This window comes from Equus caballus, chromosome 14, assembly GCF_041296265.1.
Source record: "Equus caballus isolate H_3958 breed thoroughbred chromosome 14, TB-T2T, whole genome shotgun sequence".
Lineage (NCBI taxonomy): Eukaryota > Metazoa > Chordata > Mammalia > Perissodactyla > Equidae > Equus > Equus caballus.
Window position 1 is genome coordinate 47,247,769 of NC_091697.1, and position 225,454 is coordinate 47,473,222.

Consider the following 225,454-nt stretch of genomic DNA (forward strand, 5'->3'; position numbering starts at 1 on the left):
GCTATGTAGGAATCCCAAGCGGTGTTTTGATGACTCAGGTGTCACATTTCCCACAGGAGCCTATGACACAGCTGGTGATGCTCTGTGGAATGTTGACAAGATGGCAGGCTGAAGCTTGTGGATCCTGAGTTTGGAGTAGCATGAGTGAGTGATTTCTAATTCCTAAGACTTACAAATATTGCTACCTTAGGAGACATCTAGGCAACAGGAGTTTCTCAAAATTTTGGTACCTGAGAAGTGCAACTTTTCTCATTTGGTTACATATATCTAAATATAAAAGTCTCCCTAATCAACGTGGCTACTTAGTCCTATCTCATGTTAATCGGATTTAGAATTTCCATCAATTAAAAGACTGTCTTAGCCCATTTGGGCTGCTATAACAAAATACTGCAGACTGAGTGACGTGTAAACAAAAGAAATTTATTCTTCACAATTCTGGAAGCTGGATGCCTTCATGGCCTGGTGAGGTCCTTCTTCTCAGTTGCACACTTCTCTTTGTATCCTCATGATGCGAGGAGGTGGGTGGGGAGCTTCTGGGTTCTTTTTTATAAGAGCACTAATCCCATTCATAAGGGCTCCATTTTCCTGGCCTAAGCACCTCTGAAAGGCCCCACCTCTTAATACCATCACATTGAGCATTGTGATTTCAATATATGAATTTGGGGAGGGGGGATACAAACATTCAGACCATAGCACTGATCAAACTGGCTTCCAGTATTCTCCACTTTTCTTTCTTTCTCTTTAGCTTAATATTTCTTGAGCACTTACTGTGAACCAGGCATTGGGTTAAATGGTGTAGCTTGTATTATTCTCACTGCAAACCTAAGAGGTAGGTATTATCATTATCCACATTTTACACGTGAGGACTCAGAGTTCTGAGGTTGAAGGAACAGAGATAGCATGGTCAGAACCTCAATTCAGACCCAAGCATCTTACTCCAAAGCCTCTGAGCACAACCACCTCACACACTCTTCCTCTGCTGTCCATTAGCTGCCAGAGGTCGCAAACAGAGCAACCCGAGGATCAGCTAAGCCCATATGTCCTAGAAGGATTCTTCTTCTCTTTATTCTCATTGTTTGTATCATTAAAAAAAAAATCTGTTCACCATTTGGGAAGTGTAAAAGTAAAGGTAGAATGCTAATGTAGGAAAAAAACTACTTAAAATCAAAAGGTGTCTAATAGGGTAGGGAAGTGACCACCACTTTCATTGAGTGCTGCACGTCAGTGGAACAGAAATATCAAAAAAAGTGCCTACAATTCCTTCCTAGACTGTGTCATCTAAAGGTAAGGAAGTTAGGTAAATATGCATGAAAAACAAAAACAAAGGAATTCAGAGACAAGCCAAAGCTGATTATAGCTTCGTGGATCTAAATTTAGAAATCCTGACTCAATTGAATTGAGTAGAGTGACCGGTGTGGTAGGTTTGGTAAAAAAAAAAAAAACAAACAAGGAGGAAGTGAGTTCTGTTGTGGAGTTTTAAAGAATGAGCTCGACATGGTCTGACAGTTGGAGAAGGTATACCACACAATGAAATGGTGCTAGCTAGCTCAGTTAGGCTAGGGAAGAGATTACTATAGGGCACAGGTAAGCTTTTTCTATGTTAATCAGACTCATATTTATAGACCAATTTTCCTAGAAGAATAATAAAAATAGCTGACATATTAAAGCGCTTACTATATGCCAGACATATATATGATTTATACACATTTTATTTCTTTAATCCTCATAGCAATCCTATGAGGTGCTTACTATTATTCCCTTATTTTACAGAGTGGTTAATTGAATTGCCCGAGGTCACCCAACTACTAAATGATGAACTCAGTCTGTGTGATTCAGAGCCTGAGCTCTTATCCACTCTGCTACCTTTCTAGTTTCATTTACCTTGAGAGGATGTTCCACACGGCATAGCAAAGAATCAATGATTCCCACTTAAAAAGCCATATTACTAAGCTGGAGTAAATTTCATTTTCTAAATGTCTCTTGAATCTGTCCATCTTTCTCCACCTTGACTGCCACCACCATCGTCTAAGCCACCATCACCTCTTATCTGGACAACTGCAACGGCCTTCCTTTCACTTTTGCTCCCTTCCAATCATGCTTCAGAATGATTGTTATAAAATACAAATAGGACCGTGTCTCTTCCTTTTTACAAATACTTCCATGGCCTCCTATCACTCCCATTGCTTCAATGTCTGCCTCTTCCACTAGACTGTATGTTCTATGAAGGAGGTGACTGTGTCTGTCTTGTTCAAATTTTGTATCTCCAACATCTAAGATAGTCTTGTACATAGTAGAAGCTAAACAAATTTTGTTGAATGAATGGAATCCAAATGACCCTTAAAAAAAAAGAATATTAGTCACTTAAATATGAACATTAAAAAGGGTGAAATTAGGGGCCTTAAGGTAGGTTTTTCATAATTTTATAATTTGTAGTCACATAATTACTTATTTTTTTCTTTAATGTCTCACACCCTTTAAACTGTAAGCTCCATGAGGGCAGAGACCATGTCTCTTGTTCCCTACTATATGCCCTCTATGTCAGCTTCACAGGAGTGCTCAATAAATATTTGTTGTATGAATAATTTCAATTACCAATGTGGATTGGAAGCTGATGAATCAAAGATGACAAATAGTACTGGTTAGGGAAGAACTGGAACAGGAAAATATAACCGTAGTTATAAAAGCTGTAGAGGATGAGGATTCTTTCATTCATTCAATCAAGTCTTTATAAGGCACCTACTATGTGCTAGACACTGTGCTAGGCAGCCTCTGCTGTCATGGAGCTTACAGTCTAGTGATAAATAAACAGGAAATCAAAATTCAGTGAGATAAATTTCCCAAGGAAGGGCAAGAAGGGCGTGCTTCAGGCAACATATAGGAGGGGATATTTATCCCAGACTTGGGCTGTCAGAAAGTGATGTCTAAATGGTTGGTAGCTAAAGGAAGAGAGTGCGAAAAGTGATGCAGAGTATTTATATGTGTAAGAGCCCAGGGGCAGGAGAGCCACTGGTAGGTTCTCTTTAGCCTAAGATTCCTTCTTAACTTCCTTCCTCTCATCCAATAAATTTTTATGGAGCCCATACTGTGTGCCAGGCATTGTGTTAGGCCATCATTAAATTTGTATTTCAAATCTAGTTTTTTTTTTGAGGAAGATTAGCCCTGAGCTAACATGTGCCACCAATCCTCCTCTTTTTGCTGAGGAAGATTGACCCTGAGCTAACATCCGTGCCCATCTTCCTCTACTTTACATGTGGGATGCCTACCACAGCATGGCTTGCCAAGTGGTGCCATGTGTGCATGCAGGATCTGAACCAGTGAATCTGGGGCACCGAAGGGGAACTTGCGCACTTAACCACTGCCCCACCAGGCCGGCCCCACAAATCTAGTTCTTAAAAAATGCAAATAAATAAATATATATAATCTAAAATTTGTTTTTATTAAATTTTTTTTTCCCTTAGTCCTTTAAAAAGACCCACTCAGGGCTGGGCAACTCACCCCCCCCCCCCCCCCCCCCACAAAGTGCTTTGTAGATGCTTAATGAATCTTTACTGAATTAAGAAATGAACGCATGTGAGAGTTATATAACCACCAGAAAGTAAAAGCCTTGGATCAGCACTTCTCAATAGATTTTTCTGATGCTACTGCACTGTCTGATGATACTGTAATCATTAGCTACACTGACTATAGAGCACTTGAAAAGTGGCTAGTGCGACTGAAGAACCGAATTTTAAATTTTATTTAGTTTTAATTAATTTAAATGTAAATGGCCACAATTGGCTAGTGACTATCGCATCGGACAGGACAGCCTTGGATGGCAGCACAGTTGGAGTAGTCTGAGCCTGGCAATGGGGGGACCAGGCAAAGTTTTAGTCTCTCGCTCAAAAATGGAAACTGTTAATAAATGGTTATAAAATGTCTAATTCTGGACTGTTTAATGCCACTGACAATAATAGATATCTGTGCACAGCAGCAAGCCATAATTAGCACTTCAGTCACTGAAGACTAATAAACCTTGCATCCTGGCATCCTGACAGACACCCAACCCGGCTCCACGGGGTGAAAAGGTTGAAGGCCAAAGAACTCCACCTTGGCCAGGACGAGCTCGCGGCAGCGAACTGCATCATGGACTTTGTAGTTCAACATGCGCGTGACGTCACTACCGGTGTCGCCTCTGAGTGGCTTATTGAGTCCACGTCCAGTATCTCGTTGTTCTCTGGGAATTGTATTCAATAGGTGCCTGCTGGACGTGGGCTCTATTGGCGTGGGAACTACAATTCCCGCCGGGCTACGAGATGAACTCGGCGGTAGTTAGTAGTGAGCCTGCGATTGCCTCATCAGGTGTGGAGCGTGTGCTTTAGTGTCTTGGGAGGCCTGGCTGCCCCGAGAGGGAGGGGAAAGGTTGTAACCACTCCTTTGAGGGGGGAATCGGCGAGGTCACTGTCGTGGGTTTGCAGAGTCGGCTGGGCGGCGCCATGGCGGTGAGTTTTGGCGGGAAGAGAGTCCCCTCGGCCGGGCCCTAGAACCCGGCTGATCTGTCTGCTTTTGCCAGAATCTAGGGCTTCATGTGGTAGCCCCTGTCCTGAAGGAGAAAATCCTTTTCTCAAGAAAGGGGAGGCCTTGCCCCCAACGCTTAAGGTGTGGCTGTTGTGAGGATGTGCCTTTTCTGGCCAGCTGATGAGCCAGAAAAACTGTCTTTAACTTTACAGGTTACTTACTGTCAAGTGAGTTGTTTCACTGAAGTTTCTAAAACCGATTTGGAGAGAGAGGAATATGTAACATTCATTCCTCCTTTCAAAAAAAAAATTATTGAGCGCTTCCCGGTAAAACAGACACAAATATTTGTATTCATGGTGTTTACGTGTGTGCGTTCGTGTGTTCGTACGCGTGTGTGGGCTATATACGAAAACATATGGTAAACTATGTCTGGTGCTGATAAGTGCTGTAGAAAAAAATAGCGCTGGAAGCGGGGACTAAGGAGTGCGGAGTAGGTAGAGTTGCAGTTTTAAAAGAGCAATCAAGAAAGGTTTTGCTGAGAAGGTGGCATTGTGGCAAGAGGGAGGTAAGGGCACAAGCTGTGCAACCACATGGAGGAAAAGATTTACAGGTAGAGGCAACAGTGTGAGTGAAAAGCAAGGAGGGTTGTGTGTCCAAAGGACTGACCCAGGGGAGATGATGGTGTATGTGTGTGCGTTGGGGTGGGGTGCAGAGTGTTAATTGCTGGATGGATGTAGGTCATATAAGGCCTTGTAGGTTGCTGATTGAAGAGTGTGTTCATGAAAGAATGAGAAGAGAGGGACTGGAGATAATGACTATGACAACTCTTTTGACAAATTCTGTAAAGGAGAGTAGAGGAATGGGGTAATAGATCAAGGTCAAAATAGGGCCTTTTTTTTTTTTTTTTTTTTTAGGAAGATTAGCCCTGAGCTAACATCTGCTGCCATTTCTCCTCTTTTTGCTGAGGAAGATGGGCCCTGAGCTAACATCCATGCCCATCTTTCTCTACTTTATATGTGGGAAGCCTACCACAGCATGGCTTGATAAGCAGTGTGTAGGTCTGCACCCGGGATCCAAATTGGTGAACCCTGGGCCTCTGAAGCAGATCTGTGAACTTAACCTTTGCACCACCTGGCTGGCCTCTAGGGCTTTTTTTTCAGACAGGAGAAATTATATAATGTTTGTATGCTTGTGGGAATTATCCTGTAGAAAGGGAAAATTGATGGAGAAGAGAGAGAGAATTGGTTGAATGATGTTCCTGAATAGAATAAAGGGGATGAGATCAAGTGCATCAGTGGAGGGTTAAAAAGACCATACTCATCTATAGTAATAGGAAGGAATGCAGAATATTTGGGTATAGATGCATGTGGGTACGTAGACATGATGAGAGATGCTGTGGAAATTTTCTGTTCACTTCTGTTTTCTCAGTGAAATGGGAACCAAGATTATCAGCTAAAAATAAGGATGGGAAGGAAGTGTTGGAGGTTTGAGGAGGGAGAAGAAGGTATGAAACAATTGTCTAGGACATTCCTGTCAATAGAACTTTCTGCAGTGATGAAAATATTCTACATTTGCACTAATTTGGTAGCCACTATCTACATGTGGCTATTGAGCACTTGAAGTGTGGCTAGTGCAATTGAAGGACTGAATTTTAATGTAATTTTAAAATTAAATAGTTACATGTGGCTAGTGGCCACTGTATTGGACAGTGCACACATTAAAGTTTGAGAAGCACTTGCCTACGAGAAGGAGTAACAAACTGGAGTTCAGAAATTGGAAGTATTGCTGTGCATCACTTGACGGTAGTGGTCGTGAATTTAAGTTGAGTCCAATCAGCATGGTCGAGTGTTTCTCTGCTGCCACTTTCAGCTGCCTGGATGAAGGAGCAGAGCAGGTGGATAGGAGGGTTGGTGTTTTGCCAGGCAAGAATCATGAAGAGAAAGGCAAAGGAGTGATTATACAGATGGACTTCAGGGAAGGCAGTGAAGACATGGGGTGGAAGGGGCTTAAGGATCAGTGAAGAAAGATCAGGATCAATAGGTCTCAGTGGGGTTGAAGAATTACTGGTGTTGGAATTCTAGCAGAGTCAGGAGCAATAAGATCAATAATAACATTTCTTATGTGTTTTGCTCTGTGTTTAGCTTTTTATTTGCCTTATCTCATTGAATCTTCTCGTTAATCTATCTGAGGTAGGCGCTCTTACTCTCTTCAGTTTACAAATGCAGGCTTAGAGAACTTAACTAACAGGCCCAAGTTCCCGTAGCTAGTACCTGATGAAAGTGGATTAGAACTCAAACAGATTGACTCCTTTTTCAGTCACCATGCCATACTGCTTTCCAGGAAAACCCATGCCTTCTGATTCCTGGTCCAGTGCTTTTTTTTGTTCCGAGCTGCTCAGTGCTTCCTCACCAATCTCACCCACCTCAATGGTATCCTTAGCCAGGGTGGAATTTGCAGGTCCTTCCTTTTTTTTTTTAACCACCCATTGGAGGTGGTAATGAGAATAGGCTTTTCAGTTTGGAAGATCTTAATATATTTTTTTCTTCCTTTTTATGTACAAGGAAAGTGGCATTATTTCTGGTACACATTGTTGTTTCACTTTATTTACTTCTTGGCCTCTGAAAATATTCATGTATTATGCTGTCATAATACTGGGCTGACATTAGTTTTATGGAAGAATCCAATAAGAGGTGCTTTTAAGAAAGAATAAGTAACAATAATAGTTAAAATATACTGATTGCTTATTCTGTGCCAGGCATTAGTGTTTTACATAATTTTTCATCAGAACAACCCTGTAAAAGTAGGTGCTATGATTATCCCCATTTTACTCATGAGGGAAATAAGTCATCAGATCTACTGAGAGGCGAAATTTGAGGTCATTTTGTCCCATTCTGGAGCCCATTCTCTTAATCATTATACTATTGCCAGTTAAACTAATTGGGAAATTTCTTTTGCAAACACCTTCCTATAAGGAAAGTTTCTAACTCTTTCCAAAGGAAACCTTACCACTAGTAAAGTATGTAAGACAATAAACATGGGATAGCATGTATAGAAAGTTTTTATTTTATAATTGAATTTGTAAAGAGCAAACTATAATTTTTTCATATCATAGAAATATTTATTTTATAGAGCTTTTGACTGTTTTAATCCCTTTTAGTTACATATCAGACTGTTAGAGGGGACGTGGGGATGTGATGTAATGAAGATAATACCCAACTTTAAAAAAATTGTTTTTGAACTTTTCATTTGGAAAATTAAATAGTGAACAAGAGAAAGAATAATAGTATTATGTACTTCCATGTACCCATCACCCAACCCCGATAATCTCGTTTCATGTATACCCCCCCTGGACCCTCCCCTCCACTCCTCAAGATTCATTTTAAGCAAATCCCAGGCTCTGTACCATTTTATCCCTACATATTTTAATGTTTTTTTAATGTAATAAGTTCTCTTAAAACAACCACAATGCCATTTCACATCTAATAAAAAGCACAATGTCGTGTTCCTTTGTGATAATGGTTAACATTATTGAACATTTACCGTGGGACTGGCACTATGCTAAGTCCTTCATGTGTATGCGCTCTTTTAATTCTCATAATAATATTACAAGATAGGTATATATTACCCCCATTTTATAGATAGGTAGAGAAATGGAGGCTTAAGGAAGTTAAGGAACAGCTAGTAAGTGCTAGAGCTAGGATGTGGCCAGAATACCAAGAGAAAGCAGAAATAGGAATCAGAAGATGAGAATTTTGTCCAACTCGACCATTTACTGGCATGATGATCTCTGAGCCTCAGATTCCTCATCTTTGAAATGATAATCACTGCTCTGCCCACTTTTTAGGGTTGTTAAGATCAAATAAGGGGCTGCCCGGTGGCACAGTGGTTAAGTGCACACGTTCCACTTTGGCGACCTGGGGTTTGGATCCTGGGTGCAGGCACGGCACCGCTTGGCAAGCCATGCTGTGGTAGGCATCCCACATATAAAGTAGAGGAAGATGGGCATGGATATTAGCTCAGGGCCAGTCTTCCTCAGCCAAAAAAAAAAAAAAAAAAAAGGAGGATTGGCAGCGGATGTTAGCTCAGGGCTAATCTTCCTAAAAAAATCAAACAAACAAAAAAGATCAAATAAGTTGATGTTCATAAAGTTTTAAGAACTGCAGAATATTATGAATATATGACAAAGTTTGTTGTCTAGTTCAGTGGTTCTTTACTGGGGGTGATTTTGGCCCCTGGAAAACATTTGGTCTGGAGACTCTTTTTTTTTTTTTAAAGATTTTATTTTTTTCCCTTTTTCTCCCCAAAGCCCCCCAGTACATAGTTGTATGTTCTTCATTGTGGGTCTTTCTAGTTGTGGCATGTGCGACGCTGCCTCAGCATGATTTGATGAGCAGTGCCATGTCTGCGCCCAGGATTCGAACCAATGAAACACTGGGCTGCCTGCAGCGGAGTGCGCGAACTTAACCACTCGGCCATGGGGCCAGCCCCTGGAGACTCTTGATATCACAGTTGAGGGCTGTGCCACTGGCATCTAGTAGGTAGAAGCCAGGGATGCTCCTAAACATCCTACAATACACAAAACAGTCCCTGAAAAAAGAATTATTCGACCCAAAATATCAACAGTTCCAAAGTTTAGGAACTCTGATCTAGTTAAATAAGCTTGTAACCAGTTAAAATAACCACTTGTCTTGTTGAGTATTAATGAAGAAATTGAGACTCAGGTGATCAAAGGACGTACTCAAGGTTATACAACAAGTTGGTGCCAGGACCAGTGTCAGGGTTCATTACAATCAACCTTTGAGGTTTTGAGGAACAGGTTTTTCTGAGAAGCAGAAGCCTCAAAGAAGAGTTTTTGAGCATTTAGCACGCTCAGTACCTTGAAAGGATATACATAGTTCTAAGTAATTTGTGAAGACTATTGCTTTCATGTTTTTCTTTAAAGTGGGCGACATGGTCATTTTTAAGCAAAAAATATTTGTCAAGTAACTTCTGTGTCTATGGCATTGTACTCGGTGCTGAGGTGACTATAAAAGTTCTAAAGGTTGCAGCCTAACTGGAGTTGACAACCTAACTGGGTAAATGTCTTCAGGATCTTTTGATTGTATGTGATGGAAGCCAACTCAAATTGGTTAAAGTAAAGAGGAATTTAGTAATGATACAGTGGAATTTCATGTGACCCACGACCCTACGATAGGAGGTACAACTGGGCTTCATGAGGTCCTAGATATTTTTGGTTTTGTGGGCTCCTTCCTCTGTAAAAATATTAAAAATTATATTTTATTATTTATTTATTTATTGAGGAAGATTACCAGTCCTCCTCTTTTTGCTGAGGAAGGCTGGTCCTGAGCTAACATCCGTGCCCATCTTCCTCTACTTTATATGTGGGTTGCCTACCACAGCATGGCTTGACAAGCAGTGTGTAGGTCTGCACCTGGGATCCGAACTGGCAAACCCTGGGCTCCCGAAGCAGAACGTGCACACTTAACTGCTGTGCCACCGGGTCGGCCCCTAAAAATTATATTTTACAACTGTGTTAGTACAAAGAGAAATATATTGATATTATATATTAAAGTGTTTTACCTCAACCTAAAAGTTCATTTTTTTCTTCTTGATTTTAAAAGAAATTAAAATATTTTTGTGAGCCCCTTAGAGTATTGTGGGCTCTAGGCACTGTGCTACTCTACCTACAGGTTAATTTGGCCGTTAGGAGTTGTATACGCTGTTTTAAGGTCCAGGAGAAAGTGATTGACTTTCCTCTGCCCAAAACTCCTTTGCTAGAATCTAGTCACAATGCTCTAATCTAACTCCAATTCTGGAAACGTAGAGGAGTACACTTAACTGGCCCTGTGGCACTACCCTAAATAAAACTGCGCTCTTGTTGAAGAAATAGAAGAGGAAGGAACAGTATTGCATAGGCAACCTGCTGTCTCTGCCACAGCTTATTTTTAAACGATAGTCCTTGTATATTAGAATTGAAAACAGGGGTTAGTGTCTATGGGAATAGAGAGACTTGTAACTTGCAGGTTACTTGTTAAGAAGAGGGTTTTGCAGTAAGAGGGGCAAAGGAGCTGAGAGTCTAAATGAAAGTGATCGGTAGAAGGAATGGAAAGGAGTGAATAAATTCAGGGCCTTACTCTTTCTTGGAAAGGGAAATGCCTTATGCAGCCACACTTAGTTTTGGAAATTCTTGGGAAGGAGTCCAAACTGCCTTGCGTCTTGATTCAAATATGCATCCCAGTTCCTAGTCTTATGTTATTTCTATACGGCTACAATGTGCAAAAGCTGGCAATGTGTTATTCACTTCTCTTTCAAATCTTTAAATATTCAACAAATATTGAGAGGCTGCTATAAGCTAGACATCAAGGATGTAATGAGAAACAAGACACAGTGCCCACCATGAACAAACTTACAGTCCTGTGGGGAAGACAGACAGATGCTGACACTACTGTGCAATTAGTGCTATCATGGGGGAAATATTGATAGGTAGGAATGTAGTGGTAAGAATGGCATCTCATAAACTCTTGGAGATTCAAGGTGCTGACACCTAAGGATGAAATAGCCAGGCAAAGAAATTGGTGGGGTATGAGGCAGAGAGAATAGTTTGAACAAAGGCCCAGGGGTGTGAGAGGGAGCTTGGCACATTTGGGAACATGCAAGTGGCTTAATAGACCTGGAGTAGTGGTGAGGGGCTTGGAGGAGAGGGAAGGAAGAAGGGGATTGGCGGAGATGAGACAAGAAGGGCCTTGAGTGCCAGGTCTAAGAGTATGGACTTTATTCTGAGAGCAGTAGAGTGCTTCTGAAGGGGAATTGATTTGATCAGATTTGTGTTTTGCTATAATTTCCACTCAGAACAATTATGATCCAGTCAGGATTTATAGAAACAAAAAATTTGCTTGTCGCTTTTATTTTCCTTTGGTTCCTAGAGGAACTTGTTATAACTTTTAAAATTATGGAATTCCTTCTCATTTCCTCTCTGCCTGTGTGGCAAAGTTCTTCCTTTTATCTATTTCACCTCCGTCTTGTAAGCTGACATTTCTTCTTTCTGTTGTTTGTCCTGCTTAAACTTACTTAAAAAAATAAAAAGGAATAGCAAACCATTCTCTGATTTAAAATATAGAAAACTGAAAATAGTAAAACTGAGTTGACAACTTTATGGTGGATTTGTACTAAATCTTCCATAATTTGAATACTATTAGTTATTTTCATTACCTAATACATAAAGTATATTTAAGATAGTTTTTGGAGAAATAGGGGTAAGTTTGAGGTCCTCCTCCCACCCCGAGGAAGATTAGCCCTGAGCTAGTTGCTGCCAATCCTCCTCTTTTTTCTGAGGAAGACTGGCCCTGAGCTAACATCCATGCCCATCTTCCTCTACTTTATACGTGAGATGCCTACCACAGCATGGCTTGCCATACGGTGCCATGTCCACACCAGGGATCCGAACCGGCGAACCTGGGGCGCCGAAGTGGAACATGTGCGCTTAACTGCTGCACCACCGGGCCTGCCCCAAGTTTGAGTTTTTTAATTGCACGGAATTCCTCCTATAATATATCAGGTTTGTGTAGACATTTAAAAAACTAGTTAAGAATCCAGTGTATCTGTGATGTGAATAGAAAGCGTTTTTTTAAATTGTTGAATGGAAGGACAGAGGGAGGCCTAACTGAAGGAGACTGAGATCCAGAGATTAGGCGAGCTGGCAGGTCACTTGTCTAGTAGGTTGTAAAAGTGTGAGTAGAATCCAGATGTTTTCTCTTTTGAAAATGCTGCAGAATCTGGAAATGTTAGCAGGTAAGAAGGGGAAGAAAATCTAATTTCGGTTGAGATAATTTTATACCAGATAATAAAATTCTAGAAACTAATAGTAAGTTTTCAAAACAGAATTAGATTTGTGTGTGGTCCATTGGTGTCCAACTTTCACACCTGCCTGTTCCCTAAGTGCCGTGTTCCACTCCAGCTTCAGCACACTTCTTAGCAGCTACTTCTTTTTCACAGTCACAGACTGAGAATGAAGGTCTAACCCTTCTTTTCTCAGTTAGAGTGATGATGCGTGTTCCCTCCTTTCACGTTCATCCACGGGTGGCTTAAGGGATGGTGGGAATGTTGCCAGGTAGATCCAATATACTAGAGACATGCTGGCCATTCTCTATTTCATTTAAATTTCATGTTAATAGTCTGTAAATGATTTGGAAAGAAGTTCTTCGTCAGCTTCCTCGGAAAAAACACACAGATGACTAATCCTCTCTCAACCTCTGCCCACTGGGCCTCAGCATCCTCCTTTGGTGGATGTAATCTCAGCTTGGCAAGCAGGCACTGCTTCATCGTATACTTTCGTACATGTTCACAGATTCCAATATATAGGAACATTTGACAACAATGTTACAGGATCTATGTTGTAGGATCTAATTTAAAAAAAAGTATTTGAAAGCTTTTTATATATTTAACTAATTTGAAATGGACACGTGATAACCCTACTTTTTAATCTTATTTATTTACATTTCAAGATAACCATGGAAAAATTGATCAGTAAACAGCTCAGTTCTGTGTGAATCCAGTTCTTTTTTTCCCTTTTTTTAAAGCAAGCCTCTTGTAGTATAGGGTGGATTATTATGTCTCTTTTGTGTCTAATAGGAAAGAAAAGGAACAGCTAAAGTGGACTTTTTGAAGAAGATTGAGAGAGAAATCCAAAAGAAATGGGATTCTGAGAAAGTGTTTGAGGTCAATGCATCTGATTTAGAGAAGCAGACTAGGTGAGTAATAGTTTGTGAAGTTCCACACATTGTGTTTCCAAAACCATTGGCTACAGAAACTGCTCTGCGGAAAGGATAAGGCAGATTGTTTTTATGGTGTTGTCTGAAACGGGCTGAAGGAGATGACTTCCACTTTCTGCATTTGAAATTAGGATCTTCCCTCCCATAGAATTCTTAAAGGATTTTTTCTACATAAAGGTTTTTTAAAGACTAATATTTTTCATATTTAAACAAAGGAGGATGTTTTGAATTTTATCTTTGCTGACTGGTTAAAGGAAATCATTCTATTAGAGAGATTCATATTATAGTGATAATTATCTTCAAAGACACAAAATATAAATTTTGAAGGCTTTCTGTGTTTGAGGATCTTATTTCATAGATACTGTATTGCCTTGATGTTAAGAGTCACTGAATAAGACAAACATAGATAATGATATGATATTGGGGAAAAACAAAAACAAAATAACTGCCCTAAAACAGTACCACAATAAAGGTATGCATCAATTATAAGATGCATCTCAATTTCAGGTATGTTGAAATGTAGAAAAATGTGCTTCTTAGAATTGAGGAGATACGTTGACAACAATAATAGCTAGTAGTGAAGTCTTAAGTCTTCAGTATGCCAAGGCAATGGGAATTATGCCATTTTTTAATGTGTATATTCTCATTTAATCTTCTTAATAACCCTTTAAGATTAGCAATATTTTTATCCCTATTTAATAGATGAGGATACTGAGGCACAGAGAGGCTGAATAACCAACTCAGGGTTGCATAGCTAGGAGTTGACAGGACCTAGACTTCTTTTCAGGCCTTTCTGATTCCAAAGTCTATACTTTTTGCTACTAAGCTACAGTCTAATGGAAATCTTTTTCTTTTTTTTTTAAAGTGAAGAGGAATTTGCTGTAATATAAAGTCTTCAGTGTTGTACTTTAAACTGTAATTTTAAGCTTCTATTTGGTTCTAGAATTTTGGTCAACTTTGAGGTGATTTAAAGTAATCAAAAGTGAACTGAAAAAGCTGCTTTGTTCAGTGGAAGAAAATGAACTGAAGAAACTTAGAAATATAAAGTTGAGTGAAAAAAGCAAATTGCAAAAGTCTATATGAAGTGTACCATTTTTTTATAAAGCTCACAAGTAACTGAAATTAAATGATATATTAAAGGCACAGACATGCGCAAACTATTCAAAAACAAGGGAATAAATTTCAAGATATTGGCTATCTCTGGTAGGATAGTGGGAGAGAACACAAGTAGTTTCAGTGGGTTCATAAGTTGGATTGTGTTTACAGATGTTTATTTTATTGTGCTTCATAACTTATATATGTTAGATACATTTGATTCATAAGGAAAAAGAATATAGCATAATAAACAGCTTTAAAAAGGTACTTTTCAAGTGAATTTACCATATATCATGTAATGCCGGGGATGTTCTGTTTTCCCTGAGGGGCTTTGAATTGCTTTTTATGTATCTAATGAAAACGAATCTTGCTTAGTCAGTAAAACATTAAATTAATCCAGAGTGCTACAAATATTAACAAAAATTTTGTTTTATTATATCATCTTTGCTCAGTATTTTAGCTTAAGTTAAACCTCCAGTATTTGGTACAAGTATATTTATTTCTTTAGTAGCCACCTATAAATATCTTATTCTTTCTAAATCAAAAGTAAGTTTCAATTTTAGAGAGCTTTTAATTTCTGGATTTATAAGTTTAATCTTAAATGTCTTTTAAATAAATAAAATTTAAACAAGTTATTTACAGCAAGCTTTCGCTCCCCCTACCCCCTCATTGTAAAAGGAACTTAACATTTTCGTTTTTGTACTTTCTTTTTTCCATGATTGTTCTGCAGCAAGGGCAAGTACTTTGTAACCTTCCCGTACCCATATATGAATGGGCGCCTCCATTTGGGACACACGTTTTCTTTATCCAAATGTGAGGTAAAGCTTCTTCTGTGTTTAATACAATGGGATGGAGGGTCTTTAATAAATACTATTTTGAAGAAAATAGCATCTGTAGAATTTATTTCCTGTTAAGAGAACTTAGAGTTCCTTAATTTTAAGCATAATTTTTATATTTAAGTAATTTATATATTTTTATATTTAATTTTCATACGCTGTGTGTATGTGTGCAGGGGTCTCGGTATGTATGCATATTTGTAAGTAATTCCTAGACTGATGAAAAGACAGAAGAAAGGATAGGGGCTAGAATTTTGGAATGACTATAAAATCTAGCTGGTATTCTAAAGGAAGATGAGAAAAGGAAAACTAAACTGATGATTTTTGTGAAAAGTCAGCATTTTGTATTCATCTAGCATTTACATTTGTAATTTAAATTTAATTTTCTTTCTGTAGTTTGCAGTAGGGTACCAGAGATTGAAAGGAAAAAATTGTCTCTTTCCCTTTGGTTTACACTGTACTGGAATGCCTATTAAGGTAAGATTGCTTTTTATTTTTTTTTAGCTTAGAACAAATAGTAATATCCAATTCAAAAGCTTGAAATACTTCTGTATTATATTACAGTGTTTTTTGAAATGGGTTTTGAACTTGTAGTGAAAATTAATTTTTAAAAAACATTTGAAGAAGTGCTTAAATAAAGGGCACACATTAAGGTCTAAGTGATTTCTAAGCAATTTTGATATCGTTTGGTTACCTTTTATATTCATATTTCTGTTTTAGAATTAGATAATAACTACTGACAAGTAACATGCACAGTATTTTGTGCGTTCATGACATATGGGATGTTGGCATAAAGTAATAAACTACTGTATCATTTTTATCATGTTTGCAAATGTCATTTGTCATAAATTTATATTGGAAATAATTCTCACTAAAGAATGGACCAGAAAACTAGAGTTGAAAGGATTCCCTAAATGTAATAGGGTTGGGAAATTTAACTCCCATTTCTTTTTATTCTCCAACTTTTTATTTTGAAAATTGTTAAACCTACAGAAAAGGTAAAAGGATAGTACAATATACCCCTCACTTATGTTACCAAGTATTAACATTTACCGCAATTGCTTTAGTTCTGTCTCTCAACACACATATAATATGTGTGTGCTTTTTTCTCCCTTTTTCTGTGAACTCATTGAAAGTAAGTTATAGACATCATGACATGTCACCCCTAAATACTTCAGCATGTATCATTTGAGAACAAGGGCATTCTTGTAATATCATCATAGTCCCATTATCCCCTCCAAGAAATTTAACGTTCATATAATATTATCTTTACCTAATCTATAGTCAGATATCTCTAGTTGTCCCAAAATGTCACTTCTAGCATTTTTTTGCTTTTTATTTTGTGGATCACGTGTTGCATTTGATTATCAGTTCTCTTTACTGTCTTTTAGTTTGTCATGACATTGGTGTCTTGAAGAGTTATTTTGTAGAACATCCCATAATCTGAATTTTCTGGTTGTCTCTTCGTGATTAGATTGGGTTAAATATTTTGACAATAACACACTGGTGAGGCGTAAACTTTTGATGTATCACATCGAAAGCGCATCATGACAGTTTGTCCCATTTTAGTGATAAGTTAATAAAGGCCAGATTTCTTCATCCTAAAGGTACCTTTTCCCCTTTTTAATTAAAAAGTAATCTGTGGGCTGATACTTTGAAAGCCTCTGAATATCTGGTTATCCAATTACCTAGTGGTTTTAGCATCCTTTGATCCTTGTCTGTTTCAGTTATTGAATTGGTGATTGTAAGATAACTTTCTATTTGTGTCATTCTTTCCCCTTTATGAACTGGAATTCTGCGTAGAAGAGTGCCCTCCCTTTTTAAAATTCATAATTCTGTATTTGTATTTTTCTCATAACTTTAACGTTGTCTACTTGGTGTCATCTTTGTTTTTGACAGTGGACTCAGTGTGGTATAACTGAGAAGAGCTGGGGTGGAAAGCCCAGGTTCATGTGTTAGTCCTGCATCTTACTAGCTTTATAACCTTGGATAAATCATTTCATCTCTCAGTGTCTGTTTTCTAACTTGATACCTGTCTTTTTCTCCCTAGCAGGCTTGTGATGATAACTGATAGAGTATATGTGACTGTAATCTTTAAATTGAGAAATGCTGTTATTAATGTTGTTACTCAAAATGACAACACTATATCTTGTTTATCTTTGTCTTCTAATGCCTAACATAAAGTATACTACATTGAGTACTTAAATGTTCAATAAATGCTTGCTGAGTGAATGACGTAAAATACAAATTTGTAAATTAGTGAATTTTGAGGTACGTGATTTATACCATTTGAATTTTCTATAATGATCCACTTAAGTATAGATGTATTGCAGAAAATTTCAGTCAATTTTAGTTGGCCATAGAAGCAACAAAAAACTCAAATTGTTTCTACCTTGCATTTTGAACATCTCTCTCTCTAATGTTGTGTTTGTTATAGGCATGTGCTGATAAGTTGAAAAGAGAAATAGAGCTTTATGGTTGCCCCCCTGATTTTCCAGATGAAGAAGAGGAGGAGGAAGAGATCAATGTTAAAACAGAAGATATAATAATTAAGGATAAAGCTAAAGGAAAAAAGGTTTGGTGGTGACGATATTTATTTTTGTTGAAGTTCTATATTTATATTAGTGATTTATATGTGCATTCTCGGTACTTCTGTAAGATAATAAGAGTTCCCTTATAATCTTCACTCAGTTCCCTTAATGTTACATCTTATATCACCGTGGTGCAATCCTCAAAACTAAGGAATTAACATTTGAACAATACTATTTACTAAACTGCAGGCTTCATTTGGATTTCACTAGATTTTTTGTTAATGTCCGGTTGTCAAGGTCCAATCCAAGAGCCTACATTGCATTTAATTGTCATGTCCGCTTAGTATGTCTTCTTATTCTTCTCTGTCTTTGTCTTCCATGACCTTCACCCTTTGGAAGCTACTGGTCAGACAATTTATAGTATGTCCCTCAATTGGGTTTGTCTAATGCTTTCTCATTAGTAGATTGAGAGGTGATGTGTCCTCAATGCATCATATCAGGGAGTATTTGATATTGATATGTCTTATTACTGGTGATGTTAACCTTGATTATTTGGTTTAGGTGGTATCTTCCAGGTTCTTCTATAGTAAAGATTCTATTTTTCCCTTAGTAATTAATATATATTTTGGAAAAGATACTTTGAGGCTATGGACACAATATCTTGTTTCTTTTTAAATATTTGCTCACTAATTATAGCGTCCATCAGTGGATCTTGCCCGTAATAGTTATTACTGTGGTGTTCTATGGTGATTTTCCATTTCTCTCATTCCTTCCACATTTATTATCTGGAATTCTTCTGAAAGGAAGAGTTGTCCTTTTTCTCTCATTTACTTATTTATTAAGTTTTTTTATGTTAGTATGGATTTGTGTATATTTATTTTATTCTTCGGGTTATAATCCAATACTATTGGGGTCTTTTGGGGGGGCTTGTTGTTCTTGCTCAAATTATTCTAGCATTAGCTCTCGGGGGTATTTTAGGTTGGCTCCTGTGTCCATCTGATATGCCCCCAACTTTTGTCCCATTTTTTTTTAAGCACTTTCTTACTTTTTGGTGCCCCAAGATGCTCCGGGCTCATCTTGTATTTTCCCTGTTGCCTCCCTGGAATCAACCACTTCTCCAAGGAGTCTTGTTTCTTTTTATTGAAAAATAGTATTTAGGGCTGGCCTGGTGGCACAGCGGTTAAGTTCGCACGTTCCTCTTCTCGGCAGCCCAGGATTCGCCGGTTCGGATCCCGGGTGCGGACATGGCACTGCTTGGCAAAAGCCGTGCTGTGTGGTAGGTGTCCCACATATAAAGTAGAGGAAGATGGGCATGGATGTTAGCTCAGGGCCAGTCTTCCTCAGCAAAAAGAGGAGGATTGGCAGCAGTTAGCTCAGGGCTAATCGTCCTCAAAAAAAAAAAAAAATAGTATTTAGAAACTAAGCTCTGAGTGCTGGGTATGCTCGTTGTTTCTAGGCCTTCTCAATAGAAAGAGCAAGGAAATATATGTATGTTTACTAACCCACGAATATGCATGTCTATATTTATTTCTTTATATGTATTTTTTTAATTTTGTATTTTCTTCTTCTCCCCAAAGTCCCCCAGTGCATAGTTGTATACTCTAGTCGTAGGTCCTTCTAATTCTGCTGTGAGGGGTGCCGCCTCAGCATGGCTTGATGAGTGGTGCTAGGTCTGTGCCTAGGACCTGAACTGGCAAAACCCTGGGCCGCTGAAGCATAGTGCGTGAACTTAACCACTCGGCCCCAGGTCTGGCCCCTACCTATATATATTTTGAAAAAGTTCATACTCATACCCCTGGCTCCATTTTGGCACCATTGGGCTCACTCTAGCATTCTTCCTTTGCTTATTTGTGACTTCTTTCTTCAATAGTGAGAAACCTGGTTCTCCTTATTTATAGTATATTTATTTGTTCAATCCCAGTCTACTAGTAGTTTCAGAATTGCTAACCTATACCCCTGGGAGAAACAATTTTACCAACTAAAGTACAATGTTTGTATATAGTTCTTTTTGTCGTTAGAATCTAGTGAACACAGTTTTCTAAAGTTACTTCCAAAGCACCTTTCTTTCCTGCTCTCTTCAGTGTGGTTATGTCATATATTTGTAATACAGTTAGATACATTTTTCACACTCTGCATTCCATCTTGAGTTCTTCCAACATCCTGATTGATTTTTAAAAAATGTTTACACATAGTAAAATTCTTTGTTGTGTATAGTTGCGTTGGTTTGGCGAATGCGTGGAATCATGTTTCTACCACCACGGTACCATACACAGCAGTTCCATCACCCCCCATATTCCTTACCTTGCCTTTTTATTGTTTTATAGTTCAACTCCTTTGTTTACCTCTAACTCATGGTATTTGGTTGTCTTTTGGTTATTGGTAAATATCGGAAAAGGAGAAAACTCTTGTTAATAGCTTATTCATAACTAAGAAAGATGCATGTGGTATTAGAAAGTTGGTGCTGAGATCTTGTCTTTGTGTTGATAATTCTTTATGGTTCCACCTGTTTAGTTATCTTTGGTGTCAGAGACCTGTTGAGTATCAGACTGTACAGTTTGGTAGACAAAAGAATATATCTAAATCTTGCAGTATTCTGACATATCAACACCATTGTTTTGCAATTAAAAAATTACCAAATCGGATTATTCACTTAAAATTATTGTGGTCCTGGCATTTGTTAACCAGTTGTTGGTTGTTCTTTAATGGAGTTTGTTTTTGTTGGTTATTTTCAGAGTAAAGCGGCTGCTAAAGCTGGATCTTCTAAATACCAGTGGGGCATTATGAAGTCCCTTGGTCTGTCTGATGAAGAGATAGTCAGATTTTCTGAAGCAGAACATTGGCTTGATTATTTCCCACCACTGGCTATTCAGGATCTGAAGAGAATGGGTTTGAAGGTATGCCCACCACCCCCATAGTTTAAGAAAACATGAAGAACATTTATATTTATATGATTATATGAGATTTGGACCATCTCTTAATTTAGAATAATATATTCCACTTGTATTCTGTTAATGAATTGGTACTATTATTATCAGATTAGAACCTCATGGCCCTTGATGTAAGCCATGAAGTACTTTAATATTTGTTGTATTGGAATGTGTATCCATATTTTAGTAATTATTAGAAAGGAATTCTATTCAAAGAATTTTTTTTTTTTTTTTTTTTTTATTAATGTTATGATAGATTACAACCTTGTGAGATTTCAGTTGTACATTTTTGTTAGTCATGTTGTGGGTACACCACTTCCCCCTCCGTACCCTCCCCCCACCCCCCCTTTTCCCTGGTAACCACCGATCAGATCTCCTTATCAATATGCTAATTTCCACCTATGAGTGGAGTCATATAGAGTTCGTCTTTCTCTGACTGACTTATTTCGCTTAACATAATGCCCTCGAGGTCCATCCACATTGTTGTGAATGGGCCAATTTCGTCTTTTTTTATGGCTGAGTAGTATTCCATTGTGTATATATACCACATCTTCTTTATCCAATCATCAGTTTCTGGGCATGTAGGCTGGTTCCACGTCTTGGCTATTGTAAATAATGCTGCGATGAACATAGGGGTGCAACGGACTCTTGAGATATCTGATATCAGGTTCTTAGGATAGATACCCAGTAATGGGATGGCTGGGTCATAGGGTATTTCTATTTTTAACTTTTTGAGAAATCTCCATACTGTTTTCCATAGTGGCTGTACCAGTTTGCATTCCCACCAACAGTGTATGAGGGTTCCTCTTTCTCCACAACCTCTCCAACATTTGTCGTTCTTGGTTTTGGATGTTTTTGCCAATCTAACGGGGGTAAGGTGATATCTTAGTGTAGTTTTGATTTGCATTTCCCTGATGATTAGCGATGATGAACATCTTTTCATGTGTCTATTGGCCATATTCATATCTTCTTTTGAGAAATGTCTGTTCATGTCCTCTGCCCATTTTTTGATCGGGTTGTTTGTTTTTTTGTTGTTAAGCAGTGTGAGTTCTTTGTATATTATGGAGATTAACCCTTTGTCGGATAAGTGGCTTGTAAATATTTTTTCCCAATTAGTGAGCTGTTTTTTTGTTTCAATCCTGTTTTCCCTTGCCTTGAAGAAGCTCTTTAGTCTGATGAAGTCCCATTTGTTTATTCTTTCTATTGTTTCCCTCAACTGAGGAGTTACAGTGTCCGAAAAGATTCTTTTGAAACTGATGTCAAAGAGTGTACTGCCTATATTCTCTTCCAAAAGACTTATTGTCTCAGGCCTAATCTTTAGGTCTTTGATCCATTTTGAGTTTATTTTGGTGTGTGGTGAAAAAGAATGGTCAATTTTCAATCTTTTGCATGTGGCTGTCCAGTTTTCCCAGCACCATTTGTTGAAGAGACTTTCTTTTCTCCATTGTAGGCCCTCTGCTCCTTTGTCGAAGATTAGCTGTCCATAGATGTGTGGTTTTATCTCTGGGCTTTCAATTCTGTTCCATTGATCTGTGGACCTGTTTTTGTACCAGTACCATGCTGTTTTGATCACTGTAGCTTTGTAGTATGTTTTGAAATCGGGGATTGTGATTCCGCCGGCTTTGTTTTTCTTGCTCAGGATTGCTTTAGCAATTCGCGGTCTTTTGTTGCCCCATATGAATTTTAGGATTGTTTGTTCAATTTCTGTGAAGAATGTTCTTGGGATTCTGATTGGGATAGCATTGAACCTGTATATTGCTTTAGGTAGTATGGACATTTTAACTATGTTTATTCTTCCAATCCATGTGCAAGGAATGTTTTTCCATCTCTTTATGTCATCGCCTATTTCTTTCAAGAAAGTCTTGTAGTTTTCATTGTATAGATCCTTCACTTCCTTGGTTAAGTTTATCCCAAGGTATTTTATTCTTTTCGTTGTGATTGTGAATGGGATAGAGTTCTTGAGTTCTTTTTCTGTTAGTTTATTGTTAGTGTATAGAAATGCTACTGATTTATGCACGTTAATTTTATACCCTGCTACTTTGCTGTAGTTGTTGATTATTTCTAATAGTTTTTCTGTGGATTCTTTGGGGTTTTCTATGTATAAGATCATGTCGTCTGCAAACAACGAGAGTTTTACTTCTTCGTTACCTATTTGGATTCCTTTTATTTCTTTTTCCTGCCGAATTGCTCTGGCCAGCACCTCCAGAACTATGTTGAATAGGAGTGGTGAAAGTGGGCACCCTTGTCTTGTTCCTGTCCTCAGAGGGATGGCTTTCAGCTTTTGTCCATTGAGTATGATGTTGGCTGTGGGTCTATCATATATGGCCTTTATTATGTTGAGGTACTTTCCTTCTATACCCATTTTACTGAGGGTTTTTATCATAAATGGGTGTTGGATCTTGTCGAATCTATTCAAAGAATTTGAAGAAGCCAAAGTTGAGTTTAAATATTTAGGAATATATAAAGGTATTATTGAAGTGTTCCTTCTTAATTTATCATAATTCCTATATGTTTAATATAAAAATATGTGGGTTTAAAAACTTACATATTAAACACAAATTAATAATCGTGTTATTTTTTAATAGTTGGAACTTGAAAAGTTTTGTTTTTCTTTTAATATTTGATATAATTCTAAGTTGGAAAATAAAGAGAAGAGTAAATAATTGATTCATGGGAATTCTTATTCAGAGACTATACAAATTTCTCAAAAATTACCTTTTTCTTTCTCCTTCTGTAGGTAGACTGGCGTCGTTCCTTCATCACTACTGATGTTAATCCTTACTATGATTCGTTTGTCAGGTGGCAGTTTTTAACATTAAGAGAAAGAAACAAAATTAAATTTGGGAAGCGGTGAGTTTGTTGTCCTTCAGTATAATAAAGGAAAATTATGTAATTCTTGCATTGTAATTCAGTGCCCCCGGCCTTCTTTTTCTCATTATCTTTTTTCTTTTTGTTCTCTTGTTTTCCTTTTTGTCTTGCCAATGCCTTAATTTCTCTTAGCTGCTTAGTGTTTGTGACAAATAGCACTGGGGAAAATAGGATGTCGCTTTAATGATCTCACTAAAGATTCTGTTCAGTCTTTCCAGCCAAGCAGAAAAAATAATAATTATATCTGTGTTTTAGTTTATCCTTTTGTTGTATAAATTCTTTGAGTCTTCATTGATTATATTTATTAATTAAAAGCTATTTGCATTTTATAAGTGAATTTATATTTTATTATCTTTTGTTTCATACCACAAAGCCAAGATCAGTATATATGTTTCAGTGGTATTACCTTTGGTGAAGGCAGAAGGCTTCCATTAAATAACTAAGTTGGCTGTAGAACTACCCATAAAAGCATACATGATAGACATTTGCTCAGTTAGAAGTTTTAGTTAGAAGAACTATTGTAAGACGTTAGGAGCAACACTGCCAAATATGTTAATATAAAAGTTGTATATTATAATAATATTTATCACTTATTATTTATTTTTTAGATATACTATTTATTCTCCAAAAGATGGACAGCCTTGTATGGATCATGACAGACAAACTGGAGAGGTAATTATTTGTGACATAAAGTAGCTGTTATAATAATTCTTAATGTGGCCAAAGAGTTTAAGACATAGATCAGAAACCTAAAAATAATGTTATCCTAGTGCTGAGGTACATAGTCATGATACTCTGGTGGCTCAGGAAGCAGAATGTCATTACAGATAACTGTATCTTATCTAGAACCTTGCTACTCTAAGAATGGTCCTAGGACCATCTGCATCAGCTTCTGATGGAAAAGCACATCCTTGAGGCTCACCCCAAAATTGCTGAATGAGAAGCTCTGGAGATGGGGCCCAGGAATCTGTCTTTTAACAGGCTCTCAATGTGATTCATATGCATGCTAATGTTTGAGAAGCGCCACCAGGAGAATATTCTGCTCTGAAAAGAGAGTGTGAGGAGAGGTAATGAGATATGTGGCTAACTGATGTGCACAGATTCCATTTATACTTGCTTTGATCATGTGCCTACTTGCTTATTTCCAAAATACTTCACTCTACATTCCTGTAGGACACATTAGTAACATTATTCCTTGCAATACTTGAGTCAAGCAAGGATAAGTGATTTGCCTAAAGCCTTGGCACAGTAAATCAATACTAATGCCAGGATCTGAATTTAGGAGTCCCAATGAGGACATCATTCTTTGTTACCATGTTTGAACACATTTGTAGTTTAACAATTACTTTTCAAAATCAGCCTTCAATTATGATGAAACTTATCAGATAGAAGTGAGAGTTGATCAAAATTTTGAAAGATTTGAGAGACTTAAGAAGGCCCAATTTACTGACTTTATTAAGTTTTAATATAGTCAATGGTAGCAACATCCTAAATTTCAATAGTACATCATAGTTTTTCAAAGCATTTTCCTATCCGTTATCTTATGTATTCCTTGGGACAATCCTGTGTGAGGCACAGCACAGTTATTTTACAGATGAGGAAACGAAGGCTCAGAGAGATTGTGATTCCCTTGGGTCAAGCCATTAGTAAGGGCCCAAGCTAGGTTTTGAATGCGTATCATCTGACTCCTGGTCCAGTGTATGTCTGTGATGATGACCACTCTGTGAGATTGGTGGTGATTGTATCTTCTAACTTCCATTTTGGCAAACACTGTTTTGGATGATTACTCCAAGTCACTTTTTTTTCTGTCCTCCCCTCAGCAAACTGTCCTTACTCAGTAGAGTCTGGGTTTCCTTTACCAGTTCTGGTCTGGCGTGGGGTGGGAGGGTGGTGTCCCAAATCGCTTACATATTAGACTTCCATGTGGATATAGTCAGCACACTACTGTCAATTTCTTCATTGGAAGAAAGAGTTATTCCAACAATGCGAGAACCCATCTTAGAAATTTGAGTCAGATCTCTCACATAGATGAGTGGGTTTAATGCAAGTCTTTTGTCCTCCCCAATTTTTTTGTTTTGTTTATTTGTTTAGGGTGTTGGACCTCAAGAATATACTTTAATCAAGTTGAAAGTGCTTGAGCCATACCCATCCAAATTAAGGTATGTTTTCCAAACAGTTATTGCTTTATCTTTTTGAAATATCAGATAGTTGTGATAGAATCCATAACATGTTTTTGCATAAATGTATATTTTTTCTTCTTAGTGGCCTGAAAGGAAAAAATATCTTCTTGGTAGCTGCTACTCTCAGACCTGAGACCATGTTTGGACAGACAAACTGTTGGGTTCGCCCTGATATGAAGTACATTGGGTTTGAGACAGCGAATGGTGATATATTCATCTGTACCCAAAGAGCTGCCAGGAATATGTCATACCAGGGCTTTACCAAGGACAATGGAGTGGTGCCTGTTGTTAAGGAATTAATGGGAGAGGTAAGTTGGGTAGCAGACTTTTTATTTAGTGTGTAAATTCAGAGGAAAATTTCAGCAGTGAAACTTCAGAAAAGAGCATTTAAAAAAACTTTTTTTTTTAAAGATTTTTTTTTTTCTTTTTCTCCCCAAAGCCCCCTGCTACATAGTTATATGTTTTTAGTTGTGGGTCCTTCTAGTTCTGGCATGTGGGATGCCACCTCAGCATGGCCTGATGAGTGGTGCCGTGTCCGCACCCAGGATCTGAACCGGTGAAACCCTGGGCCATCACGTCAGAGCTCGAGAACTTAACCACTTGGCCATGGGGCCGGCCCCTAAAAAACTTTCTAATTGAGGTATACATACAGTCAAATGTGTAACTCATAAGTGTATGTATTGGTGCATTTTCATATGTGTATACACTTATGTAAGCAACTGCCCAAATCAAAATGGAGAACAGTTCCAGCACTCCAGAAGGCACTCTGATATCCGTTTCACAGTCAACACTTACCTGCTTCCTGTAAAGTAACCACTGCTCTGACTTCAGTTGCCAAAGATTAGTTGCAGTTCTTGAACTTCACATAATGGGATTATACAATCTGTACTCTTTGTGTCTGGCTCTTTTTTTTTTGTTAAATTTTAATGTAAGAACTGTGATTTGTTCAGTATAAAAAATTTAGGGTGTACAAAGAAACAAAAATAAGGAAATAAAAATTACTTATAATCTTATTTCCTATCATAACTATTTTAATTTTCTTGGGTATATCCTACCCGTTGTGTGTATGTGTTTTTATAATATATATATACATGCATTGTTTACAATGGCATCATGTTGTACCCAATTTCTGCCATTTTATGTTTTCGCTAATTATATCATAAAATTCTTGATGTTATTTAGTATTATTTTACTACTTAATTTTTTTTTAGCTTTTTATTGAGATTATGATAGTTTACAACCTTGTGAAATTTCAGGTACATGTTTGTGAGTCATCTTGTAGGTGCACCACTTCACCCTTTGTGCCCACTCCCCACCCCCGCTTTCCTCTGGTAGCGACTAATCTGTTCTCTTTGTCTACATGTTTAACTTCCACATATGAGTGGAGTCATACTGTGTCTGGCTCTTTTGCTCAACATTACGTCTATGAGACATGTTGTGTGTAGGAGTAGTTTGTTCTTTTTTTATTGCTGTGGAGTATTCATTGTGACTATATCACTAAAATAGCATTTTCGAATCTTATGTTTCAGCTCAATAAGTACATGGTTGAAAAATACGGTCCTCCCCAAGAGATTTAGTAGCTGCAGTAGACTTTATATTACTTTCTGAATATGATTGCATTCTTGTGTGGAATTGGAGCTGCTTTTTTTCTGAAGAGAAGGTCTTGGTTGACGTTAACTAAATCCGGATGGTTACATAGCTCTTATCCTTATAGTTTTTTTTACTTATTAGTGTTTCTGAGTATCTTTTATTCCTTTTGGTAAATGCTGATCTTTGGTATCTTTTTTTTTTTTTTTCCGAGGAAGATTAGCCCTGAGCTAACATCTGCCAATCCTCCTCTTTTTTCTGAGGAAGACTGGCCCAGAGCTAACATCTGTGCCCATCTTCCTCTATTTTATATGTGGGATGCCTACCACAGCATGGCTTGCCATGCGGTGCCATGTCTGCACCCAGGATCCGAACTGGCGAACCCTGGGCTGCCGAAGCAGAATGTGTGCACTTAACTGTTGCACCACCGGTCCGACCCCTGATGTTGGGTATCTGAATAAATAACTTTTTAAAAAAAAAAGATGAGTAGACTACCATCTCAATTCTTTTTTTGAATTGAACTTTTATTTCTTACTTATTTTGTAAACAATTTTTTGACTAAATTGTTATACATTCATAAGACTCAAAATTCAAAAGACAAAGAAGATGCAAAAGATATCCCTACTCACTCAGTTCCCTCTTGGATAGGCAGTAAGTAAAATCACTGTCTTGTGTATCCTTCCAGAAGTGTTTTGTGTATACATAAGCAAATACATACATATATATTCTTTCTCCCTTTTTTTATACACAAATGGCAATATACTTTATCACATTATTCTGCATCTTACTTTTTTACTTAACGGTATCTTTCTTTTGAAAGGTTTTATTTATTTATTTACTTTTCCTTCTTCTCCCCAAAGCCCCCCAGTACATCGTAGTTGTATACTTTAGTTGTGGGTCCTTCTAGTTATGGCATGTGGGACACTGCCTCAGCATGGCTTGATGAGTGGTACTAGGTCTGCACCCAGGATCCGAATCGGTGAAACCCTAGGTTGCTGAAGGAGAGCACACGAGCTTAAACATTCGGCCATGGGCCAGCCCCTACTTAACTATATCTTGGTAATCCTTTTATCAGTACATGAACAGCTTCCTTGTTCTTACCTTATTTTTGAGGCAGATTAGCCCTGAGCTAACATCTGCTGCCAATTTTCTTATTTTTGCTGAGGAATACTGGCCCTGAGCTAACATCCGTGCCCATCGTCATTTGTTTTATGTGGGATGCCTGCCACAGCATGGCTTGACAAGCAGCGTGTAGATCCGTGCCTGGGATCTGAACTGGTGAACACTGGGCTGCCAAAGTGGAATGTGTGAACTTAACTGCTGCGCCGCCAGGCCAGCCCGTCCTTGTTCTTATTTTTTACAGCTACATAGTATGGCATTGTTTGGCTATACCACAGCTTACTTACCCATTCATTATAATAGATATTTGAATTGTTTCCTGCCTTTTTTTATAAGCAGTGCTGCCACAACTCATTAGTTCCTGATGTTGGCATTCTGTCTGAGATTTTTTTGGGAACAGTATTAAAGCCACAAATTTTTTTCTGTTCTTAATGCAGCTTCTTTCCATGCTAATTTGAGCAGATTCTGGAGTGAGGGAAATGGGTGGTAAAACTTAAAAATAGCTTTCAACCTTTAAGATTGTTAGGATATTTAGTTTTCATCCATATGACTGTAAATTCCATAAAAGCAGTTTATTTATATGAATAAAGTGGGATGGGTGGGAGCTGTGTGGAATTGAAAAGTGCATTCCTTAGCTGTATAAGCAGCTGCAAGCTGTTTGTTGCCATGTGAGAATATGGGTCCAGTATTGTCAGATCTTCTGATTTTTTTTAAGAGAAACTAAATATATCTTTTTAATTGTTTGTCTTCTTAATTATCATTTTAAATGGATATACAGTATTCTATCTTATTGATGTCTCATATCTTTGTTAAATAATTTTTCTATTATTTAAAGTTTTAGTTGTTTCCAGAGTTTGCTAGTGTAGTTAACACAGCATTGGGCAGAGTTCTCAGACAAAAGATAATTTTTTTTCCTTTGAGGTAAATTCCTAGGATTGGATTGCTGGGTCCAAGTTGTATGAAAATTTCTGTGGGTCTTGCTATGGATTCCTATATTGTTTTCCTCAAGGAGTACGATGTCACAACCAATGTATTAGTATACTAATTTCTTCACCACCTTACCAGATTGGGTATTATAATTATTTACAATTATTTTTAGTCTAGTAGTTATAAAAGAATGAGTTTTTTTTACTTCATATATTTTTTGATTAGTAGCTTCTCAGGGCTTAACATATTAACATTGTTTTAAATTTTAATGGTTAAGTTTCTTTACGTTTTATGGTGATTTTTTTCTTACACAGGAAATTCTTGGTGCATCCCTTTCTGCACCTTTAACATCTTATAAGGTGATCTATGTTCTTCCAATGCTCACCATTAAGGAGGATAAAGGTAAAGAATTTATTTCTTTCTAGAAATACTTCAATACGCATTCTGGTTGTGTTAGTTAATTTCACACTTTCTTTTATAAGGCACTGGTGTGGTCACAAGTGTTCCTTCTGACTCTCCCGATGATTTTGCTGCCCTCAGAGACTTGAAGAAAAAGCAAGTGAGTATCATGTTCTTATTTCCTTTTCATTGTCTCATTGCTTTGGTACTGCTGAACTAACAATGAGCTTAGGCTAAAAAGCTATGGATGTATTTTTGAACTGCTATCTCCAACCTGTTTTTTGATGTTTATGTATTTTCCTGTGGTTTGAATTTTAAATATAATATTTCATAGAATCTTTTTTTAAAGACTATTTTTTTAGTGCAGTTTTGGGTTTACAATAAAATTGAGAGGAAGGTACAGAGATTTTCCCCTGCTCCCATACATATATAGCCTCCTCCATTATCAACATCACTGTTCAGAATGGTACATTTTTTTTTAATTGAGTTCATAAGAGTTTACATCATCGTGAATTTCAGTTGTACATTATTTCTTGTCTGTCACCATATAAGTGCTCCCCTTCACCCCCTGTGCCCACCCCCCAGCCCCCTTCCCCTGGTAACCACTGAACTGTTCTCTTTGTCCGTGTGTTTGTTTATTTTCCACATATGAGTGAAATCATATGGTGTTTGTCTTTCTCAGTCTTATTTTGCTTAACATAATACCCTCCAGGTCCATCAGAATGGTACATTTTTTTACAAGGATGAACCTAAATTGACACATTGTGATCACTTAAAGTCCATAGTTTACATTATGGTTCACTTTTGGTGTTATACATTCTGTGGCTTTGGACAAATGTTTAATGACATATATCCATCATTATAATAACATTCAGAGTATTTTCACACCCTAAAAATCCTCTGTGCTCTCCCTGTTCATCTCTCTTCCCTTCCAGCCCTGGCAACCACTGATCTTTTTATTGTCTCCATACTTTTACCTTTTCCAGAAATGTCATATAGTTGGAATCATAGTATGTAGCCTTCTCAGATTGACTTTTTTTACTTAGTAATATGTATTTAAGGTTTCTCCATGTTTTTTCATAGCTTGATAACTTATTTCTTTTTAGTGCTGAATAATATTCTCTTGTTTGGATGTACCATAGTTTATTTATCCATTCACTTACTGAAGGACATTTTGGTTGCTAACAAGTGTTGGCAGTTATGAATAAAGCTGCTGTAAACATCCATGTGTAGGCTTTGGCATGGACATAGGTTTTCAACTCTTTTTGGTAAATACTGAAGAGTGGGATTGCTGGATCGTATGGTAAGAATATGTTTAATTTTGTAAACCACCACCACACTGACTTCCAAAGTGGCTGTACCATTTTGCATTCCCACCAGCAATATTTGAGAGTTCCTGTTCTCCACATCCTCGTCAGCATTTGTTGTTGTCAGTGTTCTAGATTTTGGCCATTGTAATAGGTATGTAGTGATATCTTATTGTTGTTTTAATTTGTGTTTCTCTGATGACATATGATGTGGAGCATCTTTTCATATGCTTATTTGCCATTGTATATCTTCGTTGGTGAGGTGTGTCTGTTAAGGTCTTTGGCTCATTTTTTAAATCAGTTTGTTTTCTTACTATTGAGTTTTAAGAGTTCTTTGTGTAGTTTGGATAACAGTCCTTTATCAGATGTGTGTTTTGCAAATATTTTCTCCCAGTCTGTGGCTTGTCTTTTAATTCTCTTGATATTGTCTTTGACAGAGCTGAAGTTTTTAATGAAGTCCAGCTTATCAGTTATTTCTTTCATGGATTGTGTCTTCGGTGTTATATCTCAAAAGGCATCACCATACCCTTGGTCATTTAGGTTTTCTCCTATATTATATTCTAGGAGCTTTATAGTTTTGTGTTTTAAATCTAGATTCATGATCCATTTTGAGTTGAGTTTTGTGATGGGTGTAAGGTCTGTCTCTAGATTCTTTTTTTTTGCATGTGGATGTCCAGTTGTTCCAGTAACATTTGTTGAAGAGACTGTCTTTGTTTCATTGTATTGCCTTTGTTCTTTTTTCAAAGATCAGTTGACTATATTTATGAGGATCTGTTTCTGGGCTCTCCATTCTGTTCCATTCATCTATCTGTCTGTTCTTTTGCTAGCACCACACTTTCTTGATTATTGCAACTTTATGGTATGTCTTGAAGTCAGATAGCGTCAGTCCTCCAGCTTTGTTCTTCAATATTGAGTTGGCTGTTCTGGGTCTTTTGCCTCTCCATATACACTTTGGAATCAGTTTACTGATAACCATGAAATAACTTTATGGGGTTTTGATTGGGATTGCGTTGAATCTGTAGGTGAAGTTGGGAAGAACTGACATCTTGACAATATTGAGTCTTCCAATCCATGAACATGGAATGCCTTTCCATTTATTTAGTTCTTCTTTGATTTTGTTCCTCAGGGTTTTGTAGTTTTCCTCATGTAGATCTTATGTATATACTGTTAGTTTTGTGCCTAAGTATTTAATTTTTGGGGGAGCTAATGTAAATGGTACTGTGTTTTTAATTTCAAATTCCACTTGTTCATTGTTGGTATATAGGAACAAAATTGACTTATGTATATTAACCGTGTATCCTGCAACCTTGCTTTAATTGCCTATTAGTTCCAGGAAGGTTTTTTTTTGTTTATTATTCTGGATTTTCTACAGATAATCATGCCACTCTGCACAAAGACAGTTATATGTCTTCCTTCCCAATCTGTATACCATTTTCTTTTCTTGCATTATTGCATTAGCAGGGACATCTAGTACAGTGTTGAAAAGGAGTGGTGAGGGGACATCCTTGCCTTGTACCTGATCTTAGTGGGAAAGCTTTGAGTTTCTCATCATTAAGTATGGTGTTAGCTGTAGGTTTTTCATAGATAGTCGTTATCAAGTTGAGAAAGTCCTCCTCTATTCTAGTTTACTGAGAGTTTTTATCGTGAATAGGTGTTGGATTTTGTCAAATCCTTTTTTTGCATCTGTTGATATGATCATGTGATTTTTCTTTTTCAGTCTATTGATGTGATGGGTTTCATAAAACTTTTGAAAAAGTTTTCTGATGTTCACAATTTCATTGCAACCTAGGTTTCACTGACCTCATTTTAAGTGGGGTGTGTGTGTGTGTGTTTGTGAATTTTTGCTTTTGGCTGTATAATTTGATTATTTAAGCCATTCACTCTAACTTAAACTGTTGAGTTTTTAAAAGTCATAGATCTCTTTTTGAGATATATGATAAAATTTAAAAATTGCTCTAAATGGAGAGGAGGACAAATAATAGTGGCAGAAAAGTTTGGAGGTTGCTTCTCTCTGATTATACCAGTAAAGTGTTGATCATTAGTGTTAACTTGCAAATTTTTTGTAGGCTTTACGAGCAAAGTATGGAATTAGAGATGACATGGTCTTGCCATTTGAGCCGGTGAGTACGTAGATGATTCAGAATGTTTGTATCCATTTCTCTATCAGAGCAAAAAAGAGCTAACATTTTCCGTGTATCAAAATTAAACAATTGGTGGAGTATGAAAATAAGAGGGAGTTTGCTTAAGAGTTTGCTTATTTTTACTTGATATCTGCTGTGGCAGATAAGAGTGAGAGAAAAACTAACAATAATCATTTTCTTAGCACCTGGCACCTGCAATTCCTGAACAAAGAGCTTTTTAGCATCACCAATTTTATATAGCGTATTTTGCTGGTATGGCCAATTTCCAGACTTCTAAAGACAAAAATTTTGCCGTATTACTCATGAATGTTTATGTTTTCATATTAGTGCCTGCAGAAGAAAAGAAATTTAAATTACTAGCAAATAACTTTGATGAAGAATTTGGAAGACTTAAACCAAACAAGACTGTCCATAAATTTAGTTGTTTTCATCGTTTTGCTAGCTTCAACGTTAATTATATGCCAGTGGAGGGTTGAGAGCTGGGGAAGGTGTGTGTGTAGTGAGGGAGGGACAATGTGGGAGTTGGTGCACAGAATTTGGGTGGTTCCTGTGGACTGTAGGAAGACAGATTCACATCTGGATGTTATAGTCACTCTGTGATTACCTGTGTGGCACTGCAGTAATGATATGTAAAATGTGAAATGACTTCATTGGACAGTAGAGGCAAAAGGACTGTGCCCCATAGGGCTGTTTTTGTGTTCATTCATTGTAAATAAATTCCGACATTGCTGTTCTTTGCAGGTGCCACTCATTGAGATTCCAGGTTTTGGAAATCTCTCTGCTGTAACTGTTTGTGATGAGTTGAAAATTCAGAGCCAAAATGACCGAGAAAAACTTGCAGAAGCAAAGGAGAAATTATATCTAAAAGGGTTTTATGATGGTGTAAGTAATTATTTTTATTGTTTTTTATTTGATTTATTCCATGCTCTGTGATTTTCTTCTTAATGATTTAGAAAAAAGAAGAAAAACTCAATGTAGTTTTCAGCTATATACTGATTTGAGAGAGATTAGTATGAAATTCTGTTATTCTATTTCCAAATTTCTTTTTTTAATCTATTTTTTTTGTTTAACGGCATTTACAGAAATTACGTTTTTGTGCCCTCTAGGAGTCTCTAAGGAGTGGTTTCTTGAAGATATTTAAAGTTCATATTATTATGCAGTAAACGCCAAAGGTTTATTGCATGGACAATACCTGGTCCCTTCTATTGCTCTTTTAATTGAGGAGTTCATATTTTAAATAAGCAGTTTCATTCAGTTCATTAATTAACTTGTTAATGCCTACTAAATGCCAGGTGAGCACAACAAACATGTTCTGAACCTCTCTTTTCTCCTTTATTGTGCATATATTAATGTGCTTAGATTTCCATGGAAAGAAGACTAGGCTAGAGAAAGTAAAAGTCCAACCAAGTTGCTAGTGGCTTGAGTTTGAAATGAAGATTTTTAAGGCCATAAGTGAGAATGTTCTTTATTTTTACCTATACTCTCATTTTTCTGGATAACCAAGAATTGGTTATATGTCTTTTTTTAAGTGACTTTTACATTTTGGGTGATAATAAAAGCCAACATTTATATGTTAACTTATTTAAATCTCAAAATAACTCCCTGAAGTGGGCACTCTTATTCCCATTTTATAGATGAGGAAATTGAGGCACTAGGAGATTAAGTAATTTACCCAAGATCAGCCAGATAGCCAACCAGTGACAGAACTGATACCCAAACTAGGCAACTTGGTTCTAGGATTTGTGCTCTTAACTACTGTACCATAATGAAAAACAAATATAATTTCATAATGATGAATTAAATAGATATGAAGCATTTTGGTATGTTAGATGATTGGAAGGTCAAAAAAGAACATGTGTCTTTTCCACTTAAGATAAAACTATTTGCAAGAGACACAGGTGTCAGATAGAGCTCAAAATATCAGAAGGGGATTATGGCTTAGATCTGTGTGTGACAACAATGGGCAAGCTAATACTTTGCCCTAGAATTAAATTTCCCCACTACGTAAAAGGAAGAGTTGAAAAACAGTAGGCCTTCCTTTAAGAGCCAAGTTTATCACATGGCCAAGCAAAGGAGAGTGCTCGCTGGCAACAGGTGGAGTTGGAAAGAGAAGCCAAAATGGGGCTGAGCTGCATATGCTCAGTTCCTTCTCCCAAAACCTTCAGAAATGAGGTGAATTAGTATGGTGGAATTCTCGCCACATGGAAACCTGAGGAGTGGGAAGGAGGTGAGCGTTCCTTCCTAATCATGTTCGTGATAGCTATCCTAGTTATACCAAAAGAAAAACAAATGTGTTATAAATATTAGTTGTCCAAAACATACCAAAATAAAAACTTATAAAAGTGATAAATTTCACACTAAAAATGTCTTGATTATGGGTGGAAGTAAATTTAGCGAAAATGTTGTGTGGGGAACCCAAGGCAAATTTTAATTGTTGTGTATGTGTTTTTCCCTACTTCTCCTCTTTTTAGGTGATGCTGGTGGATGAATTTAAAGGACAGAAGGTCCAAGACGTGAAGAAGACTATTCAGAAAAAGATGATTGACACTGTAGGTGGTAGGCGATCCTCTGAACAGTTCTTTAGGAGAAAAGCTTTGAGTTAATAGACAGACTTTACAATTCTATTTTTTATTTTTTTTCTGCTTTATCTCCCCAAACCCCCCTGTACATAGTTGTATATCTTAGTTGCAGGTCCTTCTAGTTGTGGGTACAATTTTAATTAGTAATGAGTTCTGTAGTAGAACCTGGAGCTATATTAAAGATATATAATTTTGTGGCAGGAAATAGACCTATTCAGCAATTGATTTAACTTGAACATCCCACCTGTAGTGTTGATGAAGGTAGTACAAAGCACATGCAGAGGATTTTGATGATGCTTCCTGGCAGTGGCCTTTTGAGATACTGGTAGTTACGATTCTTTCTTTTGGTAGTGCTTTACTTTTTACTTTCATCCTTTTTTCCCCCCATCTTCATTTTTGTTGTAACTTTTTTCTGTTGAGCTACTTAATTACTTAACTTGTAAAATTAAATTTTTATTTTTTATTTTTTGAGGAAGATTAGCCCTGAGCTAACATCTGCTGCCAATCCTCTTTTTGCTGAGGAAGACTGGCCCTGAGCTTACATCCATGCTCATCTTCCTCTACTTTATATGTGGGACGCCTACCACAGCATGGCTTGCCAAGCAGTGCCGTGTCCGCACCCGGGATCTGAACCGGCGAACCCTGGGCCGTGGAAGCGAAACGTGCAAACTTAACCGCTGCGCCACCAGGCTGGCCCCTAAATTTTTATTTTTGACAGTTATATATACCCATAATACAGAGAGACAATTTTTTACGTAAAGAAGCAAGTTTTTCCTTTCTATCCTTCCACATTCTCTTAAATTTCTCTTCCTTGGACAGGCTTACTTTCAGCTGTTTTAGTTGTTTCTTTTAGTATTGACCTTCATCTGTCTTATAGATCTCTAAGCTAAATCCTGTAGTATAATTTTTTGATTTTATTTTTCAGTTTTAGGCATCAGCCGTTGACCTACTATGAAAGATCAAGATTTAACTCTTCCCCTGACCTGTGTCTTCCTCTCTAACCTCCCCACATTTATGTACACTTCTCTACCCCCATCTTCCTAGTATAGGTATATTATAACTAATGTTAGAGCAATAGTCATTGTGTACATTTTTGAGACATGGCTGATCTACAATGTAGTATACAATGAGAACTTTTCTTCCCCAGCTTTTGGTTTTCCCTGGAGTTTATTACTGTCTTTTTAAAAAAATTTCCTTACTTTTAAATATAATTATTAATACTCCCTCCTCAGACTCTGTCCCAGTTGTCTATTTCTCCTCTCCATACCTTCAGACACATCAATATGCTCTCCCAGAGCCTTCTGGCCTGTTTTAGTCGGGACTGGTTGCTTACTGTCCTGGTGCATAAATGTCATCGGGAATGTTCCTCCTCCAAAGCTAAGGATTTCCTTTGCTTCTCTTGAGTTGGATCTCCTGTTTCCTTGATCCCTTGGCTTCTTCTTTCTTATTTACTCTCTTATTTTGGTGAAGCTCTGCCTAGTAGCTTTCCTGAAAAAGGGTGCCTGGAAGGTAAATTTTTGTGACCTTCCATGTCTGAAATGTGCTATTCTCTTCTCGATGGCCTGGGTATAGAATTCTGATTGGAAATAATTTTCCCTTAAAATTTTGAGGGCATTACCCATGGTGTTGTGGTTCAGTGATGCTGTTAAAAAGTCCAAAACCATTCTGGTAATACTGATCTTTTGTAAGTGACCTGTTTTTCCCCCTTCGGGAAGCTTGTAGAATGTTTTCTTTTCTCCCAATATTCTGAAATTTCGTGATGATGTACCTTGGTGTAGGTCAGTTTTTATTCATTCTTCTGAGTGATTGAGGGGGTCCTTCAATCTGTAAACTTATGTTCTTCAATTTTAGGAAAATTTCCTGACTTTTTCTTTGATTATTTTCTCCCTTCCTATTTATTTTCTCTTTCTGAATTCTTATTATTCAGATATTAGATCTCTTAGACTGTGGAAGTCGTTTTGCTCTTCTTTCTGAGAGACCCCCTCAACTTTTTTTCCCTATGAGTTTTTATTTGTTTACTGTATGTTTTTTGTATCTTTTACTTGTGTATAAATAAAGATTTCTAAGGACTCATTTAAAACATTTGTTTTGGTATGGGAGATTTTAAACTTATAAACGAGTGGAGAGTCATGGTGAGTTCCTGTACACCTATTACCCAGCTTAGCAATTACCAACTCAGGGCCAAATTAAGAAATATTCTTGTTATCTGATCAATCCTTTTTTTGTAAGATGCTATTCTTGTTTGTTGGATGTGAAATCTTAACTTTCTCTTATTTCTCTGAGGAAGGCTGTTGATATTTAAGAATGGATACAAAATGGTGATTGGAACCTTTTTTAATGTGGTACGGCTTGTCACTGGGCTTGACTGGTGGAGAACTGAAGGGCCATCTGGGCCTTGGGTAGGCCCTGACGTTAGCCCTGGTGTTAATTAGGGCTTCTTGGGTTTGTTAGATTCCCCTTAGGAGATTCTTCTAGTTTCCAGCTAAAAGGGTTTGAACTAGCTGAGCATTCTGGGAGCTGAACGGGATAAGATTGCCAGGGTGGATACCAACACTCAGTGTGCTGACTTGCACTTAATTCCCTATTTCCACTATGTACCAATACCCTCAACTTTGACTTCTGGTTGAACCTCCCTTTTATCCCTTCCAGAGAATAAACCTTCAATGTTCTGCTGTCATAGGGAGGGGCAGTTGCCTGTCTGCATAGTGTGGGATTAGGGTATCTGGGTTCTAACCTCTTCTTTAAAAGACTTCAGTTAGTCCTCCTTTTTCCAGCCTCACATTACCTCCACATCCAGAACTGTCTTGTGCCACAAATTCCTGAATCTTTTGGAGGTTCTGTAATGCAAACTGGATTGCTTTTCAGCTTTTACTGCTGCTGGCTTAGGATTCAGCTAGCTTTCTTTAGTCTGTTAATACAGTTATCACTCATACTGCTTTTTACTTTCCAAAATTGTGTTGGTATTTCTTCTTCCATTCTTCTGTCTTTGTAGGTTCATGCCATTAAAAAAAGAACACCTCTTTGTTGTCATTTTGTTGGAATTTTGAGAGGGAACAGAGTTAAATGTCTGTTTATAATTTACTGTCTTTAAACTAAAATCCCAGCTGTATAAGTTCAGTATAAAGAATTGGATTAAGAACACAGAGCAGTGAATCATTTTATGAATAATAATGCTGAATTTTACTTTAAAAAATTATCATAGACTTACAAGTTTGGGACCATAATACATTAAGAGATATTTATATTTGGTAAAAAATAAAATTTATGGTCAGTTTTCTAGTGGGAATTTTTCATGACACTATAAATCTTTAGTAACAGTGTTTTCCATGTTTCATTTTGTGCATCTGTTTTTTGAAAACACAGTGGTTCCATGCATTTAATTTCCTATTTTCTTTATATTTTTACATAACAAGGATAAAAGGCTGCCAATAGCCAGCCTAACCTTCAACCATAGGATTAGAAACTATTAAACATCTTTCACTTTCCAACGAAAAGGAATACTCTGTACCCAGGGAAGGTGATCTATTTGATGAAGACGCACACCTTTTCAAAAGCAAGTGTTGTGTAGAAAGAAAGGCAGATAACTTCTACCCTGGGAAGAGGGAAGATGTAATGAAAATATGGGGTTTTGGTTATTGGTGGTATAGCATATTTTTAAAAAGTTATTTTTATCATCCTTGAGTAATATAGCTTGACTTGACATAATATCTGATATATTTTTATTTACTTTCTGTTAGGGAGATGCGTTTGTTTACATGGAACCAGAGAAACAAGTTATGTCCAGATCTTCAGATGAATGCGTCGTGGCCCTGTGTGACCAGTGGTTAGTCTCCTATAGCAACAAGAAATTTCCTTCAGTCACTTTGCTTATCCTTTTGACTTTTATTTTTTTTAATCAATTCGTCCACTCCCAGGTACTTGGATTATGGAGAAGAGAATTGGAAGAAACAGACATCCCAGTGCTTGAAGAACATGGAAACGTAAGATGGGAGAAAGTGATGAGGGAAAGGGAAAGGAGTTAAAGAACATGAGAGACAGTATAGGTGAAGACACTTTATCTTTTGCCCTCTCCAGATTCTGTGAGGAGACTAGGAGGAATTTTGAAGCTACTTTAGGCTGGCTACAAGAGCATGCTTGCTCAAGAACTTATGGTTTAGGTAAGCAAACGTCAAATTTTTCTGTTTGAAAACCTTTGCCAATTACACAGCACATTAATGCTCTTCCCTTTGTTTCCTCTCTTCCAGTGTTTTTCTGAATTGGAAGTGAGAGGTTTTGGTTAGAGGGTGAGGGAAACTAGGATGTGGTCCCCTACCATCTACCTGGTGGTGGAAGTACACCCTCTGTAACCCACATAGCTTTTATGGTGTGATTTCTTTTTAATAGAAAGTTTCTAGTGCTTCAACCATTTGTTTTTTATTTATCAGTTTATTTTTATTAATTATTCAAGTAAATTTAAGAACTTCCTAAATAAGAAGCTTTGTAAATGCTATAGACCTGTTCCTGGAAATGTGGATTCTATAGATGAAATGTCTCTTAGGTTCGTGCATTGATTGTCTTCTTTTTATCTTGCAGGTACTCGTCTGCCGTGGGATGAGCAGTGGCTGATTGAATCGCTCTCTGATTCCACTATTTACATGGCGTTTTACACGGTTGCACACCTGTTACAGGGGGGTGACTTGCGTGGACAGGCGGGGTCTCCACTGGGCATCAGGTTGGTAAATGAGTAAGGGAAAGAAGTGTAGTTTGTTAGCAAGAGATGTGATCTTTTGATTTACATATTGAAAGCTCTCTTTTTTAATATTTAGTTTGCATGAGAATTCATTTAGCAGAATTTTGTCATGATGTTTTTGCTGTTTTGCTATTGAACTGAGAAATAGTAATAAATAGACGCTCCTCTATTGTTATCCATTCTTCATTCTTATGGGAGTCCCTTGTCCTCATTTGTTACTGTAATTACCTTAAGAAAGAGATTCCTACTTCATGGTTAGATTAAAATACTGATTCTTTCAAAGAAATTATATATATGTTTTGTTGTTGTTTGTTTTATTTTTAATACAGACCGCAGCAGATGACCAAGGAAGTTTGGGATTATGTTTTCTTCAAGGAGGCTCCATTTCCTAAGACTCAGATCCCAAAGGAAAAATTACATCAGTTAAAGCAGGAATTTGAGTTCTGGTATCCTGTGGATCTTCGAGTCTCTGGCAAGGATCTTGTTCCAAATCATCTTTCATATTACCTTTATAATCATGTGGCTATGTGGCCGGAACAAAGGTGAGTGCTAAAAAAGATGTGGACTAAATTTTACTGGTTATCAACAAAGGTGCCTTGTGGCTTCAAATATGTGAGAAGTAACTGTGAAGGGTATAGTTAGATTTGCCAGTTACATTCTTTTTCTTATATTAAATGTATACTGAAGCATAAAGCACGTCTTCTCCTGTCTGTTATATCCAGAAATCCTCATAAGATCTTTTTGTATCCATATATATAGCCCTGCTATATTTTTTAAATAGTTATATAGTATTTCACTGTATGCCTGCACCATAGTTTATATAACCAGTCCTTTAATGAACACTTGCTTTGTTTTCATTTGCCTCCTCACGTCAATAGGACTCAATAAATATCCTTTTACATTTGTCTTAGCCAACTTTTATGAAGCTTTTAGGATTTACCTGAAAATTTTAAGCCTGAACTATAATCTTTATGTTTTATTTTATCTTTAAACGTTTACCTGTAAAGTGACAAATGGCCTGCAGCTGTGAGAGCAAATGGACATCTCCTCCTCAACTCTGAGAAGGTAAGGCTCATTGCCTCTTGAAAATTTAAAATTCTTCAGAAAACTTTTCAGATTTAGGAATTTGCACTTTTTTGAAGAAATAAAGAATATGAAAATCAGAGAGTTAAAAAACTTCCATTTAAAATGTTTAGGGCTGCCAACATTAATTAAAGTTTAATCTTTAAAATTGAGTGAAGTGGAGAAGATAGTATTAATTGAGGGAGGGATGGGGAAAACTTCATTATTATATTTGTATTTAGAGTATCAAAAGGTGACACAAATTGTAACTGGAGGAGGGAAAGAGACAGACAGAGAGAGACAGAGACAGGGACAGGAAACATAAAGATCCTAGTGTTGTGCCCGTAACATATCTTTCTCATTAAGTTGAGAAAATAGTTGGATGGCTTTTGGTTTTTGTTTTATGCTTTACTGGTCCTTAAATTAGAATAATAGAATTTTGGAGTTTGTAGGATTCTTAGGTGTCATTTTTTTAAATTGAAGTCATAATAGTTTATAACATTATGAAATTTCAGTTGTACATTATTATTCGTCAGTCACCGTATAGAAGTTCCCCCTTATCCCTTATGCCCACTCACCGTCTCCCTTCCCCTCTGGTAACCACTAATCTGTTCTCTTTGCCTAGGTTTCATTTAATGCTTCTTCCCAGGCAGTATAATATCTCTCTTTATACTACTACTACTTCCCCTATTGTTACTACTACTAATATATATGATTTTTTATAGAGCACATAAAATTTTACCTCGTTAATCAGTATCCTAAACAGGAGGTTGTACATACTTCTTAACAAAGCCCTGGCTTGCCCCTATGATGTCTTTGTGCACATTAGAAAAGGACACCGCTCCTCAACTAAACAAAAGAAATTGTTACAATATTATATTTCTCATTAATAGCAATTGTAACAAGTTAGATTTGTTACTAGTGAATTTTGCTGCAACTAATGGAATATTAATAGTAAAAGAGTATCTGTTGCTGTAAGTATCTATATGTAATGAAAAGTTATAGATTTAAATAAATAGCAGATGATATGAATTACAATATGAAACATCATTTTTAGGCAGTGCTCTATTATTGAAAGGCTCATTGCCTCTTGAAAGGAGGCAATATTACAGGGAATGAAAAAGTTCATTTAAGGTAATCTGTACATTTGGCTGAAAAACAGCTCTCTGTTTAGAAGCACAGGCTATTTGATGGATTTTGTTAGATCAATAAGGACTTGATTATTGAACTCATTTTTTCTTTGTAAGTCAAGTGGAACCATGTACACGTACATTTATATAAATATGAATCCTGTTGTAACATGACTTTTTTTTTTTGGTCTCAGCATTGTTGTACTGTACACCATAATGATTTTATTAGAACAAGATGCTGTATTGCTACGTAGTGGAAAATTGATGTAATAATTACCTCTCTTTGGTATCAGCATAGTTGTGGTAAAGATATAAAAAATTTTAAATAATAAAGATTGCTAGGCTGTGCACAGTACTTCCTTAGATGAGCTGCCCTCAGGCAGAGCACAACTTGAATAACCAATTATTGTGACCCTAATGACAGGAAGTTCCTTAAACCTCTAACTCTGACCTCATGAGGTAGTCTGTTCATTTCTGAATGACTTTAATTGCTATAAAGCTGCTCTTTAGGGCCAGCTGAAATGTTCCAGAGTTACAGTAGAATCATTCCACATGTCTAAACCAATTCCCAGGGGGCAGTGTAGGCTCATGGAGAGAGCAATGGACTGAATATTGGACTGGAGATTCTGTCCTAGCTCTGTCACTGACTAGCTGAGTGACCCAGACAAGTCACTGTATTGACTGGACTTCAGTTTTCATCTCTGTAAAATTAGTGTAAGGTATCTTTTTCTTTCCAAGTTTCTAATCTTGTTATGTGATTGTGGCCAACCCATTTAACTTGATTTGGCTGATTTGATTTATTTGTTCTTACTAATGCCTAATCATTGACTGTCTATTTCAGATGTCAAAATCTACAGGCAACTTCCTCACTTTGACCCAAGCTATTGACAAATTTTCTGCTGATGGTGAGTATACTTTTTTGTTATTGTTGGTGCAAAGGGTCTGATTCTCCTCAGATTACAGAGGCAAATTAAAATTGTTTCAGTTTTATTTCTTTTCTCTTTTGCTTTTACCAATGCTTTAAAATATTCACATTTTCTTGTGTACAAGGTAAGAATTGCTGATGTGATCTGTTTAGGAGGCAAAGAAATTCAAGCTAAGTTTTTTTTTTTTTTTTGAGGAAGATTATCCCTGAGCTAACTACTGCCAGTCCTCCTCTTTTTGCTGAGGAAGCCTGGCCCTGAGCTAACATCTGTGCCCATCTTCCTCTACTTTATATGTGGGACGCCTACCACAGCATGGTGTGCCAAGCGGTGCCATGTCCGCACCTGGGATCTGAACCGGCGAAACCCTGGGCTCCCGGGAAGCAGAAGGTGCGAACTGAACCGCTGCGCCACTGGGCTGTTCCTCAAGCTAAGATTTTGAGTCTTCTTTTGCTTTTTTTTTTTTGAGGAAGATTAGCCTTGAGCTAACTACTGCCAATCCTCCTCTTTTTGCTGAGGAAGGCTGGCCCTGAGCTAACATCCATGCCCATCTTCCTCCACTCTACATGTGGGATGCGCACCACAGCATGACTTTTTGCCAAGCTGTGCCATGTCCACACCCAGGATCCGAACCGGTGAACCCTGGGCCACCGAGAAGTGGAACGTGCGAACTTAACCGCTACACCACTGGGCCAGCCCGAGTCTTCTTTTAAAAGGAGATCACTGTAATTGCTACCTGGCTTGTTTCTAATTTCTTACTACTTCTAAGATTAAAGAGTTGGTTTGTAGAGATGCTGCGTATGTAGGAAGCTTTTCCAAAGTATTTCCTCCATCTTTGATATAAATGTAGGTAACTTGAACCTGGGAGCATTCATTTTTCAGAAAAACTTTTTTTCCCTGGCCTCAGTACTGTTCCTTTTGATCATTACTTTGTCAAGAGAAGAAATTCATTCTCCAACCTGAAGGAACCATTTATTTATTTAGAGAAATTTTCTTTTTAATTATTATTATTTTTATTGAGGTAAGCCATTCATCTCTTGTATAACTTAGTCTTTGGTCATCATGCCACTTCTTTCTACTGATTGTGGCTGGCACAGTTTGAGACCATACTGAAAAGGATGGGGAAGAATCAACCTAAGTAACTTTGCATAACAGTGTTTTAACTGAACAGTGGAAGGCCAAAAGAACTGTACACAAATATTGTCGTTAGTGAGTCTATTACAAGAGGTGTAGATTACTATTCTGAAACTACTTTTTAAAAAAAATTATTTTATTGAGGTCATAATAGTTTATAACATCGTGAAATATCAGTTGTACATTATTTGTCAGTCATCATATATATATGTGCCCTTTCACCCCCTATGTCAAACCCCTAACCCCCTTCCCCTCTGGTAACCATTTATTTGTTCTCTTTGTCCATGTGTTTGTTTATCTTCCACATATGAGTGAACACATATGTCTTTCTCTGTCTGGCTTATTTCGCTTAACGTAATACCCTCAAGGTCCATCCATGTTGTTGCAAATGGGACGATTTTGTCTTTTTTATGGCTGAGTGGTATTCCATTGTATATATATATACACCACATCTTCTTTATCCATTCATCAGTCGATGGACACTTGGGTTGCTTCCACATCTTGGCTACTGTGAATAATGTTGCAGTGAACATAGGGGTGCATAATTCTCATTGAATTGTTGATTTCAAGTTGTTAGGATAAATACCCAGTAGTGGGATAGCTGGGTCGTATGGTATTCCTATTTTTAATTTTTTGAGAAATCTCCATAGTGGTGATTTTTATTTTTGCTGTTGATCCATGGCAATCCTTGAAAGCATTTGTTATTTCTTAATTTATATGTAGGCTTTGCAGTGTACCCAACTGGACGTGAAGTTGATGTTCAGTAACCACATTTTTTTTTTTTGAGTTCATAATAGTTTACAACGTTGTGAAATTTCAGTTGTACATTATTATTTGTCCGTTACCATATAAGTGCTCCCATTCACCCTTTGTGGCCACCCCCAAGCCCCCTTCCCCCTAGTAACCACTGAACTGTTCTCTTTGTCTGTATGTTTTCAGTAACCACATTTCTAAGTCATTGATTGATGTTTTATTTTCCCTCCTTCTTCCAGGAATGCGCTTGGCTCTGGCTGATGCTGGGGACACTGTTGAAGATGCTAACTTTGTGGAAGCCATGGCAGATGCAGGTATTCTCCGTCTGTACACCTGGGTGGAATGGGTGAAAGAAATGGTTGCCAACTGGGACAGCCTAAGAAGTGGTCCTGCCAGCACCTTTAATGACAGAGTTTTTGCCAGGTAATCTCTGGACCCAGACTGCTTTGTACTTTGGAGTTGCTTAGTCCTGGTGCATTTTTAAGTTTTCTTTTTTTTATTTCTCCTACAATAAATTAGATGTTAATAATTCCTGCTCTTTATCGAAAACTTACTTGTGCCAGGTACTATGCTAAGTACTTTGCATCCATTATCTGATTTTAGCTTCATAGTAACCTTATATGATAAAGATATTATTAGCTCTATTTTATAGTTAAAGAAATTTAAAGCTTAGAAAAATTAAATCTTTCATTAAATGCCTCAAAGCTAGTAATTTCAAACTTGGGATATAAACTTGCTTTTATCTAGCATTCTCATAACTATTTTACCATGCTGTCTTGCATTAGAGTAGGGCAGAATGGGTAAAGGAAAAGTAGATTAAAAAAAAAGGAGAATTGTCATTTTTTTTTTCCTTCAAAAGACATTTATCAACCTCTTTATATCAGGAACCATCCCAAGCCCTGCCATTAAAAAGATGAATAAGACTTGATCCTTCATTGTGGTCTAGCAGGAGAGAAAAACACTTATCCAACCAATTATAAGTGTAATAATAGGAATAGAGGGAATTCAGAGGAGAGGACGTAAGTTCTGGGTTTCTTGAGAAATAAACAGGATATTTTCAGGGAGAGGAGAAAGCTATGGAAAGAGTATGGTATTTACTTGAAGTACAGCATGTGGAGGGCAAAAGTAAGAGATCAAACAAGTTGGGTCCAGATTAGCCCAAATTATGAAGGGCCTGAGGTGGCAGGAGAAATTTCTTTTTCAATATGCAATGTCAGTTGTTTAAAATGCAATAATTAAACTTGACTGCAACCTTAGTTAAGCTATTTTCATATTGCATTTTGGACTTCATGATAAGGTTTCCATGAAGGAATTTTTAAACAAGCACATCTTTAACTGTGTTGTCATAAATAGGAGCCCTAAGCAGTGTCAGATGACAGAGTGGGTAGACAGTAGGGAGCTGCAGTAGGCATTTGTAAGGAACACAGAGATGAGTTTGTGCTTGAGCAGTCTTAAAGGTTTCAGGCATTGTTCTCATTTTACTGTTTATCACTATATTTGACAGTTTTTTACACCTATGTATACTTGCCTTTAAACTCAATAACCTTTTTTTCCCTATTCAATAGTGAAATGAATGCAGGAATTATAAAAACAGACCAAAACTATGAAAAGATGATGTTTAAAGAAGCTTTGAAAACAGGGTTTTTTGAGTTTCAGGTAGGCTATTCTTTTAGTAGCTATCAAATATGTTAGTGTGAATATGATATACTTCACCCTTTTCCTTCCTGCTGTAATGTAATAACTCATCTAAAGTGGAGACTGAAAATCTTGCCGGGAAATTTTTAAATTTTTCAATGAATTGTGATTTAAAGTAATTTTCTTTGGTACTTTTTCTGTTGCATCCACTTATAAATAATTATGTTTTTAGTTGAGCCATGAGTTAATAAAGAGGTTAAATCTAAAAATCGGGGTCCAGCCCGTGGCTGAGTGGTTAAGTTCTCACGCTCTGCTTCGGTGGTACAGGGTTTCACGGGTTCGAATCCTGGGGGCAGACATGGCACCACTCATCAAGCCATGCTGAGATGGCATCTCACATATCACAACTAGAAGGACCCACAACTAAAAATACACAACTATGTACTGGGGGGCTTTGGTAGAAAAAGGAAAAATAAAATCTTAAAAAAAAAAATCTAAAAATCAGTCACATTTTCCAGGAAAACATTTTTAAATTGATAAAAAATAAAGACAAAATTGTAACTAATTGCTGTTAGTTTGAAAACAAACATTTTCTGAGGTTTTCCACAAGGTGTCAGTATTTCCTCAAGTTTGGCAGTTGAAGTGCTTAAAGTAAAAATGTAGCTTTCCTCAGTCAGTTTTGTAAAATATCACGTTGGGATTTATGTAACTTGGTTTTCAGAGATGTGGTTAAATAAGGATAAGTGCTGAGCATAGCATTGTGTCATATTTATAGCCTTTTTTCATACTTAATGTCTTTCCTACATGCTGCCCAGAGTATTTGCCCTTAGTACACAAAATTGTTCAACTTTTACATGTTACAAAATGTCTTTTTTAAACATTTTTCTTAAGGATCATTAATATAAAACTGCAATATCCTTTGGACAAGGACTGATATACATTTACTTGCAAGTTGTTAAAAATAAAGTAAAACCTTTTCACAAATTCATTATGGAATTTTAAAAGACTGAAAAACTTAAAAATGCATTAAAATAGAGATACTGAATTTTTTTCCTTTAATTTTATTTTAAAGAAGTATGAGGAGAGAAATGGTAAATAAATTTGAATTTTATAGGCCTCGAAAGATAAGTACCGTGAATTGGCCATAGAAGGGATGCACAGAGACCTTGTGTTCCGGTTTATTGAAGTTCAGACACTTCTCTTGGCTCCATTCTGTCCACATTTGTGTGAGCACATCTGGACACTCTTGGGAAAGGTACCTTTATGCATTTAAGATGTGGGTGGTTTTGATTTTGGCCTCTTTAAATAAATATTGTGGTAATAATGTTCCTTAAGCAAAAAAGACTAAAAACGAGTATTTCAAGAATAATGCTGGATTCGTCATCTCATAATTATTACACAGGTTAAACTGAAGCTGCTTCCTGTTTAGACACATACATCATGTCTACACCTTTATAGACACAAAGTGTATATATTTTAAAAGCATGTGACTATGTGCATGTTGTTTGTCACCTACTTCCTGTTAGGAAATGTTTACGTTTGGATATATTCAAATATATATTTGAATATTTGTATAACTGACATTGTTTTTCTACCTGTTTATTAAAAAGGTGAAAATATTGAGAAAGATATAAATAACTGTTATGAGCTACCTGTAAACAAAGATAGAAGTGTATATTTGCATAGATATTCTTGTTTTATGTAAAATTCCTGGCATACATAGGGCTGCATACTCAGGGATACTATATTAGGATTCTTACTGTGAAGATGAATCCAATTATTTCTCCCAGACTTGCAGATAAACAGATTGGTTGGTTTAATAACTCCTTTCCAACCTTATTAGCCAGGCTCTTTTGTATTTTTCAGTGCATGAACAATGCAAAAATGTGCTTATGATGTATATACTGAATAGCTATACTTTCAATACTGGATTTATTAATAGAATAAAAACTGAGTATGCATAATTTATATAATAATGATTAAATTTAGGCAAATTAGCATTACATAATTTTCTTTGAAAGTGAGCATATGTGTGTGGGTATTAATATGCTTGTACAAATGGATGCTAATTAAGAATGTAGAGTCAGACTTCACAGCTTGAATTCTAGGGAACATTAGAGCAGGGGCTCTGGAAGTGTGTTCTGTGTGGTCAGGTTTGAACTTTGAGCACATAATTACAGATGGTAGCCTTGGTATGAAACTGTAATCGAGAATCATAAAATAATTGTGATGTCTAATCTTACTGAACCCTTCGTTTTTTTTAAAGCCCGAATCAATTATGAATGCTTCATGGCCTCTGGCGGGTCCTGTGGATGAAGCCTTGATACGTTCCTCACAGTATCTCATGGAAGTAGCTCATGACCTTAGACTGCGACTCAAGAGCTATATGATGCCTGCTAAAGGGAAGGTGAAGTCATTTTCTTTAAAAAAGGTTATTCCTTAAAAGTTGTTGGTCAAATAACATTTAATAGTAAAGAAAATTGAGACAACTTTCATTAAAACGTATAGAGCTATCTTCACTGCTAATGCAGTTCTGTAGTGTGTATATTTTTAATCTTCAAGGTGGTAGTGGTATATACTGGAGAAGGGTTCTTTCATTTTTGGTTTCTATGAAATTGATTAAATGTGTTTTTTGCTCTCTTCTGCCCTGTAGAAGACTGACAAGCAACCCACCGAGAAGCCTTCACATTGCACCATCTATGTGGCAAAGAACTATCCATCTTGGCAACATATCACCCTGTCAGTTCTACGTAATCACTTTGAGGTGATGCTCACGGTAGACTTTTCCCTCGACATTGTGGATAATGCTTATGCTGCTCTTATTTTTAGGATGTTGGCCTGTCTAGGGAAAGGAAGACAGGCAGCTTTGTTTAATTACCTTTAGGCATTGAGTGTCCTTTGTTATCCTTGGAGGCTCGTAACGGGATGCCAAGGGAAGAGCTGCTTTTTCATTATTTCTGAAACATTCGTACAAAAGTACACGATCTAGTTGTATGTAATTAAAAGGTGTGGGACTTTTCCCATATGTGTGGTTAAAATTATGGAGCAAAAAGACTAAGGTTGCCATTGGATTTGTTGTGACTTGAACGCTGGGATTCATGAAGCCTTAACCTTATTATGTTTGAAAAAAATTGAAGCTTCACTCTTGAGTAACTTAAAAGAAAATGGTCACATTGATAATTACCCACAGAAATGAAAAGCTTGATATTGTTTTTGACTCTGTTGGGTAAATAGCTATTAAATATGATAGTTGTATTTAAAGGAAACCTAATATTTAAACTTAGTTCTAGGTTTTCCTAAAGAAAAAAGTTCACCTACTTTTTTCCTGTCACATTCAAAATATGAGAACAAGTAGGTGTTGTGGAATTCTTGCTCAGGTTATTAAGAACAGTTATTGGCAGACACAAACCATTAAAGTGCTCTTCAAAAAGAGAAAGAGAGACAAAATAGGGATTATGGCCGAAGCATAAGGTGATAACATAAAGGAAAAATCTTCAGTTTTGATTTTCTAGACCTTTATTGGAATTTTGCCTCAATACTTTTCAGAGTTAATTAAGAAATACTCAGAAAAACTTTTACGTTTATAAAATTGGATGAAGGGAGAAGATCATGTGTTTTTGTCTTCCTTGTGAACCTATTTTTATGGAGAACTACCTCCTGCTTTGATTGTGTGTAACAGAAATAGAATGTAGCCTTTAGAATCTTCTCGCAGCATTTGACTTATGGTAAGTAAAAGAGTAAAAGCTACTTCGGTAGGTAGAAACCTGAAATTATGCCTCAGTGGGTTACATATTAATACGAGCATTTCCAAGGAAGCGGTGGAAGAACCAAGTATAGTATGTAATGTCCCAGCTATTAAAAATGCATCACCACTGTTCTTTTAGAAGTTATTTTTTACTTTATATTTTACAGTTTCAAAACAGCATTATCTTTTAGCATTATTTGGAATGGTCAGCTTCCTTTTAAATTTTTGTTTGTTTTCATCCAAAAGAACTAAAAGACTGTTGGTTTATAATCAAGAAGAATGTTCTTATGATTATGGCACTTTTTGGTGACATAAGGAAAACGTGTTTCCTACTCTCTCCTTTTTTCTTCCGTATGTATTTCAAATCCACACATTGATAAGTGGAGAAAATTTTTTTTTTTTACTTTTTATTAAGATTATGATACTTTACAACCTTGTGAAGTTTCACTTGTACATTATTGTTTGTCAGTCATGTTGCAGGTGCACCACTTCATCTTTTGTGTCCACCCCCCCACCCCCACTTTCCCCTGGTAACCACCAGTCACTTCTCTTTGTCTACATGTTTAACTTCCACCTATGAGTGGAGTCAAACAGAGTTCATCTTTCTCTATCTGGCTTATTTCACTTAACATAATACCTTCAAAGTCCATCCATGTTGTTGTGAATGGGACAATTTTGTCCTTTTTTATGGCTGAGTAGTATTCCGTTGTATATATATACACCATATCTTCTTTATCCAGTTATCGGTTGATGGGCACTTAGGTTGCTTCCACATTTTGGCTATTGTAAATGATGCTGCAATGAACATAGGGGTGCATGGGTCTTTTGGAATTGCTGATTTCAAGTTCTTTGGATAGATACCCAGTAGTGGGATGGCTGGGTCATATGGTATTTCTATTTTTAATTTTTTGAGAAATCTCCATACTGTTTTCTGTAGTGGCTGCACCAGTTTGCATTCCCACCAGCAGTGTATGAGGGTTCCTTTTTTTCCACAACCTTTCCAAAATTTGTTACTTTTTGTTTTGGTTATTTTTGCCATTCTAACAGGTGTAAGGTGATATCTTAGTGTAGTTTTGATTTGCATTTCCCTGATGATTAGTGATAATGAGTATCATTTCATGTGTCTATTGGCCATCCGTATATCTTCTTTGGAGAAACGTCTGTTCGTGTCCCCTGCCCATTTTTTGATCCAGTTGTTTGATTTTTTTGTTGTTGAGCTGTGTGAGTTCTTTATATATTATGGAGATTAACCCTTTGTCGGATATATAACTTGTAAATATTTTTTCCCAATTAGTGGGTTGTTTTTTTGTTTCAATCCTGTTTTCCATTGCCTTGAAGAAGCTCTGTAGTCTGATGAAGTCCCATTTGTTTATTTTTTTTTATTGCTTCCCTTGTCTGGGAAGACATGGTGTCCAAAATGATCCTTTTGATACTGATGTCAAAGAGTGTATTGCCTATATTTTCTTCTGGAAGCCTTATGGTTTCAGGTCTAATCTTTAGGTCTTTGATGCATTTTGATTTTGTTTTTGTGAATGGTGAAAAAGAACAGTCAATTTTCATTCTTTTACATGTGGCTGTCCAGTTTTCCCAGCCCCATTTTTTGAAGAGACTTTTTTTTTTTTTTAAGGATTGGCACCTGGGCTAACAACTGTTGCCAATCTTTTTTTTTTTTTCTGCTTTATTTCCCAAACCCTCCCACCCCTGGTACATAGTTGTATATCTTAGTTGCAGGTCCTTCTAGGTGTGGGATGTGGGATGCCGCCTCAGTGTGGCCTGACGAGTGGTGCCATGTCTGTGCCCAGGATCCGAACCCTGGGCCGCCGCAGCAGAGCACATGAACTTAACCACTTGGCCACGGAGCCGGCCCCTGAAGAGACTTTCTTTTCTCCATTGTATGCCCTCAGCTCCTTTGTCAAAGATTAGCTGTCCATAGATGTGTGGTTTTATTTCTGGGCTTTCAATTCTGTTCCATTGATCTGTGCACCTGTTTTTGTACCGGTACCATGCTATTTTGATTACTGTAGCTTTGTAGTGTGTTTTGAAGTCAGGGATTGTGATACCTCCAGCTTTGTTCTTTTTTCTCAGGATTGCTTTAGCAATTCGGGGTCTTTTGTTGCCCCATATGAATTTTAGGATTCTTTGTTCTATTTCTGTAAGGAATGTCATTGGGATTCTGATTGGGATAGTGTTGAATCTGTAGATTGCTTTAGGTAGTATGGACATTTTAACTATGTTTGTTCTTCCAATCTATGTGCATGGAATGTCTTTCCATCTCTTTATGTAGACATCAGTTTCTTTCAGGAAAGTCTTGTAGTTTTCATTGTATAGGTCTTTCACTTCCTTGGTTAAATTTACCCCAAGGTATTTTATTCTTTTTGTTGCGATCATGAATGGGATTGTGCTCTTGAGTTCTTTTTCTCTTAGTTTATTATTAGAGTATAGAAATGCTACTGATTAATATATGTTGATTTTATACGCTGCAACTTTGCTGTAGTTGTTGATTATTTCTAATAGTTTTCCAATGGATTCTTTGGGGTTTTCTATATATAAGATTATGTCATCTGCAAACAGTGAGAGTTTCACTTCTTCATTGCCTATTTGGATTCCTTTTATTTCTTTTTCCTGCCAAATTGCTCTGGCCAAAACCTCCAGTACTATGTTGAATAAGAGTGGTGAGAGTGGACACCCTTGTCTTATTCCTGTTCTCAGAGGGATGGCTTTCAGTTTTTGTCCATTGAGTATGATGTTGGCTGTGGGTTTGTCATATATGGCCTTTATTATGTTGAGGTACTTTGCTTCTATACCCATTTTATTGAGAGTTTTTATCATAAATGGATGTTGGATCTCGTTGAATGCTTTCTCTGCATCTATTGAGATGATGATGTGGATTTTGTTTCTCATTTTGTTAATATAGTATATCACGTTGATTGACTTGCAGATGTTGAACCATCCCTGTGTCCCTGGTATAAATCCCACTTGATCATGGTGTATGATCCTTAATGTATTGCTGTATTCGGTTTGCCAAAATTTTGTTGAGGATGGAAATATTTTTTTCCCATGTACTTTAGTAAAGGTTAGAATTGAAAGTAAATGGATTATTGGAAATATTACTATATGTTACTTTTCATTTAAATTCATTCCCAACCCTTGGCTTTGATACTGTGCTTTTCCAATAAGGAGAAAATAAGTTACCCAAAACTCTGAAAAGGCTGCTTGCTTTATTTTTCACTCTATTGAAGAGGACAGTTGATGTTTGCAGAAATGAATTTAAATTCAGGCAGCACATTTGAGACTGTGTGTATATTAGTGATATATGAGTAGGCATTTATTTTTGAGTAGCTAGAAATGATACTATTTTTAACAGGTTGATAGCTAGGGATTCTTTTTTTTTCACATTTGTGGTAACAATTTATAAGGAAGAGTGTTCAAAAGCAGACATTATATAAATCTTGTATGATACTTGTGTAGTTTTCATTTTGATATGACTAATGGAATGCTTTTAGAAGTTTGAAGAGAAACAAGATCTTTAAAAGACCATTTCGTTTTCTCACTAGTTAAGATCTAATGTTACAATCCTGGAGGTGCCATTAGTGTAAGGAAAAATTAAATATTCAGCTTGAAGCATCTGGTTTTCTCCTGTATTCTAAAAAACCTGTATCCTTTGAATTTAGAGGGAATAGGAGACTCCCTTCTGTATTATTCATTCACCTTTCACTCCCCCATGATGCTCGAGGTTGCACACTCCTCTTCTCTAACAGACTGATAGAGGCCACCATTCTAGTCTGGCCGACTTCCTACAGGCACATCTGCTATCCTTAATTATCTTTCAAATATTTTTCTCTGCATTCTTCCCCCACTCTTTTTTTTAGACCAACAGTGGAAAGTTGCCTGATAACAAAGTCATTGCTAGTGAACTAGGCAATTTGCCAGAATTGAAGAAATATATGAAGAAAGTGATGCCATTTGTTGCCATGATTAAGGTAAGCTATGGACTCTGTGTAGCTCTGAACACATGAATAATGGTTAAATAGGATAGTAGAAGGAAGGGGAAAACTTTGGGTACAGTCTCCCCATAAATCTGCTAAAATAGCACTTTTCAATCAGTGGTTGTGAGAAATGAGCAATCAGATTTGGGGTTTACCTGTGGAATGGCTGAGTATGTGAAAATATGTATTGTGGAAGAAAAATTGGTTTAGAATTACTGCACTAAATGATTCTATTCATGTTCCCTCTTCCTTGCTTTTCAGCTTGGGAAGGAAGCATATTCTTTTAGCTTACATTAGGGTGTTTTTACTGGATCCTGTAACTGGAACCAAGATTCTACATTTGTATAGGTTTGCCTTAACGGGATAAATGCTGTTTATAGTGGTTAGCCCAGGGTTTCTCAACAATGGCTCTGTTGATATCTTGGGCCAGATAGTTCTTTGTTGTGGGAGTCTGTTCTGTGCACTGTAGGATGTTTAGCAGTATCCTTGGCTTCTACCCACTAGATGCCAGGAGAACCTCCCCGCAGACCCTCCTTCCAGTTGTGACAACCAAAAATGTCTCCAGATGTTGCCAAATGTCTCCTGGGAGCAAAATCAGCCGCCTTCCCCAACACGCCTCCCCCACTGAGAATCATTGAGTTAGACTTTTAGTTTTCCTCATATACATAGTTGATCTGTTGAATTTCGTGACAAAGAAGAACAGTAAGAAGGCTGTATGTTGTTTAAGATCTCAGGCTCTGGAGTCAGATAAATCTTGGTCCAAATCCTGTTTGTCTGTCACTTCTTAGTTTTGATGCCTTAGACAAATCACTTAAATTCTCTGGGACACAAAGTTTTTCATCTATGAAATGAAGAAATTACTAGAACCTACTTTTTAGGAGTGCTGTGAATAAATGAAATAATACACTTAACAGTTTAGTTAAATACTACCTGTCAAAAAGTAGGCTCACTAAGTGTTTTTTTAAAAATGTAAATCAGTGTCTTTCAGCTTGCTAGGCACGTAGTGGTTATTCTTGTACTTTAGATTAAGTCCCGAATCTTCTAGGCTACAGATGTCTGCCTGATGGAGACCAAAACTCTTAGCTTGTTGTATTTTAGAGAGATTTTATTCTTAGGAAAGCCTTAATTCTCCTAGACCGGAGTCAACCGTCTGAGCCTTATGGTGTTTGAAGTTTCAGAAATAATTTAGAATCCAGGGTTGACCTATACCAATCAAGTTGTAGTATGTTGGCTAGTACGCTTGTAATTCATTGGTTCCCTACTCAGCTAGTGTCGGTCAAAATGCCAGATCCATTGTCGATATGTCAGTCCAACAAAATATCCCACTGTTGGTTGCAGAGGCAATTAATTTTAATGACATGCCTTACAGGATCCAGTGAAACTGATTGAAAAGTAATTAATTAATATTAGATTAAAGACTTGGCTTTTTGAAAAACCAGTGTCAGACTGTTGAGTAGTAATATATTTTTTCACTAATATTGGTGATTTGCCAAGCACATTAATGGTTTGAAACTTTGGAAAGCGTTTAGTAAATCTGAGGATAAGAAAATGGCTTTCTAGGGGCCAGCCCCGTGGCTGAGTGGATAAGTTCACGCACTCCACTTTGGCGACCCAGGGTTTCGCTGGTTCAGATCCTGGGCACAGTCCTAGCACTGCTCATCAAGCCATGCTGAGGTGGCATCCCACATAGCACAAATGGAAGGACCTACAACCAGAATATACAACTATGTGCTGGGGGGCTTTAGGATGAAGAAGAAGAAGGAGAAAAAAAAGATTGGCAACAGATGTTAGCTCAGGGCCAGTCTTCAAAAAAAGAAAAAAAAAGAGAATGACTTTAGCAGTTTTTCATGGGAAAAGAAACAACTTGGATGGTAAACAAAAATAACGGACATCAGGAATCATGTCAGATCACTTCTGTGTAAGAGCAACATGTTCTAAACAGTCAGCTATATTTGTGCATATAAACTTGGATATTTAAAGACATTTTGAACGTCTTTAAAATTTGTGGGAATTTTTTGTTTGGTTATTATTAATTCATTATTCTCTGAAATAGCTTTAAAGATGTGGCATCTTGGAAAATTATTTATTTATCTATTTATTTATTGTTTACCTGAAGGGATATTTGCACACCTTTGTTTGATTCCTTGTCAAAGTGAATTCTTTGGGTTTGCATATTGTCAGTCTAAATAAACAAAGATAAAATCATACTTCTCTTATAAATCTGAAAACCTTGTCTTTCCAGTCTTTTCAGTGCTGCCTAATCTTATCATACTTTAAATGGTAATTACTCTCAGCGAGTAATTTTATTAGCAAGCAAACATAGATAAGGGAAACCATGAGTCTAAGGCCTTTCCTTTAACTGTTCAAACTTGAAGATTTTATCAATTGAGAGAAGAATGATTGCTTTGGAGGAAATATATTCTTTCCAACATATTCTTAATGTGATTTTGTTTTTCAAAACCATTTTGACTATTAGGAAAATCTGGAGAAGATGGGACCTCGTGTTCTGGATTTGCAGTTAGAATTTGATGAACAGGCAGTGCTTATGGAGAATATAGTCTACCTGACCAATTCCCTTGAGGTAAGAAGGACCAGGGATTGTAATAACTAGTTAACTAAAGTAAACATAATCCAGTTCTTTTGTTTTATAATAAGTCTTTTTATAAACTTCATATTCTGTGTTGAGTACCTTTGCCAAACATATCAGTCAAAAATATTTTTGGGGGGCCGTCCCTATAGCTGAGTGGTTAAGTTTGTGTGCTGTGCTTTGGCAGCCTAGGGTTTTGCCAGTTCAGATCCTCGGCGCAGACATGGCACCACTCATCAGGTCACAGTGAGGTGGTGTCCCACATGCCATAACTAGAAGGACCCACAACTAAAATATACAACTATGTACTGGGGGGATTTGGGGAGAAAATGCAGGAAAAAAAAGAAGATTGGCAACAGTTGTTAGCTCAGTTGCCAATTTAAAAAAAAAAAAATCTTGGAAGGAAAGAGAATGGATGGGTATAGAAGTTGCAAGAAGAAAAAAATGTTCTGTCATTTCACTTTTCAATTACTCTACACGTAAAATACTACCTGTATATGCCTGGATTTTCCTCCCAAAATTATCTTTAAAAAAATGAGGAGAGACCTTATATTCAAATACTTTGAAAATCTGTCCTATTAACGGGCTCTCTGAATTGCTTCTTTTTTCACCTATCCGTTCTAGACCTCAGATTCACAGAATTGGATTAATTAGAATCTTTGATTCATAGTATACAGTAGTCCCCTATTATCTGTGGAGGATACATTCCAAGACCCCCAGTGGCTACCTGCAACCACGCATAGTACCAAACTATAGTATGTTTTTTCCTATATATACATACCTATGATAAAATTTAATTTACAAATTAGGCACAGTAAGAGATTAATAACAATAGTAATAAAATAGAACAATTATAACAATATACTGTAATAAAAGTTACCATATATCTTAGCAACCTCAACATTTTTCCTTCCTTATTAAGTCAAGAACTCTCACCTTTTCACTTAGAGGAAGTGCTTTAGGGCTTCTCTTTGGCGTATCCGAATTGCCAGCATCACTACTCTTGGCTTTGAGGCCATTATTAAGTAAAATAGGAGTTACTTGAACATGAGCACTGCGATACCACAAAAGTCAATTTGATAACCAAGATGGCTAAAAGTGACTAACAGGCAGGCAATATATGCCCCATGGATATGCTGCACAAAGGGATGATTCATGTCCTCGGTGGGTCAGAGCCGGACGGCTTGAGATTTCATCAGGCTACTCAGAACAGTGTGCAATTTAAAAGTTATAAATTGTTTCTGAAATTTTCCGTTTAATATTTTTGGGCCATGGTTGTTAGTCATGGGTAACTGAAACTGCAGATAAGGGGGGACTATGGTATTATCATCAGTCCCTGCCTGACCCTTTTTTTTTTTAATTAACAATATAGTGAGCATCATGAATCTACTGTCCAACTCAAGAATTAGAACATTACCAATAGCTTTCACATATCTGTGTGTTTCTCCCCATCCCATCTTCTTACCCTCGACACAGCTTCATATATAGATTCTAAAAACACTGTCTCTCAGACAACTTAGGCAGAAGGAAAGATAATTTGCTCTAGAAAACTGTTAGAGAATTCAAAAAGTAGTTCTAGTGATATTGGAAACACTAAAGTAAAAAAAAAAAAATGCAGGTTTAGAGTTTGAATAAAATTGTTTCATAAAATATGGAAATGGAAGAAAGTTATTTCTAAATAAGCATTTTATGTCATGTAATTATAAATGAGTTAGTAATTAAATTAAGTATTAATAGACATCTATTTTACGTGTATTTCTAAAAGTTCGTATATGCTCATGGAGGTCAAAAAACTAATTGGAGCTTTTCCCTGAGACAATGGGGACACCTTATATTTAGGCTCATCTTATATTTAGGCTTATGCAATATGCTGCATTTCTGAGTTTTTCCTTTTAAGTGGAAGCCTTTTATTCAGTGCTGAATTTCTGAACTTTAATTGGAAACCTTTTATTCTGATTTTCCTTTTCTCTTATACAGCAGGTAGATGCCACATTTCATTATACAAAATGGTAAACATGACTATCTAAATAACAATACTATGAGACATCTAAGATGAGTGTTAAATAATTACAGATTTTACTTAATGTTTATATGGAAAATAATAGAATTGCACAGACCATTTCATGTTAAGTGGAGAACCTAGTTTTGCTCTTTAGTGAAATGGAGTGATGATTAATTTAAATCATATTAAGTCATACTAATGACTTTCATTTTTTCCTCTCTATTTAGCTAGAACATATAGAAGTCAAGTTTGCCTCTGAAGCAGAAGATAAAGTCAGGGAAGACTGCTGTCCTGGGAAACCACTTAATGTTTTTAGAACACAAGTAAGTTGAAAGAATCTCATCGAATCATTACATTTTAGAGCTAGAAGAGACCTTAGAGACCATTACATCTAAACCCATCATTTTAAAGATGGAAGAAAGTGAGGTCACGAGAAGTTAAGTGATTGGCTTGCTCTAGGCCACATAGTTTGTTAGAAATGGGGCTGGATTTGAGGTCTTCTAATTCCCTAGTTGGTGCAATCCTGTTTTCCTTACTTTACTGTTATGGATGGCATCAGATGTTACTTGTGGGTTTAAAAATAAAAATATGATTTTCAAAACCTGATTTTTATACAATAAATACAGTGAAAATTGAAATGTTAAGATTTTTTTAAACAGTGGAAAGGAGCTTTTATACTTCAGATGAGTCTTGGTTTGATAATGTGATTCAAGACTTTTTGGTTCTGGGCATAAACCAGATTGATGCATTGTCTTACATTATGCTAGAAATGCTTTTTTTTTTTTTTTCTATTTTTTGGCCATTGTTGGTGAAGATAAATAGGTTTTGGAGTTTTGGGAGATTCTATTTATTCACTCTCAAAGAATCCATTCAGAATGGCAGTATTTGGCAAAGTCTGATGGAGTGCAATTGTGAGAATTCATAAAATGCCCTACTTTTCTTGATAAACAGAGGACTTATGTATATCCTGTTCCTTTTACCACATTTGATTGAAAACCTAGTGAACAGAAAAAGCCTATTTTGAAAGAATGAAGTAATCATGATCATGGAGACTTCCTGAATTTATCAGCGTAGTTCGAATACTCTCACTACATTAGGATATGGTGTCTTTTAAAAGTGCAGTCATTCAGACCATGGAGATAGATAAATGAAATGTGTTCCTTATACAAATATGTTTATTTAGGCTGCTTTCAAGCATTGCATTAAGCTACTGTGTATTTAAGTCTTTAATAAGACTCAGTTGACTTTTTCCACTTAAAATAATAAAGAGGTCTTTGACTGTGTAGCTTATACAGTGTGGGAGGGAGTATGGCATAGAACTGGGTTTAATCTTGCCTCTGCCTCTTACCAGCTCTGTGACCTTCGGCTACTTTGTTAATCTTTCTGGTTCTCAGCTTCTCATCTGTGAAAAGGGGTCTTAAAGAACTACCTTTCAGGATATAAGGATAATGTGTGTAAAGTGCTTAGTACAGTGCCTGCTACATGGTGGAAATTCAATAAATGATGGTAGTTTTAGAGGAGAAAATATAATTATTGTTATTATGCGTCATCAGTATTGATATGTGTAGTCAGTCATTTTTACCTAAGCATTTGGTTCTAAGCACGAGCCTTTGTGCATCTTTTCCTTTATATTTGAGTATTGCTTGGTCTTGATTTTAGAGTACCAGAATTAAATCTGTCTTTTATTGGGCATTAGAAATGTAGCAGAGATTCCCCCTCCTGCAGTATTCAAGTTTGATTTTCTGTAACAATCATTTTTATTTTCCTAGCCTGGTGTGTCAGTTTCTCTAGTGAATCCCCAACCATCCAATGGCCACTTCTCAACCAAAATTGAAATCAGGCAAGGAGATAACCGCGATTCTGTAATCAGGCGTTTAATGAAAATGGACCGAGGTATCAAAGGTAAATGGTTTCCCTGAAATGCACATTTGGCAGTAGCTTATAGATTTGATGAGTTCTAAGCGGAGGGGAGAGAGTAAAGTAACTGGCTTGTTTAGGGACAGCTGTGTAATGTGGAAAGCATATTGGACCCGGAATCAGGAAACATATACTCTCTTTGGGACATTGTAACTGTGTAGCTTGATGACTTCGCCATATCACTTAAGCTCTAAACAGATCTCTCTTTTAGTAAAATGAGGACAGTGGATTAGATATTTTTTAAGGCTCCATCTAGCTTTAAAATGGTAACAAGCAATTTCTCTCTCTCAGAAGTATTCAAAATTAAGGAACACATACCCTTAATATTCCAAACTAACCTGCTCAACTGGTCTGTTCCTGAGGAAGGAAGAGAAGCAGAGTAAAAGTTATTGAGTTGCTGTCATGTGTTAGCGATTTAATCCTTTTATGAACCTATAACTTAGAGGGTATTATTATTCCCCTTTTAAAAATGATGAGATGGAGGTCAGAAAGGCTAAATAACTTGCAGATTTCATTGAACTAGTAAATCCTGGAGCTGGAATTCAAACTCAGGTCTGTTTGACTCCAAAGCTCATATTCTTTCTTCTAAGCAATATGCCTCCAGGTAAAATAGTAAATAATCGTAATTTCTTATCAAGATTAAGTTTAGATCTTCTATGATTATATTTAATATAATAATTTATAGCTTGTTTTTTTTTTATCACTCAGCCAGGTCTTAGGCTGAGCAGAATGTGAAGGGAGTTAGTGTGTCTCTGTATTATTTTTCTTCTAAATTATAGAGACAAATTAATGTTGAGATTCCCTATTTTGCGTTCTTTCCTCTTCTCTTCTTGATGGCAATCAAGAGTTGATTGGAGCACATTCCATTAGTATGAAATCTTTTTGAAAAGATTTACAAATCACAGACAGGAACCTAATTTATGTTCAGGCTAACAATAGTCCATTAACCTAGAAGACTTAAAATAGTCTTTTGGAATCCATTCTACCATGTATTTTTTTTTTGTTCTCTTGAAGTCGTCCGTGCAGCTTCTGTGGACACTTCTTGAGAGACTATCGTGTGTGGTATATATAGAAACTCCTGTGTATGTCCCAGGGAGTTTGGGGAATCCACAAAGTGCTGTTCCTTAGGAGGCTGCCTCTAGTGCAGGAGTAGGGGACTAAGCTACTGAAGTCTAAGGAGAAACTGCTGAGTGCTGTAAGAGACGTGTAGATAAAACTTACAGCACAGAAAAAGGTGAGATGATTTCCAGCTGTGATCAAGGATGAATTTATGGAGAAAATATTGTTTGGATGGGGCCTTGAAAATTGTACCTGTGAGGGTGAGGGGAAAGGATGTACTGTACCAGCAGGAGGGAAACAATCATCCTTGTTTCTCTGTGTACCAGCAATTTATTAGGGCTAGCGATTGTATTGTTTTTGGACATTTGAAAAAGTTGTGGCAAAGTGTACACAACATTAAGTTGGCCATTTTAGTCATTTTTAAGTGTACAGTTCACTGGCATTAAGTACATCCACATTGTTGTGCAGCCATCATGCTATCCGTCTCTAGAACTTTCATCGTCCCTCACCGAAACCCTGGACCCATTAAACAATAACTTTCCATTCTGCCTCCCTCTAGTCCCTCGTAACCACTGTTCCGCTTTCTGCCTCTATGTATTTAACTTTTCAAGAACCCTATAAAAGTGGAACCATACACTATTTGTCCTTTTGTGTCTGATTTATTTCACTTAGCAAAATGTCTTCAAGGTTCATCCATGTCGCTATAGACATTTATCGTGTTCCCTCAGTAAACCAGGTACTGTAGAATGATAGCACCATCCTTAGAACTGATAGGTCACAAAAAGCAGAACTTGAGAATTTTGAAATATGAACATATTAGAAGCCATTTTGTGGCCTTCATTTGGCTATTTTATATTACATATAATCAGTCATGAGAAGATTAATAGGAAGAACTCTTAGTCTTGAAGAACAATATGGTACCTTTTAAAGAAAATAGGTATTTGTGTGGACCCACTGGATAGGATTATTATGAAGCTGTAGCACATGAGAGGATGTATTCCTGTGTTGAAAATTGTGTTATATAATGTTAAACCTGCCTTTTAAATATTCTCAGATACAGCACTCACTAGGTTTTTCAGAATTGTACTGAAATGTGTTTTCTATGTCTTGTCTTTTCTCCCTGAGCCTCTGGCATAATTCTTACATCCTTTGTCATACTAGCTATGAATAATATTATCACAAAGTGCTTTTAGTTTGCTGTTAGTAGCTGCTGTGAATTTTACAAAATAAATGGAAATGTTAGCGGGAGTTTGAAATTGATATTCCTCCAAGTATCTACAAAAGAGCTCTAACCTTGAGACTTTTCCAAAAGCCCTCAAGATACTTTGATACTTAAGGGGCTGAGCATATTGAGTATATGAGATGGGAAAGGAGTGAAATTCAATAACGTATTTCTCGGTCTGTCTGCTGCAATAGCCAGCGAGTCGTCCAATTAGTGCCAGTTGTATTGAGGGTGATTATGATCTAGGTCCAGGAGGAACTGGTCTAAAACCATCATTTCACTCCACAAAGACCACTGAGCAACTATTTGATGATAATGACTTTAAATCACTCACATCCCATGCCACATATGAACTAATAACTTGGAGGTGAAAGGCACTATTTCACATTATCAATGTCTAGGAATTTTCAATCACACTCATCTTTTCTCTAAGTGCCTTGAATCTCGTGTGGTTGCAGACTTAAATTTCAACATTTTCAATGATAAGAGAGGTCTGGAATAAGAAAAGATAGTAAAGCCACTAAGAAAGCTCCAAGAATTTATTGGCAGTAATGAACTACATGGTGAAACATCAAAGCAAATGTGTTTTGTCACTTAGAAGCCTGATCGAGTATTAAGGCTTTGAAATAGTTTGATTCAGAATTGCCTGGAAGGGTGAGGGAGGCCTGTTTCAGGGAGAGACAGAGGCAGATCTGCAGTAAAAGGCCTTGTACATAAAATCTGCTGGCAGGGCTTGTCGCTGCTTCCACAGCAAAATATTTGGTATCACCGAAATGCATGTTGACTTGCAATGGCTGTTATAATGAATTGTATTCTTCCTCCAGAATAAGATTATGGCTGTCATGAAGGCCGTATCTGCCCCTGTCCCATTTTAATTTTCAGGACTTGTGCTTTATCTGGGAATAGATTGTATGGTGTCTGTAGAGACTCTCCAAAGACTCTCAGGCAGGCTTTGCCTTCATGGTAGTTGCAGGTAATTGCTCTGTAAGCCCCAAGATCCCTACTCTAAACTTACAGTCCTTCACTCTTTGTTTCCCAAGAAGAATAGAATGCCTGGATAACTTGTACTCCTGGCATAGCCGCCAGCTGCATTAATGTCTCCTTTTATCTCTTATCCCTCTCATGCAAAACTTCATTCTCTTAAGGCAATGTGAGGGAGTGTAGCTCATGGACCACCCAGTGATCTGCTTTAGAAAGGGGTGGGAAGTAATTCAGAAAATATCTTCTATTTCTGGGGATCAGGTTAAGCATAACTAGCCATGCTACACTTAGAATGAGATATAAACCCAGAATCAGCATTTGTAGTCATTTATGGTATTTTTCCACCGTATAAAATAACACCATTTGATGTTGGGAAGTCTCAGAATTGCTGAAATAAATAAATTTCTTTCAACCTCAATTGTTGGCAGGAGTGTTGGATCATAAATTTTTTCAAGGGCCAAGTGCTTTCTTTGCCAGGAGCCATCTTATCAGCTTGCACAAGAGCAGATCAGGAAAATCTCAAGCAGGATAGGGTTGGCAGTCATCCAGAAGCTCAAAATTCTCAAAGCTATGCCCTTTCCCCTTCTCTCCTTGTCTCTCATCAGCTTGTTAATACAAACATTTTGATCCTTTGAGCAAAACAGGAAACTGGTAATGCTATTTCTTAGAGTAGTAATTCTTTCCCCAAAAGTATTTTCCAAAAAAAGCTACAACTCTTGCAGTTTTAATGTATTCCAGGAAGCAAGACAAGAAAGAGAAATAAGTTTTAGACATTTTGATCTTCTGAAAAATGGTCACTTGAAGCATATAGAAAGTGATTTGAGAAACCATATAGGATAATGTTCAAAAATATACTCAATCTTTCTTCTTGGTTTATGATCCCAGGAGAGGTGTTGTACAGAATCTCTGACTATTTTTGATCTGGATAGAAGCTGACAGAGGATGAAGATTGTTAGATTTGGCTTTGTTTTCTGAAATTGGATCCTGTTTAATAATCCGACGAAAATATTTTTCAGATATAACAACCAACATGTTTAAAATGTGCGTTATCAGACTGAGGCATGGGTTTGAGTCAGTAGCTGTAATTAAATGCTCATACTGATCATCTCTTTTGCTGTAGACCTTTCCAAAGTGAAACTGATGAGATTCGATGATCCACTGTTGGGGCCTCGGCGAGTGCCTGTCTTGGGAAAAGAGCACACTGAGAAGACCCCTATTTCTGAGCATGCTGTTTTCCACGTGGACCTCATGAGCAAGAAAATTCATCTCACTGACAATGGGCTACAGGCAGACATTGGTGATACGATTATCTATCTGGTTCATTAAACTTGTGCAAATTGGAGATATATCCTGGCTTCTGGGGTGTGACTACTCTGATTGTGCGTACAGATTGGTTGTGAGAACTTTAGGCTGGACCTACATAGATTTCATTTCTAACTATCAAATTCTGCATGTAATCATAATTATACCAAGTTATCTTGGAATCCTGGACCTAATAAATTTTTTTTTTCCCTTCTTGGGCCTCTAAAAGAAACAGTTTGTGCCTACTTTGTTTTTTTTCTTTTTTTCTTTCTTACCAAATTATTGCTGTTTCCCGGAAGCTTCTAGTCTTTCAGATTAACACAAAAGTGTCAGTATGCTTCTTTTATGAGGTGTACTTTGTACTATTTATGAAGGCTAAGGAGTATCTAACAACTTTTTATATTATATCCATTATGGAGTTAGCTGTATTTCTTCTTTAAAAAGAAAAAAGTAAATTTGACAGCTAGTTTTTCTTTTTAAAGAAAAGAACTCTGATGGTGATTTAAAAGAACAAATGAGAATATTTTGACTTGACTATGATCACTAAGTATTTTGTATAAAGAACAAATAGATTTTGTATTTATAAGAATTTTTTAGCTTTAATGTATTAAATTACCACCAATGATGTTTTTTCAGGGCTAATATCAGTACTTTATGAGCAGTTTATTTCCTCTACACTGAATTTTGACATTTTAAAAGAGAGGATTTTTTTCCCCCAGAAATCTGCTTTTATCAAATTTGTCTTGAGTCCAGTTGTGTTTAAACATCATGCCTACTGTGTTGCAAATTTGTTCTCATATTCTTACAGGAATGTCTTTTGATATTGTCTGTGCCATCTGTCTTCATATGAGGAAAAAATATTAGATATTGATTGGCATAGGAGAAAGACATTTCTGTTTCTTGAAGGGTTCATTATGGGGAATGACCAATTCTGGTAACCCTAAGGAACCTAAATTCTAACTTTCAGGTCATGGAAAGAGATTTTATTGAGCTTCTTTAATTTTGCTCTCTACAATTTGAGATTACTGGGCCTGGTTAAATGCTTTATCATAGATTCATTAAAGCAAATCATAGAATGTTAGAACTGAAAGATCCCTTAGATATCATCAAGTATAAATTATCACTTATCTGCTAGGGGCAGGCAATATAGCCTAGTGGGTAAGATTACATACTCTGAAGTCAGACTAACTAGGTTAGATTTCCAGTTCTTCCATTTGCTACTTGGGTGATCTTGGCTAATTACTCAGCCTCAGTTTCTTCATCTATAAAATGGTACTAATAATGTGCCTACTTTCTAGGCTTACAGTGAGATGTTTAGATGAAGCAATCTAGGAAAATTATATATATAGCATAGTGCCTGGCAAGTGGTAAGCCTTCAGTAAATGTTGCTGAATAATAATAACAATAATAAGGGTCACCCTCAGTGGCCTAGAGGTTAAGTTCAGTGTGCTCTGCTTCAGCAGCCCAGGTTCAGTTTCCAGGTGCGGACCTACACCACTCGTCAGTGACCTTGCTGTGGCAGCGGCTCACATACAAAAAGAGGAAGATTGGCAACAGACCTACACCACTCGTCAGTGACCTTGCTGTGGCAGCGGCTCACATACAAAAAGAGGAAGATTGGCAATCTTCCTCACCAAAAATAAATAAATAAATAAATAAATAAATAAATAAATAAAATAATAATAATATACCAGGATGTATTGGCTTGATGTTACCATAGGCTATAATCATGTCCTTTGTATTGGTTCCTTTGGGGCAACTGTTTTGTAGTTTGCCCTCCTTTAGATTGTTTTGCTGCTCTCTCACTCTGCATAGCCTTAGTTATTCCCCAGATTGAGAAATCCTTCCTGGTGTCTACTTACATTTAACTTAGGAAAATTAAATTATATGTGCTGAGCAAAAAAAAAGGAGGAAGGAAACTAATTTAAATCTTGTGAGTGATTGTAGCTGTTTTATTTAATGAGCCTCTGAACCTGTGCTGTCTTGGAGTAAGTGTAAGTTGTGATTCATGGATCCTCTGTTCTCTTAGGCTCAATTCCTATGTGTCTCTCTTAGAATGAACATCTTGCTGGGGTGAATATGCTTCTTGTGTTTAAAGATACATAAGTTTTGTTCAAGGAAGCCTCTAAGCATAAGCCCATTACTTCATGTGCTGCTCAACTAAAGAAAGAGCAATTAGTTGAAATGCTGAAAGAAAAATAGGATGCATTGGGCTTGTTGTATTGATAGGAGATTGGTACTTTCCTAAAGGATTTTTTTTTTCTTTTTTGGTGAGGAAGGTTGGCCCTGAGCTAACATGTGTTGCCAATCTTCCTCTTTCTGATTGAGGAAGATTGTCACTGAGCTAACATCTGTGCCAGTCTTCCTCTATTTTTCGTATGTGGGATGCTGCCACAGTGTGGCTTGATAAGTGGTGTGTAGCTCTGCACCTGGGATTCCCAAGCTGTGAACCCTGGGCCACCAAAGCATAGCACACGAGCTTAACCATGACACTGCCAGGCCGGCCCCGTAAAGAATTTTAACTCTTTTTTAAGTTGTGAAATATAGTGCACACACACAAAAAGTGAATAACAATAAGAAATATATAATATACACACAAACCATATGAAATACACACAAAAAATGAACACAAAACAGAATTTATCAACAAAGGAAAAACCTGGGTAATCACTACCCTCAAAGAATAGCACAGTGCCAGCGCCTCAGAAGCCTGCCTGGGCCTCCTCCCATAATGACAAACTTGTGGCGCACTGTATGATCAGTTTTTGTACATGGTCTGTATGAGCTTGAAAAGAATGTTTATTCTGCAGTTGTAGGGTTCTGCATGTCTGTTAGGTCAGAGTTGCAGATTGAATTGTTCAACTCTATATCCTACTGTTTTCTTGGTTTACTCTTTGTTTTTGAGAGGTGTACTAAAATCTCTCATGACCATGGATTTACCTATTTCTCCCTATAGTTCAGACAATTTTTGTTTTATATATTTTGATGCTGTGTTATTAGGTGCATATAAATTTAGATTCTGTTAATTTGCTGGTGAATTGAACTTTTTCTAATTAGGAAGTGTTCCTCTATTTTTAGAAATGTTTTTTGCCTAAAGGGTATGATGTTAATATGACATCAGTTTTCTTTTGGTTATTGTTCATGTAGAATATTTTCTTCCATCCTTTTACTTTTAACCTTCTGTAGCCGTATTTTCTTTCAACTTTTTATTTTGACAAGATTTAAACCTACAGAAAAGTTAAAATTGTCAAGTAAACATCCATGTACTTGTCACCTAGATTTACCAATTGCTAACATTTTGCCTCATTTTCTCTCTCTCTAAATGTACATTTTTTAAGATAAGCTTTTTATGTTGAAATAGTTTTAGATTTAGAGAAAAGTTGCATCTATTGTACAGAGAGGTCCTGGACATCCTTCACTCAGTTTCCCCTAATGTTAACATCTTATATAACCTTAGTTTATTCAAAACTGAGTAATTAACATTAGTTTGTTACTATTAACTAAATTATAGGCTTTATTTGGATTTCACCAGTTTTTCCACTAATGTCTTTTTTCTAATACAGGATCCTATCCAAGATACCACCTTGGATTTAGAATATACTTTTAAAAAGTTCTGATCCATTTGACAGTAAGTCGCAGACACCATGACATTTCATCTTTTAGTCCTTTAGCATGAACTCCTAAGAACCAGGACATTCTTTTGTGTAATCACAATACACATATATTTTACTTAAGAAATTTAACATTGATGCAATAATATTAGGTAATAAGCTTTCCTAATAAAATTGAGGTAATAAAATTTCCCCAATATTTCATCAATAATTTTTTTTTTAACCCTCAGGATCCAATCAAAGATCAAGTGTTACATTTTGTGGTCATGTCTCTTGATCTTCAAATTAAGACAATTCTTCTGCCTTCTTTTCATTTCTTTTTTGGTTTTTCATGACAGTAACATTTTTGAAGACTCTATGCCACTTGTTAGTAGTTGGCTTCACAATCTTCATTTGTCTATTTTCTCATGGTTAGATTCAAATTTAAATGTTTTGGCAAGACTACTGCATGGGTAGTATTTCCCATTGCATGGCATCAGGACTCATATATTGTTGCTGTGATCCTATTACTGGTCACTTGGTTAAAGTGGTATCTTCAGATTTCTCCGCTGAAAAGATACCTTTTCCCTTTTGTAATTAGTAAGTAGTCTGTAAGGTGATATTTTGAGACCTATGTGAATATCTTGTTTACCAGCAAACTTTAAAGAAATGGTAGCATTCATGGATCATCTTTCTGCTAGTTATTACATTAGTAGTTGTAATAAGGTGAGTTCTTAATTTTATTATTTCTTCTCCATTTATTAGGTCTCATTCTTCTGTGAAGAAGTTTCCCCTTTGCTCCCAATTTTTTTTTTTATCATTCTTTTCAAATCACTGTAGACTGATGGATGTATTTTTCATATATACTATAGTCTATTACCATCATTATACTTTGACTGCTCAAATTTCCCTAAATTATCTGGTGGGAGCCCCATTCAAGCTGTTTCCTGTGTCCTTTTGATATCTCCTCTACTGTCTTGTAACATTTCATTGTTTAATGCACAAAAGGAAGTTCCCAGCTCACCTTGTATTTTCGTGTCCCAGAACTGGAGTCAGTTTTTCTCTCCAAGCAGCTCTGCTTCATTTTAATGGAGAATGGTATTAAGAAACCAACATCTGGGTGTTTTGTGTGCTCATTGCTACTAAAGTGTCATTGTTTTTAGGTTTTTCCAATGGGCAGAGGTAAGATATATATATATATTTTAAGGCATAATTTTATCTAATACGACAATTCTTTCTTGCCTCCTCCCCTTAAATATTTGTATTTTCCTTCTCATCCAGTGAGAACTCTGATTCCCAAGAGCCTCCATATATTTACTATTTGGTCTATCAGTAAATTCAGAATTACCAATCCAGTACTGTTAACAACACATCTACTAAGTAGAGTTCAATCTTTTTTTTTCAGTTCTTTGTGTCCTTAAAACATATCTCACTGAAGCATGTCAGAGCACTGTGTTCAGATGTGACTTGAATGAATTCATTTGCGGTTTTAATAGAGTCATTTTCTTTTCTTTTTATTGAATTTTATGGTTTGCTTTTTTTCCTTTTCACCTATTTTTTGAATAAGTAAAATACATGGTTCAAAAGTAAAAACTATATTTGTTCAGAGAAGTTTTACTCTCCTGCACCACATTCTCATGCTCTGTAGTTAACCAGTTTCATTCGTTTCTGGATTCTCTCTCCTGTGTTTTTTTTTTTTTTTTGAGGAAGATTAGCCCTGAACTAACTGCTGCCAATCCTCCTCTATTTGCTGAGGAAGACCGACTCTGAGCTAACATCCGTGCCCATCTTCCTCTACTTTATACGTGGGTCGCCTACCACAGCATGGCTTGCCAAGCCGTGCCATGTCCGCACCTGGGATCTGAACCGGCAAAACCTGGGCTGCCGAAGCAGAACGTGCACACTTAACCGCTGCACCACTAGGCCAGTCCCTCTCCTGTGTTTTTTTCCCAAAAATAAGTAAATATTTGTGTGTTTTAATTTCTCCTTTCTCATGCAGAAAGTACGTTATATATAGTTATTTTACACCTTGCTTTTTTAAGTTGACGTAATCTGGATGTTTTTTCCCTTTAGTTCATGAAGATCTTTTTCTTTCTTTCCCCTTCTCCTTTTCCTCCCTTACCCCCTTCTGCCCCTCCTCTTCTTCCCCTTGTGTAATCCTAGTGTAAAGGTGTACCGTAGTTTATTCAACTAGTCTCCTGTGGATGGGCTTTAGGTTGTTTCTAAGTTTTTGATATTTTATGGAATCTGTATAGACTTATATAGTGAAGAACTGAATATGTGGTTTTATATTTGTGGAGGTGTATCTTAAGAGTAAATTTCCGGAAGTGGACTTGTAGGTCCAGGTGTAAATGCATATGTAGTTTTGTTAGCGAATAATCTGGGCTGAAAAATGTTTTAGGCAGAGGGTCCAGCAGGTATAAACACTCTGAGGCAGGGGCATGCAGCTGGTGTGCTGAAGGAATAGCAAAGAGGCCACAGGAAGAAACAGGTCTAGAGATGAAAACTGACCTGCCCAAGATCCTATACACTAGAGGCAGAGCTGAGTTAGAGCCCTGGCCTCCGTATTTCCAGCCCATTGCGGCACACTTAGTAAACAAGGAATGCATACGTAGAAAACAGGAATGTATTTGACCAAGGCCAGTGTTGTCAGGGCTGTTAGGTCAGAACAGGGAGAAATTTATATGGACCAGTGTCAGTTAAGACTTCACAGATGAGGTGGGACGTGAAGGATCATTAGGGTTGGCATAGCAGTTGAAGGAGAGCAGGGCCACATTCTTAGCTTTTAGAACTGTGTGAATGAGGGCTTGGAGGTGAAAACAAATGCCTGACTTGTTTGGGAGATGATACCAGGAATGGAATGTTTATCTGGAAAGAATGAGAGAAAAACTGGAAAGAGGTAAGTAAATTGAATCTTATTATAAAGATTCTTGGATTCCTGGATGAAGATCGAAGTTGATTTGTCTGGAGAGTCACTGCAAATTTTTAAAGTAGGAATGAGATGATATGGTCCTTTATGTCTTTTCTAGTTTGTGGCAGTTGTGTCCATCTGTTTTTCTCTTGAAAAATGCATTCATTTTGTCATTCTGATGACTATGTGCCTTGCTCTGGTGGGTTCTCAGTGTTAGCTGATACTTTGTTAAACTGTTTTCTCTCCTTAATATCTTTGGACATAACTTCATATATATATTAAAAAATACTCAGATGTCACTTAGGACTTGCAGCATTAGTTAAGTTTTCTAATTGCCCATTGCTATGCTTAGAGCATAATTGATTATAAGGTGGGAGAAAAAAATGTACACATGAAAAACAAACAGGATAGGACATGATCTTTTTGCCTGAGGGCTTAAGGAATGTGACAAAGGAGTACTTACCCCATTTTCACTTTGGAGGAATAGCTGGTAATTTGTTCTAGCCCTTGTTTTCTTTATACTGGAGTTAGATCTAGAGCTGTGCTATCCAAGAATTTAGCCACCAATCACATGTGTCTATAGAGCACTTGAAATGTGGCTAGTCTGAAGTAGGGTGTGCTGTGAAAGTGTAGAATACACTTCAGATTTCACAGACTTAGTATGACAAGGAGAATATAAAATATCTCAATAATAATTCTCTTTTATGCTGATTACATGCTATAATAATATTTTGAATAAATTAGGTTAAAGGATATTGGAATTAATTGCATCTGTTTCTTTTTACTTTTTTTAACTGTGGCTACTAGAAAATTTAAAATTGCATATGTGGCTCACATTATATTGCTGTTGGACAGTGTGGTTTAGAGACTTAATGAAATTTAGGTTAAACATTGCTTTCTTTTGCATCATATCAAGAGGTACGTAGTATCAGTTTGTCCCGCTCTTAGTGATAATAAATTTGATAATTTCCAAAACTCTCCATTTTAAAGATAAATTTTGATCACTTCTAGAACTTTCCATGATAAAGATATTTATTTTTAAATCACCTCCAGAGCTTCTGCTATAAAAATACTTTTTAATAAAAGTCCTCAGAACTTTCCATTTTAAAGATACATTTTGAGTATCTCTGGAACTCTCCAGAGTTAAGATACAGTATTTCTTTTGCAACTAGAAATCTGTGGAGTGATATTTTGATACCTTGGGAACATCCTGTTCCCAATCTTTTTTACCTAATGGTTTAGTACCCCTTGAAGATTCTTCCTGAATAAGTTATGTTGGCTATGCAGAATTGTTTTTTAATGGTATCATTTCTTTTTCATAAATAGTTGTCATTCTTCTTTAAAGAAAAACATCCCTTTTTCTTCTTTCTCTTTTTTATGTATCTTTAGGTGAAAGAGCTTTGTGGCATGTGGATTAGTCATTTCATACAATAAATATTTGACTGGAAAAGTTGGGTACAAATAAAATTTTAAAATATGGAATCAGCTTACATGTACAATGGTTGTTCACTCTTCAAAGGAATCTTATTGTAAATCTTTTTTGCAAAGCTAGTAATCACCTCTTCTGTTATTTTATAAACTTGAATTTTCATGTGTAGAACATTTATTCAACAAATTATTGAATGCTTATTATGTTTCAGACTGTTAAGCATGTGGAGTACAGTGGTAAGCAGAAGAAACATGGCTGTCCTTCATGGAGGTCACATCCTTATAGTTAAGAAGACAGTGAGAGTTGCCCAGAACCCAGTGAGTGAAGGCAGTTATGCAGTGATAGCTGAAGAATCTTGATTTGGGAGGTATTATACAGGCTTTTGCTAACAACTCTGCTCAAGTAAATGCTTTGAAGTTCAGAACCCTAAACAATCATTGTCTGTGGGTCTGATGACAAGAATCTATAGTATCGTTGGCAGTTTCCTTCTGTTGTCTTTCTAACGTAACATGGAATTATGATTGCAGACTCCTTCCCTCAATGTGTGATTTTTTTCTGAAGTTTTTTCCTCTAAGGACATTTTCCCAGCGTTTCTGGGGTCCACACCTCCATAAGGCATTGTGCTAGAGACATACCTCAGAGGCTCCCAGTACCCTGGAGATTCAGAGCAGTAGGGAGGCGGTCACCAGCCAAGCCCTGCTTTGTTCACTAGACTCCGTTCGGACTGGGTAGGAAAGAAGCAGCTCCACCTTCCTGTCATGATCAATGAAGTCCATGGAAGAGTAGGAGATTTCTAGAAGTTCTAAAAAGACTGAGAGGCTTGGGACAACCTCGGAAAGCTCAAACTTTAGGAAACCATCTTTCATGAGATGGTTTCAAGTACACTGATATCTGGGCTAGAAAACCTTTCTGTCTGCTCTCAGGTTAGTTATGGCACTCGTCATTTTGCTGAATTGGACCAGCAGTCCTGGGGAGAATGAGAGGCCCCAGCTGCTTCTCAGCTACATGGCGTGGCAGAATTCTGTAGCCTTTTGAGTACCCTGGGAAAAGGTCAAATGACATTTAGCTAGATCAGTGTTTACTAAAGGTATCTCCTAAAGCAAAGGCATTTTCCCACCGAAGATAAGTCTTGTTCTGAACTTACACAAGAAACTTACATCTTCAGCAGTCTCTCCCTTCAGATTAGTAAAATGGACGTGCCCAAAGTTAGATGTCTACCCATCTTTAAAGAAATACGATGTCTGTCAGTTACACTACTATGACCTCAGGTTCCAGAATATTAGGCAACATTCTTTAGAAGAGATGTTTTACTTTGGATTGAACCTAAGTGAAATCAGTGTCAAAGGGAAGAGGATAGCCCCAGTGACAAGAAAACACCTCTCACTATGAATTGCTTTGGAAATTACTTCTCTAAGTTTCCTGAGGATGTTTCCTTACTCAACATACACTCACCTCTGTTGCTTTCACTCACATCATCTGAAGATGAACATTTTGTTTCCAACATAAGGTGGGGAATAGGGTGATTTTTGCTCCCAGCTTTTGCTCTTTGGTTGGAATATCAAATCAGTCTTTTCTTATAGAGAATCAGGGAAAAGAAAACTTGGCTTGGGAAGAAAGTGGTTGCTCTCATTTCCCATGTGTACTTGAAAAGAAGGCAACTGATTAGTTCCTTCTGGCCTTGCTTGGCTAGTGAAAAGAGAAGGGCTGGCTTGGGTAACAGGGTGTCTCTTTATTCTTAACTTAAAATGTTGAACCCTGACCAAGTGAAACTTTATTTGTGGTGGCTGCCAGTAATTTCTACCCTTTTGAAATCAAAACTCAGGGGTTTTGGCTTCAGTTAAGAGTTTGAAATAATCAAGGCAGGCCAAGTGGAAGGCAGAATGAACTCGAGTATTGCAAGTTTCATTAAGGAAGAGAATGACATGAAACCCCCTGCAGGCTCAAGCCGGGTGTGTGGGGACATGCAGTGCGGAATGTGCTTCGCTGCTAGAAGAGAAGGATAGAGTGAGGTCAAAAATGGGGAAGAGTGTGTATCTTGTCCATCTCCTAACACTCTTACTCAGTAGGAGCAGGTAACTAGAATGACTGGAGTCAGCCTCCTGCCTCCCACCAGCTGAAGCCTCCTTCTGCTTCTGTCTGTTAGGGTGACCAACGCTCTTGGTTTGCCTGGGACTGTCCTGATTTTAGCACTGAAAGTTCTCCATGGTGGGAAGACTTTTAGTCCCAGGCAAACTAGGGTGGTTAGTCACCCTGATTGAATTTTACGGTGTTTGGGTAGCATGTATGACAACTGAGAAACCGCCCCAGATCTCCTTCCTCTGTTCTTTGTTTCTCAGAAAAATGTACGAATGCCCTAGGGTATGTGCGGGACCCTTAAGTTACAATAACAACAATAGCTGCCGCTGACTATGTGCCTACTATTTGCTAAGTGTGATCTTCTTTAATCTTCATGGCAATGCAAAGGTAGGATATTTTAAATCCAATTTTATGGAAGAGGAGACCAGAGCTGAGAGCTGTGACAAGTTGTGTTTCCCAAGGTCAGACACCTAGAAGGCAGGCAAGCCACACTTGAACTTCAGTGTGCCTGAATCTAACATGTGTCCTCTTTCCACTGAATGATGAACTTGCTGAATTTGATGGCACATGGACAGCTGATCTGATTTAGCAAAGCTCTGTGTCCATCAGCTTTATCTGCTGTTTCCAAACTTATTCCTATTCTTAATGATAGTCTAGGAGTCCCTGGGGTAATATACAGTGCTAAAAGCTGTGCAGGCAGCTACAATAGCTACATTAGTCTGATACCTGTAGCAGCCCCCAAATAGTTACTCAGTTCTTTAAGGAACTACTAAGTGCCTGGCACATAAAAGGTCCTCAGTGAAGGGTAGCTATGCTTGTTATTTTAATTATGACCCATGAACTATAATCTTGAACTGAAATGTTTTAGCCACTGCATGTCAATTCAAACATTTTTATGTAAAAATCACCAAAGATTCAGGGTATTAAGGAAAGAAACAATGTACTTGTTGAGTTTAAAATTAGGCAAACACACAAACAACAACTTTTTTTTCTCACCAAGGAAAAGTCATCCTCTAGTTATTTAATTTGGAATAGATAGAGGATGGGCTTCCTCGCCATAATAAATGGTGTTATATACATAATGTTGAGATAAAAGCAGAAAATTCTGTTTTGGGCTGCAAGCTATAAATAGTTCATTTCAGGGGAAAATCTAATCCAAGGGCTCAGCCCTAAGAAATTCCTCTACTAAACTCAGATAATTGGAAGCTCTTAATATAATGATGGAAGCTCCAGCTTGTGGGCATCACATTGAACGGTAAACACCTTGGATTGTGTGGAGGGATGCAGGAAGCTTTTAGGCTAGTCTCTGCTTTTATTTCATCAGTTCACACCTGAGACTTGTGCCTTTACTAGAGAATGAAACACAGGTGAGCTCACATAATTTATAGCTAGATTTGAGGAGAACTCAAATAGGATGGAAGAGATGTGTAAATTCAACTTGAATTCCAAGCTCTGGTGCAGCATTTCCAGCTGTTTGCTGGGCATCCTCCTGATGTCTCACTGGCACTGTGGACTGGCCAAGTTCCAAGCATCCTCTTCGCTTCCAATCTACCTCCTATTCTATTTTCTTTGCCATCTCTATTACATTGAAATCACCACCAAGCTAGTGTGAGACTCAGAAGCTATTGTAGTCATCATCAGTGGTCTCCAAACCCACCTGTATCAGGTTTCAGGCTGGTATCAGAATGACTGCATGGAATTTGCCTGGGAACCTTGTTATGAATCCTGATTGCTCTACCTCAGCCCTAGAGACCTGTGCAGTTGGTCTAGAGTAATGCTTGAGAATTTTTTTTTTAATCAAGCTAATTTGCTGTGAGGTTTGGGAAGTTGTGGACTTGGGCAGTATTGGTGGAATGAAAAAGAGATGTGGATCTTAATAACAAGAACAATGACCCCATATTATGGTAACCCAAAATCCTATTAGATTTATTGCCCCAAATCAGTAGTACTCAGAGGGCTCCCTAGTTGTTTCCAAGATGCTCCAAAGGTGTTGCCTCAAGAATGTTCCACTCTGGCCTCCAGGGCCTGTGTCCCAGGTGCTGAACACTGGTGACTAGTACTGTAACCATAGCTGTTCCAAGAAGAAATTCTGCTGCCTCTTGTTTATTTTGTCTCAAATGTGAGGCGGGCTCTTTAATTTTCCATAGCATACCAGTGACCAGGTGCAAACACTTAATGAGGCTTGCTGAAAGGGAAGCACAAAACAGAATAATTAGTACCATGTACAGGCTTAGACTCATTCTAGGGCCCCTCTACCCTACTTTTGACCTGCTTCTTCCATGAGGCCAGATACAGCTTACTCTTTACTATGGGACTCACTCACTCCATGGTAGGAGTTCAGGCAAAACTGACTTTCAGCCCCAGAAAGAGAAGGAAGTTTTTCCTCACCTCACTTTTGAAATCCATCCTGTGGGCCCATATGTCCTATTTCAGAATGATTAAGTGGAATATCTGTTCCCTTTGGAGAAAATCAACCCAAAGTTGTACTTTCTTGTCCCACTAGGACAATCATACAGTAGTTTGATATCAAGACATATTCTGAAGTCTGGATTATTTTCTTAAATGATACTGCATGTTCAACTTCAATAGCCTAGTCCAGATTTCAGTGTACCAGCTCAGTCCAATTCATTATTAGTCTCTTCAACAAAGGTTCAAAACCTTTAGGGTATAGCCTCACTCAGGGTTACCTTGTTACACAAGCTCTGGGCACAGTAAACTAAGTATATGTCTTTTAATCGACACAATAACACTGTGAGGTAGTTTTTCATCTTACATTTGAACAAACAGAAAGCAGAGAGGTTAAGTGAATTAACCAAGGTCAAACTTCCAGGATGTGGCACGCTGGGATTTGAACTGAGGCCTCTTAGTTCCAAATTTGTGAATTTAATTATTACGAAATGCTGAGAAACACTGAGGAATTAGACTGGACATTGAGTTTCAGTGACAGAATTTGGAATAATGTTGTTAATAGAGGTGGCAAAAAATCAGAGGAGAAGGTGTGAGGACGGAGGAGGGAGGGAGATGGTGAGGTCAGCTTGGGCTATGATTTAAGAGCCACTTGGCATCACTGGGTCCCTAGCTCCTGTTTATTACTCTGTGTTGACTTAATGGTTAGCCTTCTGAACCATCTTCTTTGTTTCCAAGTTAATCACCATCCTTGACTCTCCAGGAGCCATGCACCAGCCCAAGCTGTGGTGAAGCAGCCTGTCCGGGGAGCCAGTGGCAGGACCACAATCACAACAGTTGTCCAGACTGGTGGGGACTGGAGCACCGGCCTCTTCAGTGTCTTCAGAGATAGGAAAATTTGTATGTTTTTCCTCTTCATTTATATTCCCCTTTATTATTTTCTTTTACAAGACATCAGTGGGTGGAAAAGCTACAACAAGCAGAAGAACAGAAATTAAATGGTTTCAGAATAACTGGACTAATCTAGTGACTCAAATGCAGGAAAAATCTTGCTTTTCAGGGATGTGGATGCTTTTATAGACTAGTGATGACTTCAAAGATTTTTTAAATGACACCATCCACTGTTGGCAAAGATAAGTGAAATAGTCTCCTTCTGTTGCTGGTGGGAGTATAAATTGGTACAACCTTCCTGTTGGATGGTTTAACAATACATATAAAAAGAGTGTTACATAGCTTTTGACCCAGTAATTACACTTTTAGGCGTTTAGTCTAAGGAAATAAATCGTGTGTAAAGATTTAGTAGTGACATTAAATTTTGCAGCATTGGTTATTCCAGCAACAATCTGGAGCAACCTAAATGTTAAATGGGAGCATCCATACAATGAATTATTATACAGCCATGAAAAGTCACATTGTAGAATAGCACTTAATGGGATGAAAAGATATTTTGGATACTTTTTTGTGTTTTTTTGGGATGAGGAAGAATGGCTCTGAGCTAACATCTGTTGCCAACTTCCTCTTTTTGCTTGAGGAAGATTGTCACTAAACTAACATCTGCGGCAATCTTCCTCTCTTTTGCATGTGGGACACTGCCACAGCATGGCTTGATGAGCAGTGTGTAGGTCTGTGCCTGGGATCCAAACCTGAGCACCCCCGGCCACCAAAGCAGAGTGTGCAAACTTAACCACTACACCACTGGGCCAGTCCTTGTTTTAGATACATTTTCAGTTATAAAAGCAGATTGTAAAACTATGCACGTTAGACACCACTTTTGGGGGGGCCATATTTAGAAAAGGACCTGGAAGGATACAAATACAAATGTTTACAGCAGGGCCTCCAGATGGTAGGCTAATGAATAATTTTTATTTCCTTTGGTTTATCTCTTTCTAGTATTTCTATGAGAAATGTAGTACTGTTATAACAATAACACCAGTCACAAAAAGAAGCCCCCTTCATGGATTGAAAACTTTTCAGATACTGGTTTAGCTATAAGGAAATACCAACACTGCCCTCTAGCTACATGATTTTCCCTTGGGTTTGAAGTTCAAAGCACATTGCTTCTATTTTTACCTTAAGTCATTCTGACCCATCTCTGGAACCACATTTCAGTATTCCCATCCAGGACCTGATGCTCTTGCCCTGAGGAGCAACTCAGTCCAGAATCTCTCTTGGGTGGGGGGTGCCCCTTTGATGGATAAGGGTCACTCAAGTTCAAAATCCAACAGACCCTGGATCTAATATTTTTGAAGAATATGGCTCTCCTCACCCTTTGCAGGCTTCTGGGAAGATCTCAATTTGCCCTGAAGTCTCACAGGATGGATCAGTCAGAGAGCTCTGAGCTGTTACATCCAAGGCCATTATTCAGCTGAGAGTCTTGCTGAGGCAAAAGCTCTAACAACATTTTTTGGTGCTCTGATCACCCAGGGTTGAGCCTTCACTGTTTGCCCTGGCCTCACAGAGACTGCCCAGCACCCAACCCTACCCTTTCCTGTCTCTTTGCCTGCCTGACCCAGAGCTCAGCAGTCTTCTTCTGTCACTGTCACCCATGTGGACTTCTGACCAGACAATTATGGCGGCTGTGCTCTGATTCTCTCAGGATTCTTCCTGGTTCTCTTCCAGATTCTCTAACCTCGGTTTTTGCTCAGTACTGAGGTATGGAGAAGGCAGAATAGCCATGTGGAGACCTAGCCCCACATTGGGAACTGGATTGTTTCCTTTCAAAGCTTATAGTTGGGGCTTGGGGGACCATCAATGCATTCTGAGTAGGGCAAAGCCTGGAGTATAACGTAGTGGTTAGAAGAACAGGTTTGTATCAGACATAAACCTCTCCCTGAATCTTAAATCTGCCTCTTACTGGCCACTTGATCTTGAACAAATTCTTTGGATCTTCACTTTTCTAGCTCTAAAATTAAGATAAGGTGCCACCTCAAGGGCTGTTGTTAAGATTAAAGCAAACAATGTATATAATGCACTCAATGCTGTTTGGAACATAAGTGGATCAGAAGTTTTTTTGGTTGCATGCTGGGTTGAATAGTGTCCCCTCAAAATTCATGTCTACCTGGAACCTCTGAATGTGACCTTATTTAGAAATAGGGTCTTTGCAATGTAGTCAAATTAAAAAGAAGTTATACTAGATTCGGGTGAACCCTAGTCCAAGGGCTGATGTTCTGATCAGAGAAAATTTGGACACAAATATGTAGAAGAGAATGCCCTGTGAAGACAGAGGTGGAGATTGGAATAATACATCTACACGTCAAGGATTGCCAGCAACCACCAAACAGCTTGGAGAGAGGCATGGAACAGACTCTCCCTCAGAACTTCCAGAAGGAACCAACACTGCCAATGCCTTGATTTCAGACTTCTAGCCTCCAGAATTCTCCAGTGAGAGAATAATTTCTATTGCTTTAGGATGCCCAGTTTATGCTATTTTGTTATGGCAGCTCTAGGAAACTAATGCACAAGCAAACACTGGATTTCACTAGAAGCCTATGGGGTAGTCCCCACAATAAAAAAATCAATTAGAAACAGCTCAGAAGAGACAAGATGCATTACCAGGAGCTAACTGACAGTCTGGTCAATTCCAAACATTCTTTTGTTTTCCCGTCTGAGAATTGATGTTTCCCTAGATGGAGCCCAATTTGCCTAGCTTAGGTGTCATGTGCCTATTGCTTGGGCAGACCGGGGCATTCTGAATGAGAGTCCGACTATCAATATTGCCCACAATAGTGAAGGGATAGTTTCCTAAATTTACTATTGGGGTGCTGTTACCAGGAAAATCCCAGCAAATACACAAAAATGCACTTAGTGAATCTTAGGTATGACTATTACTGCTATTACAAATTTTTATTCTCCAGCATGTTGAGAACAAAGAGTAGAGTCAAGAGACTTAGACTGGCTGCAGCAGAGTGATTTCTACCCAATCTCAAGAGCACCTAAAATGTTGGTCAAAGAAAGGACCGCTCCTCGCCACCCCCTCTGCCTTAAACATTGCTTCTCTGCTTAGCTCTGCTGCCCACCCCCATCAGTGTTGAGGAGACCAATCACACCAGGTCTCCTGAGGATCCCCTGCTTGTCCATTTGAGAGCCCATTGTAGGAGAAGGGGAGAAGGAAGGTCCTGTGGAGAAATACAATATTCTTTACACTGAGCAGAATCCATGGAGGAGAGGCCAAGGTGATCTCGAATGTTCTGTGCCCTACTCATTGTTCCCTGGATGGGCCTCCATTTTGTGACTGCTCATAGTGTCTCTAAGCTAATTGTCTCAGAAGAAAATTTAAAGGCAATATCACTTTATACACATCATCTGCACCATAATTCCCAGGATGCTGCTGGACTGAGTACTCTCAGTCCTGGGTTTGTGTCCTTCATTGTTTGAAAAGGCTACTTCATCCACAAAGTTTCATTTCAAGCAAATCACTGTGAAAATAGTGACCAACTTGGGAACAAAACCATGATTTGGTTCCACATATGATTCCCATCCTGGGACAGTTTTCCATTAAATGTTAGGAATTATCGCTACAATTTGTCATCCATTAAGCAAAGAGTAGATTATGAACAGCGATAATTTCCATTTCATTTTGACATTTTGCTTCTTCATTTTATTGTAATTATATTTTTTAAACTGCCTCCCTCTTCCCACCTCTGCGCTTTTATCTGAATTCACACTGCACCGGGATTAGCAAATGAGAGCTGTGTCCTTTGAAGATGTGGTTACTGGAAGCTCAGATGTGAAGATGAAGCCAAGGTGAAGTTAAGTGGCTGCTAAAGGGCATCATGGGTACAAGGCTGGGTATTCCAGCTCTGAGAATGTTTGTGATGTTGCCCCCGACAAGGTTTATGTGGAAGGTGTAATCAACATTGGTTTGTAATTCAGCCAATACTTACTGAATTCCTACCTATGTATAGACACGTGATAGGTGTTACAGACGTAATAGTGTATGAGACAGCGACAGTTTCTTAGAGGAGATAGACAATAAGCAAATAAACAAAACAAAATAATTACAGTTGTGATACGTGCCATGAAGGAAATAAACAGGGTGTTATGAAAGGAAATTATACAGGAGTGGGGTAAAGGATGGCCTCTCCGAGGAACCAACTTAAGCAGATACCTGAAAGATGGAAGGAACCAGCCGCTCCAACAGCCTTCCCTCTGGAGGGCACCATAAGCACCAGGCAGTGAAGAGCGTGGTGTGGACTAGGAACCATCAGATGGCCAAGGAGGGTGGAATGAAGTGGGCCAGGATTATCTGTGGTTTTCTGGAAGAGGAAGGAGGCACGAAGGGACCTCAGACTGGGGTTTGTGTCCCCAAAACTGTATTTTGGGTAAACTGTGCACTCTCTGAAAGAAGGGACTACTGTTGTCTTGCTCACCCCTCTGGGGCCCAGCAGAGTGCCTGGCCCATGGGAGGTGCTTAAAACTATTTCCTGAAAGACACATCAAGGAAGGAATTAGAACCGATATTCTCACTTGCTTCTTTCTCTCTTGCACGTCATTGAAAGAATCATAACGCCTCAGCGTGAGGGGGATGTTGGGGTCAGCTGGTCTGGCCCCTCGTCTGCCTGTCTAAATCCCCTCTGCAGCAGGCCTGGCAGAGACCTGACTGCCTTGGCTTTCTGAACCATTCCAGAGAGAAGGGCTCCTCCAGTGGAGCCAGCTCGGTGCTTAAAAAAAAAGATTTTAAGGGGGCTGGCCCCGTGGCCGAGTGGTAAAGTTGACGCGCTGTGCTTGGGCAGCCCAGAGTTTCACTGGTTCGGATCCTGGGTGGGGCCATGGCACTGCTCATTGGGCCATGCTGAGGCGGCGTGCCACATGCCACAACTAGAAGGACCCAAGACTAAAAAGATACAACTATGTACTGGGGGGCTTTGGGGAGAAAAAGGACAAATAAAATCTTTAAAAAAAAACAAAAGATTTTGAATAGGTTACCTTGCACATGATGCAAAATGCAGAAGTACCTACCCCTTTGGTGTGTGAAAAGCGGGTCATCCTTGCTCTGCCTCCACGCAGTTCTCCCCAGAGGCAACTGCTCTTACCTGAGTCCAGATATAGACTCATGCTTCTAAAGATAGAGAAACTTTTAAAATAGATTGATGTTCTTTATTATAAAAGTATCATATATCATTGTAAAAAAGAAAAATATGAAAGGCTATAAAAGAAAAAAAGCAGTGTCTTGTAATCACAGCCACCAGAGGTAACCATTGTTAATATTTTGGTATCTATCCTTCCAGAATTTTTGCTGCATGTGTGTATATATAATCTACACAAATAGCTCTGTCAACACACACTGTTCTGCACCTTTGTTTTGTTTTAATTTAACAATATGTCTGGGTAATCAAACCATATCAGCACTTCTGGAGCTAATATTTTAAATTGCTGTATATATTCCATTGTATGAATGTATCATGATTTATTTATTGAAAAATTCCCACTGGTGGACCTTTATGTGGTTTCCAACTCTTTGCTATTCAAACCAATGCTACGTGACTATCCTCATACAGATGTCATTTTGCACATGTATGAGTTTATCCATTGGATAATTGCTGAGGAGTAAATCTGCTGGTCAAATAGTATGTGCCATTTAAATCTTGATAGATGTTGCCAAATGGCTGTTTGGAAGTTGTACTAATTTACACTCCCGCCCACAATGTATGAGTGTACCCCATTCCTTCTTTGAGCATGTCTTATTGTTACACGGTTCTGCCTTTTTGTAATAATTGATCTGAAATGTGCCTCGCTGCAATTTCCACCCACCTTTTCTACTTTCTGCTCTCTGGGGCTCCACACTCTGATTTTGTGTAGGCTTCTTCTTTTTATCTCAACTCCTCTATGAGTTAGAAGGATGAATCATGAACCACATTCCATGCATGAGGGTGGAGCCCATCTCCGAGAACAGGCCAGGAACATTTAGGCTGTGGGTGCTTACATAACCACCAGGCCTCTGGGTGTAAGAGGAAGAGGCTGAATTTGTGGCTCAAATCGCTTTTGAGTCTGAGCTCCTTAGGAAAAAAAAAAAATATATATATATATATATATAATTATTCATTTACTTGCTTATACAGTATATGTATTTTTTTACTTCACAAATAACACATGAATATGTTCATCTCATAAAAAAAATGAAACATTACAGAAAAGGGAACTGGGTCCGCCCTTTTTTATTAAATCAATTTGAAGGACTTCCTTCCAGATCTTTTTCTCCGTATTTACATATGTATCCATTAGTAGTGTATGCTATTGCTTTGTAACTCTTTAAACAAAGCATAAATGGTATTATGCTATACATATCATTTTGCAGTTTGGCTTTTTAAACTCAAAATAGATCTTAGAGATTAACCTGTTGATACTTAATTGATCTTTCATTGCATTTTTACTTATTCCGTAGTACAGTTGTCCCTTCGTGTCCACAAGGTGGGCATTGGCTCCAGGATGGCCTCGGATACCAAAATCCACTGATGCTCAAGTCCCTTATATAAAATGGTGTAGTATTTGGATATAACCTACACACATCCTCCTGCATACTTTAAATCATCTCTAGATTACTTGGAATACCTAATACAATGTAAATGCTATGTGAATAGTTGTTATACTGTATTGTTTAGGGAATAATGAAAAAAATTCTGTACACGTTCAATACACAAACAACTATCGTAGGCCTTTTGATTCACGGGTGGTTGAATTTGCGGATGGGGAACCCACCCATATGGAGGGTCAACTATATGATCTACACCATCACGGTTTATTTATACTTCCATCTATTAATGTACATTTAAGTTGTTTTAAATTTCAAGCTACAGGTAATACTCAGTGGATATCTGTGTACCTGCTTCTGTGCACATGTGTAAGCATCACTCTAGGGTAGATACTGATAAATGGAATTACTGGTTCCTCGAGGATTTAAAATTTTACTAGATTCAGCCAAGTTGCCTTCCAAAGTGACTGTGCCAATTTCCACCTCCATCAGTGTATGGAGTACCTATTTCTCTTGGGCTCCGCACAACATTTAATATTAAAGAACTTAGAAAAATTTGGCATTCTTATGGGTAATAAGTGGTTTATGATTGTCTTCATATGCATTTCCCTGGTTACTAATGACATTGAGCAACTTTTCATGTTTGTTATTGGCCATTTGTATTTCCTCTTTGGTGGATTACCTGTTCATGTCCTATGCCCATTTTATTCTTTTGTTTGATTTCTTTTTTTTTTTAAAGATTTTATTTTTTCCTTTTTCTCCCCAAAGCCCCCTGGTACAGAATTGTATATTCTTCGTTGTGGGTCCTTCTGGTTGTGGCATGTGGGACGCTGCCTCAGCGTGGCTTGATGAGCAGTGCCATGTCCGCGCCCAGGATTCGAACCAACGAAACGCTGGACCGCCTCCAGCAGAGCGTGCGAACTTAACCACTCGGCCACGGTGCCAGCCCTTTTGTTTGATTTCTTATGTATTGATTTGTAGGAGTTCTTTGTTTATTCTGGATACTTACCTGGCCTGTGGTATATGTTGCAAAATTCTCTCCCAGAGACTCGTTAAGACAGAGGATTCCATCAGCCCACTCTCATGCATCTCTTCCTGAGGTGAGAGCTGACAGTGTGTATCCCACTGCAGTCTATCTCAGTACTGAGCAGAAACACTAAATGTAAAGCATTTTGCCTAAAGAAGTTGCATGATATAAGACTGTCCCACAGGAATAAATATAAACTAGTGATGATAAGGATGCTGTTTTGGAGCACTCAAATCCACAACCATTGTGGCATGCTAGATAAATACATAAAATGAGAACATATGGACATATGTGTTGTGTGTGGTAGTTAAGACTTTGGGGCCAGACTTCTTGAGTTCAAATCTGGCCTCTGCCCTTTCCTAATAAATGTATGAACTTGGGTGAATTACTTAAATCTTTTGACTATCAGTTTGCTCATCAGTAAAGTGGGCATAATAAGAGTGCCTATTTTATAGAATTGTTGTGAGAATTTTATGAGTTAATAAATGCAAAGTAGTTTTAGCAGGGCTTGGCACATGATAAAATCTGTATAAATATTAACTATTATATAATAAAATTTTGGCTTTCATAGTACTTTTTATCATATCTAACTTTTCTCCCAAGGTAATTGAATTTTGGGTGTGTTTCCTTCAGTATCTAGTACCACCTCCTAACGAACACTTAGATAACATGGTTGGTTATACGATGGGGAGGATTAAAAATAAAAATGACAGAATGTGTTTTTCAAATAGGCATATGAATCATAAATGTAAGGTGCAAGAATTCCAATGTACCAAACAGCTTCTTTACAGTAACTTACTGAGGATGAGCATTTCTCTTTGCCAGTTAAAGTGGCACAGCTCAGGCAATAGCGTAAACACAATTTATTATTCACTTAGCTTGCCAGCTCTGTAATTATGCAATTTTTGAGAAATTTTTTATTTGCAGATATTTACACTATTTTGTAATCCATGCATAAAATGAGGTTTGATTGATTTTTATGTGCCTTGATTTCAAAGTCCCCTGATTCAAGGTTGCATACAGCATAATGACTCTCAACTCGATGTAAGTTTACTGGGCCATTTGCTGTCCTCTGGATTGTTCATACCAGTTGTCAGTGCTGGTGGGGACTGATGATTTCACTGGGAGTAATAATTTTTTTAAAATGTGGGGTGAAACATCCCAGACTTACTCAAGGCTGAATTCAGAGTTTGCTTTGGGGCAAGTGATGCCTACACTACCTGATTTAGCAATTATCTTAAGACTCCTGGAGGATGAAACAGATGTTCTGTTCCTCGAAGACAGGCTGCTCCTTTCCTCGCCTCCCAGTCCTTGTCATGCCCACTGTGTGCATGTGGTACTTCAACCCCTATGCAAAGTTGAAGAAGCCCCGAGTCCTGGAACATCCTTGGAGGTTCTAAGATAAAACAGCATTCCTAGCTTTTTGCTTCCTTGTCACTGAATTTGGAAGTGGGACTTTGCAATCCTCACTGTTGGGGCGGGAGGGATGGAAGAGTAAGCCGAGACAGGCCTTTGACAGGAGGTTCTTCTAGTGTGCTAATGACGTGGAATGTGAGCCTTTGTGTCTGGTGCACTAAAAGGCTATGGTCACTACCATTTCACACTCATTAGAATGGCTAAAATTAAAAAGACTGGCAGGGGCTGACCCCATGACTGAGTGGTTAAATTTCTGCACACTCTGCTTCAGCAGCCCAGGTTCACAGCTTTGGATCCCGGGTGTGGACCTACACCACTTCTCAGTCATGCTATGGAGGCATCCCACATACAAAATAGAGGAGGATTGGCACAGAAGTTAGCTCAGGGCGAATCTTCCTCACCAAAAAAGAAAAGACTGGCAATAGCAACTGTTGGTTAGGAGGTGGAACAGCTAGAACTCTCATGCATTGTTGGTGGGAGTGTAAAATGCTACAAATGCTTTGGAGAACTGTTTGTTTCTTGTAAAGTTAAACATAAATCTACCCCCATGACCTAGCAATTCCACTTCCAGGAATCCACCCAAGTGAAGTGAAAATATATGTCCACATAAAGACTTGTATATGAATGTTCCTAGTACTTATTCATAATGGTAAAAAATGGAATAATCAGTGGGAGGGTGGATAAACAATTTGTGGAAGAGTCATACATTGGAACACTACTCATCAATAAAAAGAACAAACTCCAAATTCATATAACAACAGGTGAGTCTTAAGAAACAGGATGTTGAACAAAAGAAGACAGATATAAAGGTAAATGTGATTCCATTTATATGAAGTCCAAGAAGAGGTAAGACTCTTCTATGGGAATAGAAAGCAGAAGAGTGCTTGCCTCTGAGTGAGGGTGGGAGATTGGGATTGTCTGGGAAGGGGCACAGGGAGCTCTGTGGGGTGAGGGCAGAGTTCAACATGTTCCGTTACTTGGGTGAATGTGATTGTCAAAACTCATCCAACTGAACATTCATGATCTGTACATTTTCTTGTATATAAATTTTGCCTGAATAACATATTTATTGAATACATTTTTTAAAGGTTATGGTTAGCTTTTTTTTTTTGCTGTTTCATAGTCTTAATTATTGGTATTCATCAAGGTTGTCATCTTTTGCAGCGCTACATGATGTAACATCTTAACTGTACATCAGGGGTTCTTGACCTGCAGTCCATTGATAGTTTTCAATGGATCCTTGAACCCCATGAAATTGGATGCACACTTTTGCATTTCTGCATGCATGTATTTTTCTTTTCCCTTGAGGAGCAAGTTCATAGCTATTACCATATTCTCCAAAGGGTCAGTGACCCAAAACATTTAAAACAGAACTTCTGTGTTAGGTGGCTCATGCAGAATGTGTAGGAAACAATATCAGTAGTTAAAGATGAGTGAATGAATAAATGGCAAACTGTTTCCAGTTGATGTTCAAGGAACCAAGCCTCTCATAGTTTACAGATTAAAAATGGCAGATGTCAGTGGCTCCATGAAACTAGCAAAAATCAGAGTAACCTTCTGGCCTGAGAAATAGAATAAAGCCCTGATAAGAACAGCAGGCAGAATCAGTGTACCATAGAAGAGCTTTCAATCACATTTATAGAAAAAGATGCCTGTTATTCAAAAGTGTCGTATACTGTGTCTATTTTAAATATTGAAATTAGTTAGATGAACATCACAGAAGCAACAGTTTTGATTCAACTGTAAAAGAATTATTTAATGCTTTTCTCTTGACAGGAAAAACAATTACCATTGTGAATGCTATGAGAATTGTATCAGGTTCAGCTTTGCCAGTTTTTAACAAAAGGAGACAATTTTGATGTACTCAGTTATGGCAGTTTTCTTACACTGAGTTTTGAGAATTGATTATTCATTCCCAGTCCCCCATTGCAGGGAGACACTGCAGCATTAAATTGATAGGGCAGGTTTGTACCTGCTCCTTGAGATGTAAAGTTGCTCTGAGAACATCGGAGAACCCTGGCTTTCTTTTATGTGGTTATTGACAGGTTTCTGTGGTTTGTTTTGTCCACTATGTCTTGAGTGTGACATTGCCAGGCGCTATGGAGAGTGTCTTTGTTGGCCATTGTTACCTGGGTCCACCTTTGCACTGAGAATTGGCACCAGAGAGAGACATAAAATACGGGTAAGTGGATTTGAACGTATGTGTGAACCGTGAACCTGGATCTATATGATACCCTGGATGCCTTTCAAACCTGTGATTTTCCAAAAAAAAAAAGGTGTGGTTGAGGATGCTTAAAAGCACACACCTAGTGGAAGACTTTGGGAAAGGAAAGGGAAGAAGTTTCTGATTTCATTAGTTACTGGGATGTATGTTAACCAAAATGCCACATTTTGAAGGGTATTTCCTGGGGGGACCTATTATAATGCAGATTATTGGGCAATGGGCCACTTCTGATTCTCCGTCTCTTATTGCATCAAGAGAAAACACCAGATAGAATGCACCAAATTTGGAAGATACTTGGGATGGTCTGACTTAAAATGTAGCCTACGTGGCATATGCAGAATTCACTTTGGGGGTTTCTTGGGGACCCTTCAAAGAACCATAGAGTCAATTTCCAGTGCAGCTGAGACTGAGGTGCAATGAGAGATTGAGGACAGACAAGTCATACCTATTAAGATGAGGACAGTTAAAAAAAAAAAATCTCTCTCTATTCACGTGGAATGATTCCTAAGATGTATTTTTAAGTGACAAAAAAAGCAAGGCATAGAAGTAAGCACCATTTACATAAAAAGACTATATATGTCTATACTTGTATAGACATGGAGTTTATCTGGAAGTATATATAAGAAACTGCCAACAATGGTTGCCCCCAGGTAGGTAACTGGGTGGCTGGGGACAGTTATGGAAAGGGGATTTATTTTTTACTTCCTATACCTTCTTAAAGTGGGAATTTTGGATCATATGCACTTATTACCCATTCCAAAGAAATAAATAAAATAATTATAAATATTAAGTCCTAAGAGAAAAAAAAAGATTTGATTTCAAGCATGAAGCCCTTATCAAAAGCCCTAAGGGCATGTCTCTGAATTGCAAGGATTGATTGGCAATTGAGCTGCTTCATCCCTGAGTAACCCAGTGGAGCTCTGTCCCTGGGCATGGACTGAGGGGTGCTGGTGGATCTTGGATGCACTGGATGGGATGGGCCATCAGGTAATATTGCACGGGTCCTTGGGTAATGAAAACGAGCCTGTGTGATTGCTCCAGAACAGAGATCCGGGTCTCACCCTAGGGCACCCTGTGCGAGGACTGGCTGGCAGTGCACTGCTGTTGGCTGTTTTCCATCTGTCAGGTGGCCCGGGAACTCAAAATGAGGACCTCCCAACTCTACGAAATCTATGCAGCCCCTTCGACTAAGGACACCTTTATTTGACAGAGCAAGGAAACTCCTCCTCCTCACTCTCCCAAGCCCTTCTCTCAAACTCCTCTTAGTAGACAGATTGTTCTTAAGTTTTCACTGAAATTGTATGAAAATAAACAATTGCCCCCTGCTATCTTTACCTGTGTTCTTTCTTTACCCATGCCCCTGGCGAAGAAAGACTGTCATTTGTCTGGATTTTCTATTTCAGTTCAGCCATGCAAGGCAGATGCTAGAGGTGAGTTTTGTGCCTCCAACACCCTGCCTGGAATTCTGGAAGGTTGCATTTTTCCCCATCTTCCTACTGCCGTCCTTTCATGAGGGATGTCTGGGAAGCTGGAAGCATTGTTATATGGCTTTCTTATGCTAAGCCCCTTTTCCCACAGTACCAGTGATGCGCAGGAGATGGCTAATTTTAGTTAGTACTTGGACTGGGCCTTCAAGTCAATGAAACATAGAAGCATTGTCCTTCCCTTGTCCTGACTGCTTCAGGCCTGGATGCATAAAAGACAGAGTCTCCGGTTGCTGCTAACTGTGCACTTGCACATCTTCAGCTCCAGGCTCAGAGGCTTAGGTTGGCAACTGTTACAACTTGAATTGTGTACCCCCATCCCCCTAAAAGATATGTTAAAATCCTAATTCCTGGTATCTGTGAATGTCACTTTATTTGGAAACAGGCTCTTGCAGATGTAATTAAGTTAAGATGAGGTCATTCGGGTGGGACCTAATCCACTGTGACAGCTGCCCTTAAAGGAAGAGACACAGAGACAGAGACTCACAGAGGGAAGATGGCCGTATGTAGATGGAGGCAGAGATTGGACTGATGCTGCCACAAGCCAAGGAATACCTGGGGCTGCTAGAAGCTGGAAGAGGCTAGGGAGGACCCTGCCCTAGAGGTTCTGGAGGGAGCATCCCCCTGCCAACTCTTGATTTTGGACTTCTGGCCTCCAGAGCCCAGAGAGAATAAGTCTCTGTGGTTTAAGCCACTCAGTTTGTGGTTCTCTGTCACAGCTGCCCTGGGACGCTAACACACCAACCATCTCCCACGCGACTGGAAGACTCTTGTTGTTCGGGCGGCAGCACAGAGCAGCGCTGAGGAGCCTGGCCTCTGAAGCCTGGACTTCCCTCTTCATTTACGAACTGTGTAACTACAGGCAAATTTGCTAATCTCTCTGTGCCTCAGTTTCCTCACCTGTAAAATGATAGTACCAACCTCATAGGGCTGTGAAGATTCTACTAAGACAGCACAGTGGCTGGCAGTTAGCAAGGACTCAGTACGCAGGAGCTATTATTACTCTTTTACTGTTCCTTATATTCACAGCAAATTATAGAATTTTCCATTTACAGTTGGGATATAAAGTTTTCCTTCAATTAAATTTTAGATTAAAATTGAGTTAATTAAAATAGGAATATTAAATAATGGTATAGATGGTTGGTGGATATGGTGAACATTGAGAAGGTGGTAAAACACTAATTTTATTGAGTACCTGTGTGTGCCAGGCACTGTTCAAAGCATTCTACATGTTTTAAAACATTTAATCCTTAAGATCCCTCAGGAAGGTGTCATCATATCGGCATTTTCCAGAAAGGGAAGCTGAACCACAGAGAGGTTACGTAACTTGCCCAAGGCCACACAGCTGGTAAGTGACAGGCAGTTGGCCTTTTGAAGCTGTGCTCCTAATCTCTGCACTAGGCAGCAGAGAAGGCTTCTGGCCAAGAGGCCTTCTTGGGCCCTCGTGGTTGTACAAACCAGAGTTTGCTCTAGGAGGTGAACTCATCTTGGTGAGCTTTGAGAGGAAGTGTCACTCACTCCTGCTCCCAGCCATCTCCACCAAAATTAAGCAACTAAGCAAGTCCCCTCCGGCAAAGTGATTCCTCTCCTCACGGCTCTCCCTCTGGATGTCCAGAGCCGCTGCCAGGAACCAAAGTCCTTTGGGAAAAATTAAGTGCTCAGTGTTGACATTTAGTCTATGATAAAGTACCCCCTCTCCAAGCCAGCTCCTGAAAAAACCAGACTTGAGAGACAGCTCTGTTAAGTGAAAATAAACCTGCTTTATTGTTTCATGCTAAGACGCACATCGGGCTTCACAAGCTTACAGCTGGGAACAGTATGCGTTTTTGGCACAGGAGACTTGGGTAATCTCTCCACTTCCATATGATTGACCCTCCCAGCATGGAGAGCAGATGGTGTTTCACGCCCGGGTTACTGGCACAGTTCTCCTCCCGGCTCCTGGAAGAGGTGCGAGGGGACCGCTCCAGCGAGGAATCCCTTTTTTCCCTTTGCGTCTTCTCATCAGCCTGGACGGAAAAGGGCAAACTTAACACTTCATTAGAGCCTCAAGCCCCAGAAAAGGAAAACTCTCGGCTCTAAAAACATTGATTCCACCACTGAAGCACAGAACATAAAATGGGGAATTAATATGTGGATGGTTCTTTGAAAAGTGATGGTAGAGAGTGGTCCTGAAGCAAGGTGGCTGAGGGCCAGGACTTCTAGTTTCCTCTAGAATATGTCAAGTCCAAGAAAAAAGGAGTTAACAAAAATATGTGCTTTCTTCCCAGGAGAAAAGTTATATAACATCAAATATTTAAGTGAGACACAACAACTCTGATATTAAACTCCCCATTTCCTCAGACTTACAGAAAGCTGTCAGTGGTACAAATGTGAGAGTTACCCAACAGTGAAGGCATATTCTGTGTATTTTTCTTCTCACTAGAAAATTCCTTTTGGTTTAGAATTAGAAAATTCCACGCGAAGCATGGAACAGATTTCTGATGACTCCATGTGGGTAAACAGCACCAACACACATGTAACAGGCATTTCAAAGTAATCCACACAGATCATAAATTATAAAACCAGAAAACAAACACAACCCCCCAAAATCCCCTGGCTTTACAGTGGAATAGACTAAGGAAATAAGCTGCCAGCCCTGGAACTCTCTATTTTTTGGAACAAAGAAGTAAAAAGTTTGAAAGTCGTTAAGTGTCCACTGCCCTGTAAAATAATTTTTAAACATTTATATATTTTATATATCTAAGGTTTATTTATACAATAGTCCATAATGACTAACATATTATACCCTTTTTATAAACATTATTCACATACATATTACCTCATACAGATTCTCTTTTGGTCTATTAAAAACACTGTACTGAAAAAAAAACAAGCAAAGACACAAGAGTCTGTAGGTTTTCTGCTTATATTTCCATGGAGGAGTGAATTTTTCTCCCCTTCCATTTTCTCTTCCATCTTTTTTTCCCTAAACAATACCCCCTCCTCCTGACCCCACATGTAGTAAGAAGAGCGACAGTTCCAGGAGACGAAACTCAGACTTCATGGTCAGCAAACTATTCTAGGGTAGATTTCTGGGCTGACCTCGTTCTAATCATTCTAATTCATCCTTATGTGCCTCCCCACCACCTCTACCACTTTTGACCCATGATATTTGGAATCTATATGTTGGAACTGACAGTCCAGAAATGAAAACTTAGGAGATGGGGAGCTTTTTCTAAGCTTCTTGGCTGGCTGGGAACAAATTGGATTCTTCATTTTGTGTTTTAAGAAAATATTTGGTTGATTGGCTAAGCAGGTTCAAAGGAAAAGCTAAATCTCTATGAAATCCTCCACTATAAGCCATGGAAAGTTCCCAGAGACTTAAAAAACAGCAAGTGGAAAAATTAGGAGTGGTGGTTTCCTGTTGCTCTAAATGTGAGGAGGGGGAAGCCAATAGAAGAAGAAAATCGAGCGAGAGGGCCTTGAAGACAAGGCTGTAATTAGCCAATGTGATCTAATGGTTTCTGGGGATTAAAAGTTATGTTGTTCCCCCCAGTTTATACAACTTGCTTTTGTGTGGGCAGTTTGCCCATACTTAACCTTTTCATACATCATTGATAGAAGTAAAATTCCTTCTAACTCTGACATTCTATGACTTTGCCCTGGAAAATAAAGTCATGGAAACCTATTTATAGGTAGGCTGTAAGGCCTCATGGTAGTAACAAGTAGATTCCAGACTCTGAAGGCAGCATCTCTATATTCATTGCTGCTGAGGCTAAAGAGGAGCCAAGCAAACCTGAATTTATCCTAGAAGAAATGGAACCAACATTTAGTCACAGCAGTTCAGAGACAACGGGTGACCGACAATTGGCAGCACCATCATTGACCATGTGTGAGAAGGAGATGTCATCACTGAATTATCCTTTTGGTGGTCTCATCATACCTCTTGCCTTCCCACTCACCACTTGGCAGATAAAGCCAATACTTCGGGGCTTCTTGTTGCTTATTATCACCTTCCCCTTGGGTTAACTAAGAGAAGACTGTGATTAACAAGTCCAAGTTATTCATCCCATTGAGAGATGAGTGCTAGTTTGAATCTTCATGTGACAGTTTCACATAGAAGAAAACATTTGTGTAACCACAAAATACAATCCTTGCTCTGCTCATAGTTTAGCTGATGCTTGCTCCTGCTTATAAGCAGGACTGGATGAGAGACTGAGGATGCTTCAGTGCAAAATTATAATCCTGAACTTTAAAACAACTAACGTATCCAAATAACGATGCATTCTTTCATTGTCTTTGATAATCAGTGCAGCATGTGCTTTTAAAAATGAAATTCTTATTGATGTCTTAAGATAAGCTAGAAGATGAAAATGTATGGCTCAAAGAGTCTCAGGGTATTTCTGAATTTCATTTATCTGTGCAATGTGTCTCTCTCTGTTTAGCACAGATAATGTAAAATTTGCCTTTTAAATTAGTTTTTTCAAACCAGGGGTAGACTATCTTCTAATGACTTGTCCTTTAAGAGGACTTATTTCTGAACAAAAAGGAATGCATATTGTAACTAATTTTTATATTTTTGGACTTGAAATAGCCTCTCTGTAAGCATTGCCGTCTGTGGTGTCTCTCTTATAACGCCACGGATTCTTCTTGTCTGAGATTCTTTATGTGCCAGGTCCTTATTTCCTTGATCAGTATGTTCTAAGAGAAACCCGCTGGATCAGAAGGTGTTGGGGGGAGAAACAGGATGGAACTGGAATGGAAAAGGATGAGGATGTGGCGGAGGGATGCAAGATGCCTGGTTGGGAGTCAGGGAGTGGGTGAAGGCTAGGGACATTGTGAAGAACACCCAGGAGAAGAATATTATGCCATCCCCTGCATGGCTCTAAATCTGAGCTGGACAGACAGGCCAGTCACAGAGCTGGAAGGTGTTTGATGTCCAAGTTTTTCATTTGTTAGTTAGGTGCCAAAGTGAGAGAAATTGGCAAGATAAAGTTTGGCTTTGACAACAGAATGGAATTAGAGGATGGACGGGAGTCTTGTGTAACCTGTAACAGCACATGACTCATTTGCTTTTCTCCATCCTGACCTACCACCCATTGACTCTATGGGTAAAGACAGACTTGCTCTTTCTCCTATTACTCTCTGTCTTGGAAGCCAGCCTACTGGTATTCCTGTATCATCCCTGATGTCCGAGGAATATCTTATGGTCCACAGCTCTCCATTGAGCAGTTTCCATTCAAACAGATCATTTGTTCTCTTCAGTGTCCCAGTTGTTGCTGGCTCCTCCTCGGAAGATTACCAAGGCAGGGTCTGTGAAGGTGAAAAAGATTTCAGAATCTATTGTATGTGAATGCAGCCTGCGAAGAACTATAGTTCTTTAAAGTTCTTAAGCCTTTTGGACAGGAATTTATCTTTTCACAGAAGAGACGTCGCGTCCTCAGTTCATCTTAGCAAGAGGCACATAGACTCTATTTCCCCATTACTGGTGATGCAAACTTGGTCTTTTGGTTAAGATGGCTGTCTACCAGGTTTCTCCACTATAAAGCTGCTATTTTCCCCTTGTGTTAATAAGTATCTTGTGAGGAGCTACTCTGAGCTCTTCAAGCTTTCACCCACTAGTTTTAATATCCATTGATGATTCTTGCCTGAACCAGTTGTTACTGTAGTGGTTGCCAAATGGTGACTTCTAAAAATTCTTCTTTCCTTTTACATTTAGTAGTTGGCACACTACTGTAAGGAAGAGCTCTTCCTTCTCCCCTATTTATTTATTTATTTATTTATCTAGTATGGAGCCAGGGATTCCTATTTGATGCTAAAGATTATTATCCGTTACTGCCAAAAATGAATAATCTGAATCTTATGATGAAGAAATATCAGACAAACCCCAATCGAGAGACATTCCATAAACTAAATGGCCTATATCCTTCAAAATACCAAGGTCATAGAAGGCAATGGATCTTGAGGAACTGTTCCAGATTAAAACAAACTAAAGAGATATGACAATTAAATGCAATATGTGGTCCTAGATAAAGCTAAAAATTTTTTTTCTATAAAGGAAAAGAGTAAGACAATTGAAAAAATAGTAAGGCAATTGAATAAAATCTGCAGATTAGTTAATAGTACTATATCGATGTTAACTTCCTGATTTTGGTAAGTGTATTATGCTTCTGTAAGAGCGCATCCTTATTTTTAGGAAGTACATACTGAAATGTTTAGAGATAAATGGGCATTTGATCTTCAACTTATTCTCAAATGGTTAAGAAAAATTATATCTATAATTTATATTAAAATTTTATTTACTATTTAATTAATATTTATATATATATAAAAGAGTGAGAATCAAAACAAACATAATAAAATGTTAATATTGAGAGAACCTAGCTCTGAGAAGTGTATAGGAATTCTTCGTACTGTTTTAGCAACATTTCTCTAAGTCTAAAATTATTTCAAAAGTAAAAAGTTAAAATCCATGAGCCCCCAGAATTTCTCCAAGGCCTCTATGGTTTATTTTGATTACTAAATTCAACGTGTCAACCTGCATCCTTATCATCCCCACATGTGTAACCAATGTCCTCCTCTCCCTGCCCAGCTCTTGGCCCCTGGTCTCTTCCTAAGGCTGAGAATGTTCAGAAGGACGTGCAGCCAACACCTCGGGCTGCCCCTCATCCAGGTGAGGGCAGGCCGTTTGAATGGGCATCCCAGGAGTCGCTGCTCTCTATGACTTTGCAGCCAGTACTTGGCTCTTGGCCCTTCTGAGTAAAAATAAAGTCCCCACTGACCATGCTGAAGGGGGACAGGAGAAAGTGAAAAGATGATGGGAAATGGTCCAATAACATTTAGAAAGACCTACCTTCTAAAACATGCAGCCTCAGGGTTTGTCCACAAGCGAGTGCTCATGAAAATCCAGTAAAAGAGGAAATGAGTCTAAGGGGGAGTTTTTCATCTCCTGCCCAATTTCTTTCCTCTGGAGCCTGATTTCTATTCGAGCACTCATGCTGATTTAACAGACCAGTTTTCTCCTTGGGGAAACTTTAATGATGACCACAGCCTCATTCTTTGTGGGATGGCGTGGGACAGATCTTGCAAGCAAAGTTTATGAGAAACACTGATTTTGGGAGTCTTACCCAAACCTGCACTCTCCAAAAGCAGAACTGTGAACCATGGTTACAGAGACTGAGTGAAGAGAAGAAGCCTGAGCTTTCAAACAGGCAGCCACATTTGGGCTCAAAACTGAGCTTCTCAAAGCTCTTGGAGCCTGCAAATGCGATGCAGCATTTACTCATTTGCTGACGTGCTCCACTTGGCACAAGAGCAAGGAAGTGCTGTCAGAGGCTCCAGGTGGCTGCTTTACATTCAGCAGGAGAAGCAGGCATGAATACAAAGTCTATGATCACTAGGATGCATTCCACATCCCCCATGTCAATAAGTTACACAGGATTTGGAATTGTGCTGTCTTCACTACAAGCCACCAAATGTGGGCAGGAGCTTCATCCTTATGACTTTTAGCCCTTAGAAGGGAAGGCACCTGTGTTAGACATAGCCTGCTTCTCTTCCCTGTGCCTACGCGGGGCATGTGCCTTTGGAGATGTTAATATCAATGTCGACCTGTTAATATCACACTGGGCCCCAAAATGGCCACTGTGATCTGCAGGTCAGGCCTGGTGTCAGCAGCTGGGAGATTGAAGGTGAGGTTATTTGAGATTACTGCACCTGGACCCCAAGGCAGCAGTGTTTTATTTACTCTTTAACTACATTTATTGTGATGTAGCATTTCTGAGAGTGAGTGCAGGGACAGGGAAATAATAGGGAAGTAACTGCCAGGGGAAGGCTGGCTGCTGCGTTAATCTGACCTTCCAGGTTCTGCTAAACGATGGAGAAAGAACTTCAACTCTCCGATCCACTGACATTTTAATAGGCAACCGAGAATCCCATCAATGGTAGGACGTGCACATTTACCTGTGGCTGGCCCTGTGCAGGGCTGGGTAGCAGCCCTTATTAGTGCTGTGTCTACAGGCCAGGGGTTTCAGGATCAGGCAGGTAATAACTCCTTGTTTACTGAGTGCTCAGAAGACAAATCTATTGGAAGTAGAAAACCCTGAGGTCTGCAGGAAAGCTTTTGCCTCTCATCTTAAACGAGGTGGCAGGTGGTTAGCAGCACAGACTGGAATCAGATTGCCTGGGTTTCTCCCCAAACACCACCAATTCCTAGCTGTGTGACCCCATGGAAATTATTTAATCTCTCTAGGCCTTAGTTTCTTCGTCTGTAAAATGGTGATAGTAATAGTGTTTACTTTGTGTGGTTGTGATGAGATTTTTAAATTGGTCCATATAAGTAAAGAGCATTGAACAGTGTCTGGCACACAGCCGGTGTTCTGTAATTGTTGGCTCAAAAGTATTATTATGAATCAAGAGACTTCTTGAAGGCTATTTATTGTGATCCTGTTTCTTGGTTATCTCAAAGAATGGAAAGGGGGATACAGATCATTAAATTGGTTCATTGTCACGCTCATTACTTTTGCCTTAAAAACCTAAGTCTCAGTTTCTTAAGTTGAGGTCTTAAAATGTTACATCCTAATCTACAAAATGAGGATAATAATAGCTCAGTATTTACTTTATATGATTGTTGTGAGATGGCCTCTATTATTCTTCCCATTATATAGATGAGAAAATTGAGACTCAGAGAGGTGAAATGACTTGCCCAGAGTCATACAGTGAGTCACACTTGAGATACAACTCAGGTGTTCCAATGCTATAGTCTGGGCTCTTAACTGGTGTGCCAGAGAGAGGTGAGGGGAAGATGGGGGTGGGGCAGAAGGAGGAGAAGAAGGACCGTGTGGGAGAGAGACACTCACAACTAATAATAAGTATTTTTGGAATGAGTAAGTGGGCGTGGAAATTCAATAAATATATCCTAATGATAACAAAGCAGATGACATTTCATGCCTTGTCTACACAATTCCAAACAATGATTTTGACTGCTTAAAAAATATGACAGATTGCTTTTTGCTTGCTGCATAGTCTTTGCTTTAACGAGCTATGACGGCCGATCCATTTGGAAGGTGAGTTTTGCAGATCCCACAGCCCTGGAATGCTAATGCTAAGCCAAGCGCCTTGTTTTAGAGATGGGAAACCAGGCTGGAGAAAAGGGAAGTAACTTGCCTCTGTGCTTGTGGCATCTCCCACAAGTTCATCCTTCCTATGAAAGTCCTTCTTGGCAAGAAAAAAGAGGATTCATCTATTTTTCAGTTATTCATTCAACACATATTTATTATACGATCAAAAATGTCTGATGAATGAATTTCCTTGACATATTGAGTTTGTTCCCGTTCACTTTGCCATGCTGTGTGTCTGGTTCCTTCTTAGTCTTCAAACCTCAGTTCAAATGTCACCACCTTGGAGAAACCTTTCCTGGCTGCTGTACCTAATGTAGTTTCTACCCCTCAGCTGTTGTCTGTCTCATCACTTTGTTTCCTTATAATATCTGTCATATAGAAAGATCCTGCACGTTTGTTTACCATTTACTCCCCTTCACGAGTTCAGGGACCTTACTTGCATTGTTCATTGCTGTATCCCAACTGTACGGAATAAAACCTGGCACACAGTAGAAGCTCAGTCAATATTTGTTGAATGAAAATGTATGAATAAATGAATGAGGGGACATTGATTTTTACTCAGGAAGAAAACATTCTGTGACTTTAAATGGAGATGGAGTGAGAGCAGGGTTGTTGGCCTGGGGCCCCTTGGTCATCATGGGGTGTCCAGCAGGGGTTTAACTAATCAGCACATGCATTTTCTGAATTACAAACTATGCCAGGGACATTTAATTTCTGTTAATTGGCACCAAAGAGGAGGGGTTGTTATCGAAATCACCAGCCAGCTGGAAGCATGGCCGTGTCAGACCTATTTGCAAATCAGAAAGGACATTTCATAAAACCTGTCAACCTTGGGAAGCTGCAAGTCCACAGAGGGGCAGCACCAGTGCGCTCACGGGCTGCATTCAGGGTCACAGACAACCCTAAACCTTAAACCTTCAACAGACGAGGAGGTGCAGTGGTGGAAATGACCAGAAGGGAAAAGACCAACAAGGGTTTAGACAAAGGATGCATTTAAAAATAATCGTCATGTTGCCTCAATCCTGGCGCCATTTACCAGTTTGTCTGAAAGACCTTGAGAGCCAAGCAGCTTAGATTTCTAGTCTTACAGAGCCAGCCCCACTGCTTCCTTACTGTGACCTTAGACAGATGACTTATCCTCTGAGCCTCAGTTGTTTGACCTATGAATAGGAGACAATAACAACTCATGGGATTGCCGTGAGGATTAAGTGAGAAAATGAATGTCAATAATAATGATAGCTAACATTATGGAGGATTTTCTATATGCTGGGCACTGGGCTAATGACTTTGTGTCCATGATCTCATTTAAACCCCACCAAACCCCTCGAGGAAAGCACAGTCAGTCCCTGCATTTTACAAGCAAGGGAACAAAAGGTTGGGGAGATTAAGTGACTTGCTCATGGCAACACTGGGAGGAAACACAGTGCCTAAATTTGAATCTAGATCTCACTGTGCTCTTAAAGACCTGTCATCAACCTGCTAAGAAGTCAGCCAGTACCTGGCATTTAGCACACATCTAATGAATGGCAGCTAGTGAGATTCTGTTCTTAGATTTAGCATTTCTCCTGCTCACTTGCTGTCAAGTCTTTCTCCTGCCTGCAAATTCCTCTAACAGCTCCCACTTCTAGGGTCCCATCTGCACACCAGCATCTGGCCTACCTGTCTCACTGAATCTTCCCAATAACCCTGTGAAATGCTGATTATTGTTTCCACTCATCAGCTGAGTAAAGAAAGTCTCAGAGAGGTTAGTTAACCTGTCCAAGGTCAGACAGCCAAGAAGCGGTGTGGGCAGGATTTGAACCTGGGGCCACGTGATCCAGAGCCCAGGGGCTTTCTTCTCCACATACCATTTCTCCACGTATCATCTTTTGGAACCTGTTTCTCCTCAGTGAAGCTCTCCTGACAACTAAAACACTCCCTTGTAACCCCCTCTCTCACTGTCTGCCTGATAGAGCCTCGTTATTTACTGTACACTCTGTTATTGAATTGTGCCTCCATAACCACTTATTGAACACTTTGGTATACTCAATACCGCCATCAGAACTGTCCATGCATCATCTCGTTTAATCCTGCCAAGAACCCTATGAAGTGGAGCTTCTGATCCCCATTTTACAGATGAGAAAACAGGTTTAGGGAGGTGTCGAAACGTTTCCAAGTTTCTTTAGTCATTTGTCAAAGGAACTGTAACAAGTAAGTGACAAAGCTGAGACAAAAACCCAGATGGCTTTGTTCTAAAACCCATCACCCTAGCTATTACATTATATTGCTTCTCCATATCTTGTGAAGTTCTAGAGGATTGGGAATATAGCTGGTATAGCTACTACCAAATCCTTGTTGACTGATGCTTTAAAATCTAGACCTTTGTTGGAGGTCTCCATAATGCAGAAGGCCTAAGCTCTCAAATTGGCCAACGTCTAAAAACAACTTAAGCTTAAAAAAAGAATTCAGCTTATAAATAGAATGTGCTGGAAATGTGGTTCTGATATCTAAAATTAACCTTTCCTTCCAAACAGTGTCACCCTTTCTGACGGTCTGAATGCTCTGTTGCTTGTCATGGAAGCTGGTGCTATCTCTCTTGAGCTGTGACTGACATGCCCTCTTCATGCAATGCAGTTCTCCTGCTCTCTCCTTGACAGAGATGTAAAACATCGCCCCAAGGAACTGGTGAGGAAGGGGTAGGAATCTGAATACAACCCTTTGAAGGTGATACTTATTTGAAATTCTCTTTGGTCCTCCCGGTCTGTTTTAGCTGCCTCCTTATGTTTTGATTGAGGCTTGCTTATTGCTTATTTGTGAGGGTCTCCTGAACGTAAATAGCTCTCACAATCCTCTTGGATGGTCCGGGGAGTTATTGTTTTCATGGGAAGGACATTAGGATGGCTCTGGCTTCCAGGACATAGGTGACCTACAGCAGTCAAACTCTGACATCGTAAATGGCCTTCATCAAGTGGGTTGGTCATGCTAGCACTGATTCTAATAGCATTAGCCGAGGATATACAAAGTGGCCTTTGCTAATGTCTTTGCCTTTCTCCCTGGGTCTTGGCTGGCATCCTTTTAGTCCTTATCAGGCTGCAGCTCTTGTCCATCAGCAGTGACCCTATTTGCATAATGAGCTTGCATCTGTGGGTGTGAATTTACCCCCAAAAATAATTGCCTTTGAACCTTGGATAAATACCAGCGTGGAACACTGGAAGATGTCAGTTTTCTGAACCCTCTTGTTCTCACAGAGAAGATGAAAGTGGGGGTCATTTTGGAAATAACATCCCCCTTCTTCTGGGATTCTGCTCTGTATCATTTAGAGTGAGGACAGGCAAAACCAGAAATAAACTCATGAAGAGAGAGAGATCGAGGGAATGCAAAATGATCCTCGTGTTTTGACGTCAATGATCCAGAACCTCATTACAAGCTTTGGTTCTTTTTCAAGTTGCTTGGCTGTGACTGGCCGCCCTTGCAGCAGGGGGAGGTTTGTTTTTTGGATTTCTCTGTACAGAACACTCTCAGTTGCCTTCCTTCTCACCCCTACTTCTTGGATGACAAGACCCTATCTTGTAGTTTTTCTCTGAGAGGGCTTGACCCTCTGAGTTAAACCATCACCCTGGGTCCCCATCTTCATCCTTGTCCCCGTGATCTCAGCAGCACACACCCATTTGTCCATCTTCTCCAACCTCGTCCCTGTTATACGTGTGTTTATAGTTGCCAGTGTGGAAGAGGGACGTTGTGATTTAAGATTAAAGTTTGGGCTTAGAGTCCTGGGTTCTAGTCCTTATTGCCTTGGACAGGTCATTTGACCTCTGAACCTTAATTCTAATCTCTAAAATGGGATAATAGAAGTACCTCCCTCACAGGGTTGGTAGGATTGGATGGCATAATGCACATGAAGTGCTCGGCACATAGTAGCTGCTTGGTAAATGGTGGAAATCATTGCTGGAGTCAGAGAGAATTTTTTTTTAGTCTCTCTTCCATCTTAAACTAAGTATGTGAGCTTAAGCAAGGCTTTGAAACATTCTGAGTCTCAGTTTTTTGATGTGTAGTCTGGGGACAAAACCCGCTTTTCCCTGCATACTTCACAAGGTTATTATGAGAATTTGTCAGCAGTAGCAAGATCTGTTTGAGTTTCAGATGCTGAGGAGCTGCTTCTGCTTTCAGCAGTCGGCTGCCCAGAGGTGTCAGGAAAGGCCCAGAGAGGAGTTGCCTAGACAGCTCTATCCTCACATAATTTGGGCACGGCTACAACCCACATTTTCCATGTTCAGGAGGAACAAGTTCTCCCAAAACAGCTGTATTTGGAAGAATTCTTATAAAAATACCTCTAAACTAGAACTTCTCAAAACCAGACATGATGGTGCATCAAAAATCTCAATTCCTAGCAGTGAATCAAAGCCTTCATCTCCCAGTGACAGAAGCCAATTGGGAGCTCAAATATTCAGACAGGGTGTCTATGGCTTCAGGTTGCAATATTTGCTTTGACTGGTGTTAGTGAGCACCTCTATAAGCTGCCCTGAAAATTCCGTATGGCACACGTGTGGGAAATTTACAAGGGAAGGATAAGCATGGAATTCCGGGAGCGGTTGTGAGGGAGGTGGGGAGGAGGAGAAGAAAGGAACGAGATTGGGAGAAGCACACAGCAGGCCTCAATGGTATTGGTAATTATCATTTTTAAAAAATCTAGGTTGGGGGCAGGCCCTGTGGCTGAGTGGTTAAGTTCACGCGTTCTGCTTTGGCAGCCTAGGGTTCGCCAGTTTGGATCCTGAGTGGGGACCTAGCACCGCTCATCAAGCCATGCTGTGGTGGCATCCCACATAGCAGACCTAGAATGACTTGCAACTAGGATATACAACTATGGACTGAAGTTTTGAAGAAGAAAAACAAAAGTGGAAGATTGGCAACATATGTTAGCTCAGGGCCAATCATCCTCACCAAAAAGTAAACCTAAAAAAAAAAATGTAGGTGGTAAGTTTATGGTTATTTATTTTATGATCCTGTATAATTATACATATAACATTTAATTTAAAAAAGGGGAGAAAAGCAGAAGGGAGCCCCATCCAGAAAAAAACTAATAAGAAACAGCACTCTGGGAGGGCCACGTATTTTATCTATCCTGATAACCTCTGTATCCCCATTGCCTCGCACAGAACCTGGTCCAGAGTGGGTGATAAACAACTGTGGTGAAACGAATGGATGGGTGGACAGGTCAGTCTGCACTGCTCCTCCATGCTCCCTGCTCCTGCCATCTTTGAGCTTGCCTCTGCTGTGTTCTATTTGTCAAAGTATAGGCCAGTAGGCAGAAGGGCTTCCTGGGAACATTTTGTTTCTGCTCTGGTCTAGGACACTATACGATGGCCGGGAAAACAGATGGCTTGATCATTTGACATTGCTCTATTTCAAGCAAAATGTCCTTTTAAGATTTATTCTTAATGACACCAACCTGCTGCAAGGATTTTTAGAGTTAACTCCCCTGGTTTGGTCTTGCCTGCCAAACACATTCCCTAAGTGACTCTCTTTCATGGTCACCTGAGAGGTTGCTGGAAATGTTAACACTCCCTTCTCCTAGCAAAGGTAGAACTGGGGTCTTTACCCTCAAGACATATACAAGAGAAGCATCAGTGGCAGCAGCGGCTGGCCCTGGTAGAGCCCAGCTTGCTGAGCTCTTGCTTGCAGCTGGAGAAACTTGGACTTTGCTATTCTGCCTGACACAGCTGTTCACTTCCCAGGAAGGGAGTCTAGGGGCTGTGGGCTGGCCTGTGTGAACAGAGGCAGGGGAGAGGATGAGGATAGACGCTTGCTCATCTTCTTGAAACGAATGACTTCTGTACCAGCCAAACTGATGCCAGAGGATCTGGGAAGCTAAAGGGCTTTGCTGATGCCTGGGAAAGCGTTAGCTGAAAGAGGCAGACTAGTGAGCATGGAACTACCCACCCTCCAAGTCAGTTCCTTTCCTAAGCCAACGGCCTGAAGGTGATTGTCAAGGACTGGAGAGTGGCCAGGATGGGGACTGGGAAGTGTGCTGGACTTGATAACAGTGCCCTCAACCTCTGAGTGACCTCTCTGGGCCTTATTTTGTACAGCAGGGTAACAGTCAAGATTTTTAACAACCAGTACGGCGTAGGCGCTAGGCAATCAGAATGGAGACGGGCCTTATTGCTGGAGGTCTCAGCTGCACCTGGCCTTAGCCCCTTAGTGTGGGATAGCAGAGTGATGGGGAGGACCTGAGGGAAGGGTCAGGGTGCAGGAGTCGGGAGAGGCTGTGAGGAGCTCAGAGCATCCACTATTCACCTATCAGTACAGGCCTATTTCAATGTATTAACAACCAGTGTGGCCCTGCTCCTGCCAAATGTGGACTCTGCTCTACAGTATGAGAAAGGTGGATTTGATTCACATACTTTTTTTTTTTGAGGAAGATTAGCCCTGAGCTAACATTTGCCAATCCTCCTCTTTTCTTTTTTGCTGAGGAAGACTGGCCCTGAGCTAACATCCGTGCCCATCTTCCTCTACTTTCTATGTGGGACGCCTGCCACAACATGGCTTGCCAAGTGGTGCCCTGTCTGCACCCGGGATCCAAACTGGCAAACCCTGGGCCGCTGAAGTGAAACGTGCACACTTAACCACTGTGCCAACAGGGTGGCCCCTGATTCGCATACTTTATGTGCACCAGAATCACTTGGGGAGCTTGCTGAAAACACAGATGCCCAGTCCCCACCTCAAAGCTCCTGAATGACATTCTGTAGGCTTAGCCCACTATGCTCGTGAGACCTGAGTGTCCTGGATCAGCTGATCTTTGAGGATCCAGCTCTAACTTTCAAGCGTTCACGATGGCTCTAGGAGATGAAGTCCAGCACGCAGTCCCTAGGGGAACATGCCCAGTTCAGGGGCAGGTCATGTGAGTGAGGGAAGCAGGCTAGTAGAACCGTGGTAAATTGAAGAGTGCATGTCTGTTTATGTGACTAAAGCTGCCTTGACCCTGACACAGCCCCACCAGATTGTTGCCGCTCAGGAATGCAGGCCTGGTGTGGACAGACCTTCTAAATTTTCAAGAGAAGATGGAAGTCAGTGAGCCTGTATTGAGTCAGTCCTGCATCTCACCAAGTCACAGGTGGAGCATTGCTTTAAACTCTTCCTGCTCCCAAATTCCTGTCTATGGGATGGGGAAGGGCAGGGCAGGTGGAGCTGGTCCCACACGAGAATGGAAGGAGAGAAGCCCTAAGAGAGGATCTTGATGCTGCTTAAGGACACCATTTCCTCAAGTATGGCTCTCAGAGTCTGTCCTCAGCTGGTTGTGCCCCTCCTTCACCCCTCAGATGTCCCCCTGCCTCCTCAATCAGAGCCTGCCCTCAGCAGCTTTCCTAGCACTGAGGTGCCGGGGTCTGATCATGGGGCACCCTCGCTAGGGACTCTGAGTCTTAGTGGGGGGATGGAGCTCTTACGGGATGCAATATTTGGCTTCAGATGTGAGGTGCTAAGGTTCTACCTGGGATCCTTGGAATGTTTCACAAAGGAGTGGATTTCTCTAAGTACAAGAGAACTTGACTTAATTGCTACATTTAAACCCAATTGCCAAATGCCTCTTCCCCTGCTTGGGACATCCTTTCTCCCACCCCTCTGCCCATCTGACTCTTACTCATCCTTCAGGACTCAGCTTAGACTGTGCTCTGACCCCCATGATGAGGCTACCTTGGTGTCCTCGTAGCACCACAGCTTCGGGCATGCGTTTGTTTTAGACTTTCTCCCCTGGAATTTCAATGGCCTGCTTCCTCAAAAATGTTCAGGTCCAACATTTGTCAGACTTTTGCTATGTGCCAGCACAATGTCACTTTATAATATTATCTCAGTTAATCCTCACAATAGCTAGTGAGGTTGGCACTATTATCATTCCTATTTCAGAAAGCAAAGCTCAGAGAGGTTAAGTAACTTGCGCAACATCACATGAATGGCAAGTGGTAAATGGAGATTTGAACCCCGCCTGTGTGCAGCAGAGCCTGCACTTGTAATCAGCACACCGTCCTGCCTTACCACAGTCTGAAGTCAGCATCCTGAAGTCAAGGATGGTCTCTTGGTTCAAACGGCATGGTCCCAAGCAGGGCTTTGAAGTTAGACAGCTTGAGTCTGAATCCTCGCTCTGCCACTCTCTATGGTTACCCTTCAAGCCTCAGTTTCCTTGGCTCTACAATGGGGACAATTATACCTACCTTATAAGGTTGTGGTGGAAATTATAGGAGAGGATGTATTTATCGTCCTCACTGCAGTACCCAGCACATAGGAAATGTCTGGAACATGTTGGTGGAATAAATGATTGGAGGTGCCACTGAGTTCAACTTTTACTTGGAAGTAACACCTTCTGCCCTTTTCAAATCCTCAAAAGACTCCACAGAGATGGACTTTGGTCTGGGAGGGAGTGAGTTTGATGCTGGGTATGGGTGAAGAGGCTGGATGGAATGGGGGTGGCGAGCCTTTGGAGTTGTTTACAGTTCTCAGAGAGTTACCCTCCAGAGATAGTGGACCATGGGAAGAATAGGCATGTATTGGGTATCCATTACACCCAAACAACCTACTTGTCAGCCACAACAGTTAAAATTTAACTGGAGCCATTGTTACTGAGGCACGGACTAAATATCTGGCTGGCTGGACATATCATATATCTACCACTCTGGGTCTAGAGCAGATTGCTAACCTTATTGCTAAGCGCATTGAGGGTGTTTTTAGGTAAAGACGAGGCATAGGTACTCATATTTTGACAAGTCATACACTGACTCTCGCTCCTTGTGACTTTTCCCATTTCTCCATTGGAATTGTGATAGTTAGCTCAATGAGGCATGGAGCTGGGCATGGTGATTTTGTGGATTAGACATGGGTCAATATCTCATAGAAACACTAGAATGTGCCCCAAAGTCCTGGCACGTGTACAGTATTCCTTGGCAGGATTATGGTTTTGTTTTTGTTTTGTTAAGGTCTGGAAAAGTCCATGGACAATTCAGTTTGCCAAGTATATAAGTGGGTCTGTAAAACATACATGTGTTTAATCCCAGGATCTTCAAGAACTGTCCAGGGGAAAGGTCCAATTAGACCTACCTTTTTTGTTTTAATGGGACTCGGACTTAGTAGCAAACAGCATTTATGCATTAAAGTGCCCGCTTATATGGGCATGCAATAAATGTTAGAGCACAACAGTTAGGTTTAATGAGAATTAATGGGTCATCTCCCAGCACCCCCTCGCGTCTCTGGATGCTCTCTCACCTCTGTTTACAAGGCTCTGCCTGGCTGGTCCCGCTCACCTCAGCCCCATCTTAATGGGGTCACCTGGTTTTGCAGATTCCATGCTTCTTTCCCCACTCGTCAGGAATGTCAAGGCCACTCTCCCCCTCTCTCCTCTTCTTCTCTGACACTTTTTCCCAATGCTCTTTCTCTTACTCTCATCACCCTACGCTTTCTCCTCCATATTTCCTTTATCCTCCCTCTTCTCCTTCTCCTTTCCCCCTTTCCTCTCCCATCTTCTTTGCCCAGTCCCTTTTAGAGCTTCTTTCCTCTAGGAAGCGCCCCACCCCAAGCTTGGACTGCCATCTTCTCACCAACACGGTTCCCTTATCCTGCAATCCCATGAAACAGCTAGTCTGCGCCAAATGAGAAGAAATGAGAGAAAGTAAAGAATGTTGCAATGCAAATAGAATATATACCTAAACTCAAACCCCTTACATCCTTGTTTCTAAGCATGTTGTTTTTCCCTAGGGAAGTTAGACTACGGAGTCATGATGAATTAATCGTCCATAGTACTGTCCACAGCTACGTGCTTTCTCCTTATCTATCGTGTAGGATTATATGTGCAAGAACAGATTAGACTTTGATAATCTTTTGACACTGGGTAGTCAGCTTACTCTCTGACCTTCCTGTTGGGGCAAACTCAGGAAGCTGACTCCCTTTGGTTTTAGAGCGTTCTTGGAATGTTCCAAGTATACATCTCATATCCTTCCCAGAAATTCTCCCTTTGCAGTCAGGATTATGACTCTATGGAGGGAAAAAGATAAGGCGGCTAATAGTGGCCAGTGTATAGGCCCAGAAGGTGGCAGAGCTGTTCTAATGCTTGTTGAAAACATCGTGGTGAGGTCGAAGAGGCAATGCTAACATTCTGACCATTGTGACATTCCTGGCCGAAGCCCCTTGTAGGACACCATAGAAATTCTAAGCAGAACATGGGGGATGAGAGTCCGCACGCTCCACCCTGGGCAACAGGGTGGCAGGATGGTCTCCCACTCCTTGGTCTGAGTAGTGGCCTTGCTGCATCATATCACTAAGCTTGGAAGGGCACCCAATTTATCTTCCCACCCAGGGCAGGAATCCCTGTTCCCACCTTTCCTTTCCTGGAGGTAAAATGGACAGAACAAGGACCCATACTTGAGTCCTCAAAGAATGGCAGGACGCCCTCATTGGAGGCAGACTGTATTTAAAGGCAATTCACCTCTTTGGGGTCTAGGAAAAGCCACCCGTAGATTCATTTGCTGGGAAACACGGTCTGCGTGGCTGAGGCTGTGGACACCGGGGTCATGGTCTTGCCAAAAGCTGACTTCCTCCGGAGGTCTGTCTGCTGTCCAGAATGGCAGCCGCTTCGGTGGGCGAATAGGATGGTCATCTCTGGGCCCAAGGGGGCTGCTTCAGGCTGGGGCCCCTTAGGGGTGGCTGGCTGCTCAGGCTTTCCGGAGGCGGAGTGGGAGGTATAGTGTTTGGTGGGAGGAGGGCTGTGATTCTGAAATCTCACGGTTTTGACTTGCTGCAAGAGAAGAGAGAGCAAAGGGACCCTGTGAGGTGGGAGACGTGCCATTTTCACCTGGGACTTGGTTCATGTTCTTTCTCTATACCTATCCTATTTGAAATACCTCATTTCTGTGTTCATTCAGCAAATACATATGTCTACTATGAGAGTCTACTACGCATGACGCACTCTGTCAGGTGCTGTGAATCCAAGAGGGAACAAAAACGCCCTGACAGACAATTATAACAGCGCTATGATGCAGGAGGTCTAAGAGGCTCAGGGAACACAGAGGAGCATCTAACTGAAGCTGGAAGGGCGCTAGTCAAGGAAGGCTTCCTGGAGGCAGAGCTATTTAAATTGAGAACCGAAGTACAAATAGGAATTATCCAGGAGAAAGAGAGTAGGCAAACACCTACCTGAGGAAAGGGCCTGAGGCAAGAGGGTATGATCCCTTCCAGAAAGTACGAGACGTTCACCTTGCTTCTCTCCTCTCTGCTTACCATTAAGGCCTATCTCAAGGTTTACCTCTTCCTTGAGGCCTCCCCTGCTGACACCATCTAGAGAGTTCCATAATGGCCTTATAAGTCCTCAGAGCAGTTTGCAAACTGGACACCTGCTGGCTGAATTTAGTCTGCAGAATGTCTGAAAGTTTGATTTAGTGGCCAACATGTAAAAGTTGGGAGATTGCAAAAAAAAAAAAAAAATCAGAATTTCATATGTCTCAAAAAAACCAAAGATCTGGCACACTGGGGCCTGTGCCCCATTCTGGCAAGAACTGTCTGGAGCTGATTAGCAGGTCTCCCTTTAGATGGGAGGCACGGTTTCCTGTTTGCATAAGCCCCTCCTCTCTCTCTTCCTTTCACCTCTCCTAGCCTCTTATATATCTGCCTGGTACCAATAGACATTTGTTTGGGCCAACCCCTATTTTAGGGCTTAATAAAGTGTTTTGCAGTACTGCTTAGACATTCCTTTTTTTCCATAAAATTTGATCCTACTGTCCCCCACTGAGAATCCAAGTTTCTTCATACTTTTCATCCTCACCATATCTGGCGGAGGTCTAGGAACTTACTAAATGTGTATAGTTGGAGGCTGTATCTAATGGCTTGCGGTAATGGGCAACTGGGGCCTGGAAAACTTTGAATTATTTGAATACTGTAAATCAGAAAAAGAACTCCCAACATTTGTATCAGTCAAAATTAACTTCTTCCAAATGCCTTTCCCTACAAATGTATAGCTTAGTATTTAGAGCATGAGTTTTTGTATCAGATATGGATTCTACTCTAGAAACTCATGTGTCAGCTGTGTGCCTTTGGGTAATATCCTTTAACTCTCTAGGTCTCCATTTCCTCATTTTAAAATGAGGATGACAATAATAATAATACCTACTTCAGAGAGTTGTTGTCAGGATTAAGTGAGATGGGATATGTGAACTATTCAGCACAGTGCCTGCCAAGTCATAGCATCCAGTTAATGCTTAACAAAGAGGAAGAAACCACACCATCTTTCCATTTGGAGGGGAATAGATGATGAGTGGTGGTGGTGGTGGTGGTGATGGTGGTGGTGGTGGTGATGGTGGTGGTGGTGGTGATGGTGGCGGTGGTGGCAGTGGTGGTGGTGGTGGTGACGGTGGTGGTGGTGGTGATGGTGGCACTGGTGGTGGTGGTGGCAGCAGAGGTGGTGGTGGTGATGATGGTGGCAGTGGCAGTGGTGGTGGCGGTGGTAGTAATGGTGGTGGTGGTGGTGATGGTGTGATGGTGATAGTGGTGATGGTGGTAATGGCGGTGGTGGTGGTGATGGTGGTGGTGGTGCTGGTGGTGGTAGTGGTGGCGGTGGTGGTGATGTTCAATAAACTAAAAAATAACAATCACCTAATTTTCATAGTGTCACCTCCTCCATCTCCACATCCCTCTTGCCTAGAGGCTATTATTGAGAACATAATACTTTTATAAAAACTGCTTGTATTTTAGTGGGAAAAGCCCTGGACTAGAAGTTAATGGATCTGACCTCTGCCACAAAGGTCACAGTAAAAGTTAGTTGTTGGAGTCAATATAACTCAGTGTGACCTTGAGAGGTCACTTAAATTCTCCTGCGTCTCAGTTGCCTCTTCTATACCCTGAATAATTATGTATTAAGCCCTATGTAAGCACTTTACACATCTTATCTCATTTAATCTCTACTCTAATCCTATGAGACTGTTACTATTCTTACCGCCATTTTACACAGTAGGCAAAAAAGAGTCAGAAAGGTGAAATATTTTGCCTAAAGTCACCAGCCAGCAAGCAGAAGAGCTTGGATTCAAATCAAGGTTTTCTCTGATGCCAAAGTCATGTTTTTTCCAAGCCACCTCTGGGCCTCGAAAGAGTATGTATAAAATACTCCGGAAGCATAGGGGAGCTTCAGAAACACATCTTGGGGGTGTAAGTGGTATGAGGATTCTTTTGAGGCTGAAATTTTGATTCCTTGTCCACTAAAACTGAAATCTCAGGAGCTGGGATACCGTGCAGAGTCAGGGCCCCTAACGTTGCCTTACTCCTACCTTTTCGGTGCCATTTCTTGAGTTTTCTGGCTTCACCAGGATCGACGGTGGGGCAGATGCAGGTGGTTTGGGTAGAGGCTCACTCTTGATGGGCATTTCCTTGCCTTCCATGATGAGGGAACTGGCTGCCGAGTGGATCCTGGTGTCGCTGCCCCTGCTGACGCACGTGAGGGCAGGCTCCCCAGTGGGAGTGGGCTTGGGTCCCATTTCTGCCACCACTGCCGAGGGTGAGGAGGGGACTCCCTGTGGCTGGTAGAATTGGAACTGCTGAGGCCGTACGACCATGGTCGGGCTGCGCCTGAGGGAGCCCACCACAAGGGTGGGGTTCCCTGGCTGGACGGGTCTCTGCAGGGATCCATCTGGGGAATTATATGACAGAGATATCAGCGATGGGGGTGGCTGACAGCAGGTTGGGTTGGGGCTGGGTGAGCAGTGTGTCCTGATATCCCAGAATAGTTATGTGCTTTCCCAATTTGACTGTGCTCACATTCTCTCAGGGTCTTTCAAAGGTGACCTTATTCTTTTTTTAGTGCTGTTTGCTGATGTTGGCAGCAAATAACTGGCTAGCTGAATGTTGAGGTGGGGGGGCTGTGTCAGAAGGTGTATTACTTCCATTTGCCTTCTCTCTCTCACACACACACGTACGCACATGTGTGTGCGTGCACACACACATACACACACTCCTACTGTCTCTCTCCAGGCTTTTAAGATGGAAAGTGAAGAAGACAGACCTAAAAAGATAGCTGCACAGTGAGAAGCAAATATAGAGGCAGGTGGACCAAAGAGGAAACAAAAGGCAGAGACAGAAAGAGACAGAGAGCAGAAACTGAGAAACAGAAGAGAGAGCCAACTGAGAGGGATGAAGAGGAGGGAGAAAGGGAAAGAGAGAGAGGGGGGAGAGGACTCTGATCAGCTGCCTGAAGAAAGTTCTCATAGAAGCTTCAGGCATGTGGTAGTGAGGTCGTTTTTAGTCAGGGGCTACAGGAGGAAGGGAGAATGCGATTAAGAGGGAGTGTGTGTGTTAGACAAACGTGACCGTAGACAGAAGCAAATTTGGAAAGGTGATTCCAGAGTTAGGGCTGTGTGAGGATGAGCTTTGCGGAGTCCCACGACACGGGCTCTGGAGTCAGACTCACTCGCGGGGAGCCTGGGACAGGTCAGTCATGTCACCCCTGCGCCTCAGTCCTCTCATCTGTAAACCAGAGCGAATAACAGCCCCTATTGGGCTGGTGGCAACATTACACGTGATGACGTGTGCGGAGTGTTGGGCTAGTGCCTGGAACATGGTAAACGCCCCATGTTTGTTAGCTATCGTTATTTTGGGGTAAAGGATAGCAAGCCCTAAAAATGCAAGCCCAGGAGTTTGGTTTTGCCCCTTCCCTGAGCTCGGTCTTTTTTTGTTGTTGTTAATTGAGATGGTCCTCCCCCGGATAGAGGAACCATTCCTTCCCCTCAAATCCTCTGGAGACAGGCGATTCCTATCCCTTGGGCATATGTCCTGTAGGTGACCTGGTGATTAATTAGGAGTCCATTGCCCTCTGAGGGGAGCTGGGGGAGACACCGCTGAGAAGCATTGTGGGCCATTTCTCCATAAGGGTCTCCAGCACTTAGAGAGCCATAGGTGACGTCCAGTTAGAAATGTTTGTTCTTCCTGACCCTCTACGGACAAATGTGTGAATCAGTCATTTGTGCCCAGCACAGAGGGCCTGAGCCAAGGCCATGTTCTCCCTTGGGACTCTTCATCAAGCCGGATACGAACAGAAAAAGCAGAATGCTCACTAAACACAGTCGGCATTCTCAGCTGCTGCAAGCAGGCCAGTCACCATTCACACAAGTCTGACCTTTCAAGGTACACATCTATTTTCCACTGACAGCCCTGTGAGGTGCATGCAGTCAATTCTGCTGTCATTTCTCTTCGCTCTGGGGAGACTGATAGCTTGTCCAGCCTCACCTTGGGAAAAGGGAGAGAGAAAGCCTCCGGGATCTGGAAAGTCAAAGCAGCCCTGGGCAGACATGGCCTTAGGCTGCCGGAAACATGTGAAAAAGTGATTTTATGCATTAGCTATTTATCTTGTCATTTCCTGATTTCCAGGAGAGTTAATGCTTTCTTATTACGTGTGCATACAATGCAAGCAGTGAAAGCTCGAAGACAATCTAGATCTAGGCAAATGTGGGAAGGGAGGGTGTGAAAGGAATCGTGAGCAGTTGGCAATGGGATGCGCTTCTTGGCATTTGTAGGTGGTTGGTCTAAGTGAGTTAATGCTCTGGATGGATCGAAGACGATCTGCTTAGTTGTGGTAGCAATGATAAGACTTGCGAAATGATAATACTATGAAAACAGCTAATATTTCTTAAGAGCTTATTATGTGCCAGGCACTGTGCCATCAGTCTTATAGGGATTATTTTATTAAATCCATACAGTAACACTGATGAGGTAGGTACTATTTTTATTTCCATTTTACAAATGAGACTACTGAAGATTGAAGAGGTCAGTAACTGGCCCAAAGCTGTGATGATGGGATTGCTTATTTGATGCGTGTGTGGGGGTGGGGAAGGTGGAGGAAGGTACAGGAGGGGAAGGAGGGAGGCATGGTGGGGTAGAATTGAGCGGCAACAGTAGCGGGACTGGTGGTCAAGCAGGTGATCAGATGAAGGCACTGGGAGAGGGTGGAGCTAAGATATTTGCTTTCATTTTCTTGGGACATTTTTCTGTGTGGCATATTGTCCCACATGTCACTCTTTTGCTCTGACTAGTCATATTGCATTTTTATATTTAATCATTTTTTAGAATAGCAGGAGAGATTGCAGAGCCCACCTAAAAGCAGGAGACATGGCATAAATCAAATTTTACTCGGCTTGTTGTCATCTTTCAGAGAGGGGTATGGATATAGAACCTTGATGTTTTGTAGAACAACACATTTCAAACACTTTTTAGAACCCCTGAAAATGAAGTCTTATGTAGAAGTTCAATATACTAGGAGATAAAAGCACAGCCTTTAAGCTGAAGGATCTGTATGCGTTGCCTGTGTACAACGTGGGTGTTAACATAGGTAAAAATAAAAGCAAGGTACAGAACAGTGCAGGGAGTCTGAACACAAGGGACATATGTACATGCAAGAAAACTTGGCACTGAGGTTAAGGATATGAAGGAGATTTACTTTTGCATTATTTTGTACAATATAATTTGCTTTTTACCTTGTGAATATGTTAGTTAAATAACAAAGTGGGAGTCAGAGGCTCTTAGCGTTGACTCCTTAACCCTCTTTTCCTTCTCCCTCCATCCTTCCCTTGTTTCCCTTTTGGCACCCCCTGAGGGGTTCCCTGGAGCATGGTTTGAGAAGCACTGATCCAGCAAGTGCTTTGGTTGTTCTGTCTTACTAAGAGCCAACACCCACCTTGGCTGTGTTCTAGTTACATCTTGGCACTCAGAGCTGCTATCTTCCCAGCCACTCAATGTGCGTGTACAAAGTGACCAAGGGCAGTGACCTGAAGTCGCCCTGGCTTCTTCCAATAAAACAACTCGGTATTTGGGAATTTCAAAGCACCCTTCACAGAGGCTTGTTTTCAAGCCAAGATCCTTATGTTTGTAAAAAGTACTCTGTCTACCCCAGAGTCGGATCCCCCCCATCACTTAGCTCTAGGCACGTACCTCTCTGCCACCACTTACTCTTTCTCATGCTGCCCCGCCCTTTCCGAAGAGAGCCCTGTCCTGAAGCCCCCGGGCCGGCCGTGCTCCGTACAGGGTTGACTATGGCGGTGGGCACGAAGACAGACTTGAAGGGGCGGCCTTGCCGAGGGTCACCTTCTGAAATGCTACCTTGGGATGACACAGAGGAGGTGGATAACGTCCATGTGGTGTAGAGACCAGGGCTCCGGGAATCTGGAAAGCTAGATGTCTTTCTGGTTGTGGGAAATTTTTTAAAAGAGAAGAAATAGAGAATGTTCAGTCAAGAGTCTTATTTTAAAAAACTATCAGCTCCCAACCATACAACACCAAATGTGGCTGCTCCTCACCCTGTTCCTGCCCATATATACACTCTCCACCAACCACACAGGATTGCCTGAGGAGGCCTCACCTCCTCCCACACCACGATAACCGGTGAGTGCGCTGAGGGTAGGGGTGGGGGGGGGGTCCCACACTGAGGCCCTGGGGGAGCTAGAAGCCTTGAATTTTGTCATCTTTCACTCCTGCTCTGATCACTCCTCACCCGACCTCTCTTCAGCCCTTGAGTTCAGAGCACAAGATCTTGCCATCTCGCTTTGCAGTGGCGATTTCCTGTTTGCTTAGCGACTTTCCCTCTAGACTCTAAGCTCTTTGAAAGCAGAGATTTTATGACTTATTTTATATCCTCTGTGTTCTGCCTGTATTGTTTATTAATGATTGTTTGTTGAATGGCTGCCAGGATGCTTTTGGCACTGATGCTAGTCATTTTGGCTAACACATATTGAGCACTTATTGTATGCCGGGCCTTGGCCAAGGGCTTAGCCTACATTATCTTATGGATTCTTCACAACAGCCTTCTGAGGTAAGTACTATTAGTGCTACTATTTTATAGATTATAAAAAAAGAGATTTACAGTTACTCGTCCAAACAACTACTAGACCTGAGATTTGAACCAGGGTCCAGGCTCTACCTGCTCTACCACTGAGCTACACCACCTGTGCTCTTACCACTGAGGTACACTACCTTCTGGCTAGTTAGAGCATTCATCATTTGGTAGCAGGGAACACCCTGCATCTTGCTTGAAATAAATGAACTAAAACAGCTGGTAGACCCTACACACACCTCCATAAGACCCTAATTCTTCATCCCTGGGCTCTGGTGTTTAAGAACAGTATTAAAGTTTTGTAAAACAGCAATCCCTTGTCCATCGTTTATAGCCTACAACTGCCTGAATCCCATGAGGATGGCAGTCATTTTACATGCCCTTCTTGCCCCAATCTGACCCCAACATTACAGCCCGTATTGAGCAGACCCTCAATCACCTTGTTGCTCTGTTGATTAAGTAACCTCTGCTAATTCCCTGGGAATAAACAGCTCAACCAAGGCCCGGGCACAGAGATGCCCTCCCTGGTGGTTTCCTTCTTGTCGATGCCTCCAGGTTTCTATTTAGGTACTTTCCCCCTATTTCTCCTTTTCTCTCCTCCTTTTGCTTAAAAAAGTGATATGTGGTTTAATAACGAGCCAGCCAGTGTTGTACAAAGATGGGTAAGGCATCATTTAATGTGGCTCACTCCGCCCAAGAAGCATATGCAGCCAAATGCACTAGGAACTGATGCTTGCAGCAAGGGGGCTTCTATCCATAGCTGTCAACCCGCCTCTCGCCCCTGGTGATGCAGTCAGTGGAGGGGAGTGGCTGTCCGCCAGTAAGAGCTCAGCCTGTATTCTCGAGATGAGGGCTGGGCAGTGGAGAGAAATCCCCAGCACTGACTTCCATGCAGAATCCGCATCTGCCTGTCTTTTGAACAGACGCCTCTAGGTGTTGGATGCTGCAAAATGGACTGACAACAAGAAAGACAGGTTCCAAATTGTTTCCAGAAGCAGGAGAAGCAGCAAGGACAGAAGATAGTTAACTAGGCCCAAGCCAGCCTTATTCCACTAGCCCCTTCTTTGAACAACTGTTTACAGATCAAGGTGTGACCTCATTTTTCCGAGCCCAGCCCTAGGCTGGATTCCAGAAACTCCTAAATCCCAAGTCCCCCATCCAACACTGAGTTCCTCTATGTCTTTTGGCAAAAAGCTTAGCACTTACCTGGCACTTTCTCCTAACATCAAAGCACTTTACTTAGATATATTCATTAATCCCCATGACACCCCAGACCCGCAGACATTATGACCCTTGTTTTCTAGATGGAGGGACTGAAAGACACTCTCAGTTTAAGTGGGAGGAGTGCATGTTGCCTCTGATGTGCTCCACTGTGCTGCTGTGAGTGTGCAGGTCCCTGTGTCCCCTTTTCTATCTGTGGTATGAGCCTTTAAGAGCTTGCCCAATATCTGACTGGGGCATTACCATCAGCAGCTCTACTGTGCTCCCCACTGGCAGTAGCTGCCTGGTGAGGCGAAAGCTTGGACCTTGCCAATCTTCCCATCGTTCTGTGTAGAAAGTTAAAGGAAAGTGAGTGGTGGCCCATGAGTCACTTTTCTCCATCCATAAGGCACCAGGAGGGCATATATGTCTGTCTTGTGTAGGTTGCAAGAAAGAGAAATATCCTGGCAGAAGGGAATTTATTGGGGGGACAGGAGGGGAGGAAAGGGCTTGGAAACAGGACGAAGGGAGGCTGCAGAGCTCGGCAGCAGGAACCTGAGGCGGAAAGAGTCAGATCAGAGGCTGCTACGTGTGTTCTTGCCATGAGTGGTTTTCAACTTTGCTCGCATTCTTTCCTCCCTTGTTCAAGTTTCCAGGTCCCAAGAGGGAGCATCAGACTGGCCAAGCCTGTCCCTTAGCTATTAAGAGGAGCTGGTTTCTTCAGCCTCTGAAAAGGGAGAAAGCTTCTGCCTCCCACCAAGACTACGCATGAAGGAGGAAACCCAAAGGGATGTTGGTGCCAGTAAGAAGGGCTGTAGAGAAAAAGGTGACAAATGTTCTGTACAACCTGAGCCAGTGGATGCCTCCGGAATCAGGGGACATAGGTCACGGTGGCAGAGATTTAGTCCCAAAACTTTGACTGGGGATGATGCTAATAAGAGAAGAGGTTCAAATGCTCTGCGGGCAGGACACACATTTGAGCCCTGGCTGTTTTATGAAAGGCTGCACTGAACACCAAGCGGGCTGGTGGCAGAGCACAGCCATCAGCGCAGCCAGAAAACAAAGATGGTGGGAGGCAGACCTCACCCACACACTGACCAAAGAGCCTTGCTGATGTGGGTCAGCCTACCCAGTTCTAATGCATAACTCGCTAAAAGTAGTAGAAACTCAGCAGACAAAAGACGGCATCATTCAGCCCTGAGAAGTGGGAGGAGCTAAACACCCCACTGTGGAAATGGTGGTTAAGAACAAGGGTGAGCTGCCCCCAGAGAGATAAATTGGGCATATGTCATCCACATCAAGATTAGTGAAGACAGAAACTTCTCTGCACCAGGGAGGCCATCAAGGGAAAACATTGATCCACTGTCACCTAATAGCCCTCAGGAGAATATACTCTGACAGGGACTTGTTCTTCTTGGAACTGCTGGTTCCCTAGAAGCAAAAACACCTAGCAGCACAAGCAGCACCTCAGTATACACATATGTTCTGATTTCTGTGAGCTGGGGATGGGGGATGGACTCAGTGGCAATCTAGGGTGCTGAAACTCTATCCATTGTCTGACATGCAGCCATCTTGGCGTGGGTAAGTCTAGATGCTCATGACCATGACTTGCCCAAGAACACAACAGATCTACCTGGGAGAAAAGCCAAGAAGGAGAGAAAGGGAAGCTGGAGCCTTGAAATACATTAGAATGGAATGCTACATGCATTCTAGTTAGGATGACTATATGTCCTGATTTTCCTAGGAGAGTCTCAACTTACACATGTGCTCCTGGTGTATTAAGAATGTCCCTCTTTTATTTCAAAAACATCCTAGTTTGGATGATAAATTATATGGTCACTCTTATTCTAATGGTTCTTTCATGGCATAACCAGGACTTTGGGCTAAGGCCTGATGTGTAAACGAATGCCCTAGTATAGGCATGGGCCCTGGAGAATTCATGTTAGATCCCATGAAGAAACTGTTGATAAGTCAGGCTAGGTCTCCTGGCTCTTCACTGTCACTTCTACACCATTCTCCCAGACCCCCCTCAATACTTGCCAGCTTTGACTCACGTTATCATACTCTACCACCCACCACCCCACTTGGTGCAGTCATCATTTCCCTTCTAGATCTCTCCCCTCATTCCTTTTAAGATTTTAGCTGCTGGCTCAGTCATTCTCTCCAATACAATTGATCCTACCCTGATGATCTCATCAGTCTTAGGGCTGTAAGTACCATCTCAAGCCTGGACCTCTTTCTTAAATGCTAAACTCTCATACTCAACCATTTACCAACATCTTTACTAGGATTCCTAATAGACATCTGAGACTTAATCTGCTGCAAACTAAGCTTTTGCTTTCCTCACACGTCAAAACCTGTTCCTCTTTGGTTTTCATCTCCATCTCAGTAAAAAGCGACTCCATGTTCCAGTTGCTCAGGGCAAAAAACTTGGACTTGTCTTGAATCCTCTGTTCTTTCACATCCCATATTTGATCTGTCAGAAAATTCTATGCTTTCTACGTTCAGAGTATATCCAGAGTGTAACCACTTCTCCCTGTCCCCATGGCTAACACCTGATTCAATTCACCATCGTCTCCCCCCTGGATTATTACCATATCCTTTTAACTAGTTTCTCTACTTCCACATTTTCCTCTCTACAGTTTATTCTCAACTCAGCAACTAGAGGGATTCTGGTTAAAACATAAGTTAGATCATGTCATCCTTCTGCTCAAAACCCTGCAACAGGGTTAAAGCCAAATTCCTCATTATGACCTAGAAACTTCTATAAGATCTGGCCCGTTACCATTCTGACCTCATCTCCTACTCGCCTCCCCCTCACTTGCTCTAATCCAGTCCTATTGGCTTTCATGTTAGACCTATTCCTACCTCAGGGTCTTTGTACTTGCTATTCCTTTGGCCTGGAATACATTTCCCTCAGAGATCCACATGGCTCAGCCTCTTCACTTCCTTCATTCCTCCTTCTTACTGCTCAGTAAGCCCATCCCTGACCAATTTATTAAGATTTTAATCACTTCCACACAAATTCTATCCCCCTTTCCTGATTTATTTTTTTTCTTAGCCCTTATCATTAACACATCATGTATATTACTTATATATCTTGGGTACTGTCTTTCTGTCCCACTAGAATGTAAGTTCCTGTGGGCAGGGTTTTGTGATTTTGTTCACTGGTGTTTTTCCGGTATCTAGAAAGGCATCTGACACATAGTTAGTGCTCAATAGATATTTGTCAAACAACTGAATTAAACATCAGTTACAGACGCTCTTAGATTGCCTTAGGAGACTTTGCAACTTTCTAACAAGTGCCAAGAACCTTCCATTGAAGGGAATAGCTATGATCTTCTACTCTAACTTTCTGCCATGGGAAGAAATCTTTTTCTGCACACCTGGGTTATGGGAACCCAGACTTTGCCTGTGTTCTTTCTAGAAAGGGGTCCACCACCTCACCAGCCAGCCTGATAGGAAAAATCTGTGGGTTAGAAAGTGCAGCCTTTCATTGAAGCAGAACCTTCTAAGGTGCGTCCTCTGGTTCGCTGCCCCTCATCAGACAAGTCTACTTCCTGGCCTACACAGTCTGTTACGGTCCCTCTGACCCTGTTCTACAGCTTCAACAACCCTAGTTTCTTTGTTTAAAAATTATTTTATTGAGGTCATATTGGTTTATAACATTGCGTAATTTCAGGTGTACATGATTATGTATCAGTTTCTGTATAGACTGCATCTTGCTTACCACCACTAGTCTAGTTTTTGTCCATCATCATACATATGTGCCCCTTTACTCCTTTCGCCCACCCCCTACTCTCTTCCCCTCTGGTAAACCATTAATCTGTTCTCCTTATTCATGTAACAGCCCTAGTTTCTTTATCAGTTTCTCCCATGATGTAGTTTTCTGTCTCACCATCCTTGCCGCTCCCCTCCGGACACACTGCCCTGCCTACATGAAGGCCCCCCAAACTGGACATATGACTCCAGGTCTGAACCTCATAGTGTACAATGGGATTATCACTTTCCTTGGAGTTATGACTCTCTGGCATGTCATAAAGACAGCATTTGATGTGTGCTGATGGTCTCACTGCCCTGTGGCTTTGGCTGGGCTGATGTGGGGGGTTGGGGGGAGTAGGAGGAGCCAAGGATAGTTTTAAGGTCTGTGCATTTGTGGTCATGGTATGAGGTGGCTAGACAAACAGTGGGCAGGTGAAATTGATAAGTATGCCACAGGATGAAAAAGTTTGGGAAAAGCTGTTAGGGATAAAGACCTACAGGGAAACTAACATTTGACCTGGGGAGTGGTCTGAGTTCATGGAAACCCTGTCTAATGGCCCAGCATCCTGGGAAGTTTCCCCGATGCGCTCTGGGAGGACATCTGATCATGACATTTCCCCATTACGCCACTAGATGGCGTATCAGGGTGCAGGATGTGAAGTGGGTTTTTGGGGGTTTGTACAGTAGAAAACCTGAAATCTAGTTCTTGAGCAAGTTGCTTAACTCTGCATATCGGTTTCCTCATCTGAAAATAATATCTACCTTACAGGATTCTTGGGCATAGCCAGGGAGTTAAAAGGCGCAAAAGTGCTTGTAAAATGTGAAGAGCTGTAAGAAATATAACCTTTTTGCTATTTTTTTTTTTTAAGTGTTAGGAGAGTGTTAGGACAAAAGCTGTTTCTCGGCCCATACTCTGAAAGAGCATGAGTTCTTCAGCAGTTCAGCCCACAGAGGGCCCCTGACCTCCTGATGCCAGAGATTGGAGAGGACGCACCTGAAAATGGGGATGACATAGTTGTTGGGGAAGATGCCGACTCGTCCAGTGACCAAGGAGACGCCCCTGAGCCAGCCGTCCTGGTACTTCCCCAGGACCCTGATGCCCTCTCCCTTCTGCAGATCCAGCTCATCAGGTCCGTGGGCTGAGTAGGAGTGCAGGGCTACAAACCTGGGGAGACACAGGGAACTGGTGAAGGAAGAGGGTGAGCGTGCTGGTGGAGGGCATGGAGCCAGCAGAGGGCGAGGGGAGGCAGCACCTCAGAGCCCATCAGCTGAGTGGCTGATTAAAAAAGTTGAAAGACCTTAAAAAACTGAAACGTCAATATGTAAGGCAGACAAAAGTGGTAGAACCTGGTTGAAGCAGCAGTGGAGGAGCCCAGATCCTTGCCCTCTCCATCTCCCCCTCCTCCATGGATGCTGCACAGCTGCACATCACCAGTTTAGGCCACATGGGCACTTTGACAATGGGAAACTGGCCGAGAGGAGAGAAAGGAGTTGGCTACCAGGAATTAGTGGCAGAGCCAGGTCTCAAACCCAGAAGCAATACCCAGGATGCTCTTTCACACTGCTAAGAGTGTCACCCAAGAAAGTGGTCGCAGCCACAAGGTTCATGGAAAGGGGAGGTCAGCACAGAAGCCCCTCTGAGTAGATGCGTGTTTGACCCCAAGGAATAGCCTGAGAAGCTAGCTTAATGTGGGTAGGGAAATGGACACTGGGAAGTGGGAGACGGGGTTATTTTAGTTTTTTGGCACACAATGGAATACTGGCTGCATGGTGGGGATGGAGGGGAATGGGCTTAACATGGAAAAATGACCTTGGGTTAGAGCAGTGACTTTCCAGTCTGAGGTCCACACAGGAGTCAGCCAGCTAGCATCCGGGGATGAGTCAGGGGGTGAAGACACTAGGGACTAGTGCGGCTATGGAGGTGAGAATTCCTGCCTGAGTAAAGGCATTAAAAACTGACCCACTTTGGCTTGCCAGATTCAGGGGTTACCAGTACATGGCCTTCAGGCTAGACATCAGGAAGTTGTTCTAGACTCTAAGGACTCAGACACTGCAGTGTTTTATCAAAGGGGCTAAGGGAGTGTTCTCATCCGCAAGTTTTTTTCCCCTCCAAAATGCTATATTTATTCTTTGCTGATTACTAAAGCAACATCTATTTATGATCCAATATTTTGAATCTAAAGGAAGGCAATAGAAATTTCTCAACACTCAATCTCCCAGCAATGTTTTGGTATATAATCTTCCAGTCTTTTTCTACTTTTGTAAAATAAATAAGCTAGGATGATATGGTTTGCTAATTTGTGTTTTTTGTCATTATTTCCTTTGGAGGTTGTAAAGGAAGGGGAGATGTTGTCTCTCTGGATGGGATGGTTTGGGAGTGGGGATGCTCCATGGCAGAGGGATGGCAAAGATGACCCCTCTGTGCCAGGACCGGGGGTGGAGGGCTGAGCTTTTTACTCACATGTTAGCTGAGAGGTGTTGCTGGGAGCCGGGCAGACTGACGATGGCCGTGGAATGTCCTGGGGAGGCAGGTGCAGGGTGATAAGTGCTGACCTACACAGACAGAAAAGACAGCCAAGCAGACAGTGAATGCCACAAGCCAGGCCCACAGCAGAGCTGCTACAGAAAGGCCTGACGCAGCTGAAAACCAAGAACCATGCCCAGCCAGCGCCACCCATTGTGCGTCTTCTCTGTGGTTTGTGGCTGTGGGCAGAGTGGGGCGGGGATGGATTGGTTTATGGCCTCTCAGGGTGGCATGCCAGGGCTGTATTCCAAAAGACCGCTCAGTTACGGCAGAGGATGAAGACCCATCCAATTTACAGTCAGCAGGGCACTGCCATGCTCGTTGATCTGTTCCCCCCGGCCCGTCCCCAGACATCTCCCAGTCACTCAACTCCCTCTATGAAAACTTACTCTTAGAAAATGAAACAACAGCTAATACTGATTGAGAACTTAACACTTGCCAGGCAGTTTTAAGTGCTTTAGAAGTTTTAGCTAATTTAATCTTTATTACAGGTACTATTATCTCCGTTTTTGGATGAGAAACTGAGGGAAAGAAAGGTCACCCAACTACTATGAAATAAAATTTAAAACCAGGTAGTCTAGGTCCTGAGCCCACACTCTCATTAATGCTAATACTAACACACACAAGCACACACATGTTTATCCAGTGACTTATGGAAGGTAAATCTGAATCCTTTTCCCTTTTTCAGGATGAAAGAGGGAGCAACAATACTAAACGATCCTGGAAACTGCCTACCATCTTGGGACCTTGTTTATTACCTAACATTTCACCTTATTTCCTTCTTGGCGTGTGTTTCAGACTGTGATTGTTTCCTTGTTCGTTTTCTGATCATTCCCCCCAACTAGACTCTAAGTTTCATGAGGGCAGGGAGTATGTCTTCTTCATCATTCTATTTCTTATGTGCTTAATATGTAGTCGTAGCTTAAAGAACAAACAAATGAATAAAAAGGTCTTACTACCCAGGGCACCAAGGACTAATGAAACCTCAACCATCTCCATGCCATCCAGAGTAAATATATTGAATCTGTCTTCAGTTATCTACCCATAAGTGATGTTAACTATATACATGTACCTTTTTAGGACTATGCTTTTGTGGGTACAACTATTGTCTGTGTATGTGCGTTTGGGCAAGTGTGAATGCATTACTGAGTGCAAATGTGTATGTTTGTTTAGAACCCATGACAATTTTATGTACATATATGATGGCATTGGTCTATTATATGTCTGATTACGTTCACACGTGAGGGTCTATGGATTGATTTGCACATATGCTGTGTGTGATTGTCTATATGAGGCTGTGATTGTAATTGTCTGTGTGGGATTCTGTGTGTATGGATGTGAACTTTAGAGGTGTGTGCAGGTATGCACGACTATATAGTTGTGTGTGTGTGTCTGTGTTGATGATTGTCTAAATGTATGTGTGGTTGTGTATGTGTGTATGACATTTTGGAATCCAGTTCAGTTATAGGATCAGAAAACCATTCCCATCAGATAATAACAAGTGTTGGTAAGAATGTAGAGAAACAGAAACTCTCATATAGTGCTGGTGGGAATGTAAAGTGGTGCAGCCCCTTTGGAAAATAGTCTGGCAGTTCCTCAAATGATTAAACATAGAATTACCATATGACCCAGTAAGTCCACTCCTGGTACACACCCAAGAGAGATGAAAACCTATGTCCGCAGAAAAACTTGTCCATGAATATTTACAGCAGCATTATTCATAATAGCCAACAGGAGAAAATAACCCAAATGTTCACCAGATTAATATATAAACAAAATGTGGTATATCCATGCAATGGAATATTATTCAGCCATAAAAGGAATGAAGTACTGGTACGTGCTACAACATGGATGAACCTTGAAAACATTATGCTAAGTGAAGGAAGCCAGGTACAAAAGACTGCATTACATAATTCCATTAATATGAAATGTCCTGAATAGGCAAATCTATAGACATAGAAAGTAGATGAGTGGTTTCAGGGGTTGGGATATGGGGGTGATAGTTAAAGAGTACTGGGTTTCTTTTTGAGGTGATGAAATGTTATAAGATTGTGGTGGTAATGGTTGTACATATCTGAAGTGTACATCTTAAATGGGTGAATTGTATGGTATGTGAATTATATCTCAATAAACTCTTAAAAAAATTCCATGGTCACTCATCCAAGGCTCTCTAACATTGCATAACATATTCTGAGCTTTGCAATTAAATATTGTCAACCAATTCCCTTAAACGGAGATGAAAAGTTACTAGCTTTGGGCTCCTTACCTGTGACTGGGCAAGATGAATCCCTGCTGGGCTTGGGAGATGTGCCAAAGGAAAGGCTTGTTATGTGAACAACTAATCTTATGTTTGTGGAGACTGTTGGACCACTGATTAAGCAGGATGAACTTCACCTAACACCCATGACTTTCCAATGTTATGTCTGAGTAAAAAGCCCTTCTATCCATAAACACTAATAATTATTTAGGGAGGAGGAAGATGCCAGAATGCAAAGCCATCCCCCCATTATACTAGGCTCTGTCTTTTTATTTCTCTAAGTCTTCATCTGGAGAGGAGTGTCCTATTATTTGGACACTGAAACTGGCCAGGATTGAAACCAGTGGGCTTGTGCTGGAGATCTTTCTAATATGGAATGGGAAGGGAGGATAGATTCTCAGGGTCTGAGGTGTCCTGGAGGAGAAGGGAGAACACATGTGGGAGAAGGAAGAAAGAGGCAAGGGAGAAAGAAGGAGAGAGGGGGAGATAGTGGACAACTCTGAGAGTTGGGGAGAGAGTCAGAAACTGGGACTGAAACACAATGGGAGAAAGAGACAGAGCCAGAGGGACAGAAGGAGGAAGGAAAAAGAAAAAGGAGATTAAAAAAGATTGGAAACCTCTCACAATCCATTTAGAAGAAGACAAACAACCCAACTAAAAATGGGCAAAAGATACCACAAAAGATACATTGGGTGGCCAATAAGCAAATGAAAAGATGCTCAACATCAACAATTACCAGGAGAATGCAAATTAAAACCACCATGAGATACTACTACACACCTATGAGAATGGCTAAAATTAAAAAGACTGACCATACCAAGTGTTGGTGAGAAAGTGGAGCAACTAGAACTCTTATATACTGCTGGTGGGAATGTTAAAATTCCCACCATATTGGAAAACAAGTTGGTCATTTTTTCTAAAGTTAAATATGCACTTACCACATTACTCAGGAATCCTACTCACAACTATTTATCAAAGAGAAATCAAAACATATACCCATACAAGGGCTTGTAGATGAATGTTCATAGCAGCTTTATTCATTTTAGCCAAAGACTGGAAACAACCCAGATGCCAATCAACTGGTGAAGGAATAAACATATTGTGGTATAAACACAGTGGAATACTCCTCAGCAATACATTGAATGACGTGGCTGAATCTTAACATCATCCTAAGTAAAAGAAGCAGAACACACAAGACTGCATATTCTATTATGCCGTTTGAATGGCATTAAAAAAAAAAAAAGCCAAAACTATACTGAGAGAAAACAGATTAAGGAGTGCCAAGAGCCAGAGGTGGGGAGAGAGGATTGACAGCAAAGGGGAACAAGAATGTGCTAGAAATTTTCTACAGAAGTGATAGAAATGTTATAAATCTTGATTTTGGTAGTCATTACACACCATCATACATTTGCCCAAGTCATTGAACTGTATACTTAAAATGGTTGAACTATAGCTCAATAAAACTGTTAAAAATATGAATACATTATCTAGTTGGCAGGAAACATCTACATGGCCTTAGCATGACCCAGCCCAAGCTCTGAAATTGGTCAGGGAAGGGGATAGAGATGGCTCAGCTTCATAGTGGGCAGCTAGCAAGTGACCCTCGTGGCGGAGGGCCACCTGAATAGGAGAGAAGTCAAGAGTTGTAACCTATGGGTCAGGCAGAGGCTCAATAAATAAGGTAAAAACAAAAATGAATGAATGAATGGAGTAGCAGGAAAAGAAGGCAAGATAGATAAAGGCAGAGAAGACAGAAACTAGTAGGGAAGGAGGACAGAGAGAACAAGACAGAAACGAAGGCCCCGCCCAGCAAATGAAGACAACTGAGTAGATGGCCAACTTCTAAGGAGGCAAGTCTGTTCCTGTCACTGGGATCGAAGACCAGCTTTTCTGAGTGAAGGGGCCTGGCAGGTGGTTCCCTGGGGTCAATTGTGAACTCAGGTCCCTGTCCATAAGGGGTTTGTGAGGCACTTGTGAGGTCCTCCAGTAACTGGTCCTGCCTGGTATAGGGTTCGGGACCTGAGCAGGATCAGAGAGACGATGTGTTTTTGAGGGTGGGGGGTAGGTATTTCTGCTATGATCTAAAAATATTCTTTCCTCCTTTTGAAGGAAATGACTCAGTTAAAAGAAGTCTTTATCAGTAACAGAAGGATCTACAGAGGTGTGGCCTCTGGGCGTTTTCAGATCTTCAGGTATTAAGTGAGGGAGGAGGACGGCATGGATCCTGGCGCAAAGTTGTTGCAACACTCTGCTGGTCCCTAAGCCTTCCCCATCAGCCACATGGACGGGTGTAGAGAATGCGGCTCCCTCTCAGGAGTCTGGAGACCAAGTCTAGCTTAGTATGTGGCTCGGGCATTTACCAGGATTTGTGTTCTTGGGCGAGTATTGAATTCTGGAGATCCTCCATTTCCTCATCTGTAAAATGGGGGGAATAATGGAATTTCTCTTATAGAGTTGTTATGAGAATTAAATAACACAATCAGTGTACAATTTACTTATTTTTATCTGCAAAGAGATTAGCTGTTGCATAGGATGGGGATGGGGAAAAGCACATCATTTTATGCAACAGCCCCGCAAGGTTTGGACTGAGAGCCGGACCCAAGAATGTGATGGGGGTGGGAACAAGCAACCCTGCTTCCCTATTCTAGAGGAGAACATCCATAGCTTTCCAAAATGTAAGTTTGCTGTCCCCCTCCCCACCCATGCTGTGGCACTTAGCTATTTCCTCCAGGGCTTGTACCTTCTCATCACTTGGTGGGCATGGGGTGACTGTCTTCCTCAACAGAGTGTGAACTACCTCGGAGCCCATTGCGTTCTTGCATCTTGGTATTACCAGGAGCTAAGAAGGGCATGGAACCTACAGAGCGTCCACTCAGGGTTGAGAAAGAGCTGCATTTTAGAGACAGAAAATTAGGTTTTATTTGATAGTTTCTGTACCCACCACTACCGGTAATCTGGGGTTGACCATTGGACTTTGTAAAGTTGAAAACTCGTTCCCCTCTGTAGATTAAAAGACACTTAAGAGCCACATTCAGCAATTGCAATGTGTGGATCTTATTTGGTCCTAGGCGCTGGGGTTAATGCAATAAACAAGACATACAAGACTCCTTCCCCATGTGGAACTCACCATGTATATGGGGGAAGGCAGTTACATTCATAATTATATAAGCATGGCGCATGTTGGGGTGAGGGAAGTTCAAGGTGATCTGGGCGCTGCCAGGAGAGGCTTGCCTTGATTTCCAAGAGGTGTTTCACTCTCACAGCCTACGATTCCAACGCGAACTTGCTATACACAGGCCTCATTGTCAGTACCCCCATTTTTACAGGCAAGGAAACTGAGATAAAAAGATTACATGATTTCCTGGAGGTGGCCAGCAAAGGGGAGGTCAGGTTGATACCAGGACCCTAAAGCAAGGACCCTAAGCTCAGAGCCTTTGCTGTAGAACACCAAGGTTAACACATCGTTTCCAGATCTCAATGTGGCTGAAGGGGTCATATACATGAGACATGTTTGTGTAACCCAGAAAAAAAATGTCCAGCCGAATCCAACATCCTGGTTTCATGCTCGTGATATGTTACAATGACCACCCACTCTGTCCAGTGTCCTTTGTAGTATGGGCCAGATCTGATAGCAGGTGGAATATGAAGTTGTTTTTGTGCATTTCTCTTCTTCCTGGCAGAACAGAATCCCAACAGAGTGAGAGCTCCTTGGGCCAAACTGCTCTCCTTCCTTCTCCATCCAAGCCAGTCTCAGAGCAGCCCAGCCTGCAAACCCTCCTCGTGTGTGACGAGCAGGGAGCAGCCACCCAGTGCTGTTTATTTGCCCTGAGAGTAAAAACATTGTTTGAGAAAGAGAACTGTTTACGAGCTGGCAGCAGGTCCATTTAGGTCCACTTAAAAAAAAATTTTTTTTTTTCCTAAAGTACATGGATATGTCAGCAGGGGTGATATTGTGTAACGCTGCGAAGACTACCAGATTTACAGCTCCGTAGTAGTTACTGAAGCTTAGAATATTCTCTGTGATCTGGCTCCTGCTTTTCTCTCCAGCCTCACCTCGCTTCACTCCTCTCACTCCTCTGCTTCAGCCCTGGGGTCTTTTCCCAGCTCTTTGAGCAGGCCACATCCACTGTTTCTGTCACTCCTCACCTCTGCTTCCCCTCATCCCCGCCCTCTGCTCTGTTACTTCCTTTGTTATTACAATTTTAAATTATAAATATATTATGCATACAAGTAAGTGTATATAATTTTATGTATCATTTAAAAAATACTAATAAAACTAACACCTGTATACATACCACTCAACTTTAGAAACAATAAAAATAGAAATCGAATACTGTACTTAGAGACCCTCTGCATTTTCCTCTGTAATCAGATCTCTTCCCTCCGCCAGGAGGTAAGCACAATGCTGAAATTTGTGTTAATCATTCCAATGCTTTTTTATGTAGTTTTTACCACCTTGGCGTACATCCTTGGCATGCAACATGTTGTTTAGGTTTGCCTGTTTTTGAACTCTGTGTGAATAGATTCACATTCATGTATTCTTCTCTGACTTGCAGCTTTTGTTCAACACTAAGTTTTTGTGTGTGTCTGTGGTTAATTTTCACTGCTGTCTCGTATTTCATTGTATGCATACACCACCATTTAACCATTCTATCATTTATGTGTCATTTGGGCGACTTTCAATTTGGGGCTGTTATGAATGATGTTGCTATGAACATTCTTGTATATGTCCCCTGTGCACATGTACAAGAGTTTCTCCAGGATATACACCTACAAGTGGAATTGATGGGCGATAGGGTATGAGTCTGCTCAGTTTTATTAGGCAATAACAAACTTTTTCCCAGCGTGGCTCTAACAATTTACACTTCCACCAGCAGCGAATGACAATTCCCGTTATCCCACAATCTCACCAGCATGCAGTAATGCCCATCTTTTTAATACCTACTTAAGGTGCGTGTGAAATTATATTTCATTATGGTTTCAAATTAATTTCTCTGAGTACAAATGAGCATGAGTTTCTTTTCTAATGTTTATGAGCCATTCTAGTTTCTAATATGAAAGGCCTGTCATGTCCTTTGTCTGTTTTTGCTTTCTGCTGGGTTATTTATTATTTTCTATTAAGTTATGGAGTTCTAATATTTTGGATATGAATCCTTTGTAGCCTGTATTTTTACTTTATGGTATCTTTTGATGAATTAAAGTTCTTCTTTTTAATAGTAAAATTTACAATATATTCCCTTATGGTTTATACTTAAAAAAAAATCTTGAATGCAAAATTTTTTTAATCTCACGTTCATAAAGATATATTTCTATATTGTCTTCTAAAAGTTTTATAGTTTTGCTTTTCACATTCAAGTCTTTAATCCACCTGGAATTGATTTTTGACAAGGGAGGAATCCAATTTCATCTTTTTCCACATGGATACCCAATTATCCCAGCACCATAGTTCATCCTTCCCTTCTGATCTGCAAAACCCACTCTGTCATAAATCAAGTCTCCATGCTGTGTCTATTTCTGGGTTCTCCAGTATGTTCCATTGGTTTAATAGAATCCTTATGCTAAATCCATGCCACCTTAATACGATAGCTTTAAAAATAAAATTTGATATCTGATAGGGTAGGTTCCACTCCTCACCCCAAACAAATTCCATTGTCTTCTTTAGAAGTATCTTAGCTGTTGGCTTTTTGTTCTTCTATGTAAGTTTTAGAATCACCTTTGAGTTACAAACAAACAACACATTGGGATTTGAATTTACAGATAAATTTGGAGAGAATCAACATCTTTAAGATATTGTTTTTATCCAAGAGCATGGCATAATTCTTCATTTATTTAGGTCTTTTTTAATGTCTTTCAATAAAATTTTATAAATTTTCTCCAGGAAGGGCTTGCATGTCTTTCGTTGGGTTTATTCCTAGAGATTTTCATTTTTATTTTATTTTATTTTTTTAAAATTGGTACCTGAACTAACATCTGTTGCCAATCATCTGTTTTTTTTTCTTCTTCTCCCCAAAGCCCCCCAGTACATAGTTGTATATTCTAGTTGGAGGTCCTTCTGGTTGTGCTATGTGGGACACCACCTCAGTATGGCTCGATGAGCAGTGCCATGTCTGCGCCCAGGATCCAAACCTGCAAAACCCTAGGCCACCAAAGCAGAGTGTGTGAACTTAACCACTCGGCCGTGGGGCTGGCCCCTATCCCCAGAGATTTAAAAATTGAGTTACTTTTGTAAATGGTACTTTTAAAAAAATTATTTTTCTAACTATTTGTTTTCTTTTTAGAGTAAAGAAATGTAAGTAACTTTCTTGTATTAATTTGTATGCAGTAACCTTTCTCAGCTTATATTTATTCCTAATAAATTTTTCTAGATTCTTTTGAGTTCTTTATATAGGCAATAACATCATCTGAAAATAATGACAGCTATGTTTCTTCCTTTCAAATACTTAATCTTTTATTTCTTTTGCCTGCCTTACAGCACTGGCCAGGTGCTCTGGGAGGGAGAGTACTGAGCAGAAACATAACAGGCACTCTGTTCTTTTCCTTAATCTGAAGGGAATGCCTTCAACATTTCACCATTAAGTACGATGTTTGCTGTAGATTTTATATAGATTTCATTTATCATGTAAAGGAAATTCCCTTTGAGTCCCTGTTTGATAAGATTTTTAAAAATATATGTATAATGAATGGATATAAAATTTTATCAAATATTTTTTTCTGTATCTATTGAAGAGATCACATGGTTTTTTCCTTTAATCTATTAATGTGATAAATTATGCCAATTAATTGTGTCATGTAAAACCAACCTTTCAATCGTGGGAAAAACCCAACTCAATCACGATGTATTCCATTTTCATGCATTCCTGGGTTTGCTTTGCTAATATACACTTGAAGGTTTTAGCATCTGCGTTTATGAGTGAGGTAGAACACAAATTTTCCTGTCTTATGTTTTTTTCTGGTTTTGATACTAAGAATATCTTAGCCTCATGAATGAGTTGGGGAACATTTTCCTTTCTTTCATTCTTCGGAAGAGTTTGTAAAAAGTGGAAGTATCCCCTCCTTGGAAGCGTGGAAGAACTCAGCTGTAAACCTGTCTGGGTCTGGGGTTTTCTTTGTGGGAAGATTTTAAATTACAGATTCAATTTCATTAATGGTTATGATACTATTCTGAAGGCTTGCCAAGCGCGGTTTACCAGATGTAAAATGTTTTTTCATAAACTTTGTTTGCTGAAGATAAATTCCTGATTTATTTATTTTCCTGATGGCCTCTGTTGGGGAGAAGAGGCGGTGCTCAGATCATGTGCAAAGAGGCTTGAAAAACCGCAGCTGACATGGACTGTCAGTTCAAGTCCCTAGAGAACCCCAGAGTCCCACTGCTTGACTCAAGAAGCACCCCATGGGGACAGTCACTGCTTGGGTGGATTTCTGTAACTCCCTGAGACACTATGCAGCCATGGCTAAGAGAATGGACTTTTGGGACTGTCGGAACCTGAAGCTTCCAGAGAAGGGTGGGGTCTGGCACTCTCTACAGCTGCGCTCTGCACTAGCTTCTTGGGAAAAAGCAGAAAATGCAACCACACCTGAAACCACAAAGACAAAATCCTCTTCTTTAAGCTGGGTCCTTTGGTTGGGGACAGAGATCTCCAGTCCCACCACTCCCCCTTCCATTTTCTACCTCATGCTTTCACGAGCCCAACAGCTTGCTGTCTTCAAGGCAGGACTCTAGCACCAAAGTAGAGTCTGATGGGGTGAATACTCTCGGTGCTTTTTGAAATACCCAAACCTTAATTATAACCCTTGCCCTCCTAGTCGTAACAGTCCACTTGAAGAAGCAACTGCTTGGCAATAATTATAATTAAATCCTCTCACTGGGCTTCACTAAAGGCCATAAAAATTTAAACAAGCAAAGTTCCTCTTCAGTCTGCTGTGGGTCCTCTCCTGGTGTGTTCTCACAGGAGAAGCTTGTTATGCATCTACTGAGTACCACGCACTGTGCTGGGTCCTGGGGACTGGTGAGGTAGCCCACTCTCACCAGGATAGTGCAGACTGTGCGAGAAAGCTTCTCTCTGTCCTACACCAAGTCCTTCCCTTGCATTTTCCAGACAGGAGCGTCCCAAAGATGAGCAGTCTCTGAACATCCAGAAATTTCCGTGTTCTACCCACCTCTAATACAGACTACATTATGTCCTTAGAAAGTGACTTTTTATCGTAGAGAGAGTGGGGCTGACAGTCACTTCCTGAACTAAGGAAAATGGACGCACAGGGAGAGTTGGATGGAGAAAGGACAGACCAAAACCACTGAAGAGACTATATAGCATAATCATTAGGAAGTTGGCTGTGAGTTTAGATTTCTCTGAGTATGGCTCCCAGCTTTGCTACTCTTTCACCATGTAACCCTGGGCAAGTTATTTGACCTTCTTGGCTCTGAATTCCTTCATCTGGTTTAGGTGAGGTTTAATGGCTTTTTCTCTAAGGATCTGTCAAATTTTATAGGTCGTGGGTCTCACTTTGGGGGAGATAGCTGGAGAAACAAACTGAAGTAGGACTGAAAGGGAAGTTAATTAAAAAAAGTTCCTTCTAAAGAATTTAGTGAGCCCAGAAATCATTTGACAATGTCAAACTTCACTTGGCATCTTCAGAAAGTTAACTTCTTGCCATGTGTTTGTCTTCTCTTACTATTTTTTAAATTTCTCAAAGGATATCACAGCAACCACAAGGGACGTTTTTTAAAAGGAGGATAATTGCTCACCATCCTACCACATTATCAAAGCGGTTGTCTTTGTTTTCTTTGAGTAACTAAGTCCCCTTAGTAACTGAAGGATTTACAGTTGTAGAAACCGTAGGATCTGGAGCCCTCACGGTACCCTGAAACACTGCCTGAGACCTCTTCTGTTGGCAAGTCTGCCTTCCTCTTCTGGATTATTGGGAAAACACCCTACACAGAGGCTGAGACCTCGGACGTGGTCGGTCATGCAACAAGTTCTCCTTCTTATGGGATGGATAGGATGTGGCTGCAAAGTCCACCAAGATCCTGGTGTCCTTTCTAGACAGGCTCAGGGATCCACAATGAGTGAAAAGGGTATGTGACATTTCCAAAGCCAATGCTTAAAGCACCTTTCTGGAGAGTCTTTGTAAGATTCTGCAGAAATCAGAAGAAGCTTGTCCCCTACTGTCGCAAATTAGATCTAAATAGTTTTGATTGGCTGCCATGGCAGGTCACCATCCCTCCCGGAGGGTCCACCTGTGGCGCCTGAAGAGGTTTGACTGCCTGCCCTTCCAGGAGGCCCTCTGCTGCCTTCTCCCTTCACTGAGTGAACCACACAAGCTTGGGGCCCCAGGCTGTCTGCACATGTGGTGCATCTGATCTGCCAGGGCCCTGCATTTGATCGGAAATAAAGGGAGAGTAGAAGCTTTCAGACAGTCTCTGTTTCCAGGTGTCCTGATACTCTCATCTCATTGTGCTAAAAAGGAATGGAAACATGGACTTGCATTAAGAAGGAGGGGATCCCTCATTTTGGCCCGTCCTTAGAACAGCTGTAAGTTTCTTGTTTGTATCTCCAGCCTTTAGAACAATACTTCAGCACTCGGTAGATGCTTGTTGAGTCTGATTCAGGAGGTCATTGTCTAAACCATCTGGGACAGATGTGAGGAAACTCTCTTCCTCCCAGTTCTCTCTTCAGCTGGTGTTAAGAATGTAACACAAAACAATCCAGGTATACTTTGGGGGAAAATTTTTGTTCTTTACTTTCCCTTGATGTTCCTTAATTCAGCCTTTTCTCCCAACCAGTGTTTTCCTGCAAAACGTAGCTGTCATTTTTCTTAAAAGAGGGCTATGGGCCAGTGCTCACGGGTTTTGATGAGCAGAGCTCCTGCAACGTTTCAGAGCAATGATTTGGGAATGTCTGATGCCCTCCAATGGACAAGTGTTCTGAGTGTTCTGAGCCCCAGGTGAGGGTGAGGATGGGGTTGAAAAGGAGGCCTAGTCCCTGCCATTAAGAAGTGTATAATCTCACTGAGATAAAATGGAGAAAACCGAAAACAGGTTTTGGAATTCACAACAAACGCAAGAGCTAGTCTGTACAGAACATTCACCAGGGATCACCCATTCCTAAGTACTTTATTATCTCATGTAATCTTCACAACAAACCAAGGGGCTAAATACTAAGGTTATCATTACCGTTCCCATTTTAGAGATCAGAAAGTCAAGGCAAAAACATTTCATCGTAATTTGCTTGAGGCCATAGAGTCAGCAAGTGAGCAGAGCTGGGGATCAAACCTAATAGTCTGACTTCAGGGCGGGCCTGCTTAGTGCTCCCTACTGTGCAAGGCAGCATGTGCACTGTGGAGGCGGGATCAACGGTGCTGGCTGTAGGGCTGGAGGATTCTCGGAGCACAGGAGTCAGTGAGGGCTGGAACCCTCGGACAAGCCCTCTCTAGCTCTCCGGGCCGCATTGGCTGGGCCAAGTTGGGGAGGCTTTGCCCAGTTTCTGGGAATCCTGCAAAGACGTCTGAGAAGCATTTCCCAGTCATTTCCCTCGTGGGGGTTTTATGGCACGCTTTTATGGCTTTCAGAAGGCATTCGCAGCAGGACATGAGGCTGGACTTTGGCTCTGCACAGAGGTTTGGCAAAGCCTGAGGGAAAGGAATGGTCACACACAATGCTCTGATGGCTGTTGGCCAAAACAGAGATGTTACCATACCCACTGTCACTTTCCCCCATCATATGCCAGATAAAATGGCTGTCTCTTATGTAACAGCCAAACTTTCTTTTTAAAGAGTTGTGGCCAGGGGACTCAGGTTTATATTAACTATATGAGTCTTGAAAAACCCAGGGGGCTGGGTGCAGGGGTTAAGTTTGTGTGCTCTGCTTCGGTGGCCCAGGGGTCACTGGTTCGGATCCTGGGAGTGGACCTATACACTGCTCATCAGGCCATGCTGTGGCAGCATCCCACATATAAAATAGACGAAGACTGGCACTGATGTTAGCTCAGGGCCACTCTTCCTCAAGCAAAAAGAGGAAGATTAGTGACAGATGTTAGCTTGGGGCCAGTCTTCCTCACCAAAAAAAAAAAAAAAAAAAAATCCAGAGCCCCCTCCCTCTTGGCTGTAGAACCTTAGCATGTGAGAGCTGGAAGGGACCCTGAAGATAATCTAATTTAACCTCCTGAGCCTCAAAGAGGGGAAATGATGTGCCGAAGGTCACGTGGGATTTGGTGGCAGAGTCAGGCAGGTCCACCACTGGGAGAGGGGAACAGCTGATTCGAGGTTGTTTTACTTGACTTGTTTTCCAGATAATGTTTTACTCATTTTCAACAAATGTTAGTGAAATTTCCATTTGCCTGGCTCTGTCAGCATGGAACTTATATACTAGTGAGGGAGCAGGCAAAAAAGCAATCACACACAAAACAAAAAGCAAGGAGACATGTGCTGTAAAGCAAACAGAGTAACTGGAGGGACCTGCTTTTGATAGAGTGTTTTTGATTCCATATTCTCCCACCTGGCTAGGATGACCTTGGCCATGAACTTCATTCCAAACCAACACTTTGCCCATCCCTTGCACCTGGAAAGTGTGCCTTTGTGTGTCACTCAGCTTTTGGCGTAGGTCCTGTTCACCTCTGGTGCATAAAAGGGATGGGGCTGGGAACACATCAGCTGAAGGCATATTTTTTCCATTTATGGGAGGCTGCATCTTGGAGGCCTGGCTGTCTGGCCTCAAGCCCAGGGGTGCAGGTGTTATTGTCCTCTGATAGAAGCCGCAGACGTTAAACCACTAAAGCATGGGCACACCTTAAGCAAGGGAGGGCATTGATTAAGCTCAAAATCCCCATGGCTGGCAGAGCATGAGTAAGCAAGGCAAAATGATGAGATCAGCAGAGCTTGGCGGTAACACCCTTTTTCTCCTTTAGGTGGCATTCACGGCATCCCCCTAGCCTGCGTTCACCTACTCCCTCACCCACCCCACACATCCCTCCCTCCTTCATTCACTTACATACTTATTCCTTTAATCGGTTCTTACAAGAATTTCCTTACTCATACACTCACTTATCTCTTCTTTCTTTCATCAAGCCCTTTAATCAATCATTCATTAATTCATACATTTATTCACTCTTATTTACGTTTATTGACACATATACATTAGCACATATACATTCACTGGATTTCACTCACTTCCTCACTCTCACATTTAACTAACACTTACTAGACATTTCTCCATGCCAGGCTCACTAGGATTGACCCTTGGTGGGGGTGCTCAGGGAGCATTAGTTACCTTATCCTTAAAGAGTTAAAGGCAATGAGGCAGCACTTAGGTAAACTCCCAAACTGTCGAGTGACAGATGTGCACCTGGAGGCATAGACAGATTGTTGTGGGGTTCACATGATGCCCTCTCAGGCAGCCAGCGCTACTGGACACACACATTCTCACAAAGGCATTAGAGATCTCAGAAGTTGCTAGACCAGCAAGTATTTGCATTTTAAAGAAAGAGAGAGAGTTTACCCCCAGGGGTTAATAAACTTTTCCTGTAAAGGATCCGATAGTAAATATTTTAGGCTTTGGGGGACGTACAGTCTCTATCCAACTACTCAACTCTGCTGTTGCAGCGAGAAAGCAGCCACAGACAATACGTAAAGAATGAGCGTGGCTGTGTGCCCACAAAACTTTATCTTGGGATGCTGAAAGTGGAATTTCATATAATTTTTACATGTCATGGAGTGTTATTCTTCTTTTGATTTTTCCCTCCAACCATTTAAAACTGTAAAGACCATTGTCAGCTTGTGGGCCACAGAAAACCAGGCTGCAGGCTGCATTTGGCCTGTGAGCTGTAGTTTGCAATCCTGTTTCAACTCAAAGAAATGAATGAACAGCAGATAATTTCCAGGTGCCAATGGTGGACACGGTTTGGGGCAATTAGTCCTTCCTGTGGCGACTGCTTTCTGTACCTACGTAGAGCGATGAGGGCCTAATCCCAGGCATAGGCAAGATGACTTTGGAAATAAAGGATAGGCATTCTCTGATCTTATTAATGTCCTGCCCGCTTGGAACTGATGTAGGAGAATGATTAAAACAACGAACTCTCTCTGTGACCCACTATAGACAGGTTCAAATGGGTTTAGAGTTCGTTTCCCCAGGGCTTGCCCAGGACTTGGCACATAATAGGGACTCAGTAAATCTTTACTGAATGAATGGATGACTGGCATGTGGTGGGCACACTATGCTTGTGAACAGGACCACGAAGGCAGTGACACTTCTCTAAACAGTGCTGGCTCAGGCCAAGGCAGGGCGGCTCAGCAGAGCCCAGAGAGTGGGACGGATTTGTCTGCATTTCTGACACGGCCCTCTATGTCCTCAGAGGTGCCCTAGCCTCAGTCGTGAGAAGGCACGTTTTCCCTAGGCGAAGTATCTGGGAAAAAACTGGCGTTTGCAATATTCTTTGCATATGTAAGCAGGTTTTATTATGCATCTAGTTGTGCAATTTTCCAGCAGGGTTTGATTGTTTGGGAGTAGGAAGAGAGAGAGAAGGATGGATAGTGTATCTCCCAAAGCTCGCGCTTTGAAATACAATAAACATTTTTTTTTTCTGTGAAAGAAAATGGCCCATTTCCTTGGACGTTTCTCTTTTCTTTTCCTTTTTGAGAACATTTTTACTCACCAAAAATAAAATTCCTTAAGCGTTAACAAAGGGTTGTGATAGAGGCCTATATCTTACTTTTCGGTGAGAACAATTTGTTAAGAACATGCCCCTTTGTGCTCTCCGTGGAGAAGATCTGATTTTCAGCTCATGCCCTGAGAAAGCATACAGCACAGTAGCGTATTTGCTGAACAAATCCAGATGTACCCCTAGTCCAGTGTAGCCCCCAGATAATGCCAGCTATGATGATACAGAATCACTGAATCTTGAATTATGGGCCTACACACAGATGGCAAACATATGGCACACGTGCCTCCATTTCCTCCTCCTGGGCCAATGACAGACATTGCTAATTGATCCCACCATTCCTTCCCATTGAGCCTGGTTGCTGCCCGCAAATCATTCCTAAATTCTCACCGTGGACAATCAAGTCAGCATGTGAGAGGCCCCACTCCTGCTGCTTGGGTGGGGATGGAGCATGGGCTAGAAAGAGAGTTAGACCCGCATTCTGACCCAAATCCTGAAACGTACTTGCTGAGTAACTTTGAGCTGGTTACTTAGCCTCTCTGAGTCTCAGTGTCTTCATCTAAAATGGAAATAAGAACATCTATTCACAATGCTCACAGAAGACAGGATGTATGTAAGACTCTGGCAGCGAGTCTGGCACCTGCTGCCCATGCCATCAAATTAGCTCCTTTCCCTTTGAGCTGAGCCAAGTGGAAAGTGGACCTGTTCCAACAATCCAGCCAATATACAGATCCCTTCAACTTCTCCAGCCAGAGGCACGTAAGTCTCTGCCTGCACCTTTCCAGTGGCTGCACTGGCAAGTCTACCCTTATCCCACCTTTGGAAAGCTCCAGTTTTCTCCAAAGCCCTTATATTCTTGGCATGTGTTTGGGAAGAAGAGTCTGCTATTCAGAAAGGGCATTTGCCTTGCACAGGCCTTATGTTAGCTGCCATTTATTCTGCATTTACTACATGCCAGGCCTTGTGCTACGTCCTGCACATCCGTGGTTCCCAGCTGGGGCCGATTCTGACTCTCCGGGACATTTCACAATATCTGGAGACATTTTTTGTTGCCACAACTGAGTGGTGGGTGCTACAGGCATCTAGTGGGTAGAAGCCAGGGATGCTGCTAAACGTACCACAATGCACAGGACAGTCCCCACCACAAAGAATCATCTGGCCCAAAATGTCAATAGTGCCGAGGCTGAGAAATCTTTCTGTGTGAATATCTCATTCAATTCCCTAACAGGTCTCTGTGAAAGATGTTGTTAGTCTTTTCACTTTCGTATGAGGAAACCGAGGCCTTGCAATGTTGAGCCACGTGGCCAAGGTCCGTGTGCCATTAAGGAATGTCTCTGCCCCACGTCTTTTCTCTACACTACACTCCTTGTCCCCATACACCTCTTTTCTCTTTCTCTTGCCCTTCTATTTTATTTTGCTTTTCTTGTTTTCCCTTCTTGCTGAATTCTATGAGAGAGAGTGTGTGTGTGCATGTGTGTGCTTGCGTGTTGCAGGCCCTGATGGCCTTGGGTATCAATTAGCCCTGCTTCTGGCTCCCAGAGCTGCAGTCTGCTACAATGTCTGAGGTGCGGGCTGGGCCGCTCCCTCATTCCCTTGGGCTGGGCTGGGTCTCCTGAGTGGCTTACCTGCCAGGATTAATTGAGCAAAACGATGATGTCAAGTTTAACCTCTCGTTGGAGAAATGCTGAATCGAGGAAGCAAGCTGAGCAGCAGACTTAATTACTGAATCTGCTTTGGTCACCAGAAACCAGAAAGGCTTTTCCCCAGAGGACCTCAGGGAGCTTGGGCAGGGCTGGGGAGCCAACGACTGCAGGCGTCACAGTGCACCAGGAGGACTGGTGTTTTCTGGCGTGGCTTGGGTATAAAGGGAATTGGGCTGTCCGGACAGAGGAGAGGTGCACGCAGGCCCTCACCTCACCTCCTTTTTTCACCTGGCTGACTTCTGTTGCCCTTCAGGTCTCCACCTGAAGATCACTTCCTCCAGGAGGGCTTTCCTGAGCTTCCCAACCAGGTGGGCCCCCCGTCACACACTCCCTTCACTCCCTGTCCTTTGACCTCATGGCACTTTACACTCTTATAATTTTGTGATCAAGTATTTATAATACTTTGTTTAGTATTTGTCTGACCTGGTAGCCTGAAGTTTCCATGAACATAGGGACCATGTCTGTCCTGCCCACTGTGTCATCTGTGCCTGGTGCATGGGGGGCACCCAGCAATTTTTTGTTGGCTTGCTTCACTGATGGGCTGTGAAGGGGTTGGGCAACCAGAACCCACTACACTAGGTGAGGATGGGACTCACAGAAAAGGCTGAAAAGTGCATATAGAAAATGGCGGACAGACAGCCTCGCCTCTGTCTCCTCCACCCTGGTCTCTGCCTTTGTCCAAAGTCTTTTTTCCTGTAGCCATTCTTGGCTTCCCTCCCGCGGGTTCCCTTTGGGACTACAGCTGGGGAACTGGGCTGAGCAAGTACAGTTGCTCCAGGGAGCCCCTAGATACAAGCCAAAAGTCAGACTCCTTCCCTACTTCCAGGATTTTCACTGATTATCCCGGAAGCTAAGCGGTTTCGGGAAGCCTTTGCTCTCCAACGCGGGCTCCGACAGAGCATCCCTTTGGAGTGTGTGACTGGTGAATGTCATTCTCAGCAAGACCTGTTTGCACAGGCCAGTGCTTGGGTGGTGAGGATGGGGGATGGTTATAGCTTCCTGACTTGACCCAGTGTTAATAACAGAGTGAACATTTATGGAGCCATTTACCACGGCCAAAACCCAGCCATTATGTCATGTACATGCATGGCCTTGTTTTATCCTCACAGCAATCTTACGAGGTTAAAAAAAAAAAAGACCACATCAGTTCCATTTTACAGATGAAAAAACTGAGGCCCAGAGACATTATGTAACTTGCCCAATGTCCTACTGTTTAGTAAGAGGCAGAGTGAGAGTTGCATCCCAGAGTTGGCCAACCCCATAGGCCATATTTTCTCACTATACTGCTGGTGCTGAGAAACTCTTTGCTAGAAAGTTCTTTGCCTCAGAGAACTCTACCTGACACCTGCTGGAGCTGAGAGAGCTTTGCAGCAGTCAGTAAGAAAGACGGTCTCGTGTGAATGTGTGCTTGAGCAGAGGAGGAATCACAACAAGGACCATCATCAACTAAACAGTAGAAACAGCTCTTCCTGTGTTATCTACATTGGGAGTGTGCTGTCAACTCGTTAAGCAACGTCCTACTCTGCCAGGTCCATTTTATCACGGTACCTGGAAAATGAGAAAACTGGGACCTGGAGAGGCTAAATGCCTTGCCAAGGGCCACGAAGTTAATGGGTGGGAGCCCTTGGATCAGATTCTTTTAGGCCTAACTGGGGAGGTGATGGCACGTCAGGTGGTCATGAAGGCATCTGTCTTGTGCTAATAATGGCTACCACCACCTGGGACTATGTGGCCCAGAGATGAGGCATTAAATAATATGCCTATATCTGGTTCTGTCTTAAACTGGAATTAGTTTATTTATTTAATTTTGGGGTGAAGACTTTGAGTTTGTTATGGAAATACATTTTTCTGACAGTTTTCTTACATATAAAATGAGACAAGATCACCCCATATCTGTTAGTAGTTGTGAAAAATACCCCTTAGGGAATTCCGATGCGAAGGGTCATGTAGATTTTGGAAGATGTTGGTTCATTCCCTGCCTTACATCAGGGATTCTCCTCAAATGCACTAAAGATGATGTGTTCTCAAAGCTCTGTTTGGAAGAAAGAAGTTAACAGCAATGGCTACAGCTTACTGGGTTATGTCTAAGACTTGCCAAGACCCTGCATGGAAGAACTTACCCATTTTGCAGATGAGGACACTGAGGCTCAATGGGGTAAGGTACTCAGTTCAATGTCACTTGATTATTAGGCGGCAAAGCCATGGCATAAAGCTTTGTCCGACTCAAAGCCTTTTTATTCATGTTAATAAGCTGCCTTCCTCTACAGTGGAAAAGTAAAAAGCGAACCAAAACCCAACAATGGTTTCCACAGGCTCCTTCAGCATTTTCAGTATTTGATTTCTAACAATCTACTTGATGGGAGAAATTTCTTCTTATAGCTCATGAAATCCTTCACATTCTGATTTGTGTTCCTTTCCTCTTCCGAACACAGAAATACAAAATCAGTATCGAAACCCAGCTTTGGAAAAATAAAGTCATCCCTCATTTCCACATCAACTCTGAAGCCTTTCTTCTCCAGGCTGTGCAAACTTAAGCCTTTTTTTCCTGGTCTTAGCCCAGGTGCGGGAACCAGGCCTCAGGAGGGGCGGGAGGGTGAACACATGGCTGAAAGGGCCAGGACTCTGAGGCCGGGCTGAGGGCAGGGCTAAGGCTGTAAACAAGGAGACTGGCACGGGTAGGCAGGGGGAGATTAGCTCAGCTGGCAGCGGCCAGTGGAAAAAGGGGTAGCAGTTCAGTGATGGCAAACATGCCAGGCGAGAAGGCGGTGAGAAATGAGCCCTGTCTTTGAGATAGGGGAACGCCCAGGAACAAATAAGGGAGAGAGAGACAGAGAAACAGAGATAGAGAGAGGATACTGTGGTTGAGGCATGGACTTTGGATTTCCTGATATATGCTGAGGGTCTGTGATATGCAGATTTGGAGATCGCTGTGAAATAATTTAGGTAAAACTCACAGTATAGCATCTTACACATAATCAGCTCTTACAAAGTAGTGGTCAATCTTATAAAAAAAAATTCCAGCTTAAAAAAATTCAAGAGGACTGATAGATTTGGAATGTCACCATTTTGCAACCCCAAATGAATGTTCATGAATGGCACCTCAAATCATTAGGTGAAATGCTAACGGGGAAACTTATAATGGATGGAGAAGGCTGGAAACATCTGAATCTGAATCAATTTTTAATGCAAAACGAGAGGCATTCTTTTTACATGTAAAAGAATGAATTTGGACCCCTACCTCACAACATATACAAAAATTAACTCCAAATGCATCATACACCTAAACGTAAAAGTTAAAACTATAAAACTCTTAGAAGAAAATGTAGGGGTAAGTCTTTGTGAACTTGGATTAGTCAATGGTTTCTTAGATATGACACCAAAAGCACAAGCAACAAAGGAAAAAGCAGATAAATTGGACATCATCATAATTAAAACCTTTTGTGCTTCAAAGGACACCACCAAGAACGTGAAAAGGCAATCCACAGAATGGGAGAAAAATTTTTGCAAGTCATATATCTGATAATGAGCATGCATCTAGAATAGGTACAGAACTTTTAAACTCAGTAATGAGACGATAGATGACTCAATTAAAAAAATGAGCAAAGGATATGAATAGAGAGTTCTATGAAGAACACACGTCAATAAACACATGAACAGATGCTTAGCCATCAAGGAAATGCAAATCAAAGCCACAATGGATACCACTTCGTACCCACGAGGATGACTATCACAAAACGGACTGATGATAAAACAAGTGTCAGTGAAGATGTGGAGAAATTGGAACCCTCATACACTGTTGGTGAGAATGCAAAATGGAAAATCATTTTGGAAAATAGTTGGCAGTTCCTCAAACAGTTAGACGGAGAGTTACCATGAGATCTAGTAATTCCATTCAGAAGCATATACCCATATGAAAACATATGTCCACACAAAAACTTGTACACAGGGGCTGGCCCTGTGGCTGAATGGTTAAATTTTTGCACCCTGCTTTGGTGGCCTGGGGTTCATCGGTTCGGATCCTGGGTGTAGACGTAGCACCGCTCATCAAGCCATGCTGAGTGAACATCCCACATAGCGGAACTAGAAGGATCTGCAACTAGAATGTACACCTATGTACCGGGGGGCTTTGGGGAGAAGAAAAAAACACTTGTACACAACTGTTCATAGCAGCATTATTTATAATAGTCAAAAGGTAAAAAAACCCAGATGAACCCAGATGTTCAACTGATGAAAAGATAAACAAAATTTGGTAGATTCATGCAATGAAATGCTATTCAACCATGAAAGGGAATAAAGCACTGACACATGCTACAACAGATGGACCTAGAAACATTATGCTAAGTGAAAGAAGCCAGACGCAAAGGACCAAATATTGTTTGATTCCACTTACATAAAATGAGAGAATAGGCAAATCTGTAGGAACATACAATAAATTAGTATTGTCTAGGGCTGGGGTGGGGGATGGAGGGAACTAGGGCATTTAGGGGGAGATGACTAGGAGGTGCAGACTTCCTTTTTGGAATAATGAAAATATTTAAAATTATGGTGATGGATGCACAACTCTGTGAATATATTAAAAGCTGTTGAATTTTATACTTAAACAAAACAAGAAAAAAACAAAAAGGAAGTATTTAGCACTATCTATGAGGTATTCTTACCAAAATCAAGCCTAAAGCTGATTAAGCCTCTAGATCGAACTACTAGTTCACAGAGAGCACAGGGGAGAGAGGAACACACGAAACAACACTGCAAACATGCAACCGGCAATATCCAGAACGCAGACAATTCAACAAGACAAATGACTTGGCTTCTTTGACATGTACATGGCAAAGGACAAGAGAAATAAAAGGGGAACCTGTATAATAACAGAAATCTGACACACGTCAACTCAGTGCAAGGTGTTTACCTCATGTGGATGCCATTTAAACAAATCAACTGCAAAAAAACATTTATAAGGCAGATGTGGACATTTGGACACTGACTGAATATTTAATGTTTTAAAGAAATTATTTTCCATTTTCTAATGTGTAATAATGGCATCATGGTTATGTTAAACTCTTAGGAGAAAATACTTACTGAAATTTTTAAAGAGATGCCTGCATATGGATGAAATGACATGATATCTGAGCTTTGCTTTAAAAGAACCCAGTTGGGGAGCAGGATCATGACTGGAGACACAACTGAAACAAGATGGGTGATGCGTACAGGAGGGTTCATTATACTCTTCTTTTGACTTTTATATATGTTTGAAATTTTCTGTCATAAAAAAGTTCAAAAAAAGGTACAGGGTAGTGATTGAAGAGAAATCTAGTAATGGACTGCTAAGAAATTTTGACTGCTGAAATTCTTAATAACGACAACAACAATAAGTGGTACCCAAGCACTTTACGTCTTTTGATTTTCCCGACAACCTTGTGAGGTAGGGGTTATTCCTGTTTTTTGATGGAAACTGAAGCTTAGAGTGGCTACTGATTTGTCCAAAGTCTCACCATTGGGATGGGGACGAGGCATCTGGGTGTGAGGCTGGAGTGGTTTCTCCTGCACACAACACTGCTTCTCTAGATGGGCTCATGACTGTTCTTTATCCCAGGGATCTGGCAGAGCAGAAGGCAGCAGAGGCCCTCCAGACCTACCTTATGTCTTTTCTTGCTTTCAGACATCTGCCAGCGAACTCCTGCTAAGGCACTGGATGATAATTTATGAGAACAGTTTAAGGAGCTGTCTCCTCCCAGGGGATACACTCTTAAAAATTTTACAACATATTTCAAGCACCTATTAGGCCCCATAAGCACTTCGGGGCAGATAATGATGACATGGAACAGAAGGGTTTGAAGGGACAGATGTCCGTTTAATGGAGCCTTCCCATTTTTCTACCCACAAGTCTTTGGGACCTCTCTCCAGTCAGTTCAAGAGTGCTCTTGTAACTTCATTTATGAGTAGGTATTTGTTGAGTGAAACTGTAAAGATGAAAGAAGTTTATGTTGGAAGATATCAACATAAGAATATAAGCATAGGATAAACTTATTTCTGCAAATTATCTTAGATGGAGGATATTAGAGCCTTAAACATAAATTAGCACCAAGGGTATGTCCATAGGAAAAAAATTATCTTAATACTAAATAAAAACCATCTCTTATGGCAGTCCTCAGTACCACAAAGTTGGGTTGGGAGACTCCTGTGAAAGAAGAAGACAAAGGGAGAGGATTTGGATTTACAATTCAAGCTCCTAAAAATTATTTTATTTGGAATATTTTGAATAAAAGTTTGAAAGGGAGTCAGCTGTGGGACAGTGGCATAGTTGTTAGGTTTGCGTGCTGTGCTTTGGCGGCTTGGGGTTCATGGGTTCAGATCCCAGGCATGGACCTACACACCACTCATCAAACCATACTGTGGTGGCATCCCACACACAAAAAATAGAGGAAGACTGGCACAGATGCTAGCTCAGGGACCAATTTTCCTCAAACAAAACAGAAAGATTGGCAACAGATGTTAGCTCAGAGCCAATATTCCTCACCAAAAAAAAAAAAAATAAAAGAAGAGAGTCAGCCTTACATATCTCAGAATTTCCCAAGGTGCATGACAGCTCATCTTCCCAGGAGCCCAGGAAAGATGCTTGGACTTGTCGTTATCATCCTGGGATGGGATGGAGGAAGTGTGGGAAGGGAATTGCATTCCTTACACTGACTTCAGTGACCTGCCTTTTTCCTCTCTGTCTGTTCTCTTTTGTTTTCTGGGTAATTGGAAGAGGCTAGAGGGATTGGTAATTATTTTAAAAAGTCAGAAGACTCTGTCTTTGTTTTTGATTCTTGAGGCAAAACGTGTTATTAGAAAACTTTATTGGGGTTTTGGAAAGTCAACAGCAATATAAATGAGTAAAATACCATCCCTGCCCTTAAGAAGTCTTTTTTATTTTTTGTGAGGCAGATTGGCCCTGAGCTAACATCTGCTGCCAATCTTTGTCTATTTTGTGTATGGGACACTGCCACAGCATGGCTTGCTGAGTGGTGTGTAGGTCCATACCCAGGATCTGAACCCAAGAACCCCAGGCTGCTGAAGTAGAGTGTGAACTTAACCACTATGTCACCAGACTGGCACTCCCTCCTTTTTTTTTTCTTTTAATTGAGGTAACATTGGTTTATAAGACATTTTCAATCTTAGTGAGCATGGTGATAAGATATATACATGATGTTTATAGTACAAGGAAGAATGTGTTATAACTCGAGTACAGGCGTATCTCTAAGATATTGTGGGTTTGGTTGCAGACCACCACAATAAAGTGAATATTGCAATAAAGCAAGTCATATAAATTTTTTGTTTTCCTAGTGAATATAAAAGTTACGTTTATACTAGTTGTAGTCTATTAAATGTGTAATAGCATTATGTTTAAAAAACAATGTACATACCTTAATTGAAAAATACTTTATTGCTAAAAAATGCTAACCATCAACTGAGCCTTCAGTGAGTAATCTTTCTGCTGGTGGAGGGTCCCACCTCGATGTCGATGGCTGCTGACTGATCAGGGTGGTGGTGGCTGAAGGTTGGGGTGGCTGTGGCAATTTCTTAAAATAAGACAGTAATAAAGTTTGCCACATTGATTGACTTTTTATCGTAAATGATTTCTCTGTAGCATACGATGCTATTTGATAGCATTTTATGCACAGTAGAACTTTTTTCAGAATCGGAGTTAATCCTCTTGACCCTGCTGCTGTTTTATCAGCTAAGTTTATATAACATTCCAAATCCTTTGTTGTTACTTCAGCAATCTTCACAGCATCTTCACCAGGAGTGGATTCCATCTCAAGAAACCGCTTTCTTTGCTCATCCATAAGAACCAAATTCTCATTCCCTCAAGTTTTATCATGAGATGGTAGCAATTCAGTCACATCTTCAGGCTCCACTTCTAATTCTAGTTCTCTTGCTGTTTGTACCACATCTGCAGTTACTTCCTCCACTGAAGTCTTGAACCCTTCAAAGTCATCCATGAGGGTTGGAATCGACTTCTTCCAAACTCCTGTTAATGTTGGTATTTTGACTTCTTCCTATGAATCATGAATATTCTTTTTTTTTTTTTTAATTTTTCCTTTTTCTCCCAAAGCCCCCCGGTACATAGTCGTGTATTTTCAGTTGTGGGTCCCTCCAGTTGTGGCATGTGGGATGCTGCCTCAGCATGGCTTGATGAGCAGTGCCATGTCTGCGTCCAAGATTCTAACTGGTGAAACCCTGGGCCGCCGAAGCAGAGCGCGTGAACTTAACCACTTGGCCCCGGGGCCAGCCCCTGACGAATGCTCTTAATGGCATCTAGAACGGTGAATCCTTTCCAGAAGGTTTTCAATTTACTTTACCCAGATCCAACAGAGGAATCACTATCTGTGGCAGCTATATCCTTATGAAACGTATTTGTTAAATAATGAGACTTGAAAGTCAAAATTACTCCTTGATACGTGGGCTGCAGAACGGAGTTGTGTTAGCAGGCGTGAAAACAACATTAATCTCATTGCACATCTCCATCAGAGCTTTGGGTGACCAGGTGCATTGTCAATGAGCAGTAATATTTTGAAATGAATCTTTTTTTCTGAGTAGAAGGTCTCAACAGTAGGCTTAAAATATAAGCAATGTTGTAAACAGATATGCTGTCATCCAAGCTGTGTTGTTCCATTTATAGAGCACAGGCAGAACAGATTTAGCATCAGTCTTAAGGGCCTAGGATTTTCAGAACGGGAAATGAGCATTGGCTTCAACTTCAAGTCACCAGCAGCATTAGCCCCAAATGGAGAGTCAGCCTGTCTTTTGAAGCTTTGAAGCCAGGCATTGACTTCTCCTCTCTAGCTATGAAAGTCCTAGATGGCATCTTCTTCCAGTATAAGGCTGTTTCATCTACATTGAAAATCCACTGTTTGGTGTAGCCCTTTCATTAGTGATCTCAGCTAGACCTTCTGGGTAACTTGCCGCAGCTTCTACCTCAGCACCTGCTGCTTCACCTCCACTTTTCTGTTATGGAGATGGCTTCTCTCCTTAAACCTCATGAACCAACCTCTGCTAGCTTCAAACTTTTCTTCTGCAGCTTCCTCACCTCTCTCAGCCTTCAAAGAATTGAAGAGAGTTAGGGCCTTGCTCTGGATTACGCTTTGGCTTAAGGGAATGTTGTGGCTGGTTTGACCTTCTATCCAGACCACTAAAACTTTCTCCATATCAGCAATAAGGCTGTTTTGCTCTCTTGTCATTCCTGTGTTCACTGGAGTGGCACTTTTAATTTCCTTCAAAAACTTTTCCTTTGCATTCACAACTTGGCTAATTGTTTGGCATAAGAGGTCTAGTTTTTGGACTACCTTGGCTTTCAATAGGGCTTCTTCACTAAGCTTAACCATTTCTAGCTTTTGACTTAAAATTAGAGATGCCTGACTCTTCCTTTTACTTGAACACTTAGAGGCCATTGTAGGGTTATTAATCGGCCTAATTTCAATATTGCTGTGTCTCAGGGAATGGCGAGGCCCAAAGAGAGGGAGAGACACAGGGGATCAGCCGGTTGGTGGAGCAGTCAGGACGTACCACACTTATCGATTAAGTTTGCTGTCTATACGGGTGCAGCTCATGGCACCCCAAGACAATTACAACAGTAACAGCAAAGATCACTGATCACAGATCACAATAACAAATACAACAATAATGAAAAGTTTGAAATACTGTGAGAATTACCAAAATGTGACAGAGACATGAAGTGAGCAAATGCTGTTGCAAAAATGATGCTGATAGACTTGCTCGACGCAGGGCTGCCATGAACCTTCAATTTGTAAAAAATGCAGTATCTGCAAAGTGCAATAAAGCGAAGCATGATAAAACAAGATATGCCTGTATAAACAATGTGCTGTGAACATAGTGGGGAGATATTAATTCTGTGGGGTCAGGGGGGACCTGCTCGGTGGCATAGAAATTAAGTTCACTTGCTCCACCTTGGCAGCCCCAGGTTCGCTGGTTTAGATCCTGGGGGCAGACCTAAGCACCACTTATCAAGCCATGCTATGGCAGGTGTCTCACATCTAAAATAGGGGAAGATGGGCATGGATGTTAGCTTGGGGCCAATCTTCTTCAGCAAAAAAAGGAGGATTGGTGGCAGATGTTAGCTCAGGGCTAATCTTCCTCAAAAAAGAAAATTTTAAAAGGGGTAACAAGAATGGAAAATAAAGATTAATTAAAGAAAAGAATGTGCAGTGGGGGAGTGGCAAGAGCTTCCCTAAAGAAAGGATATACATACTGGGCTTTGGGTTATGGATATAACTGTGACAGGCAAATGCACCAAAAATAAATCCCAAGAGGAATAGCATTTTTTATTCAACAAACATTTGTTTATTGCCCAGAATAATGAAGGTACTCTACCTGCATTACTCTGGCAAAAGGCAATGAGGTGGCCTAGTATATAGTGTGCTTAGGACCATTGAATAGATTACTGCAACTTTTCTGTGTGTTCATGCTCGTGTGTGTGTACATATGTTCACACATCTGTATGTGTATGTGCATGTCTGTAGTGTGTAGGGAGGTCTAGGGGTGCTGGAAGGGGTGGTGTAGCTAGGTCATGGAGGGTCTAGAATGCCTTAACTTATTTAGGGGAGAGAGCACAGGTCTACCTTCAAATACTGTCTCTTTTCCAGCCTTGATACTTTGGGCAAGTTCCCCATCCTTCTGTCCCTAAATTTTCCTATTTGGTGAAATGAGTACACCAATGCCTACTCTGAATAGTTGTGAGGACAGTCATAATGTTTGTAAATCCTCTATTATGGTTCCTGGCTTTTAGTCGCCACTCAATAAACAGCAGCTATTACTGCTTCCGAGGACTGTAGGGAACCACCGGTGGCTTGGGGAAGAGAAATGGCTGAATGGATTTGGGTTTTCAAGAGATTGTAATAGAGGCCAGATTGGAAGAACGGATGGGGGTGAAGGTTTGAGGGGTGGGGCGTAGAGATTGAGCAAGGTTCTGGGAGACCAGGTAGGAGGCTGAAGCACTAGTCGAGGCAAGAGATGAGACCAAAATTAAGGCTGTGGGATGGAATGGAGAGAAGCAATAACTATTTAGTTGGCAAAATGAGCCTGCTGACTAACGGGATGTAGGAGGTGAGTGAAAGAGAGAACTCTGGAATGATGACAGGCTTTCTAGTTCCACTTACAGCAGTTCCACTAAGCTGGATCTGTGATCCGCGAGGAGGGGCAGGCTGACGTAGAGGGTTAGGGGAATTGGTAGTGGGGTAAGAGGGAGGGAGGAAGAGGGTGAGTTCTCTGAGGGGTATACTGAGGGAGCAGAACCTCTTAGGAAGCCCCATGTTGGAGAAAACAAGAACACCTCACTGTTCTGTGAGTGTGTGCGATGGAGCAAGCAGACCCCATGACCCGAGGAAGTCACTTTTAGAATCGACAGGGTGAGCCTGGCAATTGTGACTTTCCGTAAGGCATGGCTGAAGGCCTTCTTTCTGACTGTGTCCCACCCGATTGACTTTCTTTCTCCTTCTAAGGCATTCCTTCTCAGCACAGACCTAGAGGTAATCTCCAGAACACTCCCAGAGGCCAAGTGCATTGGTTCCAATCCTTCTACTTAACCTCCTCCACCAGTGCTTTTTGCAGAACCTACTCAGCACCGTCAGGTCTAATCCTGAATTGTTTTCAAGTACAGTTGTTTTTAGCCCAAAGTTCACCTTTGAGGTCATTTCCTGATGTTCTAGCCAGATGTGTCAGGTGGTTTCCCACAGGTGGGAAGACACAATGGCAACAGGAAAACAAAATTCCTTGCTCTGATTTCTCTTTATGAGAAGGTAGCAATTGGTACCCTTTGCTGTTTAAGACCTGAAAGACAGTCCAAGCCTTGTCCTTGCTACAGGAGGGGGATAGGACTATGTAACTGGGAAGGTTTCAGAGGGGTTTCAGAAAACTGACTCTTTAAGCCTCCTTTATCTATCTACCTATCTACCTGTCTATCTATCCTATTAGTTTCAATAAATGTTTGAGATTATTATTGCTGCTCTTGTTATTTTGATAGTAGAATCCCCAGTACTCACTGTGGTTACTATTACGTTGTAAGCACTCCATAGATGTTTATTGGTTGAAAGAGTTACACTGACCTGTGATCTTTCTATAGGAAACTATTTCTCCTCCGGTCTTCTCTGAGCATATGTCACCACATCTGTCCAGACATTTAAGTCAAAAGTCTGAATTCCTTCACTTATTGAGCACCCACTAGTAACCAGGCACTGTGTGGGGTGCTGGGACGAGGAAGGTAGGGGGAGCTTGATAAACTGGACCCGATCACAGCTCTCTAGGACGTTAGAGAAAGAGGAAGCAGGAGAATTTGTCATTTGTTCAACTCTCCACTCATCTTTAGCTGTAGCTCATAAATGGGACATTTTGAGTATGATTTGACATCACCCGGGCAAACAAGGAGAAATGCTTATAATCCAAAGCCATCTGAATTGAGAAAAGGCTATAAATACTGTGCAGTGGTTCCTGGGAATAGGATATACAAATGCAATCCTTTGGAATTCTCACCTTTTGTGAAAACTAGGAAGGAACACTGCTTGTTTTGAGTCCTACTAGGATTCTCTCTGTAGATGAGATAAACGACCCAGAAGAAGAATTAAAAAGGCACATGGAAAATAGCTTTCGGCTAAAACTTTTGGGAAGCCAGCTTACAGCTGAGTAAGCTAGCTTATATCCACTGACGGTGGGCTGTACTTTATATATCCATGTCTCTATATAAAGAATGGTTTCAGAAAAATTCTGTTAGTCTTTGGCTTAATTGTGAGTCATGAGGCCCCCATTTTGGAGTGTGTGTGTGTATCTGTGTGTGGGTGGAGAGAGAACTTTGGGCACAAAGCACGTATGTACTTGTAAAAAAGCATTTGGAATGTGTGTGTTGGAAGGGAATTATGTGGTATTTCATGCAAGGAGAGTGTGTACGGAGGGGAAAGTGTATCTGTGCGTATGCGTCTGTATGTCGTGCAGAGGGTGGGCAGAATCACATGAACAGTCAGCCTCTTAGAGATCCAGACAGTGGCAGAAGACATAAAGTGTTGTAGGAGGTGATTGTTTTCCTTTTAGACCTGCACACAGGTCTTTGAGGAGCCCTTGACTTTCTCCTCCTCCTTGTCTTGTTAAAAAGGGATTAGAGTCCTATTAAGCCATTTAATCCCAAGGTAGATATTCATGTTTAAAAACAAGACTTATAGCTTTAAAAAAAATAGTTCAGTGCAAGTTGAGGTTTGTCCTTTCAAGTTGCCACCTGTGTGGCTTCCAAAGAGTGTTTTCAGCAGAATACCCAACATGCAGTTCTTCTTAATTACTTTGCCTCATACCTCCAGTCCTTCATCTTTTAAAGTACTCTTCAACCTAAATAGCCACATGCTGTTAGAAGTACTTCTACTTCTGGAGTGCCACAACCGCCCCTTGGCTTATCTCCCTTCAGTTGGCAACTCAGTCACCAGGCTTAATAAGAACAGTATTAAGAGCCAATGTTCACGGGGTGCTTAGTATGTGCCAGGCATTGCGCTAAGCGCTTTACATGCAGGATTAGATGCGCCATAAGAAAACACCCAGGGGCTGGTTTTGTGGGTGTGGGACATGTGTAGTCACACAGAGCTCTGCACAGAAGGGCCCTTCACTTGGTTTAATGCTCTGCTGTTGCCATCTTGAAATTCTTAATCATTTTTGAGCAAGGGACCTGCCTTTTCATTTTTCACTGGGCCCTGCAAATTATGTAGCCAGTCCTGAAAACACCCAATGACCCATAGTTTATTTCCTTTCTTTTCCTTCCTTTCACATGACACCTAATATGTTAATAGGGGTTGGGACAGTGAATGTCAAATTATGATGCCAGAACCCTTTCTCCAAAACAAGTGCCATTATCTCGTTGGAGGGAAATTTTCTAAGGGACAGGAACAATGTCATGACTCTTAGCACGGGAAAGCAAAGTATCTGTGAGAATTTGGCAAGTTGTTTAACCCCTCTAAGCCTCAGTTTTCTCATCTGTAAAATGGGAATAACAATAAGAATACCTAACTCACAGGCTGTTTCAAGGATGAAATGAGATCACATGTATATAGCTCTGACACACAATACATCCGACGTTAGAGATTATTAATGCATTATGGGTGTTTAGCAGGTACTAAACATCCAGTATTGCTTGTGACATGGTATGGATCACTTGCCCATCTCCAAGGTGCCCTTATCCCAGGGTTTGTTCCCTACCTGCCCCACAGAGCTGGGAGGAACATCTGCTTTCTCCATGTGCTGGGTGATCACAGAGGGGTTGCTGGAACTGATAAGCACTGGGGTGCTGATCTCCACCATTTGCCGCCCCGAGGGAGAATGGACCATCCTGTTGAGAGTGTTCAAGGCCGTCGTGATGGAGAACTGCCCGGGGCCCTTCCGCCTGGATCCAGGGCCCCTTCGGAGGGTGGGCGTGTTGACTGCTTTGCCTCTGGAGGGTGAGGCCACCAGGGACAGGTTTTTTGTGCGGGATGACTGACGGCCTTTGTTCTTCTCTAAGAGGTGTCTTGCAGTGAGGTTTGGCTGAAAAGACAAAAGGTCCCATAAGAAGTTAATCTTCTGATCTAATGTGTGCAGCTAAGTCCCACCCAGGCTAGCCCGAAGTCAGTTCTGATGCCACCAACTCAGTCGTCACTCCTTGGTCTGCTTCTATCTTTTATCAATATGTCCCAGTTACTTTGCCATATCAATATATTTTTACAACTCTCTGCAAAATAGGTACTACCCTTTTACTCTCTTATTGAGGTCCAAAGGGGCTAAAAATAAGCCATGATACTCTTCCCCCGATCCTGAGCACTCGTCCTTTACCCATTTCTCCCAGCCACATTCCAGTCCTTTTCACCTAGGAGACACTCCCATCCTCCTTCTGCCACCCCTGAATCCTCCATTGGGTTGGCTGCTTGCCCTTCTTGATGCTCCTGCAGCCCCTACGCTTTCCCACCATGGCAGTTTTCACTCCACTCTGTAATCACTTACTTTCCTTTCCCCCACTGGACTGTTAGCTACCTGGGGGTAGGGACCTTATTATTCTCTGCTGTATCCCAGAGTGGATGCTCAGTGAGTGTTCGTGGAATAGTGCGTGATGAAGTTGCTCAAGTTCATATATTTACATACTGTTTGAGTCAGTATGTAAATCCATTCAGGACTCTGAATCTTTATGCTAAGACCGTCTTTTACTACTTCCTTTAAATACTTTCATCTCATCACCATTCTCTCTTGTTCTATACCTCTGAATCAGTGGTGTGCTGGTAAATCAGAAACAAAAACAAAAACAAACCCAAAACCCTGATTTGTAAAGTTTACCAATTTCTGTGGTGTAAATATCTACCAATGGTTTAACAAGTGGCTAACAAAATTCCTGAAAGTGTAACAAGCAGCTCTTGCAATGTAGTATCAGCTAGCTCTAGCACAACCACTGAGAGCACTATATTTTGAGTACCCTGCCCACCAAGGGTCTCCAGGAGCTCATTTCCTTTGGAACTCTGAAATATGCTGACAAAACAGTTTGTGTGAAAACTGTCCAGGACAATTACTTAAATTTCCATCATTATGATTGCCACCAGTTGCCCTCTCAAGCCACATGTCTCATTCTAGTTTAGAGATTCAATGATAGAGCTAAAGGAGAATTTGCCTATTTAAGAACTTTTTAATGACAATGTGCAGATTATTAAAATAGCTGAGATAGAAAATTTTAAAGAAAATGTAGTTCCTGCCTCAAGAGGGTTATAATTTTGTGAAAAAAAAATCATCAAGCAGGGGAAAGGGCATTATTAGGGCCACTTTAAAGATAAGAGAGCTGAGACCCAGAGAGGTGACTTATAAATGGCAAAGCGAGCACGTAAACAACCAAACAAGAAAACATCAAGATAGCAGTAAGTGCTCTGATGTGATAGAGAGTGGCTGGGGGAGCTGACTACTTTAGATTGGCGCATCAAGGAAGACCCACTGGAAGGTGACATTTGAGCTGAGACACAGATGACAAGAAGGAACCAGCCATGTGAAGAAAGGGGCAAGAACATGCCAGGCATAGGGATTATAAGCTAGTGGAAAGATCCTAAAGAGGAGAAAAATTCAGCCTGTTTGAGAAAAAGATGTGAAAGAAACAGAGAGAAGACTAGACTGGAGCGAGGAGCAGGTGGAAAAAGGAGACCAGAGATAGGCAGGGGCTGGATCGCAAAAGGCCTGCAAGGAGGCTTCAAGTTTATTTTAAGTGTAATAGGGAGCCTTTGGCGGGTTTTAGGTAGAGGAGTGACATAATCAGATTTATGCTTTTAAAAGCTCGTGCTCTGGTTTGACAGTTTCTCACAAAGTTAAACACATATGTCGCATCTGACCCAGCGATCCCACTCCTAGGTAATTACCCAGGAGAAATGAAAACTCAGGCTCACTCAAAAGTCAGTATGCAAACGTTTATAGCAGCTTTATTCATAGATGCCAACAAACTAGAAACAACCATGATGTCTTTCAACTGGTGAATGGATGAACAAACTCTGGCACATCTGCACAATGGAAAAAGACTCAACGCTAAAGAGGGATGAGCTACTGACACATGCAACAACGTGGATAAATCTCAAATGCATTATGCTAAGTGAAAGAAGCCAGGCTCAAAAGGCTACATCTATATGATTCCATTTCTATGACGTTCTGGAAAAGGAAAACTGCAGGAGCAAAAAACAGATCAGTGGTTGCCAGGGGTGGGAGGCAGGGAAAGAGATGACTGCAGTGAGGCAGCATGCCCTTTTACTTTTTGGGGGGTGCTGGAACTATTCTATCTCTTGATGGTGGTGTGGTTGCACACTATGCATGTGTTAAATGTATAGAACTAGACACCAAAAAGAGTAAATTTTACCATATGTAAATAAAAATAAATACATAAAAAGCTCATTCTGGTTGTTATTCAGAAGTGCCTGACTAGAAGGAGGGAGACCAATTAGGAAGTTACTAAAATTGGTTAGGCAAGCTCTGATGGCAGTCTGGACTAGGGACAATGTCTTACGTTCCCCAGAGCACCTATCTCTCTGTTGTTCACCCAGGAAGAGGACAATATACACCCTGTGAGTTGAATGAGTAAAGTTCTTTATGGTTATTCACAGCTACAAGGAAATAAGTTAATTTCTTTCTGCCTCTACCTAATTGTTCTGTCCCCAGGTGAGTGACTCCATCAGCATTTCCATCAGTAACATTGACAAAGGGCCTCGTGTGACTCTCGGTCTGCTCTGTCCTCTGCCAACGTGATTAATAGCTCAGTCGGGGAAGTTCTGCAGATCTTTTAAATTTGCACCCACTCATTTAAAACAATATCCTTGAGGTTCATTGGGCTGAGCAAGGTTCATATAACCCAGGCAGGCCCCGCTGGAGGAGTCCTGACAAGAATGGGCGTAAACTCAGTGTTTGTTTTACCACCTTTTATCCAGGTGCAATTTAACAAATCAAATGACACATTAACAAGAAAAATCCTGTTTATGCCAAAAAAACCACGTCACTCTCATAAGAAAGCTTTCCTTCCTTCCAATTGTTTTGCACGGCACTGGTAATTCAAAACTTATTTAAAGAGTTCTCAGCAAGTGCTAGTCTTAATGGAATGACTGGAGTCAAAATTTAAGTACTACTTTAAAAAGCTCAATTTAGGTTTCAAGTAATTTTTGAAAACCAGGTTCCCAGATTAGAGCAACCACTTGATTATCTTTCTCCCCTCCTAGCAATTAGGAGAACAAATGAAGCAATGGCTAGTTTGATGATAATCTTGAGGGTTCTCGTAATCACTAATTTTAGAGGCAAAGTGGTGGGGAGAGTATTCAAATGAATAATCATTAAATGTAGAAGTTTTGGAAAAAAGGTATCAGAAATAGGTGTTAAAATCAGGGGTGTCTTTTTTCCCCCCAGAGCTATGTTAAGAAGCTCTTGAAATAATGCAGGGGATCATGTGAACTCTAATCTACAAAAATTTAAGGCCCTCCCATATGTGCAACTTGGTATCAGTTGTAGCTGACCGCTGCCCTTCGAGACTTCACCATTGTCTCCCACTCACGTAATTGTTCCTCTGCAGCAAACGCTGCCTGACCTAGCCAATGGCTCCACCACTGACCTAGCTACACAAATCAGAAAGTGGGGCGTGATCCTTGGCCACTTCTTCTCCCCTATCCCCCACTTCTGTCGACCTCCTGGTCCTGTGGGTCTACCTCCTAAAGGTCCTTGAATCTGTCTGCTCATTTCCAATCCCAGTCCAAGTCACAGTCCTTTTCTAACTGAGCCACGCAGTAACCTCCTAACTGGTCTTTCTGCTTTTTTTTCCTCCCGCCTTCAAATTATTCTTCCCACCGCAGCCACGGCAGTCTTTATTTTTTATTTATTTTTATTTCAGTAATATTGGTTTATAACGTTATATAAATTTCAGGGGTACATCATTATGTATTTTGATTTCTGTGTAGATTATACCATGTTCACCACCTGAAGGCTAATTACAATTTATCACCATACACACATGTGCCTAATCACCCCTTTTGCCGTCCTCCCTCTCCACTTCCCCTCTGGTAACCACCAATCCAGTCTCTGTCTCTATGTGTTTGTTTGTTGCTGTTTTTATCTTCTATTTATGAGTGAGATCGTATGGTATTTGACTTTCTCCCTCTGACTTATTTTGTTTAGCCTCATACCCTCTAAGTCCATCCATGTCATCACAAATGGACAGATTTCATCATTTTTTATGGCTGAGTAGTATTCCATTGTGTAGATATACCACATCTTCTTTATCCATTCATCCCCTGATGGGCACCTAGGTTGCTTGCAAGTCTTGGCTGTTGTGAATAATGCAGCAATGAACATAGGGGTGCATGTATCTTTACCACAGTAGTCTTTAAGAAACCCAAATCTGATGGAGTCACTGCCTCACTTAAAATCTTTCAACAACTTCTACTGACTTCTGGGTCAAGTGCAAACTTCTTAGGATATGGCAGAGACAATGGTACTCACCAAACATTCCATATACTCCCTTATACTTCTCAGCTGACTTTAAGACAGGTGGGGCTATGTGACTGGTTCAGGCCAATGGGCTAGGCGTGGGAGTGACAAGTGTCACTTCTGACCTAAGGCCATTGCTGATATACACCTCACTCTTCCTAACTCTTCCCCAGCCGGGGAGACTAGGAAGTCCATGTGTTCTAGACGGTGCAGCTACAAGATGGCCCAACCTTATTAGTCTGGGTTCCTGAGTGACTATGTGAGCAGAGCCTCTCACCATTCTGTGCTGAACTGGTAATGTGGGTGAAAAAGAACTTCTTCTTTGTTAAGCTGCTGAGACTTTGGGGCTGTTTATCACCACAGCATAACCTAGCTCATCCTGGCTAATATAGGATGGTTTACAAAGCTGTCTGTGATCTGTCTTTCGTTTACTTCCCTGGCTTCATTTTTGTCACTCTCTTACTCCCTAAACTCCAGCTCTGGTATTCTTTTGATCCTTTGAATACATCACACTTCCTCATCTCCAAGACTTTTGCACATGTTACCTCCATTCCTTAAAACACTCTTCCCTCCGTGCTTACCTACATAAATCCTAATCAGCTGTCAGATCTTGGCTTAAGAGGCATTTGCAACCCCCTACCCAGGTCAGTTGCATGTCATACTCTCCCTCCCCCCCCCCCCCCCGACAGTTCCCTCTACTTCATTCTTTGGATTATTCAACACACTTACAATTACTTGATTAATGTCTGACTTTACAATCTCTGAAAGTAGGGACCTATATCTGTCTTGTGTCTTTAGAACTTAGCATAGGACCGGACATAGCAGGCAGCCAATGAAAAATTAGTCGAATGATTGAATATATGTTTAGGACAGGGTCACACTGAATGGTTTGTTCTCGAAATTTTTTCCTGGTTAGTCTGACCACCTCCCAAATATTTTTTCATTCATTCACTTGTTAAGCTAATTTTTTAACCTGTTCTGTGTTAGGCTAGCCTGTGAAGTATAAGAAATACACGTATCAGGTGTTCAGAGAAGAAAGAGACAACTGAGTGTTCAACTAGTTGCTGAAATTTCATGGAGAAAGTGGATTTCTAGCTGAGCCTTGTAAAATGAGTGAAATTTGAACAGGTTGAGAGCATCGGGTGGGTGTACCTGGAAGGGGCCTCTGCAAGAGAAAAAGCACTAGGAGTGAGGATACAGTTCAGCAGGGACAGTGAGGCGAGCAGCCTCTCTGGACCTTTCCTGTATCCCTCCCTGCCACTGTTAGCCCTTCAGCACTGACTGAGTGGAAGGGGTATAGGGAACCCTGAAAGCTGGACAGTGTTCCAGGCACACCACTCACTCCAGAACCTGCTTTGGCTCTTATGAATGGAAGAATTGGTCCCTTCTCTCCAGCCATGCCTCTGCTCTGTGTCACTGCACTGTCCTAGAGGGCGGAGAGCACGCCTTTTACTTCTTTCATAGCTCCCCACTGCTCACTTTTAGTGCTTTATGCCTGGTAAGCACCCAATAAATGTAGTTAAGCAATAAAATTTCACTTTTAAATTTGTAAGGAACTGCTTTAAGCTGGGGCGAGGCTGAGGCTAGAGAGGTCAGGGACTCCAGGTCGTATTCTTATATTGGAGAAATAGGTAAATAGCCTGGCATGTGTTCTTTCTTTCTTTAAAAACTAACAAGTTATATGTGCTCATTTCAGAAGATTTGCAAAATACAAAGCAGAAGAAAATGAAAATCGTCTAAAATCTCACCAGCCAATGATCACCACTGTTAATACTTTGGTGCTTTTCCTTTGAGTCCTTTATCAACATATATACAAATACATGCATATATTTATAAAGCTAGTTTTATGTAGTTCAATTTGTTTCTTTTTATTGTGGTAAAAAAACACCTAACATCAAATTTCTCATGTTAACCATTCGGTAGTGTCAAGTATATTCACACAGTTCTTCAGAACTTTTTCATCTTCTAAATCTGAAACTCTATACCCATTCAGCTTTATCTTACTTAACAATAAGTCATAAACATCTTTCCACAACACCAAATACTCCACGATACTGAATATTCTTCTCTAACATTATTTTTTCCATCACTGTAATTTTTTTTTCTTTTTGGTGAGGAAGATTCCCCCTGAGTTAACATCTGTTGCCAATCTTCCTCTTTTTCTGCTTGAGGAAGATTAGCCCTGAGCTAACATCTGTACCAGTCTTCCCCTACTTTGTCCGTGGGATGCCTCCACAGCATGGCTGAAGAGTAGAGAGGGTCTGCACCTGGAGTCTGAACCCGGGAACCCGGGCTGCCAAAGTGGAGTGCACAGAACTTTAACTACTTGGCCATGGGGCCAGCCCCCCATCACTATAATTTTTAAAAATTAAATCCTTATTGTTGGATAGTTAGATTATTTCTGGGTTTTTTTTGTAAGGAAGGTTGGCCCTGAGCTAACATCTGCTGCCAATCTTCCTCTTTTTACTTGAGGAAGACTGTCCCTGAGCTAGCATCTATGCCAGTCTTCCTCTATTTTGTATGTGGGGTGGAGCCACAGCATGGCTTGATGAGTGGTGTGTAGGTCCACACCTGGGATCCAACCCCACAAACCCTGGGCCACCGAAGCAGAGCACACAAACTTAACCACTATGTCACCAGGTTGGCCTCTATTTCTGTTTTGTTACCATTATACACCATGCTATGGTGAACATTTTTGCACATTTTGTACATGTATCTTTGCATACTTATTTTCGCATGTCCTTGCAATAAACTCTCAGATATTGAATTGCTGACTCAGAGGAAATGAACATTTTTAGGCCTGGTAAGCAATAAATGCAGTTTAACGTTCTTGATATGAGTTTATTTGAGTTTGGACATGCGAGACTGCACCAATTTACACTCCTATCAGCTGAATGAAGAGGCCCGTTCACCCCGGCTCTTGCCGGAACTGGGTATTATCATCTGGCATCTTTTCTTTAGAGACTTTAGTTAGTTCTGAAATAAGCCTCATATCAAATAGGAATTACTCTCAGGAATCACTGTGATACTTGTATATTTCTGAGTCAGCTTGAGTCAGATACTTGATACTCACCTCTACAAACAAGATTGGGAAGATGCCTACTTTATCTCCTAACTTTCCTTCTGCCCAGTTCTCATCCACTCTGCTGATCACAGTGATGATATCATCCTGAAAGAGAGAAAGTCTCCGGGTCAATATTTACGCTCAGTTTTCAGGTGGTGAAAGCTCTCACTGGAGATCAGCTTGGAGTCCCAGATGGTTTAGGAGCAAGGAATGTAGTTCTTTCATGATTTATTTATAAATTCTTCCTGCTAAAACGATCTTTCTCCATAAAGGGCAGTATTTGGGTCACCGAGACCAGAAGAAGAGTCGAAATAAGTTGGAGGATCAATGGAATCCAACAGGAAAACTTGGAAATGTTTCTAATTTTCAAATCACCAGCAGCATCTGGGCTTTTCATTTAAATTAATATGATAGAGAAATAAAGATGGAAACCATAGGGAGACAGACTTTTATCTTAGCAAAAGGAAGAATGAATTTCATTCTGATTTTGAAAAGTTTTCAGTACCTATTCAATTTGTGTGTGTGTGAGGAATATTGGCCCTCAGCTAACACCTGTTGCCAATCTTCCTCCTTTTGCTTGAGGAAGATTGTTCCTGAGCTAACATCTGTGCCAATCTTCTTCTATTTTATGTGGGATGCTCCCACAGTGCAGCTTGACAAGTGGCGCTAGGTCTGCGCCAGGGATCCAAACCTGAAAACCCCGGACTGCCAAAGTGGAGTGCACGAACTTAGCCACTGTGCCACCAGGCCAGCCCCGCAGAATCTATGCAATTTTTAATGTATCCAATGTAAAGTGGCTTTTTATTCAAGTTTTTCTTATTATAAAGGTTATATGAAGAGTTGTAGACACATTTGAAAATACGGATAAGCAAAACAAAGAAAAAATTCTAACACAAGATAGAGACAACCACTGTTAACACTTTGATTAACACATTTTCCCCCAGATTCTTTTCTATGAAGATAAAACATATATACATATAAACATGCTAATTTTTAAAATCTTTTCCAAAAACATACACACACATATACTAAAGTGCATGAGTTTTAGATGTAGACCTTGATGAGTTTCTACACTGACTATATCCACCGGACCCCCATCCAGATGAAGAAGTACAGAACATTCTCAGCACCCAGAAGCCTCCTCTGTACCCTCTCCAGTCACCTAGCAAGAGGGAACCACTGTTCTGACTCCCACATATGCATTCATTTTGCCTTTCTTGTACTTGCTACAAAGTCAGTCATCCAGGACACACTGACTTTTCACTTAACACCAAATTAGGAACACCATTCTACGTCCATACCTGTTCATACTCTAAACCTGAATATCCATCCACCGGTCTCCCTGGCCTTCCGCCCCATGCCCCTCAGTAATTTAGATGAATCCAAGTCTCAATTCATTCCTGCGTTCTACCTTTTCTTAGCATTTTCTGTCCTTCCTACAATTTGCAATGACATATTTATAGCTTATTATCTCTTTGATGCCTATCCACCCCATCAGACCATATACTCCATATGTGCAGGGCCCTTGTCTGTTTTGTTCATTTCTGTGTTCCCAACACCTAATATGGTGGATCCCCTTTAGTAGTCATCAATAAATATTTCTTGAATGCATGCATGCAAGAACAAATGACTGTGTGAATAAACTGTACAATTTACTGAGAGAGCAAACAAGAGGGAAGAGCAGCTTTGGGAGAGCAGATCTTGTTTAACACGGACATGCTGAGTTTAGGAAGACCGTGAGATTCCCTGCTGTAGTCAGCCTTCCACTGCCCTCCAGAACGGATCAAATGCTCTCTCTTGGGTCCTTGTCATAATTTCCCATTTCTGTGTCTGTTCCTTCCACTAGACCACTGGTTCTGTGAAGGTGGGGACAATGATTCATCACTTTATCCCCAGTGGACAGCTTGGCACGTGGATGGGCTTAAGGAATGAACGAGCAGGTGGAGTAAGTGTCCCAGTCTGCAAATTCCCAGAGAATGACAAAAAAGCAGATACGTCTATGTCTTCCTGCAGCTGTGTCTCCAGAGCTCCATGTCTACTGCCTGGCACAAAGGAAAGACTCAATAACTACTTGTGGAATCGAACTGCCCTTCCTGAACTGCAGGTGAAGTATCGACTTTGCAGTTTGGGATACAGAATGACCTTCCTTAGGGGACTCATTCCGAGGTGCCAAGACAATAATGATCAGTATTTCAAAATATGGAGCACAGTGAGGTCACCCAGTTTGAGGGAATCTGAAGTAAATCTCATTTCTGGGAATGAGTGTTGGAATAAAAACTTTTTATAGGGGCCATATCCCTGGCCTAGTGGTTAAGTTTGGTGTACTCTGCTCTGGTGGCCTGGGTTTGGTTTCCGGGCGCAGACCTACACCACTCATTGGTGGCCATGCTGTGGCGGCAACCCACATACAAAATAGAGAAAGATTGGCACAGATGTTAGCTCAGGGCGAATCTTCCTCAAAAAAAAAAAAAGTTTTACAAAACGAAAGACCTTTCCTGAGCTACTATAGCGACGCTATGTCTTGTATTTGATACAGATCATAAGCAGCAAAGAATGAAAATCACCACAAGTTTGGTTTTTATGAGAAAATCTGAATGTTTAAGGAATAACAAATACCAACTACAGAGAATTAAAGCAGTCTAGACTTTAGTAGAAGTCTTGTTATGTGCCCATGGTGAAGAATCATCCAATAAAAAAAGAGGCAAAAAACCTCAGGGTAATTAACATGCCTTGGAAAATCTGTTTTGTAAGAGGTTATTTATGTATAAAGGTATAATTATGTTATGATGTATGTTTGGAGTGTTTTGAATGCAATGTTTACAACGAACACATTGAATACAATGTTTACAGCAAAATGAGTAGAACAATGTTTGCAACAAGGGAGGAGAACTAGGTGGTTAGCCCTTGGTCGGCGAGAATACCCTGCCGGACAGTGATGGAGAGGTGAGGGCTGTAGTTCAGCACAGCACGCCGTCAACCTGTGTTTGTAATTTTCTGTGCACATGTCTGTTTCTCCCCCGCCTGTGTCTGAGGCAGGGACTCCGACTCGTTCATGCTGTATCCCCAGTGCCTGCAAAGGATAGGTGCTCAAAGGGGATTGTAGAATGAACGAACGAATGAATGTGTGAATACGTACTTTTGTCATTGCAATAGAAAAGGGCTAAAGATTTCTGTCAAACTCTTCTCGTTACCAGATTTCTCTAGTGACATCACTTCCATGTAGTTTGAATTATACACGGACACATTATATACATTTGCACACATATACATAAATATATATATTTCTTGCTGGTGACTTGGGCGGCCTCCCGGAATCTTACCTTGAGGAAGGTCAGGCAGTCCTGGCTCTCACTCTTGTCCTTGTCTCGTAGGTCGAAGTTGTAGAGGGCCCGGCAGAGTGGGGGCGGCTGGGGCAGCTGCTTGATGACTTCCACGGAGCTGGCTGGGAAGACCCCACTGACTCCGTTGACCTCTCCCTGGTACCAGTTCTCATCAAGCTGTCTCCGGAGGAGGATGACATCTCCCTTGTTAAACCTCAGGTCGCCGGGATTCTGCCCTCGGTAGTCACATAAGGCCTTTGCTCGAGGCACCTGCAGTGGCAAAGACCAACAAAATGTGTCCTTAGCTTGGAGGCTGGAGAGACGGAAGGTAGCATATTAATAACTAATCACTGAAGGGCTGGCTCCATGGAGTATTGGTTAAGTTTGGTGCACTCTACTTCAGTGGTCCAGGTTTGTGGGTTCAGATCCCAGGTGTGGACCTACACTGCTCATCCCTGGCCATGCTGTGGCGGTGTCCCACATACAAAATAGAGGAAGATTGGCACACATGTTAGCTCAGGGCCAATCTTCTTCAGCAAAAAACAAACAAACAAAAACAACAAAAAACACACAAAAAAATTAATCACTGAGCACTTCCTATGTGCTAAGTGCTGAATGTGATCATCTCGTTTCACCTTTCAGATAGATACTCTTATTATCCCCATTTGTAAGACAGGTTGACAGAAGCACAGAGTGGTTTAGTAACTTGTCTAAGGTGACACAACAAGGAAACGAAAGATATGGGATCTGAACTCAGGCTATCTGATTTGAACCTCTGTTTTTAATCAGTATGCCAGGAATAGGGTTTGGACTTGACTCCACAACTATGTGATTTGAGTGAGTCAGTGACTCTTTCTGGGGCCTGAATACTAATTCGAATTCTGGCTCCACCGCTTTCCTTTTGTGTGACCATGGTCAAGTTATTTGATCATTCTTTTTTTATTTTTTTTAAAATTTTTTAAAGATTTTTAATTTTTTTCTTTTTCTCCCCAAAGCCCCCAGGTACATAGTTGTATATTCTTCGTTGTGGGTCCTTCTAGTTGCGGCATGTGGGACGCTGCCTCAGCGTGGTTTGATGAGCAGTGCCATGTCCGCGCCCAGGATACGAACCGATGAAACACTGGGCCGCCTGCCGCAGAGTGCGCGAACTTAACCACTCGACCACGGGGCGGAAGAGGGTATTAATTTAGTTCTTCAAGGACCTTCCGAGTCTGCAATGTTCATTCTAAAAGGAATTTCAAGCCGCTTAGCGGTAGAGACGAGACCTGAGCAGCAAACCCCTTGCCGGTGGGATGGTAGAGCAGTGCTTTTCTGCTGGTCCCTGGATGCAGTGAGGCCAGCCCGGGGAATTAGAAAACCACAGGACACAGCTCCTGTGAGCAACGACGTGTGTCCTAGGAGGGTTAGCACAGTGTTGTGGACAAACGAAACTGGTTGAATAAATTATGATACACCCATTCAATGGAAAACCCTGTAGTCATCAAAGTTGATGATGTTGATCTATAATGAATAACACTGAGAGTTACTCAAAATATATGATTAATAGAAGAGGTTAAAAACAGTTCTGTAGACTAGATCTTCATTATAAATACATATGTATATTTTTAACTGGGGAAAAGACTACACAGCTATATGTCAACGTCTTAAGAGTGGTTATCTCTACATGGTGAGATATTTGAATGTTAAAAAAAATTTTTTTTCTTAAGTGCTTAGCAATGTTTTCTAACTTTTCTGCAATGAAATAGTTGTATTGCCTATTAAAATTGGACAGTAAAAAGAAAATGAATAAAGCTGAGGGACGAGAAGTGAAAGGCACAGGAGGAATGTAGGAAGAAGATAACCCTAGCTGAGGAGGATCAGCACACCATGCAACTACATTTTTGGAGAAGATGCTCCTTACCTGAGAAATAAGCAGGCAGATGCAGGCTAAGGGCAGAGGATTTCTGGGAAATGATCTGAATCTGCTAACCTCCTAGGGTTGAGTATACCAGGGAACAATAGTTGTCCCTCCATATTCCTTCTCTCTAATTCTCTGCTGTAATATAAATCACATTTTTCTGGGTACACGACTACCTGGAACACTGGTCCTACTTTCCAGCCTCTCTGGCGGCTAAGTTCTGGCCAATGGGTTATAAGCAACTTTTAGGAAGTGTCCTTACTGAGAGAGACTGATTTTCTTTTTCCTTACGTCTATTTTGCTATGTGGAATGCAGATATGATTGCTGGAGCTCTAGCTGCCATCTTGAACAATGAGGATGAGGGTCATACCTAAAAAGGGAGGGAAGTCTACAGAGCTGCCAGACTAGTCCTGGACTATTCTACTTCCAGACTTTTGTCTGAAAGGTAAATAAAGTTCCATCTTGCTTAATGAACTGTTATTTTGGATTTGTAAAAAGAAAAGAAGAGGAAAGAAATGAAAAGAAAAGGAAGAAAGAGTGAAAAAATAAAAAAAGAATAGAAACCCCTTTGATATTGCATAATAATAACAATATCAATAGCTAATATTTATCAAGTGCTTCTTCCCATGTGCCAGGCACTGTGCAAAGCACTCCACAACATATTTCATTTAATTCTCACAACTTGTGATTAGAAAACTCAGGATCAGAGGTTAAAAAGTTGCCCAAGTTCACAAAGCTAGAATGTGGTGGATTTAGGATTTGAGTTCAGGTCTGTCTTATCCATTCAGATTGTTCTCAAAATGGAGTCCGTGGTTCACCTGTATCAGAATCCGGGGAGGTGTAAAAAATGCAGACTCCTGGACCCCAGCCCTGACCTGTATTACCAGATCTCTTGGAGTGCAATTCAAGTGGCTGCATTTTTATCACGCTCCCCTATCATCCAAGTTTGATGCCTCTGGTCTGAGCCATATCTTATTCTAACTAAAATGGGGAGCAAGGTGGTTTTGATGTAGGGTTTGTAAATGTTAAGCTGCTTTTTCCCTTTCTTTTCCGGAAGACATTCCATTGCAAATGGCTTATGTAGTTTAATGACTACTGAGTGGTATATTAAACTAAAACTGCACAAAATGATTAGACCTCTTTGAAGATGCATAAGCTTTGAAACTCTGAGATAGTACTAATTGCCTGACCATCTTCATTTTTTCTCCATCTCCCCTCAGTATAGGTAAGCATTGTGGAAGCAAATTGTAAACTATATTTTTAACGTGAAGGTTCTTTTCATCTTCTTTCTAGATAATCCCTCCCCCGGTATTGTCAGCTTTACATTCATACTTATAGGAAACATTGACTTCCACGCTATCAAGAGGGAGGGAGGGAGGGAAGGGAGAGAGAGAGAGATTGAGAGAGAGAGAATATGAAGAGAGGAAGGAAATGAACATTTCTCATGGTTTTAGCAAGCCATAGACTTTTTCTTACATTATTGCATGAATACACTTTCCATGTATTATCTCATTCATATGATCTCAAAACCCTATGAGGTAGGTGGTATCACCCAATTTTATTGATGAAGAAACAGAACTTCTGACATGTGCAAGGTCACCCTACAAGGTCACACAGCCAGCGTATGCAGACTCGAGATTAACTTAGGCTCATTTAACCAAAGCCTTTCAGCCAGCTGAAGTCACCTAGTATGTCTTTCCATCATAAAACTCATTTGGGGCTCTGTTTTGTAATCAAAATCTGAATAGAGTGTGAATGCAATTTGCTCGCTGCTGGCGGCATTAGCATGAATTATTGAACTCCAGAGCCCTCACATAAAAGTTAAGCACCTGAAGAGACTCAGCTGGTTGATTCTATCCGGTCCTCAAGCGTTCTCTCAAGGGAAAAGGACTCCAAGTTCCACATCAGCTGTCACCCGTTGTATTGTGGGGAAGAGCTTTTATCACCCACGATTGTCCTCTGTCTCTACAGGCACGGAGGGGTGGGCGGGTGGTGGATGGGGGTAAAGTAGATGTGGAGGTCCCATAACCAGGTCATTATCAAACACTTTTTCCTGGTGCTCTTCAGAAGGACAGAGAATCCAATGGAAGCTTGTGTGTGCCTGAAAAGCATTCCTTTTCTGAGATTCAAAAGGCTACAGAGTTTTATGCTCCTGTAATTTGTATATTTGGCCCTGCCACCTGTCATCTGTAGGGTCTGAAAGCCACGAGGGCCATGCTTTTGATGGAAACATAATGCACAGAACCCAGAAATAAGGAAACAGGGGCAGCGGAGGCGTTAGTAGCAAAATGATGCTGTAGTAATTGCGTGTGTTAGCAGTAAAATTATGGCAAGGACCCCGTCACCCAGGAAGCCTTGTTTTCTCTCCATCTTCTGATGGGAATGTCAATCACTGTGGTCACATCACACACACAGGGGTATGTGGCCAAGGCTGGCCAGTTATTGTACCTAAGTCTCCCTGGCATAGGGCTTGGTATAAGGCAGGCATGTGCTCCAAACAAGGCCAATCAGAATATTGTTTGAACATTGATATATAGATGCAAGAAGAGAATGTTTCCTACTTTGGATCATGAGCCTTCAGGTGGTAAGCCTTGGACTACCAGTGGTATTATTTACCAACCAGTAGACACATCTTCCTGAATGAAGCTGCAGAAGGTAGCAGAACTAGAGATATAGTGAGATAGATAAGTAACTAGATACACAGAGCCTTGACAATAACATTTGAATGCCTAGATCCAGCTGTGCCTGAAGGATAATCAGTTCAATGAACTCATATTGCCAATGTATTGCTTATTACTTAAACTACTTAGAGTTATTTTTCTGACAATTGAAACTGAAGAAGTCTTGACTAATACATATTAAAAACCCAGAAACAACAAAACTGCATAACAATGAAATAGCCAAAGAGTAGAATTCAGAAACAGCATGAGGTCTAACTGCCAATGAGCCCTGAGCTTATTTCCAATTTGAAAATAATGAAGGAGGCACATAGATTGATAACAGGGAAAGGGAAGAGGAGCCCAGTGGAGCAGAATCACCATAGTGACACAAGCAAGGAAAAAACCGAGCTGGGGTAAGAACTCAATGAGCTCCTCTGTAACTAGCTCTTCACCACGCACCACTGACACTTGCCATTTGTTTAGAAAGGACTTGGCCTGGTTCTCTCTACTCCTGGCATTGGGTGGGGCCAAAACCAACATGCTAAGCCAACTTTTTACCTCTCTGAGCTGGTCGTGAGATTGCAAATTACTAGAGAATGGAGCCAGGGAAAAACAACCTGGCCTTTGGCTCAAGTTATCATTTACCATGTGATCAATTCTCTGCTGGAGAATTCAGGATTTGTAGCTGAAGCACCTCTGTATCTCTCTATTGCTGAGCCCTGGGCACAAGCCGGTGTTTAGTAAATGCTTGATGAATGAATTTGTGAATTAATTAAGAAATATCTAGGAATTGCCATTCCTGGAGGAAAAGGATACATGCCAGGCTAGTAAATATGACTGATAATAATTATTTGCAAGCAGATCTATTGGCATTAGCTGGAAAATAAAAAAGGAGAGTTTTGGTCATATTTTAATAATTTGGTGCTACACACACTCAAAAAGGGTTCCACACTTAAGCAAGCTCAGGGAACACATGAGTTTGTTTTCTGACTGGCTCCTCAGAAGCGTTACTCTGCTAATGTGATTTTGTATTTGCATCTGGACCACTTTGCAGGACTAGAGAACAAGCCTTGGGAATGCTGGGTAAGGTAAGCGTGACTTGCCCTGTGATATCACTCTACCTGTGAGACAAAGGGTCAGCTAACTGTCCTGGATCTTGACTTCCCAGTTGCTGCTGAGTCAGCTTGGCCACCCGCCCTCCCTCCCTTACCATAATAATATTTTTGGAGCAGATTTGTCGAGGGCCTCGGAGGGTGTATTGGAAAGTGCTGGCTGGTCCTTGTGTACACGTTTTCCCTTCTCTGGTGAGGAGGGAGAAGCCCCCAGAACTAGTTCAACAGGATCAGATCTCGGTGGCCTCAGCAAATCCCAGACCATCTGAGGCTTGGGGGCTTGAGATCGCCAGGAGGTTCGCGGTACTATCTTCCTAAGTGGAAATCCCTGAATCTGGGCATTCATATTTGAGGCCCGGCTTAGAAAACACCCTCTGTGAGTTTCTCCTTTTAGCAGAGAATTTTACTTGCCCAACGGAGGAACTAGGGTGCGAACCCCACAGATATTACAGTCAAGTAGGATGTTGGTTTGCATTCTGGCTTTTGGAACTTTGGCCAAATCACTTAGCCTTTCTGATCCTTAGTTTGGATCACCCACAAATTGGGGCTCATACTAATACTTCTTTCTGCAGTAAAATTAGAAAGTCTGGGTTATCCACACCCTCATATTCTACTGAAAGACTTGGCCCTTGACCTGGGAGATAACCTCCAAGCCCTTGGAACGTCCTGCCGCATCAGAAAGACTTGTTCAACAGCTTCACTGAGTTCTCTGAGCCCTTCTAGTGAATCACTAAATCTGAGGGTCTTGGGACCTCCTAATGCACTTTTTTTATGGATTTGTTGAGAAGACTAATGAGATAAATCACGTACAGTATTTAGTAGAATGCTTCATAAATAGTAGGTGTTCAATAAATCAGGATGTTTGGAGTTTTGCCCAAAGGCAGGGAGGGGAGTAATGGGCTTGCTGTTACTCCTCTGGCCTGACTTTTCCAGCTCTACTTGTTATTTATTCTTTCAATGAGTATTTTTTGAGTGCCAAGCATGCCAGGCATTGTCTAGTTGGGGAAACAAAGATCAAACTTAAAAATAAATATATAATTAAAAGTTGGAGTAAGCGTTATGGAGGAAAAGAATAGGGACATGAGCAACACTGAGATATGGGAAGGGAACGAATGTAAGGAAGGTTCTTATTATTGGCCCTATATCTATATCTAAAAGTCTATTCTGTTCTGTGAATTTTGTCATGTATGTCTCTCTTTATTTCTTTTTCCCTCAGTTTTTTGTCTCAGATCTCTCTTCTTCCGGTCATAGGCAGAGAGCTGGGACATCACATTTCTACAATTTCCTTCTTTATCTGTCTCCCAGCCAGCCCTGGTGGTCTAGTGGTAAAGATTCAGTGTTCTCACTGCAGCGGCCTGGGTGTGTTTCCCAGTCAGGGACCCACACTACCCATCTGTTGGTTGTCATACTGTGGCAACTGTGTGTTGCTGTGATGCTAAAAGCTATGCCACCAGTATTTCAACTACTAGCAGGATCACCCATGGTGGACAGGTTTCAGCAAAGCTTCTGGACTAAGCAGACTAGGAAGAAGGACCTGGCAGCTCACTGCTGAAAAAATTGGCCATGAAAACCCTATGAATAGCTGCCACATGTTGTCTGATACAGCACTGGAAGATGAGACGACTGTGCTGTGCAGAAAAAGACTGGGCAGGATTCTGCTCTGCTGTGTGCAGGTTCACCAGGAGTTGGAATTGACTCAATGGCACTAACAACCACAAAAATCTATCTTCTGTCACTTTGAGTCGGTGGGCGTGGCATTTCTTCTTTCCTCTCTTAATCACATATCAGTCAAGCACCTGGGATATGCAGACTTCTTTCCCTTGGTCCCTCCTGCCTCCTTCCCGAGTTATCAGGTGTCCTATACCAGGGAAAAGGTGAAGGAAGCAGGAGTTTGCACCATGGGGCAGAGATAGAATGACACAATCATCACAATCATCAGCCCCTTTTCAGGGTCACCATTAAAACGCTTTCATTTTGCCCTCCACACAGTTCTTTGAAATTGCTTTGGGATGATCTCATTCCCCCATCATAGGAGGTAATCTGAGACATGTTCGTAGCCATATCCCAGGCTCCTAACACAAGCTGGGTCTTAATAAATATTTGGGATTGCTTTTGAAATGGGTTGGGTGCCAGGTCTCAGAGACGTTCAATGGGATAACACTGAATTCTCCAGGGAACCAAAGCATTTCCATTGCTTTCTCTTCCTCCAGGAGGGCACAGGGCACCTGTGAGGAAGGGCCAGAGGTGCTCGGGAGCCTCAAGGACAAGCAGAGGAGCTATCTCACTCATCCTGGGAGGCGATTCTGCTCCCTTTCATTATCCCCATTTCCAGAGTGAGCTTTTCCAATAGGTGTGGCACCTGGTGGATGAGTCTTTTTCCATGTGGCTTGAGAAACTGAGCCAAATCCACCATGCGGAGGAAGGAAAGATGAGTCAAGCGACCCTCCCACCACCACCACCACTACCTCCTCTGGCTGAGGAGGTTACATGTACCCTGGCTTTCTGCACTGTTAAAAACTTACATCTTGATTTCAAATGGTTACTTCTTAATTTATCTCAATCCTTTAGGATTTGCATGTTTGTGTGTGTGCATATTTATACCTATTTGGTGATACCAAAGGAAAAAGCCTGCATGGCCCTAGGAAGTTAGAATTCCTTCCTTTCAGTTCAACTGTCCTCAAGGCTGAGATTTTCACCACCAAGCCCTTCTGCAAATCTGCCTATTTTAAATAAAAGTTTAGAGCATTCCTCTCATTTATACCAGATGGAACAGACATGACCTTGCAGAAGTACCCTGCCCGCCCTTGGAACTGGAACCCGTGTTAGGAGTGAGTGGCTGTACATCAGAGAAATGCTAAAGACCCACATGTCATCTGTTCCCCTGGACATAGGGTCATTTCAGTAGAAAGCCTGAATTTAGGGAAACCCTCTGAAGTCCCTGAGAAATGGAAACTGTGTCCAATGACTAAGCTATAGAAGGATTCCAGAGTTATTTGCAATCACTTTTCACTCTGAGATAGAGTCAACAGTCCTCCTAGGAATATGACATTTTGCAGAATATGTGGACAGTTCCTTTTTTGCATAAGGTTGTATCCAGATAGGTGCCAGTATCTCTGGCATCGCCTCTGTCTTCTGCATCTTTGTCTTCAGAAAGCCTTCACTGTCTTTTCCCCCAAGGCTGAGTTGGGTCTCCTTTTCTGTGAACCATTGCACCCTATACCTCTCCTATCGCAGCACTCATCACCTTGTATTTCAATTGCTGATTTACTAGTCTGTCTGCCCACCAGATCTGAACTCTGGAGGCCTATGACTTGTTCATCTCTATACCCCCAACACCTGGCAAAGTGATGCCGTCCACACATTCATTCAACAAAAATGTATTGAAATGCCTACAATAAGAAAGACAGACAACCTCTGCCTTTATGGGATTTACATTCCAGCAGCACCTAGTAAGCACTCAATAGGTATTCGTTGGTTGAATGAATGAATAAATAAATAAATGAATATTAAACCACACATGCCACACAAATCCAATTCCAGCTTTGATATTTTGCCATCTCTGCTCCTGACATAAAACGCCAACATGCTTAACTAGTTATTTCTCCAGGACTAGGGAGTATCCAGGCATGTTAGCCACAGATAAATATAGTATTTTTCTAGGTCACCCTTTAAAAAGGTCTCATTTTTAAAATGTACTTTGAGCTATATCCTTATCCCAGTTTTTCCAATGAAAGCCTGCCTTGGAGACTCCCACTGTCGAAGGCTTTTTTCCCACATGTCCTCTGCATCAAGTGTATAAGCCCCGCCGCAGCCAGCCATGATGAGTGACAAAAAGTGCCAGCTGGCAGCTCCAGGAAAGGCAGCAGAAGGCAGCAAAGAGATATCTTTTTCCGCCTATTCAGAACATTGAAATCCAATTTATCGCTGGCCACATGAGCCAAAGAAAGCAGCTCTCGGCAGCTGTTGATCTGAGAGGCTCCAATCTCATTTCCGTGACCCAGGTGTCACTGACCCTCCTCGGGCCCGTCTGGGAATGGGTTGGCATGAAGGAGTGGCCCTCCTATTCTCTTCCCTAAGGGCTGGCTTTGGGCGGGTCTGTTGCAGGTGGCAGAAAAAGCGATAGAGCCACTCTTTCAAAAATCTTTTTTACTGTGGATAGACATTCCTTGATAATTACTGCCCAGGGTTCCTACTCATTTCATTACTTTCATCCTCAGTCAGTGGTAAATCGGCTCTCAAAAAAGAAAAACAAACAAAGGCTCTGATTTGTAGTGTTTGCCAATTTCCATGGTGTAAATATTCCTACCTTGGCTACCAACCTTGTGTCACTGAACATGGAGTTGGGAAGACACAAGACATGTGCGTTGTTGTCCAGGGATTGCTCCCATGTGCTTTTATGACCCTCTCTAGCACCCCCATCATGGTATCTGTCAGATGGTGTGGAAATGGCTTATTTATTGACCTGCCACCTCCATCAGACTGTAAATGTTGTGAGGCAGAAATTTTTATCCAGCTTACCATTGATCCTAGTGCCAAGAACAGTGCCTGGGCAAAAAAGTATTTTTAGAATGAAGGATGGTCTCCTAACCTCAAATTCACTGAATACTTTGTTTTCCACAGAGTCTCCTATCAGGACCCCAAAGAATTCGTTTTCCTCGTCGGTAGTTGAAGTTTTCTCAGGAACCTGGGGAGGCTCCTGCTAGAATGCACAGATAGTGAGATTTCCCCATTGCCAGTTGCAGCTGCTCACCTCCCCTGCCTTGCTATGGTCCCTCTGGGCTTTGCAAAGTGTCACAGAAGCAAGCTGAGAAACCTGTTTGGTGTGCTATGAAATGTGCTCCATCCACACATGCCAAGACAAAGACACAGTCAGGAAGAAGGCTCCAGCCAGAAGTCCCGGCAACTCTGGGAAAGGAGGAATGTTTAGGAATATACTGGAACCAGCGTGTCCTATAATAATTGTACGACTAAGCCTTATGGATTAGCATTGATTGCCTCAGTTTTCCTTTGAGGAGGCAGGAAAGGGTCAGGGCAGCTTGTATGCTGGGGAGCTGCTGACCTTTTAGCACCACAGAATCTCACACATATCTGAGGCACTCATTACAGACATCTAATCATCTTTTGTAAACACAGGTGGCTGCCACTTAAAACAGGCAGGAGTGGAGTCTGGCACACACATTAGTTACTTCTCTTACATTACCTGAGCCTGCCTAGCAATACAAACTTCAGGGTGTTCATCTTTACTCTTGAGCATATATAAGAAAAAAATAATTTACCGATCATCAGAGGATCTGATGATGACTCTGGAAGCATTCCATCCGACAGAAATTTCTGTGATGATGGAAGTGTGCAAATTCTGTACTGCCTAATCCAGGAACCACTAGCCACATGTGGTTACCGAGCACTTGCCACGTGGCTAATGGGACCGATGAGCCAGATTTTAAATTTTATTTACTTTTAATTAATTTAAGTTTAAAGCTAAACTTTGGATGGCACAGCGCTAGATCTAATTATCAGGTACAAGAAATGCAGAGGACTGAAGAACATATTAAATGACACCACAGGGAGGCCATAAGAAAAATGTAGAAAATGGGAAACTATAAGACAAATGACCTAATTCCTCTAATAAATATATTTAAGGAAAAAAAGAAGTGTGTGGGCGTGTGTGTGTGTGCACGCACGTGCATGTGCATGTGAAACCTAGGGACTAAAAGGGACTTAAGATGCATATCAACCAAACACAATGTATAGACTTTGGTGGATCTTGATTCAAGCAAACCAATTATTAAAAAATTATGGGACAATTATGGAAATTTGGACATCAACTGGATATTTGATAATATCAAGGAATTTTTAGATGTGAGAATAGTAGTGAGGCTCTGTTAAAAAAAGAGCGTCATTACATTTTAAAGGTTCCTATTGAGTTGTTTACAGATGAAAAAGAATAATATATGGGCTTTGTCTCCATTTAACCTAGTAGGGGGAGAAAGTAAATGCAGCATCGATGAAATAAGATTGGCCTTATGTTGATAATTGTGGGAGCCAATTGATGAGTACATGGTGTTTCATTATTGCTATTTTCTCTATTTCTTATATTTAGAGATTGCAAAGTTTTAAAAAATCATCAGAGGAATGCCAATGTTGGTGAGTATACACAAATAGGCACTTTCCTTCTTGAATGTTGGGAGCTTAAAACTTCACATTGAGAAGGCAATTTGGGGACGTTGATCAAGATTTAAATTGTGTGTTCTTTTTGACCCAGGAATCCTAGTTTTAGGAATTTCTCCTACAGAAATATGCAAGAATCTATGTAAACGATTGTGAGGTGTAGGATTGTTTATAATAGCAAAGAAGTGGAAATAGCCTAAATCTCCTTCAGTCATGGGTTGATTAGATAAGTAGTGGTATGTAAGTACTGTGGAATGCTAAGCAGATTTAGAGAGAATGAGATAGATCAGTGTCGACTGTCATCAGAATGATATTCATGGAGGCAATCCTGGTGGCATAGTGGTTAAGTTTGTGCACTCTGCTTTGGTGGCCTGGGGTTCATGGGTTTGGGTCTGGGTGTGGGCCTATGCACCACTCATCAAGCCATGCTGTGGTGGCGTCCCACATATAAAATAGAGGAAGATTGGCACAGATGTTAACTCAGGGCCAATCTTCCTCACCAAAAAAAAAAAAAAAAAAAAGAAAAGAAAAGAAAAGAAAAAGAAAGAAAGACGAAGAAGAAGAAGCAAAGAAAAAAGAGAAAAATATCCATGATGTACTCTTAGGTTAAAAAGAAAGGCAAATTGCAAAAAAATATGTGTACTATGACCCAATAAAAAACTACATATGGGTATGCATACGTATATCATATATGTATATGTGTACATACATACATTTATAAGCACAGATAAAGCCTGGAAAAAACATACACCAAATTGATCTGGGGAGAGGAGGAACTTACAATGCCGTCAAAATGAATCTGAGTGGCTGTGTTATCTGTGCTGTCGATTAGTTACGGGCTCTCATCATCTGTTCCATGAATAATCAACAATTAGCTCTTCCACCAGGCAACCTGGCTGCTATGATACGAATGTTGTGTGTCCCCCAAAGTCATACATCGAAACCCTAACCTGCAAAGATTATGGTCTTAGGAGTTGTGGCCTTGGGGAGGTGGTTAGGTCATCAGCGTGGAGCCTTCGTAAATGGTTTCGTGCTTTTATCAAAGAGACTCCATGGCGATCCCCAGTGCTCCCATCATGTGAGGACACAGTGAGGAGACGTTGGCTATGAACCAGGAGGCGGGCTCTCACCAGAACGTGACCGTGCTGGCGTCCTGATCTTGGACTTCCCAGCCTCTAGAACTCTGAGAAACAAATTTCTGTTGTTTATAAGCCACCCAGTCTGTGGTGTTTTGTTATAGTAGCTCAAATGGACTAAGATACCGGCCCTTCCTCCCAGAAGAAAATGAACGTGGCTTCTGTGATGAGCAGATCCATTCGGCATGAACTGTTGATCCCCACCTCCAAAGTGGAGAGGCGTTTAGGAAGTTCATTTCTATCCTGATAAAGCTGCCAGTTACTGAGCGACACCCTGTGCTGAGCATCGTGCTAAGAAGTCTATGCACCTGTCTTACCCACCAGCTCTGGAGTCAAACTCGGATTCTTCCACTTGCTAGCTGTGTGACCTTGGACTAGTTATTTCAGCTGTTTCCTTATATATAAAATGGAAGGAATGGTGGTACCTGTTTCACGGTTATGAGAATTCAATGAGATAATGCATATCAAGTGCCTGGCACATATAAGTGCTCAGTAAAGGTCCACTCCCATTATTTTCTCACTTCAATATTCCAACAACCGTATGAGGTAAATACTATAATTCATCCATTTGACAGATGAGGAAATTAAATCTTAGAGACAATGGCATGCTGGCACCAGCTTGCATGGGTTTAGGAGAGCTAATTGTTAAATTTTCATGAATTTCTTGAGTTGGCTGACCATCATGTTGGTAGCTTGAAATGAGCTGAGGTGGGAGTATTTATACCACGGAAATTGGTGAACACTACAGAGAACCCACAGAGAGCTGTTTGTTCAACATTTACCAGCACACTACTGCGGAGAGCAGTTAAGTAACTTGTCGAAGGCCCCATGGCTGGTGAGTGACGGAGCCTGGATTTGAACCCCACTCTGCTCAACTTCAAAGGTCCTAATGCTTAGATACGACTTGTTTGAATACATCTGTCTCTCAAAGTTAGAACTCTTATCTCCTGAATGAAGCTAGTAGAATTGTGTTCTTCAACATCATGTCCCTAGGGAAGTGGTTCTCAAATTTTAGGGCACATCAGATTCACCTGGAGGATGTGCTGAACCACAGACTGCTGGGCCCTACCCCTGGAATTTCTTAAGCATTTTTTGAGTGGGGTCCAATAATTTACATTTCTAATCAGTTCTCTGGCGATGCTGATGCTGCTGGTCTGGGCACCACACTTGGGGAACTACTGTTCTAGTGCAAAATCTGAAGCTTTGTGCTGTACTACTTGCCACCATCCTATGAGGACCATGGCTTTATCAATTCTTCTCTGATCTAAAGATGAGAGGAGTTAGATAGCAGTTGTAGGCCCTGAGCTTTCTACAGGAGACCATTTTGGTAAGATATCTGTGCTCCCAGCCATTTGAGCACAGCAAAACAGGAACCAAATCTTGGTGCCTCTCTCTCCAGTTGGCCCCCATTTAGCTCTGGCCCATATCCCAGGAGCCGGAGCCTCTCCCCACACAGAGAGGGAGGCAAGTGAAAAAAGAAACATTTCAAAGTCTATCTTTAAAGCCTGGCAGAAAGCTGCCCTATAATTACACTAAGTGAACTAGTTACAACTTCTCTCATATTGATGTAGGATTATTAAGAGATTGTTTACACAATCCTGTGGAATTCAACTAATGAATTCAGAAATTTTTTTTTAAACCACCCTTCTCTTCTAACCACCTCCTGCCACCTAAATGTTATAGAAAATAAAACCCGGAAGGAAAATGAGGTTAACCCTGAATTAATGTTCCTGGTCAGAAGGCGATTGCTGCTGTTAGAAGCACAACTTTCCCCGTCTAGTTTTCTAACTTAAGTATCTCATTTTTTTTTTTAAACTCATAGGCCAGAGAGAAAGCAGGAAAGCATGGAGCTGCAAATAAAAACTCACCTATGGACAACACTTCAAAGCAATCTAGAGAAGCTAGGATGAGGATTTGGCTAGCCCAAGTTTGCATAGATTTAATCATTTTCCCTGCAACAATGTTCTATGAATAGACCTAGCCAATGGCATATAGAAGGAAATAGACCAGGCCAATGGACCTTCGTGGGCCACTTTTATAACCCTGGGTTCGGGAGATAAGACAGGCACTCCCGGCTTAGAACATACCATGGGCTTATGCCATTTGGACTTGCTTTGATTAAGAAAATCAGGGAATATGAATTCTTGCAGACAATTGGAACCCCGGTTTCTTGAGAGTGGGAACTAAATCTTACTCGTCTTTGTAGTCGCACATTCCTGAGCACACAATTAGAGTTCAATAAACTCAACAAATGCTTAAGAATGACAGAATGTCATTGTGGAAAGAACAAGGGCTTTACAGTTACAGCAATTTGCATTCAAATCTCAGCTGTATCTCCTACTATCTGTGTGACCTTAAGCAAGACATTTAGGGGTCAATTAGTCCAAGAAATTTACTGAGTGCCTGCATGTGTCAACACTGTTCTAGACCCTGAAACTACATCAGTGAACGAGGCAGTCAGGATTTCTGTCCTAAAGGTACATGTAATATGAGAGCCTATCTCAAGCTGCCTTGCAGGAAGGCCATACATATGATAAAGGTCAGAATACCTGGGTTCAAATCCTACCTCTACCACTTACTGGCTGTGACATCTCAACAAGTGAGTGGTAATAAGACCAGTCACGGGGATGCTGTTAGGGCCCTAACAGCATCCCCCACACACCCATGTGTGCCTTTGTGTGTGTTTGGAAAGGGCATCTCTTTGGGCAGAGGAGTACACAAAGAGACACTTTTACCATGGGGCTGAGGGGTCCCATTTCAGGGCTTGGAATTCAGCCCTCAGTATACTTCAGTGGCTGAATACCTTGTGAAAATACATGGAAAGCCCCTAGAATAGTGCCTGGCACATAGTACTTACTCAGTGAATGCTACCTTTTATTATTGTAGGTGTGTGATGACAACTTAATGCAAGCCAGGCATCGATAGTATATAGTTGATGTTCGCTAACTGTTAGTTCCCTTCCTATGAGTCTGTGGAAAAATAGTAAACATACAAGTCAGAACAAAGTGTAGGTGAAGGGCAACCATTAGCTTGTTGTTTCTTTTGTTTTAGATGTGCAGAAGGTTGTTTGGCCTAAGACGAAGAGCCCCAGGCTAGCAATCAGAAGACTTGAGTACTGGTCCCAGCTCATCCATTGCTTGCCTCTAATTGCCTGGGTGATCTCCGCCAAGCCTCAGTTTTCTCATCTGTAAAGGAGGTGAGGGTATGGGTTGGCCCAGGTCATGTGCTGGTATTATCACACGAATGCATTTCACTGTAACAAGTTCGTACTTCGCCTAGTGTGTGTACAGACAAAGAGGGTATGAGCCAGACTTGAGAAAGTACTGAGTGGGTGAGCAAGTCTTAGAGGGACTTCCTGTTCCAACATGCTTTATTCTAAAGCACTAATTGAGGTGAAGGACATGCCCTGGATCACACAATGGGTCAGCTCTAGATGGTTTCAGATGACCTTTACCTTAGAGAACCATGGGGAGATCTGGCTAGAGAGCCTAGCCGTCAACTAGATGGCTCAGACACACGAGGTTCTGTTTCATGTTCTAGTCTTGCTTGGGCTAATGGGGTGACAGGGGCTAAATCAATTCTGGTTGGTTTGGTCTAAGATATTCTATCAGTCAATGGCTAATACCTTTTATTTCTCATTGACTTTTCCGGTTAGAACGAGACTATTTAATTCCCAGACACATGGATGAGGCACGCGTTCTCTCAATTTGGGGAGTGCAAGGTAGTTTTTCAGCAGTTAGTGATTTTAGCCCTTAGGCAAGAGCATTTTAGAAAATTCCTCTTAGTTTCCCTTTTCAACTCCATTAGTCTGTAAAATAGCTAATAAAAGTCACCACTTATTGAGTGTTTGCTGTGGGTCAGGAACTGGGCTAACGTGCATTTAGATGGAGTATCTCATTCAGTCATTACAAGCAGCCTATGAGGCAGGTATTCTTGTTATTTTATAGGGGAAGAAATTTGAAGCTCGGAGAGGAGAAGTGTGACTGCTTAAGGTCACACGACTGATAAGTTAAGTGGCGGAGTCTGAGGATAAAGCCTGCCCTCTTTCCTCTGCAACATCCTGCATTTATTGATGATCCCTTTCCATGTAGCATTATGTGAGTGACTTCACTGTTACAGTCGCTTAATATTCCAGGTCAATTAACGAACCACAAATATTTACTAAAAATCCATGATATGCAAAGGAGAGTTCTTTATTGGCGTGTATGTGACCTGTCACTATCTTACTTAAGTTGCATAGTTATGCATTTGTATATGCTGTTAATCACAGATGTTGAACTTTTCAAAAAACTCAACACCATTCATTCATGCCTACTGTAAGTTACACTTATTGGTCAATTAGTACTATGTCCTAATGCAGCATCTCATCTAAGCTTGACAACAGTCCATGAGGTAGGTCCTCTCATTATCCTCACCTTCAGATAAGGGATGTGAGGCACAGAGCAGCGATTTGTCTACAGCCCCACAGCATGCAAATGGCAGAGCCAGGCACTATCCCAGGTATGAGAACACAATGTCTTCTGTTTCCTTTGACTCTCCACCGAGGGTTCAGTGCTCTGCATAAAGTTTGAACTCAACACAAGTTTATTGCTCGGTTAGACTCTGGCAGGGTTGACTGTGAACCATAGGATCAATGGTTTTATTTATCGCTCCCTCTGGACAGGTGGGAACCAGCTGGGGGCTCTGTCACGTCAAATAGTGCAGGCAGCCGGAGTAGGGGCTAGGACTAGCTGACCTGCCTGCCCTGAATTGGTGCAAAAGGGATCCAATTTCTAAACCATTCTTTTCCCCAACACTGCTGTGAGTCACCTGGTTATCCCCTGCATGTCTCTGCATGAGGAGGCTTCCTGTGGCGTCTGCAGCTGCCCCTTTAAGACACTAAGAGGGGAGTCAGGGGTGTGCCATGTTCAGCCATCCTTCTTAGAGCAAGCGTTGGAAAATGATAGTTTCCGAGGACTGACGCTGAGTAGCACTTTCAGAACCATCTTGTTGAAGTGGCCATTGGGAAACTGAGCTCCAGTGTCAGTTGGGAAGGACAGAGTGTCCAGGAATAGAGTGGGACATTGCAAATGAGCCATGAAAAATAAGCCCAGGCCCCTGCTTAGCTGCCTGGGCCCAGATGTGCTCCTGCAGAAATTTGGCAGTACATGGGTGTAGGATACTGCCTGGACGAGCTGGGTGTCTCCAAGGCCCTGGCCACAGCTTGGCTGTAGTGTTTAGCTCTAGGTTCTGCAAAACTCAGGTGGGCCAGAAAAGGGTTCAGAAGCATGAGACTCATCTGTGGTCCCATTGGTTTCCATTTAAGATCATGTTTGTCTAATTGGCTGCTTCCTGCTGAACCCAATCCAATATATTGCAGACACACAGGTTTCCTTAATGATTGCCAACACTTTTAGGAGCAAATTCACTTTTGTTTGGAAACTCTGTTCTCTTATTTCTCCATTCTCTGTTTTATTCTCCTTTTCTCTCCCTTCCTCAGCTCTCTTAAAATACAGCATAACAGTTAGAAGATTGGGCTATGGAATCTAGTAGAAACGAGTATGAATTCTGGTTTTACTTTTTATACTATGTGAACTTGAAATACTTAGTTAACTTCTCTGAGGCCTAGTTTTCTCTTTTGTAAAGTGGGGCTATTAGTGTTACTTACCACACAGGGTTTGGAGGAAGATTAAATGATAAAACGCATGTAAAGATAATTGGCACAGTACCTTGCATACAATACTAGCGTCATAAATGTTATGTATACATAGATACATTTTCCTCCTCCCTCTATTTTTCTTTTCTTTTTGCTCTTTTCTTTTCCTTCCCTTCCCTATCCATGTGTGGCAGACAGCCTGTAAGGTGAGCCCCATGCTCCCCTGACATGAACAAAAGTGCTCATGCTTCTGTGGAATCTCCTCCCCTTGAGCGTAAGTGGGACCTGTGACTTGGTTCTAACCAACAGAACATGGCAAAGATGGCGAGCTGTCACTACCATGATTACTTAATGTTATATAGGACTCCATCTTGCTAAATATTCTCTCCCTTGCTGGCTTTGCAGAAGTAAGTAGCCATGTTAAGAGGTCCATTAGGCAAGGAGCCAAGGGCAGTGCATAGGAGCTGAAGGCAGACTTCAGCCAACAGCCAGCAAGAAGCCTGGGCCCTCAGTTTTAGGGCCACAAGGAAATAAATTCTGACAACAACCTCAGTGAGCTTGGAAGTGGGTCCTTTCTCAGTCAAGCCTCCAGATGAGAACCCAGCCCTGGCTAATCCCTTGGTTGCAAATGACCCAGCTGGTTGTGCCTGGACTCCTGACCCACTGAAACTGTGAGATAATAAGTATGTGTTGTTTTATGCCTCTAAATTTGTGGGAATTTGTTACACAGCATAGAAATACACCTTCTTTTCTAATTAGTCCTCTCTTTTTTCACTACTTCATGACATTCATAATTGCCATGTATATGTCTTAAGCATAAAATGCAGTAGAACAACATCCATATATCCTTTTCTGGAATATTAAGGAGAAGGCAGTTTTGTCTTAAGTAAAAAACAAAAACAAACAAAAAAAACAAAGAACAGATTGAGTTGGGTCGAATGGGCTGAAGTACCCTTGAGAAAGACCTACAGAAGCTGCAGTTATTTTTATGGCATCATAAAAGCAGCAACTCTTTCCTCCCATATGGGTCAATAGAGATTTCAGCAACTTCTCAACTTTCTTAAAAGGATGAATCTATTTTTGGACAATTCAACAGCTACTACATACACGATGAAAAGTTTGAAAGACTGAGAGAGACTCAAAAGACTCATTTTGGAGAGAAACTCAATTGCTTTCAGACCCACTGTCTTTCTTAGACGGTGTGGAAGATAATGTAGAAAATGCCCTGTTCCTAAATGATCATATCACTTTTTCGCTCAGAACTCTTCAGCAGTCTCCCTACTGCCCTCAAGATAGTCCTGACTCCTTCACATGGCTTAAAGACCACTGTCAATGTCTTTAGCTTCATTGTTCCTCTTTCTTCCTCTGATGTTGCGAGTTCTTTCTTGTTTCAGAACCTTTGCGCATACTGTTCCTCTGCTTTGAACTCTCACTGCATACTCTTTAACTGGTTAACTCTCACCCATCTTCCAATTCTCAATTGGGATATGTTTCACTCCAAAAAGCCTTTCTTGACTCCCAAGCATGAGTCAGGTGTCTCACCATGGGACCCTTTACTTCTCAGTCACCGCCCTTATTACACTGTATTTTAATTGCAAGTTTTATGTCTGTCTCACTCCACTAGACCATGAGTTCCTTAAGAGCAGCGTTCAAACCTTAGTTCCTCATGCATCCCATTTGCCTAGCTGTACACCTAGTGCTGTGAATAAAGCAGCAAATAGGACAAAATCCTGCTCCCACAGAGCTCAAATAGGATTGGGGTAATGCACTGTCAGCTCCAGCCCTACTTTGGCCTCACTTAAGCTCAAAATCCCTCTACCATATAGGCTAAGTGACTTGCCATGATGCCGGACCATTAGTGGTAAAGATAATTTATGTAGCCTCCGTATCTCCTGGAAGGGTGCAAAGGATGGAGGAGCAATTACGGAGCAGATGAGGTGATGCAGCCCAGCAGATACTTCCGCTTCCTGTGACACTCCCTGCTGGAGGCAGTGCTCAGGGGAGAGGAGTTCACATCCCATCCATTGTCCCTCCTATGGCTCTGGGCAGTCAGTGGTGATTGCCATGTGAATGGCACCCTGAAGCCTGATGTACAGGGAGCAGGTCAAGTACTGTGGGGAGGTAGTGGTGGTGGTAGGAAGGGCCCATATCCTTCTAATGCCTTTCCTTCTGCACTCATTCTCTTGGGAGACAGCAAACTAATTTGCCCTGAAGAGTAGAAATGAAGCCTTTGTTATTCTAATGGGATGCTGGAATACACCCTGTCCTCTCCACCTAATGTATACAGCTAAAAGCATGACCATTCTTTTTTCTTTCTTTTTTTTTCTTTTGGTATTATTAGGTTTATTATTTTTTTTTCCCCAATGGATTGATGCAAGATAAGTTAAATAATATGCTTATGGTCATCAGAAAATGAGTGGTACGTTAAGGATTTGAACAAAGCCTGTCTAGTTCTAAATCCCAAGAAGGATATTTTCTGAAGAGAGGAAGATCTGGGTTCACATCCCAGCTTTTCCACTTCCAGCTGGCTGACCTTGGCCCAATCTCCTCCTCTTTAAAATGGGGATGAAAATAACAACATCAACCTCATACAGTTGTCGTGGGACTAAACAAAATAGTCCATTTACGATGCTCAGAGCTTGGTAAATGCTCAAAATTCTTAGCTACTATCATTATTATTATTACTTCCTGACTATTCCAAGCCTCATGTTTCATCTTATGTCTTTGTTTGTTTGTTCTGCTGAGGAAGATTTGCCCTGAGTTAACATCTGTTACCAATCTTCCTCTTTTTTTCTTGAGGAAGATTAGCCCTGAGCTAACATCTGTGCCAGTCTTCCTCTATTTTATATGTGGGTCGCTGCCACAGTATGGCTAATGAGTGGTGTAGCTCTGCACCTGGGATCTGAACCCATGAGTCTGGGCCACTGAAGCAGAGTGCGCCAAACTTAACCACTACACCACTGGGCCAGCCCCCTCATCTTCTCTCTTAACCTTGGGGATTGATCTTAGTTTGGCCATCCCAGAGATGGTAGCCTTGTTTATCAACACTTTGCTGGGTTCAGCTAGGACCATGCAGTTTTTTCTCAGCATCCACTATCACACTTAGCACATGGCTGGCCACCACAGGTGTCTTGCTCAATCCTTGTAGACTGACTGATAGAATGACCAAACTTCATTCATTCTTACTTTGGCTTGGATGCTTTGTATTTCTGCTTGGCCTCTCTCATCCTAGAAAACAGCGCAGTATTGAGGAATAAACACAGGCTCTGGAAGCATTAGCCATCTAGGAGACTTTGGAAAAATAACCTACCTGTTCTAAGCTCCACTTTCCATGTTAGTCAAGTGGAAATAATAACCCCACCTCATACAGTCACCGTGAAGGTGAAATGACATGTGTGCAGAGACCCGCATGTGCCGGTCGCTTCTTCTCTTCCCTCAACCAGCTCCTGTAACTGGACAGTCACCTTCCGATGCTGGGCTCCAAGGGGGAGGAGAGAGGCAGACTATTGTTTATTGGCTTGCTGCTTCATTTACTTACAGACCAATGAAGCCTGCTCATCAGCTTTTGGGAGGGAGGGAAAGTTTCCAAGCCCAAGGGCTCAGCTTGTACATGGATCAAATATGGCTTCTTGCAGAGTTCTCAAGTTCAGATGTGGCCATGCAGGTAATATTCATACATTGTAGGGGCTGGATTTCTAAGTTCTTGAAAGAGAAAGCAGAGCCCTGGTCTAAGGAGAACTGGTCCGATGCAAAGGAGACCTCAAGGCTGAAGACTGTCTAGGTTTGGTAGTCCTTGGAACCAAGTTCCCAGAAATATTCTTTATGACTCAAAAATGGCTCAAAGTTTCATAAAGAGATTACTTTTTCCCTCCTTCTTTTCAGGTGCTCTGAGAATAATGTGGAGAAGAAATTGCATTTGTAACCATGCGAGTGAAAATTGAATGTTCGTTAATTACCAGAACATCTAATATACACCAAGTCCATAAAGTTCACTTCCCTTTAAAAAAAATTCTCAGACCTCTGAACTCATGTAGTTTCTGGTGGGTTGGGAAAATTGAAACAGTGTTTATTTTTCTTATACTGTTTTTTCAGTTTACTAGGGTAAGATGGGGCCCAGTCAATACCCAATAGGAAGGAAAACAGATATAGCATAGTGGTCAAGAACATTGGTTTGAGTTTAGATTTTATTTAATACCAGTTCCAGCCCTTACTGGTAGCAGGATCTGGGCAAGCAAGCCACTCAATGTTCCCGAGTCTCAGTTTCCTGGTATCTAAAATGGGATGATGATGGTACATCTGCCAAAGGCTTTTGTGAGGATTAAATGAATTAATGCACGTAAAGCCAACGTGAGCAAGGGTTTGGTCACAATTAGCCATTATTATTATTAGGCAATATGAGTAGATTTCTTTGCACTTGAATCTCTTCTTTCTTAGTAGATTGAAAAATTTTCAGATTAAAGGGATGGGGGAAGGAATAATGCAGAGTTCTGGAGGATTGTGCCCATGACATGCAATGCTGCTGCATGACCTTGGTTGTCCAGAATGCTGGGAATGACACACCCATGTTAGAGTGTATACTGACCACCCCCATCCCAATTTACCTGATATTCTTTGCCAACTCACGGCTTGGATCCCCCTTTACTCTAAACTGCTTCACTCTTTCACCGCTGTAGCTGCTACATAAATAGGTAGGAGAATCAGGAGGTGTTGGAATCTGCCCTCTGTCCCTTTTCTATCACCATTCAGTGACACAGGGGAGTCACCTGCTCCAGTATGCCCATAGTGAGCATCTTTTGTTTCTCCCCTCCCTCCGTTCCTTCCTTACCTCCCACTTCCCACCAGCTCCCCTTTCTTTGAGTTCCCATTGCACTGTCAGCCCTACACTGCCCACTTTATGGTGACATTCAGCCTTGAGTTTTCCCTCTAATTTTTCCATAAATAAGTCTTTTCTTCCAGCAAAATTTTGAATTCAAGGGCAGGAATTGTGCTTCCTGCTTCTTTGTAACTTCCATGAGGTGTAGCTCTCAGTGTGATTTCTTTTCTCACACTGTAAATTTTTAATAAACACTTGATGGCTTGACTTATCTGCTTGGCAGTAGCATGTATATATTTGCACACCTTTGGCCATGGAGCCTTGATATCAAATATGTTCCAACCTGAGTGAGTTATCTGGCTGGCCCTGAGAAGCTAATTCAGGTACCTGTATGTTACTCCTTATAGTTCCTTAAAATATATGTAATTAAAAAGTAGAAAAGAAATATATCTTCTCTAGAAAGAAATCTAGACACTGTACAATCTATAAAGAAAATATAACTCCTTTTTTTGCTCTCTCCTCTATTCCACTTCCTGATCAAGATAATTTTTGTTTGCAGTTTGATGTATATGCTTTGAGATTTGCACTATCCAATATGGTAATCCCTGGCCGTACATGGCTATGGGACACTTAAAATGTGGCTGGTCAAATTATAATGTGCTGTAAATGAAACATATACACTGGATTTCAAAGACTTAGTATGAAAAAAGAATGTGAAAGATCTCATTAATAATTTTCAAGGGGCCAGCCCCATGGCTGAGTGGTTACGTTCTCATGCTCCACTTTGGTGGCCCAGGGTTTTGCCTATTCGGATCCTGGGCGCAGACATGGCCCTGCTCATCAAGCCATGCTGAGGTGGCATCCCACATAGCAGAACTAGAAAGATGTACAACTAGGATATACAACTATTTACTGGGGCTTTGAGAAGGAAAAAAAAAAAAGAGGAAGATTGGCAACAGATATCAGCTCAGGGCCCATCTTCCTCACCAAAAAAAAAGCATTTCTTTAAAAAAAAAGTAGTAATAATTTTTATATTGATTACGTGTTTAAATGATAATATTTTGATATATTGGATTAAATAAACTATATATTAAAATTAAGTTCACCTTTCTCTACTTAATGTGGCTACCAAAATATTTAAAATTACATATGTGGTCACATTATATTTATATTGGAGAATGATGTTCTAGATCTTTTTCTATGCATATACAAATCCACACACATGCACAAACACATATGTAAACATAATTTTTAACAAAAATATGCATTGTAGCACATGTAGATATATGTTCTGCAACTTGCTTTTTTTCATTTAGCTGTACTTTGTGGACATGTTTTATTAGCATATTTAGAGCTCCTCATTTAAAAAAATGGCTGTAATAGTCTGTCATATAAATATATCACTGTTTACTTAATTAAGTCCTTATTGATGAGGTTTGCGGTTGTTTCCAGTGTTCTTTTATAAACGATGCAACGTTTCAGCATACGTGCACAAATATTGTTAAGCACTTCACTAGTATTTCACAAGTGAGATTTTTAAATTTAATAAGTACATCCATCGTAAATTTTGATAGAATTAGGCGAAATTTTAACATTTTGGGGGGCATGGACCCTATCGAGGATCTGGTGAAGGCTTTGGACTCTCTCCCTTGGAAATTTCGCAGGCAAACATCCATATGGTTTTCATAGAGTGCCAGGAATTCGCAGATCCTCTGAAATCAGTTAAGAAGTCCATTTCTAGGGAAATAATTCAGCATAAATTCTAAGTGTCCTGATTGTTGACTAGAAAAAAAGAGAGACAATCCCACATAGTGGTCAAGACTCTGCACCCTGGCGTGAGACAGACCTGGGTTCAAATCCCCACTCTGCCACTTATAATCTCTGAAACCATGGGAACACACCTTGAACTCACTGAGCCTCACTTCCTCCTCCACGAAGCTGAGGAAGACTACCTACCCCATGGGGTCTGGCGCCCCGCGGCTACTAAATGAATCTTACTTCCTTTTTGGCACTTCTGCTGAATGACTATCTTGAGGCATCTTTGCTCTGCTGACAGAGTTAACAGACTGCTTTCTGTGTTCAGCCACCGGTCAGTGGCTGGGTTGGGCAGGAGTCATAAAAGGGAGAATTAGAAGAGTCAACTGACTCCTAGTAGCGTTTACTCAAACACTGGGAGTCTTTTCTCCACACAAAGCTATTGTTTTGAAGCAATTACCTAAAAAGGAACCTTAAACAGTGTTCAATGCGTACGAGGACTTCTGTTCCAACATCATTGTTCCAACTGACAGATTTCACCCAAAGCATAAAAGCTAAATTGTTCTTCTTCCTTTGAAGGGTCTTCAGGTCCCTATTTATAAAGTAATTACTTCTACTTGTTTCATGAGTATCCATCTCATCATCTCTTCATTCCCACACATAAAATCTGGGTTGTTCTGAGTGCCAGGACCATACGGCATCTTTCTCTTGTGTCCCCCTCCAGCATTTGGTACAGTGCTGGGTACGGAATGTGTATTTTAATCCTTGTGAACTAGAATCCCTGTGCAGTGGGTTCTCGACACAGAGGAGAGTTTTTATTCAAATCATTCCCATTGGTCTGAAAACAATGAAAACAACAACAATAGCTTTTATTGAGCATTCACAACGTGTCAAGCGTTGTTACAAACTCATTACGTACATTGTCTTCCTTTATTCTCACAACCCCATGATGTAGGAGTTACTGATTCCACTTTACAGTTGAGGGGACTGAGTCTCCGAAATAGACCTCAGATCTACCCCCCTGCGGTCGCTCTCTTGCTTTGCCACGCTCTCCTAACAGGTCTCCCCATTTCCACTTTGCCCTCACCCAGTCCTCCTCACCGAGGCGGCCAGCGTGATCTTCAGAAAATGCAAACTGAGTCCTACTGTTCCCATCGAAAACTTTTCACTGGGTCCCATTGTTCTTAAAATCTGACTGGGTCCCTGCCTGCTTCACCCCTCTCCTGTGCTGCCCTCCCCTCTTTACAAGGCCTAAGGTCGCATCCCCTCCCAGGCCATTCTCCCCGCCACCATGGAACTTTTGCACAAGCAGATCGTTTGCCTCAGATACTCCTGCCCAACTATTTAGTTAGCTAGTCCTGACTTATCCTTACTCCCTTGGGAAGTACCTTTCTTTAAAATTATTATTATTATTATTAATTTTTTTTTTTAAAGATTGGCACCTGGGGTAACAATTGTTGCCAATCTTTTTTTTTTTTTTCGCTTTATCTCCCCGAACCCCCCCTGTACATAGTTGTATATCGTAGTTGCAGGTCCTTCTAGTTGTGGGATGTGGGACGCTGCCTCAACGTGGCCTGATGAGCGGTGCCATGTCCGCGCCCAGGATCTGAACCCTGGGCCGCCGCAGTGGAGCGCACGAACTTAACCACTCAGCCATGGAGCCGGCCCCTATTATTATTTTTTGAGGAAGATTAGCTCTGAGCTAACACCAACTGCCAGTCCTATTTTTCGCTGAGGAAGACTGGCCCTGAGCTAACATCCATGGCCATCTTCCTCTACTTTATATGTGGGATGCCTACCACAGCATGGCTTGCCAAGCGATGCCATGTCCGCACCTGGGATCCAAACCAGCGAACCCCAGGCCACTGAATTGGAACGTGCGAACTTAACTGCTGCGCCACCGGGCCTGCCCCTTGAGAAGTACCTTTTTGGATCTCTAATCCTCATTTTAAGTATGTCTCCCTCCTCAAATATTGTTCAAAATATCCCTCCTCAAGAAAAGTCCAGAGCTTTCAGGCCTTTTTACCAATTACACCTTAAAATTCTCTACTTATTTGAGTATTTCACTACCTCACCTTTCTCGGATGAGATCGCACACTGTAGGAGGAGAAACTGCACCTACGTTTTTCTCCACTGTCCCCCCTCCACTGCCTACTAGTCGGCCTGGCATACGGTGGCTGATATAAATATTTGTTGAAAGGATTAATGACACTTAGAGCAGTTAATGTAAACACTGATTATCGCAGTTCTTTTCAACTTTGAAAACTCCACAATGCCCCGTCTAAAGCTCTCTGTGCGAAAGACAATGTTTGTGAAAATGAATACAATTGAACTTCAACTTTCTTTTACTTCTCTTAGTTTAAAAGAAGACTGCCATCACCCTAGTCCAAAATGATGACAACTCTAGATGGAAAATGACGACTGCTCAGAACAGCTTTACAATGGTTTGTAACACAGCGTGTCAATTGACTATTGACCATGGCTCTGACGTAGCCCTCAATAGACAAGTGAGCCCACATCACTCTTCATTTGATGGCACCTACAGAGTCAGACATAGCCTGAGGGTAAAGGCCATTGGCAAAACAGTGGCAGAAAGAATTTCTGGGAGGAAAACCGAAAAATTGCAATTGGTTGAAATAGAGTTCTTTTAGTTTTGGCTTTTTGAACAGCCTTATCAGCAATAATAAAAATGAGCCTCCCACTTCATTTAAATATTCTCAGAACATACAAGAAAATGTCTTTCTATTGGAGCACGTTTCGTGAGAACCAAGCAGAGGCCTGTGGTAGATCACTTAAGGAGCCACAGTCAAAACTGACAAGGGCAAGTCTCTACAATTTACTCACCTCTCATTTTTGCTGCAAATAGAACTTAACTGGAGCAGCAGTTTTTGGACATTCTGGTGATATGAAGACGCAGAAATAAAAAACCCGAACAATTGGGGATGGCCTGGTGGTGCAGTGGTTAAGTTTGCATGTTCTGCTTCAGCAGCCCGGGGTTTGCCGGTTTGGATCCTGGGTGCGGACCTATGCATTGCTTGGCAAGCCATGCTGTGGCAGGTGCCCCACATATAAAGTAGAGGAAGATGGGCATGGATGTTAGCTCAGGGCCAGTCTTCCTCTGCCAAAAAAAAAAAAGATGCGGATTGGCGGTAGATGTTACCTCAGGGCTAATCTTCCTCAGAAAAAAATCCGAACAATTAAGGGGAACTCCAAGGAATCAGAGAGCTGGGGGTGAGAGATAGGGCTGCAGAAGTTCACCTTATGTCATTTAATCCAGCCTTTTGTCTTCAAGGGACTCAAAAAGTAGTTACAAGTGATGGTGGGCGGGGGGAGGTTTGATGTTTGACCCACCTGACGAGAGGGTAATCTTTCATTATATTAAAACAAATTCTCTTGTGCAATAGTTTCAATGTATTGTGTTCCATTTGTTTTCAGTGTGGTCATAATACTTTCCAGTATAGAGTTTTTGATTGCTCACTTGGCAGATCTTAATCCCTTCATGCTTTGGAACTCTTTCTTATTGGGACAAGGGGAAGGTTTATGCCAGCCTACAACTAACTCTAGAAAGTCATTCGTTTATCCATCCATTCATGCATCCTGTATTTATTTTGTGCAAGCTATAGAAAAAGAAATAATTGAACAACATAGAGTCATTGCCCTCAAGGAACTAGGTCCAGAAGGAGAAACAGACAAGAAATACAGGTCAACAGAGGGAGGTAAGTGCTATGATGGGGAAGCACGGAGTACAAAGGGAGTTCTGACTTAGCCTCTTTTCTTCCTCCTCTTTTCTGCTTACTCCTTTTCTTTTAAAGTATTTTCTGAGTTTTAATCTGGTGGGAGGGGCATAAGACAAAACCACACCTGTATAAGACATCCTAAGGCAGGGCAAGGTAAGTGCCAGGTGTGTCTTGCTACCGGAACTGAAGAGAGAGACAGAATCTCAGACAGGGATGAACTGAGCAGAGTTTCTAAAGAGGTGGCATTTGAACAGGACCTAAAAGTGTGGGCAGGATTTCTATAGACTAATTTGTGGGGTGGTGAAGAGGTTGGATGGAAAGTCAGAGCATTCAGAGAAATGATAAGGCATTGGGAAGTACTTTGAAGTTTGGTTCGTTTTTGCTTTTAACTGCCGTGCATAAAAAGTTAATAATCCTAAAAACGTACCCAGGACTTACATGTATTTGTGCTGAGACATTTGTCTACACAGGATCTCCTCTTCTTCTTTTTTTTTCTTTTTTGAAGAAGATTAGCCCTGAGCTAACATCAGCCACCAATCCTTCTCTTTTTTCTGAGGAAGATTGGCCCTGAGCTAATATCTGTACTCATCTTCCTCTATTTTATATGTGGGACACCTGCCACAGCATAGCTTGATATGCAGTGCGTAGGTCCGTGACCCAGAGCCCAGCTGGCGAACCCTGAGCCATGGATGTGGAGCCCACGAACATAACCGCTACTCCGCCAGGCCGGCCCCACAGGATCTCTTCTTTTGTGAACCACCTCTCCCTTATTGCCTAGTGATTCTGCTCAGTCCCTGTGGGGCAGGTGAGCTGACCCTGCCCTGCCCTCTGGCTTAAGGACTGACCACGCGACCCTGTCCTGACCAATCAGAGTATTCGTTGTATCCCATCCACAGCCATCACACAGAGATGCACACAGGACCCCAGGTAAGCTAATTGGAGTCTCCTCGGCAGAGCTGTCATGGGAGATGCTCTCAATTTCTCTAAGATTAAGAGCTTTAAGAATGATGTAGACTTTGGCCGCCAGTGTCTTTCTCCTGGAAAGAACCTTCCTGAGAATGAAGAAAGCATAAGCACGCAGAGCTGAGAGACAGAGATACAGAATTCAGATGACCGTGAAGCCATAGATCCTGCCATGCCTAGTAGCCACGCTTCAAATCTCCACGAAAACACCAATTCTCCAGTCACTGTCCCCCAAGTTTTTTTGGCTTAGACAAGGAATTTTGCAAAGTACCATTGAAAAGGTCCTCACACATAGAGTTGATAAACTGTGATGACACCAGGAAAATTTTCTTGAATAAGTTGGTCTAATCAGTATTAATAAACGTTGACACTTGAGGTTAACATCTGGCTTAGCCAACTGTCCATTCTTGTTGAATTGACCGCCTCAATCAGCAACTTCAGTTAAAATAATAAAACCACTACATGGCTTAATGGATGCCCAGACTTCTGTTTTTTAGATCAAAGCTACAAAATTCTTTTAACCGCTAATTATCATGATTATTTCCTGTATTTTAGGTAATTGAGTCTTTTCATTCCAAAGAATCCTGAAATAGTTCCCTCCCTGCACTTAGAATTCTGTGAGTGTTACTTCAACCACCTCTGAAACGACATCTTTCTCCTTGGCTCTCTCCCTTCCCCCAGGCCAGAAAGAGGCAGTAGTCGTCTGGAGAAGAGTCAAAGAAGGTGCTTTTCTGAGAAATGGGAAAATTCTAATGAGTCAACCTGTCCTTATTTCTACTATCAAATTAGGGAGACTGTCACAAGTGACAACTAAAGATGACCCCCTCAGGATCTTTCCCCACCATAAACTCTTTTGAACTGACGCGAGGCAAAAAACGAGGATGGCTGCAGGAATGCAGTGGCTCCTGAAAAGTCCTACTGTCTTCAAAAATGATATCAGTCTGCCCTCTTTATTTTGTCTCCACGGGCAACTTCGCAAGAGTCGAGGCTGGGAGGTGCTCACGGTAGGAGGATGCGTTAGCAAAGCTAATTTCAGCGTCTGTATAAAAATTTCCATCAGTTGCTTGCTGTTATCAAATATCACACTACCTGTGAAAGCTGTTTGAGGGACTGCATTTTGACTTCCTGCCTCATTTCTCAATGAAACTGAGAATTGTATTTGCCATCTGCCTTGCCTGTTGAGTTCTTTTTGAGCCCAGTTTGGACCCTGCTAATGTATCTTTAAGTGCCAATAGCAATTTTACGTTCCATTAATATTCTTCCTAGGGAAGAATCTCATTTTCTATTTCAGTGGACTTCTACTGGTAAAAATGTCAGGTTTCCATTTATCAGAAATATGATGTCCCTTTTTTTCCCCCACAAAGAGAAATTAGACAGCCATAAAAATTAGACACAAGTGAGGTAGGTCTGCCTGTCCATCTATAAGAAAAATTTCAGGGAACAAATATTTTAGACATAAAGAATCTAGGAGGACACGGGACTTTAATTTCGTCTTAGTTTTGTCAGTACTACAAAAGAAAGAGTCTTAGGATTTGGAATCTGGCCTTATTTGTTAAAGCTTCTGGATCATTTCGGTCCAACAGGTGTTTCTTAAGGGCCAGACACTGATGTTGAAAGAGACTTCCTTTTTTTTCTGGGGTTGTGGAGCTGGGAAGATGTAAATCAGAGCTGTGTGTTGCCACATTTCTTGTAGTACATATTTGTGACTTGAATGCCCTGCATCTGAAGCCCTTTCTGTGTTTGGGAACTCACTCACCTTATGAATTTTGATGGGTAGCAGAAACTGCCTCAAATTAATCTGCAGATGCCAGCTTTATCAGCATTGCTTCTAGCCAGGGGTCTAAGCTTTGTCAATTATAGGAACCCAACTTCAAATTGGGAGTTAGTGACACAAAGAGGGCACCAGGACAGACTCAGCTCCACCCCCGTGGGAAGGTGATGAGGCTGAAGCAAGGGTGACCTCCAACTGCAGTGGGAGGAGTGAGGCCAAGAGAGGCCTAGGTGTTCAGCGCCAGCAGGGTCAGCCCTAGAAGTCAGCAGTTGGTCATTTGGGGCATTATTCCTGGCAAGGTGGCCTCAAATCAGGCTTTGCAGCCCTTGCAGAAATTCTGTGAACTACCTGATATCCTTTTTTATTAATCCTGCCTCTTCTTAAATCTTTTTTTGCCGTGAATTCCATTGTTTGTGAGAACCCTGGGGGATACACCTTCTTCAGTCCACATCGTTTGAGAATGTCATTTGCAATTGCAGAGAATGATGCCAATGCAGAGAAAGAAGTGGAGTCTAGACAGAGGTGAGCGATCCGTCAGGACAGTCTGGGTCCTGAGAGGTCCTGAGATCAGCTCTAACTCCCAACTTCCCATTCTATGAGCTAACTGATTCCCACTTTTCTTTGAGCTAGTTTGTGATGGGTTCCTGTTGCTTGCAACTGAAAGACATCCGGCAAACATAGATGTCAGCAAATTAATATTATGTATCAGGAGTCTCAAAAATATTCATCCCCTTTGACCCAGTAATCACTTTTCTATTCTTTGGAAATAATTTAAAATGCTAAAAAGCAAAACCAAAATAGTTGGTGGGTTTGGGCAAACGGTTGCATAAGAAAGTGCTCCTAGGTGGCCATATCCACGACACTGGAGGCACTTGTTGCCCAGCCCGCGCTCACCTGTTTCATACCTTTTGCTTTACATTTGGAACATGTTTTTATTGCCGCCTTAGTTTTACTCTATGTCTCTGTACAGCTTGTCCCTTGTCCTTTTCCCTGAGTCTTTGGAAACTGCCTTTTGAGGCTCAAAATGGGCATAAACTGTGAGACCGTATCAATGCTTATTTGCTGCTCAGACCAAATTGCAGTTGAGCGCGTGAGGTCTGAAAGTGCGCTGAAGAGGCCACGGTGCAGAATGCTCCACACGATCTGGATGTGTTTCTGTTTCTAAAAGAATTTTTTATGCTGAAATCTGGTTTGGGGGAGTCTGACCCAAGCCCAGGAACCTACAATGGCCTGGGCAAGAAGCAAGCAGTTTGGTAAAATACAAAGTGCCTGGATGGAGAAGCAGGAAACCTAGCGTTCAGTCTATTCACTGGCCAGCTGTGTGGCCTTGGAAAGTCCATTCTCTTTGCTAAGCCTTAGACTCCACATTTATATGACATGGGGCCAGATGTATTTTATGGCCCTTTCAGCTCTCAGCACCCGTGTTTTACGCTTCCTTATAAGTTGGCATTTTAAAAGAAAGTTTGAGATAACCTTGGCTCAGGAGTGCCTTTATGCAATAGCTGGTCCAGGTCAGGCTTCAGGCAGAGTCGCAGATGAATTTGCTGGGATGAGTTCCCCTTTGAAAGAACCTGTCCCTAAGTCCTCAGAGATGGGTCTCCTGAACCAATTCCAAGGAGGGGAGGCTGACTTGGCCCCATTCTGCTCCCAGATGGAGGCACCCATTTAACTCTGGGACAACTTGGTGATTCAGCCTTACAAGGTTCCATTTAATCTTGAGAATAACCATTTGAAGTAGGAAACTGAGGCTCACAGAGAAAGCTGGGATTCAAACTCAGGTGTTTTGGTTTTAACGTCTGTGATTTTCCCTCTGCCTGATTGACATCCTGTGGGTAAACACCTCTGAAGTGAGCAGTGAGGTGCACATTCAGAGAGGGTGACATGAGGGCGATCCCCCCTCCTCTCAGTTTTAATGCTACAGTAGAACTTAAGGGCATCAGCCTGGCCCAAATCCAGCTTTGTCTCTTGCTCCCTGTGTGACTTTGAGCAAGTTAAACTTCCTGAGCCTTAGTCCCCCTACCTGTAAAATGGAGATGAAAGTAATACCTCACATAGAGGTTGCAAGAGTTAAACGGAGGTGCTTAGCACAGTGAGTTTTCAATAGGGTTAGTGACACATAAAGGCTCCAATTTGCAGGCCTAAACTGCAGCAAATTCTACTGTTTCTACTTCCAAATTTTCTCTCAAATCCATCCACTTGTCTCCATCACCGCTACCATCTTAGCCCAGGCCACCCATCCAGAAGACCAGAGTTGATTTTCTACTTCCGTTCTTGTCCTGCAGAAATTCATTTCCCATACAAGAGCCAAAGTAATAAACTGAAAATCAGGTCAGATTATTTCCCTACCTTAATCTTTCTCATTGCATCTAGGATCCAATCTGCCTTCATCACCACGGCCTCTTGGTCCCTGGAGACCGTCTGCTGCAGGCTTTTCTCATGCCGCTCCATTGTTTATCACCCCTCAGCCATGTGGGTCTTCAGTCAGTTCGCTGAACTCACCAAGTTCTCCCTGCTCTCTGGGAAGACGATCTCCACAGCCAGAACTCAATTCTCTACTCTTCACAGGGCTGCTTTCCTCTCATCTTTAGGGTCTCAGCAAAATGCCTCCTCTTAGTGAGGCTTTCTTGACCGCCCTCATCAAAGATCTTCCCTTTTATCCTCTGTTTCATATTCTTGTGTAGAATTAGTTTTACAGCAGACACTTACCATAATTTGTGATATTTTAGTTATTTTGTGTGTATGTATGTGATGCTGTTCGTGTTCTACCTATCTTTTCAGATCCCTTTACCATTTCTGTGCAATTCAGTTCACTTCCAATAGTCAGCACCTGCAATTTTGTTGGAAGCCTTCCCTTGAGCTTCTAGAACCTACTTTGCCCCTCAGGGAGACTCTTAACCAATGACTGATTTGTATGGGGGTATAAATACCCCAGATCTCTCACCTCTTAGCCAGGATAATTCTGAGGTCTGAGTTTTACACTGTTTCCCAGAGTTTTCCGGATGGATTAAGCTCCTCTAGTGCGCTGTCATGACTGGCTTTACAACACACCATTCCTGGTCACCCTCCCTCTCCTCTATGATGTTCCCACTCCCCTACCAATGTCCTTACACCTCCCAAATAATCTATGAGCACTCAACCCTCACGTCAGGGTCTGATTCTTGGGAGAATCCAACTAAGACCATGGATTTCTTGGTTCTTTTTATCTACCCCAGTAGAGTGTATGTTATATGTCTATCTTGTTCATGGTTATATCCTAGTGCTTAGTTTAGTGTCTGGTAAACAGTGAGCACTCAATATATCTTTGTGTAATGAGCGCGTTCTAGAGGTATTATTATCGCAATGCAGAATTTCTTCCTTTCATGGAATTTAATTTATACCAGTAGCCTACCATACACCCACAGAATGATACATGTGCCCTCCAAAGCTTACAGAATAAAAACAAATATTTTGCTTTCTATAGTACTTTCAAGAGTAGCCTTCCTGTTAAAATGTTGTTTATCAAGGTTTGTTACGGCTAGAGGCTCCTTGCAAGGAAGAGATCTCAAGAGAGAGCCTCTAGGAGTATGGCAATTCTTCCTGGGAGCCACCTGAAATCCCAGCATGGAGATACTTTAGACATCTTTTATGGGTGGGACAAAACCCTGGGTGGGAGGTTTAAGCAAAAAACAACTGGATCCCGGACCAGGTGCCCTCAGTGGAATAAGATGGATGCCTATGCAGAGAGAGTTGCAATAACAACACTAAAGAATGACAAAAATCATCAACATGTGCTGATTGCACTTATGGACCAGTTCTTGAGTGTGTCACACGTCTTATCTCATTTAATCTTCAGAACCAATATATGGAGTAAATTGTATGTTACCCCATTCCCAGATAAAGAGATGGAGGCTCCGGGAGGTTAAATGACTTACCCAAATTCATACAGCTAACAAGAGGTTGAAGCGGGATCTGAAATCAGTCCTCATGACTTCAGAGACCCTGCTCTTATTCCTCTATCTCGCCCCCTGGGTTAGGAGAACTTAAACCAGCTCACCAGGTGAACTAGGCAAAATGCTTCAGCCTAGAGAAAGTAAGATTGAAAACAACACACAAATATCAGCTGCAACCCTCCTGAGTTGCCTTCAAAGACCTGTAGGCTCCCATGGAAAGAGAGGGCAGGTGTGTTTTGTGTGGCTCAATTTCAGGAAGATTTTTCTAATATTATTGTCCGGAGGTGAGGGAATGGAGAGTGTTCAAGCACAGAAAACTCCCCACACTGAGATTTGAAGGCAAAAGTTATGCATGCTTCTCTGTGGGAAGTCAAAGAGAGGACCGAAGAATAGGAGAGCTGATTGGCTGGCTTGGAGGACCTTCAGGATCTCTTTTAGATGTGAGCGTCTAGATTACAAAGGAATTAGAAGACTCCCACAGACCCTGCACATGTGGTTAGTACCATGAGATTCTGGAACAACAAGATTTACACAGGTAGTATGACTTGAGAGAAATTTACTAATGCCATGTTAATAAATAAAAAAATATGTGCTATGTTTACTCTTTGCATAAGGGAGGCAGCGCTCCTGTACTGCTGGATGAGCCGGCATAACGTGATGGTCAAGAACGTGTGCTTGGAGTCAGTCTATAGCAGTCACTTTGGGCAAGATACTCAGTACTCCTGAGCCTCAGCTTCCTCATCAGTAAAACAGTGATGCTCTGTGGATTAAAGCTTTTGCAGTTATAGTATTTACTATAGGTCCTTGAAGACTACAAAGGCTAAAAACTGGTAGCTATTTTTCCTGAAAATCTTTAAATTTATTTCTTAAAAACATAAATGCAAATACTTCTGTATCATTTGCATACTCCGTCAAATAGGAAGAGGGCAAATTTTAAAATTTGAGATGCTGGAATCCTGAGACTTGGAGAATCTGGGACTTTTCCTGTAACCACAGTAATTGCTGACATTTATTAAGCACTCAGGTACATTTCATGTCACACGGTCGGTTCTCAGCTAAAACAGGATTAGAAGCTGACTTTCCTGAATTTCAGGCTCTGTTTCTCCCCGCTGCAAGGGATCATTTTGCCTAGCCAGATGACAAGTTTCCAAAAGGAATGGAACATAATATTTTGTTCTGACTCTAACTGTTTACATTTCTAGGAAAAGCAGACTAGTTCTCAATCAGAGCTTGTCACGTCTCCTGATAACATATCTTCCAAGGTTTCCTCCCTTGCACGCTTGGTCCCTCGATCAGCTTTCCTCCCTTTTCTCCTTCTTCCTCTCTGGTTTTTGTTGCCCCTGTCTAGATCTCACATGCACCTTTCCTGCCTTTCTCCTTCCCTCCCCTCCTCTTTTCTCTGACTCTATTTCTCCCTCTCTCGTCTCCCTCTCTATTCACCTACACTCACTTCTACTGCTTAAATCCTTAAATTTCAGACCAAGTAGCATCCAGCTAAGACATAGCATATCATTAACATAGAGTTGGATTGGCTTCAGATTACATCATGCTCTGGAAGCTTATCAACAACATAGAATGGTGACATTGGTGCCAACAGGCACCAACCAGCAAGGGTAGACAGTGCAGGGCTCCACAGGGTTCCAAGGAAACACCATACTTGTCTGGGTCACCCTGACTGATCTGGTTAAGAGTCCAGTCCTTGGATGTAGGCAGACTTGGTTCAAATCCTGGCTCTGCCACTTCCTAGTACTTTCTTCATCTGTAAATGGGAAAATAACATGGACTACCAATGGTTTGTTGGGGGGATTCAAGGAAACTATGCTTATTTTGCACAGTGTCTGGCACACAGTGTGTGCTACGTGATGGTAGTAGTTATTAAGATGCTAATTAATAACTATGTCCACCTCCTCTCCGGCTTCTCTCTTTCCTGGTCCCTTCTTCCCCACCCAAGTAATCAGGATAAGTACTCCACGTGACAAAGTTTGCTTGATTTTCTAGGCCTTGGGACAGCAAGTGGAATGGAGAAGTTAGGAAACTGAGGACAAGTCTCAACCACAAAGTGTCATGATTGTGAAAAAAAATCCTAGTGTTTCAAAAATTTCAGAAAACAAACAAACAATAAAAGAAACACTAATTGAAAATTCTTTTCCTTTCTAATACAAAGGGAAGTAGAGGAGGAGATGGTCAATGTTCTTTCTGTTAAAATGCAGGCTCCTGCATCCTGGATACTTTTTATAATCTCTTAAGAGGAAGACAACACTTTCATCTCCTTCCATTCTGCAGTCACCCCATTCTTCCTTCTTTCAAGCATGGAACTAATCTTCTTGGAGTTCCCTTATCTATGGGAGTTCACCACTCCAAGGAGATGTCTGAAATCCACAAGATTACATCTCCTGCTACTCCAGAGAGCCCAGAGGGGAAGTTTTCTGCCCCTCCACTTCTCGACCATTCCCGTTTATTAAGCAGAGGCCCCAAATAAGATTTATTGCAGCCTTGCCTTTCTCATATCCTTGCAGCTTGTTAATATCACAGACGAAAACCCTTTCTGAACACAGCTCTGCAGAGTTCTATTCCTACTCCAGGCCCACTGATTCTGCGGCATTGCCTTGGCAACCAATTAAAATACTTCTTTGTGTGTGGCAACATCATCCTTAATTCTGCAAAAGCAGGGCAACCTGCTCAGAGGGCTGAGGGCTGTCTGTCAGTTGGTGTTCTCTCTCTCTGGCTCCATTCTGGTTTGACTTCTTTTTTCACCTCCCAACTACCTCTGAATGCCCTGCAAGCACCTGCATGCCGTTCCTAACACACCTGGCTTGAAGTCAAGAAACGCCCTTGTCAGCAAGACAGGGGCTGGAAGGGATCCTGGGGACAAAATGGTTGGTATGTCCCCTTTCCTCTAGCCTCAGGGGAAGATACCAGGAGTGCCTCAGTCATGAAGCTGCTGAGTCTAACTGCAGTTTCTTGTAGTCTGGCGAACACTATGTATTCAATAGTTAAATATGTATTGACGCTGGTTGCATTCAGGCACTGTGCTAGGCAGTGAGGAGACAAGACACCTCCTTAACCTCATGGAGCTTATAGGCCAGTAGGAGAGAGAAGTGAGCAGACAATACCGTATTGTACAGCCTGATGTGTGCTGCGGAGGCTGGAGGGTAGCCCCGGGGACTCTGGGAACCAGAGGAGGAATCTATGGCCGGCTTAGGATTTGGGACAGAGCTGACTTCCTGGAGGAGTAAAGGCTACACTGAGACCTGAGGATGGGCTGCAGTCAGCCAAGTGGGCCAGTTTCTCAATTAGGTGGACAGTTTCCTTCTTGTCTTCTTCAAACTGGCAGTTTCGCTGATGTTCTCAGCTGAAGTTTTCCTACCAGCCTCTCAGGGAAGGGTAACAGTGAATGTCCCAAGTTTTCTCACCTCTTCTCTTGGCTTTCCACGCTGTGCATGCAAATGGTGGCTCAAAGGCACATTTTTCAAAACCAGCAGCATTGAGACCATGATGCCAGATCTCATCATCCAACGTATGTGCTGTATGTGTATTCTGAGGTTTGCAATTCTCAGCGTCATGGGTTTCTGGGAATGCTGAGTGATTAGAATTCAGATCATCTGCATTTTAAACAAGTGCAACCTCAATAACTGCCCTGAACACAGAGGCAGGGATGCTAAATTTTGGTCTGTAACCATTTTCTCCCATTGTGTTTTCTTATATTAACACTTACTGAGCACAAACCTCTGATATGTAACATAGAGTAAACAGTAGCACCCATCTCAGTGGGTTGTAGAGTTAAGTGAGACTGCGAGTCTAAAAGTGCTTTATTCAGTGCCTGACACATAGTAAGTCCTTTGTTTTAAAAGATCTATTAACTGCATCATAATTATTAGTTTACATGGCTGTCTCCCCAAAGACCATAAGCCCTTTGAGGGCAAATATCCTATCTTTCTTACTTTGTTCTCCACTGGAGCCTAGCCAAGGGTCTTACTCATATAAGTCATCCCATACATGTCTACTGCCCAAATGAGACTTAGGAAATAAGAACAACAACGCCTCACATTTATTGTCACTGAATTTACTGTGTGTCACGCCTTGTGCCAGGACCTTTACAAGAATTATCTTGATTTATCTGCCAAATGATGCCAAGATCACTGTTATCTGCGTGTCTACAACGCAGTAAAAGAGCAGAGTCCAACTACTGTAAGTGTGGCCATACCTTCAAAGATTAACCTGCTTGTATGACTGCAAGCAGACAGTTAACCCTTCAAAGCTTACTTTGTCCAGACCCTGTACTAAGCACTTTACACGTATCACCCCATTAAATCCTCCCCGTAACATTATGAAGTGAGCTTATTATTTCCATTTTACAGCAATGATGCTCAGAGTGGCTAAGTAACTTGCCCAGAAGCACACAGCCAGTACACATGAACAGAGCCTTTGTTCTGAATCACAGCATTATCTTGTTTACTTATCTCATTGCGAATCTTAGGTCAGAAGCAGCAGAAAATTGGAATACATATTTTTAAAATGATACTAAAATGCCTATTCTTATTCAGAAAGAAGTTTTAAAAAATATCTATGTACTGAGGGGGCAATGGGAAGTTAGTGTTTAAATGGGTACAGAATTTCAGCATGGGATGACGAAAGAGTTCTGGAGATGGATCGTGGTGATGGTTGTACAACAATGGAAATGTACTTAATGTCACTGGACTATATTCCTAAAAATGGCTAAAATGGCAAATTTTATGTTATGTATATTTTATATATCTGTGATGTGCTTTGGCAGTGTGTGAGGTACAGGGCCCACCTTCCTACATGAAAAGCTGCCTTCCCTTCATATCAGAGGCCAGGTCCATTCAGCTTATAATTAGTGGCCAATTCTTTTAGAGCCTCTTCTTTTCCCTCACTGGTATCCCTGTGACTAAGTGTCGATTAGCTCAAGATAAAGTGTTTCTCCTAAGACGAAAGACACACATACAAGTTGCGGTATCTGACGCAGGAGTTTAGCCATATATGGGGTGGCATTTCCCATCTTCACAGGGTTAGCAATTCATGAGCCAAGTGGGTTTTGAACCTGGCCCACTGTGTTTTCCAGAGAGTGCTGTTTGTCACCCTGAAAGGTATTCAATTAGGGGATTCATATCTAGAATACTTCAGTCACCACGTGACTTTACACCTAATGTAATGTGTTGCTCATTCCTCATGTAGCCCTGTAATGGCTTGATTCTTGAAGAGTTCATTTCTGCATCCTGAGGAGTTATTGCATGAGGCCGTGAAGTCTACCATAGACATGATGTGTTCATTTATTTATGCATCTATTCAAAAAGTATTTGGGGGTTCGTAATAAGAGCCAGGCTGTAGGCTAGGTCCTCCAAGCATTGTATTGAGGGACAAGACAAGCTGCCTGTTTTCCCTGTGCTTGGAAGAAAGATTGGAGTAACTGAGAGATATCTGAGGTGAACTCAGCTACTATTTGAGTCCTGGAGTCTGAGCTCATGAGCATCCCTGGTATGAGCTTTGAGTGGTATGAGCTTTCAAGACAGAGCCTGGCACACAGCAGGCACTTAGGAGCAGTCTGTTGAATGCCCTGGCTTCTGAGCTGGGGATCTAGAGCAGTGTGACCCTGGAGGTTGACACAGACCCAAGATGCAGGAAGCTGCTCATGATGAACGGACTGGTCTTTCCTTGCCGGTGTTCTACCACTTGCTTTGGATGCACTGGCTTGTGCTTCTAGGTGCTGGGGTTATCTGGTTACCTGACCGTTTCAATGGAAAAGAATGTCTCTGTCTGCCAGTGAAGTGGAGACTACTCCTTAGTTACCCAGTAAGCTCAGCCACCTGCTTGGAGTAGAGACAGCTTGTTTGGCTGCATTGATCCATCAGGTAGATACGGCCCATAGGCCACATGATGACCTGTAACCAGTTTGGCACCAGAGAGACTTTATCACAGAGAGTAATTGACATGTGTCTCCCTGGTGGTGCTTCTGAAGCCAGGTATCCAGTCACCCTGTCTTTTCTCCACCTGTTTCCTCTCCTCCCTCTCGTCCAACTTCCATTCTAATCAAGAGATCCCCATCCTGCTCTGCCTTTCCTAGCACCCACCTGCCCAGAACACCCTGCCTTTTCATCCTTTGACCTTCCTGACTGCTGAAACACCTATTTTTTTTTTTTTACAGGAAGTTTCTTTTTATTGGCCAAGCTTCATTTCTCTCACACTGAACCACCTCAATGCCTGACATTTTCATAAACCATCATTTCTTCAGTCTAAGACTTCTCTACCATAATAATCTTTATTAGGTTATAATTTACATACAAAAAAATGTACTCTTTTTAAGTGTACAGTTTGATGTATTTAGACAAACCTATATACCATCACATAAAACATTTGGATTACCCAATAAAAATTATAGTTTACAGTCTTGCCATTTCTGGAATTTTATATAAACAGAATCAGACAAGATGCACTCTTGAGTAAGACTCTCCTTTTTGCATATCGTAATGTTTCTAAAATTGGATGTATCTTACAGTGAACATCTAACATGGTAGTGCTTCTTTTTTTCCTTAAGAGCTAGAACTAAATAAATGATACATCTTATGGTGGATAATATATTTAAATCCTGAATATATATACATACATGGTACAGTAGATATACATATACACAGTATATATAATATGCATGTGTGTTTACATATACATGTGTGTATATACATGTATACTGACTGGTTGGTTTTACCATTAGATGGTAAGCACTGGGAAGGCAAGAACCTTTACCTTGCTGTATGTATAGGTTCCCACAGTGCCTGTAGCTGGACACTGGGAGGAGCTAAATAAATACTGCAGATGGCGGTGATAGTGAGTTTCAGTTTCCCCAGAATATCTTCTAATGGCAAGAACTTGCCTAAAACTCTTCTTGGAATGAGTCAATAATCTCTAACTACAATAGGGGTTCTCTTTGGGGGCTCAGCTACCTCTGCATTAGTATGACACAGCATTTTCCAAAATTTGTTCCGTGGACAATGAATATTACTCAAGATGCTAATAAAAGGAGGGAGAGGAGGTGCCACTGTCATAGAAATTGGAAAATATATATATATTTAAATATCCCACCACTTAGAGATTCACAATTTGTTAGCATGCTAAAAGTCTTGAAATGTCCCGTAGCAAAGAAAAAACATTTCTCTCTGTTTTAATCTCAGGTTTGTTTGACCCTGGAGCTTTATGGAACATCCATTAATACCTTACAGAGTACTGTACACCTTATGAAAGATTGGCCTAATATATAAGCATGAATTTAAAAAATGGGAAAGGAAAGAAGAAGATAAAGAAATTGAGGAGAGCTGTATTTGAGCTGGTCCCAGCTAATCCCAACGCTATGTAATGGTATCTGGAATGAAATGGATGAGGATGCTCTTTGTGAGTAAAAGGCTGAGCAAGCACTTTCCCTGGCTTCATAATCTCTTCATAGTATAAAGGGACAGGTGAGCAGGCAACCTTTCCTAAGAGGAAATGAAAACAACACAAAAAATATGCATTGGCTAATCCCTTAGGTGACATGCCCGCAGTGCACAGGGTGGATAATTGAGGTTGAGAAAGGAAAGCCTTGTGCCCCGCCCCTCTGCCTTGGCCATCCCATGGGGGACAAGCTGTTGTGTTTGTCCATTGTTGGGCCAGATACTTTTAACTGATGAGAAAATCGAAGCAGGTAATAGAATGGCTCGCTAAAACAGAGAAGAGCTCACCGGTAGGAATTATGTTGATCATTATGTTGATGGCAAAGTCCTTCTCAGAAATAGCATGGACCCACTACACACAGAGATGAAAGGAAATCAGAGTGGGCCAGGTGAAACTCCAGCAGAGGTGAAAAGAAATGTATAAGAGCTCCTTTTCTTTCTTCAAAATATTATTTTAAGCATTATCATACAGTAAAATGGACTTTTTTCCCTTTGTGCATATTTCTATGAATTTTAATACATGTATAGATTCATTTAACCACTAACACAATTAGGATACGGAACAGTTCCATCACCCCGTAAAACTCCCTCATGGTATTCCCTTTTAGTCACATCCTCTCCCAACCCATAGCCCCTGGCAACCACTGAAAAATCACTATTTCCATCACTGTAGTTTTGTCTTTCTGAGAAATCTCTTTCCTTTTGCTATTCCCTTTGCTTAATTTTTTAATGGAGTTCTCTGCATGTTTATGTGTAGGTGCAAAGAATGTCAAATCCAATGCAGCTGACTTTCTCCTCTATTATTGTTTTGTTATTGACTGTTGCTAACATTTATTAACATCTATTATGAACCAGGTACTTGTACTAAGCTTCTACATACACTATCTCATTTTAATCTTACAATAGCCTTATGATATACGGATTATCACTATTATCTCCATTATCCAAATACGGAAATTGAGAGTCAGGGAGATTAAGTGACTTGCCTAAGGCCTCACAGCTACCAAATAATTGAATCCCAGCACAAACCCAGCTCCTTGTGACCACAACGCTTGAACACTGTAGCCAGCAATAAAAGGGAGGGCACTGTAACTAGGAAGGAGGTACATCGTAAGAGGTTGGGGGCAGGGCCAATTTGGGGGCCATGTGGTTTTTAAAAGGGTTGACAAATGGGTGTGAAGCTGGAGAACCACCTGGGTCTCCTGACTTCTCAGTCTCAGCTCCTACTTTTGTGTTTTCCTCCACCTGCCTCATGTGGCCCTCGCTGACCCAGGTGGCACCAGCCTGCAGTTTTCAGAGGCTTGGAATGGTTTCAGTTCCCTTGCAGATTTAGCAGAAACCATTGCCTGTGTCACAGCTCTGCTGCAGGACACAGCAGCTGAGACCCAGGAAAGGAGCTGGATGCCTTATCGTTTCTACCCGGCCCCAATTCCCTCATGTGCTTTCTGACCTCATTTGCCCCCCTCGGTTGCTTTGCAACACTAACTGAAAAAGTTTCTAGGACACAGCCACCTGGTCTATGTGCTGGAAGTGGCAGGTGTGTTCTTGCTGAGATGCGACAAGTAAGACAGGAATGTGTGTGGTGCTTGGCATGATGCATAACAAAGGAGGAGAAAGTTCAGCCCTGCAAGATCCAGGGCTGCAACATTTGTGGTGGGGATAGTGAGAGGCAGAGGGAAGGTAAGATAGAAAGGTTAATGAAGAACTGATGATGCTGGCAAAGTGGGCCAGCTTCTTGCCCTGCCTGTGGTTTTCCTTTGAGCTTGCTATTTGGGGAAGTGAAGTTGGCTAGTGAGTTTTCTCCTAGAATCAACTCCTAGCTCCTAAGGGGTCTTGAAAGTGAGCTGCCAAACCAACACATGCTGGGAAGACACACTTCTCAATCATGGCCATGGAGCATCTGGAGACAAACAAAGTGAGCCAGAAATCAGGGTACCAAGGACCATCTCTAGCTGACACTCGATTAACAAGGGGGTAAAAGAGGGTGTGTAATTTAGAGTGGAAAGTGTTGGCTCACTTCAATAACAATAACAGCTAATATTTATTGAGCACTTAATATTAGCCCGTCAATGTGCTAAGAGATAAATGACATGAATCCTCTCATTTGTTTCTCACAACAGCCCTCTGAGGTAGGTACTACTATTATCTCCAATTTACACATGGGGAAGTAGGGGTCCTGAGGCTTAAGTGACTTATCCAAAGTATACAATTATTGAGCAGCAGAGGCAGGATTTGAATTCTTGTATTTTTCAAACCTAAGTTCGCGAATTCTTAGCTTTGTTGCTTTACTGCCTATCCTAATTCAGAAATGTTCTTAAAGGGTAACAGAGTGAGGAGGAAGAGAGATCAGCTATTTTGGAGCCCATAATCTTCACCTAGACTTGCAAAGTTCCTTTGGCCTCAGAACCAGTGGGATTCCCACTGCCAGGGGCCTTCTGGGAGTCTGTTGACCTCACTTGTTGCCTTGAAATAATTGCATGCTGTGGAAACCTACAGCCATTTCTCAAGTTTTCTTTTTACACAATCAACTTGGGAGGGTTTTAGACAGGTAGGCACAATGGACTATTTTTTCTCTCTTGTGCTGGCACCATGAAGTGTGACTCTTGGTTCCACCCTAGCATGCTGGCTGGCACAAGAAGTACCAGGCTTTTTCGAGCCAACAAAAAGATCTTGATGAGCTTGTTTTTTAGATGAGCCTTGGTGAGCAGAACAGATTTTGGGCTTAAAGAGCTCACGGACAGAAAGCTAAATGAACTCTTTCAGAGGGCCACGTTAACATTGAGTCCTCTGTAAGAGATGTTTTACAAAATGGTACCCTGCAACAACAGGTTATTTTTGCCCTCTTAGGAAAGTACTTCATACTTAGTATCATCCTGGTCTGGATTCATCATAGGATCAAGTTCAATAATAATAATACCTATTGCATTCTCCTGCAAGGGCTATCACTCCTTTTGTATTTTGTAGAATGCCTCATGCACAGCAGGGCACAATACACAGTCAATAATAATGTTTACTCTGATAATGATCTTCCAAATGCCTTTCATCTAAGGATCTCAAAGTGCTTTGCAAACACTAATTAGTTAAGACTCACCGATGGCTATCCATTTTTACAATACATTTTCCCATTTTACAGAATTTTAAATTGAGACCCAGCAAACTTAAGTGGCTTGCCCAAAGTCATACAGCAAGTTTAAATTAATGATAATGACAATGATTTGCATTTCCATGGCATATGCTTTCGAAGGCAATATGAGTACACTGCAAAGATAGTGTTCACACCATCCTGGGGAAGGTGGGGAGCAAGTATTATTAACTGTTGACTAAACTGGGTAAACTGAGGCGGAGACAGCAAGTAACTTGGTGAGGATTCGACAGAGGATGCAAGTCCACTCCTCTGACTCTCAGAACGGTGTGGCATCCCAGACAATCTTCAATTCTCTGAATGGAGGGATGCATGATTGCTTTCACACTTACAGGAAAGATAGCTATATTTTGGGGAATAAAACAGGATGCAGAATGACAGCCATATTTACATCTGGGAACGGGTTTGTTCACTCCCCACTGAGAGAAGCGAAAGGGATGAGATGAGACACTTCAAGAAAAGTGAGCTCAGGAAATGAAGGAAACAGGGGCGGTTGGGGGATGGCTGCCAGCTCTGCTGTCTTGCAGAGCATCTTTATTAAAACAGGTTCTGCCTGAAAGCAGGAGCTCTCAATGACCTTGTTCTGTGTGTCAGCCTCACGACAGGATTTGGTCCGGCGTGGCTTGGAGGAAGGGCACAACCCCATCACTGGCACCTTGGTCTGATGTTACAAGTCCCTGTGAAAGAGTTCCAGGGACACGGAGTATCTTAATGGCTGTCTCTTACGTATGACCAGCTCTCATCTCCACAACTCCCTATGCCAGGAGGGGCCTGGGAATCCTCTATGGTTCAAAAATTTAACTGTGGATCTATTTGTTGCTACCTATTCTCACCTACATAGCCCTATAGAAAAAAGATGAAAACATGAACAAAAATATTCAAGGCAATAAGGGACTTGGTGCCCCCAGTCTGGCGACACTGCCTTAGTGAGTGACGATACTGCACCGGGAGGCAAGTCAGACTCTGCAGGGTGGGGGAGGGGAGAGGTGGCTGGGTCTTAGGAATTCAAAGGGAGATTTGCTGACCCGACTCTCTATAAACATGGCTTGTTTGAGAAAAGTTTGCTGCCCTCCCCCACCCGCCTTCTCCAGGCCTGTGGATTCTGATTGATGACTAGACCTAGGGCTAATAGGCAGACTTAAAGAAGGGAGCCAGGCTCTTTTCTGGAATGTGTTCACATTCACAAGCACAACGGCAATAGTCTGCAGTGAAGAAATCACACCAATGTCCCACTTCTTCCTGCTCTCATTTTTGAACGTTTCCATACTCTCCTGCTGCATGGGCACCTTGGAGCTGCAGCGAACGGGTTAGCTGTTGGAAGGAATATTTTAGAAAGTTGCTCTGAACGCACAACACAAGGCTATTCTCCTGTGTGGGGAAGGAATCTTGGAAGACCCTCCCACCCGCTGTGACTTCACAGCAGGGAGTCGTGGGAGCTTGCTTTTGGTAAGACGACAGAATGCAGCTTTGACTTTCTAAGTATGCCAGTGACCCAGGCCACAGCTTGGCGTGTCCACTTTGGCACACTGACTCCAGGGGTGACGGTGCAAATAATCCTGCCAGACTCAGAAGGACCATGTCCTTCTCTCCAGACGTACCCTTACACAGCTTCCCAAAAGGAGGCTCACAGCCAGGTCAGGTAAAGTCCTCAGGATGAGTCTGCACCGCGTTATCCAAACACCCGAGGTGTTACGTGATCGCCTGTGCAGCTCCAGTGGGTCCGTTCATTTTTTTTTTTTTTTTTTTTTGCAGCTGCTGAGGTGCATTTTAGGTGTTTCATTCATTTTGTAAAGTAAGGCACATCTGCGGGGCTCTGGTACACATCTGTTGTACTTCACAGCCCAGCCTTCCCTATCAGTCAGTCCATCCACACACACGCTTCCCTCCCGCTCGGTCTTCCAGCGTCAAGTATCTTCATAGCTTTCAACCGATTATGAATGAGCATCATCACAATAGCACTTTATGACTAGGGGGTGGCAAGAGGGATTTGGGCAAAATTCAAACAAAACCTGACATTTGGAAACTACTCAGAGATCTCAAAAGCAAAAAGCAGTTGGATTTATTTTCTCTTTTTCCCATCCTCTATGCATTTCCCATGCACTGGTTTGGCCTCAGGACTGCAGAAGTGAAAGACCAAAAATATAATCAGGAAGGCTTTCCTTGTGCTATTACCTTCTGAACAAGAAGCAGAGAGAACCTAGGAAGCTTTCACCATTTTAAGGAGAATTTCTAGATGGATTAGATAGGCTCAGGATTCCACCAAGTTTTGGTAAAAGGATCACTGCCCACAGAAGATAATCTCTGGGGAATCATCAGCAGCACTCTGAAATGAAACTAAAAGAGAATAATTCCTAATTGCTGGTACACTCAAATCCAACCTCCAAGTGGACATGATAGGAACAAATAAGATCTTTCTTACCCCATCCATGTGGATCCTGATATTAGGCACCAGGCGGAAAGGGCTGGACTGCAGCCCTCTGGGGCTAGTCCTGCTTTTCCTGCTGTCCTGCGAGGTCAGCACGCCGGGCCTGCGGAAGGAGCCGGCTCTCCCCGCGCTCTGCCCCGAGCGCACACCATCCAGAAGACGCACGAGCAGCAGGTTGGCCGGCAGGGCCTCGATGCTGCAAAACACCAGGGTCCTGCATTCGGGGCACCGCAGCTCCTTGTGGGCCTTGAAAATCCTCTGTAGACATGGTTTGCAGAAGGTGTGCTGGCAAGGCAGGACTTTGGCTGTGACATCGAGCTTCTCAAAGCAAACGGGGCACTCCAGAAGATCAAGTAACGTCAAATCATCCATTTTATTTTAAAGCTCCAGTCCTGACCTGGAAAGGCAGAGTCCGCATTGTAGGGTCAGCTGAGCCAAGGGGGCAGAGCCGGTCTCTTGAGAGCCTCAGAATTCCTGCCTGTATGAGTGAGAAACGAAGAGAGGGGAAAAAATGTGACTGCTCTGAGAGGTATACCCCACCTACATGAAGGCAGTGTCTCATAAGGCAGTTTGCAAGGACTTTGTTCCAGCACCCAAGTTTCAAATGACTCATTCTGAATCAGTGCTAGCAGGTAAAGACCGACTTCTGCCTGCTGGAGGATCTGAGGGAGCTTTCAGCACAGTGACTGACTACTTACTCATTGCCTCTCCGCGTGGAAGGCAAGAGCAGGGAGCCAAGCCTGGCCTGTTGAAGCGGCATACCCACTCCTCTCTCAGCCAGGGCTCAGAGGGGTAAATTACATCCCCCAACCGTCAGGCTCAATTCTCAATTTGAGAATTGAGAATGCAATTTCCGGGAAGCTGTCTACTCCTCCTTCTTTCCCTAGGTTCATCTAGACAAGTTATTTACATAGATAAGTATATCTGACTCTCATGCAGATGTAGAATTATTTCCTTCACAATATATCTTTCCCCCTCATTTTATTCTAGCAACATCCAAGAAAAATTTCTACTAGAAACTGTTTTCAAAAATTGGTTTGCCTCAACTGCAGGCCATGGTACTTGGAAGTTTTTTTCTTTTTTTTTTCCTTCCTTCTTTCCCTCCTTCCTCCCTCCCTCTCTCCCTCCTTCCTAGCCTTCCTTCCCTATGTCTCTCCCTCTTTCCTTTTTTTTTTTTTTTTGCCTCTTCACCCTGATTATTTTAGCCTCAGAGACAATATTCCTCCCATAAGATAAAGCCGCGCAGCCTGTTTAGTTACTTTGACAATTGTTCTCAGTTTCAACTGAAGGAGATAGGAATTCTGGACTGTGGTCACAGCCTGCAAAAACCAAGATGGAGCAGCATATACAGGTGTGTGTGTGTGTGTGTGTGTGTGTGTGTGTGTAGTCTGGAAACGATCCTTGTTCCAGGAAGAGTTTCCTTTTGGATGTCTGAAAAGAGGTCTCCAGTTTAGAAAAGTCTCTTGGGAAGAGGTCCTCTGTCCTTCACAAGTGCCAAGCCTTGGGTGACCGCAGCAGCCAGGAGGTTTGGCAGGAGGGTGGGTGGCCCCACTAGTAAGAAATGCAGACAGGACGCACCAGGACAAGAGATGGCGCCTTGCCTTCCTGAGATAGCTCTCCAAAGATGTCAGCGTGGGGGAGGTGTGCGGGGGGCCACTAACCTTGAGCTTGTAACCCCAGCTGATCCTCTGCTCGGCCGGGCTCCCTCCAACTCGCTTCCTTTTCCCCAAGAGCTGCCGCTGCCAGCGCTTTGAGAACTTTAACAACTCTGAGTCTTACTCATTTCAGGGATCGCCTTACCCAGCCCTGTTAACGCTTTCACCGCCAGGCAGCCACAAGGCTTTGCTCTGAGTTCATGCTTGGCTACTGATCCTTCCTTTATGTAACTGAGTTGATTTCTGGGAAAAGATTATAAGGGACAAAATATAAGCCAGCCCCTAAGGCCAAGATTAACAAAGTTTAGATTTTCACCTTTGTCGTTTTCTCTCCTATCCAAGAAGTTGAAACACACTCAGTTGTAAACATGCCAAGGTGATTGTGTTATTCAAAACCTTTATAAGGATTTCCTGAAAAGGTCAAACAGATTAAGGGCAGCTACGATGACAAAGATAAGCTGGCCACCTAAAAATACTGCTTCTTAAAAATCATAGTCAATCCTTAAATTTAGTAATTTGAGAGGGACTTTGGTGATTTTCTTCTTTGCTCAATCTCTTTAAATTAAAAAAAAAGAGATAGAGTCAGTAATACATACCTATCTTTGACAGATCAAAGCAAAGAAGGGCTTTCTTAAAAAAGGAAAAGCGGGGCTGGCCCGGTGGCAGCAGTTAAGTTCGCACATTCCGCTTCGGCAGCCCGGGGTTTGACGGTTCGGATCCTGGCTGCGGACATGGCACTGCTCATCAGGCCATGCTGTGGCAGGCGTCCCACATATAAAGTAGGGGAAAATGGACACGGATGTTAGCTCAGGGCCAGTCTTCCTCAGCAAAAAAGAAGAGAATTAGCAGCAGATGTTAGCTCAGGGCTAATCTTCCTCAAAAAAAAAAAAAGGAAAAGCAATGGTCCCAGCTCTTTGCCTAACCCCTACCCACTGGAGTCTTTTCATAGCCCAAAATAATGCTTATACTTCTATTTCTTGATTTATCAATAATACTTTAGATGTGAAGTTAATAATAAGGTTAATAATAATAACAGTAATGATAACAATATTACCAAACACCAGAGTAGCCCTTATTTGTGCCAAGCACAGTCCTAAATACTTTCCCTATGTTAACTCATTTAATCCTTTTTACAACCGAATGATACACAGCACTCTTCTTTACCCTTATTTTACAGAGGAGGGACCTGAGACACAGAGGGGTTGAATAACTCATCCCCAGAGTCACAGTTAGCAAGAGGCAGGTGGTTTGTGAACTTACTACTATGTCATATGATGATATAGCTTTAAGGGGAGAAGAGATGGTTGAAGAGAGCTAAACGTCACCTAGGATGGCACAAAGTCAAAAGGTGATGGCCGAAGTTGACTCATCAATTTCTTTTGCAAATGAGGCAGCTGTGCCCAGAGAGATCAAGAGATTCCTTGAAGTTGCCCAGTGAGGTGGGGACAGAACTGGGACTAGATACCAGGTGTTCTTTTTTACTGTGTCGTCTCTCTCACCATGAGGAAGGCAATTCTTTACTATGCCGAAAGCACCTAGATACAGCTCCATGGGAAAATCTGCAGAGGGGGCCGAGAGGCCTGAGAACGGGTTGTAGTGGTTTACATGATTTTCAAAGTTCTTCCATCTCAGTTCTGAAAGATCAAATGTGTGAAACTCAAAACACAGGAGAAATTTGGTAAGGAGCAGACAAAGTCATCTGCCCTCTGAGCACAGGGGCTTAATTTGGATATGTGTCAATTTCAAACACTATTTTCAACTCTCTCTCTCTCTTTTTTTTTTTATAATCTCCCTTTTATGGAGGGTTTTTGAGCTTCAATGACATCACATCCCACTCTATGGCCCGTCTCCTTCAAATAATTTCCACTTTAGATTCCGTGCTCATCAGGAAGCCCCTGGCGGTTTGAGGCCATTTGCTGTCCTTACTCTGTTTTCCACTTGGCAAAAGCTGAGCTGTCTCCTCTGTGAGCTGCCCTGCAGTCCCCTCACCCTCTAGAAAGGTCTGCCCCAGAGCTGGAACTCCTACTGCAGGGGCTGGGAAACGTTCTCCCTTCTTCCCTCTCCTTTTCTTTTTTTTTTTTTAAAGATTGGCACCTGAGCTAACATCTGTTGCCAATCTTCTTTCTTCTTCTTCTTCTCCCCAAAGACCCCACAGTACATAGTTGGATATTCTAGTTGTGAGTGTCTCTGGTTGTGCTATGTGGGATGCCTCCTCAGCATGGCCTGATGGGCGGTGCCATGTCTGCGCCCAGGATCCGAACCAACGAAACCCCAGGCTACTGAAGCAGAGCCCATAAACTTAACCACTCGGCCACAGGGTCAGCCCCCCTCTTCTTCTTAAACACACTCTATACCCTTACAACCTCACCTCGGCATCTACATGCATATGCACACACACGTGTGCATAAGGAAACACACATACACAATTGTAACAGTAACAATTATTGAGCATTTGCTGTATGCCATGGACCAGTGCTTAGACTTAAAACAGATTATCTCATTGAATCCTCTCAACCACCCCATAAGGTAGGTGCTGTAACTTTCCTGGGGTTACAGAGCTTGTGATCTGAACCCAGGTTGGTCCAATCCCAGAGCTTGTGTTCCTTACCATCACTGCTTCCCATGTTATAAAGTCATGCATCTGCCATAAATGCACCCATATATCTTTACAGCATAAATCCACACACAATTATACATATGTCCATACTATACACACCAGTTGATCTCAAAGCCAACCCAAAATAAAGTGATGAAGTCAAAGGAGCCCAAGCTCCTTGATTGTCGTTTTCTCTAACCTACCAATCTCATGGCTCCTCCATGCCCCTGCGTGGCCAGTGGTCTCACAAAGCTTCAAGCCCTCCCATCCCCAAGAAAGCAGAAAAAATCCAGCTCCGTCCCAGGAAAGCAGGATAGGTCCAGTTGGCTGCTCTGTGCTAGCATATTTGGCAACTGAAGATTCAGCAGAATAGACCTGCGACGGTGGAACCTTAGGGACTAGAGGAGGACAGGGAAAGTTTACACTGAACAGGAGTGGCTTTTAGCACCTCTCAAATCACACCCTGTAGGTGGTCCCCAACACCATCCACATAATAGGTTAGTCTTGGTGAAAACTTGAGGAGAAATTTTCTTTTGAAGCTTCTGAAAAAGACGGAGAGTTTTAAGTGGGGATTTCATCCGGCTTACCCAAATGCTACCTTGGCGTCAAATCAGATGAACATCTAGTCCTCAAAAACAAACAAAAAGGTGAACTATGCACGCCTTCCCAGACTCCAGGCTCAGGTCCCCCCACCTCTGCTCCCACCCCATCAACACTCCTGTTTATATTTATACTGTTACTAGTGATTACAGACTGTACTCTTTTTAAATACCTGGGTAATATTTACGAGCTTCTGCTGCTTGTATTTACAAGTATATCTTGATTTATGTTAAAAAAAAAAAAAAGCAAATCTGATCATATTGTTCCCCTGTTCAAAACCCTTCAGTAGCTTCCTTAGGATTTAGTAGTTGACCTTAGATAAAATCCAAATCCTTTTTCTGATCTATCAGGTCAGACATGATCTGGCTCCGGTCCACTTCTCCTGCCTTGACTTGCTCCCACATTTCCCCCTCACTCCCCACTCCAGTCCCGCTGGCTTTCTCTCTTTCCTGAGAATAGTTTAAGTTTTTCTGCCACAGGATATTTGTTCATAGTTTTCTTCATGTCTGCACTACACTTTCTAGTTACTCTCTTCTTCCTGCTCTCTTTCTCGTTACTCTCCTACACCCTTTGCTTTTTTCAACCCCTTCTCTGCACATTTTACCTTAAATGTCCCTTCCTTAGGGAAGCCTTCCTTGATTCTCATGACTAGAAAGTTTATCATCCTACACTGCTCCTCCATAAGTTATCGCAATTATAATTCAGTAATTATGTTAAAATGATTTATTTAATGTCTGATTCCCCTAAATAGACCAAAAGCTCCAAGAGAGCAAGATACTTATAAGTCTTGTCCCTGCTCTATCCCTCATGTCTAACACGGTGACTGGCATGTGCTTGATGCTCAATAAATGTTTGTGGAATAGATCTATGGGCAAATAAATTAATTGTATTCTTAAAAACTTGTGTCTGGGCAGATGTACATCAAACTGTTGATAATGGTTCTATATTGGACACCTCTTGGGTGCATTTTGAATGTTTTCAGCCCCATCTCTTACTTAGGTGGGGAAGAAGTTCTACCAGATTCTGGTGGATGCTACCTGGCATTGTCAGGACCCTGCCATGCACCTCTTGCCTCCTGCCCCAGAACTTCTCTGATGTTGAAATTTGGGACACCCATGGGAACAGTCTCTCAACTCACATATGCATGATCTAGAAGTGTAGAGCATCTTTGACGAATGGGGATCTATGGATAAATGCTTCCCCCTTACATCCTTTAGAGTAGGCAGTGCTGAGCGTTCATAAGGCTCTTCATAACGTTCCATGGGATGAGTACCATTCATCCGTTGGGTGGCTAATGCAATGGTCCATCCTTGTATTGTCACCCCCTCATTCCCTGTATCATTCCTCCATCCCTAACCTCTGCTCCCAACTAAATTACCTTCAAGCAAGCAAGCCTTTGTCTCAGGTTAAGATAGTTTCTTTCAAATTTAAAATTAAATCACAAAGCAAGTGTGCAGACAATTTTGTCAATCAAATTTATTTATTTATTGGAATTGTAATTTTGAGGTGTGCCATTTTCATTGACTGGCTCTTAACACTTTGACGGTCTCAGGATCTTTGCCATAAAGTGAATTACTTGTAAACCAATCCATAAGTTCATCAAAGGAGTTCAGGTAGTTGGGAATGTAAAGCATTGTAACTGAAAGGGCCATGAAGACTCTGTTGACTGTTATTGGACTCTTGTTGGCAGAGGCCATGTTTTGTAACTTGTTGCTCTCTTTCTTTAGTACCTATATAAATTTAGACATATGTTTTAAATATTTCAATGGAGCCATATTATCAGTTTCCACCATGCTGAATTTGCCCCTGTGATTTGGTTTCTAATGATACTTGGAAATCTTTGGAATAATTCAAGGAGAGGAATGATTGGAGAAAAGTGGGCACCTTTCCAATAGTGGAAATGTGAAGGGAAGTCGAATGGCAGGGGTTAAATGGCTATTAGACATTCTGCCTTTCTTTGAAAGATGCAGGCCCGCAATGAAGTTAACTGTGAGATTTCCTTTATAATCAGGAGGATGAGGAGGTGAGGAGGATGAGCAGGTGAGGAGAGTACTTTAAAGTATTCCTATGCCATCATCAGACCCACGGTAAAGTGATCCAAGCTCCAGGCAAGGAGGAAGAGTCATCCCAAATTCTCTAAAGATGACTTACAGTCCTTAAGTTTAATGAGAAACAGTATGAACCAGCAGTCACCTGACCAGAATCTCAGCTCTGCCAGTTACTAGATGGATCACTTGGGCGAATTACTCTATTCCTCTGTCTCTTGGATTCCTCATGTTTAAAATGAGATTACTAATAAGACCCATCTCACTGGGTTGTTCTGAGGAGTCAGTGAAATGATGCATACCATAAGTGCTTAACAGATGTAGGGTTCTTCTCATCTTTCTTCTTTTTTATAAGGTTTTCAAATTTTTCTTTGTTACCTCCGATAATATCTCTTTCCTTAGGAATCTATCTATTTCGCCTAGATTGTCAAATATATTAACATCAAATGGAATAGAGAAATGTATATATTGTTTAAACACTGTGCATTTATCTTTTCCTTTTCCAATTTTATTTATTTTTCTGTTAATGAATTCACCAGAAAAACAAAACAAAACAAAACAAATGAACAAACAGAACAAAACAAAAACAAACTCATAGAAGCAAACAACAGATTGGTGGTTACCAGAGGGGAAGCGGGGTAGAAAT

At 41.2% G+C, this 225,454-nt stretch overlaps 3 protein-coding genes, 1 long non-coding RNA gene and 1 pseudogene across 10 annotated transcripts; 3 read left to right on the forward strand and 2 right to left on the reverse strand.

The window, feature by feature from the left end:
* Positions 1-4,131: 4,131 nt before the first annotated feature.
* Positions 4,132-66,157, forward strand: LARS1 (leucyl-tRNA synthetase 1). Of its 2 annotated transcripts, none has more exons than XM_014730595.3 (32): positions 4,132-4,338; positions 13,123-13,241; positions 15,088-15,175; positions 15,590-15,670; positions 17,631-17,768; positions 20,457-20,618; positions 23,389-23,501; positions 24,128-24,191; positions 25,611-25,678; positions 25,782-26,007; positions 29,647-29,734; positions 29,815-29,891; positions 33,105-33,158; positions 33,921-34,061; positions 35,651-35,728; positions 39,496-39,581; positions 39,673-39,738; positions 39,833-39,915; positions 40,331-40,469; positions 40,817-41,029; positions 41,495-41,552; positions 43,521-43,584; positions 45,729-45,912; positions 47,055-47,145; positions 48,239-48,379; positions 49,391-49,531; positions 49,778-49,888; positions 54,739-54,849; positions 57,332-57,436; positions 59,672-59,767; positions 61,214-61,346; positions 65,744-66,157. In XM_014730595.3, exons 3-32 carry the CDS (start codon positions 15,125-15,127, stop codon positions 65,947-65,949), a joined length of 3,369 nt encoding a protein of 1,122 aa, XP_014586081.1. In that variant the 5' UTR covers positions 4,132-4,338; positions 13,123-13,241; positions 15,088-15,124; the 3' UTR covers positions 65,950-66,157. The 2 variants fall into 2 exon arrangements, with proteins under 2 accessions (XP_014586081.1, XP_001503963.1); XM_001503913.6 differs by having other exon boundaries at positions 4,209-4,478.
* Positions 12,364-12,813, reverse strand: LOC111767775 (D-aminoacyl-tRNA deacylase 2 pseudogene; annotated as a pseudogene).
* An 8,988-nt stretch (positions 66,158-75,145) lies between the features above and the next one.
* On the forward strand, positions 75,146-91,800 carry PLAC8L1 (PLAC8 like 1). Of its 2 annotated transcripts, none has more exons than XM_001501837.5 (4): positions 75,146-75,362; positions 79,101-79,237; positions 90,294-90,430; positions 91,539-91,800. In XM_001501837.5, exons 1-4 carry the CDS (start codon positions 75,241-75,243, stop codon positions 91,677-91,679), a joined length of 537 nt encoding a protein of 178 aa, XP_001501887.1. In that variant the 5' UTR covers positions 75,146-75,240; the 3' UTR covers positions 91,680-91,800. The 2 variants fall into 2 exon arrangements, with proteins under 2 accessions (XP_001501887.1, XP_070089208.1); XM_070233107.1 differs by having other exon boundaries at positions 91,599-91,800.
* A 1,896-nt stretch (positions 91,801-93,696) lies between these two features.
* SH3RF2 (SH3 domain containing ring finger 2) lies at positions 93,697-219,810 on the reverse strand. Of its 5 annotated transcripts, none has more exons than XM_070233109.1 (11): positions 219,574-219,810; positions 217,907-218,390; positions 169,330-169,599; positions 166,019-166,114; positions 158,188-158,511; positions 126,293-126,384; positions 124,826-124,996; positions 117,990-118,222; positions 114,323-114,681; positions 111,496-111,804; positions 93,697-93,962 (listed from the first exon to the last, which is right to left on the reverse strand). In XM_070233109.1, exons 2-10 carry the CDS (start codon positions 218,282-218,284, stop codon positions 111,529-111,531), a joined length of 2,199 nt encoding a protein of 732 aa, XP_070089210.1. In that variant the 5' UTR covers positions 218,285-218,390; positions 219,574-219,810; the 3' UTR covers positions 93,697-93,962; positions 111,496-111,528. The 5 variants fall into 5 exon arrangements, with proteins under 5 accessions (XP_070089210.1, XP_001917917.1, XP_014586082.1 ...); XM_001917882.5 differs by having other exon boundaries at positions 93,697-97,248; XM_014730596.3 differs by having other exon boundaries at positions 117,972-118,222.
* LOC138917286 (uncharacterized) lies at positions 124,151-126,128 on the forward strand. Its single transcript, XR_011425061.1, has 2 exons — positions 124,151-124,212; positions 124,701-126,128. It is a non-coding gene; the product is annotated as an uncharacterized lncRNA (long non-coding RNA).
* Positions 219,811-225,454: the final 5,644 nt, after the last annotated feature.

Bases quoted from the DNA above. Each gene is read 5' to 3' on its own strand.
- LARS1 (XM_001503913.6), top strand. The intron at 23,502-24,127 runs GTGAGTTTGTTG...TTTATTTTTTAG, and splicing joins AAAATTAAATTTGGGAAGCG to ATATACTATTTATTCTCCAA. The intron at 26,008-29,646 runs GTAAGTTGGGTA...TTTCTTACACAG, and splicing joins TTAAGGAATTAATGGGAGAG to GAAATTCTTGGTGCATCCCT.
- PLAC8L1 (XM_001501837.5), top strand. From the start codon at position 75,241: ATGAATTGCTTTGGAAATTACTTCTCTAAGTTTCCTGAGGATGTTTCC. The intron at 79,238-90,293 runs GTATGTTTTTCC...GGTTATTGACAG, and splicing joins CTTCAGAGATAGGAAAATTT to GTTTCTGTGGTTTGTTTTGT. The intron at 90,431-91,538 runs GTAAGTGGATTT...GTCTCACCCTAG, and splicing joins GAGAGAGACATAAAATACGG to GGCACCCTGTGCGAGGACTG.
- SH3RF2 (XM_014730596.3), bottom strand. From the start codon at position 218,284: ATGGATGATTTGACGTTACTTGATCTTCTGGAGTGCCCCGTTTGCTTT. The intron at 124,997-126,292 runs GTGAGTAAAAAG...GTGTCTCCCCAG, and splicing joins CAACACCTCTCAGCTAACAT to GTTTGTAGCCCTGCACTCCT. The intron at 114,682-117,971 runs GTACGTGCCTAG...ATAATTCCCCAG, and splicing joins GAGTAAGTGGTGGCAGAGAG to ATGGATCCCTGCAGAGACCC.